Source organism: Echeneis naucrates, chromosome 5, assembly GCF_900963305.1.
Source record: "Echeneis naucrates chromosome 5, fEcheNa1.1, whole genome shotgun sequence".
NCBI lineage: Eukaryota > Metazoa > Chordata > Actinopteri > Carangiformes > Echeneidae > Echeneis > Echeneis naucrates.
The window spans coordinates 18,560,721-18,849,078 of NC_042515.1; the positions used below are offsets into that span (position 1 = coordinate 18,560,721).

Consider the following 288,358-nt stretch of genomic DNA (forward strand, 5'->3'; position numbering starts at 1 on the left):
AAAATATGAAATTTGTCTTTGCTCCTTTGCCATAGCAGTTTTTCTGTCACCGAGCTGTTTGCTTTATTGCTGCGCTGCCTCAAAACCACTGCAAGAATTCCCCATCTAAGATTGGTCATAAATAGACCACAGAGCCTATTCTGGTTGAGTCCAAGGTGCTAAAACAGGCTCATAATAATGATACATTTATCTGTAAATGTAGACGTACACAGAGATGCCTCATGTACTTTCATGGGGCTTTTGACAATCTATTTGGTATTATAATCATGCTCATAATTTAGCTCCTCTCTTTATCTAACACAGAAAGAGAAATGGAGAGACCTAGAGGTCAAGTAGCTACTGGCCATCTTTATTCTCCTGATACATAGAACAATTACACCACATATAATAAATATATTCAAGGATATCCAAAGGGATTGTGTTGGTTGCAACACCGAAGCTTACAAATCTCAGTGACTGAACATATTTTTGGTGGCTGCTGAATCAGGATGAGAAGGTAAGATTAATGAGGAGTGTCAGGTAATTGCAGTATCTTCCATTTAAACTCTCCTTACATCATCTATTTCTCCTTGAGAAATCAAAACTGCTTCTTTCTTTGTGAATGAATTGATACGCAGGTTGTACCTGGTGCCTTGGTAATAACTGTCACTGTCACAAGCTATAGGAGAGAAATGTTGTTTTTGTTTCTAGCTAACATTTTACTAGGCAGGAGGCCTCTAATGAAAAAAACTGCTTCAAAAAAGTTGAACTAAGGATTACTCAGTCAATGCAAGACTTCAGTTCCTACAAGCTGAATGAGATCTGCCCCTTGGTTTACCCTAAATGGGACGTGTGCTAATGTGGAGTTCATGCTCCAAAGTGCACATGTTCTGAAGGAATCCTCCAATGGTACAAAGTAATACCTGGAAGTCAACTTTAATTGTAATCACGTTATGATGATTTCTTCTAAATACTGCCTGAGAGCTCTCTTATGTTGAGCATGGCTGTAGCCAAAAGGGTTCTTTTCATAGAATGGATATCTTCATATCCCATTTTATATATAAAAAAGATGAGATGCGTGGCATATATTGGACTTCTATATGAGTTTCAGTCCTGGGAGTCATGCACCCCACTTACAGACTCCATGTTTCCCTGTTCATTTCTAATCAGTCCCCCTGGCTGTATCTGGACCTGAAGACTCTTTGGGGGCTGTGTACCCAGCTTTTTTGGTTTGCATTTACAATTTACTAACAATGTAGTAAAATATCTGTGTATTTGTAGGTGGGTGCATTGGGTTAAGGGTGTGCGATTTATTGTTCTTGTTCAAACAACTTTTGTTCGGCACAGGAACAGAAAATGCTCTGTAAAACACAGGGGAACCGCAGGGACAGGTAATTCATTTTCGTTGGATGTTATCACTTTGAGCAACGAGGATATATCATTTATTTGTCATCCATTGTATTCGAATACTGATGAGTGTATCTTTAAATTGGCAGCACCTCCCCAATGGATATTAGCTAGAAATGTAAAAGATAAACCCAACTGTCGAATGCTGAAAGCTATGGTCGGTGTTTTGATGGTGGTGATGGGTTAGTGCTGTCCAGTATAGTTTCATTCTCATTTCATTCTAAACAACACAACATCTCTCAGCATCATTTTCAGTTGAAGCAAGCAAACTGCAAAAAAAAAAAAAAAAAAAAGCAATGCTAATGAAAGAAAATGCTACCTGCCCCCTACAAGATGGCAGACAGCCAAAGGTAGCAGTGAGCTGGAAAAGGTATTTGCGCATTTAGCAGATAAATAGCAAGATAATTTCACCAGGAATAGCCCAAATGAAAATAAATATAGGCGGAAAAAAACAACACTTCAAATAAACGACATATTCATAGTTACAGTATGTGTTTGGGATAGATCATGGGTTCCTGTCATTTCTTCCAGTCAGACTCTCCACACCGGGTCAGTGTGCCCAGCAGGAAGTTTACAGCCGCCACAGTCAACCCAAAACTCGCCTGTCTTTGTTCAAGAGGCCAACAGCCTTTGTTCTGATAAAACAAAGAAGAAACCATCAAACAACATCTCAGGATCATTTGGTGCTACTATAGGACTGAGTATCACTGAGAAAACAAGAGTCTTACAGACTCCAGCTCTCCACAACCCCAGCATGCTGACAAAAATCGGGCCACACAAGAAAACTATTGTTTGTACAAACTGTTTATTCCAAACGTACCTTTCACTATTTGTACTGTTTTCTGCTACAGGCCAATGACAGGGTGAAAACACAGATGTATATCTGAATTGTGTTTTTCTTGGCTGACTGGGGGTTATTAGTATGCTGTGGATCTCTATGCTGTGGGGCTCTCTTTGCAAGCCCCCCCATATCAAGCCCAAGATAGAGACCAACCGTGTGCCCTGCCCCACTTAAGCAATTCAGGTTGTGTACATTAGATAGTGTCGGCGCTCCATTAATGCGCAACACAGACTTAATTAAGTCTGCTAATATCAACAATCACCTTATGTTTTCTGAGCTGTGTGTAGAATGCACATGGCAACCCAACCTCATTGTGTTATATTGGCACTTGACAAAAATCTTTCTTGGTAACTATAGCGTGTGCAGAGCAGCTGCTATTAAAAGTTCGAGGGGGGTGAGAAAACACTTAGGTCATGTTGCCTCAGCGTATTTCTGCATTTCTGCTGATGAATCCATGTCCAGCCCTCGCAGCCTCTCATTAACACCTCCATGCTATAGATGAACTAGGACTTTGATGCAGTGATGCATAAAGGCTTATGAAAAATACACCATGCAGAGGTCAGGCCATAACTGAACTTAAAAGTAAAACATGTGTTGTTTGTGTGTGCGCATGTGTGTGTGTCAGACAGACAGAATGTTTAGGGAGGGATGTAAGTCATCGTTTTTCATGGAGTAAACACTGAATGCAGGCCTCTCTGTCATCTCTGTGCCCTTGCCGCAAGACTTTTCATATTGCTCACTAAATCATTTGTCAGTTTCATAGGCCTCACGAAACCTTTGGCAGGAAGTGGATGTGTGTCTGGGAGTGCAAAGAGAGGCCTCTAAAAAAAGAAGTAAATAAAGCATTAAGTGTGGCCAACTCTAATAATAAAAGTTACCAGCTCACTCAAGTCAAAAGATTACTGCTTATTCAGAATTTCAAGTTGGAGTCTGGGGACAAATTATTATTCAGATAACAATTTCAACATGGACAACCTCACATACAGATATGCCCATGTCACTGTGTAAATCATCACAACAGACTGAAGCATTTCACCGAAACATCACAGACCTCGAGCCAGCGTGCTACTGTGTGACTTCAGCCAGACTGAATCAATACCACAAACAAAGAAGCGCCAGACCATCATCACCTTAGACCGTGACCGTGACAAACATATAAACAGACACAAAAACTCCTTTGCTGGCATATTGATCCATCTCTGTCTGACAGAGTCCTTGGCCTCAGATGTTGAATGTTTGACACCCTGGCAGGAAACTTACTGCAATTTAATGGAGAATGGGGCACGGAAAAAACACAGATTGCTTTCATTTTAGAGCGCCAGTCACACTCGAGCTTGTGAGCTATGGCTCAGGAGGTGACAGTGTGTCTGCCCCATCTGTTGAACTGTCCGTTTTCACAGCTTCAAGGCGATCCAAGCTGGAGCTCTGTCATCAGTGAGAGCATGTGATGTCTTAGAACTGCCACCAGATGACACTATGGGACACACATAGTCCACCACAAACACTGGCGCAGACACACAAGCATGTGTTCTTGGACAATGTCAATTTAGTTTTATTGTGATATCTGAAGTCTGCATTTGTGAATGAAGAGCCATCTTTGAGATATCAGCATTCGACATGTTCTCTGTTTGCTTTATAAATGTGATGAGAGCTTTCCATTTTTGTACACAAGATAAGTGCTCTATTTTTTTAAAGGGTACATTCTTCCCACAGTATCTTACAACAACTAAGTATCCAATTTCTCAAGCTAGTTCAAAAATTTCCAGCTGTCCGCTGTTTTGCCTGAGACGACAACTAAACTGAACTTCACATGAAGTGGGGATCTCCACTAACTTCATGTTTGATACACAACACATACTGCAGCAACACACTATAGCGTATGATTATTTGATTGCTTGGAGGATTAAGTGGAAACGATAAGGAAGTCAGAAGGATATTATTTACTCAATTATATAATGGAAACCCTGAGAAGTTTTCACAAGCTATGGGGTGTAAATGAAGGCGACAAGATGTTGACGAGTCTGTACAGTACAACCACTGATGAAAATTGTGAATACAATTAATTTAGCATTTAATTTATTCTGTTAATCAGCCAAGTTCTGATTGCCACAATAAACAGGAAGCTTGTTATAGCCTGCATTAAATCATTGGTGTTAAAGATGACATGGACAATATGTATCTTAATATTCACCTGACATTTGAGATAATTTAAATAAAAACTATTTTCTCTTGGTGTATTCCTTTCCTAATCAAGTAAACACAACTGGACTCCAATGGAGGTGTAGAACCATCCCGAGGATGATCAGAAGAAATGGACAGTGTCACAGCAAACGGTCTGAATACTTATGGCCATGTGATATATATGTCATTTAAGTCCAGCTGTTTTTAATTTAATTGATTCAACTTGATGAGGAAAGGCACACACTTTTATTTGGTCTTGTTTTGTCAATTTATTTATTTTCTTGTCTTTTGCACTTATAGCACTAATAGTGCTATTTTCAATGTTATATTTTATCTTGGCTTGTCACTTGACGGTGTGAGAGCCTTATTGAACCTGTTGGATTTTGTCTCAGAAACAGGTGTGGCCCCTGGCCCGTTGATCTTTTTTCTTTCTTTTTTCTTTTTTTCATTGGACACATTCAAAAATGTTAATAATAATAAAACAAAAAGCAACAGAAACACTAAATAATGTTTATGTTTTATTTGGACATTTACGTTTCAGTCAGTTCTCATAAACCACAGGTAAGTTAACCGCTCTTGTCACCAAGATTGATGAACCCAACAAGAGTAAGCACTTGGCTACAGTGGAGAGGAAAAACTTCCTTTAGGGGAAGAAACCTCTGGCAGAACCGGGCTCAGGTTGGGCAGCTGAGTTGGATCGCCTCTTTCTCGGTCTAAAGATGGAAGTCAGTGTCTTCTGCACTCTGCGGAGGAACTTGTGAAATGCATTGTAGCGGCGACGTTCTGTCTTGATGGCATCAGGGTCAATTTGGATGACAGCTGTGGCTCCATCGGTTGGTGCGGAGTCAGCTGATGGGCCTGCATCGTTGCTGGAAACTGGCACATGGCAGTTGTTTGGATGGTCGTTGTTGTGTAGAACAGAGCTGTCTGGCTGTTCCTTGGCTGGATCAGTTGTGTCTCTGGCCCCATCAGGACGGCTGCTTTCTGCTGAGGGTCCAGGGGACTTGTTTGACTCTTTGTCGGCTCTGTTGGTTGGGTTTGAGGAAAGTGGACTGGAGGCTGGCTCCCAGGACGTCTTTGTATCAGCATGGTTGTTTAAATGATCACAGTAACGTTTCACAGGTTGCCATCGGCGGCGCAGATGTCTCCTCACTCGGGGTCTATATTTTGCGACCCTGGTGACAGGCTCGTCACTGAAAGACTCGATGTCAGCGTCGTAGCCGCAAGAGTGACATTTATAACTGTGAGTGTGAGGGAACCTGAAACAGTTACCCTTACTGACTGTGTCACTCTCACTTTGACGGCCTTCAGTTTTAGCACTGAAATCCTGGGCATCTGCATCATAACCAGAAGACGGCGGTGAATCTTTTCTGTCATTTCTGTTGTTGTCATCTGATTCGTCTGAACTTTCCCGTGGACAAACAGTCATCAGCTGAATGGCAGTATCTGTATAGTAGCTGGCTGCTGTTCTCAGGTGATCCATTGTTACGAAACTGTGTTTTACAGCTTCTTCGGGAGTGATTCTCAGGTCATAATCTGGACACAGGCAACTTCTCAGAAGGTCTAAAAATGTCCTCCTGTCCTCATATTCAACACGGCTTTTTGTTGGTGTATAGGTCATTACGGCATGCCTTAAGTTCCGAGCAGAGTCAAAAAGCCTTTTAGAAATATTTGGCTTCTCACCAGTCACCTCCTCAAACTCCTGCGGTGTCCTTAGTCTCAGCCGTGTGGAGCCATCCCGAATGAAAAATGCCCAGGTCCACATTCCATCAAGAATGTGGTGGTCGGCTGGCTGGCCAACCATTTGGACCATGGTCTTCATCCAGTGATATTCACATCTGTAAGGGAAGAGGTCGGCACCAAAGTACAGGAACGCCAGGATACAGCCCACTGACCACATGTCAACAGATTCGGACAAGGGGAGTCCCAGGTTTACTTCTGGAGCTCTGTATGCAGCAGTCTGCATCATCAGTCCAACCTCAATTTTGCTGCTGTGAGCGGCCAAACCGAAGTCGATCAGCTTGATCTTGAATGGTTGATCTTTGTGATTCACAAGCATCACGTTGTCAGGTTTCAAGTCCGTGTGCATGATGCCAATACTCTTCAGGGCTTCAAAAGCGACGAGCAGCTGGTGGGCCACAGGACGGAGTTCATTAAGATTCAGCGGCTTCCATTGCCTCTTCTTCAACAGGTCCCACAGGCTCATGTCCAGCATTTCAAAGGCCAGACAAAAGTGGCCGTGGTACGTGAAATCATCTATGAATCTGACGATATTGTTCTTGTTTGGGTCGAGGACGCTGACTGCCTTCAGCATGGCCACTTCTCTTTTGATGAATTCATCTTCGTTGCCTTTGTGTATTTTGATCGCCACGGTTTCGGATGTGTTTAAGTCGACACACGTGGCAACTTTTCCAAAGGCACCCTCTCCGTTAAAATCCAGAATCTGGTAGAAGGTGGTATTGCTTTGCATTATATCTTGTTCCTCTGGTAGATCTTCAGGGCGTGCCCGTGAAGTTTCTCTCTGCTTTCTCTTCTCTTGCGTCGGTGAAGGCATCTTTGCAGAAAAATCTTCAACTTTTCAAGTGCAGTGTAGGTCACCTGTGTCTCACTCTGAGGGCGATCAGAACGAACTGACCAAGTTCATCTGACGGTTCTATATATATATGTTGCTTTGATGCCATAGGTGATGTCATAGGTGATGTCACGCAGATGTTAAGCATCAAAGGATCAAAGGCTATAGAATGGAGATTTAAATAAAAACAATTTGCTCTGACAGGTGTGTTCCCTTCCTAAACAGGTAAACACAGCTGGACTGCAATGGAGGTGTAGAACCATCCCAAGGATGGTCAGAAGAAATGGACAGCAGCTGAGTGTCACTAAGCTGCCGTCCATTGGTAACCCTAGTAACACTAGAACCGCCATGAGGTCTCTTGCCACTTAAAATGCATGTAACTCTTTTTGTGTAAAACCCCTATGTCTCCCAGTCCATGACCTTTCCTAAAATTGTGTTTTACATCATCTTGTGCATTTTCGTGATTCTGGAATAAAAAAGAGAGGGAAAAAAACTGTGGTTTTACCGAGAACTGCCAAGAGGTCATTTTGACCTCCATTCAATTTAATGCAAAAATAGTAAAAACACTGAACTCATATAGTCATATACATTATATAGCCAGTCAGATAGCGGCAACGTTCTGTCTTGATGGCATCAGGGTCAATTTGGATGACAGCTGTGGCTCCATCGGTTGGTGCGGAGTCAGCTGATGGGCCTGCATCGTTGCTGGAAACTGGCACATGGCAGTTGTTTGGATGGTCGTTGTTGTGTAGAACAGAGCTGTCTGGCTGTTCCTTGGCTGGATCAGTTGTGTCTCTGGCCCCATCAGGACAGCTGCTTTCTGCTGAGGGTCCAGGGGACTTGTTTGACTCTTTGTCGGCTCTGTTGGTTGGGTTTGAGGAAAGTGGACTGGAGGCTGGCTCCCAGGACGTCTTTGTATCAGCATGGTTGTTTAAATGATCACAGTAACGTTTCACAGGTTGCCATCGGCGGCGCAGATGTCTCCTCACTCGGGGTCTATATTTTGCGACCCTGGTGACAGGCTCGTCACTGAAAGACTCGATGTCAGCGTCGTAGCCGCAAGAGTGGAATGCATTACATTATATAGCCAGTCAGATACACCACTAAAAACACTTTACAGCAATCACCCCGACTCTTACACATGCTCACACCCTCCAAAACCAAAGTGGGCGTGGATGTCCTGGACCGAATGCTCAGACATCACTCCACAGGAGCCGCCACCCACAGATAGCTGTCTATAAAATGATCTGGCCAGTGTCAATGCATGCATCTTTTACTGGAGCTGCACAAAAGAAGAAATTGCTAAGCGCGACTTCCTTCTGCAGTTGTGTAAGGCACTTCGCAGCGACTACATGCGAATGAAAGAGGCAACTGAGGCTGTGCCACTAACAGAGGAAGAGCAGCCTCAGGAGAAGCAAAGGCAGTGCACAGTGAAGACGCACTGCAATAAAAACAAAACGACCAAATCCTGCATCAAGTGCCAGAGACCTGTATGTGGTCAGTGTATTGCCATGGTTTTCAATGTTTGCGCTGGCTGTGAGTAAATTGAGAGGCAGAATTTAAGAGAATAGGTCATTACCTGCTAGGGATGCTCTCTTTCTTTGTCAATAGGATTTCGTGTTTGGGAACTTAAGATTGAAATTGAAATGTTCACGTTTATGAGTAATGCTCATTTTTTTATCTGTTTTATTTGTTTGACTGCTCTTTCATGCTTTATTACATCGATGATGATAGTTTGATAGTTTAACTAAATTGAATTGTTGTTATATTTTGTAACTAATTTGGACGCTGTGATCAAAATAAATAAATATATATTTACTCAATTGTTGTTATACTGCTAAAATCGAATAAATGCCAATGTGGCAAAATTGGGCTGGAGTGCAGGAGGGGTCTTTAAGGTTATGCTAACCCTAAGCTGCTAACTCTAAGCCTTGAACCTTGGCGGTTCTACTGATGAAAGTTAACAGAATTAACTCATTTAGAGTTTCACCCGATCTAACCTGTGCAGTGGTATTTAAGTCTTTACGGTTTTGTAGCGTAGGATTAATCTAGAGGTAACAAAACACCCTTGGGTGTTGGGCGCCACACAGGGAAGATATATATAATCTAATCTGGCAATTAAAAGAAAACTTATCGATTTCAAACCAGAAGCGTTAATAACCTTACAGATCGAAGGAGAATATGTATCACTGCAAAATCTGATTCAGAAACTCAAATATTAAGTTCAGGTTGCCAATCAACTCCAGTTACGTTAAAGAAGGGAAAAAGGAAATTCACTTGGTCGGAGACCAGTACTTGGCTGTTGTTGACTCTGTGGAGGAGATGAGATAAGGAACACCACCGAAACACCAAGCAGGTCCAACAGAGCCTCCGATCTCCATCCCAAGCAGATTCTAATCGTCAGTTAAAACTTGTGCTTTGGTTAATTCTTACTTCATTTGCTCTTTCTTCTTCTTTTCTAAAATTCCTCTTTTAGATGTTTTTTTTTTAGTTCTCTGTCAGCTCCTCCCGTAGCCACTCACACTCTTCATGCTTGTCACACACTGATCCCACAGCAGAGGCCTCCTCCCAGTTTACAGGTGTGCCTTTATTTAGCACCTCAGGAGGAAAGGACTAGTCTGTATTTGTGTGCATGTACTCTTCTCTACCGCAGTTTTGTGTCCTCAGCTGGTTTCTTTCTCCACACCTGCTCTGTATTATACATGTGAAGTATTCTGGGAGCTCATCATGGGGGAAAAAAAAGAGAGCCAGAGCAAGCACTCACCTACTCGGGGTGGTGATGATGAACCCTTCAGCTGAATCGTCAGCATCAGCCAGGTCCAACTACACTGAAAGAAAATGTGTGGGAATTACTTGGGAAGTTTTTGCCCTTACATATTGTAAATAAATTTAAAAAATGTTTTCCCACTTCTGTGCTGGAAAAGCCCTGAATGACTTACCTTCAAGATGTTTCGTCCGCTCCTGCTTCCATTACATCTGACCGCCGCCGTCATCTTCGTGGGTTTTGGTGGAAAACGTAACGCATGCGTCCTGTACGGTCGGCACAAGGCGCATGCGTGGATTCAAAATGCGCAACTACTAAAACTTGGTATTTCTACGTTCATGTGCAATGACAATGAAACCTTTATTATGTGAAAATACATAGTAAAACTTACCCTTCCTAAACAGTTCATTTATTAGATGAATAACATATATAGTTTTACTTGAATAATTCCAGTTCTCATTAATATTTACAATTAGAAAGTAAATATTGTGACAGTTAACCTAAAGAATATTACTGCACCACAAAATTATTTTTTTCAGTGTAGTGAGCTTTTTGCTCTCTTTACTGTATTGGCCAATCAGAGTAACTCTTATAGTCAAGGGGCCACTTACAGATGCATGAGCCCCTCAGTGCTTCTTTAACTGAGAGGCCTGTAAATCAACGAGGAGGCTTCTTTACCAGCATCATATTACCAAGACAGCCAATGGCCATGTTGCCACAGGCTGGCATCCATCACAACCAGTGGAGCAAATATTTTGTTCCATCTCTGAGCAGCCTGCAGTAGCTGCAGCTGTCTACTGCATAGCTCACCCCTGTTTACAACCAACAGCCATTGCTCAAAAAACCTGTGAGCCAAGGGCACTTTACCTGCCGCGCTTTTACCATTGACATTTCTACTGTGTGCCAGTGGTGGGGGGTCCGTTAGGGGGCTTCAAAACCTATCAAACAATCATGATTAGGAATCTGTATCTACTATGACTAAATTACAAATGGCAAGTTAAAGAACTTTATGTGTCTTCTTAAACAGTTTTTAATGATCAGCATTGCATTCCTTTGTGTTTAATCCAGTCAGCGCAAAGTTCAACGGTTTGTTTGTATATCAGCAGAATGAAAGGCTGCAAAGCCGAATAGATAATGTATAATATACAGTTATACAGATATACAGTTTATCTGTTAACTGTCAGTCATTCAGCAATACTTGATGCACATGTATGAAATGTGCAGTGACAGTCCAAATTAGGAACTCATCATTCATTTTGGGTGTCAATGGCATCCCCCGTCAACTATAAATATATAGACGTGTTCAGATACAATATATGTCAAGAGTTTTTTTTATTTACATATAAAGGTTATATACACTGTAATATTGTTTTCACAGGATGTGTCTGATCCTAATAAGGTTTTGACTGACTACTGAAATATTCATAAATACATTAAACTATTTAGCCTTCTACCTGTAGCCTCACGCAGAAAAAATATAATTTTATGAGCTATTTGTAAATCCAGGACCACAATTTACTGTATGCAAAACACCCTCAGAATTAATAAGTCACACTCAAAAGAATAACATTGCTAGGCCTGCTTACTTTAATCTCTGTTTGTGCATATTATGATACAGGACATGAAGTGGTTAAGTGGGCATTACATCCATGATCTGATGTCTTTTTTCCTGTTGTCCAAATTACCCAGTTAAGAGCATCTCCTTTTTGTATGTTGCCAAAGTAACACTCTCCTCCCTCCCACCTCGAATCCTTTGACGCAATGCCAAAGCATCAATATTTAACCTGATATTTTCCAATCTATAAAAAGAAATGATGCTGAAGGAGCTTTGAAGCACATTTGTCTGAAGACCCAAGCTGAGCACATGACTGATTTCCTCTTTGAATTTGAAGAAAACATAGGCACATAGTATAAATTATACAGACCACCATCTTGGATCATGCTCTTGATAAAGCAGGAACCACCAGGAGAGAGCACTGACCCCTAGGGCTGACTATGAATGGTACCACTTGGCACAGGCGACAGTTCTTTCTGTCACGTCCAGCACCCATGGAATTGAACAGAAGGACCCCAGGTGTCCCCCCCAATGACTAAAGTTTACTAAAGTGGACAACTCAAAAGTGAAGCCAATGGCAGAGCCTTAAATGTGCCTTCTCTCTAATGGCCATCAGGTGACACCTTCACTCATGGCAAGCCATTTGTATAGAGTTGATTTATTAAAAAAATATAATAAAAAAAATATATCTTTTTTTCTTAGTTCATGTGAATGTCATGTGAAGGTCCCAATGTGTTGAAACCTGGAACTTAAAACTATTTCTGCAACAAAGTGGACATTAGAAGTACTAGTTGCAATGCAGAGGGTCTCTTGGCGAGATAATTTTCTTATCCACAATGTGCTTAGCCATGAAAAATCTTGCCATTGCAGCGGGATCCTTCACTCAGATTGCAGCATTCTCCTGCTCTGTGCCACGTCTCTTAAGTTGCTCTCATTACATTACTGAAAATATGCAGTGATCCTGTGGTGTTGCTACACTGTGAAGCCTTTGTGATCTACATTTTTCACCATCCCCTCTTCTATCAAATCCTTCAACCACTGCTGTCTAATCGGCACAAAGAAGCTGCAGCCAGCCAGCGGGAGTTCACAGCCCAACAAGTCCTTCGAATTGAGTAACAAAGAAAAAAGAGTACAGTTCTGTTTGAATGAATAAGGAAACTATAATGATGTTTCTATATTTTCTTTCGTTTATATTTTGTTGACTGAAATTTGCAACATATTACAAAGAAACATTTGAGGCCACATTCAGAAGGTCTGAATAGTATTTTCTTCTTGGATTAATCATGACTGAATGGCCTTGCAGAGAATTCAAAATGAATCATTAAACAATGCAACAGGCAAAGTCAACATCGCCACATGCATTTCTTATGACAATATAACTATTTTATTGGTTCAGTCTGACGCAGCTTTTAGGGGACCATTTTTTTTCTGAGACTGGATTAGTCACTCTAAAAAAAGATCATTCTTGCGGTGTACAATTCAACTGTGATCAAGTGCACCAAAAGCGCGATACAGGATGAGCGATTTAGTTGTGAGGTAGAGGCCTGATGAGAAGGTTACACTTGAATCTGTCAGAAATTTCAAAAGAGGGCAGTCGCAATTCATCTTTTCCTCACTAAAGAGCCGGTGACAGCCTGCTGCTAAAAGTGACTTGTTTTTGATACAACCATGAAGTTTAAACACACTCAGTGTATCATCGCTTGATCCAAGTTTTCCTCTTTTCACATCAACCTTTTTTTTTTTTTTTTGTATATAGACATCCCAACCACTAGATGTTGCACTGGATGTTGCTCCCCCCAGCTTCCCAGGCCAGAAGTAATCCTACAACAGCCGTGCCACAGGCTTCCATGACCAACCACTGCTCTGTTTACAAAAAAACTGCCAAACCGCAGTATAATAGTCCACATTAGCATTGCTGAGATATGCTCCACAGCCATCCTGGCAATTAGACAGCTAATGGTGGCAACATTTGCCAAACTAATTGACAATATTGGTGACAGAGAGTCAGCGAAAGCTATCATCAGCCACTAAAAATGAGACATGGAAAAGCATGACTGATGATAGCAGTGATGCTAACATTTATCAGGTACTAGGCTCACCATCTTCATTAAGCGTATTTGTGAGATATTTCCTAAATTATAATTGTCCATCCATCCATCTCCTACTGCTTTTCCATTTCCAGGTCGTGGGATGCTGAAGCCAAACCCAGCCAACTTTCTGGGTACACCCTGGACAGGTCACCAGTTCATCACAGGGCCAAATTATTATTATACTGGGTACAAATACAAACAAAAAAAATATAAAAATGCTCCAATCCTATAAGAATATTGAGCGTCAAGGATTTTTTTTCTATAAGGAAACTTAATTCAAGTACAAATACAAAGCTGTCAAAGACAAGAGATTGGCAAAAGTTTTTATCAAACTGGATAAAGGAGGAAAAATAAAACTGGATGCTTCAAATGGAAAGGAAGGATCAATTTAATTAAAAAGAACTCACTGTGAACATTTAAGTCAGTGCATTTCTCTCTAACAGCTGCTGATTGATTAGGGTGACAGCTGGCAGAGGCTGAAGCCATTTTTCTACAAAACCAAACTATTTGCAGGAAACCCCCCAGATATTACACAGATACACAGTACATCATATTGATTGGGTTACCATAAGAAAAAAAGTCATTGCACAAAATGTCCTTTGAACACATGGTATTTCTGCTCCACACCTCCCTTTCCAGGATGGATCGCTATGCACAGCGGAGCATGAGACAGATCCAGTATTAGGACAAAGAGCAACCACTACATGACAGCAGTGGAAACCACAACAGGCTTGTTATAAAGGATGCTGAAGCCTATGTGAGAAAAAATAACTTGAAAATTAGAAACTTTTTTTTTTCTCCACTCTTGTGTGTTGTGAGTGAAGGAATCTTGAAATCCTTAGCACACAGCCAAAAATATCCCAACGCTCTTGCTTTCATTTCATTTACTTTTCTCCCTCTGCAATGTTTGCACATCTATAACGCCTGTCTCTTGCAGCCAGCTTGAGGAGAGAGCTGTATTACTTTGGTGTTTCCATGGCAATGAGGATGCAGAAGATCTCCAAGGTCACAGTGAGAGCACCTGCAGCCTGGTTGGTTAGAGAACAGAGGCTTGACCTGGCGGGCTGTTGTTGCGTTAGGCTGCAGTTATGTTGTTATTGGACATTTCATTACCGCCTCTCGCTCCAGCCTGACACTGACATGATAAATTGCCACCAGATATGGGTTGTTAATCATTTCTGGTGTTGGACCAGCAATAAAACATGGAGCTCTGTTGCTGCATTTGATGATGAGATGGAGTGGAGTGTGTCCTGATAAAGAGAGCGATTTAAAGAGAAGGGAGGAGATGCTGGAAAGTGGATTACATCCATTATTTAGGTACTGCTTCCCCTTCACAGCGAAGGGAAAGAGAAAGGAGACGGGTTTGCACGCTACAACTATCTCCAATGTTTCTTTGTAGACTGCTGTGGATAATGATTAACTATAAAAATAAATAAATAAATCGCTAATTAAAATTACCCCATCAGATATATTTGGACATATGCTGGATTTTGAGTATAAATTATTTCTGTGCACCTGAAGAAGTCCATTCTCCTTGTACTAACGTGAAGCCAGTCTCATAAAAATAGTTGTGTAAAAACACTTTCAGATCATTGCATCAAAAGCAGTGTAATGCATTGAGGTCCTTTTGAATAGGAGAGAAACTGGGCCAAAAAAAAAAAAAAAAAAAACCTCTGATATGTTCGCGTTTGATCGCGACGCTTCCACACTGCTTATTTCCTCTTATGAGCAGCAAAGATTGTGTCCACAGGGTAATCTTGAATGCACACTTTTGAACATATGGTATTAATTACCTTGGCATGTGCTGCAGCAAGGAGAAGAAACTTCATATATTTCAGAAACTCTTCACAATTCTCTGCATGCCCAGACACAAATCTAATGGCAGGTGTGAGGAAACGTCAGTAAATAAAAGCTATACAGATAGCTTAACTCAAATTAGTAGCCCTTCATGCTACCTTGGATATTTAAATGCCAGTATTTAAAATATCTACATCAGCAAGCATTATTAGGAATTAATGGGTTAAATATTTAATTTTCTCATGTGCCATGGAGTGACATCTCATGCTGAGCTTCATTTCTCTGTATAACATCAGCATCAAACAACTGCCAAGCAAAAATATTTCATTATTCACGAGCAGTAAATACCTGCTGGCCTTCACAGGTCACCAGGAGTGACCACACTTTTGTCTGCTGTTGTTCTCATCTATTCATTTGCTGTTTCCACAGGGGAGGCCTCCCCAATGTCACCATCCACCCATCCCTGCCACTGTCCTGAAATAGGGACAGCCTGCCTGCTGCCTGCAAAACAAAAACTTTCAGCGAGGAGCGCAGAGAGGACAGAGAGAGGAATAAGAAGGGGAGTGTAGAGGACAACAAGAGAGAGGAAAAGGCATTGAAACACAAATCAAAATAAGAAGTGAGAGGAGGAGTGGAGGAACTATTTTTAATATTGTCCTATCTGGGCTTTGATGTTTTGAGAAGAATGGGAGCTCTTTTCTTCAAAGACTTTACTTCTGAACACATACTTTTGGGAGGCCTGAGATAACAATGTCAGCCTCCTCGCTCTTTTGTCTTTTATTTGTCCGAACGATGAGAGCTCAGGCTTTTGGGACACAATTTCTACCTGCCACTCAAAATCCCCTCTTGGTGAGTATTACAGCTGTGTCTCTCTATAACAAATGATCATAATGGTTGTGATTACCAGCTGCACCGACTTTAAACAAAACAAAACCACATCCACTTGTTCATTTGTTGAATATATTATTTTATTTTTAACATCATCATCATAGTTTAACTTTTAATTTCCCCTTCATTCATTTAAAATGATCACCTCTGAATGTACACATACTGCAAACTGTCAAAAATATACAAACAAATGCAGGCTTGTGCTATAGTCTGGTCAAATGTCTAAAAAACAGTGGCACTGGGGAGAGAGAGAGAGAAAGACAGAAAGAGAAGTGAGAGAAGGTAGTTGAGCGAGAGAGAGAGAGAGAGAGAGAGAGAGAGACATTGAAACCGGTAAAGACATGCACAGCATCATTGTGAGCACCGGTTACAGTGATCCAGGTGCATGGTACTTCCATGGGTACCTTGTGGAAAAGTACATACATTTCATCATGTGACGGTGCGGCACAAAGCACCTGCCACGTATCAAATCAAAAACAAAATGTCGCTCATTAATGGAACTGTTAGGCACATCATTGTTTTTTATGGTTTTACATTTTCTGGAAAAGTATTGAGTTACTGGAAATGTAGAATGCTTTACCCAAAACAAGAAAACAGAAAGGAAAAATAAAACGTACAGTTAAAAAAAAGAGGAGGAAAAAAAACTGCTTTCAAAAGTCATTAAGGAATCACTGTCTTGTTAGTAACACAACATTGTTACATAATATGCGTGTGTGTACGTCATGTGTAGACCAGTGGTGATGTGAGTGAGGACTTGCGGTGTTGTGTGGGTGGCCGCTGTGATTGGCTGACAGCGGTCCAATCAGATGCTCAGGTCTTTGGGGTTCTCCTTGTAGGTCTTCCTGGGCTCAGGGACGGCGGGCCTGGCTGCGGGGCTGCTGCCGGCCCTCAGCGTGCTGTAGTACTCCCTCAGCCTGGACGCCACGAACTGGTCATCGTCCTCCTCGTCCTCCGAGTCGTCTCTGGGGAAGCCCCTGATCGGGGAGATGTCTCTGCCCAGGCTGCGGGTTCGGTGCTGCGGCTCCGGGGAGCTGCCTCGACTGGCGTAGCGGCCGTCCCGGTCCGCCCTGTCGGCGGAGCGGCCTCGCAGCAGCGAGCTGTACTTCTTGTAGGCCGAATCGGAGTCGGGGGTGCGCACCCTGGGCAAGGTGACGCCCCCGTAGGCATCTCTCTGGCCCCGGGAGGCCACGTCCCTCAGGAGGCTGCCGTCACCCCGGTAGGCCCTCTCCATGGACGAGGCTCTCATCAGCAGGCTGTTCTCCCCGTATGGCCGCTCCTCTCTGCGCAACGGCGGCAGCGTCACCTCCCGGTTCAGGCGCTCCAGGGCCGGGGGCTCACGGAGGACTGAGTCCTCCAGAAGGAAGCTGGGCTCGGGAGTCTGCGGCGGCGGCTCCCTCGGCTCGGCTTCGATCCCGTTGGGCTTGTCGTTGCTGCGGGCCGGCCTCTCTGGGGAGGTGCGCCGGCGGTACGGGTCCGAAGAGTGGCCTTGGTAGCGCGGCGGGGAGCGGTGCCCGGTGCGGTGGGGTGAGCGATGGCGGTGAGGAGAGCGGCGGGGGGAGCGGTGGCGGTGGTGGGAGGGGGAGTGGTGACCGCGGCGTCTGTCGGGGGAGCGGCCGTGGCGGTGTCCGCCAGACTGGCCGTCCAGGGCGTTCTCCGCACTGCGCGACCTGCCGTGCCGCCGGTCCGGAGAGCGGTGGCGACTGCGGTGCTGTCCGCCGGAGTGGTGGCGTTGGCCGGCGCCCTTCTTGTCCTCCTTCTTTTTGAACAGCTTGGGCAGGTCCCTGCCCGTGGACTTCCTCCCCTTGTGTTTTCCGGTGCTGGTTTTCTTGTGGGGGGAGCGGTGGCGGTGGGTGGTGTGGTGCTGTCTGCCGGTGCCCTTGTTGCTCCGGGATGGCTGGTGGGGTTCTGGTGGGTAGCTGGACTCCGATGGTGCGGTGGCGGGGGGGAGGGCGCTCACTTCCGCAGCGTTTTGTAACCCTGAGGCTGGGTTGGCTGTGCTGCTGTCGTTGGGGCTGCCGTCTGCAACACACACACACACACACACACGCAGAGACACACAAACCAGGGCAAGGGGATCAAACACACTTGTTGACTCTCAAAGCTGCTTCCTGCTTTCACATGACACCATGCGGAGTCACTCAGACATGAAGCTGAGAGCATTTCCAATGGAAGCCATTCTGATGTTAAAGCCCGCAAAGATGGCACAGCAACAGCCAATGGGAAAACATTAGTGTAGCCGACACATGGGAGGAAGAGGCAGTGACACACTTGCGTAGCAGCCACAACTCCTGGAGACCTGTTACCCAGATAAACCTGCTCCCAGGGGGGCCTGGGCTCTCCTCCCTGAGGCAGGATGGGACTGGACGCCTGGTTAAGTCGGTGCCAATGTGCTGCATGTGGGTGATGTTGCCTATTCGTACTGATAAGCCATGCTATTTCATGCACTGTCACGATGCCTGAGATACTTTTACACTCTTGCTGCTTTCCTCAAGGGATTTGATCATTTCATCTACGTATCCTGCCACGGCAATGATTTGTTTATGAAAAGATTAAACTTCACTGCAGCTCACATCTACATTTTAAGAAAAGGTTTGAATCCGCAGAGCTTCAGCTTCAGTCAAAAACTAACAATAACAACAAAGACGTTCTCTGATGGTCTAAAATCGAGTATATGTCTAAACCAATTAAACAAGCTAACACTGGTACATTTCACTGAGACTTGTGGCTCAGATGTTAAATGCAATCAGCGCAGACATATGCATGAAGAATCCATAACAACGGCTACGGCAGCGGCGGCACTGGCATTGCAATTTTGGGTGAATGGATTTGTATGCATGGAATAGAGCACGGACACAGGTGATCTGAGGCCACACCACAAACATTAGGATGGAGAGATGGAGTGAGAGAGAGAAAGAGAGATAACGACAGAGTGGGAGGGAGAGCCGGAGGACAGTTACAAACCGTAGTCTGATTTTGGAGGACAGAGGCCTCCCCCATCTTGTCATTTCTCATACATGCAGTGAGATGGGGAGCAACCATCCCTGAAGGAAGACAAGTGCCCAGCGCAATATGGGAAGAGAAGAAGATACACAAAAAGAAGGAAAAAAAGAGAAGAGCACAGTAGTTTAGATCGCTTGGAACCAACTTGAAGGAAGAAAAGGAGAATTATTGTATTGATTTTTCAATGAAAAAAAAAGGTGTTTATTTGATCATCAAGTCATTCAGAAAAAGAGACAGTCCAGGAAATTACCCAAACCCTTCAGTGAAAACCATCAGTTACAGAGAAAAGTCCTGGAAACCAGCTCATGCACACAAACACACACACAGACATTCACCCACACACATAAAGGAGTGGACACAGAAGCAGCAGAAACCCAAAACCAAAAAATAAAGACAGTGAGAGTCGCACACCCACAACTACAGCATATAAAGCAGTTTTACATTGCTGACAGAAGTCAAAAGAAATACTGGCAAGACTGTCAAAGGTTGTGCCAACTAAAAAGTACAAACAATGATCCAAAAATATACACGTTCACATGGTGCCATATTGGTGCAGGTAAAGACAGCACATTCTAAGCCCAAAGAAAATTACATTAATGAACTGTTCAACACAGGCAAATGTATCGCCACTCCAAAGAAAAAAACAAAACAAACAAAAAAAAAAAAACATTTAAGATGTTTTGTGACTATCAATCAAAACTTTTCAATACGATAAAAAAAAGTTCCATAAATATTATGGAAAATAGACAATAGAAGGAAAAAAAAAAAATTGAATTTACACTTTTGACAAGTTCATGCAGCAATAGACTTTTATCCATTAATATGTGGCTTCAATTCATGGCTCTGTACATGGAACAAAAATACTTGTAAAAAATTTTTTCGGCACTGTACAAAATGTCTATATAATTGAAGTGGCTTTGTTTTTGAATTATGGTTGGGAAGAGTTCCTATCGTCACAGCTTTTCAATGACATTAACATTGGGTGCAAATAAAACTCATGGATTTGTGAATAATGTCAAGCACAGTATAGTGAGATTTTGTCTTTGAAATGGCAAAAAAACATCAGACTGCCTTTTTCTTCTTAACACATCTCACTTTAAACCCTCAAGAGTTCAGTAGCTTACATTCACCTTCAATAAATATCATAAATATGTTTGTGTCACATCCTAAAGAAAGCTGCGACATGTCCCATTTTATCATGGGATGAAATGGATCGAAATTTCAATTTCTCTTATCCCCAAGGCCAAAATAGGCCTTTAATGAGGAATTAGAGCACATAGATATTACTTCTTACCCACGAGGAACATTGACTTTTCACTACCCTGGTCCTTAAAACTCCATAAACAGTTTCTATTTTCATGTAGCACTGAAATCAGACCCACCACCTTTCTGTAAAGTCCCAGCAGAGTGCTTTTGCTCAGTGGCCCAAGGGTGAAAAGTGATGCGGAATGACATGGAAACTGAGAGCAGGTGACAGCAGAAGAAGGCAACAGCCCCCACAGGAGCAACCTCCACCCCTGCCCCCCTCCCCCAAAAATCCCAAAGCCCAGGTGTGACCTCCACCAGAAAGAAACTCAAGACCAACCAAAGCCCTCCCTGGTGGGTTTTTCCCAGGGATGACTGAATGGTCCTGGGAGGGTAATATAGTTCTTGCCCCTTCGACCCACCACCGTTCCACCGGGTGTCCCCTGGCTCAAGGTGTGAAGATGGGGGAGAAGGGGATATTTTCGTAGATTGACCCACCATATTCGGGCACTGAGCCGTCACCCCTCTTGAGCACAAGATGAACACGCCGGCCTCCACTCTTGATAAGCTCGATGGCTCGTGCATGCTTCATGCCCTTGGTGCTCTCGCCATTGATCTCCAGGATTTCATCACCGACCTAAGAAGTGATAGAACGAAGCGAGAGGGCGAGGGAGGAAAAAGGCAGGGCGGCAGAGAACAGAGTCAGAATGACAGGTGGAGGCGGAAGAGAGGAATCAGAGGGAGACAGGAGAAACAACAAGAGGCAGAAAAAGGAGAGACAGCCGAGCAAGACAATGTGGAAAACAAGTGACAGTGGTGAAGAAAATACACAAGAGAAACGATGAGAGGCACCAAGGTTCAAAGGGACAGGATGACAGAGGAAGTAGAGGAAAGGGGTGACAGATTGGGGAGAAGTTATATATCAAATATTCCATAAGATAAACCGCACCACGGGAATGTTTTTTTTTTTTTTTTTAAATTGGCAAATTGTGTTGGAGAGCAGCAACTGTGACGCAGAGTAAGGGAAAGAGATAGAGGGGGGACCCACAGAAAATCACTTTTTGCTTCCTTATTCTCTGCCTCCACGCGTCAAGATATCTGTCAGTGCTCTCTACGCCAGGGGAATTCCTCTGGCAGCGTGTGTGGATCTCTTACTGACACCTCTCTGCCTCTCAGAGCTGCTTCTAATAATATCTCTGCTAATAAGGTGCACAAACACAAATATATTTATTCATATATGCATGTTGAAATGTGCTAATACATGCACACCCACACACTTCCGAACAAGCAGATTATATATTTCTTAAACTGTATTATAGCTCACAGCCATAGGGTCTCTGCCAACAAGCTTTGTGAACGTTTCACATTAGAAAACACAATGGAGACTCAATTAACCCTGAATTGTATATTCAATAAAGCGGCCCAGAAGAAGAGCTATATGCTTATACAATTTATGAAAACAGGGGTTAAATATAGGCTTCCTGGCAACTCTTTTGGTTTGTATAATTGTCTCTTCATAAGCTCGGAGAAGAAAATTAATTCATAAACTGTGTATGATTTGTCAGTGGGCATGCCCTGTGACTGTGAGCCTTGTTTGTTTGACACTGCAGTCAAAAAGTGAATCTTTTCCGAGGCTATGCCTGGAGGCTAAAATCTTTATATTATGCATGGAAGGTTTTCATTATATGGAAGTTACATTATGCACACACAATTACATTGATAGATAGGATTATTCTGATGGCTGTGAAGTCTACGGGATAGTATAATCACCCCCACAGTTAATCAGGACAGTTAAACATTTAGACAGTGCTTGAGAGTAAGAAATCATCACATCACATTTACTACATATACTATAATAGTCAAAATCTACAGTTATAATGAGGAGGTGCTTTTGAGACACAGATTTACAGAGATAATTAGAAAGTGCAGCCGTAATCAGGAAATTCCCAAAGTACATTCTTTACCCAGCGTGACTATAAACACAAAGGTACATGGCAGGATATAAAGATGCTCATGAGGTAGGAACCAAAAACACAAACACAGAGTGGAGCAAAGTAGCTAATCTAAATCTGCCCATTCCTAATGTGCCACAACAAGATGAACAGTTTGAATGGATCGGACACGCCACAAGATTTTCTGAATGGGCCGGAAGAATTAAGATAAAATTTGCTGCAATGGAATTATATTGAATTTATTCCTGTCTTTCCATCACAACCACATGTGGCCTTTATTTAATAAAGTAACTCCAGTTTAGACTGAAATTTAATTTTCAAGGGACACAAAAATTATGGGAAAATGTAAAATACTTAATTTAATAATTATATAAATTATATAATTCAATAATATATAAATGGGATGCTGATGTACTGCCCTTTCAGCTACGGATGGGACCCTTGCTGTCTGATTTCCCAAAGTTTGTAAATTAGGATTTCTATCATAAACTTGCAGTCTGAAACCATGAAAACCCTGATAACAACCTCAGGGGTTATATTTCTCAGACCAGTTTAGATGGAATGAGCAGTACTTCCTGAGACCAGTCAATTGAACCTTATGTGTAAAATTAGTGGAGTGGCGCTTAAACAGCAATATCCTTCAAAGATGCATGTGCTCAAAAATGTCCGTAGCATCCTCTCAGAATATGCTCTGTCGTGAGTGAATGTGTAGAGGTCTTTTGTGTACGTACCCTCATCTTCCCATTGCGGACGGCCGCTCCCTCCTCAGCTAGCCTCAGCACATACAGGTCCATGTTGTATTCTCTGCCTCCTCGCAGACTGAAACCAAAGCCTTTGTTGTCTCGCTCCAGGTCCACGGAGTAGAACTCAGCATCCTGATGGAGACACACACATACACAGATGAAGAGAGGGAGGGACAAAGATACAATTGCATGAAGGTGCCTTTTGTGGTTCAGATGTGAAGTGACTGCCCCTTGAAGTGGAGTCCTATTTCAGGAGGAAGGCACAAATGCCACCTTCAGAAAGTCAAAGTCACACATTTAATAGGTGTGCCAGAGTGTGTGTATGCATATAGGTGTAAGGATGCTAAATTATTGATGCTTTGGGCTATGGCTGGACAAAGAGAGAGGGCATGGGCACAGAAACAGAGATGGGGGGGGCAGTTTGGGCCAGGCACAGCAAGGACAAGCAGACAGCCACAGCAGCTCCTGTCTTCATGCCCTCCTAATCTCCTCTGCTGAAGGATCAATGCTATCTGTGAGAGCAATCTCCACACCGCCAGATTAATTCAGCAGTGAACACAGTGGACTTAGGGGTTACTCTGAAAGCAAACAGGCTTTCTTTAATGCACGGACTCTGATAAACCTGGCAGTAGACGTAAAGAGAAAAAATAAAGAAATAAAAAGCCACCTTGTTCGTCCTTGGGGTGAGGGTGTAATGTGGATTTGTTGTTCCATGGTGGGAAAGAGGATAAATGGGTCTGTGGGAGCCAGAAAAGCTGGATGAATGTGTAAAAAGATGTGTGTAGGAAGTTGACATGATGGAGTGTAGATTGCTGGAATGTTTGATGGAGACGGGAAATGGATGGATGTATGAATGAAGTGACATGTGGATGGATGACTGGAATGCCCCTCTTACCTGAGCTGAGACTTGTGTTGGGGGCTGGGGAGGAGGGCCTTGTGGGGGTTTAAATTCAAACGACTCTTGTTTTGGTTTAGTATTGTTCCTGAGACAAGGAGATATTGGTAAAAAGAAAACAAAATTAGAGACTGAACTCAAATTCAAATTCAATAACTTACTTAACATTCATATTTTGAACAATGACAAGATGGACAGACTTGACAGCACTCAGATGCTCTCAGTTTCCTGGTGTGCTCCTCACCTGGCCTCAGGTGCAGCCTGTTGCTGAGGTGTGTGAGTGGTGGTTATAGTGGCAATCTTTTCTGCATTGGTCAACAAAGAAGCATTCGATGACTCTGGGGATGATGGAGAAAGAAAAAGGTTGTCAAGACCTTTTTAACAACAAAATTGCAGCTAACTTTGCTAAAATTGGCAAGCTGAGGCAAATAAATTGGCTATATAAAAATAATGAATGAAAAAAGGAAAGTTGGAAAACATAAAAAAGGAAAATTATTGCTTTCATATCAGCAAGTCCAAGACATTTTTTTACACTTCCCAAGAACCTTTTTTCCCCCCTCAAGCAAACATCAAAACTTTCTTGCTACATTGAGGAAATTTTATTGACAAGTGTCTTTGCCTTAGAACTTCTGATTCCCAACATTTGCTACTATTTAAGTGTCACTCGTATCCTCCAAGAATGCCTCGTTGAAATTAAATCCATATTTCACATATGGATGATTTTTGAGTGTAAACATGTGCCGAGTCTGTAGATTCAGCAGCTGTCACCTGCAACGGAAGCTGACCACCAGCCCCGCCATGCTTCTTCCACCTATTGGCAAAGATCTGACACCAGAGCACCTTATATTTGTCAGTAACTTTGTCAGGCAAGTCAGGAAACATCTAAGGACATAAAAACTCTAGATTATTTTGCCTTCTCTTTGATTCAGCCATTTTGTATAATTAATGAATCACCCTGGCCCCCATAGACAAAAACAGCCCATCATTACTCTAATCTTGCTACAAAAAGAAACCTTTCTTCTCCTTAACAACCTAATCTGTCTTGGCTATAAACAGGTATCCTTTATTTGATTGCAACTCTGCACTACCCTCTCCTAAGTTAGTGCTCTCTATTCCTCTCACAGTCAGACCCCCTCCTCTCTTCTATTCATCTCCTCCACTTCCCCCAATCCCCTTGCGGCCTCCTGTCTTAATTTTTTGATTGGCCATTCCCCTATGGGTACAAAGCCAACCAATCAAGTTGCGCTTCATTTTGGACGACGGAGAACCTGCTTGTGGGTTTGCACAAGTGTGTGATGGATGTTTTAGTGTGGCCCATGGGATGAGGTTTGCGGAGGAAATATTCCACTATAAGATTTTATGGCATTTGCGTTACTCATTCATTCATCTTCAACCGCTTATCCGTTTCCCGGGTCATGGGGGGTTCTGGAGCCAATCCCAGCTCACACTGGGTGAGGGCGGGGTCACCTTGGACAGGCCACCAGTCAATCACAGGGCCAACATACAGAGACAGACAAGAGACCAACAACCACTCACACTCAGACCTACAGACAATTTAGAGTCACCAGTTTACCCAAACATGATGTCTTTGGACGGTGGGAGGGAAACCCACCCAGGCACGGGGAGAACATGCAAACTCTCGCATAATTTGTGTTGCTCATTTCTCACTAAAGCTCACTTTTGTTCCCATAAACCCTATTTGCCCCTCCATCTGCTCATTTGCACAACCCATTCCTTTCATTTTGCTTTCTTGCTCAATTTATCTTTCCTCCAACTGTTTTCTTTCTGGAAATTAATTGAATAAGTGCTGTTTCTCTCTCGTTCTGTTCTGCTCACGACCCACTGCCTCTTTTCTCCACTCTCCCTTAAAAATATTCACAGAAAAGGCACTGAGCTGTTTCTGTTATTTGTCTCTGGACCTGGCACTATAACCTCCTGCCCTGAATGGACAGATTAAGGAAAGAGAGCAGGTACATTCAAAATGAGAAATTTAGGATTGAGGAAGGAAAAAAGGACCAGTGAGGGAAAGGGAGAGGCGATAAGACAAGCACAAGGTATGTACTACACAATACATCCCTGGTTATTCTTAAAAAAAAAAAAAAAGGCACAGCGTATCACTTCAGGCACGTCTATCTCCCTTCTCTCCCAATCTCCCAGAAAGCAATGAGGTGTATTTGATGTGTGTCTCGTTTCGACACTGCAGAGACATACGCTTTGATAAGGCATTAGCTGTTTGTGCATGCATTACTGTGGACCAACAGTACCATGTCTGCTTTCGTTGTCATTGCAGAAATGTTGAGCATCATACAGAATAAAGCTCCATCTGTGTTCCCATGCAGAGCAGAGGTGAGCTCAGTGGGAGAGAGCAGAGTCTGACTTCACCTTGGAAGAACCTCTTGTGTTAGTATTTATTTACTTCTGGAAGTTAAGACGGGATTGATCCACACAAAAATAGTCCCAGTCAGCCATGTGTAAACTGAGGCAGACAGAACAGTCACTCTGAGACGCAAGTTAGAAACGCCAGTCACAATGCCTTCCTGTCACTCTCCCAGTCTCTGCATCAGACAGCATCTGTCTGTTTGACACATGCAAATAAACACAAATTAGAACTTTCTGATAGAACATATCCAGCTATTTCCCTCTGAAGCCTACTCTTGCTTTCTGCACCTTCTTGGCAGAGCAATTCCAACTCACTGTTCTCATCAACCACTAAACAGGCAAAAAACCCAAAAACACAACGGACAGCAGACAAATGGCTACAATTGGGCGGCAGTGGCTTGGGAACCAGAGGGTCATCGGTTCACGTCCCAGCCGGGACAAAAAAAAAAAAAAAAATGGACTGGTGGATGGAGAGGTGCCAGTCTATCTCCAGGCCTTGAGAAAGTCACTGTCCCCAGAAAAAACACTCCAGACGCGCTGAGCAATGGCGGCACCTTCATTCTGAAACCTCCTTGCATGTTTGCATATATATACATACACGTTAATTTCGTTGTGTGGGCATTGACTTCAGTGTGTGTACAATGACAATGAAAGATTCTTCTTAATTTCAGGCAGCGCACAGACCGACAAAGAATATCGCCTTCTATGCACACAAACACACACAATTAATTTAACTGTGTTTGTGAAGCACGTCATGGTGATCAGCAAAATGCAGTGAGAGCTCTCAGCTGCACACACAGTATACAATAGACACAAACTTTTCCTTAAAACCACTTTGGCAGAAAACACACTCCCACATGTGCAGAAAAAAAAATCTGCACCCCCCCCTACACACACACACACACACACACACACACACACACACACACAAAACATTTAAATAACTTCCATGTTTTAAAAGGTGTGCGCATGCTGAAGGCAGAAATGCAAAGGCTGGGAAAATTCCCAAATATCTCCACAGAAGCACTACTGTCAACACTGCAGGGGTGTTTTAGTGACTTTGAAAGCAAGTGAAGAATCTGCAAGCCTTATATAACACTACAGGCATACATAAGCAGTACTCAGGAAGGCAAAGACGCATCCTGTTCCTCAGATACACCCAGACTTTTTAATTATCCAAATAAAAGTCAGTGATTGACAACCCTCAGCATGACAGAGCCAATCCATGCTGCCCCTTTCAGCAAGAGTTTATGGAAGGAAAACAGGCTATTTGTACAAATAGAAGCTGATAAAAATGACAGAACTGGTTTTATGGGTGGAGTCTCTAACTGCTGTTGTAGACTCACCATCTCCAGGAATGATGCGCAGTGTGACGGTGTTCCCAGCCTCCTTGATGAGGTTGACGATGTCAGAATGGGACTTGTTGGTAATGGAGCAGCTGTTCACCGCCAGGATACGGTCACCGACTTTCAGCTTCCCACAGCGGTCTGCTGGGCTACCCTCAATGATGCGGCCTATTTTGTGGGGCATTGCCACACATGTATTGCCAGCTTTGGTCACCATTGACAGTGATGCAGAATTCAGTGTGTGTGTGTTCAAGGTGTTGGATTGTGTTCAGACAGACAGAAGGAAATAGATGGGAAAGGGGGAAAGGAGCAGAGAAAAAAAGATCAGAAGGATTGGGGTTAATTCACTGACAGCCACCAGCCAGCCAAGCAAAAGTCGCTGAGAGAAGCTGATCAGAAATATAGCAGAACAAAATGCAAGCAGTGGCAAAGACGAAGGGCAGGTTTAAATGTGCTCTGCAGAGAAGTGAGATAATCTGCCATACTGTAATTCACAGTGGTTTTCCAAATTAATCATTGGAGAAAATGAGCTGAACTCCATATCCAGTGAGTCTCTTCTCCACCGTTACAGTCTCATGCCCTTCTTTTACTTTAAGCTGCTAAAGCTCCACATTTCTAAAGTCAGTATCATTATTATATTAATTCTGAAAGTCTCTTGGCAGTGAAAAGCTAATAATGAATATACCATGTTGTTGTCTGCATCTCAAATACCTGCACCTGGAAAAAGTTGGAGATGCCAAACAAACATCAGAGACGAACTACCCTGAGGTATCTGTTTCTCTCCCCCCTCTCTCTCTCTTTCTCTGTCTGCAGTCTGACATCAGTCACTGCAGACAAGCAGCAAGCAATTCCTCCCATCTTTCTCCACCTTCCTTTTCATTATAAGTCATTCATCCTTTCCACTACTACTCTTATTCCTGTAGAAATTTGCCAAACCCTGAGCTTTCTGTCCCTTATCTAAACTTTGCAATTCTAGGCTGATGAATATTTGGTTTAGTGACCTGGATAAAAGGATGATCCGGGTGCTGTCGCATTGCTAAACAAAATGAAGATCTTCTCCAAATACAGCCAGCATAGGTGGACTGATTTCAGACTCCCTCAGCTTCTGCTGATGACTTCGAGGCAGACAGTAACTCCATTTCAAATGTCCATGTAGCCATTGACTTTCCATTAGATTTTACATGTCAGGTCAGATCAAACAGCATTTAACTGTTGGCCTATGCTTTCTGCTCTAGCCTGCGTAAAGGAACTGTACCCTTTTGTGAAAAGTAGAGCATTTTCAAGTCTTTTCAGTCCATCCACACCAACAGAGATAAGAGTAAGGAGAACAGTAGAATGCCATAGTGTGTAGGCAGAAAACCACGACAGTAGGGCAGAGAGTGGATCAGATAGAAAATACACCACTAGTTTGTAAAGAGCAGAGTTAAATTGAACAGAATTATTTGTGAGATCAAACGGAGAAACCATTTTAAGGTTAGATGACTCTGATATTACAGTATTCACTACAAGCTGAGAGATGCAAAATAACCTTTACATAAATGGGCTTAGAGTCAATGGATCGCTCTGATCCTGCCTTTTAAAGAAATAAACATTATTCATGCTGATCAGTTTATCGTGCTTGCAGCACTCATTCTCATTAAGATGTCATTAGGCTTTTACTGCTAACCTGCTCAGCAGAAGCCGTTTAAGTTCATCTGAATAATACAAGTGCCTTATGCAAGGCCCACTTCACTTGTGATCAATTATGAAAGCCTTCTGTGAGTCTAGCAGCGAGAAAAGGTTTCAGTGTCTTGCTTTGACTGGTTTGGACAAAAATGAGATAGAAGCACCACTTCTTTTGAAGAGTGTTTGTATTGATTTAGTGAGAGTGTAAATAGGCAGAATCTGGGCTGGTTGTCAGACTATTTAGTCTTCAGTGGTTTTGCGGGTGATAAAAATGCAGCCAATAAAGATGGCAGGAAGACAAAAGACTCCAGTGATGCTAGGAAGAAAAGCTTCGGAGAGCATTTCATAATTAGCTGTGTGGTTTTCAATATTTGCCTGTATAGTCAACAGCAATGTGCCTGATGATATGGGCAAGCTTTCTGAACTCTAAACTACTCTTACCGAAGGTGGTGCCAGCTTCAGGTCGGGACACAGATGACACAATGACAAACCCGAATCCTTCGTTCTCGCCGCGGCGGATCTCCACATCATAGGGCTGCAAGGTGGAGGATGGGGCAGTGGAGTTAGTGTTGGGGGGCTGAGAGGATGCAGCAGCAGCTGCAGCAGCAACTACAGTGTTACTGCTGCCTCCCGCCCCTCCACCTCCTCCTCCGCTGCCAATGCCAGAGGTGGAGCCGCTGCCAGAGCTGACGGTGTTGAGGGAGTTCTGGCTGCCCTGTGGAGTCCGCTTCCCTATTTCCTCCGTAAGGCTGGGCGCCTGGGTACTGCTGTGGTGGGAGGACGCTGGTGAAGGAGGCACGTCTCCCTCTGCTTTAACTGGAGATGACAGATGAGAATAAGTTGAGAAAGATGTAGATGTACTCTGAAGAAGTGGAAAGGTTCCAGTGTGGAGACTGACAAAGGAGAAAGATTTATGGGAAGAGTGAGGAGACGCAAATTGTGGGCTGGGTAGGTGGGACAAAAACGGTCACAGCATATGGCATGAAGACGAGGGAGAGCCCGGATAAAGACCAAAAAAAAAAAAAAAAAGGCCAGCCAGTATTACATAGGTCTAGGGGATAATGGAGGATAAAAAGCTGAATAATATGCTACATAAAAAGACCAGTTCATCAGCTTCATGATTGGAAAAGACATTTTAAAAAAGGCTCACAACAAACTGACATTTTTCTGTCTGACCACAGCCGCTTCATGTTCACGACTTGCAGAGAGGAGACGCTCCAACAATCTCTTATCTGTTTTGAACAAAAGATGATCTGAAGATGTGACCCGCCTGTTCTATCTGGATATTTCATTTCCTGTACAGCTGCTTGTGGATGGCGCCTCATTTTCACAGCGCTCTGAGGCAGACAGGGAGCAGCTATGCACTAATGTCTGGCCACTGTCATCAGGCCGAAGGTTGACCATCCTCTCCATCATATTTATGGGTATTTCTTTATCGCCTGCTGAGGAGCAGAGCTGAGCAGTGCGGACATAATGATGGAGCGGTGGTGCTTGCAAAGATAGACAGCGAAGTGCTTCCTACCATTACATCACTGGGAAACCCCCCCCCCCAAAAAAAAAACAAAAAAAAAAAACGTACAGAGAGCAATGTACAGAGAGCTTTTCTGAATGAGGTTTTACTGTGGCAGTAGAGGTTGTGATATCATTGTGGAATCAAAACACCAATGAAAAAAATATGAATTGGTTTGCAAAATGAATTATCTTTATGATAAGGGACACCGTTTATAGTAGAGTATATTGCCCGACAGTCCCACACTGGATTTAGGTTTCCTTCACAAGCACAAGGGATTCAATGGAAGCTAGGCTGGCATGTAATCCAGGATAATTATATCTCAGTGATAACACCTTCACAAATTTCTGTTTACTACATGACAGCTGCTTGGTTTTAAATGTTGCTGGGAGTGAGCACTGAGGTGTTGGATGAAGAGATATGTTGGAGTTGAAGGCAACAGGCTGCACTCTGCCAGTGTCTCAGCAAGCTAACCCACCTCACTGTGCTCTGCTGCTCCGTAAAAAACAACTTGGCTGTGTGCAGTATTAGATCGCGATTGCTCTGGGCAAGTTGCTTTTTTTTTTTTTTCACCAATTTCTTTATCAAAGCAACTTGATTCTGTTTGGATGCACCGTAAACAAACACACTGGTTGCTCTTCTTTTGCTTATGGAGACTGTTGCCTCTAGGGTTCAGGGACCTATAGCAGTGAATCACACCTGTCACCAAATCAGCCAGGACTGGAACCTGGAGTCTAACCTGACTTTGTAAGTCTTACCTTGTGTATGTAATATATTTGCACTTTGCAAGTCCTGAACAAGATTTCAAACATCATAAATATTTTAAATTGTTATGGGACAAGATAGACAATGTCTTCTCCTGTCAGAAGCTAGGCTGCTCCATCCAGTCACTCCTTCTTTTTCTTACCCGCATAGCTGGTTTTGCGTCGCACAGTGAGGTTGACGTGACCCTGTTTGGCCGCCTGCTGCATCAGTTGCACCACCAGCTGGTGCGACTTGCCCACCACTGCTGTGCCGTCCACACATATCAGCTCGTCGCCGGACCGCAGGCGGCCATCCTCATCTGCAGCACCATACTTCACTATGTGGCCGATATAGATCTATAGCACAGCCAATGCAGAGAGTGACAGTGGTGAGTTTTCTGCGCACAGAGATCAGGCATGGATAAGACTGCCAAAAGGTCCTGTATGTGCTCTGACTTTTTAGGTAATTTATATGGAGGAAAAGATGATTGCAATTTCCTGAGTCAAAGAATAGCACAGACATATAAATAATTATGAGGGCGATTCAAGGGCCTCCTACTCTGAAACACAGCTTTAAAGATGGCATGTTCCACATCTCCTACAGTTTAAACCTCAGTAATATGCTCTTCTCAGCCTACTACAGAAGTCACCCCAGGCAAGATCAAGGGTAAATCATTAATTTTTCCAGCAAAAACCAGTGAACTAAAACAAACAACTCTACCTCTCTAAAGGAATGAAGAGAAGAAAAAAGTGCATATGTGTGAGATAGATATTTGTCTTCTTTTGACTGACTGAAGCTATATTGGCCAGACTATAGAGAAACTTCGTTAGAGAAATCTGAATTCGAGTCCAGCAAAATAAGCTCAGAACAACATGGCAGGAAGAGAAAAACTGAGGTGGTGAAAAAAGCCTCTAAATGCTGCTCCGACTAGTGCTGGGAGTGCAGTATCCTTTTCATCATCCAGGTTACTGAATCTTGTCAGCTGTAGCTTATACATTTCATACAAATGTCAGCTGAAAATTGAAAAAATTGAAAAGTGAACCAGGTGATTTGACTGTGTGAGAAGGAAAAGATTTGAGACTCACTGGCTCTCCTGGCTCATTGCCTCCAAGAATCCTAAAGCCGAACCCCGTGTCCTTCCTCCACAGGAAAATGTCCTGCTCCTGGAAATCTGGAACTGTAAAACAGCAGACAACAAAACATCATTAACAAAACAAAGCTATTGGGAGTTCCTCCACTTGTAGCGATACAGGGAAAAAAATCCTTGTCAAATGTATGTTCAGCAGATAATGGTGGGTTCTTAATGCCCCCAATGGTGGGGGCATTATGGTTTGATTGCCTGAGCACAGTGGTTCTCAGGCAATAATCAAATAATGCAAATAATTGTCTTCCCAATTGTTCCAAACCTTTTCATTAAGATGGCACTTTGCACAAACAATCTCTCTGGAGGCTCAGGGAAAAGAAAAAGAAGCCAATCAATCAAAAGATAAAAATGGTCTATTTTGGGTAAAGAGCAAAGCTAACTAAACTATCAAAGAAAGACAGGTTTGGAAAAAAAAAAAGAAAGAAAGAAATTGGAGCATCTTGTGTTGTCTCTCATTGGTTTCACAACTGGAAACAATTAGACCACAGTATCTAACACAGAACAGGTTGAGCTCTTGCCATGTTCTTGGAGAGTGGACTACCTGAATGGACTATGTTTCTTTCATGAAGTGATGTGTGACATGCAACTGCATTTCCACATTTTGCTACATTCAGGAGCACTCACCCATACCCACCCAACACAGGTGCGTATACATAGTGGAATGGGCTATATATTATTGAGTGGAGGATGGCTATTTCACAGACCACTTTTGTTCACAAAAGAAAGAAGCATCTGTGTGTGTGTGCATGCTATTCACTAGAAAGGTGCTGTGCTATAAAAGAAGCATTGCACTGCAGCGACTGACAGCTCATGGTTCATGTAGCAGTGGAAATGAAGGAAGCCTCTTGGGGGTTCTAGGAGCCAGGGGAGAGAAGGGCGAGCGTGCATGTGTGTGTCTTCAGAAACACACACACCTTTGCTTTAACTATGTGGATATTTATTCACATATGCAGGTGTGTGGATGCATTTGTATGGTCACAGTTGTGTTGTTTTGTGACAAACATTCACCTCCAAATAAACCCCCGGTGAGATCTCCTTTTGCAGCAGCGCAGTCCGCTGCTGCCAAGGCCACTAAAGCCACTAAGAGGCGGCAGGGTGGCAGAAGGCATAAGCAGGCTGCTTTCAATCTGTTCCTTCAGTCAACAGTGAAAATCCCTGCGGAGTGCAACTATCTCTTCCAATCTATCACAATGTAACTGTGAAGGAACTGGGAGAGGAGGAGTCAGAGGCTAACTGTCGCAATCTGCACCTGCGCTATGGAGGGTCAACTGCACAGTTGGACCTTGTTCCAGCCGATTAATAGATCCATGAGTGAATCCCACAGCATGGCAACTGGGTGTGAATTGATTAATATTTTATAGAGATGGACGGACCTGTGCAGAGCTGTGAATGAAGACTGCAAATAAGAAGCACGGGTGGTTCAAACAATGAAGAAATGAAACTGGGACGATGTTTAAACCAGACAATGAAAATGAAGGCCAGTAAAGGATGAGTGAGTTCCCTGTCCTCTCTGGCTTCATTCCTTCTTAAAGAACAGTTTAAAGCTGAGTGAGATTTAAGGGGATTTTTTTTTCTGCAAATGGAAACTGTCACCACATGGTGCATTTGGAGACCTTAACCCCAACAGCACTTTCCATTACAGGGAGTGGCGAGTGGCGAAATTCTCTGCCATACTCCTGTTTGAGCCCAACAGGGTGCATCCTGCAGGATTTTAGGACGAGCTCAATGCAGCGTATGAAGTGAGGGATTTACACCTGCTGTTACGGGTCAGGATTCTTCACTGTCATTCTCTGTATGTCCTTTCTCTTATGTCATCATTTCTCTTTTACGACCAAACTATGTTTGTTTGCATTACTTGTAATTGTGCTAACGTGCTGAGCCAATTTAGAAAGCCCCTATTAATACTGAGGACACGTCTAGACCCCTTTGGTTTGGGCTTCTTCCACTCTCTCTCTATATTATTTTTTTTTCCCTTTCAACTCCAACACTATTGTCCTCTCAGTCCTTTCAAAGTTTATGCCAACAGGTATCTTACCTGTGAGCCCACATTCAGCTCTTCTTCATAGGCATCTAAATAATGAAAATCCTTGACAACTAGTGCCTGGGAAAGTGATTAGATGATGAGGTTTCTGAGCCTTTGCAGACCTGTGTTTTTTTTTTTTTTTTTTCTTTCCCCTCTCCTGTTTTTTTGTAACTTGACAGTGGATCTGAGGGTTATTCTTTTTAATTGGAGCTATCCGCTTACTTTGGCAAGGCAAGACATGGAGGAAGGGGATGTGCAATTCTTTGACATCCACTACTGCTGCTAATTATACGCCTGCATCTGTCTTTAGGGAAGTCTGGTGTAAAAGCATGTCAGTGGTGCCATTAACCAGCACTGGACCTTAGCAGAATCTAGTGGCTTTAAAAAGGACTGAACCAAGGTGTTTGGAGAGCCTTCAATTGCTTATACTGTTCAGAAATTAAATCTTGCAGAGATTTCTGTGACAAATAAAAACCTTGAGCAAAGCGGAAAGGTGCCTCATCCAAGTCCAAAAATCTACCAACCAGATTTAAAGCCAAATTTGACTGATTCCAGTCATAGGATTTTTTTTTTATTATTATTTGAAGACAGAGAGCTTTACTATGCTAATCATAATCTGGTTGTGACTGTACAGCTACACCAGCGATTTAAATTTTCAATAATAACCAAAATGCTCAATTATTACAAATTTTATGTATTTACAATTACACTCTACATGTGATATAATTTAGACTATTTTCATGTAATTGGTTCTTACCTGAACTGCCAGTTTATTAGGTACACCTAGCTAAAACTAACAAGGTCTAATAGAAGTGTCTCACAACACTCACTGCAAACAGATTATTTCAATATGCATTGAAATGTAGCTTTCTGCAGAACTCCAGAGGTCCATGTATCACACCCCAAGCACCAAACTGAGACCGCATTCCTCTCTTTATACAGAATAGGACCACAAGAAAAGAGTTGAGCTACCTTGGTTTGAGAAGTTAAACCAGTTACTTACATGCCCAAGGCTGACAGGGTTTTATCCCAATTTACCACCTACATCCCCATTACCATTTAAACACACCAAAGGTCTCCACTGAGCCAATCACCCCATGCAGCCCTCATCCAACTGCCACCAAAAATGTAAATACTTACGCCTACTTTCATACATGCTCCTGGACTGAGCCCAGATCTTAAAGGGGTCCGGTTTTCTCTGGATGGTGCCGTCTGCCGGGGAGTCTTGGAGCGGCAGGCCTGGCAGCGGCTGAGTAGGGGGTGGAGGCGCACTGCTCTCGCTGAGAGGCGGTGCCAGGGACGGGTGCACAGGCGAGTCTGTGTGGGTGCTCCTGTGGCTGGAAACACTATGCTGAGAGCTGCTTTGACTGTCCTTCCGTGATAACTGCTGTTGGAGAAGCAGATCAATATTGTTTGACAATTAACAGTCAGCTGTGGAGCAGCGTGGAAGCTGAATTCGGAGGTGACAGACAGGTAGGCAGGGGGAAAAACAAGAAGAAGTAGATGCTTCTGGCATGCCGAGCAGTGGAAAAGTAAAGAGCAATCAGGGGTTGATGTTTTGGAAACAACAAACAGGAACACACAGGAATTTTGGCTTGCTTTTGTGTTGCTACTTCATTCAACAGAAGGAATAATGAAGCCAACATTTCATATAGTAAAGATTTCAACAAAGGCAGAAAAAAACATCAATGGTTTCTCATGATTAAGTCATTCAGCTGTGGGAGAGAAAAAAAGTGCGGCTCAACTACGGAGGCTGCATTACCTATTCCTTTTGTTTAACAAAGTGGAATGTATTAACAGGAAACAGCATCTCCTGCTGTATTTTTGTAAAGATTCACAGTGAATAAAGCATTTGTAGCATTTGAAACAAAGGAGGGCTTTACTGCTGCAGTCCAAAATGTAAAACTCTTCATAAATTGCCCGTGGCCCCTCAATAACATGGCCACTTAAGCACCTGCTCAAGGATTTGAGGGGAGCGCTGCCTGAGCTGGGCAAAGCACATGCAATCCTGAGTGTAAGTACAGCTAGGCTGCATTTTGGGACCACTGTCACAATGTATTTCTTTCCAGCCAAATCTATAGAATTTTTACTGCTGTAAAGACTTGAAAGAAGAGCATCTTTTCTCAAATACCTTGACAATAAATAGCAGTGATGTGCTACAAACAATGCATGAGACATCATGTGACCTCCCAGTATTTCTGATAGAGTGGACAAAAATACACCATGAAGCAGCTGAGTTAAGTGGCTCATCTGTTCTCAAATATCAAAGTGTTTGGCCTTCAAAGTGCAGCCATGTTTTCAATAAATTCATTACTCATTACTCCCTGAATGAGCCTCCTACAACGCTGCAATTCATGTTTATATTCATCATGCTTGTTAGACATAAAATAAGCTTGACGCTTTCGTAAATATTAAGTCAGATCTGTGGCTCCAGCTGGAATGCCTACTCCACTAGTGTTGAGTAGCAACTCATTGTATTCTGTGGGGAAGTTAAAAAAGGAAATCAATGGATTCATATAATTGGTTACAAATGAAGGCCATGTTTGATGCTAGAGGCAGACATCAAGATGTATGCTTCCCTCCGAACGCACAATGATTTCTTGGTCACTAATATTCTATCAAACAAAATGGTGCCTCTATTAGCAAAGGCAGCAGCATCACGTCTTGTTTCTCTCTCAGCCTGACAAACACAAAGTCCAAATCCTATACCCCTTTTAAATGAAAACAAATCTCTTGCTCTTGAAGGATCTATTAGATTTGACCTTCTGCATTCATTGCGTTCTCCCTCTGTGCTCCAGGACTGGTCTAATACATTGGTTTCTCCTGCTCCAATATCTTATTAAGGATGAAGAAGATGGGATGGAAGGAGGGAGGGAGGGGGGTGAAGGTAGGAGGGGCAGGGAGAATGAAAACATATCCTTGTAGCGTCAACCCGACTCAGCTCATTTCTGCTTTGCCATGAGCGGACCAGACTCCGCCACCTCCATGCATCACAGCAAGAGCAGCCTGTAGTTTGTTTCACTATCTCATACAAACAATCCTCCTGTTAAAACAGCATTAACGTCCTTATTATTCTGAACTTAGCCATCACCTCTATTATCTAACAGAAGAGTCACACCATCACCATTATCATCTATGAAGCACCAGCACCACCACACCTCATTCCCCAAAACTTCTGCCCCACCTAAATGACATCACATACCCTCCTAATGTAATCTCTGTATGGAGGAGCCATCTCAAAATCAGCCTGCAAAACAAAATTGACAAACACAGAGACAGTCAGAAACAGTGAACAACAACACCCCCCCAATATCCCATTAATGCAGCAGATCTGACAGGATGAGGCCATCTCTCAGCTGTGATCATACATTCAACTCTCACACAGCAAGCTTAGCACCCAGCTCGATACGATCAGAAGCTTGTTGGCAACCTGACTCACAGCGTGCCTCAAAGCCCCTGACCCAGCCCCGGCCAGGGGTGGGGTGGGGTGGGGTGGGGTGGGGTGGGGGGGCTTTAGGAACAGATGTGACTTGCAAGCAAGGATCAACCCCAACACAAGTACAGCATCCCATGTCTGCAAACAAACCCGCAACATCAGCAGAAGTTACAACTTAAGGGGGGGGGGGGGTGAGAGGAGGGAAGAGTGAGCTGAATATCCCCTTTGTCACATTAAGATAAGAAACGTAGGAACGACAGGAAAGCTAGAAATACACACACACACACACACACACACACACACACACACACACACACACACAACTTACCAGTTTGGGGCTCTTCTTCGCCGGTGCCACTCCTGTGAAGGCAGACCGAGAGGGGAAAAGAAAACGGGAGAAGGTTATCAACAGAGTTACAGTGTGAAGTCCACGTTCAGGAAAATGGAGGCATGCAAAAGAAAGAGAGAGAGAGAGAAAAGAAGAAAGGTGGCAAAAACAAAACAAAACAGGCAGCACGCTCCAAAATGTCAAACAGTGTTTCATCTAGCCCTCATCTCCTTCTTCGTCCTTTCCTTTCCCTGCTCGCTGCTCTCTTCAGGAGGAAAGAAGGGAGGGGATCGAGGCGGGGGGCGGGGGGGCGGGCAGCGATCTATCTGCATCACTGCCGCGGCCAGCGCTCCGCTCGGCTGGCGCAGCGGAAGAGTCGGACCGGGCCCCGGGAGAGGGGTGGGAGATGGGAAGGGTGGCTGTGTGTTTGCTACTCTCTGGACCCTGGCTATCCGCGCGCGGGGCGGGAAAGTGAGAGTTGACAGGATCCCGGAGAGCCAACTAATGTGGAGGATAAAGAGAGGAGAGCGGAGAGCAGGAGGAGGAGGAAGGCGAGCTGTGCTCCGGAGTTCCCGGCCGTAGCATTACCCATGGAGAAGGAGTCCAAGATACTGAACATTAAATTATAGGCAACCGTCAGTTCCCCTCTTACTGAGACCATCTTCCCGCGTCCGCTGAGCGCTGCGCTCCGCTGTCGAAGGCTCCAACATCTATAGGCGGCTGAGGCGTCCTCCCCGTCTCTCCCTTTCCTCCCGTCTTTTCCTTTTTCCCCCCTCCTCCTTTCTCTCTCTCACCTCACCGCACACTGTCCTCCCTCAACATCATCACCCCCGCTTCCTCTCTCTCTCCCTCCCGCACCCACATGCTGGTAAACATCCAACCAGCAGCTGCACGCGCGCACACTCATCATCACAAGTTTGCCTGAAGGTGTGATGGACGGGTTTGATGCCGGTGACCAGTAACCGGATGTGTCATTGCAGAAAAATCACACCGTGCACTAAAAAAGTGTGATGTGGGAATGAAACGCTAACACCGTGTGGATCTGGCTGGGGAAATTTGCTCGTTAAGCACATCGCAGCCCTCTCCCCACTCCCTCCCGCAGCTCTGCATGAAATAAATACTTGTATGAAGTTATGGAAATGAGAATGGGAGAAGGAACGGGGCAAAGAGAAATGTAAGACTCATACGTGTGTGTTTCACTAAGAAATATTTTAAAGCAGAAACCACACACGCACACACACCTCTGGCATACAATAAGGGTGTGTAACACATGTAAAGCATGAGACTAGAGAGTTTGATCTGAGAAAATGGGCCAGTACTGTGTGTCAATCCTTTAGAGAAACAGAGGATAAGATCTCACACTGACACACATACATAAACGCACATGAGCTGTCTTCTTTATCACCGAGACATCTGGGTTCATTCACAGCTGACAGCTCCAACTGTGGTGCGTCTGCAGCTTTTTCTTTGCTCCTTCCTCTCCTCCTCCTCTTCCTTCTACCATTCAGGCACCTCCTCTGCTTTTCACCTTTTACTAATGGGAATCATTCATTCAGGGGCACATAGCCAAAATCAGACCCCTATCCTGGTAACTATGCTGTCATTCAAAGAGTCAGACAGGTTTATTATTCACTGATCCACTGAAACTGGTGTGCTGCTGTCAGTGTGTCCCGGCTCACTGCCTCCCTCCTGTACGCTTTTACGGTGGACACACCAGAGCACACAACAAACATAGTCAGACGAGTCCAGTTAGGTCTTACAGTCTTACAATGCATTTTCCATTCAACTTTAGAGTCAGTGTAACTAAAAGAATAAGATAGCTTTTTCAATCAGCTACTGATTGTTTCCAGAAAAACAAGGACAACAACCCAAAGCTTCAGCTTCTAAATGGGAGATCTTTTGGTTATTGATTGTAGGTTGGACATTAAAAACTCAAATGAAAATGTCCCATTGGGCTATGCGATGAGAACTTTTAAATTATTTTGTGACATTCAACAGAATCAACACTGAATCTATTAATTAAGAAATCGATTGCCAGATAATTGATAGTGAAAAACTAAATGAAAATTATTAATAATAAACATGCAGAAATGCAGAAAACAGCTTTAACAAAGGTCTGCATTATAATCACTCTCCAAGGCAGTTATATGGGTTTTATTGGCGTGTATGTGTATCTGTGAAACTCCACAGTTTGTGTGCTGTGTGTTTCAAGCACTCAGATCAAAAGGCATTGTGGATGTTGGGTGACATCCAGGCCTCATTACATACAAGCTGGGGGGTGGGGGGCAGTTATGGACAGGGGGGCGATCTGGCCTGGCCTACACACCGACAGCCTGAGTCTGATTCTTTTGTGCCTCCAGCTAATAAAATGATGGACTGAACCACCAAAGCTCAATTTATTCTGCGCACTAAATCTGAAAATTTGTGCAAAACAATATATTCTGAGTAGTAAGTAAAGATAGATTATTGAAGCCACAGGGCACTGCATTTGTATGATATGTGTTTTTTATGACTAATGATATATCAACAGATGAATATGAATTCCAATGAGGCGACAATAATATGCAGTATACTTGAGGACTGCAGTTAAAAAAAAAAAAAAAAAAAAAAAAAAAATGTATCATGTTTGACAGAATAACAGTCATCTTGTTCCACTGCCTGAGGAAAAAGTCCATGATTTTCTGGAACTTATTTTTCTGTATGACAGCCCTACAGCTGGTTACATTCCACCTGTGGGTGGGACTCTTGCGAACACTGGAAATAACATGTGGTGGTATAAATACAACTATTAATTTGAAAGCTGTGACACACATTTTGCGCACAAGAAAGACAAATTGAGTAGAAATTGCTATCACAGCACTTTTGGATTTGGATTTATTGTATATTCTGCTGAACTGGTTACGGTTGACAAGACGCACTGTCTTGTTTACATTATGTTCACCGCCAGGTGAACATGCTGTACAGTTTCCTTCTACAGATAGGAACTGTTGCACCAACCTGGCGGCTCAGCAGTCACTAAATGAAAGCCATTACTAAGTAGATTATGTTGTCTGTCCTCAGTGCGTGCTTGTGTGTTCATGTTGGTAAATCTCGGCTGGGAGTGATTGCTTCCTACAAGCAGGTCCATCTGTCACTGTGGCGACAATGCCTTAGTGACCATGGGGAACTGACAGACGGTCTCCAAGCAACGGTTGTTGTGGTGAGGAGCTCTCCACTGTACACTGACAGAGTGAAAGGCTCACATCAGCAGCCTAGATGTGACAGCGCCGTGGAGTACAGCTTTATTTAGCTTCCTCTATTCATCTGTATGTAAACTGTGAAATTAAACGTGACAGAGGGGCATAACAATGTGAGTAAATGGACAGTAAAGATGACCAGGCAGAGCATCTGAGCGGAAAGTTCTGTGGAAAAAGGTGCTGGAGCACATAACTTTCTCTTTCAGAGAATTCCATGGTGCTCTATTACAAAAAAGAAAGAAAGAAAGAGAACCATGGTGTTGGTTTTTCCTTTGTAATGTGGCTCCCATGGCTTATGAAAAAAAGGAGTGAAAACCCCTCCTTGCACATCCACCCAGAAGAGACCACAGCACACACTATGTGCAGAGCATTGTCATAGAAACAAAAGATGGTGCAAAAGCGGAGATTTATGGCTCGCCCAAATAGCAATGGAGGTGTGAAGAAATGGGAGGTTGTTGGGAAGAGAGAGAGGCGCGGCTTACCCCTGTGCAACAAGCAGTGATTCACTGACTCAAGCCTTCAGCGAGCCAAAAACGAGCAGAGGTGAATCGTAGGCACCTAGCAGGCAGGCTGCTCCCCCATCATTGCTTTTCATGACTGCACTGTTGTTCGTTATGGTGCCATTGGAACATGCAGTCAGCAGAATTTTTAATGCGAAGTGGGCGAAAATACAATGCTTCCTGCCCATACAGTGAATTGATTTTCTGAATTGGTCTGTGCAGTGAACCATCATCAACGTTTATCTCTTTCTAAAGGGCGTGGACCAGACTGTCAATATTATGAGTTTTATGACGGTGCATGCCAGTAACAGAGTTTGTTTATGTGGGTTATGCAAGTTCACTGAACTAGGTTTATGTTGTCAAAGAACACTATGGAGTGCTTTTTGACAGGTGGCATCTAGTGTGAAAATGATCTGCTCAGTGTTTTTACTGTCTTTAAGCTACATGCCCATGACAAAAAAAGAAAAACACAAATTTTAACTTCCCATCTGTCTTCAAAGGTGCAATAAGTCCCCAGAAAACTACACTTTAAAGACACTGGGGGTATATGCAACGCTATGGATGTTTTGTAGATGAACACGCTTCAGAGTTTTCCAAGCCGCCAAGCAGATAATCTGAGGTCTCACATGTCTTTGTGTATTTAGCCTAAAGAAAGCATTGGAGGGGTTCATTAAACACACTGACACTCATGAATAGCTTGTCTGTGTTTGTCCCTCAACCTGCCATTTGTCCATCCACCGGCCACATGGGCCCATCTCTCATTCTGTGGGGAGAGCATGGCCTGATTGCCTGGCAGGGACTAATGTGACACCGCTGATTTATGAATCATGAAAAAGAAGTGGGGGGGGGGGGGAGAGAGGGTGAAGCATCGTGCAGGTTTCTGTGCTGTTCTTTCATCATCTCTCTGATGCTGACATTCATCCATCCACAGCTTTCTTGCACTCCCTTCATTCACTGGATCCATCTATCCTTCCATTTCCTGCACATGGCTACAAACTGTTTCTGCAGCCAGGCATCAATAACCTTGCATTCATTGGTACACCTGCCTGGCCTTACAATCAGGTACAAAAAAAGAGAAAAGAGTAGAGAGCAACTCTGCATCCACACTGGGACAAATGGGCTGCTTTCTTCTATAGCTGAATAATAGCATGAGCTGCTGGGCTATTGTGAGGCAGTTTTTCAAAACTTCTTCACCTAAACAAGTTTTCACTTACAAAATGGACTCGGTAAGAATTCCACCCTTTTTTAGGAGAGTATGGGAGAAGAAATTAAGTGGGCAACAGCAAGACATCGGGGGCCAAAATGAATTAAGTCATTGCATGAGTGGGAGAAGGAGAAAGATAGGCAAGGCATAATGAGCAAATTAGAATCATGTAATTACACAAATGAAGGAATGAAGAAATTATGAAACAGACTTGATTGAAGTAATAAATCTTCCCAAGGCATTATTTCCTTTGGACCAGAGGATGGTCCTTCCTAACATGGCTTAAAAGGGTCAAAAAAGCTAATGTAGGTAACTCAAAAAGACAATGAAAGTTGAGACTTTTTTTGTGAAATTCACACAAATCACAAACTTCCTGTCCAACATTTGGCACATTTACATGTGTGGAATGAAAACCCAGGTTCACATTTTCACACACGGTCACACACTGTGAGAAACAGTCTGAAGGGTGAGGGGGCCCACTGTTGCACACAGCCCCAAAACCACTGTGGATCTTTGGGCGTATGGTCTGCTTCCTAGCAGTAGGGGAATAGAAACCTAAAAGAGGGGTGGATCTCCACCATTTACTGCACCACGGTCTTCCTGCAAAGAATCTATAATTGGATGTATGACGGCATGTTTGCGAACAACTGAGACCAATGCGTGTGTGAACTCACAACCGATGTTTGCTCAGGGAGGAAGAGATTCTTGATGGATGGATGGAGAGCAAGAGTAAAAGAGAACACAAGAGAGAAAAAGATGTATGTGTATGATAAGCAAAGCTGACAAAGGGACTCCAATTAGAGGCCAGCATGCTTTGCTGCTACTGGTGAAACAAGCTGAGAGAAAAGACAGTAAGCACGGCATAGTAAGGAAGAAAAACGTGCGTAGACTCTTGCTGTATGTTCTCAGGAGTTTGGTTGTGTGCTCATGTTAACAACACACGTCAACAATGAGGAGCTGAGGGATATTGGTGCAAGAGAAAACATAGGGTCTGTACAAATTAACTACTGAAAGTGAGGAAACCTTAACAACGGAGGAAATGTGTGGGAATTCAGCGGGAGGAAGAAATACACGTTTCAGCAGAGCCTTGATATCTGATCTTTAATTTATTCATTAAGAAGGACATATAAAATAAATTCTTCAGTCCCCTCCTTTAAAATGCCACACATGCTATCTGAATGATATTTCTTCATCCATGGTGTACGCACCATTGGTAATTAGAGCAAGGTAACGATGGTGCTGAAGCAATTAGTCATTAGCCTGAAAATTATTTAACAGGTTCATGAATAGATCACTACTTGAGGGATTTAGAAAGCCATTCTCTCTTGTGAGGAACTTTAAGTTGTGTGTATTTAATCACGGTAAACATAATATTTTTGGGATTTAAAATTCTGAATGCCATCTTTTCACTCTGGAGAGGATTTGACTTTTGTCCCCCATGACATTTTTAAAGACAAAGCAAAATTGAAAATTAATAAATTAAAATAGGTTAATACATGATGTAGAATAGGTTACAGACTAAATGTAAGTGTGGCTGCTATCCTGATGCTAAACCATGCTGGGTAATTGTGAATTTAGTTCCTTTGCTTTGAGGATTATTATCTTTTTTCTAAAAAAATGCCCTTCATTCATTTAACAAAGGAGACCAAATAGACGTTTTCTGAACACAAGCTTCTGGAAAAGAGCTTTGCCTAAATATAGCTGCAGTTTGAAAAAATTGTTACTTAGTGCTAAACACTGTTCTGCTGGTAACAAAAAAATATGGAGTTGATTGCATGCATGGAGGGGAGAAAAAGGGATCTTGAGGCACTGCACTCCTCCAATTTGCACCTTGGCTCTTTGTGCTGGGATATTAGAGTCAACAGGCTCCTCTGGAGTTAACTAGCATTTTAAAGTGAAAATACATTGAGCAGACTTTAGTCTTCTCCTGTTATTAAACTGCCAGAAATACCAGACCGGCAGGTGCTACGATTGACTTTCATGTTTGAAAGTCATGAATAGCTTTTTTTTTTTCTTTTTTCTTTTTTTAAAGTCGGATTAAAAAAAAAAAACAACAACTATTAAAGATATTTAGTGATTGTATTCCATTATTCCTTGTGTATTATCATCATCCATACCTTTGTGTTTAGCTGAGTTCCATTCCTTTTAGCACAGTCATATCTGTCTGTCTGTGGTGTTTACACAAGCCTTTCTTAACGGCCTTTTGTTTTATTGACAATCCATTAAGTCCATCATGATGCTCCATCCGTTTATGGGCTTGTGTACACTTATACTATGAAGAAATGCCCATTAAAAAAGTCATACAGGACTTAGTGGAACAGTTTTGTGAATTTTGTGTTTGTGTGTGTGTGTGTGTGTGTGTGTGTGTGTGTGTGTGTGTGTGTGTGTGTGTGTGTGTGTGTGTATGAGAGAGAGAGAGAGACAAGAAATAAGACAAAGGCAGCGTAGCAAAATTAAGCAAGAGACAGAGATACAATTTAAGGTGAAGTCACACTGTCGAGAAAAAGACAGCTAGAAAGACAGAGACAACAATGTGACTTGGCTGCCATTCATCTGGCCAATTTCCTTTGACAGTTCTGAGCACTTAACCCTACTGAGAATATAGCTGTGCGCACACACACATACACAAAAACCTTTTAGTTATTTGAATTAATAAGCCCCAAAGCAAGCTATGGACTGTCTGACAGAGAAAATGGTCCAATTACTTGTATCACACAGTGCGTTTAGAGCTCTGGAGGTCTGTGAGTCTGAGGGTGACTGGAAGGAAAATACTGAAATTCAATCATTACAGTTTTATCATCCATTCACAGTCGCTTTGTTTCCTTTTAGTGCTTCTGTGCGACAGCGATTTTCAAACAGAAGCCATGACAAAAGAAGAGTTCTGCACGTTCAATAACAGTATTCACATGCTGGTACTCTATGTCTGCAGCACTGACATTGACCAGCCGACATTGAATATGTTTTATCAATTGCAAAATGTTACAGGCTCATAGCAAGCCAGAAAAGTAGATGGGTGGATAAAAGGCATGTCAGCACAATTGATGCCATTTTCAAAGCGTGAAGTATAGTAAAAGCCCAAAATAAATTAGACAACCTGAAAAAGATACCGGACAAGTGTATGACCAAAAAAAAAAAAAAATTATGCTGAAGTTGCTAACCTGAAACATCAACTAAACTTGGGTTACTCTCCTGTGTTAACTTTTCATAGTACCACCATCTCCCCCTTAACTTTCCCCCCTTACTACTTCCTTTCCATTTCAAGACAGGCATAATATTCTTCCTGTCGATACCATTCAGTGCAAACACCTCATGCTCTTCCCGCTTCACTTTCAGTCACATCCTCAAATGTTATTCCAGTTTTCTCTTCGCCTCCCCTTTCTCCTTTGCTATCATAATTATCCCTCTAGCTTGCCTTCTCATGCAATTACTTTTTTATTTCCAAACTCTATTTACATGAATAAATAAATATGTGTCAATAAAAGAGCTCTCTGAGTTGGAACAGCCTCTAAAGCAAAACCCTATTCTCTTTAGTCAACAGCATCAAGTAGATTAAAGGTTTGTTTTGTTGTGTACTGCTTTAACATATGTACAGATTGATGTAAGTGCCACATAGCTTGACACCCGTTCCCTTCATCGCTTCACCATCTCCATCTGGTTTTTATCAATTCCAATACAAATCGATTAAACAATGTATTGACACAGCAAAAATAGAAAAAGAGAGATTTTCCCTCCACTCACCTCTCTGCACCAGCATAGTGACCTCACTGCCTTTGGGACACTTGCTGAGCAGGTCAACCACCTGGTTGTGCGACATGCTCTGCACGTTTCTCTTGTTCACCTCCACGATGATGTCCCCCTCCTTGAGGCCGCGGCAGCGAGGGTAGTCCACTATCTGCTTCACTCTCTGTCCTCCACCTCCTGGACTATCAGCGATGGTGAAGCCAAACCCTTTGTCTCCCTTCTCCATGTGTACAGTGATGAGCTCTGGTTGTGTGGCAATGGACGAAGCCAGGGTGACCACGTCGCTGGGGTAGCCATGCTGGGAAGAGGTATCAGAGGCCACCTCAGCTGAGGGGCTGTTAGGTCGGGGGAGGCCATTGAGGGGTGCCCCGCCATTGGTTGAGCCGTTGTTGTTCTGACTGCTGTGGTTAGATGGCGAGTCATAGCTATTAGGGGCCTCCTGGCCATTGACGATGATGGGTTCTTTGTTGTCGAGGATCGCCACTGAGGTAACCAGGCTGGTGTTAGGATCATCGGGGTCAAAGGGCAGTGGGTAGCCACGGCACAGTTCCAAGTTGACCATGGAGCCAATTGGGATGGACTGGAAGATCTTCACAACTTGAGCATGGGTGTAGCCAAGTACACATGTATCATTGACACTCACAATCACGTCACCTTAGAGGTAGAGAAGAAGAAGTTAGCTTGATGTTGTAAAGTAAATTTGAAAAATGATTTTTCCCACCACAAATATTTTACTTGCAGAAGCTGCACTTCCCCCACAGTGTAACAATCAACAGATAGAAAAAGATAAAAAAATAAATAAATAAATAAAATGAAGCAGTGCTCCTTCTTTGTTACATGAAATTCAGTCTACCAACCTGTCTCCATCTTGCCATCCAGGGCAGCAGGACCATCTAGAACCAGGCTCTTAATTTGCAGGAACTCGTCTGGCTCGTCCCCTCCTACAACAGTGAAACCGAACCCTCTGCGACTCTTTTTCAGCTTGGTATTGATGAAAGTTCCCTTTAGCTCCGATCGGTTTCGGGTAAAGAAAGGCTTCCCTCCTGGACAAACAAACACAGGTCATTCAGTTCAGACCATTCAGACAGTGCTGCTGTTTACTGATCACCCAGGTAACAGACCATGAACCAGAATCAAGTGATTATAATTGAATTAAATTCTTTCGAAGGGTAACTAACAAATAGGTAAGATTGCATCCATTCAAAGATGGAGATATTCCCCAATGTAATCAAGACTCAAACCAACCCTCCCAGGGCCAGCTCTTCTAAGATTCAACCACCTCTCCCCTTTAGCATTGATGAGTCTGAGGCCCCCTTGGGGTCTGCTCGCATTGGACATGGTTTGATAAAGGAATTATTAAAAGGTAAAATTAGCTGGTAAAAGCAGTTGTCCACCCCAGCGACCAGTGCAATAACATTTTCACGAAGGATTATCTTCCCTTATGCCTCTATCTGCCCTTATGAGCAGCATCCGAAATTAAGTTGGGTTCCACCTTGATAAATGGCTACTGCCATCAGCACATCTATCTTATTCAACAGCGGTAGTAAGGGTTTAATTAACTCAGAAACATCCACGAAGCACATTTCACAATGCTCTTAAGTCATGAAAACTACTCAAACAGTGCAATCTAAACCCAATTACACAGACTTCCTTTCTTTTGTCTTGCTTTCTCTACCTCATTATGCAGCATTAATACTAAAAAGGAGAAAGATATAAAACGGCATCAGTCTAAATAAAAATGTGGAGTGAAGTATTCACAGTTCAGAATGAGAGAGTTGAGCTTAACACAGGGACAAACTAGCTTTAATTGTCAATTAATGCACAAAATGTATGCCACCTAGCACAGAAACTACAAAAGAATGAGAAGGTGGTGGGTTTGGTTCCCAGCCTGGGACCTTTCTGTGTGGAGTTTGCACGGTTTCCTCCGGGTACTCAGGTTCCCTCCCACTGTCCAAAGCAATCATGTTCCAGTTCATTGGTGACTCTAAATTGTCCGTAGGTCTGAGTGTGAGTGGTTGTTGGTCTTTGTCTGTCTCCTCCTCTGTGACCTGTCTATGGTGTACCCCTCACTCACCCAGTGAGAGATGGGATTGGCTCCAACACCCCCCATGACCCGGAACCAGAATGAATGAATGAATTAATAAAAATGAACTACTACTGAAATGGTGAGGTGAAGGCAGTGAATGGGGATAAGATGGGAGTATACATTGAGATGGAACCACAGAGGAATGTGCTTTCTGGTGAACTGCAGAATCACATTAGGTTAGAGTAGCACTAGGGCGTACATGAAATGAATGAAAAATACATTACAGTTGGCCCCAGTTAGTGTCCTTGTGTCTGTGTGTTTGTGAGCAATGCCTTTGAATAGCATTTTTCAGAACAGGCGAGATGTAACAAAACTGCAAGCTGAGATGGCGGCTCTATCCACAAGGGATCCAAAGATGTAAGAACAGACCAGGAAGCAAGAGAAAAATTAAAGCAAGGAGTGAGATAAAGAGATTTCAAATGACGCCTTTCTCCGGAAGAACGTCAAGGCCTAGGACAGCACAGAATAGTGACACGGGAGAGGCTGGTAGGCAGGGGGACACAGAATGGGAAGGATGGAAAGACACAAAGATGGACAGAACAACAATCGAACCAAAGCAGGCACTCGTGGGAAACAAGACAAAAGCTGGCACAATGGCCAGTGGGAGCTATAAAATAAAGAGATCGATGAGGCAAAAAGGAATAGACGACTGACAGAGCAGCAAGGGAGAGTAAGAGAGGGAGACAGGGTAAGGTAGTTAATTCTTTGCCATGGCTGGGCTAATTAGACAAGCTGCTGGTGGGTGGCAGTTAAAAAAGACGCTGGCAGCCAGGAGAAAAACACACTCACATGCACACAACACAATGGCTAGACACCGTAGGTGTGTGTGTTCCTAAATGATGGGTGAAATTGGGCCATTATTTGATAGAAAAATTGGAGCAAAATGAGCAAGATGAGCAAGGTTCCATGAGAATCAACATGTGGCCAGGGGTAAACACAGATGGTGCACAAATATAAAGTAACAGTACACTTGGCAACGTTTCATTCGTTGAGCCTTCATAAAAACACACCAAAAAAAAAAAAACACCACCATGAGTGCTCTCTTGGAAAAAAACTTCTACTGTACATAATGAATGATATGGATTTTATTTTACTAATGAAGAATATTTGATGGAATTTATACAGTGAGCTTATTTATACTGTCCATTCGTAACCTTTACTCCATCATGAAAACTCAAACATGGCCTAAGGCAGCAGCTCAGGGAGGCTAAGTAAACACTAAGAGCTGAATTGGGCTTAACCCCTAATAAGTCCCTCTGTGTAACACAGCGGGAAAAAAAGGGGAGGGGATTACATTTATTACATTTAACTGCATATATGAGAACTTACGTTTTTGTCCCATCGCGTTCGGCACGGTGGGTCCTGTCTGAGGGTCCCTGTAGGTCTCCTGGTGGTTGGCAGCATAGCTGGCCAGAGGAGCTCCGGCCATTGTTGAATCCTCGATCCATTCTGCAACAGCAAGAAGCACATGTTCTCTACATGGGGTCTAGATGGGTACACAGCTGCTTCACTGGTGGAAGAAACCGGGACTAAGGGCTCGGGGACCTACCTTACTGTGATGCAATATTTGGTACAAAGACCACTCGCTTCATATCAAGCTAGAGAATTTTATAATAAAAGGCGGGCTAAAAAATTTTCTGTGAAAGCATTGCTGCTCTTAGAAAACCCTCCAAGAGATCAAAAAGTAAGAAAGTCTAACTTCCCAGATGTCTTTCGGAACATAAATTGCAGCTTTGCATCTCATGGGAAAAATTAGCTTACATGTAAACCCAGAATGAATGAGTCATTCATAAGCTTTCTTGACACTGTTTCACAACTCCCTGAAGTGAAAAAATTATTGCAGGTATTGTAAACAATAGAGCAATCAATTTCTTCATAATGAGCACCATCTTTGATTAATCACCTTGTTATGGCATTGTGGCACTGATCAGACTACAACCTTCATTATTATTCTTTATTTTAAGATACAATCAGTGGAGAAGTAAACAAAAAATGGATAAAAACCCTGCTATAAGGAATTGATTTTTTTTTTTTGTGGGGGGGGGTTACTTTAAGAGAGATTGAGCTTTCAGACACAAGTAAAGTCAGCAGGTAATTGAGTGCATTTCGAATGATTTCTGCTGAATGAGCAGAAGGTGGAGTGTGATCGGAGAGTCCCCCTGTAGGATGGCCTGCATTCACTATTAATCTCTCTGCAGGGTGTCCTGTGGACTGTAAGGCTCAACAATGGACGCAAGTAAAATGAAAGGATGCCACGTCACATTCAGTTTACTGTCACTGCCGAGTGCTTCATTATTTCACACAAATGAAGTACCTTCTCTTTAGCAGGCACATCATTTTCTTTTGAAGCTGCACTTACCTGTATTCTCCTTGGGGGTGAGGGAAAGGGGGTGGGAGGTAGGACCTATTATGTTATTACCACAAACAAATATCTGAAGGCAACACAGAAAACGGAAATGAACTTCAAAAAGGCTGCATGATACAACCATAAATAATAGTTATGCCTTTATGGAAGGGCACTTAGCAAATCATAAGGCAGGAGCAGCAACATCAAGTAGCTCTGTAGCAATTACTGATATAAACACAGATACAATCTCACAAGCACATTCATCCACATATACGGACAACTCGGTCACACACATGAATAGAAAGAAAGGAAATGACGCCCTTGGTGGGGGCTTGTGAACGAACCTCGAATGTAGCGCTCACCTTCAGGTGGCTGCTGGCTTTGGGGCTGAGGCTGCTGAGGCTGCTGCGGCTGCTGCTGTTCCAGCTGCCTGCGCCTCTTAGCCTCCAGCACTGGATTCTCATACTGGGTCTTCCTGTTGATATGACTGTGGGGCGGTGAATGGAGGCAAGGAGTGAATGACAGAGGGGAATGAATAGTAGGAAACACAAGGAAAATAAGAACAGAATACAGGATAACGGGCAAGAAGTAAACATCAGCGAAAAAGTGAGGCCCAACGAGGAGGAAAGACAGACACAGAGGACAGGGAGAAGATAATAAAAGAGAGATGGGTCCAGACAGGGAGGGGGGGACATAGCGATAAGCTTTGATTAATACGGGTACACACAGTGGCACAGTACACAGGTATCCATCCACATGAACACTGGTACTCCTGTCTGAGACATGCACAACACAATCTCCTTCACAGATCACATTAAATAAAACCCTCCAAAGTGATGGCTTCATTCGGAGAAACCACAGACACACTAAACCTGGGAGGTTTCCTACTAACCAGCCTGCCCTAAAAAATGACATTTGAAAACACCACATTATACTGCAAATGAAGGAACTGCAAACAAAAAGAGGGGGAAAAAAAATTAATGCCCTAAGCCTTGAGCCTGCAGGTGCTGCTTTGAACGACATTTAAAACACACAAAATATTTTCATATCAATGCTGAGGCCCAGGCCCGCTCACAAAATGATATACACACACACGCTGCATGCTTTCCCCAAGGACATACACAAACTGGCCTACATTTTATAGTCTACAAACGGCCAGAATAGCAGAGAACAAATCTTCATACAGCAGGACTGTACCCACATTAGAGCTGCTCCTACTTACAGAGAGGTCAAGAGTTTCTTTTGTTAGACTGAAAAGGCGCCACGGTATTTCATTTTATTTATGTGTGCAGAAAAAAACGCAGCTGTGGGAGCAGAATCAGCATGTGTGTTAAACATATGATGTATTGCAGTGTACATCACTTACTCAACATAGTAGACCCCATACACTGGATCATCTATTTTCTCCCATCCTGGTGGAAGTTCTAAAAAAAAAAAAAAAAAAAAAGAGAAAGAGAGGGGGACAAAAAAAAGATACAGTGAGACAGCAGAAATGAGGAAAGCTCAAGTCTGTGAAGTTGCTGGAGGCCATGTATTGAGCCATTAGTGCCAAGGCCAGTGGAGACCTTTTGCTTCCTCATTGTTTAAGCCTGTCAGTCAGTCTCCAGGGCCACAATGACTCAACAGCTTCATAGGCTGTGTGGCCCTCACACTGCTGGCATTTCCACACATCAGATAAGAACAGAGCAGCGGATAGAGAGATGAGGGGAGGTGTGGAAAAAAGAGGGGTAGAAAGGGTCACAGAGCTGGAGGGACAGAGAGTAGAGAAGCCCAAAAAAAAAATTGTATCGAGTAAACAAGGACAATAAAGGCATCTAATCTGTTTGTAGGAAAATTTCAGGGAAATTCATGATAATCAAGACTGATTAGTTATAAATCTGAATATGATGAGGGCCACTTTAGCAGTAATGGTGCAATCTAGCTTCACTGATACAGTGTTTGTCAGAGAATGTGATGCCATTATTTCCAATGGAGCCTTAAGATTTGGTCTCTTATTGTAGCACATTGATTAATGGCTGGTCTCCATATAGATAATGTCAGAGGCCTCCAGTTGGCTCCAAACACAGATTGTCTGGTAATACCCTGCATATAAAAGTTTTAAATGCTACCCTCAGCCAATTATCCCTCAGCCTTGGTGCAAGTAGATGCCAATTACAATCATCAAACTTGGACAGCTTGTCTTTACTATGAAGAAGGCCCCTGCCTGGAATGATGTTGGCAATAATTGGAATAAAAACGCAGCGCAGACTGTGGGCGACATCTTGCTGTACTGTTGCACCAGCTATGGTTTTAAAAGTGATTTTTTTTTTTAAGCATCCAAGGACAAGTCTGATATTCCACAGTCAATCTAGTTGTGTAAGCAACCAAAATTTTCTACTTTACCAAATTTCTTTAAGATAGATTCAGCTTAATACAAAAAGCACATGCAGCACAAAAGCATTGCAAGGTTACAGCATCGGTGCTGTTGTGTGTGTGAAAACACAAAGCAGGAGCAGTGAATTAACATTCAAATGTTTTGAACTGGAACGTTAAATGGAATGTGGTCCCACCTCGCCTCGCACAAAATTTTAATCACCCACTTGATTTCACACTGCACTAGCTGCGCTCCTGGAGGAGCACCTGTGTGTGTGAAAGAGAGAAACAGAGCACCGAGATCACATTCGGTGGTGCGACCATCTTCACGGTATGGTATACATTCCAGTGTGTGGAGGCAAAAATGAGAAAGACAAAGAAGAGAAATCTGTCGCTCATTAAACAGTGTTTTCCTCCCACCCCCCTCTCACCCCGTCCCACCCTCCTCAGCATGTTGTGAATTCAAGGGGAAGTCAAGTGTGATGAATTACACGTTTAACTGTTTGCATCTCATTCTCCTGATACAGTGTTGTGATTGATTTCTCTCGAGTAAGGGAGGTGGTGTGTGTGTGTGTGTGTGTGTGTGTGTGTGTGTGTGTGTGTGTGTGTGTGTGTGTGTGTGCGCTGATGTTCATAAAATGCCTGAGTCTGCTCCTCCTAAGAGATAGGACGTTAATTGTGCTTCTTTGGGCAACTGTATTGGATTTTTCTGATCAATAATTATTGAGCGTGCTCATCCAGTCGTGGGCTGGCTTAGGAAGAGGGGTCTCATCTGCTCTGATGTTTAGACTCTGGCAGCCATTTGAAGTGTTTAACCAGTGGTGGCCTGATAGATGCTGCATTCTCAGTTTTTTCCATTTATCCAGTTTGTTTCATATGATGTATCACTGTTTCCTGAAAACAGCTGTCAGCTGCTGGTCAAAAGATTGAGAATGGGGCTGAAACTGGAATAATATTTCTCTAACACACTTCACTCTGACTCATTGCTGATATAAATAATATTGATCGAAGCTGCTTCAGCCGGTGATGGAGGGGGAAAAAAAAAAATGTAAAAAAAATCACTCAGATCTGATACATAAACAGGCATACATTGGAGGGATGGCTAATAAAATCCTTTCAAGTCCTGTTTTTGAAAAATGTAATATAATGCCATATCATTCTAACACAAACCTTTTTAGAGAGGTGTCATTCTCTCCTGTGAAAACAGTAATTCTTAGTCATTCCACATTTTTTTAAAGACGTTAACAATACAAAATAAGCAGTTATTTCTTTTATGTCTGTGTTTCAATGTTCTTTCAGTTCCTGTCAAGCTGTTTCATCGTGAAGGGTTGGTACAATCATTAATCAGTTACCACCTCTGAAGGAGTGACATCATTCAATTCCAGTGCATAACAGCTTACAGTACAGTCTCTAGACACCATCTATCCTGCACAAGTGGCCATGCTGCTGTGTCTGATATCAAGGCCTGTTGCTGCCCTGTTCAGGCAGACACCCATGAAGAAATCATCATTATTGCTATGTTCTTCTGATCAGGCGTCATCTCTTATGAAATTATGGTTTGGTAACGTGTAGTATTAGCTGGTAGCATGAGGACAAGTTCATAGTTGTGTCACGGCCAGTTTTCTGATCACATACAAATGTCTGTTTGTCGGAGCCACATACTGAGGGCAGGCTAAATAAAGGTCAGATCTGTGGAAGCACATAACGTCTCATTTCAAGATGATTAGAGTCATTGTCACGGTCACCTCTCACCAACTGTCAGCCACTCTGTGTGAGCTCCTGCTGTTGTGCACCTTATTATGTAGATTCGCAGCATTAAATGAGGTCACTCGATTATTTTCACTGACCCATGTCCATCTCTTTAAATTCAGCTGAATTTCAACAGTGTTTTAAATATGCGTAAACAAAGATGACACTGATTCACCAGCTGTAGGGTTATAGCCGCATGTTAGGCCACCATTCTACTAACTTCTCACTTCCCTGTTTATTACTGTGTTCATAATCAATTGATCAAATCCCCTTTCTTATTGAAGACAACCACCAATTGCTGAGCTATCAACCTACACACTGGAAAAGGAAAGTGTTGACGAAGATTTACATCCTGAAAAGCTTTTGTTAATGAGGCCTCCTCGTTCCACCAAATGTTCCACCTAAAGATATTCTCCAGTCTGTAAAGACTGGCATGCGATTGTGACAGTGGTGGTGTGCTGACATGACAAATGTCTAGCAGACAGATTGATGTCAAGCAGGGGGGAGCAAAGGATAAGGTGCTTACCTAGGTCATTGTCCAGCTCTTCTGTGTGCACCCCCTCTACTCGGCAGGATGGACACCACAACAGCAGAGAGGGGAAGAGGAACAACCTAGAGTCAGTTAAATGCAATGACAACATGCAGCCACTAGGTGGCAAGAGTTCTTCATACCCAGAGCCTCAGCTACACATAACAGTCTGTGCATACAAAATCTCATAGTATGCTTCTACCAAGTGACTGAATCAGTGTGAGTGGTTTGAAGCACCAGCGGAGTAGAGCTGCTGTAGAGTTTTTATCCAACTTGAATGATGAACACATTGGCTAGCTCTGAAACTGTTCTAAATCTGTCTATGTATACTTAACAAGCTCACGTGCCTCCTCACCTTATTAAAATGCACGTGTCTGTGTGTCTGCATGGACACATTTGCGGCAGAAAATGGTGTTTGAGGTCTGTGGGTAGGCAGGACACCTCAGTGTAGGTGGGGGGGGGTCATTACAGACAGATGATGCAAGTGATGTAGTGAGTTCCTCAGAGCTGCGAGGCATGTTGCTCTGACGAACAGCTGAAACAGGGAGTATAACCGACTACACTGCTCATTTTCTGCAAACAAACACTGACACCTACGGGCTGCCAGGGGAACCACTACTCCTGTACGAGCATTTGAGAACTTCTGCAGATACAGTGTTTGGTGCCATCAGCACCCCTGTCACTGCTATCAGATGCAAACAAGGTAGTAAACGCAGACGTAAAATTGAAAGCTAATGACATACTTGATAAGTTCATGATTTACTTTAGCCATCTACAGGTATTTGTCTTGAATATTTTTAAAATCAAGAAACAACTCAACAAAATAATAAACATTATCAATGAAAATACTCTTGATTACCTGACAAAACACATGTGCATATAACAAAAATCATCAGCGTTTCACACAAAAACACAATCATGATCTAATATGGGCATACCATCATCTTCACATTCTTCGAGGGGTTTCTGAGGCTTGTCCAGGCACCGAGGGTCTATCCAGGAGGTGGTTTTTGTATTGTGGCTAAAGATAACACAAAAGAACAACATTAGCTGGAAGTAATGGCAAAACTGGATTGCAAGCCTCCTCACACCAGGCACATAGAAACAAGGTTTCCGGAGATGTTGACAGAATCTAGAGACTGCAGTGCTATTTTTAGAGGATTTTCTAGTTCATGAACAAATGGAGATGACAACTTAGTCAAATGACATTAGCAGGTCTTTTGTCAAGAGATGCCTGTTTACAATGTCAATAAGACTCAACAAGACTCAAAATTTGTGTCTTTGTAAAAATTAAAAGAAATCATAAGACTAGGGGAAAGACAAGGATCTGTTATAAATTATTGAATCTGAACTATCCTTTAAGAGACCGGAACTGAACAGAGAAATTCATCACTCTACAATAAAAACCAGCTCACTCTAGACTGTTAAGTTCTCGCAGAGACAAACTTATCACAAGTCTTTGTTCGAGCTCAGCCATTTGCTTGGAAGTATACGAGCTGTATGAAAGTAATTTGGTGTATAAGATGTGATAACGTTTGTGAAAAGGATTTTTGCATATTTATATTTCTCCCAACAGCGATACATCACATCAAGTAACAACATGGACCAGCAATTGTAAACTCAGTAGGTGAGAGCTTATGCTTTGTGTCTGTCCTTGATAATTACCAATTGGTACTATTTTGCATCCACACTATCTGTCTTGCACCAGAAGTTTTTTTCTTAAGAGTATAACACTGCAGAACAGATGTATATGTAAGATCATTTGCATAAAAATCTTTTGGAGTTGCAGAATATCTCGAGTTACTCACTCTATAAAGTAGACCTCTCCGTTCTCGGTGTAGGCCATCTCCCAGTTGTCAGGCAGAGGTCCCAGCGGGTCCTCCGGGGGAGGATGGCTCAGGTGAGGGTGAGTCTGCTGTGTGCTCTCCGTGGTGGCCGGTGGTGAGGGGGATGTCCCAGCGTAGGATGGGTCACTCTGGTGGGGGGCAAATGGTCGCACCAACTGATGAATCTCGTCTAATTCACTTGAGTCTCCTGGGGGGTTGAAGAACAAACCATGGCTGGGTGTGAAGAATAATTTGAGAACAGGAAGCTGGAAGCTGACATTTAAGGAACAAAAGAGGAGCAAAAGGTGCGCTGAGTCAGCGTTGTAAAAAACTAAAAATTGAAAGTTGGGGGGGATCAACTATAAAAACTCTTCCTTAATTGTGTGGTCTGAATACTTAGAGTAGTCCACAGGAGTGTTTTAAGAAGTTTTAAGAAAGCCTCATACCAAAACCTTCACATTTATTTCCTGACCAAAACCGTGTTCTCACTACAATGTTGTATATTTATCCTCAATTCCAAAACTTCTGAGACATTTAATCCAGTTAAGGCTGTTGAGTGGGCACTTCACACCTAGAACTATGGCCCCGAAGAGCTATCAGTTGGCTTCCTGCTGTCACATTTTCACCCCCACCCTTGACTGGCATCTTCACAGCTCTCACAATCACAGTAAGCAACTTTTGGTCCCACCTTTTAACCACACATAGTGGAAACAGCTTTAGGGGCAGAGTCAACTTCCTTACAATGCCTACAATGACCTGTGAGCACACAAGAGGAAAATGTGCAAAAATAACAAGAAGTTATTTTCTTTAAAGTCCCCCAACAGCAAAGCCCCTTAAAAACGGCACTGATTTCACCACCATATTTCCAAACATCTTAATCCAGTTAACTCATTTACAAACCCATAACCTACATAAAACTTATTATAAACTACTCCAAATACACTCCATACAGCCAGATGGCACTATTTTACACTTCAGGACACATGGATACAGGCAGATGCAGTAAAACTCAGAGACCACTTACTCACCAATCAAAGAAGCTCTTGTATTCTGCAGCCTCTCACCCTCTCTCTCTCCCAGTCCACATCCTTTGTGCTCTTTCTCCTACTTTTCCATTTCAGAGCTTATCCTCCTTCACAAAATACAAACCTCCCTTACTCCTCTTTCTCAATCCTGTCCTTTTCAGACTTGCCCACTTTCCTCACTCCCAGGCACTCCCCCTCTCTCTTTAATTTCCTGCTACCTTGTCTCCACTTCCATCCCCTCCCACTTCATCCATCGCCACTCACATTCTCCTTTCATTTCAAATAGAACTGAAGAAACTAGGATCACATTCCTGTGTTACACTCCAAGCTAAATAAAACACAGTTTGTCCCCAGGCTACTGTCGAGGATGGCTATGCAAGCAGTTGCCTGTGTACTCACTGACTTCAGGTCTCTTTGTTTTAAAGGTGCCTACCACACCAGCTAAAGGAGTGTGCTAGCCGTGTTGCAAGTTGTTGTCATATAACTACAGTCTGCAGTATATGGAAATGAATAAAGAGTGGTGTGCAGCTGGCCCTGTGCAGCTTGAATGTGAGAGAGGGTGGGAAAAATTTTAAATGGTGATAAAAGTGACGCTAGCTAACCTGAACACAGTATTTATCAATGCCAAATGTGGCACATCAGTTGGGTTACTGCCTGTAGGAAGACGCCAAATTAAATTTTGTTTAGAGCATGCTGCCATCCTTGGAGGATGTTCAAGCCTGCCATTTTGTGTACTAATAAATGAAAATTGTATATGACTTCATTTGAAACGGTTTCTTTTTACACGGGTTGTCAGAATGTGTTTTAAAGGTGTCTTGAGTGACCACTTGTAATTGAATTTTGCCTTTCCAGTCATGGTGTGAAACCACCTTAAATAAACAAAACGCACATCTGTGCTCAAACAAACATTTAGAGAAGAGGAACGTGTCAGGCATTTGTTTTTGGACCCTACGAACAAAAGGCAGGAAATGTGTGAGTCATCAATTTGTATTAGTGCTGCAAAAGTATGAGATTTTTCACAGTATGATAACTGTGAAAATGTGACAGTATGTCACCACATTTTGTACCAGTGGGAGAAGAAGCAGTCCAATCATAAAACTATTCACTGGAGAAAGGATTTCTGCCCAAGCATTAAAGTAAAAGCTGAATTTTACAGTTGTAGTTGGTTGAAATGAAGTTCTTGTATGTCCACTCTCTGCTTATTGTCATTGTGGACTTTTCGGGTGATCATTTTCTTCATTAATTGATTCAGTGTTTGGTTTATAAAAATACTCAAAATAGTGAGAAATGTGTCATAAAGAGTCATGGACAGAGATACTAATTTCCTGGAGCTAGACATTAGCTATCTTATCTTACTAACTCACACTGACTGTCATCTCTAAGAGGCAGGCAGCTTTCTGTATCAATGGATTCAAATGCCCGTAAATGAGGTCACATCAGGGTCAGTGTGAGGCTGTTTGAGAGTCACAGGTTATCAAATGGACAGACAACACAGTTGTAGCTGGAGATTGGGATATGGAGACTTATTTTGAGGACAATACCTAGAGGACTGCGCCACATTTGGTTTTTGGATATCTCCGGTGATCCCACACTACTGGTGATGATTTCTTAATTGGAAGATGGAGATTGGTTTGACCACACTTGGTTATTTCTGCCATTTTCTCTGCGTGTGGCCACAAATGTGTAAACTGTGGAACCAGCACACTCATGCAACCCTAATTCATATTAATGATCAGCTGGATCTATCAAAGATTTTTCCCCATCAACCAATTAATTCATATTCAATCTCAAAAACAGATGCAAATATTGAATAAAACCATTTAATTTGATTTCTTCAAGTTGTTTATCTTACTCTATCCATTACTGATAACCAAATAGTATTTCATATTCCAGGGATATTCCAGCTACTGACCATCACATCTGCACAAAGCAGGGGCACCTGAAATTGAGGCATCATATGCTTCAAGACCTGAATTTACTTCACGTATTGCAGCTGGATAGCGTTTTAGCGAGGCAATGATGACATCATCAGAGTGGCCGCCAAGGACATTACAAGCCTAACACAAACTGTTTTTTAAGACTGAGTACGGCAGTTCCTCTAAAAGGATATCTGAAAACAATATGGAACAGCAAAAAAAAAAATAAAAATAAAAATAAAAATAAAAAAAAAAGACAAATCATCAAAAATCTGTTTCGTTCTCCATTTCTGCTGCTGTCTGCCTGTGAACCAAATATCTAAGGTCAGCTTTTGTACGTGGTGTTTCCATGTCTAAATACTCAACAAAAAAGACAAATGAATGTGGTTTGATCCGAAATGTTTGTTTTCTAAGAATTTCTCTTTACTGCCTAAAATAAAGATTCAGCTTTCTTCCATTCTGACTTTTTAAATCACATTAAAGAATTTGACTGGGTGACGGGCATTTGGAGAAACTCTGTGGAAAATCTGTGAAAAGTGACTTCTAAACACAAAACTCTGAATTTCCATTTATCAAGAGTGTGTCACCGTGTCGCAGCAGCTTGTGACTTGAGCATCAACCCAAACCTGTTGCATCTGTTCCTCCCTCTGACCTCTGTACGTACCTGTATAGCTACTGTTCATGTCAGGGAGGTCCTCGTCGTCCTCCTGCTGCTGCTCTCCAGGCACTAGTCTAGCATTGTGCATGTCATTGTAGGACTTGGTACGTCGGGGAGTGGATTGCTGTGAGCCTGGCAGGCTACCGCTGAGCCCGTCTGGCAGTGGGGCATCACCGCCGCTACCGCTCCTGCTAATCACTTTCCCACCGGGGGGCTGCACCGGCGGCTTGGGCGTCCCATAATAGTTACCTAGGCAACAAAGAAGAAGTTGGGGAGGGGGAGGGATTAAGAAGAAAGGCATTTTAGAAGGAGGACAAGCGATGGGGGCTAAAAGGGTGTGTGTGTGCCTGCATGTGTACGCATGTGCACTGGGGTGGTGTCATCATAGCCTTGGTATTCAAATAGACAGACTGGATTTGTCTGTGGGAAAATGTGATTCAGAAATGACCGGTTTGATCCAAATAACTAGTTATTTGTTTTCAACTTGCTGAAAACAAGTGGATGGTGTACCACAATGATGTTTCACATCATTTCCACTATTACAACTCTCATAACTCGCATTATTACTTCGAACATTTTGCATCAGCTAAACAGTCAGCAGGAGCAGTTTCCTTCTAAGTATTTTGTGAACCACCCAAATTGCTCCAGCAAATAACTTCAAAAGATGGGTATTAAAAAATTGTGAGGAGCTGATTTCCCCCCGCCATAAATTGAGTAATTTTCATCCAAAGTGAGATGAGGTAAACCTGCTGAGACTATGGCATCAGAGAAGGAGAATATAAAGCCAAACTCTTAATGAGGTAGAATGCCTGAAGGATTCAAAGTGTGAAGCCAATCATGTGGCAAAACTTCAATTAAAAGTGGATAAATTAGCAAAGTACTCCAAATTTTAATTTCAAAATAGGCAGTTTTCAAAATACTCTTTTCATGTCAAAACCAATAGAAATGTTCAGCATGTGGCTCCCAAACATGAACAGAGGTTACAGATTCGCCCGCCTTTCATTACACCACACATCCACACATCCATTTCATTAAATTTACCTCTTACATGAAAGAGAAAATTATACATACATTTATCAATTTTTTCAACTCCCAACTTCATTGTGCTGTTCTTCATCTCCCATTCTTTGTGTTTTTGAAGATATTGACATACATACATACATACATACATACGTACTGGAAGCCCTGAGAGAAAAGATCGATGTTTTACTCTATCCATCTATCTGACTAACATTTATGCTGGGAGCAAAAGCTATAGCACACCAAAGAGCGGGAGATCTAAAATTCTTTCCATTTGGGAAAAGGTGCGTGTCTTCTCTTGTATCAAGGGGATTTTCGGCAGAGTCATTAGTGCAATAAATGTCTTTCCACATGACTGAAAAATGGCAAAGCTAAGAATGAAGCCCATGATGTGTGATGGGGAGGGATTGGAATGTGCCAAGCACCCGCTGGATGCAGAGCACAGGTTTCAGCTCCCTCCTGTTGTGTCTGCAGAATCACCTGCACAGAACTAGGCTGGTTGGCCTGGACAGGGACACCACATGCCTGCTTGCCAACAATGTGCCATGGCCGGGTGAGTTTAAGAGTTGGCTGGAGGTAAGGGAGACTTGATTACTCACCTCTCATGGGTCAGGTTAAATACAATTAGATCATTTGAGCGTGTTCTTTCATTGGCATGGAGAAAAATGAAAGAAAGTCAAGTCTGAGACCATCCAGTGTGTTTGTGCCAATGAAGAATTGCACAGTTAAAAAGCCACACATGCCACATTTTGATCCTTTATATATTTGAAACTTATTGTTTCTTTTCTGGTAATAAATCAGCATGATTCATGAAAATAACAAAACTGACGAACCATACTGCTGCTTCAAACACACACCATTGCTACACCTCTCCAGGCATGATGGATCTCCATGAGTCTGCTCCCTTAGAGATGGTTTTTTTTTTCTCTCTCTAAGGGCACCGGTCTGAGTTTACCTTCAGCTTTTCAAGAACTGGTCCTTTTTCTTTCAAACCATGTAGGTGCTGTGGTGACTCTAACCCTCAATAAACCCAACTGAATGGGTGATGTTGTATTTTACCTTCGTATGTTCCTATCTCCAACAGGGTCCCACTCTTCTCCAACTCTAGGAAATCCTCCACAGAAAGGAAGTTGTAGTCCACGCCACTAACTTCTCCTTCTCGTGGGGCACGGGTTGTACCTGGACATCAAAGACACAGCAGGCATTTGCAAAAACATTCAATTTCTTGTCCTACTTTCAAATAGATTCAGACAACGTAAAAATAACACTTAACATTTCTCACTAAGAGCATTTACCACTCCACATGGACAGCTAACACTGATAGGGAGATGATCCATTGTTTGCTACAGACATCGCTCACACTGGGGTAGAGTGTGACATATCGTTGTAGCATAGTTGTGGGATCCTGCAGTGTGTGTGTGTTTGTATGTGGGTGTTTTTTGGCACGAAGCCGGTGAGACTCCAGCACTTGTCGTTAATGGCTGTTGACAGTTGGCATCAGCGGTAAACAGCTTTGCAGCAGAGACAATGGTGAGATGACAATACAGCAAACTGGGGCTAAAAGCCATCTCTGTTTTTCTTGTAAATTTCCTACATTTTGTTGTTTTCACTTTGTTCAGCATGAAGTTTTCTCCTTACGAACTTGCTTTTTCACACATTTCTCTTGATGTGTTTGTCAGACAGCAGTCAAAGCAGAGTCAGGAAAGTGTCTTTCTCATCCTGCTTGTTCACAGTAACAGGCCTTTCCCTTCTCCATGGCTTCAATTTCTATCCTTCCCTACTCTACATCTCTTGATGTATCTCTGGCTGGTTGGTAAGTAAGAAGCAGGTAAAAATAGATGTGCGGGGACATAGGGAGAGGTTCCCACTGCAGCCACGTTCAGTGACACTGGTGATAAATCACAGGCGTGAGGATCATAACTAAAGGAGGCATACATCGCACATCCAAGCATACATTATATGTAGAGTAACATACATGCTGTTCTTGGGACATTGCAAATCCCACACACACCATGCATCAGTTTGATCACAGAACTATCACACTCCTACATAGATTATTTCTTATAAAAAAAAAAATATATACATATATATATATACACACCTGCTAGCAGCCTATTTAACACACTGTCAACCATGTACTAATCTCCTGTCATCATAAATATAACATTGCCCAAAAATAGGAGAAGGTTAATGAGAAATCAATTTCGTAGAACCTTTTACTTTTCACATCTTCCCCACAGAATTTTTCGTGACTGGTTCAGGTTTTCCAGGATGCATAGAAACCCTGAACCCAGGTGGAGCAAAGCAGTGAAATCAGCAACAGGACAGGAAGTTTTGTTGATACCATGAAACATACTGTATATCATAGAATTCAATATTTAGTACCCTCAAACTTTCAAACACTTGTGCATGGAAAGGAAATTGATTTAAAGTTAAATCCCCCCTCAAGTATATATACCTATATACATAAAAAACAGCATCAGTTCACTCATTCCCAGGCACCAGGTCTTTTACAGAATGTCAACCTTGGAGAGTCCTCAGCCGAGCCCGCGCGTTCAGCCGACTGTCAGTTCACCTCCCACACAAAAGTGCCCATTGATTCAACTCTATTTAGACACTGCTGCTCTTAGAAAACCAAATAGGAAGTGGAATTGTGACCAGTATTTCAAAAGGGATAGAAAAGCAGAGGCTTGGCTTCGAACCAAGAGTAAGACACTGTCATCGCTATAGGCCTAATTAATTCAATACCCCTCCCCACAAAAGCGCCATTGACCAGGCTGTGAAATAGAGTGAGGAGGAAAGACAGGTTGAGAGTTGGGCCTGTAGACTCCAGCCTACATTCAGGATTGGAGGAGCCAAATGACAACTCTTCTGGATGATGACCTCTAAGACGCAGATAAAGATGATGATGATGATGATGATTGTGAAGAGAGAGCGGAAATTACACTGCCAAGGAAAAGAGTAAGCACAATCCGGCTACTGGCAAATAGAACAATCCCCTGGAGATTTGCTGTCAGGGTGTTTGTCTAGTGCTGGCTGGTTTGAAGCTTAACAGCTTCAACATCTTCACCAGCTGAGATGGGTATGTGGGTGTCGCGCACACACACAGACCAAAAAAAAAAAAAAAAATCATCATTAGCATTTCAAGAAGATGATCATGGAAGAAAGCTTTGAGATATTGGCAGACGTACTGTAGCAGAGGGAGTTGGAGCCGCTGCTGCTGCATTAAAACACATGCAAGCATGCCAGCATCAACGCTGAATGCACTGTAGCTTCTAACTGTGTGACAAAAACAAATGATCCAAGACTGTTTAAAAAACATGGACGAAGGAAAGAAAAATGATCGTGATTCCTCTGTTTTCATGCATCATCCCTCTGGATTTCAGCTGTTGCTAGGGACAACCCAGGAAGGCTCGGAAATGGAGAAAGGTGTGATGGGGGCCGCACAAGGAAGTTTGTCCTCCAGTGAAGTCCTCTAGCCTGTCTCATATGGCTTCACAAATTAATTTACAATTCCACGACAGAAATACGAGGCAGCACAGAGGTGTGGCTCAAAGGCCGAGGCAATAAATGATACACGCAGGTGAAAAATGAGAGCAGGAGAAAACAGAAGTGAAAAGAAATGAAGGCAAGAGAGTAAAATATAATCACGGTACCTGGTGTGGAACAGCCGAGGCATATTTTCTGTAAGTTACTGCTCTGACTTAACTGTTAATATGGTTTTGTACAGCGTAGGACATCCAACGATGATGTGTATCAAAAACAGCATCATCGTTCGCGTTATTGAATTGTGTTTGTAAGGGTGCGGCTTTGAGACCATCATGACCACCTTGTGATATTTCCCCTCATCACACTGGATTTTACAGGATATAGGTTCTTTTCCTTCTTTATTTTTTTTTAGTTTTGATCTTATGACCAGCTTTCCCCACTGCTGAGTGTAAATATTTATTTGCTCCTAAAACATTAACTACAATATTATCACAATATTAGTATAGATTATCTTAAAAAAGCAACAATTAAACCCACTGATCTCCAGTCACACTGTGGCTATCTTGAGATTAAGGCCTTGGGAGCAACTAGAGGCGAATCAACAAGCACAGAGTTAAGGTTGTCATTTGAAGGCTTTAACTGAGATTAGACCACATTGTAACGTGCAGATGCTCAGTTACTGTGTCCACTTGCTTTACACTGCGCTGTAAAATATTCAAAGCTTGTGTTAGATATCAGTGTAGTTGCAAATGGTAACTACTCAGCATAATTTTATTATTTGGAGCAGCAAACAGTTGGAAGACAGAGTGCATAGCTATGCTGTTGAACATTTTGTGAAGGTTCCATGTCTATAGCATACTAATTCGACATATTGGAACACTCAAGCATTGTAGGCATTTAGAACTCGACAAACCTTAAGTCCTGTCCCTCCTCTCATCTATCTCCTTCCACACAGACACACAAGGCACAGCATCAGGCCATCTTTTACCCTGGGCAGTCCAGCGGAGGGTTGGCTCAGATGCCAACACTCACAGTGTTATCACAGTGTTATGACTGCCGTGTATGTGGATGTTTGGCATGCACTTGGCTTGTAACAGTAGAAAAGGGTCGAGCAGGAAACACCTCCAACTGTTCCACCTCCCCCCACTGGTCAGCTCACACATGCATGTGCACACGCACACACACACTTGTGAAGAGACAATGGGGAAGAGATGTATTGTCAGTTAATGGCATGGTCTGGGGCTAAAGAGGAGCTGTGGGAGGAGGGTAATCACTTAATGGGACTTTGTGTACCCATCTCCCCAGCTACACTAGCACATACTTGCACCATGGCGGCAACAGTGGGGGCACTGTCCTGCCACCAACAGTGAGCAGATTAGACCCCCACAGTGAGGAGGGCAACTTAAGATTTCAGCACCTCACCTTTGTTTCTTCAGTTACTTGGCCTGCAATAACCTTATTGTAGATAGTGGTCCAATAACAACTACCACTTTAAGGCAATGCCACAAGACAGGCCACAATTTCTCTCCGTCATCTGTGAGTGCTGCTGTCCTGGTGTGGTTGATTGTGGATACGCTTCATTCAGTCTCTCATCCTTTAGTGTAGTATGGAAATATTTAAGCATCAACATGATCAAAGCGGACGTATAGTCCATGTAAACCAATGACCCAACGAGATTAAGGGCACTTTCACACTGACCGTTGCACTATGGCAAAATAACTAACAGCATTGTGTCGATGGGCGACAAAAGGGAAAATGTAAATATCAATCAGGAAGTTCAGTTATTTCTACTCCTTTCAGACCAAATTGCTCAACTTTGAGAAGTTATCATGGAAGTAATTCTCATCTCATACTACACATCAAAGGTATAGACTTCAGGGGATTTTACTTGATATGTAAAGATCAGAGTTATTTTTCTATACATCTTGTCCTACAGATATAGTTAAACTATCTCCAAGCTTTTATATTCCAGTAACCTGCCTATTTTGCCGTACTAAATAAAGACACCAGCAGCTTCCTGGCTTAATTAAAAAAAAATGTCTATGTGAAGTTGATCCATGTAAAGCTGTGGGAAACATTGCTGTTTGGAGGCTGAGGGACAGAATGTACCAAGTCCAAAATGTCCTGACAGAAATATTTACTATGTGATGTTCACTAGGTGATTGTTCCTGCTGCTATCATCCCTGCCCAAACAATTGCTGCTTTGCAGTCATAATGAGTTGCTGTGATTTACACACTGCACCTACTGGTTTTACACTCGACACCATCTTCTCACAACTAGACAATAATGGATACAGAGACCTTACTCTATGACTTGAGCTCACCTTTTAATCCGATCAATGCCTAGAAGTTTTTTCCAGACAGATCACAACTGTCCTTTAGGATATGTAACTTTCATGAACTAGTCAGGTTCAGGAACATCACCTCCAGTTCTCTCAGACTGAGCAGTCTGATGATGCAGTAGAACAGGAGCAACAAGTGGACAAGTACACTTTCCTCCTAAAAGTTAATAAAACAAAAGAAGTAATTGGCGTGGTCCCTCCTGACCACTCCCTGATCGATGGTAGCCGCTCTACTGTTGAATGAGTAAGCAATATCAATTATCTCAGCGTGAAATGAACTGGAAGTGCGACAAAGCATCTTCCCAAACCACCCTGCAGCAGCAGAGACAAGACTCTCAACCGAAACCCTTTTTCAGCATTCAACACCGGAATGTACAGTCATTTTCACAGCATCACGTAGGAGGGGCTGGTACATCTCAGACCAGTCACTCCAGCACATAAGCACATCTTCCACCATTTATGCATTCCTCTGCTATCACCTAGGATGTTCCATACCCACAAATAAGAGCTTGGAAGAGAAACTACGCCTATCCCTGAGCTCTGAAGCCTCTAAACTCAGTGACCTCTGAATCAATGACATTTCAAACTATTATGTCCAAGAAACATTGACCACCATTTGGCCCTTTGTATGAATGATGCAATGTTATAGATAAGAATCCTTTGGGATTTTTTTTTTTTATCTTTTTTGTTTCACTTGGGTGGATGTTAGCAATTTTTTTTAACAGCCCTCCATGCAGCATGGCCTGTTTCCCTGCTGAGACATCCTCATTTTTCTTATGCAGATTTAATCTCTTCCAGTCAGAATCAGTGAGACTGAAACCAAAGGTTTGTCTACATGGAGACAAGAGTGATACAATCAGGAAAGGTAGAGGGACTGGGGGTTTAAACTGAGATCTACAGGGGGAAATATTTGATTTCACTGCTTCTGTTCTGATTATTTCTGCTTGATTTGTGAAATTCCTCACCTGAAGCCTGAAGCAAAGTTACTTTGCTCATAGTATCATCATTACACTTCATAAAGCCAAAATTTGTATTGGGATTGTGTACATTTTCTATGTAAGTGACTTGCCCATCCCATTATATAGAGAGAACTGGTTCTTAGCCCTTGGAAAATTAGTATTTGGCAGCTCTTTATCTGAACATGAGTCCAAATTATCACATTGCCCCATATGATTGACAGCAAAATAAATTCAAAGCAAATTCAAAGCTTCATCCAGTGATACTATCAATATAAACATTTCATCAGATGGATTCCTCTGTTGGTGAGAGGGGCTGCCAGTGTCCAATGAAAACCAACACACAACCTTGAAGCTCCTCTCAGCTTATTGTTTTTTTCACTTATCAGTATTTAACTGTGTGGTTTCCTCCATTTACTGAGCACACAACCTGTCCAGTATGACACAGCTGACAGCCAAAGTAAAACAGTCATCACTGGTCAAATATCCTCCAAGATAACAGCACCCAGATCATTTTTCAGGATGAAGTAGAGTGAAACCAGAGCCAACTGTTGAGCGTGGGTCCAGTGGGGACTTTGTAGTTATAAGGTGATATATTAATAAGCTGAGTGACAAAAAGATCTGAATACATCTCCTCAGCTTGTGTAAAATTCTAACACACATTTTTCACTATTATCTGATATAACAATGAATCCATAAAATGTTTGCTGTTTGGCTGTTGGCTAACCCTTTAGACATACACACTGATGAGGCAGACTATGTGTGGGTTGCCTTTAGAGTATTATTAACTAAAATTTTTTCATCAAACCTGCAGCTTGAGAGTTTTTTCTGACGTTCAACATGACCTTGGTACTAATAGTCAATGTTCTCCCCTCCACACAGTATTTCAGGATGGGGCTTTGAAAGCATCAGGTTACACTGTGATGTCTTTCAAACCACAATCAATACATGACAGCAACTGGTCACAATGCTCACTGTGACCTTGGTCTACCCAGTCTGTCTGCACTGTCACTCAGTTTACAGAGGATCAATATCAGATTGTCTCCTTTCTTTCATGACATCTATGTCATCATCTTGATGGAAGTGACTGAACTGCGTTCAGGGTTCATACGTTAGGTCAAGGACATGTTTTCACTTCTGTTGTGACAGTGAATGCCACTTGGAAGCATCAATAACTAATACCTGTTTCAAGGCAATTACTTAACAAGATGATGACTTCCTATAAACCTTAAAAAAAAACAAAACAAAACAAAACAAAAAAAAAAACACAACTATTTCCTCTAACCTGTCTCTGTTCAAGTTTTTGCCTTAAAAAAAAACAAACAAAACACTGTTCAACTCTGTCTTTAAGGAAATAAATCAGACACAGCATTTGGACGTCTTGCACAAAAAAAATAAATAAACAAATAAAAATAAATGCTCATAAACAAGTCCTCAAACAGATCTTTTGATTTGATTTGAATCATATGCAACAAAATAGATTACTTTAATGTTCATATATATACATATATATAAAAAAAAACATATATAAATAAAAAACAAATATAAATAAAAAAAACACACTGACAGACGAGTCCGAGCACCTCATCCATATTTAATTGATGCTAGACTATTTTAAGGGAGCATTTGCCCTTCTAATGGCATGGAAGACTCAAACTTACGTTGCTGACATTTATGAAGCCAGCCAGATCTCAGAGTACATAGGGAAACCCAAAATGAAAATATATTTCCCTTCAATGAAGCATGTTCCACATCACTATGAAAGACTGAGAGGTAAATTGTCAGCCATGCTAGACCAAGTAAAAAGACAGGAGAGAAATTCTGGCAAAGAAGTGGTGAAAAAAAAAAAAAAAAAAACAGCTCAACCTGGCATCAACTGAGTTTGAACTACACAAGACAGAGGATATTCAAATTGCACACCTTAAAAAAAAAAAAAAAAACAAAAAAAAAAAAACAAGACACAGGCATCAAACACATGACAAGACGTGTAAAGGAGGCTGTACAGGCATGCATGCAGCCACAACCCTGCGTCTAAAAATAACTATTTGTGATAAATCTGTTTATTTCCTATGTTTACGTCCCCCTTGAGCAATAGAGCACCCCAGGCTGGCATATCCCCTGGGCCTGGCCTCCCATTTCAGCTGTGACCTACATTTAATTCCCTCCACAAGGACAATGTTGGGCTTGACTCCTTGGATGACTTTGGATTGAGGGCAAAGAGCTGAGAAGGGGTCTTGTTTGACATCTTTTTAGATCCAGTTTGCTGGTGTGGTATGGCATTTTCTCAGAGGTGTGTCTTCATCTTGCCTAAATCTCACTGTTACTCTGCATTTATGCAAGTAACCCAGACTTTGACATGTCTTTCATATTGCCACCAAGTTTTCTTCTCTTTTTGCAGACTCAAAAACACCCACAAAGCTTCAGTGAAAAGAGCATGAACATGACTATATGTTGGTGAAACAGCTTCTGTAACTGTTCACAAATATCCTGCAGTATCCAGCATTAGATCAAACTGTGACATTTGGTTCCACGGCAGCAAGCGGAAACAGCAAAATGACCCATATGCTGAATATCTATTGGCACCTTTCCTCTTGGGTCAAAAACTCAGATGAAATAATACAAATTTTTGTCTTCAATGATTAATTCTTTTTAGACAGCGCAAGTGCACTATGTGTTAAAAACACTAAAACATTCAGACTTTTTCATGTTTGCTAGACAAACTTGTAGGAGGGCCTCAGTCTGACCTCAGGGCAAATAAGACTTTTAGGGAAGTATCAATTAAAGATTGCCCAACGAAAAACAGAACTCTGGTCAAAATCATGTCCTGATATGCTGGTGCACCCTGGATGAGGACAAAATCTGACAGAATTGCTCATGAGATGAGTTGAAAGAGAGAGAAAGGGTTCAAATGTGTTTATGTGTATTGGTCAAAAGACCTGTTTCATTTACTTAAGCCCTTGATCTCTGAAACTAACAGTGATCAAAGTGCATCATAAATGACATAATGATTCAATGATTACAAAAAAAGACCAAGGGTTAGGGTTAGGGTTACCCTATGTATAAGCATACATAGTGAGTGCAGTATTTAGCACAGCCATCATTTCTTTGCACTAAACTATGGGGGTTTGCAAGAACAGCAGGTTTCACTTTCATACAGTACAGGCCAAAAGTTTGGACACACTTTCCTATTCATTTGAATGAGAAGGTGTGTCCAAAATTTTTGGCCTGTACTGTATACCTAACGTACTCCCACTAAGGACAGGGACCTGGCCTGGCAAGCCATTCAGCTTCTGAGGAAACCCCAGCTCCCCAAACACAGACATTTAGGACGTACCTGAATACACCGTTTGTTGACACAACTCGAAAATGTAAGATAATGTGTATTCAAATAATTTCAAACCTGCTGAGAGTCAAAACAATGACTGCTTTGACTCACACCAAATGATTAACACTCTTTTCCACCACAACCCATGTTTCCAAGCTTTGTGAGTCAGCCCACACTACAGCAACAGATACACCGACTTCAATATGACCCAGTTACAAGTTGTTTTCAAAAGTCAGAGGGTTCAGAAGAACAACATGCACAATAAGGTGAAAAACAACTATAATTCAGAGCTTTGTGGGTTCATTTCCTGGGCAACTTGAAATGCAGGAGTGAATATAACACACAGACAAAACACTGAGGGGGAAAAAAAAAACTATGTTTCAAGATATTCCTTATGGCAAACTGATCAGTGCCACGAGTGAAAAGTAGGCCATCATAAATGTGTTTGGCAATGATTCATTATCATAATTGTTCTATTAATAGGCTAAGCTATTCTTATTCAGCTTGTGTTCTGGCATTCAGGTCATGCAGGACAAGAGTTATTTGAGAGTGCATTTTAAGCAGTTTGCCACTGACATGGAAACAATGGCAGCACTCACAAGCTGACCCAGGTTTAGGGAGATTTTTCTGTTTTTCTACACTGGATATGAAATCTTCACCACTGACAAAACACGGTGCAGAGAGTGCCGTGTGCCATGTTGGAGCAGAAGCTGTTATCTGCGAGGCTTGATTACAACTTCCATGAGCGTGACCCAGTGCTATTCATTCCCCCTGCTAGCCTTCCCTCCATCGCTCCTTTCTGCATCTCTGACTCTTCCACTTCATCCTCTCCTTTCAGCTCGTGTTTTCTTTATTCCCTCTTTCACTGCTCTTTTCATTTGTTCCACTGCTTCAAATCTATAACACTAGCAACCCCCTTCCTTTAATCTTAAAGCCATTCATCTGTTCTTCCCTTCATACAAAGAATATTAAGAAACTTAATACCACAGACTCCTCCACCCATCCTCTGATCTGCTCATTTGTGTTTTCTCTGTCTCCACTACATTTGGCACATGTAACAAACCGCCTGTGTGGCCAAAACCATTCCATCTTTTGGGTTAGAGTGGAGGATAACTGTTGTTTTTTCCTCAAGCTGCTGACTGAGTCCTGCTAAAAGCCTGAACTCCATTTCACTGCTCTGATGTTGATGCCAACGCCAAATGACTATTGTCTCACACTTGACAGTGACCAGTGGTTTTGCAATCCAGACATGTGGGATGATGCAGATTCTTTCATTTTCTACATACAAATCAAAAAGGAGACAAATGTTTTTTGGGAATAAGAGTGAATGCATGCTACTAAGATTAATGATTATATTGCATCAAAGTGCACTCTGATTGAGTAACACACTCCTCCTGCCTCAAGCAGAGACTGAGGAGTAGGAAACAGGTTGGGTGAGCTCAATATTTCGGCACCAACTAACATTTACTCATCTGACCTAACACAGCCCCCTCTGGGGCCTACACTCCCCATCGCCTGTTCACAAACTTTGATGTGTATGCCAATTTGTCTTCAACATGAAAATGCTGGGAAATTAAATCAGGATACAGTCTGTTTTATTGTGCTTTGGCCAAAGTATGATGTTTTTGTGTGTGCCACCCCCCCCAACATCTCACTTGAGAGCAGTCAGCTCTTGCTTCCCCTTTGATAAAGATAGGGGCCTTAATATATAGCAAGCAAATGCCTTTGCTTCGCCTTGCTTGCGTTAACTGCAGAAGAAACTGACCCGTGCACTTAATCACGCTGCTTTGAAATTAAATGTGATGGCTGTGTTACATTAAAGGCAGGCCTTGTGGTGGATTGAATTAGCCTGCTGTACGTCTTTCAGAGTCAAGTCATTTCACTTTCAAGTCAAACTCGTTGCATGTGTGTCATCTACTAGCTTTTCCTCCACAGAGGACATGACAAGACTGCGCAAAACCACAATGTGCCAAACTACGTCTATGTTACAATTTCACTCTGCAATGCATTGCATCTACTCCTGGTGTGACTCGCAGAAGGAAACTTAATGGAGGCAACACAAATTAAGTATGTGGATAAATACCAAACAGTTTTATCTGGTGTAATCTGGCAGGCATGGTTTTTCCAACTGCCCACCATTTTTAGATTATGTTGGGTTTTCGGTAGCATCTGCCTCGCTGTGGCCATAATTGAGAACAGGGTATGTACTGTAGCTGATGGATGATCGAGAAGAAAATGGCCCTGCTTGGAAAATCTGGCAACATTCATAGACCAAACTGTTGTGCAGAAGCTATTACAGAAGCATTTCTCTAAATCTCCACAATAAACATGCTCTCGTGTCGAGCTAGCCAGCTAGTCCACATTTTCCAAGGAGATACTGAGGCATATCCTCATGGATAATTTTCAAGACACACATACACACAAGGGGAGGGCCAGCAGACTGCCGTCAGACTCCAAAACCAAAACAGATCCATCCACCATCTTGGCCAGAGTTAGCCTGCCAGTGCTTGTTTTTTTTTTTTCTTTTTGATGATACAAACTCACTCACAGAAACACAAGCACACACACACACACAAAATACAGGAGGGGTGTCAAGCTGACAGGGGTTTGTTAGCTTGGCAGGGGGATGAAGCCATCTGTCCCAGTAAAGGGTTAATCCAACCAAAAGCACAGGCCGCAGATTCCAGCATTTACCAATCTTTAAATTCCTGACTATGTTCCAGCTATGTGCATTTTTTGTTTTTTAGTTTTGTGAAGAGGAGGGATTACAATCACCTCAGCGTTTTCACATCATTCTTCAAACACTAAAAATCTGAAGAGGCCTCCCCATGTGGCAGTAACAGGCATTTAAATTTTAAAGGGGCAGTTTTCTGGCTTGGCTTTTCAGTGAATGGTATGGACGCCTCTCATTAGAGAGAGGTGTTTACAGTCATTTTTGACGGGGTGGAGGGGTGGTTACTGCTCTGACTGGCTGAAAGAAGCTTGTGATGTAGAGACACAAACCATACACAATGAGATCAAAACAGGCCTTTCTCTCCTCTTTTTATTGATAAAAAATGCTTTCAAGTCAAATAAATTCCCAAACTGAAGAAATTGTGTTTCTGTATGGGGTGGGGGTTGGAGGGATGGTGGTGGTGGTGATGATGATGAGTGGGGGGTGGGATGAGGGGGAAACAGATATTAGAATAAAATAACAAAAACCTGAAGGGCCAGTAGTGCGGTGTGAAGCTAAATCAACCAGAAATCTGCCTGAAAATGCCCCCCCCACACACACACACTCACAGTCAGCCTTTGTCTTTTTATTCCACCCAGAAAAAAAGCACCATAGGCTAGCTGCTACCTACAGCAACATGGAAATGGTAAAGAAAGGCTTTAAAATGATCCATTTAAAGGGACGGGGAGGGAGTGGGGATGGAGGGATACAGACTGGGGGTGGTAGAGGAAAGAGGGTGGGGGGAAGGAGGGGGGGTCATCCAGACACAAGAACGATTGATAAAGGAGGGGAAGAGAAAAAGAAGACAGAGAAAGAGGGGAAGATGAAGGAAAGGTAGGACTGCTAACCTTAGCATCCTGGAAGCTCCAGACAGACAAACAGGCAGACAGCAGTTTGCAGCTGGAGGTAATGGCTTCCAATATGATCAAGCATGTCAACAGATAGCACAGCCTTGACACAGCCATCTCAGAGCTGGAGTGCTTCCACCAGAAACATACAGACACACAGGGGAAGTGACACTTTGCGCCCACACACACACACACACACACACACACACACACACAGTCATCAAAGCAGGGCACAGACAAACCCGCACAGACGCACGTATACCTGAGACAGACAGACACAGACACACACAGCTTCCCTTTGACCACAACACATCAGCCTCCATTACTGCCAGCAATGTGCCTCCGTCTCCCTCGCTCTGCCCCGATGCCTCACGCCTGATGCACAGCCATCCTCGCCGCCTCTCCATCCCAACCCCCAACCATTAAATCACAGCAACCCTCGGCATCCCTTCTCCAAATGAAACACACAAAAACAAAATACCTCAGTTAGGCAGCCTGTGAGGGGCTTCTTCTCTTTGCCCTACAGTCCACAGAACAGTACCACGTCGACAGAACACAGAGGGAAGAAAAAAAAATCCAATCAGGTGTGAAAGAGTAGAAGAAAAACCAATGCAGGTTTACAGTTCCTTCTCCTTTACTCCCTTCCCTTCATCCTCCCATGCGTCTGTCCTCTGTCCAGCTTTGGCTTTGTGATGCTAAGCTAATGAGAGCTAAGCTAAGCAGCATCCACACATTGGCTTATAATGTGCTCCTTCTCATACCCACACACTCACCAATGCTAGGCTTCTGTCTGTCTCTCGCTCTCTCTCACTGACTGAGCCCCGCTGTCTCCCATCTCACAGGCACCCATATGTACCCGCCCACCCCCCCCCCTCTCTCTCTCTCTCTCTCTCTCTTACTCACACCCTGTCCTTCTCTTGGTTGTTCACCCCTATTCTCTCCCATCGCCGCCCCCCGCCTTTCTACACCTCTCTTTCTTTTCTCTTCTCCAGACACCAATTCCCTTGCACACACAAACTTAGACACATGCTCAGAGCGTTAAACAAGTTTCAAGCAAGTCATCCTTGACCGACATGTAAAGAGGACAGAAGTCAACAGAAGAACTTTGGGGGAAAAAAAAAAAAAAAAACATGGGAGCTGGGACAAGAGCTGGACAGAGAGGCATGAACTACAGTGAGGGCAGAGCTGTGTAGTTTTACCTTTAAAATACACAAAAGAATGTATCAAGTAATTAAAAAGCTCACAGGGGATGGTAGCATACAACAAATTCAAGCTAAAATATAAGAGAAAACAATCAAAAGAGTCAAACTGACACAGTTTCAGAAAACAAGACAGCCCAGAGAGAGCAGGATTCAATTTCTATTCTCTATAGTCAGAGGTGGGGGGTTGGAACAGCAGTGGGATGATATGAAAGGGAGGTGGGTCAAAGGTTACGACGTGTCATTCTATCGCAGATGACCTTAAATCCATCTGAAATCCAAACTGTAGAGTAAAACTAAGCAATGTTCACCTAAAAAAAAAAAAACCCACACACACAAAAATATCCAAAGATGCAAATATACACACCAAGTTTTGCTTGGTTTGCGAGTGTGGTTGGTGGACACTATTATAATATTGCTTTCTGCACATAAGAAAAGGTACTACAAAACTAAAAAAAATAAGTGTTTAAGTCCCCTTTTTGGGTGCTATTGGCTATACTAAAGAGTATTACTCTGGATAAAGTATATTAGCATATTGTTAATTTGGGACACAGCTCTTTTCATAAGTAGCAGTGACATCCTGTGGACCTGGATATCTGCAGTGTCAGGGTTTATTTAAGGTCTTACAAAGAGATAACAGCATCTTAAACACAAACAGGCCACAGGCAAGTTATTGTCAAAGTTCCACCAGACTTTTAATGTTAATCCACATTCTTCCTTTTTACAACAATACACTGAAGCATCATCTTATTATTTCTTCCATAAAGGTTATGTTGTAATTATGTAATTGTGTTGTAATTTAACACAATGTACACTGGGAAAGCCAACTCTACACAGAGATCATACAACCTTCCCACTGCTTGGATTTATTGTGGCACTGTTATATTGGATCAAATTAGTTTCGGCTTGGTGCACCTGGTACAGTTGACTGATATACATTATCATCAGGCTGCAAAAATGATGAAATCTCCACAAATAAAAATGTCCCATAGGTCAAAACAGATTTTGCTTCCACCTTGGGCGTGATTTAACTCTTTGCCTCCATGCGATATATGTATACAAGACTGTAAGTGATTGAGTGTGTGCATACATTATATGCACAACAGTGCGTGGGTGGGGCAGTTGGGGGCTGTGAATCTGGGGGACCCCACCAATCACTCACTCCGTCTGACAACATTCCTTTGACTCCTGCTTAATGGTGTTAGCCAAACACAAAACTTCCCCACCAGCATGAATTCAACTCCCATTGTTTCCTTCAATAGCTCTGTGTGATCGACCTGCTGCCTGTTTCAAATGGGATCCAACTCATGTGGAAAAAAAAAAAAAAAAAATTCCCCCCAATGTTCAGCATTAGTAAACCTAAACCACAAAAACGATATATGAGACTTGAAGGAGCAGTTTAACTCTTTGGGAAATACAATTATTCACTTCTCTGCCAAGCTTGAGGTAAGAATGCCAGTATCAGTTTCTTTTCTGTATGAACATAAAGCTGGAGCCAGGAACTGCTAAGCTTAGCTTAGCACAAAAACCACAGACAGCTGTGAAACGGCTGCATGAGTAATCAGTCTTCTTCAAGCACTCAAGTGCATTTCAAAAGAACAATATAAACAGATTTCTTTCTGTCTGCTTGCATATTCGTATATATTGTAATAAAACACAGTCTATGCAGAACCATTAAAAACAGGTGTATGCCAAGATGCAACAGTAAGTGAGACTGAGGCTGCTTTATTCATAGTTCCTCCTTCGCTTTTCACTGCCCATTCACTAAATGAATGACTATCCCCAAGTCTGGATTCACAGATTTAAAAAGACATGTTGTTTCCCCACTGTGGTCAGTTTTTTAGTCCAATATTGGGAAATCCAACCTGTTCGATCCGGCACTGGTAAAACAACAAAGATTCATTTCTGGAAAGACAATTACAAATAATTTTATCTACTCCGAACAAAATCACCCCTTATGTAATATATGCCAAACAATGTCAACCACAAAATACTTAGCTGACACAAATTCTCATCTTAGCCAAAAAAAGACAAGGTATTTCAATTTCATTTTTAAAATCATGCTCTTGAATTTTTTTTCCAGACTTTGCTTTTGAGGAACGGCACAGTCCCTCTCTTTCTTTTGTTCAGGTGACAGTGCGATTGCATCTGCAGATGCAATCGGTAAGCTCACCGAACCAACACCACAATGGCTGCATACAAATACACTAGACACACACAGATTGGCCTACAGACATCCACATTCACCGCTTGGTGAAGTGTGATAAAACCACAGCTCACATGTACATATGTTTATTTTAGCTTGGCTGGCTAGCTGCAGCCAGCATTGATTAGAGTGTGAGAGCGATTTTGCATCTCTCCATCCGCTCTTTCTCTCGCCCTCTGCCCATCCCCCTTCATGTCCCCCCACCTCCCACACCCAAACTCCACCCCACCCCCCATTCTCCAGCCCCACAGCTTCAGCCCCCACCTCCCTCTGAGCCGTCCTCTTAGCCTATATACAGGTCGTCCAATCATCTGTGCTGCTAGCCTTGCAATTCATCATACACACGCGCACACACACACACACACACACACACACAAACACTCACATGAACGCGAGCGTCTTGAAATCTTGCTCATTTGAGAGGCGACGACCAAGCCATCAGCATCACAGCAAACACAGGAGACAATACTGCTACTTGCCTTGATGCAGGAGAGACCAGAGCTCCCTTTTCAAGGCTGGCAGGCACAGAATGCAGAGATTTAAGTCAGGTATAAACCAAACAGAGAAATCCTCTCTGCTCCTTGCTCTGGAAAAATGAGCGAGATTGTTATACAGATGGAGAAAGGGAGCAGCAGTGGCAGACAGAGCAAGCGAGGCAGCAGTGTCGTGAGTTGGGGGGTTCAGGAATGAGAGTGGGAGAGGGCGGGTAGAGGGTTGGTGGGGATAATGGGACATTGGGAATGCTGAACGTGCGGACGGGCCGACCACGAGGGAAGCTGATGGACGCCTTAACAGATGGGGGAGGGTGGGTGTCCTGTGGCTCCAAATTTTAGTCAGGGTTAGAGGAACATGAGTTGGACAATATTAGCTTATGTAAGACAGAATATGCATACATTTTATTTACATATAAAATGTCAATTATCTCTTAAATAATTAATCTCATAATTGCATGACTTCTAAAGACTTAAATATTTGTCAACTTTGGAAAATTTGCCAATACCATTTTACCTTTCTGTTTTACCTTCCAAAGCTTAAAAGTTCAGGAATAACTTCTTTAAACAAAAATCATATCTGAATTTTTGGCGTTCAGGGATATTGGAATGGTAGTGTGTCTGTCTGGCACAGAGTAAAACACTCCCACACCACCATAGCGTGTGGAAAACAGCATGCCACCCCAGCAAACACAGTTGGCAGTGCTTACAGGCAACGCAAGTGAGAGATCACACCCTTATTGCTTCCCTTCCGACTCCTGTTAGTTGTTTGTGACACCTATGTGAATGAGGTTGGAATATCAGGGTGGATAGCACAAGTATCAGTGAATCTCAGTTTAAATAAAAAAACCCAAATACACGAGGGGTAGTTTCCGCACATGGCATCCACACCCTCACAAATTGGCAACAACAATGACTGTGGTACAGGGGGAATATCCATTCCATCGCCACACAGATGGTGACTTTAATGATATATTAAAACAGATTAGGACAACAGCTTTAAATATGGGAGATGCTGTTTAACATTTTTTACAATTGTTTTACAATAGATTCCTACATCTGCTGCTCCATGATAGCAGTGAGACGGTAATTTTTTTCGATTTAATAAAGAAATTAAATTCTTTCCATTATTCAGACAAACTCTTTATTCCACATACTAGTCTAATCTGGGAAAAAAAAAACTAATCTAAAACTGGAAATCAACTCAGACAAATTAGTTAAAGGATTAGTGTACATGTGGAGTACAGCTGGGCTGTTTGAGCGTGTTTTTCCCTCATACATACAGGGATCAGATGATGATATGCTAGTTTCTGGTGAAAGTAAAACAATATGCAGCATTAGCCACCAATTTAAGAAGATACAAGCTGCATATAACAAATCAGCTTGTGTTAATTTACTGTGACCATTTTAGCTAATGTATAACATTTTTACATGAATAAACAAAACTGTCGGCAGCACGGTGGCATAGTGGTTAGAGCTGTTGCCGCACAGCAAGAAGGTTGCGGGTTTGGTTCCCAGGCCTGGGGCCTTTCTGTTAGGAGTTTGCATGTTCTTCCCGTGCCTGCGTGGGTTTCCCGCCACCGTCCAAAATGTTCGTGTTAACTGGTGACTCTAAATTGTCCATAGGTCAAAGTGTGAGTGTGAATGATTGTTGGTCTCTGTCTGTCTCTGTGTGTTGGCCCTGTAATGGACTGCTGTCCTCATCCAGTGTGAGCTGGGATTGGCTCCGGCACCCCCCATTACCCAGAAGCAGTAGAAGATGAATGAATGAATGAATGAATGAATGAAAGAAACAAAACTATAAATTTCATATGTAATATTTACAGGCCAACAGGCTCTGATTCTGACTTTACAACATTAACAAATCTGGCAAGCCCTGAAGGACCCAGGCAGCCTCTTGTGTACAGGCTGCAGTCTGACACATTTGAGGAGCTTAAAGGCCGGTGAGCATACATATACAGTAGCTGGAGTCAGAATCAGTTGTCTTTAGTTGAGTTTGTGCGGTTCATGCAGCTTTGTAGCACTGAATGGTCTCAGTAGTAACAATAAGCCCTGAAGGTAACGCATGGATCATTCACTACTCGCACTGCTTAAAGTAAGCTTAACATACTTTTACTTACTTTCTTTGATTTATATTTCTGGCAATTAGTAGCATACTAACAGCAAAGACAGCAGAAGCTTTTCTATATGTCTGTGTCCTGGAAGCAATGCATGTCAGTGTCAACTTCATCTGCACGAAACTCACAAGAATACAAACAGACCTTCATTAATGTGCACTCTAAGAGGACAAATTTGCAGAAATACCAGTATAAGCTGAGTTGCTATTTTGCTCAGGTTTAGAGGCAAGAGAACCTAAAGCATCCAGAGAGGCAGCTCTCCATCTGTTTCTCCACCTGCTTGCTGGTCATTAATCACATCTACACCTACACAAACACTAGGGCAGTGTTTTGGACCACATTTGGACATACGTCAAAATGGACACACACTGACCTCTCACAATCACAGGCCAAAGTTTCCCAGGCAAATTCATTTCACTTATTCCCCAAGAGCACATGGATGCGTCTGCTCTCACTTCCAGCTGCTGTTACTTTTTTCTATTACTGTGTGAGTTCGAAGGGCATATGGCATTCATGGCCCATGCCCACTGTCACATGCCCTCCCATAACAGGGAAAAAAAATAGCTGTGGCAGAGGATTTGTACATTGATATTCCAGTGAGAATACAACTGCATGACAACAGAACTTCACAGTCCTATAAAACAGAAGGTCCTGGGAGACCTTCATGCTTTGTTTACCACTGCTAACACCAGGATTTTTTTTACTGGTCTGGCACTGACCAGCCAGTGATTAAAATGGCCATTATGGTTTGACCCCCACCCTCCACCAGTGTCTGGCTGACATATGGCTGTGGAGGTAATGCTGATAAAGTCGGTTAAACAAGCCTCCTGCATACACAGAGTAATTTGCGAGAGAGGACCATGAATAAACGAATTGAAAATCCAACAGATGAGAACTATTAAGGGAAAAGCATGGGCTTGGAGAAATGAGAGGTGCTTTCAAGTCCATAATTAACTGCAAAGCACAATAAATAAATGAATAAAAAAGTGGTTGGCGTGAAAAATTGTGAGAAAGAATCGATGAACCATCTCCACAATAATAATCAAGCAAAATGCTCAACATTTAAAGGCTCAAGGGTCCCTAAGGCAAGAATTTAGAGGCAGCGAATAGTCGCTTAGCACAATAACTTTAGTGGCAACACCATATCCTAACACTCCACTGAGTGTAATTTAAACAAAATATTTACATGATGTACATTTTACGAGCAAATGAATTATTTGTCATTTGCACTATAACTAATAAAACATGTTTTTCATTAAATAAAATGTGTGCATCATCGACCTGTGGAAGCTAATGCCAGAGTTTAGGTGTTTGAATCAGATACACCTACTGCATCCAAGTGCACAACTACTTACATTGTTGGCTTTCCCTTTAAATATCATGTTTTTAAATGATGAAAACAAATCAGATTTTTGCATGAAGGAAGGAAGCTGCAGACATACCAGTCTTCTACAATTTCACTACTTGCTATGCCTGTCTGCTACTGCTGCCTCTCTGCATTCACCTTCATATGTAAGGCATGCTGTTTCAAATCCCATCTCCAGAGTTAAACCAGTGATGATCTTGGCTCTGATTGGTCTATGTAGTTTATTTCACTGTTATATGCAAATAAGGGAAAAGTCGAAATCCACCACATGCACCATGGTTCATCAATCTAATAGTCTTTCCTTGTGTTTTGCCTGTTCACTCAGCAGAGGGAGTTGCACCGTTATACCATTCATTGCTCTTTTATTGTGGTATTTGTGCTACAATTCCATATCTTTAGCACCAAGGCTGTCTTCAAGGGCTTGTTTTTTTATAGCAGGGAAGACCACAAAACTTCAAGTATGCACTTCAATTTTTTAAGAGCAGCAATTATGAGGAAGATATCCATCATCAAAAAACTAATGCCCTTTAGATCTTTGATAGACTGACAGTGAGGGGAAATAGTCAAAGACACTTGTTTCCATTTCTACATTACACAGACACCTCTGGGAGAGGAGAAACCGGTTAGTGTCGGAGGGTTGTAGGAACGTCTATAATTACTGGTGCCATTGATCCTGCAGACACAAGATACTACTAGCAAAGCTGCTGGGCAGTCACCAATGTTTCCTCACACTGATCAGCTTATATTAGAGTAGCAAACACTGTGCTGACTTTACATGAACTCACTGCTTGTTATCTTGGGAGGCGTCAAATTTTAGGACGCAGATGTATAAAGTGTGATACGACAGATCAACCCACATAAGGAGGTTAGTTCCAGGGAGGATATGAAGTAAAGGCTAATGTTTGTCAAAAGGCAACTTAAGTCCCACTTGGATAAGACTAAAATAACAAAGCATAACTAGGTGGCAATAACAAGTGTCTGCGTGAGGCTGCTACATGGATCTCAAATGGGCCCTATCTCTACCTGTAGAGCTCACACTGACCTAACCTGAGGTTTTTTATCCAGACATGCACAATATAAATGACCGTCTTAGGAGTTACATGTTACACTATGTTGTGTTCACTCATATAGACAAAGTATTATCAGGATTTGGAAGAAAAGTTCACTTAAATGTCAGGACATGAAGAGGACGGCAGAAAAGAGCAGAAGAAACTGAGGAAATGAAAGAACAAGGTGGGAAGACGGGTCGTAACTCACAAGGCACGGCGTGGCGGTAGAGGTTGTCTCGGATGGTCTGCTGCAATTCGTGGTCAGGTGAGGACTTCTGGAAGCGCTGGCTCAGATAATGCTTCAGGTCCTTGTTAAGCTTGATCCCTGTCATTTTGCATACAAAAAAGGAAAACGTGTGTTAACTCCAAACTCCTGAAGCAAAAGCAAAGTTAGGAGAGGTGGGAATAGAGAGGCATAACAACAGTTAGAATTCACAGACAAGTGTGAATTAGCCACACAATTTGCCTCCCATGAAAGCAAAAAAAACAAACAAACAAAACAAGTTTATCCTGCAACCATAGCAAAGCTGGACACTGAGTGCATAGCTGTGAATCGTACACTTTCCATTGTCACTTAGAGTAGTAGCCAGGGCTACCCAATTCTAAGGTTGCGAGTGCTATGGCTAGCACCACATATCAGCCCTCCTACCGCTACGCCATCTGGGCCTCAGACACACATTAAGCTACCGGAGGGCAAACCCAACTGGAAAGTATCTGAGTGTGTGTTTGATTCAGAATGTGTGTCTGTGTGGCCACTGTAGAGTGTCCACATTACATGTGTTTGCAAACAAAGCACAGACAGTATGATGACATGGGTAACAGGACAGATGTAAAACTGTTGTCCCTCAACAGCAGAAATGTGGTAATTTACCTAATGATTATGAGAATGTATTGTTCGAAATTCACTGACAACGTTGCTTCAGGCAACAACACATAACAGCAACCATCTTACCACTTTCTGTAACAGAACACAGGCCATCATTTATTCTACAAACCATTTATCTCCTATCTTCGCTTCGCTGCTCAGAGCATTTTTGGTTGTCTTGAGCAAGCAACCACTCATAGAAGGCCCTGGATCCTGTTTCTATGGAAACTGTGTGTATGTATGTGTGTGTGCTTCTGTATGTGCATGTGTGTGTCTTTAATAAGATGATTGAAATTGCTAGCATAGTGCGGAAGAACCTTCTGTATGGTTGGCAGAATAATTGTAGGTTCATATGATAAAAAAAATACAACTGAAACACAACAGACATCCCACAGACATGATATGACTGCTTTTTTGTTTTAATGTGGGTGACCAAAAATTTTGTCTCATTCATATCAAGACGCATGACAAGAGTGCATACCTTTATGGCTGAATTATGCTTGCATTGATGCCTAGCAAATTGTCAAAATTTCAGTCAGACATATTGAAATATAATAATATAATAATATAAAACCTAGATAGATAGATATAAATAGATAGATAAAAACCTCTCAAACTAACCTATGAAAATAATAAAATGATAAATTTCCTTTTTTTAGGATTTGTCAGGTTATGTCAACCCAGGCTCTTCAAATTATTACGTGAACGATTAGACCCAAGGATCATGGATATTTGATTGACCACAAGAAGCCTAATAGCTGCTAATGAAGATGGTAGTTTAGTGAACAGAGTGAGCAGAAGGGTTCAGTATTCTCCCTGCTGCCTGTTGGGAGGAAATTCTGCTTCTGGCCGTGTCCCATCCATACATATCTTTGTTGCACAACTCACAAAGGGTGACAAGTCAACACTCAAGCCAGCAGAGAGCTTAATGTACAACCTGGTCTGCTTTGCAATGCATATGGCTTGCTAACAGGCACCCACCTGACCATGTGACCCAGTCTGAGTACTGGGTAAATATGTGCGATGACGAAGGCATAAAACATCTGCCGAGATGCCTCTGCTCTCAGTGTGGAGGCGTATTTTCATGAAAACAATGATGACAAAGGACAATGCAGCAACAGGGCAAATGATTAAAAAGGGTCAACACTCAATGCGTTTATTCAAGCACTATCTGTCTCTGGGCACTTCCTAGTCATGGCTTGCTGACATGTGATGTTGTCAAGCGGGCTCACCACCTGGTGTTAATGGTCTGTCTGCTCTATGTTCGCTATAAAAGTGTAATACAGAGAATGAAAATTTGGACTCAGTATCCACTACTCACATGGACCAGGTTGGACCAAGACCAGAAAATGACATTCAGGGATGACTTGGATATAACAGATTAGCCCAGAAATTCTCAGACCTTTTCACAATAATGTGTGCCTCAACTGGCACAAATTAGAAACCACTGACAAATATTTTGTCCCAGAGTCACTTCTGATTTCTTTTAGACATTTAATTGCAGAAAGCATTTGAACCCATAACTTATATAATCATATAGTCTAATTACTGTGTTACTTGTAGATGGAAATAATTGATTGCTGGGAGCCCCATGGGAACCCAGTGGGGGTCCTTGGACGACTTTTTCTTTGATTTAGGCAACGTGATAACATGTAGATTATGTAGATGATCGGCCTTTAGGTCAGCTAAAGGACAGTTTAAGTATTTAGCCTTTCCACACTCCTCTGGCCTGCATACTGTCATAACCTACATTCTTTGGACCTTTTTAAAAATGCACAGGATGCAAAAATAAAGCACAGCACTTGTGAGAGGTCTTCAGTCGAGTGTCAGCTCGAGCCAAACTATGCATGTGCTCCAGCAGTTAACTCATTTTGTGGCTCCCCAACATAATGTGTAGTTGCTCGTCTGAGGTCAAATATCATTCCACCGTGTTGTATTTCTCTTTTCTCCTTCCTGTCCATGACTTAAATCAACAACAGACTACTTTTAAACCACTCTCCTTAAGTGGAGCCACAGTGTGTGGATTTTAGGCTTTTGACTGGCTGCAACTCAAATCTAGATTGGTCCAACCAAAACATAAATGCAGTCAACTGTGTTATTTTAAAGATCAATATTCTGAAGGAGTCGTCATAATTTGTTTTTTTGACACTTCCCATATATTATTTATATACAGTATGAATGATAATGTTCACAGCACTGAGCCCTGAGGCACACCACAAGTGACTTTCTCCAACTGTGGCATTTCTACACACTGGTATCAATTCAATAGATAACCAGGGTAGGGCAGCATGACAGCATAGTGGTTAGCATTGTTGCTCCACAATAACAGTGTGAGTGGTTGTTGGTCTCTGTCTGTCTCTGTGTGTTGGCCCTGTGATGGACTGGTGACCTGTCCAGGGTGACTCCGCCCTCACCCAGTGTGAGCTGCGATTGGCTCAGCGACCCGGAAACTGATAAGCAGCTGAGGATGAATAAATAATAATAAATAATAAAATAATAAATAATTCATGGTCTACAATATAGAATGTTTTTTTGAGTCTGAAAGTATCCCACTGCACATTATGTTTTCAAATGCCTCTGTGATGTATAATTGAAAATGATGTTTTCCTATTTGCTCCAAATCCATATTGCTTTTCATATCGTAAATCATATTTAATTATAAAGTTATCCAGTCTGGTATGAAATATGCATCCGGCAATTTATCATCCATCATATGGACAAGAAGGTCAAGAAGATCACTTCTTACCTCTGTTTAAGTCCTTAAGGCAGCTAGTCTGTCTCTTCAAACCAATACAGAGCCGGTTAACACCATAAGCCCATTAACTAAACCTGTTAATGTTGCCTTCCTCTGCTCTGGCACTGTGTATATGGTGAAAAGAGAAAAGAAATCAAGGAATCTAGAAGACTTGAATGTGACTGACTTGATTAGGCCAACCTAAAATACAATGCAGGCTATGCCTCATAGTCGAGACTGACTGGTCAAGTTCTGATTCTGGTATCTTGACTATCTCCCATTTAGTCCTTTAGTGACTGTTAGTGTTATTCAAATAGAAGTAGTGCATTTTAGATGCTGATGTTGGATCAGGTTTGTAGTGAATTGCTTCACAACTCATTTAGCTGATTGCAATTTCACTCACAGTCAACAAACAGCAGTCAGGCAGGCAGCAGGACTGGGTTGGGAAAACATGTGGCCCAGCGGCCACCCACACAAATCCCTCTGCTAACAGATAATTAGAAAAGACATGTCCTTCAAACATAGCCCACCTGTTATAGATTTTCAATAAGCCCCTTCAAATAAGCAAGTTTTTTTTTTTTTTTTTTTTTTTTTTTTGGGGGGGGGGGGGGGGGGGTTCAAGCAATCCATGACAGAAGGGAAGTGGGGGTGAAGGGGTTTATGCAAGTGAGCAAGGGAGAGAGGCAGAGCCTGTCGCACAGAGAGAGAGCATCAGAGTAAGCCAGACAAAACATCAAAAGGGTTTTAGACAAAGCTGAAATGTGAAAAGCCCCACTACTTTCCAGGCATCTCCCAGTGAGCCCACCCCTGCACCCCTCAGCTCTGATCATCCAGCCAAGGCTCTGCTCAGACATGCAGAGCCAGACATGGCACCAGCCAGACCTCTGCTGGCAGCTGACATCTGTATTCACAGCATGGAAAAACCGAACTTCACTGAAACTCGATCCTCACGCTCACTGGGACATCATAGTGAGAAGGGAAAGGTTTTGCCTACTTGTGCTGCCTCGGAAATGGCAGGAGTCATGATCTTGTATGGGTGCTTCACGCTCCAGATGAGCAACGTCATTACACAGTGGAGAGAAATGGGGAAATATCTGTTATTCAAAAGCTTTAAGCCTAACCGTTGACTTATTTATGCTATGGAGATGTCTCTGTAAGCACTCTCTCCCCTTCCTAAAATGAAACTTACTTATGTATATAGCGGAAAGGTAGCTGAGGCTGTCAATTCCAGGCCTGGGCTGAGGCAAAAACCTAAACATTGTTAGTCTTGATTACAGGAAGCCCTGTATTTAAACCTTGGTTCCAAAGGAGCATTCATACGAGTATTTACTGTTCGCAGATAATCACCGTCTGCAGAGAACGAAACCTACCGTCACAGTTGATCTCCTGAACCCTCGTCTATGCCAGTATGAAATCATGAATCCCAAAAGAATAATCCTGATGACTTAAATTACTTGTTCCCTTGACTTCTTCTTTTATGTCCCCAGCAGGTTTGTGTTATTAATTGTTCTTAACATTTACTTGAATCGATTGGCACCATATTTCATACTGACTCTCATGGCCTCACGGGAATCTATTCCAGTGTATCTGAGTGATATCATGAGTGAAACATCTCCAAAACTGCCAGGTGGATTGACTTGACATTGTAATAAGAAATTCATGTTCCCCCACACAATAAATTGTGGTTACTGGTGAATCGTTAGCTTTCTACCATCATTCATTTGTCTAATATTTCATGACCACATACCTGCAAAACATACATTATTCTTTTCAACCTTTATTGCTTCATCATAGCAGATGTTAGCATACGTATATACAAAATGGTGGCATGCTAGCCCCTTTCATGTGGCAGAGGGAAACAAGCACAAATCTACATTTGTTAAGTTACATCTGAGACAACCAACACAAACACATCAATTTTGTATTTTAGGCTTTAAGTAGCACAAAGGGCTGATGAGGACTTGATTAATACTACAGGTAGTGCTGGTGATCATTACAACGCATGGCATGAACAGAAATAAATACCACAGACAGAAAAGGTCTTTCTGACATTAATCAACACACCGGGCAATGGGTAAAAACAATCACCCTCTTAACACAAAGCAACCGTCTAAGTAACAAAGCAAAAGCATGCCAGGGCGCCTGCCTGTTTTACATGTAGCCAAGTCAGCTTTGGCAGTATCGCCATGTTTGGCTGGACACTGAATGTTGTATTGATATAGAACACGCAACGTCAGTCTGGTGTACAAAGTAACAAATAACTTTTTTCCCTCCTCCCTTCAATCGTCTTTTTTACATCAAGGGACACGTTTTCAGGCAGGGGCTATGATTAGAACTAAAGCCTTTGTACAGTGGGCTGTTTATTGTTAAATTTAGTTGCTGCAAAGTGGGACATAGTAAAGAAAGTGGGCTTTAAAGTCAAGTGGATTTGTGCCATTCAAACCTGACCTACTTCACGTTAAATTTAGCAATGAGACACACACACAGGTTGTCCAAAGTCACGTCTTAAGTAATCAACTCTTAAGTAAGCAGTCCACCCTCTGGTTAATCAGATAATAAGGTCTAATCACCATTTAACTGATTTTGCAGCAACATCATACAGTTAACATTTATATCACCAGTTATCAGAGCGTAACCCTATGTCATAATGATTAGTGGTGATCGGAGGGGACAGAGAGCTCTAGCCGATCCGTTATCAGCGATTTCGGATTGTATATCCATCTTATTTAGTTCAGGTTGGGTGCAGGATCTTTTATGCCTTAAGAGACAAAAAGACGGGTGTGGTTAGTAGTGTTTTTATGAGAATAGTAAAACCCAAACCATATTGTACAGATGCGAGGAGGTCTGACCTTTCATCATTTTAGAGCAAACAGGTGTGTTGTATGCATGTGTGTGTGTGTACACATCTCTGTCTCTGAACTCAACACTACCCTCTATGTTTTTCTATGAGATGTGGCTTGCATCACAGCTATAGCCAGGCTCTGTATCCATGGCAACAGCAGCCAGATGAGTACCGAGTGTGCTTGAAGGTGTTGATGGTCGCAGCCATGCATGGTCTGCCCCCCCCCTCTGGACGAACAGGGCATTACAAAAACAAAGGACAGCTTGTATGAAACAGTGTAACTCTAAAGCGAGGAGGAAATGCATTCAGAAACTGAGATGATGCATCTGTAAAAGGCTTTTATTGCATGACCATGGATCTTTTCTTAGAAGAAACTCTATTGTAACCAGCTTTGTTATTTTGCTAGTGCAACAAAATGAAACGTGTAAATGAATGAATTGGAGCTTTTTGTGAAATTGTTTTAGTGGTTGCTTCAGAGATCATCACACATAAAAAGGAGAAGTAGTGCAGGAAGCATTTGTGTTCTTGTGCTCGATAGCATGTTATTTAAAATGCATTAACAGCTGCTGATGTGACTCTCAGGACAAGCATGTGAATGATTCCAATCAATTTTAAGGCTGTGGACAAGCACAGAGCCCGGTACATGTTAGCCAGTATAGATATGGAACAACACAAAACTAACTGTGTTCCTCTGACATCTGCTCATTGTTGAGCAATGATAGGAAGGAAAAAAAAAAAAAAAAAAAAAAAAAAAACACCACATACAATGAAGTTCGGGTTAAATTTGTGATACATTTTCAACCGTCTATATGGCTGCGTGTCCTGGAGCTGCTTGCCTGTTTGCTATGTTCCAGATTGCTTTAATTGATCGTCACTCTCCAACAGCATAAAGAAATCCTCTGAGGAATCATTTCAGCACGTACAAGGGCTGCATCAATTTCCCCGCTGCAGCCTGACAGCGGATTGAGAGCAGCATATACATGTGACTATTTTACGGAACCATGTGTGACTATGTGTGAAATATGATGTGGTTAGACATTTCTCTTTGTGCTAGGTCATTTTTTAGATGCCATTATTTACATGAGCATTGGTCCAATTAGACTTAACAAGAGCCAGCCAAGGACTCTGGAACTATAAACAATAACACAGTGCCTGCATCGTGATTTATACACGCCCTAAACATAACACCAAGTTCTATCTTTTTGATATTTTCCTGATGGCTCTCAGGGACTGGAGCTCCCTCTTGAGAGCCATGAGAATGAGAAGATCCATCATCTGGTGACTTTGCATTTAATGTCAACGGGTATTATAGGGCAAATTACAGGGAAATGTGACATTTACTGCTAAAGAGCCAAAATGTGAAAAACAAAAAAGGACAAAAGAACCAACACAAAGTCTTCCAAATTCAGACCCCCCCCCCCCCAAAAAAAAAGGAAAAACAAAATGTGTCTTCATTAACATTAACCAATGAATTAGAGGTTTCCTCAATGCAAACCTTTTCTAAGGGCAGGGTTTGTCCAGCTAATGATGAGATTATTGACTGACTGACGCATAAGCCAGCGGGACACAAGTATTTTGGAGGTAATTACCTCTCTATCATGGCCTCCTCTCATTGACAGGCGGCATTTCAAGACCAATAGGAGTATTAATCTCCTGTGACAGGCCAGCTGATTGGCTCCAAGATTTAAAACTGGTCCCCCGGGTAAAGGGGTAGATCAGCACTTTTATACAAAGAGGTGGAGAAAGATTGCATGAGATTGTCAGAAAGATAGAATGAGAGAAGGAATGATCAACAGAGACATACATGGCGACAATAACTTGTAAGATGAGAGAAAGACTCATTAAAGGCTGATGTGACCAGAAAGGTAATGTGTTTACCAGCGGTCTAAAATGTTACGGGGCTACAGGGAGCTTAAACCATCAAATGCTTCAACTGTCAGTTGCCAAAGTGATTTTCATGTTCAAACACAGGCAAAGTATTTTCATTGCAGCAAAAGGAATACCCAGTCTTTCAACACGTCTTTCATAAGGCAGCTTGCATTTATAAATGTGATTAAAGCATCAAATGTATTCAGAGAATGGAGTAATTATATACTCTATTTAATTAAGGCTTTATGGAAAGTTATGAATAATTTAAATACTGTGAACAATAAATTATGAAAGCAGCAAACACCTCCTGTCTACTTTGAAAAATTACCATTGCCCTCCTACAATTAACCAATTATCGTTAGCTATGTCTGAAATATGTATTACTAACTTGTGCAACTGTAAATGCCTTTACATCCCATTTGGAGTACAATGTAGTCGTAATAAATGACTAATTCAGGCATTTATACTTCAGATATTTTACTTCAGATACCTGCAGAAACTCAAGGACTATTTTCCAGTAAAACAGGCCAATCCACAGTAAACCTGGGAACCATCAATCCAACAAAACAATAGCACAGTAAATAAGAAATCGCAAAATAATAAGCTCCAAATTAAAGCTGTAGACCGATCGTGCAAACGTATGACTAAGATGAACATTTCCTGGTTTATTAGGCCTTTACAGTTGTGAGATGTATTACCATAATATCTACTGGCCTCTCTCCAACCTTATTTCATTTCATGGCAAGATAAATGGGCGACCGCTGGGGTGTAATCAGAAGCAGTGTGCTAAGTCACCCCAGGCCCACAGTGGGTGAACACAATACTGACAGACCAACCACTGGTCACCGGCAGGAGAGGGCGAAGGAGGAAGGAATAAGATAAACAACAGGAGGAAAGATGGAGAAATTAAATCCAACAGAGGTAGAGATGTTAAAGACAAGGACAGCACGCTGATAAAAAGGGATAAAGACATGAAGTCCTAACAGTGTAATGAAAGACTACGGAAAAAAGTGAAATGAAGACACAACTGAAGTGAGACGTGTCTTCTGTCTGTCAACTGTGTAAGCAGCTAGTTGGCCTGTGTCTTCATCACAGATTTCCTGCTCTAGCTACATGAGGAAGACTTCTCAATGACTAAGAGCCAGGTCTGTGTCGGTCCACCTCACCTCAGAGCCCAGAGCCAGCTCAGTGACTCTGCCACCAGGGGGCATATGTTACTCAGCATCATTAGGTGTGACGGACAGTGTGTAGGCCACCGTGTCCGCCACCGTGTCCGCCACCGTGTCCTTCCACTGACGGCTGGCATGTGTAGGGGTCGTAGTTGTTGAGTTGTAGGTGCCTGTATAACAACATTGATTTCTATGACTGCCTTCACAGGCTCATCGATTCAGTGTTTTGAGCTGATCTGAGCTGGCAGCACACTGACCTCAGTAATTTCATCATTTGGTCTGCGAAATGTCACAGAAGGCCGTTTCAACTCTATTTCGCACAGCCCTTTTTCCTCTGTCTCAACATGACAACCTGCGGATCCAGCACGAGTCGACTGCTGGCCGGGGTTTCTACCTGTCATAAGAAGGATTCTCCTTTTCACTGTCCCTGGGGGAATCTTGGGTCCGTTGGTCCTTATCGGGGGTGAAGTGCCACTGGTGGGCCCTATTAATCAGAAATGCAGTAGTTTGCGCCCTGGCTGCTCTGAAATGTCTTTGAGAAAACACACATACATGCACACACACAAACAAACACTGTGTCTGGTTAACAAAACTACAAAGGCACTGATCCTTTATGTTCCAGCATTTTCCACTTTTTTGTCATTGTCTGCTCATTTTCATCAAAAGGTCTGCAGCCTCCTTCTCAGATCCCTTCTGCTCTATGTCTTTTCAGCTTTTAATTTCCTTTTCCATCCTTAAATCCTTGTTTCCTTCCCTCGGCCACACCCTTCAAACTGTCAACATCCACCGCAAGTCATATTCCTCATTCCATCCTCCCGTCTATCCATCCATCACTCCATCTGCCTCCGTCATGCCTTGAGAGGGCATGACTGACCCACTTTCCTGCCCCCGTCACCCTGTCACACTGCTGACTCAAGACGGGCTCAAGATGTGTGAATGCACAACTGCAGACATGCAGCCTTGCTCATGCGGACAAATACGTTTGACAACACATGCATGCAAAAGGGACACTCAAACACACTTCTTCTGCTCACTGATCTAATTTTAGAAACAGAATGGGAACACATACACACACAGAATAAACGAACATAAATAGAGATAGAAGAAAGAAAACACACAAATGTGCCTCTTCCCCTCCTGCCTGGCAGTACAAAAGAAACAAAAAATGCACTCAAATGTTTCACGTGTGTTGATCAGAACCACCATCATCATGTGATCTCAAGATGTCATCTTGCCTCATCTGGACACAAACAAACACCTAAAGATCTAATTTAGATCTACAAATGTACAATTTACAACGGCCGAGTATGTTTCAGGGTTGTGGGCTAATAGGGCAGCAGTCACCTCTGGTTACGTCTACAGTAGTTTCTGGGTCAGCATCAGGCTACATTCATCCAGCACTGCATCCCTCAGCAGCTGACTCCAGGCCAGACACGGAGGCACACACTCACAAGCACACACACACACACACACACACGGTAATGTAGTTGTAACACTAACTGAGAACCAGCAGGGGCAGATGAGCAAAAAGAGGAGTGTAGCTGGTATAATAATATTAATAAATATTAATAAAGTTAATAAAGTGAATGAAGTAACTCAAATGTGACAAATGAGCAGTTTAATCCCCCCAAAATATGATACACATTTGAACTATAAATATGTTGCATGAACTGAGACACCCATAAGTCATTAAAAGCAAGAATCTCTCTCACACACACACACACACACACACACACACACACACACACACACACCAACAGCCTCTGCACAGAGAGGATTTAATGCATCAGTTACTCCGCTGTGCTTTACATGCATGCCTTGACAAGTGTGTATGCTTATATGAGGCTTTAAGCGTGCATCGTGCCATATGCTGTGTGAGAGCGAGTCCGCTGCCTGTAAACAGAAGCACACTTATTAAATATGGGCTACAGTTGGCCACAGTGTCCTAACACCATAGTATGAGGAGCAAGATGAAGTCCAGTGAACCATGGAAAGAGCTTTATATGTGTTAGAATTAAAGGGCAATAATACTGTGTGTAACTGGGTTGTTCAGCCTACTCTGATGAAGTTGTTCCAAGTGCAACACCATTTGTAAACACAGAGGAGAATGGGTGGAACAAACACACACACACACGCATCACTTTCTCAGACACCAAATTATTACGACAGCAGCTCAGATTGGAACAGCCCCAGGTTTGAGGACTAGGCCGCCAGTTCACAGCCTTAATCCACGAGGTGGTGACGACACAGTGACGAATAGACACACCTCCCTCTCACACACTTTTGCACAACCTCTGCTTTCACTGTGTCCCAGCATGCAAAGTAGGGCTTCTTAAGAGAGCAAACATCCGCTCCATGTGTAAGACTGATGCCAGGCAATGCAAAATAATTACATAATTCAATTCAAATGTGAAAAGCCCTTTCATCTCTGTCAGAGATGAAATTCATTCAGTCTTTTGAGAAATGTGCTTATTCACTTTCTTTTGTCACGAGCTAGATGAGTTGATTGGCATCACCTTCATTTCTACCAGGTAAATATATCTTTAGTGTCGTGCAGTTTACAGGTCAACAAATCAATCTACCAAATCCAAAAGGCGCAACACTGAAAGAATCTCAGTTAATTTTATTAATCTCTCTGTTTTCTTTGTGAGTTTGAAGTGTTTCATTTTACTTTTGTTATGGCAGACATAAACAAAAGTGGTAAATTAAGTCAAATTTGATATAAATATCTTGATATTGGTGAGATTTTGACTTGTTCCAACGCTAATATATGTATCTGTATTCTACATTTACATGCCCACCTGCCTTCTTAATAGCAAAGTGTGCGTTTGTTTCAGATTTAGGAAAATCAGCTCAGGGGATTCAAGCAAACGATCTATTTTCTAATTAACCTGTTACTATTACATTCAAGTGGAGTTAAGTTAGAAAAAAAGAAAACCGTCTGAACCAACATTTATTTAACATACACTACCAGTCAAAAGTTTGGAGACACTTTCTTATTCAAATGAATAGTAAAGTGTGTCCAAAATTTTGACTGGTAGTGTATTCTGGGGCAAAGTGGCACATCTGCCTCCCTCAGCCTGGTAAGAGCAGAGAGCAACACAGAGCAGCGTGTCACTGAGCCATGGGAGAATGTCAGCCAAAGACAAGGATGAAAAGGAGTATCGAGCAAGGCAGGTCCACAGTCCAGACAGGCAGACGGACGGAGGGACAGGGGATAAGCTGGATAGGAACCAGCAGCAAATAATCACTCTGAGCAGCTCACTTTGTACCAATCGTGTGTCCCAACGCAGCCATGCAAATGTACACAAACTCACAAACCAGGTTTTGATGAGAAAAGAAGGAAAGGAATGAATGGTAAAAGAAGCAAGGCAGGTCGAGCATAAATGCATGTGGGAATCAACAGGTTTAAAAGAAACATTTTTAAGAGAAAGTCAGCAGAAGTCATGTTATATGTCAGCTTTGTGAGTCAGTATCTTGTTTTTTCTGTCCATGTAATTATAGCGCAGTTAGGTTTATTACTTTTGTGCTGCAAGTTGTGCTCAGGCATTTCATTCTCTGTTCATTAAACAGTAATGAATGTTAAAATATACTTTGGTGTCAGTGTGTCCTGAACTAATACAATAGTAATACATATCATTCAACAAATAGCAAAAGGTATTATAATGAATTATTTGTATATTTTTCTCATCTACAAAGACAAAGATGATCATATATTTTTCTGCGTTCAGGGGACAAACATGAAGAGTAATTAAGATATGGAATGTGTACGATGTGTTGCTATTTTTTCTGTTATTTGGGAGATTCTTCACGAATTAGCATTTTACGTATGGGAATCTTCTGTGTATAAAATAAGACTGACTATACCTTAAAAAGTTATATTGAGAAAAGTGTTCTTGTTCTACAGAGGTAGTTTACTCATGATGGGGATTACACACTAGACCTACACACACACTTCCATTGTTCTAGTCTGGACTTCAAAACTACACATTACTTCTTAACAAAGAGCCAAAGAGCATGAGAGCAACGGAGAAACCTAAGGGGAAGGAAGCTGGGGGTAGGACAATGATGATGATGAGTGCTGGAGGAAAATGAAACAGAAATAGGATTACGGGTAGAATTCACAAACTGCAGTAAACAAAGCAACAGCAGCCAAAAAAAGGGAGGGGTACGCAAAAAGATGGGAAGGGGGAAACAGGGGGAGTTAGGTATGAAGGCCAGGGCAGGGAGTGTGCCACAGATGTGTCCACCGCCACCCCAGGTAGGAATGTGCTGAATGGACAGGATCTCTCACTCTCACGCTCTTTATGACAAGTTCAAATAAGTAAAAATTACATTGCAAAACTGCTCTTTCCCATCCAAAGACCTCCCCCGTGAGCTTTAACATGCTGCCGCTTTACGTTACATTCATGCGCGGCTCTTTGGTAAGCTGTGAAAGCTGGGTCCTTACTGTGGCTCTGGATTTTTGGGAGATCAGAGAAACAGAATGGAAAATGTACTAAATGTCAGTAATGGTGACACAGCGAGCGCAGTTGCGGTGAGCACTCGGGGATCAAGGGATTGTGGGCTATTAAATTGGTTGAGGGGGAAAAAAGATGTCATTTTCACAAGGAGAAAAAGAATCCAACTGGCTTCCACCTCTGTGTTTCTATGCACGTGTGGCAGCAAAGACTCTACACCTGCTCACCTCTCAGTCACCCCCCCCAACACTTTTTGCATGACTATATTATCACCACTGTCAGCCCTGTGGTATGCAGACAGACACAGTCATCTACTGTTTAAAAATTATTGTAAACCTCCACTGAACGGACAGCAGTGCGGAAATATCTGCCTCATTCCTCATCTTAACTTCCTCTGTTCTTCTTCTGACAATTTGTGGAATAATGGAGATTCCACATTTCCTTTCCTGTCATGGCAGGTACAGTAGGTGAAGCGATGGACACTGTCATTAAACAATTTTGCAGAGGGAGAAAGAGGCAGATGTTCATCAAAGTATACATGGAAAGAAAATACACAAGGAATGGAGTGTTTTTCTTACCTGAGGAAGAGCCATTATTGTCATCACCAGCGTAAAAAAAAAAAAAAAAAAAAAAACAGGGCCATTGAAGAGAGGGGGAGAAAGAAGAGACAGAAAAAAATATGTTACACACAAGATTCACATCAGGATGTCTCTGTTTAGAAATTCTTTTTAGAAAAACGTACACTGTACATTGATTTTGCCCTAACAAACCTCCTTACTTGACTGATGTGCTGACTCTGATGCTCAGCTCCTAATAATCGCTTTAACAGACAACACATCAACTCTGTCTGCCTCAATCTCAATAAGCGCCAGTAAAAATCCACTGAAAAGGCAACAATCAGCAAAACTGCCTAAGTACACATCATTACACAGAAAGCTCTATACTGAGATGACACACATGGGCACAACAATACCTTTCACTGTTTTCCTACCCAGTGAAGCAAAATTTCTAAAAAGCTAAGTTTAAAAAGAGGAATAGGTGATTAAGATCCAATTACAAATCCTCGAGAGAATCTTGCCATGGTAACATGAGACCAGCACTTCTGCATTTAACAGGGTCACAACATGCCTTCACCACAGAGCTTGGCAGACATGGAGAGTCACAGATGAAAATGTGGGTCGTGGTGGAAAATGACCTTGTTTTAATTAGGTGGTGGGGGCTTATGGTGTTGGTGTTAGAGCTCATACTAAGTCCTGGGTGCAGTCAGAAGCCTTAGCGTTAACTCTGGCAATGTGCAGGAGCCAGACACAAAGCTAACACGGCACAGAGCGGAGGCTGCTGAGGCTTATGGACGTGTTTACCTTGGAGGCTGGCTGGGCAAACTGAGAGATGTAACTCAGCAATGCGCTGCACTCAGAAGCTAGAGAAAGACACCAAGGCTCATCAGCACAGATAAAAATACAGCAACACAGTTTAACATGAACAAAAAAAATGCACTACGACGTGTTCACGAGATGCTAGCTACTATTTGTTTTATTAACCACAAATCAAAGACAAAGTGGCCTCTCTCTCTCATGCACATGAATATCAATCCATCTATCCAACCATCCATTATTTTATACTGCATTTCTGTCAGGGCCACAGGGGACCCAGGGACTATCCCACATGAATATTAAGCAATGAAACCAAACTCAGCCAGAAATAAATCTCAATTGCTCTACACTAAGTCCAGATGTATAGACAAGAAATATGTCTCCATCACTGTATTGGTGTACTTAGCCAGGACTAATCCAACACAAAGTATTTGATGGTAAAGGCATCATAAAAAAGTGAGGGTGGAAATGGAACCACTGTATTAAAACCAGATTTTTAAACCACAACACGACCTGTTAAACTTCACTCCCTCTGAACAAAAGCTCACATGAATGAAAGAAAATGTTTGGCCTTTTTCGCTATTCAAAAAATAAATAAATAAAGAAATTATTTATTCAATGGCAGGCTCAATCCAGCCACATGAAACAAGTGAAAATATAGACAGCTGACACCTTTCAAACATCACATCCACTTAGACCAAACATGGGATTGGGAAAGGTAAAAACTTTGTTGATGAGAAGAAGTAATAAGTGTTTGTGAGTGAATGCTGTGTCTTCTGTGTTATTAATAATCTATTAATAATTTTCAAAACTTGGGCATACTTTGCCATTTCTGTTAACTCTGAAATGGTGTATCATTTATCACTGTTTTGGAGGGAGAAGTAGGAGAAATAAATCCCCCAGCAACCGCAGGCAGGAAAGGCCACTAATGATGCAAACATGTACAGAGAGAGTTACAATGAAAGAGAAAAGCTGTCGAACAAAAGGCTTGCTGAACTAACCTAGTCTAAGTGAAGTGGTTTCCTGTAGACAACAACGTTACACAGACTTCGAACCTTAACTTCCATCTTAGCAGTCAGGACAGCCCTACGCTCAACAACACCGACCCGCTCTTTTTCTAATGCGCACACATTAATCTTCTCCATCAGTTTTTCGGGTCTTGCTGATGCAGCCTAAAATTTGGTAATGAGAAGCTGTGAGATTGTAAATGTTTGTGTGTAAGGTGGACAGAGGCGGTGTTATTGGTGCCAGTGTCAGCTCCAGCTCCACAGTTGACGCAGGAACAGAATGAGCTCCCAGCCTTAAGGAACTGCATCATTGTCATGTCTAAATCAAATTAGAAAACTGGGAAGATTTTAGATGATAAATTGCTAAAATTATTAATTGCTTTCAATGGGACAGCACGGTGCATTTTTCCTGACAAAGTCATTCAAATGATTTGAAGCATTATAATGAGTGTTAGGGAGCAAAAATATTTGAATCACAGGACAGGGATAACCTGAGGGGATAAGAATAGAGTTTCTACAGTGGCAAATGTCTTCAGCTCAATACAATGAAGCTTTTCACAAGCTTCGGTATCATCTGACACAATTTGTTCCCAGAAAACTGGAGATATTTGCAGCATGTCTTAGTAAAATCTTTGGAATATAGTCAAATTAGCATATTGCAAGCTGGTGACAAACAGCTACTGTAGTAACAATTAGTTTCAAACCTGTTTGCATGAACCAAAACAAAAATAGTTTGGATGGGGAAAGGCACAAAGAGAAAGAACAAGAGGATATTGGGTGAGGAACAAGAGGAGGAAAGAGAAGCAGGAATGCAGAGAGGATATGAGTCAGAGAGGAGGGGAGGAGAGTGAGGATGTCAGGAAAAGCGAGAGGGGTGGGGGGGTGTAGAGAGGAGGAGTTCCTCCACTTTACCAGCCTCCATTTGCCCCTTGCCCCCTCCTCCTGCCTTTAATGGACAGACGAGAGATAAGGACCAAAGTGGAAACTGTCTAGACAGAGACAAAGAAGGATCCATCTGTCCATAAATGAGACCTTTGCAGAGCAGAGTGCAGGGGAGAGACACAGCAAGAGCAAGTAGAGAGAAAACAGAGATAGCAGGACAAACCAGCACAGCTAAACCGGTTCACTTTCCTAACTGCAGTCACAATATCTGCTCTAGCACTTTTTAAGTGCTTGGGATTTGTGTTGGGGAAAAAATTAGTTTACTTTGAGGTCAAATGGTGAGATGTGTCTAAAAACTCTGAAAAGGCTGGTTTCTTTTGTATTGAAATCCTTCAACTAGGCACCATTAAGTGGGAGAGAATTAGTCGTCCATTTATATGCAAATGAGCTTCAATCAGTGACAGGTCATTGAAAGAGGTGAAAGCAGCGAGGTGTGGCTAACCGCTGAATCCACTAGAGAACTGTTACTGTGGGCAAAAAGACAGCTTGTGTGAGTGATGGGAGATGAAGCCGAGAGCAAGCTGAAGGAGTGTGTTCTCTGTCATCAGAAAGAACAGCAGACAATGACAGAGGGTCACGCAAAAGAGCAACGCATGGCTGCAATCAAGCAAATGTCTGGTCAGCAATGGGAGGCGCCTGAAGGCTGTGCGGAGTAAAGTTTCATCAAAATAATCCTAGAGATACACAGAGGATTATTTATTATCAGGCATTTATCTGAAAACATCCAGTGATGTTCAGGTCTATTTGTTGACGTTTTGCAGTTGGATGGTAATCTCTCTTCTAACTGCCAATAACTGACAGTTGTATAATCTAAGGATACAATTTTTAAAATCATTAAAATAAATTTTTTTTATAAAATCGCGCGGGACTCTTTGGTTTTCACGCTTGTGTGATGAAGTTGGGTTCATGTTGCCTGTATTTGAGATCTTAGCAGGACAAAAGTGCCAGTGGAAACTAGAAAGCACTCGAGCGCAAATGTAACTCCATTCTATAATCATCTTTATTTGCAGCCCAAATTATGACGCCATCATGTTTCAGATTTTACCATGCACCTGCATCTGGCGTCTCATCTGGATTAAAATACACAGTAATCAGTCTCAAGACTGTACCAGATTTTATCATTCTAACTGAAGCACAGGCTCATGTGCAAAAAGCAAAGATGTCAGACATGACATCTCACTTTTAACAAAAACCTTACCTCCTGACAAGAACTTTCGAATTCATATCCAAACTCTGAATTTTGAAGTATCTTGACAAACTACACAGAAAATTTAGTTAAAAAATAGAAGATAAAAAAAACCTAACATGTCTGGTTATATCCCTGGTTGTGTTATTTTTATGGGCCTTTTAAAAGAAAACTCAAGAATACCTAGAGCTCTGGGCTTTTAAAACTGACCATATTTTTACTAAACATAATTCTCGCTGGTATAAAGTCTGCTTCAAATTAATATGGACACTGTATGGGTTTGTAACCCTTAACAACACTACTCTAATCAGTCATAATGTTCTTCATTTCCCTAGCAACCAAACACTTCCACAACCCATGATTCAACCACTGATTTATTGATGACTCAATAAACACATAATCATTTACTATTTCTAAACTCCAAACCATTAAAAAGTTAAAAGTGCAAATCTTCATTTCCTAATTGTGTCAGATCTAAATGTCCATGGTTTCTGTGCAGCATGATGAAACCCTATCAGACATCCTCAGCCAGTTTATACAAGTGTGTCAAATGGTGACATTTGCATTACACCACTGAATAACAAGCACCACCCTGACCAACTGATTCCTGTTCCTAAGAAGTGACTAATCAAGAAGAGACCATTCACTTTACCAGAGTACACAGACTGTCATCACCAGTGAAGCACCTTCTACAGGTTGTTCTCTTAGTCACTCAGAGTTTCCAGCAAAACCATCTGGGCTAAAGAAAATTCTCAGCCAATTAAAGCTGATCTTGAAAAGACATGTTCAGGACGCTTTATTATATATATTATGAGATGCTGGTGTTCATACTACCCAATATATTTTCAAATATTCCAGGGAATACAAAACTGCAAAGCTAGCACATTGTTAACCAATGGGATGCAACTATACCATATTTATTTGAACTGCTATGTGCTCAAACCTCCGTAACCATTACAAAAGTTCTCACCATTTCCCTTAAGTGAGCCATACAAGATCACACGACGTGCAGAGGATTTCATAACATGTCAGCATGAAATCCCTCATTACAGCAAACCAGAGCTGAAGGCAATAACAGCAGTTTATGGTGGAAGACTGCAGGGGACACTGAGGGGAAATTGTGCCTGATGACATAAATGTAGGAAAAACAAACACTGAAGAAGGAGCGGATAAACTTAATGATCTGAGTTTGACTCCCACGGGAGGTAAGTGAGGTGTGTTTGTGTTTGTGTGGGATCAGTCTTTCTGCAGCATCTCATTTGTGCCTGTGTGCATTCCAGGCAACTAAGGAGAGGAACACTCTAAGGCAAGTTGACGCACAATGACAGAGATGGAGTGAGTTGGAGTTGCACACCACTAAACCACAATACGACAATTAGTCAAATGCACCCCACCCCCAATTATACCCCCTCCCTTCACCATTCCCACTCCCTCTCCAGGGGAGTCTGCACACTGGGCTGCTGAACAAAAAACTGCTCTTCAAACTGAACATGCAGCTTAACCACTTGCTTATAATGCTGCTTCAGCTGACAGCAGTCAGACGATTATGCTTGATGACGTTGTCTTATAGATCCTTTAGCATCATGGCTGCAACATCTGTAGTTATTCTATCAATTACTAAAAAAAAATAATAATAATTAAAAAAAAAAGAAACCACTGCTCTAATAGACCAAAATGGACCTTAGAAAGCTTTAACTTCAAAGGGGAAAAAAAAAACAAACCACAATGTGATGATTAAAAAGGAAAAACAAAAAAATCTGTTCAGCCCCTTAAAGGAATTTCTATGAGCCCCTCCCCTAAAGAGTTAGAAACAATGGGTATGGGGGAGCGATCCTTATGTCATGTTGGGAAAGTACCTCTTTTGAAGCAGTAGTATTTGTTTGACTTTGTCCAGCTGAAAGAGTGGATGATGTTGAATAAATCAAAACTCAAAGCTAATCCCTTCTGCAGTGAATTAAACAGTACAGTCACTTCACATGATCCTCACCTGAAAATGTGCAATCCAGTCCTTTATAGCTTTCCTCACAATGCCCAGTTCGATTTGGTATCATTAAAAACCCATTTGACCGGTGAATAATCATTTAGCAAGAACCTTGCACAGAGTGGGTGACGACATTAATGAGGTTTGAACTGGCAGCTAAGCAGCTACACAGCCTGAAGCAGCAGCAGCTCGGTAACTTAAAGATAGAATGATAAATGAATCAACAAGTCGTGGGAGCGTGTGGAAATCTCTCAGAGTGATTTATCAGGCAGCATGAGCAAGCCATCAGCATGATGGCCTTGGTGCCACCCCCCACCGGTGCCCACCTCCTGATCCTCCAGATTTGCGTGAAAGCCACTGAGCTGGAAGTGCTGGAGATGAAGTTGTTTTTTTCTTCAAAGAGATGTGAGGGAGTGGAGGATGGGTGTGTTAGTGGGTGGAGGGGAAAGAAGGGCCAGATTAGACGAGCAAAAAAAAAAAAAACTAAGCAAGCAAAGCGACAGTCTTCATCTGCCTATGAAAACAAAAACGTATCCAACTTATCCACCGGTATACACAAACGTTAACAAGTCACAAAACCAGGTTACACGGTCCTCAACATTTCCAGCTAGGCAGTTAAATCCATTAAACTGTCTCCTCAGCCTTGGCCTGAGATCATTTTAATATCGCTGTAGGAGGTGAAAAAAGAACAGGGACATTTTATGTATCCCTAGATTTCAAAAAGTCAAGGAATAAGTACACTTCATTGAAAACACACATCCAAAACCAACCACACAAAGTGATAAAGAGGGTCACATCATCACCCTGAACGACGGCTATTAACACTCACAGAAGAACAGAGATCAGCTCTTGTACCAAGGCCTCTGCTCACCGGTTGCACCGTTTTATGATTCGTGCATTCATGAGTTTCCACCACGGGAAATTGGTACATGAACTGAATTAAGAAATGAGGAACTGGATTAGTCCTGTGAAGAAAGTTTTACCAAGGAAAAGATCCCTGCTCTGGGATATGACAATATTTTATTTGATTGATTGGTCAAGGACGTTAGCATTTTCCAAAGGACAGTAATCTAATGTAACAAAAGTTTATACCTCTAATTACAATAAATGTAACAAAAAAACATCAACAAACCTCAACCACTTTCAAGACATCTCAAAAATGATGTAATTTCCACAGATCCAGGCCTGTGGGGGAGTTTTTAAATCAAATAAGAAGTCTGTGGCTGACACTTTTATTCAAAGCACATGGAAAGAAATGTTTTGCGCAATAGGACCCACTGTTCATGTACAGTACAGAGTGAACAGAGATCCCTCTTTCTGCAAAAAAAAAGCACTTACATGATGTATTGCAACGGTTTAATATCAATGTCTGCTTTAAAATGATCCACTCCTTGGTCATAAAATGGATGGTGGAATATCTGAAACACTATAAATGTCAAGAAGTAAAGACGTAATATGGGCAGTGTTACTATACTTCCCAAACTAAGTCAAAAAGTGTCATTTACTATAGCACAATGTGATTTATTTGCCTTGATACAAGTTCTTAATGAAAGCAAAGGCATGTGAAAAACCGGTTCTTCAAAATCTAAAAGGTCAATATTGTTCTAATATTAACATGAAAAAAGGAACACGTAATGCTGCACACAACTGTTTTTAATGAAAGCTCGGGTATAAGTAAAATAATAATGTACACAACAGAAGGTCAGAGCATGTGGTCATAATTTTGCTTGTGTATTGTATGAGCGCCTAACAATGCATACCAGCTGAGATACGTTATACTCTTTCTCTCCCTCTTGTCCTTTAACTGCTGTAATCTCCAACTCTATGACTTCAACAAAGGAAAATGTTTAAAATTATATAAATGTCAAGATGTAATGCTTAAGACCCCTCTCTTTGCTTTGCTTTTTAATAGTGCCTTTGTATTTTTGCACTGAACTGAGAATTCACCTGGAAATTTTTCATTGAGGGACTATTCAGTTGAATCAACAGCTGACCAGAAGGTAGGTAGATAAGAGGAAGGTGAAGTAGAACCAAGGGAAATGAAGTAGTTCACTTGTACTTGTACTGTAAGTGCGCCTAAGCAAAAGGGAAAAAAAAAAAAAACACTTACTTGCAATTAGAGCCAGGAGAATAAAACTGAAGGCCCCCATCCGCTGCTCCACTCAAAAGAATAAAGGCACAGCACAGGTCTTAATGTTACTCATCACTCACTGCTGACCACATCAGGCCATCAGCCTCATTCTTGGATAGCAGATCTATTCTAACAATGTAGCTGCAGGGACTGAGGTAAAAAGGTCATCAAAAAACATAAATTAGCCTGGAACCAACAGATGTGCAGTAAAAAAAAAAAAGAAAAGAAGATGATCTGTGACTAATTGGAATGTATAAGGGAAAGGCTGTGGTGGTAGGAGGTCGTGGTGTTGACTGAAGAAAGAAATTGGATGAAAAGAGATGACAGATAAAATATAGCATCAAGGAAGGAGAAATGATAACATTCAGGAAAGCACCCTGTCCTTAAGCATCAGGATCAAGTGGGAGACACTAATGGGTAGCCCCGGCCATGGCTGAGGGTGGAGTGCTAAAGAAAAGGAAAGATGAACCAAGCGTATACTACCAGTCAAAAGTTTGGACACATGAATGAATAGGAAAGTGTGCCCAAACCTTTAACTGGTAGTGTATTTGAATATGAATTACTGGAATACAAAACAGCTCTCAATCATCAGCAGCCCAACAGGCCATTTAATGGTTAAGGTGCCTCAGGAGCCTTTAACACACACACACACACACACACACACACACACACACACACACACACACACACACACACACACACACACACACACACACACACACACACACACACACACACACACACACACACACACACACACACACACACACACACACAGAGAGAGAGAGAAAAGATGAATCACAAGCAAAAAACCACAACACTGGTTTTGAACATTGGGATCCTGAGACAAAATGGTACTGCCGACATAAAAGTCAACCTTCACATCATAGCACATAATTTAAAAAGCAGACGTCATGCTGCACTACATTGGAATCCAGAAAAATCCATGCATGGTTTTTCTCGCCTCTGAGAGTCACAACCGTGAAATAATGGGAATCCGAGCATCATATGCTGGCCGCTGAGAAACTCCAGACTGGAGAACTTACTGGTTAGGCTGACCTATGAAATGCTTCAGTCGAACCATAAAGCTGATTATTACCTGGTTGAGCCAATGAAAATATAATTTGCCTTCTCCTATGAGTCACACAGGCTGGCAGAGATTTATCACAGGAGTGATGGACAGGTATGTGCTTAAACTTTTATTCCTCTGTGGGATCACAGACGCGTTATGGTCTTCCCAAAAACATCAGGTTTACAATCAGATGAACTAAAGTCTAGTTGGAGCGAGTTAAAGTGTTCCACAGAGCAGTCCATCTTGGGTTTGCTGCATTTTTTGGTGACCCGTGGCCCCATGAACTCCAGCAACTTAAACTGGTAAACTCAGCTTATTTTTCATACAAACAGTTACAAATCTGCTTGCTGCATAGTTATTTAATGAATGAACTGGGGAAAATATGGTGGGCTGGGAACCCCCGGCTATTTATTAAAAATTCTGAACTCACAATCTGTGCTATCACACCATATTATTTAAGACGCTCAAAGAGGTCTGCCGAGGAAAACACTGGCATCGTTGTTTGCAATTAAGAAAACAATATTGATAAAGATGGCGATAACGCTCTCCATTACAGTCTGTGTCAGAGGAATCAGTCTCCTGATAACCTCCATTTGATTGGGCACTTTAATCAAAAGGACCAAATGTCTGTGTTCCAATCTCATTATGCGACAGAGCGGAGGAGAACACACTATTGAATTAGTTTCAAAGTCAGCCTGGAGCCTCTGAGCCCTCACACAACATTGTGTCTGCATCCAAAGAGTTGCAGTGCAATGCCTCCTTCTTCTTGGTGAGTAATATCTGGAACAAAAGCAAAGGAGTCTGAATTCATCTGGCAAACCATACTACAGATGCATTTTAGTGCAGGGTCACCTACTGTTGCTTTTCATTCCTAACCTTTCTTTCTAACAATGCTATATAATCCGCTTGTTTCCATTGCAAGGCCCTTTTCTTTGTGAAACAACTGCCTCTTATATGTCTACTTTGAAAGACCAGCATACTTTGACTGAGATGTGACTACTAGGGGTGGGAATCACTAAATTAATTACTATCTCACGATTCGATTCTGATTTTTAGGGCAATTCGATTTAACACGATTTGATTCAGAATGATTTCTGCTTCAATCTATAGGTGTGCAAAGGATCCTCATGACCTACTCCAGTCTGCTTTGCAAGACAGAATGACAAACGGAGACATTTGTGTCTTTCTAACATTTATTAGGTTTTAAACATTTATCCATGCTTAGATGGAACACATTTTGCTAAAAACGGGATTCTCAAAAATGTAAACATTAAAAAATAAAAAAAAATAAATAAATGGAAAACAGATTTTATAGGACTCTAGGTTAAAACCAAAATGAGTCCAAATCTTTGCTTTCAACGACGACGGGGCCAGTTAAATCTCTCTTTCCTCCATTATTGTAGTTTGTGCTTACCGCACATGCATATGAGCCAGCAGACAGCCTGCGGATTTGTTTTTCTTTTTTTTTTTTTTTTATTGATTTTGGGACATTTTAAATCAATTCTGAATTGTAATAAACAAGAATCGCGATTCTTATGATTCTAGCGACTACGTGATGCATTGCATCTCCTCAGGATCAAGCGGATAAAGCATGAGCTTTAATTGCCAGGCTCTAGTTGCTGGAGTTATAAAAGAAACACTTCAAGGCGTCTGGAACACTCTAACCATAAAATCCCAAACTGATTGAAAGCTGTTGCTGTCAAAGTTGGAGAGCTGGGCAGTAAATAAAGTTTGATTACATATCTGTCCACCAAGAGTCTCAAAGACAGATTTGTGAACAAAAAATTTGAAAAATCAATACACGGTGAGCGCTCCATCAGGTACTGCATGAACAACATTTTTTACTCTGATGTCTCACTCCAGAGATCTTCCTCACCTTATGAGAACAGTGTTTCAGAAAAAAAAAAAATGATAAAAATACAATGTCTCCATGTTAAAAGGAGAACGATGACAGAACTGTTGCTAACATCATCGTTTTGCAGATGACTTGATAATGGCCTTGTTTGTCATCATCACCTTATTGGTTATTTGCATAAATCACAAATGTGAGAGGCTGTGCCTGTGTGCCAAAGAGGCGAAGAAAGCTGTGTATGAAAATGTACCTGCTGGCAAGCAAGGCTGGCAATGGACCAATAACATCGCATTGGGCTGTAGCAACACACACACACACACACACACACACACACACACACACACCAAAAAAAAAATAAATAAATAAAAAAACTCTCCGCAAAACAATTCAGCGTATGTCCGTGTCATTGCTCTGTAACCTCTGTGTATTCCTCTCGCAACCTACAGAAGACTTATTACTTGGTCTGAAATATTAGTTTCTTGTGCCACAGCATACAAAAAGAGGTCCCCTGATAATGTAGCATTAATATAGCAAAGAGCATGGAAAGCAATAAAGAGTTAGATGGCTTTTATTGAGGCAATCAGATTATATGGTGCTATGTGGTTAGATAAGGCCAAGATAAACAATTCATCTCCATCTCTGTCTCTTAATGATGAGAGAAGTCACTTCTCTGTCTGAAACCCCCCTACCCCCCCCCAAAAAAAAAAAAAAAATTAACAAATAGAACGGGGTGTAAGCCTACACAGCAGAACAAAATTACTTACAAAAGAATAGTTTGTCAGGAAGAGCCGAGGGAGAGCAACAACAATGTACGACTGCTTTAGAGGAGAATAATTCATGTCAAGATGAGAGATGACAAACTTGGCCAATGTTCACTCTCCGAGGAACTGCATCCATAATTCAAGATTACTGATCCTCCTTTTTCATGACTCTGTGAGGACTCGCTCACAAAGAATGGCAATTCATTATAAGTTTGTAAGCACAGAGGCATAAACACATTTTTGGTTGTTTCTGTTAGTTAACCTGCTGCTCCAGCTGCAACGGACACACTCTGGCCTCCATATATACCTCCTGTGTTCACAAATGAGTATAGAGCTCCGCCTAAGGCTGGATGACCAGGGCTGTGCCACCGCTGTCCTGCAGACAATCAGCCCCTGCCCTCCTAATGAGGCCCTTTAATTAGTAATTAAATATGGGAACTGGCCAGTGCTTTTTTGCCACTCGCACTCTGATCAATAGCTATGACATTTCTGCTTTCACTTCACTAATTACATTTTGGGGGACGGGGTCTTCCACTTTAGCTGCAGTATAAATATCAGGCACAAGAACAAACTGCTCAAAAGCTAAGCAGAAAAACAAAACTGTGCAACAAAATTCTAAATTTGAGCAATACAAGGTTGGTGTAGACACATCAATACATTAGTTTAGTGCCGGACAGGTTAAATGTGTTTAAAAGAGACACAGACCACAGACTCAAGATATTGGTTAAAAGGGAAGAAATCGCTTTTCATTGTGTCTAAGACTTGGGACACCCTTTCTCATAGAGTTCCTTGTGTAGATGCGTGTGTACAGACAAAGTGCTGAGCTCTCTGTGTGATCAATTACACACAAAGTTACCACCAAGATCAGTAACATCCATGCTGGCCTACGCTCGCCTCTCTGACAGCGTGTCATAGCAACTAGCACTCTGGGGGACACAGCTGTGGGGCGGGCCTCTGGCCTTGTGGCATGATCACACGGGTATTGGGGTAAATGATCCATCTGTAACATGCAGTAGCATTATGGCCACACACTCTTCATGGGTACATGCACAAGCAGGGCTACTTAATTTCTCGCAAATGAGACACAAGCGGGAAGCTGTTACATCACAGTAACACAAATTTTTTCTGTCAGACTTGTTCAGGTCAGACTGTAGCACAATCTAGCTTCATAGTGGCCACCTTTCTCTTTGCATGGCATCGCTCCCTTCACGATCCTCTGAAGTAATCACGTCTCCACAAAGCAGAGGAGTGGGATCAATAGCTGGATCATTTTACAGTGGGACACGCACCACTCCGCCTCTGCACTGTTTGACGTGGTGGTGGTAACCTGCTCCTGACCTCAGCCTGACAAAATGTAGTGAGCTGCTGCCAGCCCGCAGCTGGAATAATAAGCCATGTTCAATAGCAATGACACAGTTGTCAAAGAGTGCATGGAGGCAGAGCAAAGCAAAGTAGTGTTCAATGTAGGCTGACCATATGAAAAAAAAAAAAAAAAAAGATGTGCACCGACCAATGTGTTACACCGGCATATCCGCTAGCTCTTTCTCATCCGACCTTCCATCCTCATCATCATCTCGTCACTGGTCCACTGAGGCACCATATGGCAGCATGCTGCTGCTACTGCTGCCTCCTCCACTGGGACTAAGCAGCTGGCCAGAAAAGGTTAGTAACAGTCTGACAAGTCTATAACTACCATGGAGGTGCAATTAATATTCTACTTTCCTGCTTTCCAACCTAATAACGCTGTTATCACAGAGACAATACTTTATATAGTTGTTGGATTGGTCCTATCTGTTGGTGTTATCAATGTAGCTGAGTGGAAAGAGTATCTACCAAGTGGTGACTGATCCACAGAACTGTAAATAGTTTCCTCTTCAATGTCACTATAACTCTCAATGCTTCCTTAATTATTTTGATTGAGTCAGTCAGAAGCAAATCAAGTTGAGCTATTAGAATCAGTGCAATGGAAGAGAAAAGTGGATCCCTGGACAAGGCAGGGATTTAAAAATGGCTCTTAAACATGCAGTAAATTTACTTCTAAATTGGCAGGGAAGAAAGACGTGGACCAAGTAGCAACATCCTCCGTGCAAGAAAAAGCAACTGGGTTAACAGGAAATGTGGTCTCACTTTATAGGCACAACAAAATGCCACTGCTCTGAGATAGAGACTACCAGTCAATCCAGCAATAGCTAAATGCCTGTGCTTTTTTTTTTCTTTTGCTTTCTTGTCTTTTCCAAAAGCAGGGCAGGACAAATTTGGACAGAAAATTATCAAGAGGAACTGCTGGACCCAGACACTGCAGGACTTCCAGAGAGGATTGCACTGCTTTTTATTAAGAAAGTGAGTCACACTGATGAGAGAGAATAAAGGATTTCTCTCTCTAGCAATACTCACTTTTGTGTTACTTTGAAGATCGAACACAATATCAAAAGATGATACCGGCTGTGGGAACAAAAAAAAAAAAAAGTCTGCACACACCACTCCTGTATTTCAACATTAATAATATACACTGAAGAGAAGCAAACACAGCAACAAGCTTACAAAGCAGAAATACTGTAATGGCCCTTACTATCCAAAAAAAAAAAAAAAAGGCCGGTATCATATATATATATAGGCAGGTGAGGCAAGCATTCCTCTGCCTTTGAGCACTTTCATCGCCCACCTCAACAATTACATCAACTTCAGCAATATGACTCGCAATAAAGCTCTCATAAAGAATATATTGAAGTGAGGTTTTTATTTCTCTAACTTTGTGTAATAATCACAAAGTGGAAAGGTTGCTCTTAGCTGAGTAGTGTTTGTCCCTGCACAAATGAGAGAGATTAAAACTTAAAATATTAAAACTCTGATTGTTTGGAGATGACGAGCACAATATCCGAAAAAATTTATTCAGCTAAAATTTGGGAATTTTTGGCGAGAAAGAAGCCAAAGTGCTGATCTTACCTTCACCCAATCTTTCCCAAACGACATTGCTTGTTTCTGTGCTGTGTGGGAATTCAGGTAGAGATCAGGAGGTTTTCCTATCTTCCCAGCAAGTCTGCTGTTACTCGACCTGTATGGGACGCTTGCGGGTGGCGGTACAGGCAAGTACACACAAACATGCACTGTCATTTGTTACAGCGTGACAGTGGAGAGTGCTGCGGGCATAATCCTATTGCTACCTGTCTCAGAGGAGTCAAAACTCCAGGAAAGATCAAGGTGGACTGACACAACACAGCCTGAACTTCAGACCACCAACAGTCTCTCAGGAAGCCCTCTTTGTTAAGTTACGTCAAGGGGTTGGAAGCATGCCATTCTTTGAAAATGTGGTGGCCTGGGACCAGAGTGCACATCTGTTGTTTGTATAGCTATTTTCTCCATGAGTCCTGGGGAGTAGAGGAGGAAAGGGGCCTTGAAGGCACTCTCCTAGCGCCTCAACAGTAGATGTGATAGGAGATCAAAGAATAAACATTGGGAATTGAAGCATACATATGTGCACTGAAACTGAAGGTGGATTGTGACAGAAACTGGCCACATGTGTGAAAGATGACATCAGGCCACCCAAAATCTAACTGAGCAGGTCCAACCACATGTGCAGCACAGTGAAGGCATGTTGTAAAATGTTTTTCTTTGCTTCTTCCTGTCTGTATCACACTGCCAAACAGGACCTCACTGGCCTCTTTTTACATCAAAGCTGATAGCGTTGCTTCTTGTTCTACTCCCTAGTGCTCACACATGAAATACAAAGCCCCAGGTCATGCTTGTCTTCAAGAGAAATAAGAACATAAGAACATTCGGGCCCTCGCTAATCCTTATTTAGGCTCTTATTTAGGTTACACAGTTGTCCGGAACAAAACAAAACCTAGTTTATTGATAGTGGGAGGAAAAAAAAAAAAATCTTGTTTGTCAAATTAATCAGCAGGGGTGATAAATGTAACACTATTGGCCCGGTAAAAGCAATCCATCACAGCGTCTGAAGACAAAGCAGGGGAAAAGTGTAAAACGCAGACATGAATAATTGAGCCCAAATGAACAGACAATCAACAGGACACCAACTGGGAAAGTTGAAAAGAAAAAACAGGAGTGGGCATGAAAGGGTGAGGGAGTAAAGTCAAATGAGACAAATACACACCAAGTAACCATCTGCCTGATTCAGTGGTGTGTTGCGTTGCATCCTCAGATAACCTCCTCTAACGGAGGGGTCAGATGGGATCTAAGGGGATGACAATTCATCAACCAATCAGCCCCACAGATAACAGCAAAGTAAACTACTCCCCACAGTCAATGAGCCTGACTAAAGAGGCGCTTTCATTAGTATAAAGATGTAACAGCTAGTAATCAGCAGTGCTTACAAAGAAGTGGCTGTATGTCAAAGACCATATATGTACCTGTAATAAAAGCAGTTTTTCTTTGGCTCCTGGTGTTCCTCATATAACATTAAGTGAAACATTTCTATGAGTGTGTCTATTGGCTACTGGTCCCACCTCACCTATAAGTGAATAAAGTGCAATAATTCAAGAAATTAATTTTTTTTTTTTTTTTTTTTTTGCAGGGGGGAGTTGTTTTTTTTCCTTAACTTTTATTTGACCATCTAAAATCTGCATCAAAAACAGCATGATCCCTTTTAAAAAAGCATTTTGCTGTGACTTTGTTTAACCAAAAGTTTCAGCAGAGTTGATGGGGTGAACATCTGCTCAAAGGCACTGCAGCTGTGATGAGAGGGTAAAATGTTCATTATCTTTTTTCCTACATCTCCAACCACAACCTTGCCTTTCCAACTGCTGGAATCCTGCCTCATCAGGTGTGATATTTCTAAAATGGCAGTCTGCTGATATGGGACGTTTTGGCCGAACTAATCAACATCGCAAACGGAGTAGATGTCGTATTATACCAGCTGACTGTAAGCAGGAGCGTGGTCCAGGTCCCGAGGGGGAGGAATGCGAGACATATGGTTGTGATTAAAACAGGGGCAGCAGAGCACAGCGTTTACTTTAGCATGCTGCCTAAGGGGCTGTGGACCTTTATGAGGGGCTGTGCCAGTCACAGAGCTCAGTCTGCCATGTTTACAGAGGTAGGACTGAGAGCAAAGAGACGAAGCAGTTTTAGTACCTGCCGACTGTACTGAGCAAGTTCATGGCTTTGCGATGATTTTGCAAAAAGTTTGAGGACTTCAACAGTTTTTGGGTCTCCTTACTACACTGACTCCCTGAACCTGGATGTTATAAAACATACAGGTTTTTTAGCACCCAGGTTCATCTTACAACTGCAGAAGACATTAACAAGAACGGCAGGGACGTGAGCTGGGACAGAGAAAAAGCAAAGCTAACCCAACTCCAAGACATTCCTCTGCAGCAGTGTAGAACTATCTTACTGAATGATTTCCTTTGTAGAAAGTTCTCCATGAGTGTGTTCAGCTGCTAAATGAGTAAACATTTAGATTCAATTTACTTCAATGGGAAGATGCCATGACTCCTTGCTTTTAAAATCAGAGACATAGTCAGTGAACAATGAAAATTTACAGTGCCAGAGCAGGAGAGTTTGGAGGAGGATTACACAAGATAAAGGAAACGATCAACAGACATGAAAACATAACTCTCATCAACAACTTGACCGCAAGCAACTTTTAGCACATGGGAAGGGAATTTATGCAACTGAACTGGCCTGAATATGTAATTTATGTTCAACTGCTTACAGCAGAGAAAGAAAACATCATTCTTATATGAATGTTTACCTTTCAGCTTTCTGCTCAATTCATTTACAGATGGAGAACGTGAGCTCCTGACTTTTCAGCATGAAATTCAGAATGAAGGACAACAAATAATATGAAACAGAGACACCAACTCAGAAAGAGAGGGATGAGAAGGAAGGTTTACACTCCTCCTCTTTCAGCTGTGGGAGTGAGTCATCATTACAGACAAGCGTCTCACATAACGTATGCAGCCTATCCATCAGACAGACACACACACACACACACACACACACACACACACACACACACACACACACACACACAATTAAACAAAGGAATCTAAGCAAATATCCTACTTCAGACACTCATACTTGGTATCATCAGTCTGTGATCCGAGCAGACAGATTTACTTTTTGATCAAAATTTACTTTATTGCTTCAACAAGTGTCCTGCAACCTGTCACATCTACTTATAATTCAGTTGTGGAGAAAATTGGCGCTCAGCTATGTGTTCAAACACATTCCCCTAACACTGAGGAGGTTGCTTCCAAACCTGATATTTAAAGCTGATCTCAGGGAGTTATTTTAGTGTTTGAAACTACCAAAGTCATTTAATACCAATGCTTACCAAATTTTAATTGCGATAATACAGCCACTTAAATATAGTTCTATACTAAATCAGTGAAGCCAATTCAATTCAATTTAGAAGTTGGACAAGTGAACAGCTCTGCAGAGGGAGAGATGGTCTGCACCACAGCTCTCTTTTCATGGTTTCCAGTGGAGTGGAGCTGTTTGGCAGGATGAGCAGACAATTTGTTCTCAACCTCATTTTTCCCCAACAACATTTCAAGGGCAGTTTTTAACCAACAGCTGCACTTTAGAGGAATGATGCACCATTCTTTTCACCAAAAGTGGCTTTGTCTGCTGAAACCGCTAGCTTCTGTTTATCTGCTAGTGCCACTTCACAGCTCATCCAGGTGCAACGCTATACAGTTAAATAAACAAATGGTTGAGACTGATCCATATTTAAAATATAGATACCAATCTTGCGTGAGTCAAATTAGATCCTGTAATGTACTGCAGGTATTTCAACATCTCTTGAGTTTTCCAAGTCATTTGCAAACAACTGATAGGGTAAAAGCACATCTCAGCAACACAATTGCACATAATTTCTCTGCCTGTGTATCAGTCTCTATCCATTACTAGTCCAATACCACAAACTACAGCAGACAGTGCAGATTGAAAGATAGAGTGGCATCTATAAGAATGTGAGCCCAACACAATTGCAACAAAAACACCTCACCTCCAAAACAGGGAATGAGTGATTTGTGGCTGTTGATTATTGGCACAGTCCACTTTGTGTTGATTAGACGGGGAGCAGTCAGGCACGTCCGTTCCTCCTGACATGAAATATGGCAGTAATATCTGTTGCCTTCTGTCAGAGGATCCCAACAGCTTAATGATGCAGCCGGCAAAGTCTGACAAATGCACACACATACACACAAAAGACACAGCCACAGGATTTAAACTATCTCATCCACACTTCCTTTAGAGCTGTTAAATTAACATATTTTGGTGATTTTTCTAAGTTAAAGTGTTAGTGGATTCATTGTGTCATTTATGTGTGGACAGATTTCTCAAACAATAAGAATACTGCCACTTATTTTCAAACATCACAATCCAAAACCATGCAGGTGGAATGACTCTCTACACCCAACTGTATGCTTCCTGAACAAATACTTTCAGTTCACTGTAAAAAAAAATAAAAAAAAAAACAGTGGAAGAAAAATCCAAATCCAATTAATGCAGACTCTTTGCCCCCTGTCTCCCCACCCCCTAAACCATCACCTACCCATCCATGGCCTTGCTCTGGCCTTGTTCTTATTCATGCTTCACCTGCTGTGTGTCAGAAAAACATGACAGCACCAATAAGACAGTGTCAACACAGCTACTGTTTAGTGTGGGAACGCAAAGAAAGCCAGGCACTCAGGGTCTGGAGAGGAGGGGCCATGAGGTGACACTGACTCTGGACAGAGTCGAATGCCTTAAGGGCAAATGTCCAAGGGATAAGGGAGGGGGGGGGGGTTCTTCTTGTACTCCATTGGGGAAGAAATGGAAGAAGAGATGAGAGAGGAAAATTGTTTAAGAAGAAGGCTGAAGCACATTACACTGGGTTCACTCTTGTGGTGTAATTGGATTCCTGACAATATGGGCCTAGGGGAAAGGATGGCGGACAAGAGGAGGTAACTTAACAGAGAGAGAATGAGGGAGATGAGGGGTGGAGCAGGAGGAGGAGAGTTTCAGAGCCATACGGCAGAGGATTGATTTCGTTTTCAACGCTGGAATGAGTCTCAGGGGAAGACTTAGTTGGTGGAAAAGCCTGGCCAGTTTTGGTCTCTGGATCTCAGTACCTTCGGCTTCATGAGGCAGAGTCAAAGCAACTATGGCTGCTGGAATAAACTATCCATACCCAGATTTTACGATCCACAACGTTCTCTGTTCAATCAGCATAGGAGAACGAGAGATCCCCAGAGACAGAGAGAGCAAAAGAAACTCAAATTAAGTAATGTTGTTTTTGGGCGTGAGCTAAAATGCTAATGACAGAAGAATGAGGTCATTTTTATTTGTTCTTTCTAGTTCCCACGGCTCAAGACTCATTGCAGAACTTCAGCTTGTAATTTCATTTTATGAAATGTCAAAAAATGTGTGACTTGACCACAGAAATCGAGAGACTGCTGTAGTGTTGAACTGATGAGTGTATCAACTGTGAAATTGCAGGCTGGCAGGAAAACACCCACAAAAAGTCACTTAGAATTTTTCTTATGCATCATTCAACCTGTAATATAGTATGGTGAGTTGCAACATACATGTCATGTTAAAGGTGAAAGATAATATACTTTTGCACTCATAACAACTGGAGTGAGCCAACTTTGCCAGGGTAAGATATCTTCAAATATTACACAACCACATCTGATGTTTCTTCCTCTGCTCCACAAGCAGTCATTCTCTGCAAAGCATCTTAACTTAATGGTCACATTTTAAAAGCCCTTTTTTAGAGCAAAGATGAGCATTAACATACCATTCTCCTACACCTCAATCAAACCTACATCGTCCTCTGCCTGTCATTCAGTCTCCTATAAATAGAGTGATGGGCTCCATAGTTGACCTAGGCTGTGGTGCTGAGCGTCAGGTAGACTGAAATACCTCCATGTACAGCTGGCGCTTAGCAGGGCAGAAAGAAGTAAGAGAAATGGGCCAGATGAGCAGGTATACACACACACGCAAACACACACACGCTAAAAAAACACTCGAGCCTCTCTTCCTGTGTCTGCTCTATTTCATCTGTATGTCATGCAGATGGGAAATGTGTGGTTCCTTTAACTGTGTGCATGTCCTCCACATCTACTGGACCACACCTGAAACATCTAAAACAAGATAATTCCATCTGTACTTTTCAGAGATGATACTGTTTATGAAGGCTGCCTAACAGAGAGAAAGTCTACCATAATCAGTCCGACACCAGTGAACGTGGGTCAATCTGTGCATGTTCCTACAGTTCTATGAGTTCTGGACCACTTGGTCAGGAGGGGTGAAAAAACTGAAACTGCTCATTGAGAACCACACCACATCTGTTAATGACAAAACTATTGCAGATGGTTGACATTTCGTGGGCAAACAGTAGCTGAATGCAGATCCATTGCTGACTCACGTTCAACAAAGACACAATTGCCCGAGGAAAACTGCTATCAAAATATAGAGCTGGCCTATGTTTAGAGCAGCACAACAAAGTCACTTTTATGACCTTGTTTGTGCCTTTTGGCATGCAATGATTTGGGCAACAGTAAAGAGCCGTATTTAGACCACACACAAGCATATACGCCAGGATACAGTTGCCAGCACGCACGCACACACGCACATACACACCCAGACACACACACACACACACAGTGAACAGGGCCTGTGGTCAAGAGTCTGGATACTGAGAGAACAAACCAACACATTTTTCCTCCACTCTCCTTTACAATGGAGAGCAAAGCTATGACATCATTTGTTTAAAAATGCATTCAGATATAACTCCCTTCCCAGCAAAACGTTTCCTGTGGAAACATTAATGCTACTTCTCCCTGCTGCCCTTCAATTCTTTAACGTGAACTCTGGCTTCAGTGACACCCTACACATACAGCTTTCTTTGCCGTAGCTACAGCCTGTAATTGTTTCGCTTCCCTTTGCATTTCTGTCTTTGTGTAGCCGAGTTCATCATCACAGCTTCAGTGACGATCATACCTCTTTCCTAAAGCTAAAAGCTAAAAATATTCACACACTCATCTAATGACTGAAGCAAGTCATCATCAGACAGTTTGTCATTCTCATCCCCTGGCCCTTTCTCTTCTGTCATAGATTAGTAGAAGCTGGAGCTCAAGAGCAGCCAGCCTATAGCTTATCTAAGAGAGAAGACCAGTGGGGAACAAAGGTGCCGCTGGGCACTGATGAAACCATTTCCTGAGGCTTTTTGGTAAAACTCCACAGTTGAGAGGAACGACAGGAGGCTCTTTTTACTCCAAAAAATCTGAATGCAGTTGAAGCAGTAGTAGAAATGTCTCTATTTGGTGATGCCACAAAAAAAAAAAAAAAAAAAAAAAAAAAAAAATATATATATATATATATATATATATATTTATATATTTATTTATTTTATTTTTTTTTTTTTCATTTTAATCTTTGCCCAAAAAAAAAAAAAAAAAGTTTTTGAAGTTATCACACAAACAAAATAAGTGGGCTTTAACATTGCAACCAACAACAATTATCAACAATCAATCTTTTGATTATTTTCTCAATTCAAATTTTCCCACATCTCACAGAGTTTTATGCAATATATATGTGTGTGTGTGTGTCTGTATATATATGATTTAAACAACTAAGCCATTATTAATCTGGCTGTGAATGATGCTCTTGTAAAGTTTCAAAAATCCTGTTTCTATAAAATAACACAGGCAGCCAACACGTTAGTAAATGGCACAGAATCTACTCCAACTAGATACGCACAACGAGGTTGTTGTACCCCGATGTCTGTGCAGTGAGACTGTAGGAATGTGGTCTGTCCGTCAGCTAAACAAAGTTATCTGCCTGTAACATCATGAGACTACAAGCTGCTCCTCTCCCCACCACCGTTTACCATCTACAGTACCACCATCCAAATCAGTGTGTGTGTGTGTGTGTGCAGAGGGAGATTTTATTTAGTAATCAGCCAAGCCCCTGGAGATGACCGGCGCCTTGGGATTTAGGACCCCATTGCCCTGGCAACCAAAAGGTCACCTGACACCAATCACCTCAGACATTATGTTTACACTCTCCAGATGAAGAGAGGGGATAAGAGGGGATAAGAGCGGAGAGACAGAGAGAACTTCACTGTATTTGACCAGGGTGAAGACACGTCTTTACTATCAACCTATGCAAAGCGCCATCACACTTCTGATGCTACACAAGAAATTCTACTTTTAAGTCGGCAAAGATTGCCCATGCCCATAGGAATTTGCCTTCATCAGTAAGGAAGTGAGGTTGGAGGAAAAACAGGGGCCATGCATGGGTGTCATCACATTGTGCTTCATGGAAGCTCGCAGCCGCTGATCTTAGATCGCTATACAGCACCTCATGATGCAGTCGGCTTCTTGCTCCGCCCTCTGCATCTGCTGACAGGTGTAATGGAAGTATGCTGCAGTTTCAGCTCAACCTGTCTTACCGGTTCAGTTGTGGGAACAAAGAAGCGAGCGTGCACGCACGCACACACGCACACACACACACAGGAACAAAGAGGAAAGTTTGACAATGGGGCCTCTCTGTTAGGTGATTAATCAATGACTGATCATGGCCGATACCTGACTCATGAAATAGCTTACAAATTGAATCCATACTCTGTGGCACACCTTTTTGTCAATTTAAGTATCTGCCGGTATACATTTTTAAAAGAATTTAAACTTCTTTCATTTGTGTGTTCACTTATTCCCAAAGCTCCTCTCCTGTTGAGCAGAATGTCTGACACTGGCATGTTCCTCGGCAGCTAACTGACAGTAACATACACTCACTGTGACGACAAACTGGCTGTGTAAGATTCCAACCATTCCTACCAAAAGGCTAATGAACCGGCTGGGGTCACATGTCGCTAATGAAAACACAGAGTCACAGGCAACACTGCTGGAGCCTTTGGAGGTTACCATTTGTCATACAGGCCTACATGATCATTCCAGAAAGTGTAAATGGGGAAAGTCTGTTATGTCCAACAGGTATCAGTACATTAATTGGAGGGTTTTCAGAAACTCATGCTGAAGAGTGTCAATGCAAAAATACAGGCAGTACATCAAGAATCAGAAGATCACAAACATTAGGAACTTCCTTGATTTGGGAAATTGTCATATTCTTCTACTTTTTAGATCAACAGTTCCCCTAAACGTGGCATTAAAAAAAATGGAAGCACAGTGTTGTTTTTTTTTTTTTTTTTAATACTACTAGCAGTTCTTTTTCCACAAATCACCCATGTCTGTACAGACAACTATCGCTGGATTTCTCTGATACAGAGGAAGTGAAAAAACATGGATATTTTCGGGAACATTCCTGTTTCTATTTCTGAGCAGATTTATAGGAGGTAATGATTCCCTCAAATCATTTACATTCCAAATTTGATAACATAAAATTCCAGGGATCTGGATTGTGATAGTTTTTTATGTTTTGTGTTTATGTCCGAATAGAATATGATTGCCCTATACACTATAGTCACATTTTTCCTCCTATATTGTAAATACCATTGCGACAACAGCCCTCAAATATCAAGCATCAGTTGACCATCAAACAGTTTGCTGCTCATTTCACTGTCATCTGACAATTGCATTAATTTTACACTGATAAAAACAATATGCTCCCAATGCAGGAAGGAATATCTCTTGGCAAGAAAGAGTGTCATTACCTGCACCGTTAATTGAAGAGGAAGCATATGTTAGCCAGTGAGGCTCACCATGGTTCAAGGGCAAAGAGTGCGGGGGTGAATGTGAATGGCTTTTGTTTTATTATCTTGAAACAAACAAAGTGATGGCATGAGTAGGGTTCAACTGTGTGATGAGCCGATAAGCTGGCATTAACACTGAACCAAATGCTTTAGTGCTTAGAATAAAACACATCTGCCAAGCATTTCACTCCTGAGACCTGTTGGGCTGCTCAGCACCTTCTTAAATTTACAAATGCCCTGAACACGTATCTCTTCTACCTTGAAGAAGTAGGAAATGTCAAGTGCCGCTGTGAATATCAAGGGCATGGGGGCCAGAGGCGACACAATGGCTTGAGAAAGACACGCAGGAATCGGGGTCTAAAAACAGCTGAACAATAACACAAAAATTCCCCCGAAAAGGACACCACAGGCAAGCTTGCTGATGTATGGGAATGTTGAAAATGACTCTGCTTATCACAGACATTCCCCCTCTGTTTTCCCAGCTGTTTTCGGTGATAACATTGTCCTGAAGTGTGTGGTGCTTTCTGTGACCCTTCAGAGTCTGGGGACCAACGCCATTCAACGCTCATAATAAACTCCCTCTCAGAACAGCGATATCTGCAGCCACAAGGCGAAAACTCCAAACAGGCCTGTCATGTACACCGTTACAAAACCCCAGAGTCAGTCTGACAGAAAGAGAGTACTACTTGTCCACGGTGACTCAGCATGCAACTAGGCCACAATCCAGTTCAAACTGTCCCCTTATCATCCCATTTTCATCAGGAAGAATAGGAATCAGCCGCCCCTGAAAGGAAACAGTGTGGCTGTGAGTACTGAGAGCCTAAGAGCCCCACAGGGAAATTAGATTTCTTGTCTAAATTATGAGCTCTGGAGCCCAGTACCGCCTGAGGACATGGAGGGACTTCTCTGTTTGCCAGCAATCTTCTGCCAATTTGCGCCGATGAGTTTTTAAGAAAATAGGTGATTCTCTATGTGTTGAATACATTGTGGTGCCATACATCACTGGTAGAAGAACTGTCACTGCATAGCAAGGTGCATCAAAGTGAACGTCACAAAGTGAGGGGAAGAGATGCCAGCCAAATTATATAAATAGAAAGGCAAGCTGATTATGCATATATACAATGATAGGGAGCAGGTAGAAAGATGAATTTCAGTCAGAGTTCAGCAGCTCACAGTCTAATTTCATAGGCCTCCTGCAGGAATACAAGGCCCAGTTGCTTTCACTCATCCAATCCTGTCACCAACATTGATAAACGATGAAAGGTAAGTGAGAATAGGGCTGGAAAAGTGAGACTATATACATTGAGGACATTAATTTATCACAGTGGCAACATTCAAGACGAATGCTAAGAGTAGGCCAGGTGAAAAATGCCTTAACTTTTGCAGTGGTACTAACTACAACTTAACTACAAAAATTAATGACATTAATTCTGAAATGCTTTTCAGCCACTGCACAGCAAGTGTCCAGACCTTTGTGTCGTCAGGTAAATCTCACAGGCAGGGGGTAGTTTTTAGAGTTGTTTTAGATTTGGAGTTCAAGCCTCACAGAGGCCAATAAAATAACTGTCAGTGACACACAACAGACACCTGAGAGACTAAAATACTGATCTGGGCTAGTCCCAGCTATATAAACACAGCATTCCTGAACAGACAGAGTGCAGGGAAACAGTGGTCTGTGTGTGTGTGTGTGTGTTTTTTTGTGTGTGTGTCTGTGAGAGTGTGAGAGAGAGAGAGAGAGAGAGAGAGAGAGAGAGACGGCATGTAAACTTGCAAGGATATTGGATATACTTTGGCATTACCTAGAAACAAACAGCGATTCAAACTCTGCCTACACAGTCCTGCTTCACCCAACACAGCTTCCAAAAAAAATAAAAAATTATATGTAGCCCACATAAAAGCCTTGCCAATAGTATCAACAGTGTGCTACGTGTGGTAAACCTCAGGTCAACAAAACCAGTCAGTTCTGCTCAACAGTAATTAGATCAACTGAAAATACAGGCAAAACGACAAGTCCAGGAGGATTTCTTTGATCACTCATTGGCAAAAGGATTTTTTGTGATGTACTTTGAATTTTTTATGAGGTCTGTGTGTTTTGCTTGAATTACTACTGCTAATAACTACAAAATCTAGAACTCTATCTATGGCTGGCATTGGATTTGTTTACAACATGTTATGTGTGAAATGGCTGTTTCCACTTGAAGTCTTCAAATTTGAGTATAAAGCCAAGCTTCTCCATCTCATAAAATTGGCTAAATGCATTTTGTGGTGTCAAATTTATGTAAAACCCCTAAGCAGCAACATATTGCTTATAAAAGATACATCACCTCCACAAAGCTGAACAAAACGGCTTAGAAAGCACAAAAGCAAAAGATCTAAATGTGATTGCGTAAAATATAGTTCTAACTAAATAACAAAGATGAGCTCCATTGGGCCTCTCTGCTGGTAGCTGGTTATAGTTACATAGTTAGAGCTACATGGCTTGAAGAGGACAAATCACCTTCCCTGGGCAGTCTGGTGCTCCATTTAGTAGGTGCTGTGTCAAGTGCAGCCGTTTCTGAGGGCAAAAATTAAATTTAACTCAACATCAGATTCATTCAAGAAAGAAACACGATGGCTATGAGGTTTAAAAAAAAAAAAAAAAAGAGTGGCAGTGAGGATATAGTTTCTTCCTCTCAAAACAGGAGGATTATCATAACCATGTGAAAGTGTGAAGATTTTCAGAGAGCAAATTGCAATTAGCTTTAAACTCCAAGAACATCGTACAGATTGAAAAAAATAAAAAAATCTGTCTGAATGTTCAAGCTCTAACTGAAAATATATAAATTAACATAAATTAACTGAAGCCCAACATTAATCTATCGCTTTGTCTCCCTATGAAGATATAAACATATGTATACAGAAGTAACTTATGAGGTAATTTGTTGTTTGTTTTCATCCTGAAAATCTCTTACTCGGTTTTCTGCAAAAAGCAGTTTTGTTATAAGGTCTGGGAATTTTCTTATGAAACAGAACCCCCTTCAGTACCTTGTGAAGTTAAAGAGTGAAGGATGGCTCAGCTGTTGACATTGACACACAGAAGGTGACAGAGTTGTCACATAAACAGAAGTCCCTTCAAGACAGCAGACATTAGCATCTGTGACTGACGCCAGCAGTGGGGAGAGAGGATGGACACCAGTGACCTCTTAATTAAAACTCAATGCTTTCTCTGTCTTAGCTAATTAGTCTCCACTTGTCTAATTAAGATTCTATCAGTAAGCCGTCACATTTTATGCACTGTGTTGATTTAGTGAGGCCTGTTCAGTAAATGATGGCCGACAGAGTCTCTCTGTTGTGGTGTTCACATATGGGTGCCGACCTTATTGTGATCACATACAGTACTTACCTTTATGTTGCTCTATCAAACATGCAAATACACACAGTGTAGGAGGAGTGTAACTTTGTGCGTCTAGAGCAGCTGACGAGTCACAAAGCTCAGTTGACCTCAGTCAGACTTAAAAGCATTCATTTTGACTTTCAAGAACACCATATCATGCCTGAATGCTCAAGGTGAAAAATTTATTCAAACCTGTTTGGCCCACATTAACTGTATGAAAGAGCCAGTAAGGAGGTGTTAAGTAACTTTTGTGTCTGCCTCCATTTTCCTTGCTTTTCCCATAAAGCTTGAGACAATAAAAACCCCATATGGTCAATTAATATTTTTCTTTATGTGTTTTCTAGCTGTCAGGTAACAGAAGGAATTTTACTTAATTTAACTTCACCCACACTTTAGTGTCTCCACCACCAGGTCTGAGATGCAGCTTGAGAATGGTCAGCAACAAGAGCTGAAATCCATTAGCCAAAAGATCTCAGGATAAAAATGACGGGATACTATGTGGAACAGAAAACTGCTTGAGGACTGGCTAGTAAAAAAATATTCCCCAGAGAGGCCTAAATCGGCAGCTTGAACATTAAGTAATGCACAAAGCCATTTTCCTCCCACTTTGGCATTTAGCTTGCTTCTTTTGTTCTTTCTTTTGGCACAAATCTGAATAAAATGCTCTTCCTTCTCCAGTCCTAAATCAGTCCAATCAGTTAAAACCGAAAGTCATGGTTTCCATTTTAGCTGACCAGACAGAACATGCAAAGAGGGTTTTGTGTGTGGTCCCCTGCAATTATTAAATCATTAGTTGTGTGTAGAACTGACTTTTGTTCTGCGGTGCAAGTTGTGTTTGAGTCATGTAGTGCCCCGATTAAAGGGACAGCTGGTGCACAATCATGCCAGGCCACACAGTTCGGTGTCATCTGGATAACACTTTTTTGTGATAGCTGTGATACACGCACTTTGGTCTTTAACTGCTGAATGGTCATTACTGGATATCTATAAGCACTGAGAGGCCACCTGCACAGCTGATGACACAATATCCTGCCTGGCATCAGAACAGATTACTACAGCCATTTGGTGTCCTAAAAGTTTCCCAGCTGACCGCCGGACAGGCGAGGGTTTTCAATCAAGGCTGCTTAAACAGTGGTCACCATCACACAGGCTGGTATTTCCAGATTTGGTTTTATAAACATCTTTTACCTGGTAAAATTTGCTGATAGCTATTGTTTTAACAAACAGCAGCAGACACACTTTAAATTTCCCAAGGAATTACTTGCAGGAATGTATAATTGACTACATATGCACCAACAGCCCTTAGCAACAGTTGCTAGGAATAGCAATCCTGTCAAGCTTTGGATTTCTCCATGTTGGCACGGTGTGTGTCACACTATATATACCAATGCAACATACGTAAGGGGTGGTGGGGTTTATTTTGTGTGTGTGTTCCCCAAAAACACATGAAAGTTTATAAAGGAATGAATTATTGTGATATGAATGATTTTATGTCTGCCTGACCAATAACTGCAATCGTGAGCATCTGAAGCTAACAAGCTTACCACAGCAGTAATGTAAGCCATCATTTTGAGGCAGAGAGCCATCTAATTACCTCCACCAAGAAGGTTCTGCATGTCTGTTGGTTTGTCTGCAGAATTACACAAAAAGGACTGAACAAATTAGCAGCAAACTTGGTAGATGGATGGGCTGGAGCCAGAAGTCATTAAATGTTGGTATGGCTGCGGTTAAAGGGCTAGACTAGAGCAACGCTTTTTTTTAAGTCCTTCCTTAATATTATTGCAATATTAATATTCTCTTCAGAAGAGATTCTGGCACCAAAGTTTGTTTGTTTTTTGGACATTTTCATCAATATTTCATCTTGGTAGACTCTACTAAACAACCTTCAAAAGGAACAGCTTTTTTTCCTCCACCACAAGCCTCTGTTTTAGTGCAACAACAGATATAGCAGTCAGGCAAATATTTCAAACCTTTTCAGAGGAAAAGTTTTAACTCAGCCTGAGGCAACTACCTCATACAGCAAACATTAGTTTCATTAGCTATCTAGCTACAGCCTATTAAAAAAAAAAAAAAAAAAAAAAAAAAAAAAAAAAACAGATAGTATCCACTGTAATTTCAGTCAAAAAAAGAAATCAGTCATCAGGAAGATGAAGCCCTTTTGTCTGGTGGTGAACAACTTTGAAAATATTTCAATTGTGCTTTTTTTTTTTTTTTTAACCACTATTGGGATCTAATATGCAATTAATTGTAAGTTCCTTATCTTCTGCATTATTCAACAAACATAGGCTAAATTATAAGATATACGATTCATTTTATGTTCCACATTCACTTGTATTTCACATGACCATAGTGTAATCGTAGCCTTTAAAGTTAGCCTCCTTTCATCAAATCGTGAAATGATTGTAAATGCAATTAATCATTCAGCCCACTTCCGTAAATGTCTGTTGAAATAAAAGCTTTTGTGAGATAAATCCGCTACAGTTATCATATGAAGCAGTGATGCAGGAATACCTGCAGGACTACCTGAAGGCAGAGCAATAGTAACTAGAGTCAGCTAACTTATTCAGGAAAGTGACATTTGTGAATAATTTCAACAAATAAATATCAAAGACACACTTCAATTGGCTTCACCCAATCAAATACATTGCACGTTAGCACTGTCTTCCCTTATATCTTAGTTTTTTATATTTATATAAAAAAGACCTGTTGACCTGTTTGCCTTTATTAAGGCGCAGCTTCTACTGATCTCCTTATGAAAAGAAACCATCAGAGTTCCTCTTATATGCAGGCAGCAATGAATATGGAGAGAATAGAATGTGAGAGGGGAGAGATGAAGAGGGTAGACAAGATGAATTGAGCGACGACAGATGAGGAGGAGGAGGAGGAATAAGGCAATGCGGTTCAGTGAAGCATTGTTTTCTGCTGCATAATTGCCACTGCAGGATGACCCTGGGAGTTTGGAGTTTGTGAGTGCATGTGTGTGGCTATGTTGTGTGTGTGTGTGTGTGTTACTACTGTGGACAAACAGACTTGTGTCCAAATCCTCTTAATCGGGGCTAGACTGTTCCCTAAACCTGTAGATGTCCCTTTGTTTTGTTTGTGTGCACAGAAAATGTGCGTGAGTAAGCTTCCCAAAGGCTTTACATTAATGGGATTTGTGTAAACAACCTCAAAGGCTTCATCCACAATGCTATTAAAGGTAAAAAAAATAATAATAATAAAAAAAAAAAAAAAAGAAGGAAGCAGACTGGGATACAAAGGGCCTATATGTCAAGGAGCCTGGGTGACTAATATGGATCTTCTGTACGCACCACAACACAAAACTAACTCTATGGAAGCAGTCCAAAGGTCAAATAGAGCCAAATATGTAGCAAAGTAACATTACATAAAGGTGGAGTTACAGAAGTACAAGCACTTAACTACATTTCTGTGTGCTGGAGTACAGTCTGCTGATTTAAAAAAAAAAAAGGGAAAAAAAAAAAAAAAGCTTTAACTTTGACATGAACAGCATTTATCTCAGGCACATCTGCAGGGTTTCATCTCAGCCATCTTAATCGTGCCCAGAGCCACAACCAATTCTGTCATTTTGCTGCCTCGTTGTGCCTGCTGCAGACATATATCCACATCTCATCAGAGTTTAACTGGAGCAGAGCTGACACGAGGACTTGGCCATGTCAGCCTGTCTCGTGCTCATGCACACACGCCACTACTATCTGCAGACGTGCATATGATCCTGACTTCACAAAGTACAGAGAATAGCTCAGGGCCTCCATGCAAAGTGAAGGTTGGCAACAAAGCACTGACCACATGAAGTCTTAGTACAGTCACTACTATAGTTCACCTTTGCAGTACTTACTATTAAAAAAGGTTGCTTTGTTACTGCCAGCCATTTTAGTGGAATGAAAGGGGTAAACTTTAAATGTGCTTGAAAAAAAAAAAAAAACAACTATTCTGCTCTACATTAAAAAGAACAAATTAACGCCATGCTTGAACACACCCCATTCTCCAATTCAAAAAAATGCATTCAAAGCCACCTCAGACTCCAAACCCTGTCCCACCTCCACCTCCCCTCTACTCTCTTCTTCTCTCCTCTCCTCGTCCCCCTGACATGTTTCAGCTGTTTTCAGCCATTTTGGCGCTTAAGTAATATCTTCAAACCTTTAAATATAAACGTGACTCTCTTTTAAAAAATGCAGCAACTAAAATCTCTGCTTCCCTTTGAGAACACAGACCCACAGACAATCAAAGCAGTGAGAGTGACTTTAGTCTATGAAGTTGACACCTGATGGTTTAGTTGCACCAATGTCCCCAGACAGAACAGAGGATGTAAATGAGTGGTGTGACGGGTGTGGTATCTCTGTAGTTCAGCTCCAGGATATTGAAATAAAGTGAGTTTTAGCATTAACTCTTTAAGCAGCTGAAGCGACGTAGATATTTTCAGGATTTTAATGCTCTACAGATTTCTTTTAATCACAATATTCACCTCTGAGGTTGGAGGCTAATTTTACTAAAACAGAATCGCTGCAGTTCAAAGGCTGCTAGATTATGCTAACCAGGCAGTCAGATGGCCTCTTGAGAAGATTTGTCAACTCATCCTCCACCTTGACTAGGTTAACCATAAAGTCAAGTACTGAACCAAAGCAGCTTGATGTTAAGCTTCTGGATTTAATTTCACTGTAAATTCTGCCACACATAAAGGACTCATCATTTCATGGTCTGACAGACAGAAAACAGGACAGCACAGTAAAATGACTCCTTGCCTCAAATCCTCAAGAACTGACCGCTGAGAGAAGAGACTGGTGACAGATTTCCTCAGGACTGGTTCAGAATTATACTGAAAAGGACCTATGGGAAAACTGACTGTGATCTCTTCACCTACTTCCTTAGGAATAGGTACTACAGCTATAAAAGATACAGCTGCCTTTGTAATCTCTGTAGATACTTTGATTTCGCTCACAGCAGACCATCATATCATGGAGAGTTTGGGCCCAATGTTCATTGCTATGCAGGGCTTGCTTCAGGTACTTCTGTCAAACACGTCTAAACCCTGACACATTCCACAGAAATACACAGTGCTCTACTTTGCAAACGCACGCACACACACAGTTGGAGGGCACTGGACAAGAGCAGTCTTCAAAGGAAAGCAAAGTGAACTGGCCCACTCCTCCCCCACCTAAACTAAACTATCGTAAATGACTTCGCCTTTCTCTTCGTCTGACAGAGTGTGTAACTGTGAGTGTCAAGTGTGACCAATTCCTATTCACACTCAATACAACAAACCACACTTGAGCTAATTAGGAAAAGAAAGAGGGTTCTTCAGTAAATAAATGGGAAGACAGTGCACAGCGCATATGCACCTCTTTAGTGGAATAACAAAAAGCGTTGCATTAGTGAGACAGCATTTCATGGTCTATTTAGCTGGTAACTGAGTGTCCCTCCAGTGTATTTAAACGCAGAGCTTAAGCAGAGTGCTGACACACATAAACACAAATTCAGCTCAAAGTAGCTTATACTGTACACATGCAACTTCCATCCCCTCCTCTTGCTTGCTCTCAAACCCACACACAGACTCACACTGACATAAACACATATCCTGAAATTGAAGCCAGAGATCTTTCCTAAAGCCAGGCTATATGAGAGGAAGTGAAGTCGTTCCACCGGCTGTCAGAGAATACAAAGGTGGAAGAATGGTTGGCGCAAGGAGGGGTGTTTAACTTCCTGCTGAGAGAAAGGAAATAAACACTTCCATATGCAGCCTCTGCCAGAAACAATCAAACATACACACACTGAGCCTGGAGTTAATGCAGTAGCAGTGTTGTAAATGCGACCGGGGCCCTACTTAGCAACTCGCTCTGCCACATGAAAAGGCAAATATTTCTGCTTCAAAAAATTTATTTCTTAGTGCAGACTCATTCATCACACCAGCTCAATGATATAATGCAGCCAGAGGAGAAATCTGTTCCTCTGAAGCTGTAGGGGCCCAGATTTTGATTGGTCATGGAAAGAAAGTAAAGGTTGGTTTCATGTGAAGAGGTTTCAAATGTCTGCTGTGTGCGTGTTACAGTGTGGTAAGATGGAGCGACACGCACGGAGCCCACCTCCTGCCTGGGGATACCCACAAACTCTTGGTCACTGTGCTATTTTCCATGTCCATATAACACAAACAAACACACAAATACATACACTCACAATGTTGTACTGCTTGACGTTTAAGCTTAAAATTCAATAGTGTACATTGTTGTGTCCACATTAACACAAACGCGTGCGCACACACACACCATTACAGAAATTTCCCTGGTATGTGTTAACACTACAGGCACCATGACAATAATCTGCTCTCAAATCTGAAACTGCTCTGCTGTGATTATGCGTGCCTGCATGTTATCCACTCCGGTAGCCAGTAATTGTTTTGCATATATGGAGCAGTAGGTCATCTTCTTATGAAGATTATCCATAAAGAATTTCCAGGGGTTTACCAGATTGACAAGTCTTATCATAACGGGAAATTCCTGTTTGCAAACACGGCACAGTGTCTTTGTCATTGCAGCACATGAACATGCGAACATTAAACATTTTAGTGCACTGGGGGAGCCTGCTTGGTTAAAAGGATGATGAGTGAGAGTGTATGTGTATGTGTGTACAGAATGGTCCTTGATGATATAATCCTGTTATTTGATCAATTCTCAGCAAAGTGGACTTCTCTTGTTAGCCTTGTGCTAAGTTTGTGTGTTCTGCAGAGAAATTGTGTGTGTGTTCATTTTTTCACCTAACGCAAACATTACAATCTCAGCAGTAGCCCTGGTTCAAGCTTCTTATCAGCTCTGTCTAGAAATGCCCCTGTGTGAACAGGTTTGAATAGACAGGCTGAAGGTCTCAACCTGACACTTTTCCACAAATCTCCATACACTCCTTGAACCTTCATGAATAACAGTGAACTGAGCCATTACAGTGACACCTCTCCTCACATCTCATTTGATTAAAGTGAGAAAATGACACAAGCTCTGTGTAAAATTAGGCCACTTAGATTTTACAGATGGCCGTTGTTGCTGAGCATATTTTCCCAATTAAGGCTGATTAGAGAGGGAAATTCCCAGACAGCGTGAATTATTAAAAGCTTGAGATGGAATCTGATCATGTGATATTGTACAGCTCTGACACCCAGCATCCCCAGATGGGTCCCAAACAAGAAACCAAAAAAAGAGAATGAGCGAACCAGCTGTGGGTCCTGAGACTTCTGATTAGCAGTGGAAGTTTCCTTCCTTTGTTTCAGGTCATTTCAAACTGCAGACAGAATGTGAGCGTGCACAGTCAACTCAGGATGATGATACGTGGACTACATTTTTTAATTCTGAATTTCCATAGGCAACTTGAACAGAAAGACAAAGACAAAAAAAAAAAAAAAAAAAGAGTCCCTTGCTTACATTTTCCATGAAAATGTCCAGAGTCCAGAAAAAGTCTCTGAATCCAGCACAGGCAACAAAAAAAGCAACTTGGCACTGAGAAATATTTAATGCTGTTTTTCCCCACTATGCACTTACTGAATTGGAAAGGGTGAATGACCCAGAGAATCATCTGGAAACAAGCAAGGTAAACTGAAGTTAAGAGAGAAAAATTACTGTTATTTCTGACAAGTCACAAATATTAGGTTTAAACAATATTTTTGCTCCGAGTAATTCATCTTAACAACAGTTGACTGAACTCTACACACCCTTTTCACATAACGTGCCTGATCAGACCTCCTCTCAGGACTGTGCAGGTGTGTACAACTGTGACATTATGAAATGTCACCCTGGGAGAAGCACAGTTGCAAATAATGAAATTAATGACCGTCCTGGTACTGTGCATGCAGGTTGACTGTCACACTCCCATGACTAAGTGGGACACTTGATGAGAACAGAGCAGCCTGTGATGTTGTAATCACCTGCGTTCTACCTGCAATGATGAGTCAAAAGTCCCATCAAGTTTGGTGACATCCCTCATGCCACTCAACCAATTAGGGCACTAAGTGAAAACGCCATTAAGTTTCCTTTTGGTCCTACTCTGCTTGTTTTTAATTACAGATGCTGAAAGACAAAATGTTACACCCACACCAAACCTTAAGGAGAAATTTGCGATTTATAAATTTACGGACTTAAAGTCCATGACAGCAGGACATTCAACTAGTTCGTAAACTTTCAATCTGAGAAGGGGAACTAATCAGCATCGTATGCTGTTTCAGTGTGAAAATCTGGACTTCAGAGTTGCAGTAGAGATGGTGTTGTCCTTTCATAGACCTCTAGCAGTCGGCTCCGAACTCTTTTGTCCTCACAAATCCGTGATTATAATACCGGTCTAAAACTGCTGCATGCAGCCCCATTTAGAACAACAAAAACAAAAAAAAGCAAAAAAACTGGTGCCTCCTTTACACCAGGCCAATATCGCTGTAGGAGTTAACAAGTTAGAAATATGTGAAACTGTCCTTGAAGAGTTGCTGCTCTTTTTTTCTGTCTCTACAGGATGCAAGTGTGGCCCGGGCTGGCTTGGAGGATCCCTTCAGCTGTCTGTGTTACCACGCTGGGATCCTGTCAGGGCGGCTCAATGTCAAACTGCCAAGCCCTGCTGAGGCGAGCTGACCAACAACGAGCCAGACCAGCCACACTGGCATGATGCTGAGTTTCTGTTGGGCTCTTGATAATTTGCATTCCTGTTAGGTGATAGACATATGAAGTCAGTCCAGCCTGTTTGACAGATACATCAAGGAAACAGAAGCAGACTTGGCTTATTATCACTAAACCTCAGTATAAAGTCACCCATCAGGCATATCAGGTTGACCTGATATCTTAAATCATCACCTGGTAGTCATGAAGGCCTCACGGAGTAGCCTGAATTTAAAGTCATGGGAGGGACACCTGTTTAGGAAGTGATTATCTCAGTTGTCTAATGAGAGCTGACGGCATCACAAGCGGAAACATAATTTGGGGGAATTTATCAATAGATGAGCTCTTTCAAAGGGTCTATATGGAGACAGCACGAAAAGAAAAAAAAACTGAATAAACGGTGAATGTCGCTTCCGTCTCCTCGGAGCCGACAGGTGGCATTTTCTCGGGAGGGGGCGTGGTGCAAACCAAATATCATCTGGAAATCCGTCTATTTAGCGTGGCCTTGTACATAAACAGGTACACAACCTCATGACTTTCAGAGGTTTTCCCCTCTTAAGTTCCTTAAAACCCCAATTTCATCTGCCTTAGGTTTCTTTTAACACTTGACCAACTTCAATGCGACATGCAGAACTCCTCACTACTGCCAGTTAATTCAGAGGTTTCTGTTTTCAGAAATGTCGGAGCTTATTCCAACATCGTATGTGTGCCAAAGTGTTATAATCGTTCTTGCATATACATATATAAAAAAAGACATTCAACATTTTCGATCCCGGTCATCATTCAACTAAATGAAACTAAACGGCAAAAAAACCGAAGCGAACTTTAGTCGCGCGCCGCGGCCGCCTCCTCCACTCCTTACCTTGCCTGACAGTTTTCAACCTGACGGCACCTTTGCAGTTCTTTATCACTGTCTGCACGTCGTACAAGGGTAATCCTGAGATGGAGAGGTTCTCCACCTCCAGCAGCAGCTCTCCTTCGTTTAATTTTCCACTTTTATAAAGCACGGCGTCCTCGTTGAGCGGCCCTATGTAGGCGAACTCTCCGTTCTCCGCGCCGCCGCGCAGCGGCACGTTCAGTTCTCCGGCCGAGTCTTTGGAAACGGCGCACTCGTTCACCCTGGAGGTCCAGTGGTTCCTCTTCAGAGCGGGTTTAGACATCGTGAATCGTGCCGGGCTTCAGCCGCCAGGTACGAGAAACAGTTTCACAAAGTAGACCGAGCGTGTGTGAGTGAAGCGCAGCAAACTTTCTTTCCCTTCAGCAGAAACATGAGCGCCTCTGGCCGAGCTGTCCCACCGCTGTCCCCGGGCTGAGAAATCAAGCCATCCCCGCCCCTTCACCGTCAGGTCGCTGTTTCATCCTTTCACTTCACACCCATGAACTTTAATCCGCCTTTACCGATGTCATTTTACGGCGACTCCACTTATTAAAATCCTCTCAGTCACCCTTTTAAGTTTGCTTTGGCTGGCTTTTGTTTCCAACCGGCGGTGGTCTCTGTCCTCTCCGTGTCGGAGCGCTGACTTTGTCGGTGTTTGGGGCCGTCCGGGGCGGCTTGCAGCAGGTACGGCGCTCCGGTGTGCGGAGCTCAGACTCTGTCCGCGCTCTGCCGGGGCTCTAATGTGTTGCTGTTCGAGCTGCATTCAGGGACTGGTGGAAATATAGGCTTCTAGCTTGGGGGGGGGGGGGGGGGGGGCTGTCCTATTTTTATGATGGGTATTGTAATCGATGAGTAGGTTTGAATATAATATAATATTTCATGTGACATGATTTGAATTATAAACTGTACAATTCTGTTTGTTATCACAGGAAGCATTTAACTGTAGGACAGTCATAATGTCAGATAATATATCATTTGTTTAGCGTATTGCTCAATACTATGTGCTTACAGATCATATTCTGAAGTCCGTTTGATAACTTTGCACTGTAAATAAGTATATTAAAATGGTGACATGAGCGACATTTAAACGGGCCTTCAACAAAACAGCTGTCAGTAAACGCATAGGTTCATATTTCTGTGGTGATATTAAGTAAAAGCTGTTTGAGGACTGTTCATTGCATATTATCTGTCAGTATCCTGTTGTTTTTGTGTTCTAAAAACATAAATAAAATGTATAACGATTGATGCATGTCCCTAGTTTATATTGTTAGTATTTTGGGGGCCAACATCGTCTTTGGTTGGGACACAATGAGGTTTTTAAATTTGGAGGTGTAAAAAACGTAGCCTACAAACAGCACTTGAAAGCATCGCCTTTATCCAAAGCGCATGCGTATTTCTCTAACCATAGAGGAAAGTCTTGACTGTCCAATCAATATCAAAGAGCTTTTAGCTTCTCTGCTGTGGTTTTATGTTTATTTGACTAAATAAAGATGTGATTAAAGTGACTCAGAAAATACTGAATTAATTGTATAGTCTTTCTCAGACATTTTCAGTAATTCCTTCAGTGATATTTATATCTCTTTGAGAATTTTCCTCTCAGGCATTGAGCTCCCCTTTTCACCGTGATGGACTGGTGACCTGTCCAGGGTGTAGGCTCACCCTATGTGGGCTGGGATTGGCTCCACAACCACCTGCGACCCAAAAACGGATAAGCAGTATAAGATGATGACTGAATGAATGGGTCCTCTTTTCAACAGTCTTGAGCTGATGGCTGTGACTGAAATGGTAAAGATCTTGTCACTCTGGGGTTACACTTGTGATCCTGTCTTGCAGGATTTTTATGTTTCAGGTTAGACAGGTAGCACACCATGAAAGTGCAGTAAACCTCCCTTCGCAGTTCAGACAATCCTAAGTGTGTGTGTGTGCGTGTATGTTTGCCCCTGGAAGAGCAATGTTTACAGAAACTGTTATGCCTCCATGAGTAAAAGAAGTTGCAGAAAGCTGTTAAAAAAAAAATTTCTCTGTGATAAACATTCATATCCACGTGGAGGAAGACTTGACAACATTTTCAGTCCCATTAGAAATGACAATAATTATAAGACATTCTTGCCTTCTCTGATCTTCAAGTCAGGGAAAGACATGGTTGGTGAGTGTTAAAGAGAATAAGATAGCAAAGGATGAAAGGCCATAATTATAAAGGATGTTTAAAATCAAAAAACAATGAAAAAGACATGATAAAGACAACGTGGATAATAATTAGACAGACAGTAAGTGTAGACAGTAGAGGAACACACTGTCTGATCAGATGGCTGAGGCTTCTCACCTAGAGCAGCCGATGAGCTTTTCTTAACCTAAAAATACCAGTGAAAGTACTCTCGATCCCATAGGAAGAAAAACCGCTGGCCTGGATGGGACAGGAAATAATCAGTGGGCTTTTAAGGCTGAAACCTTACAACTTTCCCTTATCCTCATGTGTTATCAGCTGTTCATACAAGAAATGCGTGTTTAATATTTATTCGGTCCAGTGGAGGTTCCTCTGCGGGAAACTCTCCTTGCAGGCAACTGATGAACAATAAACATTAATATAGCAAAGTACTTGAAATATACATAAGACACAATTGTGATAAATTATTAATGTTTTCACTCATCTGCAGAGGACCATTAAACTAAACAGCACTAACACCGCACTTGTATCTGTCTTATGAAAAATACATTCACCAGAGGTAAACTATTCAAAAGTACAAGAAACAAAAAAAATCCCTTAACCCGAGGGAGTTACACTCGAAAGGTGTGAACCCTCTGATAAAAGGGAAAAGCCTACTGAGGAAGAAAGGAATAAAGGATATACCTGCAACATGCATCTCACCATCCGGTCCCAGATGTGGTAAGGCCCTCATTCATGGCTCTACATTGTGTTTCATTTTAATCAGCAAATGTTAGCACACCATGCAGAGGTAGTTAAGGTTATACCTGCTATAAATCAGCCTGTAACTGTCAGCTTGTTGCCAGGTTGATAGCACCAGTGTGCCTAAATGCAGGAGTGATATCATGGCTGTAAACTCTTAACCTTGAACAAGATTGCCATAGGAGCACAGATATAGGTGTTACACCTCCTGACTTGACTAAGGTCAACAGCCACTTACCAATTTCCAGCTGCTTCTTTTTTGCCCTCATTTAAGGCAGTTTGATTAAGAGGTAACTTTTCTTTTCTAGGCAAAATCACAATCTGATCCTTTGGCCACTAAGCAGCTGCAAACGGTGCTCTGGTAAGATGCTTTTTCACTTTCCCACTTGGGTTTAATCCTGCTGGTCTGGTGATTGAGCTGGCAACCACAAGTTCTCTTCTCAAACGTTTACGCTACCACTTCCCTGGCATTTAGAGGTGGCAAACACCAGAATTATATCAGTGTGATTCCCAGTGTGCAGCGGCTTGAGGCCTGATGAAGCACAGTGGTGAGGTGGGAAGTTTTTGCAGCTGTAGACTGTGCTAGATTTGTGAATGCCTCTGAATCTTTAAAGGTACCAGCCTCTTCTATTGTGACGAGCAGTGGATGGGCAGAGCCTCAAAGCTCAGCTGCCAGCTCCCAATCAAACAGTCTCACCTAAATCAGATCGACAGAGGAAGACACACTGCCACAGGCCCTAAATACCCTATTCCCCTTCCATTCATCTATCAGTCTGTCTGTGTCAATGTCTTTTTGCTGCCATTTGCCACCTCGCTGTATTTCATGTTGTGCTCTCCCTGTCTTTCTTTGTGTTAACAAAAACAGACATTTGTGTGTACACAAAAACGACATGGCGGTGTGTTGTCAATTTCCTCTATGTCTGCAACTAAGATTGTAGATATCACAATTACAATGTGTATTTTTTAGCTTGCATGAAGCATTATATAACAAATTCACTGTCACAATGTAATGAGATGGCTCTAAAGGATCTGCAAATTAAACTCACCCCCGAAGAACATGCAAGCACATTACTGTTGATCTTGACGAGTTAAATAGCAAGATTAAGACCTTGTCACCAAGAGTTCTGATTAAAGCAGTGTGCCAGTGTGCAGGTGGGTTATAACAGCATGTCATGAGGAAGCCTTGGATGAGAACAGTTTGTTTATCATTAGCTATCATTAGTCACCATTTCCATTCACTCTGTCAGATGCACCTGGTAACATTGCTGACAAGTAGTGACAGTGTCAACTTAATGGCCAGCACAAATAATGTAGCCTTCAAATGTGACAGCTGAGCTCGGATGACTTTGTCTGCCGCAGTCTGGCAGTCCTTTTCCAATCCGGAGCATTCATGATGCTCACAGTGACAGAGAGCCATCCATTGTGTCTCGTTTGAAATAATGTAATGTGATACATCAGACACATCAGTGATAAGGGGTCTGTCCTACTCTTCACATCTGTATTGTTTACAAGAGATCAATGCTTCCCTGCTCTGAAATATTTGTGATAATTGCGTACAGTGCACATGGGAGAATTGCACTATCATAATGAGGAGGCGTCACCACAAATAGGTGCTTTTGTTGTGTAAAGATTTTTGCATTAACCATAATTACATGCATAAGCCAAAAAGAAGCAAAGGGTTAACAGAATGCAATTGTAGCAGAATTAGCATGGTAGTTAGAATATGGCTGATTAAGTGAAAGCCATCTGCAGGTTACAGGTCCTTACAAATTACAATGAAAAGAGAAGACTTTAAAACTACTATTACTTTAGAGTTTGTCTGCTGTACTCAGCATATGTGAAGTTCCATCACCTAAATGCTGACAAGCAGATTGGCAGAGCAGAAGAACTGGGATGTATTGCATCACTACATAATGTTCTGCGATATGTCTGTATCACAGCTTTCATACATCATGAAGAAAAAGTGAAGAAACTGAAAAAAAGTAACAGAAATAAGAAAAACGAGACAACTAATTGATTTAAGGTAATGGCTCTTTAAATAAATCAATGGTGTCCTAGCTGTAGAAACATGGAAAGCTGCATTATTTGACCTTTTTATCCATCCATCAAAGAAGAAACCTCTTTTTCTTTTCCTCAAGTTGAAGCTTTTGAGGTTGGGAAACTTGCCTGAGCTCTCCCTCTGACATTTCACATCTCAATCTTTAATGCTTCTGCAATCTTTACAAGCTTCTTGTGTGTCAAAGGGCATGAAGTGAACTTCATGTAAATTTTTAACTCAACTCCACCTTTTTCTTCTAATTCTTAGGAACGCTCTTAATTCTTAGAAACACTAATCACTGATCACTGTAGAAAAGTTTCTCTGGCCTCGTCTCTCCCAGTTCATGGTGTGAAGAACAGGATGAGACTGCTGCCATTGCATCATCCTCAGCATCAAGGGATGCTGAATGCATTTCAATGGATGAAAAGCTAACCTGCGACCTGCAGGCCAAACATGATGCTGTATTATCTGTGGGAGTGCAGCATTTAGCCCATCTGAAAAGCAGAGTCTGCATTATTCATAATTCATTAAAACCATGTGAACCTTTTTTTTCTGAAGCCTACTGGTGTATGACTTAGGTATTCCAAAGGGACCCTGGCAATGTACCACAATTGGGTTTTGATCATGTTTGCTGACCCATGACTTATCTGTGCTCAGCATTTAACACAGGCTGTGTAAATGAGGAGGGTCATTTTTCTGCTTTAGATGTCACTGTAATCTACTTTGCCTCTGCGCCCTGATAATGCCTCATTCATCATAATATCCACAAAGGGTGAGAGAGAGAGTGAGGGGAGTAGTAGATTGAGAGAGTGAGACGAAAAATTGTGAAATTCGTCTTTTAACTAAAGCACCGCTGCAAAGCTCACTGTTGCCCTCGAAGATTAAGGATGAATGGCTTGGCACAAAAAAGCCATCAGATTATTCTGTATGACTGTGCTGCGGAGAGTACAGTCATGTCTGAGTCAATGACAGGGGGCAGGTTCATAACAGGGGCTAATGAGGTACTTGGTGTAGTTAGGACTAATTTACTATAATTTACTTGACTGTATAAAAACACCATGTAAATATTTAGATATAATTGAGTTTAAATGAAAAAAAAAAAAAAAGAAGTAGATTTCAGGAGTGAGCCCTGAAACTCTTTAACTAAGGACCAGGACAGGAGTGGGACATTGAGTGAATCATACACATTATTCAGCACATTTAACCGTCTCCATTAATGTCAGCACATTTTCAGAGCTGGCTGTGCTCCCAAGCAATTAAACATCAGCCGGATCTGGATGCTGCAAATGTTTGGCTCCCTCTTACTTTGATATAGAACAGACAGGTCGTCCAGCCCAGTTCCTCTTTTCTCCGGGTTTTGCTAACAAGGTCTTCCAGATCAATGCCTATCACTTATTTATTACACATCCTTAAAGGTATAAAGAAGTACATATATACATATTATTGTAGGCAAATAATTTCTGTATGCGCATGTTAAGAACCCCTCTTGAATATAGAGTCTGTTCTATTGTAATACAATCACAGATCATGTTTGTCCTGTTGCTATAGCAAATACATCTCCAGTCAAAACGCTGGAATAACACCAGCAAATCTTCTTCTGTATGCTCTGAATCCAAAACACCCCTCATCACTCTGCACCACTCAACACATCTCCCAACCCTGCTGCTGACTTTGATGTTGTCTTCAGACGTGTGACATATGGGTCATCGTGTCAGGAGTGCTCCCAATTGCCCTCCAAAGCTCCTCCTGTCGGCGCGGGGCACCCGGAGAGGATCATCTCCTTTTTTGGACTGGCAGCTGAGCAGAGTTAAGTATCTCTTTTTTTTTTTATCTGTGTTTCCAGAGCCTTCGGGAGAGGAGGATTGGCTTTAGCTGAAGACTGGTGGACATTTGTGCATTTACATAACACATTGGAAATTCTTGGGTTATTCTTGTGTCCAAGTTGCCAGATAATGCTTGACAAGCCACGTGGGGTAAACCTTCACTCTCTGTTTACACTAAAACTTCTTTTGCATGTACAGTTAGCTTGTTAACAATCACTCAGTCATAGTGTGTGTGTGTGTGTGTGTGTGCATGTCTCTTAGCTCATTTTCTGCCTTTCATACACACGTTGTGGTTTTCAGTGTGTGTCGATTTTTTAAATTAGGATGTGTTGATTATCGCCATTGACACTGTCAGTGTCAGTGGCGATAACATGTCAGTGTTTTCTTAAAGGCTTATTGCTTTTGCCTTCAGTGCCTCTAGTTGCTGGGGAAAAAAAGATTTCAATATTTAAAGCAAAATGAAAACATAATTTAGACCTAGACATTTCACTCAACAGAACAAATCAAAACATCATCATTTCATCTTAATTGACAACACTTTAAGTAAATGTGTATTACCTGTTAGCCTTGTTAGCCGGACTATCTGTTTCATGTCACTCACATTATGCCAACCCCTCACTTCCAAATACGGCTACACTCCAGACTAATGCTTTCATTTCTTTTGATTTGAAGAAAGAAAATATAACAGCAAGGATAGAGTTAAGAAAGAGAGAATGATGATCCATGATGATTATTTGGGTACAACCGGGTTAGGTCATGTGTGCCATGTTAAAGCATAACTGAATAATTCAAAACAACGCAGCACAACATCTGCACAGAGCAGGGTTTCTCTCAGTGCTCCGACTCCCACGCCACATCCACAAGCACCATGCTTGGAATAAAAAGAGAAGCAAGTCAAATGGACACTTGAGCTTTACAGTTGGTCTGTGGAAGCTGACAATGTCCTCTACTTGACAGTTTCCAAGTCGTAATAGGGAATACTGTATATGAGGGACAACCTCCAAAGTCCCATACTGCTGTCATTTAAAAGGGGATGGTGCATTCTCCGTGCTTTTGCTTCAGCTTTCTTACTTCTAAAAGCATGTTCTCACACAATATGATCCACGACAAGAGGCTTGAATTAATAAAAAGACTAAATGAAGGGACTGCGACAGTGTGCTGCACAGATGGATGGTTCACGTTAGGACCATATGAGCTGCCGGCTCTTTCTCTCCGTCCTCGCTCTCTTGCCTGAAGAAAGCTGCTTGTCGTGTTTCTCATGATTTCAGATGTGGTCACTTGAATCTGCTCGGCCAGCCCACATGAGCGAAGCTGATCGCTCTTCTTTTTTACTCTATGTTGCTCTTTCTGTATCTCCTTTGTATTCTTCTGCATGTAACAGAGTGCTGCCTGGTCTATTTTTGTCACACCTGTAAATAGAAAATATAGCTCAGTACATTGGTCAAATAGCGTAATTGTGCACTGACATCTAATTTCAGCTAACATTTTGGATCTTCTAATCTTTGTAATTTACTACTGTACTTTACATTTACTAGAAACATTTGAAATGTCCTGCTACTATCCTGATAGCCAGACTTGCATACCACCACTCCTATTTCTGCTGGTAGAACCCATCGCTGTGTTGTGTAGTTATTTCACCAGTGTCAGTCTTTCAGAATAAATAAAGTGGCTCTTAAATCGTGCAGCCAGATGGGTCCCTTTTCATTTCTATGAGTATCAGGGCAAGATGAATGTGTGAGATACTCTGCAGAGTGAAAGGACAGCGACAGTGTTTAATAAAGCACCTTATAATTTACAACTTTGAAATAACTTGCCATGTGGGCTCCCAAACAGTGAGTGACATTTCCTGCTCCACCTTTTTTTTTCTATTTTAAATTTATGACTAAAAGTCAGACGATCTGCGTGGGTGTGATTTGATCACATTTTATTAGCATCAGATGGCAACATAAGCCAACAACGTCCCAGCTATCATCTGATTTTGATTGAATTCTTGTGGTGTCACATCACTGTTTTTCCTCAAATGAGCCCCACCCACTTTGAACCATGTGAGAAGAGTGAAGATGAATGAAGACAGATTAAACAGACCAAATAAGTATTGCTAATGTTGTTGGTCATTTTATGTTCATGCAGAACGGCTGCTTTTCCCAATCTGAGGCTCTCGTGTTGTTACAGTGATGTGAAGTGTACTCAGGGCGTTCTCAATAAATTCCGACATCACTGTTTGATGTGGTCAAGGCACATTATCGGCAACACCCATACCCCGCTTTGGGCGTGGCTACTGCAAGAGGCCTGATAAACAATGCTTTTCAACTTTGTGTTGTGTTATGAAAGACGTAACTGCAGTGTCGGTACGTGCCAGTGAGGATTAAAACAGTGCTGCATGTGCTTGTTTGACAGAACACAGGTAATGAGCTGTAAGCCAGGGCAGACGGGGCAGGATAAAAACTGAGTGACCCAACAAAACACTGTCAGTGATTCCACACCAGGTCTCTTCCTGCTTGCTCTCAGTTTAGGACCTGTCATGTTGTCACACAGTGGCAAACAAGGGAGCTATTGTCGCCAGGTGCTCTTTTGTTTGCTTGCTTTGCTGGGCTGCTTTGCCTGACCAAAGCGCACACAAAAAAGCATTTGGTCCTGATAAATTCCTCATCACATCAGGCATGACTTCCTTTTCCTCCAGTGCTCGGTGGTCGGAAACCTGCCTCGGAACCCTTTGATTACACTGATTGACATCTTCAGATTTGTTATGAACATTATAAACAGAGCCTTTTTGTAGCTCAGAAGTACAATGTCTGCTGTGCTGTTTTTACATTTCATGGTCTATGCTGGTGCCACAGTTTGCTATCAGTCATTGTCAGACTGTTACACACAAACAGAGCTTTTTGTGGCCTCCCGACCAGAAGAATCTGGATCCAAGACACACTGAAGAACTTAGTGTTTATAGTTTCTTTATAGAAAATGCCACTAATGGCCATTTCCTATGGATGGACCAGATGACTCCTGAAATCAGAATTTCCATGCTAAGCTCTCATACAGTGGGAAAAAGATTCAGATTTCTCCATTGATCTGATGGGACCACCTTTGGTCTGGGCTCTGAGAAGTTGACAAGCTGGCATGATTTCAGCTGGGGCATAAGGCAGGTTTGTCTGTATTAAACTCTAGTGGAAGAAGCATATGGGCCCTCCTGTCAGAGAGCAGGTGGTTCCCCTTTTAGTGAGTCAAGCATAATGGACCCGCTCCATCAAACAGCCAACAAAGAGCTTTGTTTCACAGCAATGGAAGCTGATACAGCCACATCCTTTCTGTGCACCACACAAACCACATGTTTTACGATTTTTCAAGTGTGCTCCACTTTAAAGGAGGTGATAACTATCAAAATGGGACTGATTGCGTCTGTTTGCTTGATGACTGTGTGCATCAAATCAGTCTTGAAACTTCAACCGTGAAGGGAATGATCAAATCACAAAAGCATGGAAAATAAAAGAATATGATGCATTCAAACACTTTCACACGAAGATTTTTTTTAGCTACAGATAGGATGTAATGAAATGATTTATCTTAGCTTTGTGAAAATATTTTCACCTGTAGTGATATGCACAGATGCTCAAGCAATCCACAGCACACATATAGATGAATATTCAAAATGTAAACTCCCTGACCATCCACAAGGGAGGCTCACAGTTGCAGCACACAAACAGACAAGAAACGACAGCCACAGATTTTCAAAGAAAAATACACACTGTAAATAACTGATGGGATAGAAACTAAAACAGAGGCATGCAGATGAACAAATGGACCAACAGGCCGACACGACCCCACCTTCACTCCCTGTCAGCTGACCTGCCTCAGTCTGCTACACAGAGCCAGGCTTTGTGTCTGAACCCAGCACTAATTAGAGGAAGCTGGAGTCAACATGAAAAAAATATCCCCCCAAAAATCATGGGTTGGTTTCGTTGTTGTTTATGATTCTTATCAAACTATGTAACACAGTCTATAAACAAAATGTGATGAGTGGCTTCGATACACATAATGTGGAATCTAAAGCAAGGCTGAAACCATGCAACATAGTCCCAAACTGTACATGAGGGGTTTACCTAAATGAAAGACACATCTCACAATATAATACAATCAAATACTGCAGCCTCATTGTTCCGTTACAATGCATTTTAATGGGACTTTATCAATAAGCTGGTGATCAAAGCTGTTGTTATTGAAAAAGTTTAGTTTGTGGTTTTGTCACATATGTGAACATTAGTCAAAGTGTAGTTCACGCAAATTAGTCTAAACGTGTTATTTCTTTATTTTTATCTGTATTTAGCTCAATATTCAAAAAACTTACGAGTAACAAGGTCCTTATCACATACCTAACAAAACACACACACACACAGCTATGTATTTAAAAGCTATTTGTATCTTTTGTTATTTCTACATTGCCAGGCTTACCAGCTGTTTACTTAGATGCCCAGAAAAATGTTTGAATATTTGAAATGCTTCATTACAAAATGTATTTCTTTACTCACCAAGTTCTGTCTCCATCTGTTGAAAACAACAACAGCAGCAACTCAAGCAGCCTAAGCTGCCGAGACGAAGAAGCACTTAAAGGAATGTGTTAAATGCACTTATCTTGTAAATGCAATGATGGCCAAAGTGCTTGTCGAGTGATAACCATCACCACTCACTACAGTGGCAGATATAACTTATAGAGAGCCCGTACCAAGCACAGGACATAATGATGCCTGTGATTGCCATTGTGTTGCTTCATGAATGAGACATGACTTAATCAGAGTCAGACTCATAAATACTTTATTAACCTCCTGGAGCAAAATTCTGTCATTTGCTAGTTTATCTTCTGATAGTTAAGGAGAACCAAAGTCTGATGGGTCAGTGGGAATGATTTTCTGTGTCTTTCCGTCCTGCATCGTAGATGGATTAGCTGTCCACTGCTCTGGTTTCTCTGATCCGCTAGGGTGTTATGAAGTGGATGGACTTAGTATTTTAAGATTGCTTCTGTCTTCCTCTGTGTGCATCGATCAACCACAGTCCCCAGTTAATCTAATCTGGTTCCAATCACAGAGGAAACACTTTCCATCAGTTTGTCCACCAGCCCTGCATCATTTTGTTTTGTCTGCTGCTTCCCCAGCAGACTGCAGCATAGAACAGGATACTCACCACCACAGACTGGTAAAGCATCTGCAACATTTTTCTACAGAGTGAATCTCTTTAACTTGTTGTCCAGGCGTACTCCCAATATTCGCAGGTTGGCACCACCTCAATGTTCACTCCATGAATGTTCACTGGCTGAAGAGCGAGCTTGGTCTTTTGGAGATCCACTATGACTTCCTTTGTCTTTGAGGGCTTCAGAAGGACATAGCTTTTGTAACTCCAGTCACTGAAGGCTTTTATCAGATCCTTGTATTCAGATTCAGAATCAGAATACCTGTTTTCATTTATCTTTTTCTTTTGTTATTGTTGTTTTTAAATAATCTTTTTCTCTTTGAATACTTAGGGGCAGTGGAATGGTCTTCTTGGCGGCTAAATGTTACCTGATGTCGGCCAGCTCATTCTATACCTTTGTGTGTCAGTGATTGCTGGGAGGGTACAGCACAGCTTACAGTAAACAATTTTTCTCTTAAAGAGTGGCTGAGGAGAGAGAACTGGGAAATCTACAGGAGCCCGGTGATATTTTATTAGCATTGACACTATGAGCTGCAACCTTTGCATTATTCATGACCATTTTATCCATTGTTAAAAAAAGTATTGATGAGTGTGGCTTTAAGAGTATACAATGCAGTTTGCAATTGCGGACTTAGGCACAAATGTAATTTAAAAGTACATGTTTGTCTTTAATGTTTGCTTACAAATACACAGGGAGGTCGTGTTCTCGTTTTGGCTTTATCCCAATGGAGAATGAAGCCTTGGCAGGCTTTCAGGCGATGCAGGGGGAGACTGAGTGAGCTGTCCCCTTGGAGAGCATCTGTGGGCTTGTATGGGGCGAGGGCCACAAGACCCGGGAGTGCCTGATTGTTGGTATGCTCCGGTTATGTATGTCAAGGCTGTATAAGGTTTCACATGGAGAGGCCGGGATGTAGCCTGGGAGAACATTCAACTACAGGGAAGTGAGCAGTCAGGAAGTGAACAATAATTTAAAACAGAGCTCCAGCAAAAGAGGGCCTTCAAATGTGTTGACTTTAAACCATATCTTTAATGCACACATGGTATTCCTGAGGAAAGACATTTAAATAAATATGAAAGGTCATGGGTGAGGTTTGAGATGGAAACAGTGCATTTAGCCATATTCAGGGAATAATTTGGCTTTTGGAATATACTGAGCCGGTGGGGTTTGGAATTGGCTTAATGTGTTTCCACAGACACGTGTTAATGACAATGATCCTTTTTAACTTCGTCTACATATAGTGTTCTAACAGCACACCACTTAGTTAAACAATGCCAGAAAGGGGCCGCAAAGACATTTATGTCCACTTTGACACAGCTGTGTGTGAATATTTTATGTTTTGCTATATTTAAAAGCGTTATAATGAAATGCATTTTAATGCATTTGCGTGGAGACACGCACAACCTTCCTGTCATGCTGGTTGGGTTACTCTAGAAACAATGTGATCCAATTCAGCAGTCAGTAAAGCGTGAGCTGGTTTATGGGATGGGAAAATCAAGTTGTGCTAAATGATTACGGGCATTGACTTCTCTGTCACAATGTGCTGTGTCGCATTCGCTGTCCTCAGCAGGAAGCTGCTTTGATTAGAGATTGATTCTCTTCCATGGTCTCTAAAGATGCAGATCTTCATTGGCTTTTCATTTTGATCCAACGTGGCGCCACTACTACACTGACTCCTGCGAGTGCACCATATGTATGTGTCCTTGTACATTCATATGAAGGGAGAGGACAGATGGTTGGGTGTGTTTTGGTGCACTTGTTTGTACCTGAATGTGAAGATGTGTAGATGGGATCTGTGTGTCTCTACTTATGTCCTCAACTGTGGGTTAGTTGTTTATGTCCAGGTTTGACACAATGTTTGAGAGTCTGTGTTATCAGTGCGAGGGAGGTTGTAATGAGTATGTCATTTCTTGATGGAGCACCACTCTCATTATTAGTCCTGAAATCCTTCGGGAGGCAGCCTGTGCAGGTTGGAGGCCAGTCAGCCTCAGTGGCACAGTAGCTCACATACACAGACACACAAACTCTGCCAGCTTTCGCAAGGAAACATCCATACTATGATCTAAATTGTTTTGGAAGTTGCCTACATGAACACATGTACTGAAAATCCTATTTGCACTACATCCACTTTCCTTCAGTCTGACATACCAATTTCTAGTGCCACAGATGATTTCTTGCTTCCCCCAAAATTACCTTCAGCTCCCAGTGATGAAGAGCCAATTTGTTGAATTAATTTGTACATTTTTTCATCAAGATGTAATTGGAGCATACTAGGGGCAAATAAAGAACTCCTATTAAAGAAAAATGTGTTTAGCTAATCAAATCATGACAAATATTGTGGCCTGAACCTTATGGGTAGATTTCACACCATTGCCTCCTCAGTGGTTTCCTCCTTGTGTGATTGCTGTTTATTAGTCCATAGAAAATAAAGGCCAGTGAAAACTGTTGATCTTTGCCATCTATGTTTGGCCTGTTATCAATGGGACTAAAAAAAAGCCTTATTCAGCAATAAAGCAGGTGCATAGTTTAAAATCATTGGAATCTCTGGAGTGCTCTGCATGGTACGCAAGATACGAAGTTGTCATGACTAAAATAACGCATGGAGACAGACAGAAACAGAGACAGGAATTTTGTATTTGCATTTGTTCATTTCTGAAGTCATTTGATCGGCTTTCAGGGCAAATTGATGCATAGTTAGGCACATAAAATTGCGCTCACCGCATTTATGCAAACAACATTGTATACAAAAAAATCTGAATTGACTGACAACTGTGTCTCAGTGAAAATGTTTTGTGAAGTTTTCTAAAGTTTTGGTATGTGGTCCACAATTTCACTAGCCTGTACACTCAGTGCTTGGAAAATATCATCACTTAGAAAGCAACTGTGCCACGTGAACCTTCAAAAATAGTTTATTCCAGGCAGAACAAATAAACTCTTGCAACAAGGTGCAGTCCCTCCTCACTGTAGCTTACACATATTGATCTCCATAAGCATGCTCATAAAACACCTTTTACACCTCTCAGGCCAAAGGCTTACATTGTACCACTTGGGGCCTGGACTGGGGATTATGTATGATAACACACACACACATATATACTGTATATACATGCAGTCATAGACTCTGCTGCACTCCACCCCTGAGTGAGCAAGGCATGGCAGATCAGTGGAAGACAAATAATTATCTTGTCATGGATGTGTGTGAAAGGCCTGTGTGTATAGGCAGGGTCCTTTTTGTCATGGTGCTACAGTAGTGGGAAGCATGTGTGTGTATGTGTGTGTATGTGTGTGTATGTGTGCGTGTGTGCCTGGATGGCTACTGTGGGTTGACATCGATGACATATACAGTATGTTTGCACCTGCTATTAGGTGTTATGTGTTCATTAAATGAAATGACCCACCCCTAATCTACAGGGGGTTCACATTGAGGAGTGAACAAGAACGTTAACACTTGCATTTTGTTCTTCATGTACAGTGGACAGCAGGTGTGGGGAGTTGACTGGGAAAAAGCAGTTGATATTCACAAGGGTTTGTGGAAATTCTTGAGAAGTTGAGTAAATGAGCTCCGCCTGGACTGAATTTATTGTGAGACTGGTCGTATATGGTCGCATATGGACAGAATAGAGCAATTCTTCTGCGCTGTGGAAACAATTACAAGTGATCCATTTAAAACTGGAGTGACTGCCAGCCCCTTCACTTTCCATGGACGTTGCTGCTGTATGGCCCATACCTCAATGCAGATATAAGATTACACATTGCTAAATTGGAAACACCAAACATATTAGATGAGCTTAGGTGAAGGTTTTACAAACCCTAACCCTAACCCTAAATCTAGTAAAGTGGAGGAGGCACTGACATATTTCCATACAACAGTGAAACGAGGTGCTTGCTACTCATATTTTACAAAAGAATAGTAAATAAGGTTGTTTCTTAAACTGTTGATAATAAAGCCTAATTGCTTTAACAAGTTTATGGGTCTAAAAAAATCTCAGGACACCTAAACATAATAATAGATTTACAAAGCCCTTATGCAACCCATTCCAAGAAAACTTGTAATCACAAGTTAATATCCCAGCGTAATCAATCCTTCAGTCCAGTGGCTATTATGCTGCCTTATTTTGAAGAGCAACTTATCCCAAATCCTGACAGGACTCTCTCGAGTGGAAAGACAGGAGTGGATTTGTTGTGTTCAATGCAGCTTGACAGACTGCTGTAAGAGAGGAGCACATTCTCCTCTTTGTCCATGGCTTTTTGATGGGATTACAATGTGAACCAGTCAAATAGGGATCACTGCATATATTTACTATAGAGGTTGCTAAAAAGATTAGCGTTATTATACCCTATCAGTCTCAGATGTAAAGAATTACTGACTAATTCTTTGTACAATCCACTCATGCAGTCTTAACTAGTTAAAACCCCTGAACTCAAAGGAGTGAACTATAGAAGAGAGCATGAGAAAGTTTAAGCTAAAGCACTTTTCACTGTAGTTCTAGGAGCATACAGAAATGGATGGCCTGAGCAATGAGGCGCTGCCCTCAAGAACTCCAAAACTTCTTCCTTAAAGTGCTTTTTGTTTTGTTTGCACAGGTCTAGGGCTGGTATAGGTCCACCACCAACAACGTTTTTGGAAAACCCAACTTTGATTGCTTTGAACTTTGCCATTATTGTCTTCAAGAGTATATTAGAAACATACACTGTACTGTATGTGAATCTGTCATCTAGTGTTCTCATCAAGTGAAACCTTTTATTAGTTATAACTATGAGCTATGAACTATGAACAATGTGCCAGTGTGCCATCATTGTGCTGACATCGTCCATGTGAGAGCCATTTAAGTTGTAATGTTAACATTTAGCCTCACAGAGATTGTAGCATGCCTGTAGACTCTTATTCATTTACTGTGCATTTTTTATGTCTCTTTTCAATGAAGGCTACTGTGAGGTTTAGCCTATCAGAACTTACATTCTTATTATCAATACAGAACAGATATGCAATACAGCAAAAGTATCAACTGCACTTTCCTCTAAGCAGAAAGCCTCAGAGATCAAAACGACTAATCCCTTCATAAGCTTAAATGTTTCAACAAACTTTAGATCAGATGATTCTGCAGAAAAATGATGAAAAAACTAACCCTAACCCTTTATGTCATATACCCTGAGTCAGACTGCACTCCAGCTTCAAGACTACCGTAAATAAAGTCTAAGAAGTGATTGGTAGGAAGGCCAACTTTGGCACAATACAGGCATCACTGCTTTCAAGCTTTATTTCAGGTCGTGAACACACACAAACTCACTTTCAAATTTGGCAACAGGGAGACGACTGTCATACCATGAAACAGATCAACTTTTGTCATTTTCATTCATCTCTCCCTCTCAGCTTCTCTTTTACCATGTCTTTGGGCAGGTATAAAATAATCCTCATATCCAGGCTATTAGTCACAGAGGATTAGACCCCTGGCAGAGATGGGAGGTGAGCAGTTAAAGAGAGACAGATTAAATGCATTCGGTATTATGAGGCATCAAGGAAAAGTGTCCTCTATGAAAACTACTGTACATAGATGAACAGATAGCATTTGATGAATGAAACACATCTCGCCACGCTCAAGTGGAATCACATGTACTGAACCTGTGGACCTGTGGACCTGTGGCCTGGCCTTGGGTACACAGCATGCTTTTCTTACAGTACATCCGTACTTCAGCACAACGTATCCTTGATTCAGACAAGACAGCATCTGTCGTGTTTGTACACAGATCCACCCCAGATTCCCTGATGAACTGCCGACTCGTCCAAGTTTATTATCAGCACGGATAGAAATCTCTCCGCCTCTCCCCTTTCAGGAGCTCATTTAACAGTCAAGACACATTTATCAGCTTTTGATCTTATTAAACAACCTGAAGGGACCAGCTATTATCTGACTCCATTAGCCATAGGCACTGCATAAAAGATCCCTCCCCATTTTTCTAATTTTCAGGCCAACTTCCTGTTCCTGGAGCAGTTGTTAAAAAATTTGATCTTGTTGTAATGGCACCTGTTATTGGGTCTGTTTTCCCCCTTTAATTTCACATCATAGATTCTTTAATCGCATTTTTCAAACCAGCTCTATTTATTGACTTGCATTGGTAAACTTTGACTGACATGAAGATATATGTCCAATTTGATGGATCGAGTTAGTATCAAAATGAGCTTGAAATTCTGTACTGCTGTTCCCAAGTGTGTAAGTGGGAGCTCAACACGGTGTAATAGAAATAGAATGGATGGTTCATGTGATGCTCTCAGTCTAAGTGCATTCTTAGTCTGAAATTAAAGGCCTGAAGTAGAACATGCATCCGTTTGGTGAGAGGTCAGTGAGTCACGGTTTTCAATCACAGTGGCTTTCAGATTATAACAGAATGACATGTGCTTCATCTGCTGGTTAATATTAGTATTGCACCTTACAAGCAGCTAAAGGGAAACTTGAAATATGACACAGTAAACATGAGGAAACATAACAAAAATCTTGGAAAAGTTGTGTTGAAAACACAATTCTTAAAAACCCCATATATCAAGCAAAGAGATTTTTGATGAATTTTGTCAACAGACTAACATGACTCCATATATTTGTTAACATTGCCATGCTTGATTACGCTGTCACCAAAAATGTTTCTATGGCCTCTCGTGTTGATTGCTCATATCCAACTATTTCACAGGCATATTCAGTATTCAGTATTCAGTATTCAGTAATCACCGAACACATCTCCGGAGTCATTTTCAGTAGGCCTGCAGGCGTGTAGAACCATTACCATTGGGAAAATTAGGTGGCAGCAGTTTCCTAAGATGAGAAACGATGAGGGGACCAATTAGGATGGGACAACACATGACAGTCGCTCGGTGAAATAAGATAAGATTGGAGGAAATGTACTGGTGGAGTTTAATTAGCCGCGTTTACTGTCCAAGCTATGAACTCTAAATTGTGATGCTTGCAAACAGACTGTTTAAGGAAATGGGGCCTTGTCTTGTTCAATAGAGTTAATGATTCTGTTTTTACATGCATGATTCAACAAACTGAATCTTGACCTGTCATTATTTAATTGCGTGGGAAATAAAAAGGAAAATGAAATTAAATAAATAAATAAATTAATTAATTAATAAATCAAAGGTCTTTAATCTGTCACAGTTGGCTGCATCAGTGGAAGGAATATTTAGGCCTTTTGCTTAAATAAAAGCCCAAATAGCACGAGTGTTAAAACGCTAGATCAGACTTGCAGCAAAAACAAACAAACAAACAAAAAAGAAAACAGCGCCAAATGGTCATTATGCAGTAAAATATCACTCGACAGAGTGATTGTTATAAATAATATAAATGATTACATTGTTAATGGTAAAGCTCAATTTCACTCGTACCTATTTTATATGCCGTTCAGTCCACTGGTTTCTCACTGAGGGCTCAGTCCCACAAGGTAACTGAGGGCCAGCAGAAAGCTAGACTGTCAAAAACTAGTCATTAGTGAATACGTTCTGCTGCTGATCAAACATACTTCATTACTATTATTACTTCCTATTACTGAATTCAAGAATCACACCTCTCAGACATTTGATCACAACACTTCTGAATATGAAAGTTTTCAAAGCTTTTACTTTTTACCAGAATTTATTTACGCATTTATAATTGATACAAAATGTGACGCCGTGAAACTTGATAGAATACTTTCTCTGGTTGGTCACATATGCAGAATGGGCTCTGGTGTGCTGATCTCTTCCTTTTTCAACAAAATTTTAAATTGTTTAGTATGCATTCTTGCAGCCGGTACATTTTCAGTGAAGTGGTCTGTCAGCATAATATGAATATTGGCAGGATGTGAACCTCACATTGAGACCGGATGGCTGAGTAAATGGAGGCCTTCACCTTCATCGTCATATTTATCTACTTATTAGATGTAAACAAATGATGGAGGTGTGTTCGCTGTAGTATAGCGTACGCACACGCATTCACAGTAATCACAGTAATGATTTCTGAAAGATTTGATGAATGCAATACATTTTTATAAATAATCAGCTGATACTATTCAGCTCTGCAAAGAGTTTCTGAGATATGACATATGAGGAGCTGAATTTCATTGTCTTCATCAATTAGTCTCAACATCATACTGGAACCTCACATCACATGTGTGTTCACATTTCTCCTATTGAGCAGACTACTTCCTCTGGGACCTCAATCCAGTGATCCAGGAGTTTAGAGCTGATAAGCTCTTGAGCAGCTCTAGAGCACCCCAGGGAGCTGCTCCTTTTGGCTTCCTGTTCACTTCCATACTGAGAATTTCCAGCCCATCGCACAGGCTCAAAGTTACTGATGGTTCCAACGCTTGACATTGATTCCATGGCTGGAATTGAGAATTTAATGTTGGCAGTCAGCTGTATGTTGCTATTTGACAAATGTGCTTTGCATTATGAAACCTTCACGTTCTCTCTTCTTTTTTTTTATGCTTGTCAGTTTTCTAACATACAATGTACTTTATATATGAACTCAGTGGCGTTTGTAGTGGATAAATGGTGTTGTGTTTGTGGCTGTAAGTGCAGGTTGGTAACTTCACTGTAGGAAAACTCCCAAGTTCAGATTTCAGTATGTGGTTGATATTGTGGGTTTGTAGGATGGTACTGCCTTTTGTCAGTTCTGTAGAGCGTTGTCACCTTGGTGGATTGGCAACACATGATGTGTATGAATTGTTTAGTGTCAAAAGGAGCAGCAATCTCAGAGAATTCAATTTGCTGTGTTCAACACCCAGAATTGAAACAGCAGAAGTGGTCAGACTCAAAATCCCATCAAAGACATGAAACATTTTAGTAACTGTTTAATGTTTGTTTGAAGTTTTAAGGTTTAATCCCAGTTATAGATTATTTCTTTTATGAATTTGAGAGGGTTACAAAATGAAGGGAAGGCACTATACTGGATTAGTAACAGGCTACAGCATTTGGTCACTTATTGCAAAAATGTATCTTTCACCAAATATTTTGAAGAGGCTGCAGGTCCTTTGGCACTTGACCAAGACTGTACTTGACAGGATGACAAGAAGCAGTATTTAACAAAAGGGTGATATCTAATGAGACTTGATGCTGTGCAGAAGCTTCACAGAGGTTGGGGGTCAATATACAAGAAGCGAATCACAGCACATTGAATCTCATCATAGTGAGCTTGGGGTGAAAGGTCACAGCACAGCAGCCGTGATATTTGAGCTCAGGAGTTGTGACCTGGAGAATAAGGTCATGTAAACACGAAAACAATTTAATTGAGGTGAACTCGAAATCCACAGGGGCCACAGCCATCCCCAGTGGGCTACAGAGGTGGTTTTCTGACTATGTTGCTTTGCTATTATTTACACCTGCATCAGCTGCATTTGTGTCCATAAAACAGGAACAATTAGGTTGTCCTTTAAAGCTCACTGGTTTATACCCAAATCCTACATTATGTTATGGCACTAAACACAACCGTGTGTCACCCGTTATTAGTCACAAAGGGCATAAAAAAAAACCCAAATTCCAATGTTTCAAAAAATGCACAGTGTCTCAACTCATATTGATGGAGGCAATTACTGTGAAGATGAATTATGAAATTAGCATGCTAATGGGTTATTATCACACAATCACGTACACTGGTCCCAAAAGACTCTCTTGCGATCAGTTTCTTGATGGGAACATTTCCATGTGTTGAAGGGGAGACAGGCATAATATATAACGCTTGACAACTGATAAATTGTACTATTCTGAATTATAAATGTAGCGCTCATGAAGTCACACAATATTTTGACTTCATCAGAGTCAGATATATTTTACTGTAAAATAAAAATTGCCACTCATTTTTTATGCTTAGTTTAGTTTTTTTGGGGGGGGTGTAGTATAGTATGGTATTATTACACATTTATTTTCCAGCGTCTAAATGCAGTTACAGATGCAGAATGAAATTATTGATCCTGGTTGAACATTGAGCGTATGAAGAACAAGCTGTAACTTCAGCCTTTCATTTAGACACTAGATGGCACTCTAACACAGCAGTCAAGCAGTCGAGCGCTCCAGATGTTATTCAAATCTAAAGGTTAGCTTCTCCCTCAGTGCTCACTCTTTGCTATGTGAAAGGTCACCATTTGCAAGCCGAGGACAATCTGATGTAACATTTATGTTGCAGAATCATAATTATCATCTTCAACAAGGTGCACAGTTGATCACTATCACAGTTTGGATAGTAATTTTGCGCCGCTCACAAAGTTCTCCATCCAGCCTAAAGGTGAATGTGGTGAGAGATGTCTTAATGCTTATAATGCAATTTCTCCTCAAAGCACATCTCTTTATGTGAGTTTCCCAGGTGGATGAAAATGTTTTTCACTTTCATGTTTCCAATTTGCCTTTTGAGTTCTCCTGTGACTAAAAGCATCACAAAGTGTCCATGTGTCACAGTGATACTGGATTGGGGCCAGTATATCAGCTCATAAAGGGACAAATCAAATGTCAGTGTGACAGGGAGCATATGAGAAAAGATCCATATTTCCATTAGGCTCCACAGACAAAACAGATAAGACCAGATTGCCAGGCATGTTTGTGCATATTTTACTGTAACACACCTCCTCTATCTTCATTGACCTACAGAGGAGGTGATGGAAATGCCCCCCCGGAGGTAACACATATATAGACAGGAATATGCACATACTCGCACGACACACACTATCCCTGTCCTCCCCTTGAATTTGATGTGTGTGTCCTAAATTGATCCAGACAAAGCGAATATTTCTGTACATGCTTTTGCCAGAAGAGCCACTCCAGGACTTCTTATTCTGGTTGTTACAAGGGACCAGTATTATTGATCCATCCTCAGCTGCCTGAAGGGAATGACTGCCAGTGAAGATGAAATCTTGTTCACATCTGGCACCCCTGCTGCAGAGGCCTGTAGCACAGTGTGGGCTATTGGCAGGCCACACATACAACAATGAGTTCTCAGAACCAGACGATATTGATTGAGTAGCACATGGTGAGGTGCACCAATAGAAATTACATGTGGTGCGCCGCAGGTGTATTCTGCATGGTCGCGAGAAAAAATGATAAGGCATAGCCAATATCTTATATTTGTATCTACGGTTGTTGCATGACAAATGGGTTAAGAAGATGACCGTGGGTTCGAACTCTGCTATGAAGATCTGATTTTAATGGAAGGTTGTGTGATGAGCCAACAATGGAAACTATTTTCTCTTGTCAGGGTCATCGCGGTAAGGACACCGAAAGAGTGATATCAATATGAACTGAAATATTTGTTTGCAGAACAACATTACTGAACGTTTAGTGAGTTAAATTTTAATCTGATATAACTGAATTATTTGGCCATTTGGGGGCAGTAAAAACGCCCAATATTTACTTTTTATTGATCCTTCTCTTTGGCCTTCACCAACTTGTATGTAGGAAGAGCAGGAAAAGTGCAGTAGGTTTTTAGAGCAGCAGGCATTGTCCTCCTGGGGAACAGCTTGCGTCTAATTGTAGCCCCTTTTGGCAGAAAGGAAAACAACCACTACATTTGTGCAACATTTGTGCTAGCAGTTGTACCATAACAGAACTTTCTGTTCTCCTGGCCTCATGAAGTCCATTATAGTTTGACACACTAGAGTAAAGTGAAGAAGAGAAGAGTAGCTGGTGCTGAATGGCTGCGTTGTGGTGTAGTATCATCAAAACTTAATTTTTATTTTCCCATTTAATTCCAATATGTTTGAAATTGTTCTACTAGTTCAACTTCCTAAGGTCTTTAGTGTCAATAATCAGCAGTCATTATGAGTCATTTAGTTCACAAAACAAAAAATACATCATGTTGTGGCACAGTCGCACACATAGTTACAAACAAAAACAGCACAGAAAGTGGCAGCAAATGTCTCAAGTGTAGTGTTGTATAAGTGTACATATTAGAGTTAGCAGCAGCAGGAGAGACATAAAAGAGACAAAACAATCCAGGAGAAGTCTGTGTGCTGTTGCATGAGATTTTGTAGAGCATTAAAGTAGCGCTCAGACATCAGCCACTAGAGAGCAATCAGGCTTGGCAGAGAGATCTGTCACTGCAGCCACAAAGACAGGGCAACATTAGTGGAGTCAACGAGGCAAAATGTTCTCTAATGGGAAAGGAGCACATTATAGCCTGCTGTTAAAGTCAGAAAAAGTTTTCTTGCATTTCAGTATTTGAGTTTTTTTTCCTTCGGATTCTGTTGTTACAGCAGCCATGCATGTAAGTAAATCCTCCATTCTTTATCAGACGATCACCTATTAAATGTGTTACACCCAGTCTATAGAAAAATGTGACTCAAACAGAAAGTGAAAAAAGCTGAATTAACGGAGAACAATACAGAACTGAGAAATGAGCAATTTATCAAAAGGTGCAAAATGCGGTTCGTGTGACACTTTCCTCTGCTCTTTGTGAAATATTGTTGTTTTGGGTGCTGTCACTTTCTTGTCTTCAGCAGCTAGGCCATGACAAATGCAAGTGTCATCTGTGACTAGAAGCCAAAGCAGCAAAAGGAAAAGAAGCTAATACCAGTGGAGGGAGGAAATCAGCCACACTAGTTGTGATGAATAGATAGTGTATTTCCTTTGAGATGATGTTGGGCCAGTTTCTGTCCATCTCGAAGCCTGGCTCAACATTTTTTCTGATTTTACAACAGTCAGCAGATTTCCTCAAAGAGGCTTCAACCTGACGGCCTTTTCCTGTGTCAACATTATGCTCACACAGTTTTGAAAACAAAATGATGAACCGACATGTAGGCATATATGTTTTATGAAAACCTAGATACAATACATAGAGTTCTACAATAACTTTTAAAAGCATAATTTATCTAAAAGTGCATTAGTTTAAGAAAAAAAAAGTTCATTTATTTCAAAAGCTGTCTATTTACACTCAAAAGCAAATAAATGTAAATGTCCACCAGGAACAAGCCTGTTTAATTTTAATCTGGGTGTTAACAGGGCAAAACAATGCTTAAATATGATGAGATAGCTCACTGGTCAACAAGAAACACAGGAGACAGACAGATTCTTGTCTGCACAGTTAGGTTTTTGCCTGGTCAGTTGATGCAAAATGGAGGACACGCAATACATATTATTAAAGAGTAGCATTAAAATAGGCTGTAAATGGAGTCTCAGGTTTTGTTCTGTCTTACTTGTCACTGTTTAGCATGCTAGTATTACCAGTAATTTGCAAGTTAGCAGTAAACACAAAGGATAGTTGTTGCTGTTGAGAACTGTGGTAATATCAGCTCTGCCAGTTGTAATTGTGCATAACCATCAAAGCACATAAGAAACTCATGACCCAGCCACAGCTACATAAAGATCTATAACAAAATAAATTGTCATAGCCAACATTTGACATTTTATAATATATTTCAATTTTTATCGTCCACACTGTGAAAAAGAATTGACAGGTGATGTCTCTATTGTGGCCCCTGGACAGCTGAAACACTAGGGGTGATTACGCCTGTCCTGCCCAATCAAAGGCCATCACAGTTTGACTAGTGACAGGTCTTCCCTCAGTTCACCTGCTCTTACTGAGACTACGACAACCAGAGCACAAAATCCATCAGTGTGTGTTGTGGAGAAATTGATCGCTGCAGTCAATACCAACTAGTGAGGCCATTGGCACCACTCCTGCTGCAGAGGAGGAGGCATCAGGAGTGGTTTGCATTGTTCTGTGATCTATCTATCTTTAGGCAAGAGCTAGGCATGGGATCAATATGCTACAGGCAGCTCATATTTCACTGGTGGCCCAGCAGGAATGAGAGGGCAGAGGGGGAGAAAAGGGGGATGGGGAAGATGGGATGATGCCATGCTTTTGGAAGGCTTTAGGAGAGCAAGCCAGAAAGCAGGTAGTGCGGAGTAGGAACAGGTGATATGAATGCAACCAGAGGTGAGAAAAGGAAAGAGAAGTTTGGGTGCGACGTAGGAGTCAATAGTGCAGCAGAGACTTATTGCTGTATGGACGGCAGCGCAGCCTGACAGCTTGTCGATTCAGTGAATTTATAATGAATATTCTTTTATTCTCCTCTTGCTCTCCAACCTTTCTCTTCTTTACTCCCTTTATCTCACCTCCCCCCTTCCTTCCCTCCTGTCACCTCCCTCCTCTTCCATTTGGAGCATCAATGCCCCACCTCCACTCCCCTCTCCTGACTCTCCCTCCCTGTCACAGATTCATGTAACCTATCATCCCAAGAGTAAAAACAAAGAGTTATATGAAAGGCGCTTAGTCGCATTTCCTCGTACCCCTGCTGTTGCAGTGTCCTAATGATGCAAATGTTAGGCTGGCTAATGAGCAAGAGTTATGTTTCAGCTGAAGTTTACCACCCTGCTCCACCGCCCTGTCTCATGAATAATATCACTGTGTCAGAGTCAAGATGTGTGTTCCTCTCAGCTCACAAATAATGGCCGTTACAGATGGCGCTTACATATTAGAAAAAAAAAAAAAAAAGACAATTGTTGGTCCGTTACAGTGTCCAATGGATCAACTGGACTTTTTAAAAAAAGATAATGAAAATTCATAATAAAGGATTCAGATGTTAAGCATTGCGTTGTGTTGGAAAAAAACAAATACACACAAAAGCACCAAGATAAAGTGTCTAAAAACTTCAGGAGGAACTCTGAGTTCCCTCTCACCTGTGAGAGTCACAAAACCTTTTGACTCAGAGTTCATTTTGGCTGTCACTTAAAGCATGCCTCTGAAGGGGAGCGAAACAATAGATGTGGGCTCTGTGTTATTACAAAAACCCTTATAGCTGCTTGCATTTCGCTCCCGCCCCGACTCGTGGCTTAATCCTCCATGCTTTTGCCCTTCACTTTTTCAAAGACAGCCTGCGGGCTGGAATTGCCCTTTGCTGACTTGTGGCTGACAGTGAATAAGTTCCCCTCTCGTCTCCTCCCTTTTATCTCTGAGATCATACTCAGAGTGGGTCAAGATCAATGGTGCTCCCTGCAAATCTGCCCAGACTCTGGGTGCCTCTCATTGACCTTACACAGGGGTAACTAAGCAGTCCTACTCTCATCCAGCGAGCTTTTACAATCGCCTCTGTGGATAAATTCACATAAATTCTGCTACTCATGGGTTTCTCATCAGAAAGAGATGGGCCATGTTGGGCATCATTTGAGTTCCTCTTAAACTCAATCATTCAGGAAATCTAGGAAATTAAACTGACAGGTGGAATGTACACATTCAAAGGTAAAAGGTGAAATTTTCATCAGTACTGAAGGAAAAAAAAAAACAACAACAACTCAGAAGCCGAGTCTGTGTGAGCTCCAGAGAATCTTTGAGAGTAAACTTTTTGAAAAACTGGAGCTCAGTGTGCCAGTGTCTTCTCCGATTTATGCATTTTTAATGCCATATTAAGGTTTGTGAACTGTCCATTGAGACTTACAGGAATACAGCATTTGGAGCACAAATGACAAAAATCCCAATAATCAAGGAAGGGCTGTGACAGGGTGATAAATGGCCTTACATGATGGAACAGATGGGACTTTGGACACTGCAAACTTCTTGACAACAAAACAAAGGAAAAAAATAAAATCAATTTCAGGTATGGCATGGAATTAATGCGGCGTATTGACTGAGCTGGGGACAACAACGTACGTCTGTCTTAGCAATAGGCTGTCAAATCAAGAAAACAAAGTCAGTGTCCCAATAAATTATCATTGCATACCAGTGAGAAAAACATTATTAACCAACATGACTAAAAGTGAACACAATAAAAAAGGAATACCTCAATGTTACCTCCTTTGAACTCCTTGAACAATAAACAATAAAAGCACAAAAAGTGGAGTGTAAGTGATGCTATTGCCATCCACAAGCCTAATACAGAACAGATAGCACCCCAGTCGAGATGCAGCTGGGGCTCATGTCCAATAGGATCCCTGTGAGAGCCGCTTCAACAAGATGGATGACGGGCACTGAGCTTCAAACTGGGCACACTCAGCCCAGACATCATTGGGTCCAGGCTGAATAAGGAGGTGATGGCCCCTCGCCTGCTCTTTCCTAATAGGAAGAGCTGCTTGGCCGATAGCAGCACATAAATAACCCAGTCGGCATGTCACTGGAAAAGAGCACACTCACCTGAGCACAATCAGTCCGCAGCATCACAAGGGAGAGGACAGAAACACATTTATGACTTAGGTTTGACAACAAAGCACATAATATAACTGGATTAGCTAAGGTGTTGATAAAACATAAAGTTAATTCCTTTTTAAAATTGATTTTAGACTAAATTTGACTTAGTCTGTGCTGCCATATTTTCCAATCAGCCGTAAACTTATATTTTTTTCTTTTCAGCAGTTTATTCTACAGTAACGCAAAGAACTTGACGTCGTTCGATGTCACGTGGCCGGCGTGCGTTTTGACGTAGTGCGGAAGCGTTCTGACCAAGATGGCAGCGTCCTTGAACGGCATGTTTTGATTCCAGGTGTGTGTCGGACATGCTCGGCAGTCGCGGCGCTGACAGCGAGAGCGGGACATGGAGAGACGGGAGTTTGTGGCGTCTCTGGTGGTAAGACGGTGCTGCTGGCCAGCTTCTCTGGAACGAAAGCAGGAAGCCGGATGGAAAAGTTGCTATCAGGCTTTCCAGTGCAACACTCCTGCACGTTCACAACATTAAAAATAGTCTTGCAAAGACTCTTTTGCACAAACGTTGTAATGCAACATAATAACAAAACAGGCTGATGCTATGGGAGGTGGCTAAAGTGTGTTATTATTATGACAGTCAAATATGGTGTTGACAGAAAGTATTACGGTGCGCGCTTTGTGGTAAGTTAAACTGATCCACATAGTGAAAAAGTCATTGTGAAGAAGCAGAATTGTATTTTTATGATTAACAGGATTACCCACCTTCACGTTGTCATGCGTGTTTCAACCTTGACATTACAGTTCTCACAAATGCTACATTGAAATGCTCTAACGTGAAAAGTTACATTCACTATTCCATTGAGCAAACACCAGGACAGATATCATATACTCAATGAGCCAGCCTTTAAGACTAATATGAAAATTAAAATATGAATAGATAAACAGTATACACTTGAGTAGCAAAAGTAGTTTGAGAAAGAATAGAAAATCAATGTTTACAAATGTTCTCATAGAAATCAAAAGTGTTAGTGAGATCTGGATGATGCGGGGGTCTTAACCTAATGGAGGTAATACTGTGTTGTCTTAAAGCACTTTATAGTTTTGCTCTTATTAGCACATATCTTAAAATATTAATACAGTATTTTGACGAATGATGGTTAATATTTTCTTTGACTCCTCAAATCTGCCTTGCTTCCAGCAGCAACAGGCATCTGTTGTTACCAAGAAAACTGTGATAACCTCACCTCCTGCACCTGCCCAGCTCCAAAGCGCAAATTTAATATTCAGGGCATATTGGAACATTTGGCAGCTTCAGAGGCTGATTTCCCTCGGAGCTGGTTTAAACAAACAAACAAAAATTGCTAAAACAACCCAAGGCTAGCGCTGTGTTTGTTGGATGTATACTTTGATGGTAGGGTTGTGCTTTGTGGCTTTTTGTGTTGTCTCGACATGAGCAGAAATTTGTGAATATCTTTAAATAAAAGCTCTGGATGCATCTTCTGTCACTAGTGTTTCAGTGTCCGTATTACAGGTCTGTGTCTTACGTTGTGATTTGCCTCCCCAGGCAGGAGGCAGCGCAGGGATGTGTGTAGATCTGACCCTCTTTCCCCTGGACACCATTAAGACGAGGCTGCAGAGTCAGCAGGGCTTTTACAAAGCAGGGGGCTTCAGGGGCATCTATGCTGGGGTCCCATCTGCCGCTGTCGGCTCCTTCCCCAATGGTAAGCCACTTATATTGATACTGGATACATGTTCTGCTGAAGTTTCATAATTCATTATTGTTTGCTCAGAACTACATGCTGAACAACAAAAGACCATACTGACACTCAACTCTCCACCGAGTCTCCGCAAAGTAATTGTTTACATTGGTGGTTTAGAGCTTTTTTTTTTTTTTCACATTTCTCAAGAATAAATTTTGCTTAGGTAGAATGTATTATTATGTTGGCTAAATATCGATATCGGCCCATTGACTAACTTTGGCTGATTGGCAAATAAGATTTTTTTGAGGTTATTGGCGTGTAGACAGCCAGAATGAGACAGTAGCAGCAGCAGCAACTATGAATGCGACGATACATTGGCCAAACATTAGCATTGGCTGATATTCCCCAGCTGGCCAACCAACATCAACCCACTGGCAAACAAGACATACCACGCTGATGTCAGTCAGCCACTGACAATAGCAAATTTCATCCCATTGACAAATAAATACTAGCCAACAAGGGCAATATCATCTGATACAACACTCAGCTGATGCATCACTACGGTCTTCTGTTTACTTATTATACCTCAAGACAGAATTCAGTGATAATGAGTTAGATTGCATGTTTTGGACTCGCCGGTTTGTGACTGTGGAGATTGGTTACTAGTGGGTAACTAAGAGAATATCACACCCAAGATGCTTTGAGAACAAATTTTAGTTTCAATAACTTAGATCATTCTTGGAAATGGCCTGGGTCACATGTGGCAATATTTTTTTTTAAACTATGTGATTGCAAATGTTTACCTAGCCACATTGTAGGACCACATTGCTTTATCTAGCCACATTGCTTTCTATGCTGATGGTCTAATTTGTCCATTTACAGTTAGTAATGAACTGAAAACATTTAACTACTTTTATACGAATAAAGCCTATTTCATTGTAAAGCTGTGCAGAGGGTAGTGATGTGCTCAGCCCACTCGATATTCTTTTTCCCTCTCAACACATTGACAAGACCCCATCTATCTTTGTTGGACGGGCCAAAGCCAGAAACACATTTCGTAACACGTTTCATGAAGAGCATTAAAGTGAGATCACAAGTGGTCATTTTTAAAATTCATTTAGTCCCAGATGTGCACTGACATGCTTGGAGCTGTCCATTTATGGTCAGATCGTCCAAGATTAATCTTAATGCCAAGTCTGAACAGAACATAAGACATGATCAGGTGTGTGTCACATCTTGGCAGTTTGAATATCTTTTGTTTGATGCAGTTTCCTTATGTTTTCAACACTTCTGTAGGATGCACCAATTTGAATAATGAAAGTAAAGGCTGACTTCTTTCCCGAAGGGACACAATTTCTTAGCTTTTACCTCAGTTGCACTTACAGACTGACACACTCATGCACATACCTCAGTGTCTCCCCTGTCAGTGGTAGTGAGGGATATTAATTGCTGTATGCAGGTTGACTAATGGGCCTTAAATGACTGTGGTTCTGCTTGGTTTCAGCCGCTGCTTTCTTTGTCACCTACGAATGCACAAAGTCCCTGCTTGGCACCGATGGAGTTCTACCAGTGCCCCACATGGCACCTGTCACTCACATGCTGGCCGCCTCCTTGGGTGAAATAGTAAGTCTCTTTGTATTTCATTCTTGCAACTTTTGTCTTGTTTCAAGTTGATTGGTTTTCCTTTTCACACTGCCAATACTTTTAAATTACGTTATTTGTTCTTGATTGAATTGCAGTCATCCCATCGTTAGATGAGCAGCTGACTTGCACACTTGTTATTGCTCCTCCTTGCACTTTCTCCTCCACTGCTGCTTCTTTCCCACTAATAAAACTCTCAAATGAGCACCATGTTGTGCTAACAGTATTGCTTTTCAGATTTCACAGGCCACTCTACAGGGGGATGGGTGGGTGGGGGGGGGTCTCTCTCTCTCTCTCTCTGAGTGTTTGAGTGTATTTTTGCCTCTAAGCCCCAGGGTCCAGCTGGATGAGTTAAGGGCACTTCCTCAGAACTGTCCTAGTATTTCCCTCACACCAGCTGGGTAAATAAGCTCTCATTACTGCCTATTGACTCATCTACTTTCCCAGCTCAGGCCCCCAGACTCTGCCAATTTAGTCTGGGGAATTCAGGCTTTAAAGCAACAAGGAGCGGCGCAATTTCCTCAGCCCATCCTCTCCCAATCACTCTACGACAGAACTGCTGAATCTGAGTCATTTGGGGGCCATAGGTGTTCACAATGGCATGAATGGATGAAGGGTATGGAAAGAGGGTTGCCCCCTGCTATACCAACACAGCTTTCTGCAAAATATTAGGTTTTCAGTATTCATGGCTTTTGGATGGATGTAATTCAGTCAAGTTTTGCATGTTTATGAAATGGGATTATGCCACATGGGAGGCTTTTCACTGTGCCTAAATTGATGTGCTTTGGTGTGTGACAGTGCTGAGAAGAGACACCATGTTACTCTCAGATTAGCACAAATTCAATAAGCACTGCACTCAGTTTATATCCTCTCATCACAATGAACCTAACTTTTTGTCTATGGCACAGGACAGATGCATGTGAAAGGTGAGGCTTCGGTTACTGCGGCCTTTAACCCTTTGTGCTGATTTGAGCACATCAAATGCTCAAATCCTTGTAGCGGAGCTGAGCAGAGCAGGGGCGGCAACCCTCTACATTCCTGCAACTGAATGTCTTGTTCAAAGAGAGTAATCTTAAGGCTTAGAAATGAAAGGTCTACCCTAGTGCTGCCCTGAGTTTTATGTAAGGCCTAAATGCCTGCAGTATGATGCAACTGCTGCCACATATGATTCTGTGTCTCCTCACTCATTGCTAATGACGTTTAATTAAAAGTTATAGCAGAAGTGGCTTGAGAAGCTTCGGTGCAAGAGGTTTGTTATGTCTCTGTAGCAATCACATGAACGATCAGTTATCACATTGACAGATGAATGAATGAATTTAATCAGTTTAGACAATTGTTAGTGTAAGTTGCATATCAAGCAAAGAATTTGCATTTTTCAGGTTGTTTTTGAAAAGTGATTTTAGTTGTAATGGAATAGAAGTTTGCTTGAAATACAAACACTCTGTAATTGTTACATTCAGCTTGAGGAAACATATTTTTTTTAAGCTTGATAGACAAAAGACCCAACAGAAGGATCAATAGCAAGATAAAGATCTTTTGAGAAATAAAGATAAAATAAAGTCATTTGTTCAGCTTGCTGGTGTGATTAGCTGTTAGGGCAACATGAATGCAGCCCTTCCACACTTGGAAGGTCAAGACATCAGACTATCTGTAAGGCACATGTTGAGCTTAGTGTGTTTAACTGCTTGACGTCTGCCCTGAAATCTCATTTGTCAATGCCAAGCGGCCACCATTAGTCCCCTTTCATTGTCAACCCCTGCATCTTCATCATTTACCTTTTATTCTTTTATATACATTTTCGTTAGGGATTTAATGATGTGCAGAAAAATCATGTTGCTTTTACATTTTTACAGATAACGCAATTGCATTGCAATCATAGTGGGAATGTTTAGAATTACATTTCACTAACATTGGAAAAAACAAAAACATGGCAATGATGATTTGAATTTAATTGAAGCTCTGCACCGAACAATCATATATTCCTTTTCATTGGGAGAATATGTTAATATGTTAGCAAGAGCATCTCTCTAGTATGCCAGTGCTTTATTTGTAGGATGATGTCACACATTTAACCTTGCTCAAAAACTTGCAGCTCCTATTGTTTGATTTGGATATTTCCCATATGGCGATTTGATAAGGTTTTGATTCATTGTTCAGCTATAACTTTAATAAAGAATATTATTGTGTTATCAAATGCTTCACTCCCATTACCTTCAGTCGAAATCTAAATTATTTAGCATTAATCACACTGACATGAGACATGATGCAGCAGATTTTGCTTCATCTTGCACTCTGCATTATAGTTCTGTTCTGTGCCTTTTTATCCTTCTTGTCTTTCTTTCTCACAGCAGCTGGGTGCTGGCAGGTGTTTACACTCAGCAACTTAAAGAAGAAGAATAAGACGTAGAAGAACTTTGTATTTGGTCCTTGTCTGACTTCTTTACCCCCCCCATCAGCCCGTGATCTTTTCCCGAGGTGTCCATTTAGTTATGTTTTGCCAACTGTTTCCACTGTGCAATGTTCACAATAGAAGCTTTATGGGACTTAGTGCTTTCTAAATCCCTTCCCCAAGCCTCCCTCTGTGGATGATGCACTCAACTTGGCACTAACTTACAAGAGGTGGACTTCATTCAAAGTCTCTTATGGTATTATCATACCAGATGGAGTTGTAGGTCAGAATATATACAGCATAAAGAGGTGAGATGGGAATTAAAAGAAAGAAAAGAGAATACTTAGACTCACTTAATTTTAATGTTTATAGTCAGCCTTCAGTCTAACAGATGTTTAGGATAAAGGAGGATTGGTTAGGCACAGCAACAACAAGCAAACAGATCATTATTCGGGGCAGCACGGTGCTCACAGCACTAACCACATTCTGGGTTCGATTCCTGGGCCTCTAGTCTTTCTGCGTGGGTTTCCTCCGGTTACTCTGATTTCCTCTCACCATCCAAAGACATCATGTTTGTGTTAACTGGTGACTCTAAATTGTCCATAGGTCTGAGTGAGTGTGAGTGGTTGTTGGTCTCTGTCTGTGTCTGTGTGTTGGCCCTGTGATGGACTGGTGACCTGTCCAGGGTGACCCCGCCCTCACCCAGAGTGAGCTGGGATTGGCTCAAGCAACCCCCGCAACCTGAAAACGGAAAAGCGGTAGAAAATGAATGAATGAATGAGATAGTTATTGGAGAATTTAATTGAAATCTTAAGATCTAAATGCGCTCTTTCATTCAAATCCTGGTGCTGGAAATAGAGAGAGATAAATTCTAGAAACTGACTCCACTTTTGGATGGTGGTCTTCAAATTTTATCACTAATATAATTTGTGTTTTTACCAGTTTGACACGTGGCTTCTTGTGTACACAAAAGCAGGACTGCAGACAGAGAGGAGGGCAGTCGGGAGAAATAATAAGAGGGTCAAGACGATGAGAGAAATCCCCTTGCCACAAGTGTCCTGGTGTTTGTGTGACTGCAATGTTGGGACGCTCCCATAAAGAATGTGTAGGCTGATGGCGTCTGTCAGGCTCTAGCAGGCTGTTATCCAGCCATTAAATCAGATTTATCTTCATTCCCATTCGCTCGACGTCTGCCCTGAAAGCTCATTTGTCAAGGCCAGGCGGCAGGCTTCTCTCGCATCTATAAACCCCCCTTCCTTCGCCACCACGCGTCTGTGGGAGGATGTACTGGAAAATACAGTGTGACATGACAAGATAGGAGGACAGAAAGAAGAAGGCAGCATGAGGGAGGAGTTTTTGGGGGGTGGGGGGGCTGGCAGCCACTTAACTTGGCACTGAGAAATAATCCATGCATCGCCTTCGAGTAGCGCCACGCTCTGTGATTTATTGGCTGTTGTTTCAAAGTAGAAGACACGCAGTGTCCTCATCTCTTTCCCTTTTTTTCATGACCTTTTTTCTTTTCTCTTTTCCTTGCTTCTTCCTTTGTCATTTCATGTTTCAGTCTTTCTTGGTAGTATGATACATTTCCAGGAATGGGCTTATAATCAGAAACCTAGAAAAAGTCCCAGGACTCTCACAGAACGTCTTTCAAAGGAAGGGGATGTTGTTTATGGTCTAGACAAACTACGCTGTTTTGTCATTGAGATTTGATGCGAGATGTTTTTTTTTTTTTTTTTTTATAGTGAGCTTCTAACATTGTATTGGAAACAAACTATTTCTCCAGGATAGACTAGTGGATTAGTAGATTAAGCATTTTGTGTTCCTCCAAACTCATCTCATATTTGTAAGAGATGTGTAACATAAAAGATGATGTAGGTAATTAACCCTTGAGTTAATTCATCTATTGGCTTTTGTGCTTTTGTTGGGTATTGCAGAAATTAGGTTAAAGTTTAAAGAATTACTGGTTACCGAAAATTATCCAGCAGAATGCAGCTTTATTTATTTAGACCCAAAACTAGTTGTTGCACTGTGTGCTGATGGCCATGAGTGTTTAAAAGGGATGCTGTGAAGGAGCAGAGAACAGAGAGATGCAATGACTCCGTATGCAGATTGATTCGTTGTCTATGCTGATCATGTGTTGCGAGTCACTGTTAATTTTTCATTCCCTACTGTGTTTTTTGCCATTGACTGAGCGACCGACTTCTTACCTTGTTGCTAGGTGGACATAGTTTGAAACTGAAAAACATGCTCAGTCACTTGGATTAACAACAGCAGGCCAAGCGAAGCTGAAAAGCTCCAATCGTAGGCAGACAGCCTCCTAATTAAAGCTACCTGGTGGATCCAACAACATATAAATAAAGATGAATAGTAGCAGGAACTTAAAAGGATGCCAGCGGCTTTATCATAAGTTTACAAGCCCAAGCAGAGAGAATAAAGAGCAAACAATGTAGGTGAAGAGACAGATGTCTGTCTTCCTGATAGCCCTCCACCTCCAGCTTTCCTCTAAATGTGAGGCAACAAGTCAGTTTTCTAATGAGGAAAACGGTCTTAGGTCTTGCATTTTTTCTTTTCTTCTTTAAAATCTGATGGTATACTACTTTTGCGTTGCCAGACATGATATGACTCGATGATCCAGACTTCCTTTGGACCCAGCCCCATTTTATCACGGTCCAATTCATCATCAGTGTTTCCCCCATTTGCTGTGATCTGAAAGGGCCTCAGAGGGCTGCACACTTCATCTTCTATTCACCCAACATCCTTTTCCCCACCTCATCGTGTGCAAATTACTCCCAAATAAACAATGTCCCTAATTTATTTGGTATAATCTCTGCCTCATTCTGCTGTCTCCTCAGCAGTGACAAGAGAGGAAAGGCCGTCTCCACTCCAGACCCCCCATCCAATTACGTCAGTAATTACTTGTCATAGCCACTTTCTTTCTGTTTAGCTGGCTTATTCTGCTCCTTTGGAGAATTGGTTTGGGGAAAACATGATGTACAATATATTATAAACTTGACCAAAGGGAGGGTAAATGAGATCTCTGAGATAGATGCTGCCAGCTTAGTTATCACAGGGAGATGACTCAGATTGAGGTTTGGCCACTTGGTGGTACTGTTGCACTGTGGTTTGGTTGCAGCTAAAACATGGTCCCACTCACCTGAAATACCAATGAAATGAGCACTGAAGTCCCCATAGATGTTTCCATCCTCTTTTCTCTGAGAGAACAAGGTTTATCTGCTCAGTGTGTGCTTAATAAGACTTTCTGTGTCCTGTTACAAAAGTGATAGAGTGAAGGTAAAGCTGAAATGTTGACCAAACACTAATTGATAGGTGATAATAATTAATAGGGTTTTTTTGTGATACAGTGCAAAACCTATTGGTTCACGTGTGATCCTGGTTCAGGCTGTGATTCACTTTCACTCCCAGCACTGCTTACTTATTTTTCATACTTTGTGTTCCACAATAATACATGCTCTCCTTCATAAGGTGTCCTTGCTCCTTGGCAGAGGAGGCTGCGGAACAGGAAGAGCAGCTGAGAGACAGGAGTCCTAAAACAGCTGTCTGTGTAGCCTTCTCTCCCATTGCAGAAACAGCAGCAGGGCTTTATCTTCCAGGGTACGGCTCCTCTAAAACTTTTGCTTGGATCCGAATGCTAAATCTGTAAGGATAGCTGAGTGGGAAAGGGGCAAAGCAGAAAACGTAGGGGGATGCATTTCATGCATTTACTACATTGCTTCCATCAGTCTTTCTCCCTCCTGCTTTACATTGGTGTGGTGAGGGTGGCACCGGCAGACTGGCATCTGCATGACCGAGGGGAGTCGCAGCAGGGGGGGCGGCTCACCATTCGCTCTGTAAGATTGCTTGCCGTTAGCCGGTATTTCCGCTCCGATGCAGGATAAATGGGAAATCAAGTCGCCAGGTGGGCAGCTGTGCCTGCCTGCCTGCCTTTAGGGCGATGGGAGTCATGAAGCATAAATATTCATGTCTATCTTCACTAGCTGTTGGCAGTACATATTTTTGTTGACATATGGTGGATGAGTTGTAACTTGTAGCAGGAAGTATGGTTACTGAGGTGTGCATGTATTTTGGATCTATCAGTGTGTTTGATGGAAGTGCATGTTGTTTGGACACAGATACACAGTTGTCCTGATGACCTTTATCTTTTGCTCAGGTGTCATGTCTGCTTTGTGTACTAGTTTCGTTAATTGCCCACACTTGCACATTAACTAAAGCACTTGTTAGCCTGCCAGCCCGAAGTAATTGCTCTCCCCAGGCCATGACATACTATGGCCACCTGCCACATAGCAAGAACATACAAAGGCTGAGACCATGTGCTGCAGCAGTGCCCGCAGTGTACCTAATGGACTGGTGTGTGGTGTGAGGATGTACAATTTTTATACAGTAACCCAAAAGAAGCTAATCCAAAACAGTTACTTCTTTGTTTTAACTGTTCTTTTCATCCTGTAGGTGGCGTGTTTGATACGGGTCCCCACAGAGGTGGTCAAACAGAGGACCCAGGCTTCTCCATCCTCCACCACCTACCACATGTTGCTGGCTACGCTTAAAGAAGAGGTACACAGCAATCACAGGCACTTTTGTAAAGGAAAATTCTGCTTTACTGCAACATGTGGTTTTGGTCACCATTTCTATTAGTACTGAATGCACTGTTGAATGAAAAAACAAATCTAAACCAAGGACCACACCAAAGGGGGTGTGTGTGTGTGTGTGTGTGTGTGTGTGTGTGTGTGTGTGTGTGTGTGTGTGTGTGTGTGTGTGTGTGTGTGTGTGTGTGTGTGTGTGTGTGTGTGTGTGTGTGTGTGTGTGTGTGTGTGTGTGTAAGCTGTTGCACGAAGACAAGACGATTTTAGATGCTGTCCAACAGATGTCAAAAGTCGTTACTTGTGACGTCTAAACTGTCATAGTCATGCACAAACCCAACGGTTATAAAAGTAAAATGTTTCAACAAACTCAATTTACTCCTTATCCTTAATTTTGTTTTTACCTAACAAACTTTTGATCAGGTAATATTAAAAGATTTTTCAATTCTCAATCTAGTCTGATAGTGTTTGCAACAGTGTGTTAGTTAAAATTGTCTGTGTTTCTCTGAGCAGGGTGTTCGAGGCTTGTACAGAGGATTTGGAAGTACAGTACTCAGAGAGGTAAGATTAATTCAGAAGATTTTTTTTTTGGCTCTGTCTTTCACTGACTCATTCATTCACTTTTGATAATGATCAATAATCAATGAAAGCAGATCACAAACGTTCTGCCTGCCTGTTAAGTTTTGATTCAGTCAACCATGAAGGATATCTACCCTATCATATTGAAATCAATTTCCAGAGTTTATGCTAAGAGACAATTACTTGACTCCTTGAAAGCTGTGTAGTGAATTCTTTTTGATAGGCCTGACGAATATTGAGAGTTCCCACTCTTCCGAATGAAGACATTTTAATTTCTCTGGGGCTTTATTGAAGTTGGAAATATTGATTTACATTTTTTTCCCCTCACTTTCATCTCATTCAATTACTTTTTTCTCAATTATCCTTTCATCACTCTTGTTCAAGATGCTCTCTCTCCTATTGGAAGTACATCTGATTAATTAATGCAATTAGTTACCTTATAAATGCAAAACAAAACAAGGATAAATGAGCATTGGGCTGCACTCCCTTGATGGCCACTCACCTTTGCGTAATGAGAAAGCTGCTCTAGTTCTTTGATTCATGGTCTTCTGTTTAATTGAACCTGCAGTGCATGATAACACAAAATAATTGTCATGAAAGCTGTATAGATCTCTTACTTTCAGTCCACCCCCCTGCCTGCTAAGTTTCAATAGAACTTGAAAAGAAACTAAGAAAGGCAGACAAAGAGGAAGAAAAGAGTATATGAAGGTGACACTTGTCTTTCTATCCTGTTTTTTGGGAGGTGGGAGAGGGTGTAATCTAGTCCCCTCCGCTGTGCTAGCCTGTACTTATTTTCTGCCTCACTAAACTGATGTTATTCACGCAAATTCCATCTGGACAGCCAGGAAAAAAGGACAACAAGACACTGTGATTTCTCCGAGGGGCTCTGAATAAATGAATACATTTGGAGACTGGTGCGTGGTCTGTATGCATACTAACACTGGCAGATGAAACGCAACGTTGGCGGCAGGGATTTGGGGCATGGGAGCGGCAAAGGATGCACCACACTGATTGGCTTTAACGTGTGTCAGGAAGGTAATTCATTTTCTCCCAGCCTCCTTCGCTATCCACCTATCTCCCTCCTTTGGTGAGGCGACCCTGTCAAGATAAGTTTGTTTATGTGGTATGGCGTGGCAGCACTGCACCCCCCCCCCCCCCATCCCTGCTTTAGCTGGCCCTCTAATTGGGGTCTTCTCTGTGCTATATATTCATTAGGCTGCCTTCAGAAGCCATTTCTGGTGGGCATGATATCACATTAGTGCAGGATTTGAAAGGATGTACCACAGAGGGGAGGCTGGACTGGAGTTAGGAGGTGGCGTGGAGGTGTGACTCATTTGCCAATCCAGTTTGCATCGTAGCCCCAACCCACATTCACAACATTGCACCCAGCTGCACAAGTTTTAGTTTTAGTCCTGTTAGATGTTTTGCAGAACACCCCTGAAAGGCTTTAATGTTTATTTAAAATCTATATGTGGACCATTGACTCACTTTTGTTGTGCACCACATTAATCTTTACTCGGGCCTACTCTGTCAAGTTTTCAGCCAACTCAGCACTTTCTGGGTTCCTGCTGAACAGAGCATAAAATCAGTGCAATTCAGATTTTGGGAGATAAAGTTGTACTGTGAAAAATGACTTTATCTGGCACCGAAAAATGAAGGCATATTAATTAACAGCAATGAGAGTTTGGCGAGGACTTTCAGAGAGAGTAGAGTCCCAAGTCCCAGTGGAAGCTCCTCATGTTGTTTGGGTGTTGATTTGTGTTCATTGAATTAATATACACAAAGTAGTCTTTTTAATCAAGATTCTAAGAATATTTCATCATCTAGTGATATTTGTCATTTTGTCTTCTAAGGGCAACCACACTTCTGTCTGTGAACTGCATCACCTGTCACCACTAGATGGCATGCCAAGCTCAGCATTGCTTTAGAATCTCTCTTCGTCCTCTGATCGCTCTTTACAGTTCCCCCCTCTCCCCTCTCTCTGCCTCCACCCCATCACACCAATTCAGCTTTATGACATTTATGAGCTGCAGTCACCGCCATGGAAATGATGGCTTTTTTCTTTTATTGCGAGGCCTTTATTTTTCTGATGAAAAGTGCTGTGAACCGATCTCAGTTTTGATCTTAACTGCTCCAATTCAAGTTTGAGTAATGGGCCTGAGAGTGGCTATTAGATGTAATTTATTAATGTGGTGGTATGTGGACTGTAGCAGGATATGTGTAAATGAAGCTGACAGTTTGACTCAGACACCTGGAACATCACCTGATTGACTGTAGCAGATGGCCAGACTATGCGAATCTTCACCTACTCAGTTTAGAAGCTGAACCCTCCCTTTTTCATTCATTAAAGTGTGGAAGCACATGGACAGGGAAGAGAGAAGAAGAAAGGTAATTGAGCCAAGCTAAGTGAGAGTGAGCAGTACAGTGTTCAATGAAAAATGTGTTGCTGGTCTTTCTTTTATTGGCATTTATAAATATTTTTCTTAAGCCAACCTCTGAATCTGCCTCAGAGCTCTTTCACTCCAACAGCTGGGACCTGGCAATCTGACTTGCAGGAGGATATAGCAGCAGGGCTTATGAAACACCTCTCCATCCAGACTCCTCCCGAACACACCTCTGCTTCCTCTTTATCCTATCCCTCTTAGTTGATCCTTTATCTGCTCCCTCCATCAGGGTTATAGCCACAGACTTGCTGTCTTGGGTTTTAATTGGTACCAACAGGTGGATTTACATTGCTCCAGCTCTAGGATTTGTGTAGTTTCCTGCTGTTTTAGAACTGATTTTTATGAGTTCACAGAACTACCTCAACGTCATTTTCCCAAAGGATATTTCTTCAGTTGTTTTTGCTTGATGATGATGACGGTTGGTCATTCACATTAAAGCTATAAGTAACAGTTACTTTAATTGATTTTTCACAGCTAAAGATGATATGTTGCCTGACCAACTGCTCAAAATTGAAAGATATTCAGTTTTCCTAAGGAGAAACAGCCGATACACAACAGCCCCCTTTCATATACTCTTACTTTCAATTTCCTTATCTTTGCAGAGCCCTTTGGACCCTGGGTTCTAGTCTGAACTCTTTCCATTCATTCTTTTCTTCCCCTTGTTGTTTTTCCCTTTTGCTCAGCCTCAGCCACACTGGATTCAGGTGGAGGTTGGTGTGTTTAGTAAATCCAATCATAACCGACTACAACTGAGTGCACTTTTTGTGGTAAGGACATTATGTTATAATTGTCCATGATTGCTGTCACTGCTCTGTATTGTCCATGAGGAGCAGGGAGCTAGAGTTATGCTTCCTCTACTAAGGATGCTAAGGTTGAAACCCTATCAACAGGCATGAAGCAGAGCAGAGCTGACCCCTTTTTGGATATTTTTTGGCAAGGAGCCACTTTTCAGTGTCACGGGTTCAAAAGGGAGAGGTGAGGGGAATCGCTCATATCCTGTGTCTCTCTGCACTGATCCACAGAGGCTCATATTTATATACCCTCATATGACTGAGACAGAGCAAAAGTGAGGAAGAGAGACATGGCAGGGGAAGCAAAAGGTGTTTATTTTCTTTTAAATATGTAAAGGCAGGATTTGTGGGACATGTGTGGAGGAGCAGAGGGTTCCTCCTGCTTTGTGTTTAGACTTGGACCGTTGGAGCAGCTGCCATTAGTCTGTGAGAGCCAGACAGTAAACCAACTCTCCTAAATGACTTCAACACCTAAAAAACAAGCTTCACAAGGCTGGATTTACTGAAATGGAAAATGTCACAAGTTTGCATTGCAAAAGGGAAAAATGGAAGGAAAATATTAAACTGCTGTTTAAAAAGGAAATATAATACCTAGCTGTGAGATGAATGTTGCTCATTCACTTTGTAATGCAGTAATAGAATACGTTTTTGTTCTACTGTAGAAATTAAATCAGCGTCTGAAAGCCAGTCGTATAACAATCAACAAAATAGAGTTTGAGTATATGTATTCAAAGATGCCACTGGATGTTTTAAGCAATGTGAGCTACTGGTGTTACCTTATCTGTTTACACTGTGATCAATGAGTAGCCTAAGAAGGCCAACAAAACCTGTTGGTCCCTGTAGGCATATAGATAGGTGTGTGCCTGCTATGGGAAGGGAGCTGTTAATGTATTGTCACAGTAAGTTTTGGCATTGAATTAACAGAGTACACAAACATTCTGCTTAAAACTGGACAAACGTGGGCAGTTAGTTAAATGAAATGTTTGGGAAAAGGCCTTACTTGTGTGTGTGAGCCAAGTATGAATCTATCACTAATAGCAGGTTTACTTAGTTTAGCACACAAAGTAGATTGCATTTTGCCCCAAGGTCAAAAGATCACTAATTAGTAACTTGTATCTCATTTTATAATCCTTACAAAAACTGGAGTAAAACAACAATTTGCTGTTTTACAGAGGCCTATGTATTAAACTTTTGTACAGATTAAACAAACAGGCTACAGGATATGAAGTGGCGAACTTTTAAAGCTGCAGTTTATGAAACAGTTTCACCTGGATCCCAGCAAGAAAACCGGCAGGTGCGCTGAGCAAAATGTCAGACTATTCCCTCACACTTACTGTCTGATTGTTTCTCTATGCCACCACCTTCTTATTGATCCTTGTTACTATTACAAGATACACTTTAATTGGTTGTCTCAGATTTTATGCAAGCGATATAAAGCAGATCAAATATTTTTTCATAAATCGTGAAGGTGGGTTCACCCTGGACTGGTCACCAGTCCATGGCAGGGCAAACACACAGAGACAGACAGAGACCAACAACCACTCACACTCAGACTCAGACCCACAAGCTACTTTTCTTTTAGTAATAGGCTTTTGGTAAGTAGACTGTGATAATAATATTATACTAGTGTCCCTGTGAAGAACCTGATTGCAGAGGGATAGAAGTGAACATGTAGATGAAATTGTTTGGCACTCGCCTTTAGCCTTACCTTTGGGTAAATGGGTGCAGCATCTCAAATAAACTAAACCTGCTACAAATTTACCAACAGTTTGGTTGAAATATTTAAAATTCTTTCACATGTATTTAAAGGCAGCCAGCAGACTAACGAACTATAGGAAAGGCTGCTGCCTGATGTGTCTGTTTATGTTGCAACCTGTAATAATATTCTCATCTTTGATAGAGCTCCTGTCTATCTATTTGAGTTATGGAGTATGAGTTTTGAACACTGTCCCTGTTTGACTCGTTTGCAGGTTGAGCTGACATTTGTGTAAAGAGTGATGGCCTCTTTAAGCTATAGAGAATAATTCCTCATTGTCACTGGATCAGCTCTATCACTTTACCACGCACATCACTTCAGGGATTTCTGCTTTACTCCCACCGTCACTCTGCATAACGGATGGTTGGGCTTTGGTTCACAGTAACTGCTTTCGCCTGTCATTCACATCAGTGTAGCTGTATGAATGCAATTGTATCCTCTTATTTTCCTTTTTCTCTGCTTCATCATATGTCTATGCTGGCTTACGCATCTACAGCAAAGCATCCCCCTCATACATCCAGCCCCATTGGGGTGCACCTTTGTGAGGAGGCTTATGGTGCAAATCAAACTCAACCTCGGTAACCTTTCTTAAATCAACATGTGGTTTCAGTGATGAGTTCTACAGTTGGTCGGGCTTAAGGAGTGAGCTGCCATGCTTTCTGGCACACAGGAGTGCTTTCTGCTCAGTGCAGATTTGGCTAGGGGACAGTGCAGGGCTTTCTGTGTTCCCAGTGAAGGATGATGCATTGGAAGTCTTTGCCACTTAGGGCTGTGGATCACAAACTTAAGCTAAGTGTGTTTGCCCCAATGAAGCGTTTCAATCCACTCAGAAATCCATCATTTTGTGAATAGAATTTGTGATGCAGGGATTTCTACATTCTGTGACTAATCTGTCCTGCCAGAGGTTTTTCCAGAAAGAAGAAAGTTGTTTTTGACAGCAATAGTTGTTTTTATGCCGTGTGTGTGAATGAATGTTGTGTACATGACCATGGTGGCCATATTGGTGGTGTGTGTTTCTCTGGGACTCGGGCTATGTTTGTTTCCCACAACTTTATGCATGTTTGTCTCAACCCAAGCAGAAAAACTTTGGTGCTCCACATGTGTTTCTAATAATGCACAGCCCAGTTGGCTTGGCAAGGGTCTGAGGGAGGGGGGAGGTGTGGGAGTGAGAGTGTGTTGAAGGGAGGGGGGAGTATGTCTGGAATGGAGGTAAAAGGGACAGCAGTGGTTTGGATGTCATGTTGAAGGAAATAAGTGTCAAGACTACGCTCCTGTGTGTTGGTATGTGGTGCCAGTACACCAGATTGAGAGTGATACATTATTCCCCTGATGGCAATATTTGCACTGCATTTTTTTTCTTTTGGACTGGACACCTGTTCCACTTGAATTTAATAGACATTAAAGTGACATAATACTCTTACTGCCTAATTACTGTTAAAACCATCTTAGAGAATCAGCCCATTATGAAGTCTCCGAAAGAAACATTTACATTAATTAATCCTGCAATCAAATCCACTCTAAACAGTAGTAATGTCTTATTTTCACTTTATATGCCTGGAATGACAGGAGAAAGTGAGAGTCAAAGGAAGGTGGATAAATCAATGCTGGGAAATGGCTAGACATAGGGAAGCACCCAGTAATTAGAGGTTAGCCTAAGTCTTTTTTACAGCACCACTTTTCTTTCATGGAAACCAACAATGCACATCCCTCTCCCTTTCCCTTTCTTCACTCCTTTCCAAAACCAGTCTCCTGTGAATTAATTTGCCTTTTTGAATGTAAATCATTTTGGACTCTAAGACACACAATTGGATTTCTCAGTTGCAGTACAATTACTGCTGCTGTAGTTTTACTGTTTCATAACTGCCCCTTTTCCCCGGACAGTCATATGAAGCTCTCTAGACAGAAGCACCTGCCCCTAATGCCCTCTCCCCTCCCTTCCACCACCCCGCCCAGCCAACCATATGCCTGTCCCCGTTTCCTCATGCAATCATCATCTTGCTAGCAGCAGTGCTCATGACCCAAAAGCATCTGGAACAAACCACCTGAATGTCAGGGGTCACACTGTGATGTCACTGCTTAATGTTCGATGGAAAAAAGAAATATAAAGTGTCACCGGCACCATGAGCATTTACCTCACTCAACCCCAGCAGGGGTCAGGAGTTCAAACCAATCCATAATTCAACACTCATCTACATTCATGGGAAGCTGAGGCTGTTCTTTATGTGAGCACAACAGTTACTTCAAATTTTGTGCTTGATAGCCACAATAATAATTGAAGTGATGTTGCATTCATGACAGTTTATATTTTTGGTGGTATCAGAAAAGTAAGGAGCAATCTTTTTGCAGAAGACCCTTCGTGAGTAAATTGCTTTGATCCATTGGTAAATAACACACCAACAACTGATGAATGACTATTGTATATATACTGACATTCATTGTCTCCTGAGGATGGGGGCCACTAACTTCTTTGAGCTGCACCATGAGGTTGACAGCTTTGGTTATGAATTACCCTTTGAAATATCAACTGGGTGGATCACAATAAAAAAAGCACATTGTCTGTGCCATATTAGAAATGACTGCAGCATAAACGGACAGAGTGTCTGTTCTATGAAGGCAAAAACTCCAGCAACACTTCATTCATTCATTCATTCATTCATCTTCAACCCACCCATTTCCAGGTCACAAGGGTGCTGGAGCCAATCCCAGCTCACACTGGGCGAGGGAGGGGCACACTTTGGACAGGTCACCAGTCCATCGCAGGGCCGACAGACAGAGACCACCAACCACTCATACTCGGACCGACAGACAATTTAGTCACCAATTAACCTTTGGACAGTGGGAGGAAACTCACTCAGGCAATGGGAGAACATGCAAACTCCACACAGAAAGGTCTCGTGCTGCCCCAAATGCAGACAAAAAAAAAAAAAAAAAACCAAGAAGAAAAATATTTGTGCAAGGCTGCATTATTTCTTATTTTTAAAAATTCACTGTCATGCTGGAGAACATCATACAAGAGACAAACATTTAAACCTTTAATTCTCTGCAGTTTTTTCCCACTTACTGGTGGTGTTGTGTCAAGTCCCCTAACTAATAGATTGGGCCCAACATGACTTTGTTTGACACTTTCACTATTTGAGTGAATTTGTGTTTTCAAACTGGTTGAGTCACTACCAATATACACTTGTCTCACCATGAAGATTCTGTTATGCATACAGCTGTGCTGCAGCTGTGCTTATCTGATTTCCAGCTGATAATACAGATTTGTGTGGCATTTCAGTGATTTGTGAGCTTGAATGGTTTTGGTTCGTGTTTTATTGCTGTGGGTATTGCGCATGTGTCTGTATTCTTGTGCCATGTGTGTTTTCACATACATATACGTGTATGGTATGCTGGTGATATTGCAACAAGCTGCCTCATTCTGGACCTTTTGTCTCTTTTACATTAGTTTATTTTCTTTCCTTTAAAGGACAACCCTCTTTTACTGTAGCTATTTCAAAATATAGCAGTAAAGCTCTGGAAAAATACATCCTGTTTTCAGGTACTGGCATGACTTTTGGCTCTTATCATGCAAGTGCTTTGCCTCACTTTTTATTTATATGTGTATATATATATATATATATATATATATATAGTATATATATATATATATATATATATATATATATATATATATATATGGTTGATAATACTTGAACCAAAGTGCATTTTTCTGAGTGGATAGTTTGTTCGAAATAACAAATTTAGCAATTTATGCAGCTAACCTGTTCTCACAATGTTTGTGGCTACAAAAGTTAGGAATTCATTGTACTTTTGCAAGCCATCATTCCATCCATCTTCATCGTTTATCCAGGGCTGGGTTGCAGAGGCAAGTAATCGAATGTGAAAAAATCGAATCTAAAAATATGCATGCTGTCATCAAGTTCAGTTCACATCATAGCCCTGTTGAGTTGGATGTTTAATTTTGTCTGAATTACCCAGGTATTCAGTTTTCTGCAGGCTATCTCTCAGCTAAGCATTGAGGCTGGGCACTGTTGTTGATTTAGTGCAGCCCAAGGCATTACAAGTTTTTGGGACATTGTTCTTTTCATGTCTCTCTGAAATCAGTTAAAACTAGTAGGTATGTACAGATTAGATGACGTTTTGGTCTGGACCTGATTATGTCTGGATTAATTTCTGATTAGCACAAGAACAATCTCTGTAAATGGAAACATTTGGAGACACAATTAGAGAAAGCAATGAGTCGGTGTGGGTAGAGCTTTTTTTTCCATCCATGACCTTAAAGAGACATTCTTTCATCTTCAACCGCTTATCCATTTCCAGGTCACGGAGGGTGCTGGAGCCAATCCCAGCTCACACTGGGCAAGGGCAGTATACACTCTGGACAGGTCACTAGTCCATCACAGGGCCAACACACAGAGATAGACAGAGACCAACAACCAGTCACACTCAGACCTACAGACAATTATAGTCAACAGTTAACCCAAACATGATGTCTTTGGACGGTGGAAAGAAACTGGAGTACCTCGAGGAAACCCACATATACACAGGGATAACATGCAAACCCAGACTGGGAACTGAACCCACAACCTTCTTATTGTGAGGCGACAGCACTAATCACAATGCTGCCGCACTGCCCTTTTAAAGGGAAATGATGTTTCAAATTATGGCCATTGTTTCTTTAATCGCCAACTCTGTAAATCTTATCAAACCTTCCTCTGGAGGCTGCCACTTGTTAGCCTCTGACAGTCATCCAGCTGTGTTGTAAGGTTAGTTCTTTGGAATCACGGCCACCCTCTCCCACGCTTTGCCCTCCAGCACCAACACATTTACTTTCAGTCCTCTCTCCCTTCGGACTGCTAGTCTCAGCCAGATCCTCAGGCAGTCATTTATCTCTCTTCCTGTCAGCAGCTAATTGGTTGACCCTCGGGGCGTCCTGTGTCGCACCACTCCACTGTGTTTGACGTCATCTGTCAGTGGCTATGACAGCTCCAAACTGTCACGTTTTTTTTAATTTTCAGTAGAGAAAAAGTCAATAGAGGAAGAATTTTTCCCAACCATTTTTTCTTCTTCATACAAATTTCCTATGAAAACACTGAGCAGGGCAGCAAGACGGCGTAATGATTAGCGATGTCACCCCACAATAAGAAGGTCGCGGCTTCGGTTCCCGGCCTGGGTGCCTGAGTCCTTTCTGAGTTTGCGTGTTCTCCCCATGTCCGTGTGGGTTTCCTCCCACTGTCCAAAGACATGCCTGTCTAAGTTAACTGGTGACTCTAAATTTACCGTAGGTGTGAATGCAAGTTGTTTGTCTCTGTCCTTGTGTGTTGGCCCTGTGATGGACTGGCGACCAGTCCAGGGTGTACCATGCCCCTTGCCCAATATGAGCTGGGATTGGCTCCAGCAGCCCCACAACCTGGAAATGTAAAAAGCAGTAGAAGATGGATGGAAACACCAAGCATATTTGTGATAACTCTCTGGTATAGATTTGCCTTTGCTTCTGTTTTGGCATTGTTACATTGTGCTTTCATGTGTAAATTTGATCTGCAGGCCACTGACTGATGCTTTTCTTTCTCTGTTAAAGACTGGAGACTTGGAGACTGGAAGGGATGCATCAGGTGTCTGTTGATAAGGGAGTTTCTGTGGTTTCCTTCATCTGTTTTGTGGTATCATGCGTCCATTTTAAGGCAACAAGCTGCACAAAGCTTCACACAGGTGGGAAGAAGTAGAAAAAAAAAAAATCACCAGCGCAACATAAATATTATTGAGAGTTTCTGGGAAGCGTTTCTCTCATGTCGATGGAATTGCTCTCTTGAATCTTTGCCAGTGCACTGTTTCCCCCCTCCATTACCACCACAACTACCTCTCCTTCTTTTCCTTTGCCTCTCCCTGCCTCTCTTGTCCCCTTCACTTCTGAACAAGTCTTAATTTGTAAGGAATATTACTGCTCTGTGCCGGCATTTGCTGAGCTCCCGCAGTCATAGTTGGGGCCAGCTGTGATTTGATTGGCTCACAAGAGAAGTGCCGGCGTTCTCCTTAGTTTGGCTTGTTTAAACACACCCATGCAGAGAGAGAGAGAGAGAGAGTCCATGCTGCCCTCGGCATTCAAATCTGTCAGGTGGAATTCCTCAGCAAGTGCAGTCACACTCATTCTGGTTTCTACAGCACTGAGGTGCCGGGACGGTTGAAATGAGTGATTGTTAGTTGCTTAAGGCCTGAACACTCCTCATAGTAACACAGTACAGGGCTTAAAGGGACACAGGCTCATTCTGGAGGATGCAAAAAGTGCGTGGCTTCCAACACTCATATAACACATATCTGTGACAAATTCATTTTTGAAAAACTGCGCTGAACAGTAGGGGAGTTATGCTTTGTATGTGTTGTGGTTTTAGGTTTGGATAGGCATATGATTTGTGTATAACGTGCCTCAGGGGAGTGTAAAGACAGGTGTGTATATGTGTGTGTGTGTGTGTGTGTGTGTGTGTGCGTGCCTGAACTGAGATATGAGAGCATGCGGAGGTCTGTTTTCTGTAATACAGGGAGCAGACCTTAGCTTCAACTAACCAGCACTATACAACCGCCATGAGAGAAGTAATCCAACCTTCTCTCTCGGTCTTTCTCTCCAGTCCTCTCAGTTTCCCCCTCCCTCCCCTCCTTCCTCCCTCTCTTTCTCCTCCAGGCCTGTCTTATGAAGTGAGAGGCCAAACACAGGCCCAGAGTGCCGGATCAGGCTCCTTCGATCGATTGACTTTATTTATGTGTTTGTTTATTTATTTAAAAGGCCCTGAACCCCTCTGTCCCTGAGGTGTATTTAGGTGCTGCTAATACACACACACACACACACACACCCACAGCCTCTCTCTCCTGCTGGCCTGTATACATACAAAATCCTCCTGTGCTCCTATGTTTAGCCAGTGGTTTTTCAGCGTCACTCTCTGTTATAATGTGTGTCGTCACTGCAGTAACAAGCCGTGACAGTTCACATGTGCACAGGCAAGGTGGGGTCTGGTGTTTAGTAACATAACATAGCATAACATAACATACCTGGAGCTGCCCAAATAATTAACAGTCCATATGTTGTTAAAATGAGACATTTAATAGGCCGGTGAAGGCTGATAGAGGTAAAATTCTAAACACAATCCTAGGTTATAAAATGAAGGTGGATAAAATTATGTTTTCAAAAAAATTACAATATAAAATTTCATCTTGTATGTGATTTTAGACAGTAAATGCGTATTTACTTTTTTGAGATTAAGATTATAACACATTGTAATATGAATATTCTTTTGTCAAAAATTTACTTATATGTTTATATATATTTATTGATGTACATACACACAGACACACACACACACATTATATATGTAGTGCTCTGTGTGTGTGTGTTTATATCATGGCCAAATCTATTCCAATTACATACATGCTTTTAGCCTGCATTGGGCATGTAATGGTGTATATTGCCAATAACGGATATCTATTATTTCACCAAGAATCATATTCCAAAGCAGCCTAGCTGGAGTTAATTGCAGCCCCCCTACTCACCGCTTACTCTGAGGTCAGGGTATTGCGACATGCAGCCTTATTAAATATCTGTCATACTTCATTGGAATAATACTAACCAGGGATGTGTCTCTGTGTGCGCATTAGATTATTGTGCTTACTGCTGTATGGTCATTCTTTTGTGGTTTTTGTGGCTGTTCTTGTGTTTTCGTCGGTGTATTCCTTTGCATGCATCTGTTGTGTTCATATGTTTATCCACATTTTCCCTTAGCTGACAGGAAAACAGGTCTGGCTTCATCCTGCTCAGTGATATTCTAAGAATTGGCACTGTGACATAAAGAGGTGTCCAGTGCCACCCGCTTCTCTGACATGATGAATGACTTTATCAACTTTCAACATATTAAAATCTGATCTTTGTCTGTTTGTTATCAGTGTGTCACCACAGTCAGCTTCATGTCATACTTCTGTGACACACAGCATAAAGAATGTGGGTGTGTCTGAATAGTGTGTGTGTGTGTGTGTGTGTGTGTGTGTGTGTGTGTGTGTGTGTGTGTGTGTGTGTGTGTGTGTGTGTGTGTGTGTGTGTGTGTGTGTGTGTGTGTGTGTGTGTGTGTGTGTGTGTGTGTGTGTGTGTGTGTGCGCGCGCGCGTGTGTGCGCGCGCTTGTATGACCACGCCAAGTGATTCCAGCTTGCAGCCTTGTTGCATGAACAGGTAATAAATTTGGACTTAGGTTTGGGACTCTGCTCCACCGGGCCAGTCCATATGATTTTGTGTGCATCTGTGTGTCCCTGTGTGTCCCTGTGTGTCTTCACACGGCACTTCAACTGAGTTGCATCTGCTTTCTTTTAAAAACTCCTCTTTCCTCTGCTCTTCCTCTTCTTCTTCCTCTTCCTCCACCTCTACCTAACCTGGGTATATGTGATAGCTAGCTGTCCTTCCTGCAACCATAAGGAATTTAAATGAAATCTCAGTAAAGTCAGAAGACAGTGGTGGACACTTATGCAGACGACATTCAGATCTCCATGGTGCAATATACTAACCATTGAAAATGGTGCGTGGAAATGCTTGCACTGATAGAAGATAGAAAAAGACTGAATAGGACAAGGGAACTACAGGACAGGGACCCTTTGCTCTAATCTTGAAACAAACTCTTTAGTGACTCAGTGCTGTATTTCTTAAGAAGCTGTTGTTTTTATTTTCCGTATAAATTGAATTTGGGAGCTATACATGGTCTCATTTGAAAGGGTACATTAGGGAATTTCCTAATTCACTGCTTTTCCAAATGGCGTTGGAATGGCCACTCAGCATCAAACACTAACACAGGATCCAACAGATGACTCTGGCTCATGAATCATTTGCTCTTTTGTTCATTTGCTCCACATCTGGTTTTAAGAGCGGTGTGGAATGAGTGTGTAAGTTGCTGGGTTAAAGATTGCACCACAGTGTCTTGACTGTCTTGAGTTAGAATAGTAGCTTGCAATATAATGCTATTTGTGTCTAGGGTTTGGTAATAAAATAGTGGTTACTGTCTTTACTGCCATTCTCCAATCCAAGGTTGAAGCTTTTACATGGAGGAAACAAAAATTTTTATGTTGTTTTTTTTTTTTTTTTTTTTTCCCCCATCTCAACCAAGATAAGAATTATCAGCATTCTGGTTGCACGGACAATCAAACTGCTTGTAAAATATCTATTTCAGTATCACATGAAAAATGCAAGAGAATTTAGTTGACGTTTATGTGACTTAGATACATCAGAGATTTTTTTATTATTATTATTTGCCACAATTAAAGGCAAGCTGTTGAAATCCCAATCGCAGCTTTATCTGCACTACTCAGACTACCATGGCGCTGGACTCTTGGTGACCCTAACTCATTGTTAGCTGTTACCAGCTGCTTTCCTGGAGCATCATTATGAAGTCAAAGTAAAGCCAAGTACCGTTCGTCAGCAGTTGAGAGATTGGTGGTCAAAGAGTTGACCAGATGCTTAGGATTTTAACAAATACCTGTCAGCCATACTATAGATTTTTGTGGGCTGTGGTAAAAAGTCTCTAGTGTGTTGTTAATGTGTAAAGTGGAAGGTCCAAACTAGTGCTCTATTAATATAATGAAGCTGTATTACGATAAATATCAGGCATGCTAGGACAAATAGTTAGATTTTGTTGGAAAGAATCTGAACACAGCTCTCCAGTTAAATTGCTGTTGGGGAGCCTTTCCACAGTAGCAGTTGTAGATGTTTAGGAGGATAACTCAACATTTGAGGTTACAGTGCTGGGAAAGATGAGTAATGTATCTTAGCTGTTGCTTTGGCCATCTTTATATTTGACGGCTTGTCCCTCCATCTTAATATCCATCTCCCTGGCTCTTTCTGTCTCCTCTTAAATACTCATCAGTATGCAGAAGCTCTAGTTTGACCTATTAAAAGTCATTTGTCAAATTGCAGCCAACTTGTTTGCCTGCAATCAGGCTCAATGTGAATATATTTTGACATGTGTTTTTCCTGCCCTCCACTGAGTGCCTAAAGACCTGTGACAGCTTGAAGCTTCTCTGAATACTAATAAAGTTAGCACTAATACAGTTGGCAAGGGCGCATATGCAGACACACACAAACTGGAGCACTGTCAGCAGAATGACACAGCAGACACAATCTCCATATTCATATAATATAGTATCTGACAGTCACAGCAAGTGGCACTGTCACCTTCGATCAGCTACAAAATGTGTCAACCTGCAAACATGTAACGCTGAGCTTGAGACGCATACACATCAGTGGAAATATGATTAAGCTTGCCGACACATTCATCACAAAAACACAAAAGTGTAGCAGGTCCGTGAGAGAGCTGGCCATGCGTTTCCCAGCAGGAGAATCCTGTCCCTGGAGGCCAGCTGGATGACACAGATGTTTGTGGGCTTTGGGAGCAGATGCTGCTGAGCTCCTGGAACACAGATTTCCCACTGCAGCCAAGATCCAGAGCCATAGTTTGAGTTCTAACCTGAGAGCAGACTAGCTGTGGTCTTTACTATTGTGGATGTCACTGCTGGTCTAACTGTCTCACAAGACAGAAACGTGAGGAAACGAGCGGTCATTAAGGTGGAGAAAGTAGATTTGGTAGCTGGAGGTGGGTTGCAGAAGTTAAATGCCCTGGGTGTGTTCCCCTCTCGGGTAATCGTTATGATTAATTGTTGAAAGCACTCTGATTGGCTTAAGCTGGACTTGCGTGAGCTAGTTAAGTTGTGGCATATTTATTATTAAGCATTGTCTTTTTTTTTTTTTTTTTTAGGGTTACCATAAAGGGATTTTGTGACCACGAACACACACACACACACACATTTTGCTTGGACTCACAGCGTTGAATCAACCATGGTAGCTGAGGCATTATACGAGGCAGCAGGAGGAGACACAGTCAGCAGTTGGTACTGTAAAGCACGGAAGATTTTATGCTGCCTGGCTGCCTTCGTGCTAGCCTAGCGTAGCATGACCCTGTGCTAGTCTGCCACAGGTTATAGATAAAGTCTGAATACACCGCAATAACAGTGCAATAACATGCAGTGTGCCCACCAGTCAGCGTTTAGACAAAGTGTCTCCTCTGGAATTCAGGTTCAGCAGCTCCAACCAGGCCTCACATCGTCTTCGAGCAATACACCAGGCCCCTAACTCACAGACGGCACAATAGGGGCTTCATTTAACAATCTTTTCATCATTGATCGCTTTATCTAAGTGATGATTATTTTTTCTGATAACTGGTTGGTCTAACAAATATTAAAACTTTATCCAAACCATTATCCAGATATCATCACTTGACGAGTCAATAGATGATCAGACAACTACTGAAGAGGACAGAGGAAATCAGCCAAAATTGGGAAAATTGGGAAAAATACAAAAGCTTTGCACAGGGCTTTACTACTTTACTACTTTATTACTCAAATATTTGATGAAATCATATTAAATTCGATTATAAAAAAAGTGAATAATATGTACCTTTACCACGTTAAAAGTATAGAAATTTTTTGGCCTATGTTATTTAATGAATTGTTAATTTGCATAATGCCAAATATTCACTTCTCAAACCAGGAGAAATCCCTGATTTTATTCATGGTTACAGTATGTTTTATTTGGTCATCTGTCAATGGTGTTATGTGTGCCATGTGTTGATTGCCAGCAAAAGGCTCAAAATCAACTTTTGTCCAGTTATAGGCTGCATTTCAAGATAAACATTTTACATACTAGCTGTTTAAACTACATATTTTAACTGGATGAAAGATTTGAATCATCAGACATCTGGATCTTAAACTCTTAGAGACAAAAGCCACTCAAATGTGAAACTCAGCTGCCTTCTACTTTAACACTCAAATGACAAATGACTTTCTAAATTGAACTGCTTTATAAGTTGTTTTCACCAAGTTTAATACCCTGATATGTTTGTTATGAAGAGAAGGAGGAGGAGAGCTTTTTCGGTAATTCAGCTGCTGGTAAAAACCTCCAATGCGTCTTGTTCATAAGTTATTGGAGGCTGAACCAATTGTTAGTGGCAATCTCATCTTTGCAATCGATTGAACCTGCTATGCTTCTGACTTTTTTGAAGAGCTAGCTAGTAAATGTAACACCACCATACAAGTTGCATTACAGGTTAATAAATAAATAGATATTATGTCATTTGTGATAGTTATTTCTATCCATCTATCAACAGTGGGCAACTCTGGCTTTAACACTGGTCAACTGTGAGGTATTGTGTTTAAATAAAAAGACTGTAAAGTGATTTTTTTTTTCCCAATACAAGAAATCCAAATAGGGAATAGGTTGGATAACAACCAATGTCTTATCTACACTGGAATAAAATGACGTAGTTTATGAAAACCAGGTTTATCCACAATAGCAGAATATTATGTTTCCCCTGTGGCAAAATGGTGTCTGTCTGACTTGTTTATCATTATTCAAGTTGGAATCACAGTTTCACTGAAGAGCCACTGAGTGAGAAAGCTGCACTTATTTGAACCAAATTAAAAGAGAGAGGCAGTGGGATAATCTAAACGCCCTATGTGATTCATTATAACTCTCACTGTTGTGCAAGATGGTCGCAAAGTTTTTTTTTTTTTTTTTTTTTTTTTTTGCTAGAATATGAAGGATGACTGCCCAAAATCACTGTGAAAAACACATTACTCAATATTCACCTTAAGGCACTTTGCACAATGAACCAATTGAATAGTAACTGTCATACATAATTTCTTGACTTTTCAGATCTCAGATGTTGTGTAGAGATTAGCTGCTTTGCCTGAGGAGTCAAACAGAGTGTAACACTTCAGTTCACTGTCTAATACTGCATCTTGGTTAATCATGGTGATGTTAAAATGGCTGCCAATACAGTTATTTTTCAGCGGTCTGCAGTGTGTAGTGTTTGTCTTCCCTTTTCTTCTTCCTCCATTTATATGGTTATTAAGCTTTTAGCTTCTATGACATTTGTACAGTTTCTGCCTGAATGGTACAGGTCTCTGTATATCAGGTACAAAGGTGGTGCGAAGGCCTACCTCCAAGGATACCCTGCCTGAAAAAAAAACAAGAAACCAAAGCAAGAAGATTATTGAAAAGCAGCTCAATGCAAAGTTAGCAGACAGAGATAGTTTTGATGTGGATATTCATATGTTCTCCTGGTCTGGTGTAAGTGAGGGGAAAGTGAAGGAGGGAGTGATGGATTAGGTGTCCAGTCCTCTCTCCCGCTCCTCGTCTCTGCTCGTCTTCATTTCTCATTAAACTGAGTGATTTATTGTGTGTCTCAACTCCATCACTACAGCAGTCTGATGTCGGAGCTTGTCGAAGTCGGATGAGTCAAGTTAACACGCTGCACAGATTAGCTCAGGTGTCCTTCACTTTATATTTTTAATTTCATACCTCAAACAAACAAACGCACACACATGGATCCTGCCACATGTGGCATCTCATCAGGTTCATGCACGTTTCAAACGTGTGTGCGCGCAAGTATGCGCATTCTCATCTATAAATGGCTTATTAGTTTTAATCAGACCACATCTGGTTTTTAGACATTCATTCTACACTGGGCAACACACACACACTCGTACACACCAACACACTCACACACAATGCAGTGTGCTAGGAGTGTCAAACAAAGCCATAAATCACTGGTGGATCACTCTTTCCAGATCCTCTGCTCAACCCTTCTGCCTTACTCTCTTCTTCTACTTGTTGCAGTGCTTAAAAAAGTTCTTTTGTGGCCTTTATTAAATTTGATTTTGAGGGTATGATTTGGCAACACTTTCCCACATGTATCTATGTATACATATATAAATGTAGACTCCCTTCTGCTTTCAAAAGGGTACAAAAGCTTCTGATTATTTTTAGCAATTTCTCTCTCTCTCTCCCTCTCTCACCATCTCTCTCCCTGGCCTGGAAAAGCAGAACTCATCTAGGTGGTAATAAAAGACAGGTGTACTTTTATTTCTTTTGGAAAACTGAGTTGTCCTCACTCTATGTCGTATAACACCCCACTTTCAAGGAACTAAATACCAGACCGCTTGTCTGTCAAATAAAGTTTGTAGATTATCTCAGAGGGCTGAGGAAATTTACCCCCGTCTGGCTGGATCAACCAGATTGGCATGAAGGGGTTTCCACTGGAACACTTCTGTTGGCTCTGTGTACTGGGCCTGCTTGTTCAAACAACGCTGTTGTTGTGACTATGTGTGTGAAATTAAAAAGGAAATTCTATCTACATCTTTATCCCATTACCCCTGAAAACGTTGACTGAGAGGTGTGGATCAGCTCGTAAGTGAACTGTCCAATCAGACACCAGACAGACACCTTGCACCTGCCACAAAAAGTGAAACAAATGAAACAAGCTGTCTGAAGGAGTAAGGATCAGTGTTAAACCAAAAGTTATGAGAGCGACAGGGTGTGTGTGTTAACTGTTCCAAGTTTGATTAAAAAAAAAATCTTCTTCTTGATGACTGATCAGTCTGTGAGCCAAGATGCAGCTTCAGTTCATCAGAGAGAGAGGAACAATATTGGCTTTGTGCTGCTCTTCATTTGGTTTGGTTCAACATGGATTAACTCATACTGAGGGGTCATTCCCCATTTTTAGCCGGCTTTCTGTGTTTGGTTGTTAATATTATCTTACGAAAACTAGCTGCAGCTGTCATTTCATTTGATTGAATTTACAGCATTTACAACAACAGATATTTTGAGTGAAACTAGAGGCTTGTTTCAACCAGTTTCAAGTAAATTTGCCATCCCTATCATCATGAGCTGTTGCATCTATTAGGAGAAATCTACCAAGAGGAACAAAGCCTTATAGGAGAGTAATCATGTCTTGATGTGTATTTGATATGTATTTGGCTTGTCATGGATTTTATTTGAATCTGTCTGAAAGAGCAAGAGACTATTTGACTTAAAATGTTTTCCCCAATACAGAGATGGCTAATAGGAGTTTCTCATCTCCTCTCCTCCTCTAACTATAAAATGACATGTTTCCTATTTGTCACATTTGCTTTTAATGCAATTGGTCTGCCACCAGTCCATTTCAGAACTTAAATTTGATCCTCTCAATTGACTTTATTTTCAATTGACAGCTTTATGTCTTTACTTAGTTTTTAAACAGCCTTTAATAAAACTCAGTCATAAGTTTAATGTGCTTTCAAAGGGCAGATGCAGCAGATACCCTGAAGCGTACTCTACTGCAGAGTGTTTATGAGGTGACTTCTTTGGACTAAGTGTTTAATAAGCTCATTAGGTGGCATAAACACAGTTCATGTATGGTCCTTGTGATCAGTCCAGTTTTTACCAATGGGCTAATGTAGCCTGATGGAACATGCTGGTGGAGGCAGTGCAGATGGATGAATGATTCAGTTGTTGCTTTGACTGAAGACCAATGACACAAGTTGTTGTCACTTTATTTATTTTCCCTTTGGGTTTTGTTTTGTTCCCTCCTTCCTGTCCTGTTCTGCCATCCTAAAGCATAACTTGAAACGTGTGTGCAGTGTGTGACTGTGAAAAAGAGAATATATGTGTCTGTGTTTAGTCTGAATTGGTATTTTGGTGTGTTTTTCTGTATGTGTCTGTTTATATAAAGTATGCCCATTCTTTTGCATGCAGGCAGGCATGTGTGTGTGTGGTCTGACTGTGTGTCATTTGCCCCTTGCCTTGGAACTACTATTGATTTCCTCATGCTGTAACTTCTTGCCTGAGGTGATTTATTGTTTACAATAGTAACACAACACCGCAGCCATCACTGTGGACCTGCCCTCCACCTCTGTATTCCTGTTCCTAAGTTCTACCTATCTATCCATCCATCCCTGCCATTAAACAGCACCCTCTCCTCCGTTTATCATCAGCAGTGAGAAAGATGAAGGGAGCAGAAAAGTGACAGAACTAACTTGTGCTTGACTGTTCAGAAAATCAGGTACTGACATCATTTTGACAATTCATGCTTTATTTTTCAGATCCCGTTCTCACTGGTTCAGTTCCCACTTTGGGAATATTTAAAGGTACGTATCATAAATATTGTCCTGCACATTTTATTCCCTCCCTGTCTTTTTTTATCCATGTATTTTATTCCTTCCTTATTCTTAAACTCTCCAGCATTCCCCACTACCATCATTAACAATAATTATTCTCAGTGGTAAATCCATAGTAAAGTTGTAATTGTGTGATTATGCTCTTGACACATTCACAGTCGGCTCAGCCGTTGCATTCCCCTGTATCATTTTGACAGGCGGAAACAGGACTTTATGCCCCGTTTTAATGGTGCTTCTTTTCTTCTCTCTCATGGCCTCTTTCTTAATGTCTTTCTCTCCCATGTCTTGCCTCTTTCCTTGCCCCCTGTGTTGTTAGAATGTGCATCCCTGAATACATAAAAAGCTATTTCTTTTTGAAAAGATGGCGCTTTGCTGGAGTGACATCATGTCTCAAGGGCGCAAGTGGCAGACAGTCAAACATTCCATCAATGTTGGGAGCGAACGTGTGTGTGTGTGTGTGTGTGTGTGTGTGTGTGTGCGTGTGCGTGTGCGTGTGCGTGTGTGTGTATCTGTATTTGTGAGAGTTAGCGCTTGTCATTCACAAGTGTCTCTTTGTCCCTGAGTCAAAAGGCCTTCTCTCTCCAGACCATCTGGACACGTCCGTTGGCGGAGAGAGAGCTGAACTGCTGGAATCTGGACCTCTCCTCTTCTCCCTTCTCCTCTGCTGTATTACAACGATGCTCTGAATATTAGTTTGAATAGGAGACAGGAAAAGGCAGCTACATCCAGCCAAATAAGTTGTTTTTTTACTGCTAGAGTGAGTGTGACCACCCTGATGCTCAGAGGCTTTCATAAATAAATGTGATTTTTAAAAAATGCCCAAGTTGGGGAAATTTGAGCGAGTGAATGTGTGTGGCATGATCTCCCATCTACTCTTCGGTAAAGCAATATGCTGTTTTGCATCCTCTTTCTTCTTAAATTCACAACGAGCTGCGCAGCTGTTAGTGAGAGAAAAATTTAAAACCAACCATCCATCTGCTGTTGGGCTGCTGGAAGAGGAGTCAGCAGACTAATCCTTCATAGAACACGTTATGTTGGTCGCTGAATTTCACATGGACAGGCTTGTTGCTGGAAGGAAACGCCAGATGATTTAGTCAATTTATTGAGATTATGAATGAATTTGGCACATTGGTCACTGCATAAACATTCAATGCCTTTTCCCACCTAATTCCCATATTCAACTGAAATTCTCTTTTACTCTTTTTCCATTTGGTCTGAGCTCAAGAACAGCATAAGCAAAACAGGAGGGTGTAACACCGAAGAACAGATACAAAACATTTTTTAAAACTCTGCTTCACAGGTATGACAAATGTTGCCTTTGCTATAAAATGGACAAAAATACAAAATGCGTATGTGACACAAACGCACAGACCCACTACCTCTTTCCTGTGGGAAGTCATCCAGGTGCAAAGAGAGACCCTGACACTAAGAGTTCACAGGTCAAAAAGTTTGTTTTTCCAGGTTTACCCCTTATTATTTATTCATGAAACAGAGGAAAACGGAGGGAGCAAGTCAGTGCGGCAGAGAATCCCCCAGCGTGAGGCCTTTGATGTGGAAAACAAAATCTCCTTTTTAATCTGGCCTTTAATGGAATACACATGACACATCTTGAGCCCAAGCACACTCTCCTCTGCCTGCCCCTCTTTCTTCTGCCTTCCTCTGTGTTTACTTGTTTGCGTTTGCACGCACAAGCGCACACACATGGTTTTGTGATGTCCACATGTGTGTGAGATAGGACCAGGATGAGATAACATGTTACAGATTAAATGTGGAGAATGGGGTGGGGGCATTAGATGGACAAAGAAAATATTAGTAATTGCTCCATGCTGTTGCTCAATTGCTCTCCCCGAGAAGTAATCATACCTTGCAGTGCCCGAGGCAGTCCAGCTGTCCATGTGCCTTTTATACAAACACTAACCTTGCATTGTCGGTCTCCTCACTGCTTTGCCGAAACGGCTCAGGGGGAGAAAAAGAGACACCCTGCTTCCCCATCCTGAGTTCAACCTCAAAACAAAAACATCAGGTGGTTTCACTCAGTAGTCAGTTGCAGTTCTGTGATTTCAGGCTTTTTAGAGAAACATTGGTATTCAGTTAGTGAGACCGAGAGCCTGTAAAAGTTTGCAGTCTCGCTGTTCTAACTAGCAGAAGTTAATCTTCTGGACTCTGCAGTTTTGACTTAACACACTTTGGAAATTGACTTTTGGGTTTTAGGTCAGGTTCAGTTTATTTAAACAAAATTTAAAGGAAGGGAAGAATTATTATTTTTTTAATTATCCCATTGCAATAGAAGCAGTAACCTTTCCTTAAATAGACTTTTCTGTCCAGCACCATTCCTCTGAGCTTTTTCAGATGTGACTAACAACTTCTGTGGTGATCAGTCCATTTGTTCCCAATTACTAATTTGCAGATCATATTTTTAAAAGACTCAGTCATTCGGGGATACGCAGTGTGAGATGTCATTGGCAGGTGTGGATGTGGGGTGTTGGGGCCCTCCTATCCCTCCTGGGCCTGGGGAGCCAGAGCCCCTAACCCAACTCAGGGCCCTAGTGACGGTCTCACTCCTATTTAGGGAATGCCCACATGCATGTGTGGTGTCACTTGCCAGCTCGTGTTGGGTCACATCATGAAGAATCCTGCCTGAAATGGGCTGAGCTGTTCTTTCATTCCATCACTATGTATCCTATCTTTGGGGCACCTTCACCTACCTGGACTCCAATCTCTCCAAAGATCTCTACAGAAACTCTCTGAACTCTTTTAATTCTGATTGAGACAACAGGAAAAGCACAGGATCCTTCACTTCACCACTTCACCACAGCACCACCTGCTTCACTTCCCCTGGTCATCACCTGCATCTTGCCTGACCTTTGTTCCCCTCTGCTTTCGCTGTGATGTAGCACTGCCCTCTCTGCCTCACAAATGTCATTTCACTCAATAAATATGTGTGCAGCAGTCTCAAAAAAAAGTGCATGAGGACAAATGCATTAAAAAAGACACATTTTTGTAGCTTTTAGCACACGTCTGTTGGCAGCGGAACAGTGTGTGTGGGATATGTTATCTAATAGAATAGTTTAAGTCGCTGAGAATGATTCTCACTGATGGTTTTAATCGTTTTTGAACAGAAATAGTGCCTTGTGGTTCAGAGAAACAGGATATCTCAGACTTTAGCCATGCAGACAGAAGAACTGTCAAAAATGTACCAACATCCCTTTAGTTTTGTACAGTGCATTGATAAATGTAGGTAAAGAATCTGTGAGACCTTGACATTTGCCAACTCACATGCCATTAACATGTGTAAAGATTTATCCTAATCGACTGGGAGCGTATTCTCTTGCCTCCCTCTTGTACAGTCCCAGTTCTTGGGAAACAAGTAGCATGACATCACTGGGGAGAAAAGGCAACACAAAAATAGCTGGACAAACTGATTCCCAGCCGTGGGCCTGAACCCCAGACCAGACCAAGGTTCACAATGTGTTTTCAGTGTGTCTAATATCGCCACTAACTACAATCTCCTCTCTCCTCTTTGTCTCCCTCCTGCTTTCCCCCTTTTTCTTGCTCTTTCATCATCCTCCACTATCGACAACCCTCTCTTTCTCTCTTGACATTTCTTTCTCTTTCTCCCAGACTCTGTGGTCGCGGAGGCAAGGTCACACGCTCTACTCTTGGCAGGCTGCAGTGTGTGGAGCTTTTGCAGGTGCAGGGGATTATATGCTGCTTTGGGAAAGGGGGGAGTGGGGAGGGAAGGGGGTTGGGGTGGGGGGCATACATGGATGGATGGATGGATAGATAGATAGATAGATAGATACTTGGATAGATGACTAGTCTGCCAGGAGGGCAGGATAACTTTATCCAAAGCCAAGAGAAGGGGACAGGGGAAGACAATAAATTCAAATAAGAACAAGTAATAATTTCAGCGTTTTTGAAAAGTTGTTACCAAACAGCATTAACTGGAGATCCCAAGCACAGTGAGTCTTCTCTCACTAATGAGAAAAGTCTTATTATACCGGTTCTCAAGCCCTTCAGCTAATAAAAATCATACCATAGCAGACTTTATGGGTCTGTTCTGGCCTGGATGAGAATCAGGGGGAGAGAAAGGCAACCAGAGGACCAGAGAGGAGGGATGAGAAGGGCTGATTGCTGGGCTTGAGCGCCTGCAGCTGTGCGACCTCCTGAGCACTGGGGCCTGAAGTGGTTTAAAAGAAAAGAAGAAAGAGACACAGGAAAAAAAGGAGTGGGCTTAAAAACAGGACGAATAGGGTAAAGGAAACAGCAACAACAGAAAATTAAGAAACGCACAAGATATACATTCCTGCAGGTAAAGGCCCCATTACTGATTGATGAGTTTCGTCCTGTTTTAATGAATTTTTTGGTATAATGTGCGGGGTCATATCTAAATGTTACAGTCTAACACATTAATGAAAGATACAATACTGAACGCCACTTTGCCTCTATGAATGAGAAAGTCAAGGTTTTGTTTTGTTTTGTTTTGTTTTTTTTTATAAATGTATGACGTCATCCATCCTTCCCCCTGCTTTTTATCATGTTTTCCATGATGAAAAAGCAGACACGAAATCAACATACATACTTCAGCACAGGAACTGGTCCGTAGAGCTGTGATTGGACGTCTCTAGCTTACAGTCTATAACTCTTGTGACACTACAGCGCGCCAGACAGGACAGGAACATTGAGGTTAGCTATTCTTGGGATGATGAAGATGGAGGTGAACAAGACAGCACCCCAAGGAGCTTAGATATGGCTCTCTTCCCCTTCCCTTGACTCAGCCCAAGTGGGGTGGAAGAAATTAGACCAGACTGGAAGAAGTTCATGGGAGGAGACAGGAAACGTGGATGAGTAGGTGATGGAAAGCAAGAAGTAAAAGACTTAGGAGATAAGACAGTGGCGTGTTTTTAAAAACATAAAGTGCTTTCTTCTCTCATTACTGGGGTTTTGTTAGAATAATGGAGACTAAATATAAATATTGTAGTAACTTTATATAAATATGGCTATATCATGACTGACTGTACGGACAGAAAAAGTGTCTGAAATTGTTTAACTGTTGAATAAAATGCATCCTGAGTCAAGAAGAAGAATGGGAGAAGCAGGGGACTTGGGTTGGCAGTGGAGTAGCGGTCGAGGGAGGGTTTGGGTCCTGTGGCTGAGCTGCTGTCCAAGAGGGAGCCTCAAGTTTCAGTTGCTTCCCCTTACATTGCACTTCACACTCTCTCTTTCACTCATACATAATCTGCTTGACACTGGAAATGCTCACACAAGAGCATTTAATCATCACAAATATCTCCACAAGTACCCCGCGCTGACTTATGACAGACTTGACCCCATCTGAACTGCCTAGCCCAAGACGAGATTGCATCACCGAGTGTTTCGTGTCTAACCTTCATCACATTGCATGGTGTTTCCAGCCAAATTTAGATCCTCCAATTCAGTGTTGCATGTGTGAGATTTACTACGGTAATCCATCCTTTTAGTGCTCTCCAAGAATATTGGAAACATCGCACAGCATTCATTCATCTCTCACCACTTATCCATTTCCGGGTCGTGGGGGGTTCTGGAGCCAATCCCAGCTCACACTGGCTGAGGGCGGGGTCACCCTGGACAGGTCACCAGTCCATCACAGGGCCAACACACAGAGACCAACAACCACTCACACTCAGACCTACAGACAGTTTAGAGTCTTTCTTGCTAACTGCTAATCCACTCTTATGATAGCCAGCAGTTAGTGGTAAAATGTAAGTGTGATCTTAATGCTTTTCTGTATCCTCCTCTCACTTTAATCACATTGCTCCTCGGTGGCCCATATTAGTATGTTTACCCAGAACAGTTGCTGTGTTTGTTGCAGGCGCACAAACACACACTCAAACAGCAGCTCAGTGGGGACACCTCTGGATCGTGCTGCCCATTCAGCTTCCAACTTGGAGAGTTGAATGGAAGTCAGGGTGTAACTGCTGTAATAAAACTTTGAGGAGGGAGTGTGTGTGTGTGTGTGTGTGTGTGTCTGTCTGTGTATACATTTGCGTCTGAAGGTAACCAAATGCGTCTGTTTTTCATGCTTGTGCACACAGGCAGGTGTGTGTGTGTGAATGTGGGGGTGGGGGGATGGTTGGAGTAAAAGTGTGTCTGTCAGATTTTTGTGGTGTAATAATGGGGAAGGTCTCGTAAGTGGAATATTATCATTTTTATGAACTTGGAGGAGAGGAGGGCCAAGGGTTTCACTCTTTATTGCTGAATTCATATGTTACTGTTACTGCGGTTAAGTAATTGGGCTTTTTAAGGGTTTATTTTTAATATTTAAAGACTGTCCTGAGAGCAGAGAGGCCTTTTTGCGTCTGCCCTTTACTGAATATGTGTATTTGTCTTTTGTAGGTGCAGTAGCAGCATTTGTTACCACTCCTCTTGACGTGGCAAAGACCAGGATCATGCTCGCAAAGGTATACACGGTCAAACACACGCACACACACACACGTTGGCAAAGACTTTTAAACACTGCTGTCAGGTGATGCCTCGCAGGCAGGGGACTCAGTGGGTCTAGACCCTGAGCAAATTTCAACAGTGTCGGCACATCGGACAGGCCAGGCCGAAGTAACACCAGGACAGTAGTGAGACATACACACACACATTCATCAGGTGACCTGCAGTATGGACAGTGTCAGGAAGACATATTTGCGCACATGGTTAGTGTTAAAGTTTGGAGTTGTCGTTGCTCCAGAGGTATTTCCATCTCAAGGCTGCTTGTCACCGAGAGGCGAACCAGAGGGCCAGTGTCCCTCCTGTTAACTCAGTTCCTCTGTGGTAAGTCCGCTAAAGCACCACCTCCCCACCTGTGCGTGTCTGTGTGTTTGTCTGTGCGTGTGTATGTGAAGCATCTCTCCGCCTCCTCTCTCACTCCTGGCCCACTCTGACTGTACGTCTGGCTTCCCTCACTTCATCCTTTGTTTGTGTGTGATTATGTGATTGTGTGAGACAGTGTGTAAAGGGTAGTGAGTTCAAAGTTACCCCAACCATGCACGCACGCACGCACACAAACACGCACACAAACACGTGGACTGCTCTTGAAGAAGACACAGTGTCCCCCCCGCTCCCCCAACTTCCATCCTAACTAATGAGAAACTGGAATTAAAAAAACACTCAGTCAGTGTTGATCTCCTGTGAGAAGCTGTTGGCTGTAGGTGGAACAGCACGGTACAAAGGCTTCCTGTAAACAGTATCTGAAATACAGCTGCTGTAATTTACCACCAGCAAAGGACTCGACTTGTGCTGTCTCAAAGCTGCTCAGTTATAACTTTATAAGGCCAAGTTTTTTGATTCACTTTAAGCAGCCGAGGTTAGCCGGATCAACGGTTTCATTCACTTCACTCATAAAGTGAGCGTATTCACTCAGTGAAATACAAGCCAAGAACCGCTACACAACTGAAAATGAGGATGTTTAACTGTGTTGTCTTTTAAAGATGAATCCTTCGTCTATAAAATCTCACAAGGGTACAGTTCCCCCAAAGTAAAATTGATGATGACACGTTTGAGAAGCCGTAGCCATGTGGTTAGGAAATGATGATGTAGGATTCGTTTATCAGACGTCAGTTGCCTAACAGCTGAACTAAGAGGTTATTTAAGATCTTGGACTAAAAAATCTAATTGTAGTGTAAATGTTATGAGGACAGAAAAGTTTACCAAAATTGATAAAGACCACTTTAAAGATAAGATTTAGTTTTTGGATATCTTGTCAGACAAAATTTGGTCCTCCAGTAGCAGAGGAAGACAAGTTCAGGCAGGAGAGTGAAACAGACGGAGTGAGCCGAGCTGGCATTGATGGGTATGGATGGTTTTGGATCAGACGGAGTGGAAGGAAATGTGGGTGTTGGAGCTTGTTACATTAGTTTCCTTCCCACAGCAGCAGAGGAGAAGGTTCTTTCTTTTCTGCAGCAGGCAGAATGAATGAGGGGTGTTGTACAGTAGGCTGTCTGTGCCCCAGGGCGAATGTCCAGACACAGCTGGACACGCAAAGCTCCTCCAGGACAGGACTCCTGCCGCACCACCGTGAGTGCAGCAACAACCGTGGCACAGCACACTGCTGCTGCTACTGTACAGCACTGTACGTGGTTCCTGCCGCAGTGTCCATTAGAGTCACTTTCACTACTCTCCACACGTCAGGACCTGGCTGGCGGGTTTCAGCACCCACCCACGATGTTGTGTAGATGTGACAATGAGATGTTGAGTGGCAAAGAGAGTTTTCAATGCTTAGAAGTCACGTAATGAAGTGATCCAACATGAGCCAGAGAAAATGAATAGCTTGGGCTACATGAACGTGTTTTTGTATGTCAGCGTGAGTTACACAGGAACTCTGTGTGTGTGCTTTGGACACCCTGTTCCTCCATTCCCGCCTTCCACCATTCCACAGTGCTAAAGGAAAAGAAAACTTGTCAGACAATGCGAGGAGAGACTCATTTCTCAGCCACCTGTCTCTAACAGAAACATAAGGAACAGGGGTGGAGTTTATTTTTCTCCCCCCTCACACAATGAGGAAATGCGGGAATCTTCCTCTCGTTTCAGCAGATGTTAGTCACAATTTACAGCAGACTTCGCCAACTGTTTCCTACATGCTCAGCAATCTGCAGTATGAAACATCGTGTGTGTACCCATACACACACTTCTGCTGATGTCCTCATTTTGGTCTGCCCTCCTCTCTGCTTAGACCACCTACCCTCACTTAACCCCAGCAGGCCTTATCCTGCTGCTCTGCCACTGCACAGTGATGGATTAAAAACTCTCTGGCCAGCTAAGCCTTATCGTGTAAATAAAAGTGCCAGACTGACGGGTGTGGAGAGACGAGGAGAACTTGTTGAGTGTGTTTTTGGGTGGGCAAATGGCTGGGTGTGTTTCCAAGCTGAGTGCATGGGTGGGAGATGGAAGTGTCACCTGCGCTGACACAGCTGTCTATGAGGAGATGGAGGAATGAAAGAAGGGGGAGCGTGCCAAACGGGGCATCCGGGAGAGCAGGAAGCACAGAAGACAATCCATCCATCATCACACCTCTATTTTCTCTCTCTGTGTCTCTGTCTAGGCCGGCTCAGCCACAGCGAATGGCAACATCCCAGCAGTTCTCTACGATGTGTGGAAGAGCCGAGGTCTTCCAGGGTGAGTGTGTGTCTTCATTCAAAGGCTAGATGTGATTGCTTAAAACCAAATGGCCTTTTTACACTGGCCATTTAGTCCTATCATGTTTTTTGGGGAGTGGGCGGTGAGATTTACAGCTGCAGCTGATGAATGAGATGTATAAAAGCTTTCCCTGCCATCCCACTGTACAGTCCTATTGATTAAGGTGTTACAAGGCCAAGTGGAAGGGTTTATTTGGTGTTTTGATGTGTTTATGATGCACAGTAGACAAAAGGCCAGGTCTAATGGGGCCACAGAGGGCTGCCAGCACTAAAACAAACCCTCATCCACAGTGAATGATGGGCCTGCTTGTGTACAAGCCACCATCATTTAGTCAGGATGTACCCCGGCTCAATGCTCATAGCAGATTAGGTCTGGGACTGGGCCAAACACCAGTGGGACATCGCTCTCCCCCTCCCCTTCATCTCACAAACACACACTTACAAGCCCCTGTATCATTGTTTGTTTGTGCTGCTGCAGTGTTGAGCCTAATCAGAGAGAAATGACATGTTGGCGTTGAGTGTCACTGACGCTGATTCTCAGCCAAGTGCTGCACTTTTTTCCCCTTAAAAAATATATATATAGAGATAAAGGTGGCATTTGAAACACCAAATTTGCACACCCTGATCACAAATCCCACTCTCTAGGCGTCTTTGATGCCTGACCCACCTCTGCACCACACCTTTGATGTTTTTTCTTTCCTCTTTTTTCCCCTCCTCCAAATATCCCCCTGGGCTCAGCTCTAGCTCAGAGGCCAAAGAACGTGCACCACAAGCTCTACATCACGATGAGCTCCTGAAAATCTTTCTCTCCCCTGACACCAATGTAACGAGAGAAGGTGGAGAAAACAAAGAAAAGGAGCAACCTAAGAGAACGCGGTGAAAGAATGAAACGCAGAGACAAAAGAATGTGCAGAAAGTGAAAGGAGGGGGGTGTCGTTCTGTGGGGCCAAAGGCCTGGTGGTTGCGCTGGTGCATGCCTGATACAAATTGCTGAGGCTTTAAAGCTGTAATTATGGTAATAGGCCCAATTGCAGTGTAGTGAAGCTCTAAAGTGCTTCCATGTGTGTGCCATGCCCCAGAGACGCTGGGTGAGCAGAGAGTGGTGCAGCTCACACCAACTTCCCGCAGTAACCTGCAAAACAACCAAGCTGCTCCAGGATTCATGTCAAAACAAAGACTGATAGGCAGCACGTCCTGCAGGCTGTGGCTGCTTTGGGCCTCATGTCAACCACGATGGATGAAAAGTAAACAAATGGCATGTTTTTTTTCTCCCATACACACAACAAAGCAGGGAGTCTGGAAGTTTGTGGCGAAACTTAATTGTACTTTTATGGCTCCTGCATGCTTAGTTTGTCTGCATCAGACGTTTAGTTGACTAATCCTCACAGCCTAATTCAAATACATTTCACTTGTTATGGATGATTGTAGTACAGACAGAGCAATGAACACATCTCTCTGTTCCACCAAACAAAGACGTATTTCTGCTTTATGAAGCGGCTAGCTTGTTTTTAAATTTGGGACTCCATGTTGATCCGTTTCCTGCCCGCTAGAAGTCAGAGTAAAGAGAGAAATTCATCCCTAACATCTGTTAAATAGATTTGGTGCAGCCTCATCCTGAAAAAAAAAAAAACAAAAACAAAAACCCTCTTTGACAACAACCTGAAAACCTCTTCAGAAAATTTGAAAACACAGCTAAAAGTTACTGATGGTGTTTGTAATTGTTGTCCACAAAAACACAAAAATGAATAGTGGTTTAGTCCGAATATATTACAAGTTCCTCAGGTCGGGTTCCTTGTTCCTGAGCGTATAGATTAAAAGTTAAAAACTACACATTTTTTCTACGGTTAGATAGCCTCCTAAAACAGCTGTGTGACTGAAAGAGGAGTAAACAGCTCATTTGAGTAAACATCTATTTGCAGCTGCAGGTTTAGCACACCAGTGAGGATTTACGACAGCAGGACAGATGTGCAAATAAACTATAGTTCCCAGATGTCAATAAGGAAAGAAATTCTTCTATTTCAATAGTGTCAGCCAGTTCTGTGTCTGAACAGTTGAACTGAGGAATACTGGGGCAAATAGTGAAAAGTGTTTGTGGTGAAATGTGCAGATGTACCACAAACAGAGCTTGTAGCACTGCAAAGTGTTGAAACATCTGTATTTTTGACTAGTCTTGTGTTATTATCATCTATCACCTTTTTGTCAGAGAAATTCAAGTAAGCCCAGCCTCTACTGAGGGAATGAATAAAACATTCAGATGTCTCAGTCTTGATTCAGATCCACACAGGTTAGGACTGGCCTATTTCCGCTACATGTATCCTGTGAAAGAGCTGTACATCTCAGAGAGGCCGTTTGTTATTACCTCAGCATTGTTCCTACGCAGCTGCCAGAAATGTCCACCGACATCTTTCAAAACTAAAGCCAAGAAATTTAGTTTGAGCTCATCGCTATTCTTCCACATGCTCCTGTACAGCCGCGAAGCTATATTTAGTGTCCGTCCTCACGGGAGCCGATTGGTGGATAGTTGGGGCATGACGGCTCTCAGTGGCCGGCCAGTTTGTGATGTCAGAATGAGTCAGCGAGCCGAGGGGGGCGCCCGATGTCTCAGAGTCCACAGGTGGGACTGGTCCCGGATAGGAAATGTAACTCCAGTCCAGAGCTGAGACGAAACAAGGGTGTTGAGTTTAAAATTAGCTCATCCATCACAGTGCCAGCAATCGCACGAAGACAGAGTGGGATAAGTCAGGACTTGTTGTGTCTGCTGTGGTGTTCTCCGACTGTCCAGCTGCCTGGTGGACAGGTTTTCCTCTCTTCACATTTCTCCCTTATCGTCATTGGATTTTGCTGAGCTTCAGATCAGAGTTAATATAGTTGTGTGAGTAATGCTGAGTAGTTGCCTGGATCGGGCCTGTGGCTTGGGTTTCAGCAGGTGGTGATGGAAAGCTGCGTTGAGATGGAATGAGCACATGGAAGGGCAGGACAGCAACCTGACTAATGTCTGCGTGTTTATTTGGAGCATTTACACCAGTCCGTGCTTACACAAACACTCGGATTCTCTCCCACTCACACATACACACTCTTTGTGTCTTACAAACACCAGCAATGTGCAGCTCACCCTCCACCGAGCATCTTTTAGAAACACCCGATCCGGGCCGGGGCATTCTGAAACGTGCAGCCGTGTGAATTGTTGGGATGTCCGGGAGATTCGTGACATGCTTGGTACCTTGTAAAGCTTTGCAGTGGTCAAAAAGTGATGCACAAGCATTACATCCATCTGTGACCCAAATCTGACGCTGTCAGGGAAGGAGCAAGAGACAGGACAAAGAAATATACACAGATTGATCTCTATTTTTTTATTTGAGGAAAAAAGCTGCTTTGAGCTAGATGCTCGTGATGACATGGTCACAGTGAAACTGCGAATAGGCTGATAGTTTCTGTGTTTTTTTTATTTTTTTATTTTACATTTGCTAATTCCTGCAACACGCAAAGTCCCCAGGCTGATGGGAATTTCATCAGCTCTGTAGGTATCTGGTGTGTCTGGATTTTCTTCTCTCCGCACTGCCAGTCCCACTCAGCTGTGCGCATTCCTTCACATGACTGAAAAATAACACAACATTTATTGATTAGCTCTTGCAACTCAACTGGTGACTACACAGCTGAGCTTTTCAGAGTTTCAGAGTTTGCCTGGATGAACACCAACATTCTGTGTCTTATAAGGCTTTGATGGGAACAAAATCAAAGGGTTCTGGATGACAACAAGAGAAAAAGTTGGCTCAATCTTGAGATTTTTAACACGGAAACACAAACATGATCCAAACATACTGTGGAGCAACTTTTTCCTCCATTTATCCGTGTGTAAAATGTTACAGCTATTAAACTAGCAAAAAATGAACACATTTTCTTGTTAGAAGCACAAACTTAGCAGTCAGGAGATAACCAAAGTCGTCTGGGTTCACTGTCTCTGGGCCACAAATGTTTGTACAAGCTTTGTGTTGGCATATTTCACTGGATATGTGAAAAAGCTGCATGGGACCAGCGGAGTCAGCAGGATCCATTTACCTGGGCAGCACAAATGTCTGAAAAATGTCTCCAGGCAAGCAATTGTCATCGATAGTAGTTCAGTCTGGACAAACAGCCCAGGACAATCCAAGGCGTTTAAAACCAGAAACCAAAGATGACGAATACCCCATTGATGAATGCAGACAGACATTTTGTGTGCGTAGACATTTTTATATACTTTTCTTTACGCTCACACACACACACACAATACTGTAGTTTTCATCCATGACATCTGGCTTGGACCGCTCCAGACCATGTGAGCGTGGGGGCGATTTGGCAGACAGAAGGTGTTGGTAGGCAAGAACACAGAGAGCGAGAGCAATGGGAAAATAAAAGGAGGGGGAGAAAGGCATGAAAACGCAGATGAACAGATGGCATAAAATGAGCATGTGTCTGAGAAGTGGATGACGCAGCAAAAGAAGAGACGGAGGAGAAATCCCCGAACAACTGAGCCAGTTGAGGGGGCAGTCGCTGGACAGGGAGGCTGAGAGAAATGGATGGATGGCCAGCAGAGGGACATGTGTGCATGTCATCTGACCATCAGTCATGCACAGATAAAAAGAAAGACACAGAGGGGGGAGGGCTGAGAGCTCCGGGGAGCCTCGCAAAGCCTAATCCCAAAAACAGCTGTGCGTAGTGGGGAAGGAGGGGAGGGCAGGCTGGTTCTTGGGAGACGGGTGCTCTCTCATGTCCCTTTGCATCCTCTGACCTCTGGGACGTCAGCAGCTTCTGGCTGGGGCTGTAACTTCGGCCCCTGTCATTCTTCTCTGAAGTGGCTCCATCAAAAAAAACACCTAATGTTTGGGTCCCCCCTGCTCCACAGGCCTGAGGTGGCTGTAACACCCTCACAGATGCTGTCAATCACATCATGATGAGTCTCAGCTCTGTCGAAAGCAATTCTTAGTAAAAGCTGCAGTTTACTTACAAAAAAAAAAAAGTAAATCCAGTAAATCCATCTTCCTGTAACGCCTCATCAAAAGGAAGCTGGGGTTAGTGTGTGCCGCTGCATGCGACAGAATGAGATGCAGGGGGATCAGGCTGATTCGCCGGAGAGGATCATGCTGTGGGGGGAAAAAAAACATGCCACATTGATCGTTATTCCCGTTGTGCTGTAAATTTACTTTTGTGTCTGTTCTTCAGTGGACAGATTTGTTTTGTGTGCACAGTGAGGACTACGCTGAGTTGTGTGATTGGAAGTAGCACTCATCCTTGCGCACAGCTTTCCCGCTTGTTTTTCCACCAGCAGTGAAAATAAACTCAGTGAGCGTCCTCAGCTGTAGGATGATTTTGAAGGTTGCATTTCTCCATTCGGGTCTTTTACAATAATTCTCTGCTGATATTTGTGTTAAAACTCTGAAGCCAGAAAATCCGAGGCTGTTTATTTTCTGCAAGCTGTTCTCAAGTCACTGAAAACAACAGCAAGATGTTTTTCTTTTTTTTTCCTTCCCTGTTTTGGGTGAATTTTGCCTTTATTTTGGTAGGGAATAGTTGACAGGAAACAAAGGTGGGGGGGGGGCAAATGATGTAATGATGTGCAACAGCAGTACTAGGCCACTGAACTGAAATGTGAACACAGCTTTCAAAGTGTGGCCTTTTATCCACGAAGGAACCAGTCAGATGGAGATTAGCAGTTTCTCTGGGTATTATTATTATTGTTAGGTTTTTGAAATCTATCGTTTGTGCTCGTTTTCAGTTTGCACCAAGAAGAACTTGTGCAGAAACAAAGAAAATGGGAGAAAAAGCCAAAGATTAGGAAAAAAAATTGCTTATTTCAAAAGGTCTTTCCACTTGACTCGGGTGTGTAATGGAAACAGACCTGGTGAATTGATGCAAGAAGCATGTGAGCAGTGAGAATCCAAAACTGTTCTGTTTGCACTGACATAAAATCAGAATCCTCATATTCCCATATTTTAGCTGGGAATCAGTGGAAATGATTATCAGATGTCCCTCAGCAAAGTGGCTGCCGATGGCTGATTGATAAATCATTTAACACAGTGATAGTTGTTTTTTTTTTTTTTTTTCTTTCAGTCTTTCTGCAATAAGTTCTTGAAAAATTCTGTACTCTGCTTAATTTTTTTATGACTGAGCAAAAACATTTTGTTTAAATCATGCCTTCTTCTTTCCCTCTTTTTCTGCAGTCTGTTTGCAGGTAGCATACCAAGAATGACATTCATCAGCGTGGGTGGCTTCATCTTCCTGGGAGCCTACGAGAAGGTCCGCCGCACTTTGCTGTAGCATTTAGTGGGACCGTCAGGAGCCCAGATCTGGTAGGGGAGCGGCGGCAGCACCTTTGTCCTCCTGGAGGGTCCCGCCACGCCGCCATGCCGCCAGGACACAGAGGAGAAAGGAGCACCTGGGGGAGGAGCCGTCCGGTGCACCGCAGACTGTAGAACAGCACCAGTGGAGTAGTGAAGGACTGGACTGTTTATGTGTGCGAGTGAAGGAGAAGACCGTCTCTCCAACACCGGCAGGTTTGGTGGTTCTTTGGTTCCCCGTGGGCTGCCCATTGTTCTTCCAAAAGCCTTCTCTACGTTGTTTCATGACTATTTTAGTGTTTTATCCATATTTTCTTCTTCGCACTAAGCCAAGCCACCTGTGTTTAAGATCCACCGGGGAGGCACAGTAATATCTCATCATTGTTACATTCCCGCTGGAGCAAAGCTGAGCTCATCCATCTGCTGCAGCCTTAAGATGCCTCCAACAATAAAGCACTTTGTTAAATTAACAGGGCTTTTGTTTTATGAGGAGCCCCAGGTGTCCTGCACCCACGGTGCTGATACAGCCTGAGCTCTGTCTGTTGGCTTTAATGTGAAATATACTGTAAAGAAGATGGTGCTGGTTCTAAGTAATAAATCTGGGTTTCTTTAAGCTAGTTAGATCCAAATTCAGTTTTTCTGTTTTGTCCCTTCACACAGTTCCTTCATCCAACTCGCAAAGACATGAAGAAGGAATGTAGAAATGGCAAAACGTGGCAGGTCCATGCTTCAGAACAAAGTTCAAACTGCACTCTGACAGTTACTGTCACTGCTCCTGTTTGGCTCAGCAGAAAGATGAAACAGCTAGCCAGCTTCTGACCAAAGTAACAACACTGACCTCAAAGGAGGAAGGACGTTAATAATCCTTTTGTGTATGAATTCAACAAGGAAGCGAAGTGTTTATGCTAAATGAACAGAATATCTTCACATGTAGAGGGATTTGCTGGAAAGAACATGAATTTACTCAGAATGTGAATGAGCCAGTCTGTGCTGACGTTAAATGGATCACGATGCAGTGATTCAGTGGATTACTCCTGGAATCATTTCATGTCTGGGCTGTTTAAGGAGATGAGGAGCTGATTTCTGCACCAGCAGACTGTAAGCTCACTAGTGGTCTCAGTTTTTGTTTAGTTTTTTCTAAGGAATAACTCCCAGGAAGGATCATCCTGATGATCTTGAGTGTTTGGCAGCCGTGCCAGTGTCCTCCCTGCTCGTGTCCAGTCAGTCAGCTCAGTGTTGTCCTTCAGCAGTCAGTGTGGGTAAATCGGGGGGGGGGGCAGAGACGGATGGCCTCACACGTGGGAGTGTTTGTCATGCTGCTTGTCACTAGGCTGTTGGACAACAATGCTCGGTGTGTGATTGGTGGAGGCCACGGCTGGGGGCATGTCAATCATCTGGTGACAAACATCCATCTGGAATGCACATTCTGGCCAGCAACTGACCCTCAGTCAGCCTGGACTCAGGAGCAAACAGCCCACAGAAGGAAAAAATATGCCTGCTGTCTTTGGAGCTTCAGGGAGCCAGGAGACATTCCTGGTTGGAAGATTAGCCGTGTGTGTGTGTTAAGGGTTCAGCTACTTGTCTGCTTTGAAGATCAAGGTCTCTGGCCTTCATGTGTTTGTGCATGCTCCATTTGAATTGATGACTTCTCCATAACCACAGTGACACGTGAGCGGCGCTAAATGCTTACTCAGCTGTTTTAAGGGACAATTGTCACAAGAGAATCTGCAATGTGTGGATTCAGGCAGAAACAGAAAACACTTCCAATAAAAGCAAAATGCTTTTTTTTTCCATCTTATTTTTTATTAGACACTTCAATGCCATGTTAGACACTTCACTGTTTGCAGCTGTGACATTGGTACACTGGTTTTGGACAGTTTGTTTCAATAAATTACTCAGAACACCGTCTTTTTACCTGCTGCGCTGGGATTGGTTTTCCTCCAGGCAGCTGTGACTGGTCCTGCTGGTAAAACGCTTGCTGATAGGTGCTATCAGCTGTAACCAGAGGAGCGTGTCCTCCAGCTTACCTCGACGAGGCCGCTGTTAAAAGAACATGGTTCAAACAAGGGCACTCTGGGAGAAACGCATTCGACAATGTAACTACTGCCACTGAAGGCTCGGGGAGCGTCTGACTGCATTATTTCACAAGCTTTCCCACTGTTCACAGCATTGTGAGCATCAATGTTCAACTGCAGTGATGCTTGTAAAGTTATTGTAACAATGTTGGGGGGGGGGTGTTAACTGGCCATTTGCTTCTGAATGCACATCACTGGTGGTTCTCAAGGTTTATTACAGCAGTAACATAATGACACAACACAGCATTGTCCCTGATCCTCCATTTTCCCCCTAAATTCAACACATAATTGTTTCACTGAGCAATCAGCCAATCACAGGTCAGAGCCTGAGCACACTGACAGATCATTATTAGCTTTTACAGTTTCATTTGTCCACATTTGGTTGCAAACGTGTGCCAAAGTCCCTTTCACTGACAGATAAAGAAGAATCCTTTCTCCAAATCAGCTCCAAGCAGCTTCGCAGTAACATTTTGTGAAACAGGTGGAAGAGCCTTAATGTTTCAGCATGTACTGTTGACTTCACGGTGTCAAAAATATGTATATCTCATCAAGCAGAGGACGTTCCTGCTTTCCTATTGGCAGATATCATGTATACAATATGTTAATGAAGTGAGTATAAAAAGTGCTTCAGCTGACTGCCACAAACATCCCACCTTGAACTATCTGACGTACCAAAATAATATACATCAAAGCTCTTCCTTCATACAATAACAAGTGTGAATTGTGTTTCTGTAAGGCCATGGTTGGCAGCGTTTATCCCAAAAAAAAAAAAAAAAAAAAACATTCAAGTGCAATCAAGTGTTTTGTTTGTTTGCTATAAAGAGTGTACCAATATCTCTCACAAAAGTATCATGATATATACTATTACAAGTTGAGTTTTCTTTGATCATGCAATAAGGCACCGCAGCTGAATGTTGGTAAAAGCTGACAAGACAGTTTTTTTGTTTTTTTTTTTGAAGAAAAATAAAAATACCATCACTCCTTTCTCTGTCATGCACATAAATTCAAATACTCTTTTGAAAAAGTTATATAATATATAATATAAGAAAACTCTTATGTACAGTCAAATGTCCAAAGCTATATTTCTATCTGTTGCCCCTGCACATTCATACACTGTACAAGATTCCCTACCTTTACATGCTTCAAATGCAAGTCACATTTTTTGGAGCTAGAATTTTTTTTTTTTTTTTTTAAATTGGTCACCTCCCAAGGGAAGGTTTTAACTATGTACAGCTCATACGCTCAGATGGGACGCCACCCACACAAGCTCCACCTTCAAACTCCGGATGCCCCGCGTGTTTCTTCCCCTCCAGGCGCTCCGTGTCGATTGACATCCAGGAGGCTCAGGATCCATCGCCTCGGTATGAGGTAGCAGTTTATTTCCCAGTGCAAAAGAAACCTTGAAAGTCCACTCATCTAATGCGAGTCCATGCTTTAGGCTAGACGGAGCACCTGCTAGTCACTGGCTCTCCTTAGGGGGGTGCTGTCACTCTGAGAGGCTCTGAGGGTGTGTCCATTGGACAGCAGAGTCAGTCTGAGCTCAGGCTCACAGTCCGTGTTGGCGTGACTTTGGCTCATAAGGCCAGCAAGCTTCACCGGCTTGTGGAAGGACCCTTCTTGTGGTGGAGAGCATGCCGGCATCTGTCCCGCTCTGCTTGCTGGTGCACATGGAAGACAAGGAGCTGGAGTTAGAAACTGGCTGAATCAGTGACATAACATGTAGGTACACAAATCCACATTCAGCTGAAGGAAATGGAGGCGGCGGTGTGCGAGTACAGGGCTGTGTTAACATGTGGAGGCCAATTCCTGTGGTATTACTACTCGCTTAAAAGGCTGAATCCCAGAACAGGCCTTGACCTGCAACTAAAAGAGTCATGCAGCAGAGGTATCTGAAAAAGCTAGCCAACGACACTCAGCCTGACTGCTGATAGGCTGAGTAGAGCTGGGAGACTTTGGGGCTGTAGGACGCCTGCTGGATTTATTTATATTTTTTATGGAATGGGGGTTTGGCATTTGGACTCTGATCTTACCTTTTCTATCATGCTGGTTTCCTTTTAACGTATTGTGGTTTTTGGGATATGTGGATCCCTGAATGTCTTTCCGGATCCCGTTGGGTGTCCCGTTGCAGAGCGGGGTGGTGTGTGATGCTGGTTCATGATGCTCCACTGTGTGAAAATGAGAGTATGGTGGGGGAATGGAGTACTGCTGATACTCCATTCCCCCAGCGGGCCCAAAGCTGTGCGTCAGGTAGTCGGGATCTTTGGAGTAGCTGCTGCTGTTCTCCAAACAATCTGAACATACCACTGCACCGTCAAAACCTGGACGGAGAGAGAAAGCAAGAAAATATACATGACCAAGAGGCAGAAAACCAACAACTGTGTCAACACTGTGGTTTGGGTGCCTGTAGTAATTATCTCTGACGCTGAGCAGGCGTTCATAGTCAAATGTGCTACTTTCATTCTTAGAGAATGGAAACGGTTGCATCAGAAATGTTTGTGCTGCCCAGCAGTATCTCCCGTTGGCTACCTGTTGGGTCCACAATGTGTCCGTTGGGCTGAGGCCCTCCACTGGCCTCTACGCGGATGCACACATCCTGCCGCTCGGACAGAGTGCCCTGGGAGGAGAGGTAACTGGGCACATCTGGAGGAACTATGGTCTCATCTGGGAAAGAGGTGAAAAGATTTGGAACAGAAGACATTAAAACCAGGGCTGTTCATGCTGAGATAATTCTTTTAAATGTAATAATGTATATTCCAGGTAGTTAATTCTTCTACTAAGTCATTTATAGCCTTGAAGTTGCACTTTTACTTTCTCTAAAATGTGAAAATCTTCCAGGCTTCGGGCAGACAACTCTTAACCTTTATAGCCAGAGATCGAGCCTCACCTGTATTAGTGACACTGCACTCCTCACTCTTCTTCCTGGTCTGGTAGATGATGCACACCCACACCAGTGATGTCACCACAATACTTGTCACCACAGCAATGACGATGATCCCAATAGTGACTGTGCTGGGGCCCGGCGCCGAGGTGCAGGGGCTTCTGCGTTGGGTCACCACCAGCTGGCTGTGAGCGCGCTCGGTGCCCAGCGTGTTGGACATGAGACATGTGTAGCGGCCTGCATCCTCCAAGGAAGCGGATCCGATGACCAGCAGCTGGTTTCCTGGGGTGAAGTGATGTCTGTCGGAGGAGCGCAGGGGCTGGTCGTTGCGCAGCCAGGTGATGCGGGGTGGCGGACTGCCCAGGGCCTTGCACTGCAGGGCCACAGTATCCCCAACTACTACACTGCGATCCTCCAGGTCCTGGGCCAGGTGGGGGGTTTCTATGGTAGACAGCAGACAGAGTTCTCATCTAAAACTTGGAGACTGCAGGTTCCCTGAGGTCGGTGTTTTCTATTATGCTATTGTTATTCTGTAGGATCTAAGTTTTAGATTTCTGTTCTCAGGTTTCTGCTTTGTTCAGTGTCTGTTACCAGCAGTGGGATGAGGGTGATTCAGCTGGATAGCCTGAGCACAAAGTGTGATGTTCTGTGTTTGATATCCATCTAATGATGATAGTCTCATCTGACAACCACATTAATGCACCTGAATCTGTAACGCTGACAAATTCACTGATTTCCATCCTGAGGCTGTATGACACACCAACAAGGTTTCTCTCAGGACAGAAGTCTCTTCAGAGCTTTGTTTTCAAGGTTTTCACTGCAACTTCACTTTCTACTGTGAGGAGCACATTGAGCTCAATGTGGTGTGTTGGTGTAGGCCTCTCTCTAAGACTGAGCACTTCCCCTCACAGTGGGACATACACAGATTAAGAGATCTCACTTAACCCACTTCAGACGCCCCTCACTCTTTTACCAATACTCTCTCCCTCTCCACCAGCCTCCTCCCATCTTTCTTTTCTCTGAGTCCCACTTGCCTCCCTTCCCCCAAACACTCCAACCATTCCAGTTCCTCTTTGGATCCCATTTTTCTCACCAGCCACTCTTTTCCAGACAGGGGCCCCTCGACTGCAGTCAAACCCCCCCCCCCAGCTTCCCTCTGTCTCACAAACCCAAACATCACAGATTCTGTGCAAAGACAAAGTTGCTTGCTTCAATATTCTACATTGTTGAGTGGATTAGCACTCGTCTTGAACCACTGTGGACTCTAACAAGTTGCATTTTATGCAAATATGTGGCGGGAAGACCAACTACTCCAGACTGACACAATTGTAAGTTAGACACAGTTGCCTGTGTGTTCTTTGGGGACTTTTTCAGGCTGGTAACAAAGTGAAGAATCTCCCTATTTTTTTTTTTAGATGTGTCTAACAAGGGACTGCTTTGCTCAGTTCAAAGGACAAAAGACAAAGATGATCTATGTGCTGAGATGGTTATAGGAGAGCTGCTCCATTTTGTTTGATTTAAACGTGTAAAACAGCCAATAAACTGGGAGCACTGAGGCCTGCAGTGAAGCAGCCATGACCCTCCCTCCCACTAAGAGAGGATGGGGGGGTGGGAATGCCAAACAAACACCCCTCTGTGAGTCCCTCTTGCTCCCCCCCATCCCCCTTTGACCCCCAACTGTGACCTCTGGCCCCTGACCTGCAGCAAGGCCACAGCTGCCGAGAAAAGAAAAATATAAAGCCTCTCATTCTTCAGCCTCCGACTGACCAATTCCCATCTGAGTGCAGAGCTATTTACAATTGCTCATTTCTGGGGTTGTGGGAAATATGATCAACACTGTCACACTGAGCACAAGTCAAAACTGGGACAATATTAGCTCATGAAAGTAAAGTACAGGATAGAAATGTCTCACCCAGCACAGTGAGGGTGGCATTGGCTGAGATTGTGCCTGCCGTGTTTTTAGCAGTGCAGCTGTACACGCCCATGTCTTCTGGCTTGACATCCATGATGAAGAACACATCATCATCAGGCATAACGTGCATTCGGCGCTCACGGGCGGCAGGGAAATCTGTCCCTCCGTCCTTCTGCCAGGCAATCTGAGGCGCTGGGTGGCCCTCAGCGGCACACTCCAGCCTGGCTGTGTGGCCCGTCCTGATGGTGCTGTCCTTGGGCGTCTTCACAAAGGATGGAAGAACTGTGGATGAGAAAGACATCAGTTACATCAGTCTGGGCTGACCACAGCTCATGAATACAGTCCAGAAGGTTGACAGTTTTTCTCATTGTCAAATAGTTCTACACTCTCTACGCTCAGCTGGGCCAGAGTCCTGGGTCGGAACCTTAACAGCAGTTGCTGAATATTATAAAGCATTATTCATTCAGTCTTCCAACCACATTTTTCCAGCTGGCTGACATTCACACCACTTCCGGTCAGAAACCAATGTCTCCAACGTCTTTAGGAAACATCTGTATTGTGCCAAGACAACAGGCAAAGAAGAGCAAAGAGCCAGCTAGAGATCTGATGCAAACCAAGCTTTAAATAAACACTCTGCTTGCAGGAAAGCAGAATGACTGACTGCAGAGGAGTTAGTCCCTGTTAGCACAGATGGGCTGCAAATCAGTTTGCTCTGAATATCATCCTGGAAGGCTAAACAAATGACTGAGGACTTTAAGTTGAAGGAAAGAACTCAAGATGGCGTCTTATTTCAAGTGCACCTCTATCAGACAGGACAAATGAAACAAATATAACATTTACGGGCATTTCATTTGGTGGAAATGATGTAATCACACACATCTTGTGTACCTTTTTTCTCACATTAAGCCCTAAAACAACATACCATTGACGATCAGGCGGGCCTTGCTGGAGTAGGTGGAGCCAAAGTGATTGGTGATGATGCACTGGTAACGGCCCTCATGTGCAAAGGTGACATGCCGTAGGTGAAGGATGGTGGTGTATTCCATCACTCCCCCTGCACCAGGCGCATCTGATGTTGCGCCATGGTGGTGAGCTTGCACATGAGCATAATTCTCAGTCTCAGCGTGTCGCAGCAGTTCCTGATCCTTGCGCCACGCAAACGTCATGGGGGAGGAACTGCTACTCGCAGCTGTGCAGGTGAGGTGCACGTCGCTACCAAGTACTGTCACTGTGGCTTCTGGCTGCACTGTGATCTGGGGCTTTGGAAGGTCATCTGAAGGCAGAGATTGACAGAAAAGTGAAAGAAATGTGAAATTAAGAAATGAGGCACAGAGTTGAGGACAGTTATCGCACAAAGAGGTAAAAAAGAAGAGAAACAGTAAATTCAAGAAAGTAGAAAACAAATGCTGTCCATTGTCAAACATCACATGCATCTCAGTAAGTGTCTGCTTGCTTTGCATAAATGGATGAAGATTAGGAAAATAAAACACGCATAAGAATCCATTAGCATGTCAGAGTGCAAATTCAAAGCTTAAGAAAAACACAAGACAAACAAATATGTGCAACTATGTAAATAACAGAAGAAGGCCAAGCTGTCAATGTGACCATCTGTGCCTCCAGCTTTTTGCTCAACATGCCTACCTACATAAACACAGAGGACACAAACACACACAAACGCAACTCACCACACACAAAGCTGCTGGATGGGGCCTGGAAGATGCTGGTGCCCTTGAGGCTCTCTGGGTGAGCACAGGTGGCATTGACACTGGCCTGTAAGCCATGTGTCACCAACCAGTCAGGCAACCAATGGAGCTGGCAGTCACAAAGGAAGCTGTCGCTCTGAATGAGACTGTGAAGAAGAGGGGAGCGGGGTGGGGGGTAAGTATGAATGTCGTATGTGATATATATCACATCTGCTGCATCTGTAACTCGATATGTGTTTCTTAATGTGCATGGATGGTTGAAGCACTGTGTTTTTATCTGGGCTGAGGCGTGTGTGTGTGGATATATGCTGCTGGCTGTGCATGTGTGGGTTTGTGCCTATAAATCAGATGTGTTTGTGTGAATGCATCAATATAACTCACAGGGTTTTGAGGTTCTTCATTTTGCTGAAGGCATCAGGCTGGATGGAACGAATAGCATTCTCGCCCAAGTTCCTGTTGCGACATTACATTCCTCATCACTCATACGCTACATGCAAGTTACAGCCAAATTTGCATACAGACGCATGTTAGCACTTTTTAAGTGAGGTGGAAATAGCCAGGTCTACATCTCTGATTATACACGCAAGCTTTCCCATCACTCCCTACCCTTATTGGACAAAGGCTGTAAAAAAAGCTTGTACAAATTCCATTACCTCTACAAACCTCACCATATACTCAATAACTTTATTCCTGAGTGGACACAGTAAAAAAAAAAAGGCCAAAGATTGTGCTAGGCTAACAAGAGTGAAGCAGCTGGGCTCTTGCAAAAGCTGCTGTCTTCTCCTTTTACAAAGACGCTATTAAATTGCTAGCGGCCTCCTCTCTGCCAGCTACTTTTGGCAACCCCCACTCTCTCCCTCTCCCTCGCTCTATCTATCTATCTATCTATCTATCTATCTATCTTGGCCAAGAATTGCGGGATACTCACAGGTGTTCCAGGGTCTCCAGGCCAGAGAAGGCTTTCTTGGCCACCGACTTGATCTTGTTTCCAAATAGAGTCCTGCCATTCCCAAACATGAAGGGAGTCCATGGGTGATGAGAGAAGGGGGAGAAAAAGAGAGGGAGAAAGAAAGGGGTGAGAGGGGAGCATAAGAGAAGCAGAGAGGCACAATTAGCAAGGCTGAATCTGATAAGATTGAGGGGATTGAGGTAGTGGAAATCTGAACTGCATGGAGATTAACTAGGAGGAAGGGTGAGGGAGATTGGGGTTGGGGTTGAGTTGGGTGGAGAGGGGGGAGAGGGACCTGGGCTCTGCTCTGCTCTTCAAAGACCACTTTTATCTTTATTAGATTTTAATAGAATGACCAGGGGGCGCTGTGTGTGGTGGTTCTTTTTCAACGCAGAGCTTGTAACGACATATGTGCAACCTATGATATTGTGTGTCTGTGCCTGGTTTGAGCAAAGAAGTGAGTTGCTGTTCCCTCTGATTTGGGGTCCTAATCCCTTCTTCCGCCCTCTCCCCACTACCACGTCCCTCCCCTCCCTCTGCCCTGTCCTCTTCTGGCCTTCACTTCATAGGAAGAGGAGACACGGCTGGCTGATTCACAATGAAGACCCCAGAGTTCAAACTCATCCACATGTTCACATAAACAAACGGCTGTCTTGTCACGGGTATGACAAGACAGCTACTTTTTCATTTTTGCAACTTTTATTTTTTTGATGAGCCAATGAAAACAAGTACAGGCAAAATTAAATCACATCATATTCATTGGCTTGACCTGCTTCCCTCCCATGTGTTATCATTCACAAGCTGCTTTTAGGGAACACAGTGTGTCTGGTGGATACTTTGAAGTCTCGCCCCTTCTTGTGCTTTTCCACAACTATTTTTCCCAGGGCTCTCTTTGCCAGCGTTAGGATGCAGCGGGCTGCTTCCGCCAACGTCGTGACAAAGGGGCAGGGTCAGAGGGCTGGGCATATGAAGCTTTTGATGTTGATGACTGAATGCAGCCCTCAATTTCACCCTCTCTCAGTTCCTAACAACAGGGACTGGGAACGAGGGGACGAGAGAAGCGGAGGCATGGAGGAGAAATACAAATAAGCCTATTGGGGAGCGAACCCCTGCCAGCTTGAAGAAAAGCTCTTTTTCTTGTTCTTTCTCTTTCAGCAGTGCCCACACTGGGAACCATCTTGGCTGGACATCATCTTTTCATGCTGCAGGTTGATGATTGCTGCTGAATGCAGGCAACTCCATGTCCACTATAAATTCTCAACTCACCAGTTTTTGACATTGAACTTTTTTCCCTTTTTTTATCAACTGCCTTGACGAAAACATCTTTGAGAGTTTTGTTTAAGTGTCACAATATACAGATATAAAAATAATACACTGTATCTCCTTGAGTTAGCTGCAAAGGAGGCCCAGTCTGGCCATAAAGCTATAGTGAAACAATGAAATCATAATATGAATGCCAAATTGAACTGGAGAGAAACTTATTTCGGCCTCTACAAGCTGGAGAGAGTAAAGAAAAAATGCCTCAGTGTTTCATAAACAAGCCTTAGAAAGAAATTAGAGGGGCCCTCTAATTCATGCTACACTATCAAGTGAAATGTGGTTTCTTAAGTGGGTAGATATCTCAAAATGGGGCCTTAAACTGGCTAGGCTAAGCTTAGTGGAGTGAGTCTGTAACTGGATGGAAATTTTTGGTTGCAAAAAAAATAAAAAAAAAAAAAGCTCCCTCTTCCTTCTCTGAATGTCTGTTTTTAAAGAACAGCCGAGAGAACCTCCAAATCAGAGACAAACCAGAACAGAGGGATGAAAAGGAAGGTTGCTAGAGGAGGAGAGGTGGGGGTAGAAGAAAGCACATGAGTGACACTCACAGCTTGTTGAGACTGTCCAATCCAGAGAAGGCCCCATTGGTGTCCTCTATTGTGCCTGAGATGTCATTATGGTCCAGCTCCCTGTGGAGAATGAGAGAAAAGAGGGGCATAAGAGAGATGGAAGGAGGGAGGTAAGTAGGGGAACATGGACAGGTCCTGCCAGCACTAAAGGATTTCACAGCCCTGGCAGAGGCTGGTCTAGAAGTCATGGGTTACCCCCTCACCCACACTCCCTCCCTCAGCACCTGGCCTAAAGAGCCCCACTGCTGCTCTGCTGCCAACCAAGTGCATTCCTTCGTTAGACTGGTAGAGAAGGAGTGTGCATGTGTGTTGGTGTGTCGAATCAAGTCCCAGCACATGGAAACACATGTATAATTCATGACAATATGAAGGGATTGGCAGGAGCACAATGCCACGTCAGAGGCAAGACAGTTGGGTTCTGTAGGTCTGACGGTGGCAGGTACAGCACAGTCAAAGACAGAATCAAGAGCCTTAATGAGGTTACGGTCCCAGCGCTGCTGTGGCAAAGACAGAAGAGATTCAGTGAACGAAGGAAAAGAGAAAAAGGTATGGAACTTTCCAAATACTTGTTGAATGTTTCTCCCGCTGTGGAACTACCTCTAGAGGTGAAGTCCCCCTTGCATGATAATTGAAAAGGAAAACAATGAAATCGAAGGTCTCCTCTGCACCATTATAAGACTTTCTTTCAAACTTGAGAAGGGCTTTTGAGGTTGAACCACACCCTTCCCTACCTTCACAATAGCATCCTCCCCTCCTCTTCCCCCTTTTGCTTTTGCAAGCATCTCTTATCCCCCCTCTGGTTCTTTTCAATCTCCATTGGCCGCTGTCTTAGTTGGAGTACACTGGGGCTGCCAATTTCCTACTCTTTCTGGCTGGTTGGATGTGAATGGCCTTTGCCTTGTTAAAGCAAGGCCAGCGGTGGGGGCTATGGAGCAGGGAGAACTGGGCAAAGAGAAGGGGGACCCGATGAGCCAACGACCCCCGTGACTGAATTACAGGACAGGCCGGCTTGTTTTGAGCTTTCACACCCGATGCAGGCTCCAGCCCCATGCCAGCACAGCCAGGAGCGCAGGCTCAATTAAAGCTCCCCCAGCTCTTTTTCACAGCCAAACCCATGCCTGTCCTCCTGACCGCTGATTAGATTAGCCCTGCCTCAAAGACACAGTGCAGGAGTGATTCAAGGAGAAAAAAGGTTATGTAGAATAGGCAAAATATAGCGAGTGTGTTGTGGATAGCATGAGAAGATGACAGAACACACTTAGAGGGGAGAACATAAGGAATTATCCGGCATTAAGTGTGTTTTCATGTTTTCAAAGAGTAAAAGCCAAACATAATAAAATGAACAATTAGACACAAGAAAGAAAAACATCCGAAAAGAGCAGATATATAGCAATCACAAGCTCAACTCCCTATCCCACCCTCCACAGCCCTCTGTAGTTAGTTATCTAGCACCCAGTGTGCCAGCAGAGAGAAGCCTTATGTGCCTTGGCCTGTCACCTCGCCGTGAGAGAGAGAGCTTGTCTAGCAGGCTCTGGCACAACTCTCCCCTCTGGCTCTCTCACTTGGAAGAAGCAGAGCCAAGAGGACCTTGGTCAGGAACCAAGACCCCCAAGTCTCTCTTCTGGATTTATCCCCTGACTTTCTCCCTTTCATTCCTTCCTTTCATTTCTTAAGGCCTGATCGGACATTTTTTGTACAAAAGGTGAATGGGGGGGAAGAAACCTCTGTCTTTATTCGTGGCTTCTAAAAGCTAGGAAGGATCTCAAGGGAGATTAGCGACACTGAACACTTATAGATCCAAGTTTGTTGGAAACAAGGGCCTAAGACAAAAGAAAAACCCCAAAACAAAACCAGACAAAAGCTACAAAAAAGGATGTTGCCTCAGAAACCACAGACAATAGTGATGCAGAAACACTTTGTAAAAGTAAGAAAAAAAAATAGAGAGGGAAAAAAAACAACAACTCATGAATAGACATGAATGCAAATGAAATCAAACTTGGCAAAAGTGAACAACCCCCACTTTTTTTAAGTGAAGTGAAGGTACCACATAAGCCATAGTATCAAACATCCTACAGAAAAATCAAGATTAGATATCAGTACATATTATCACCTCAACAGGGACAAAACCATAATGACTAAGTTGTGGGGGGGTTATGAGGGGCTTGGTAATCGTGGTTGCAGGGGAGGGTACTTACAAGACGCGTACAGCCTTGAGGCCTCTGAAGGCTCCCTCTGTGATATGGCTGATGGAGTTGTGGCCCAGACGAAGGGTGTGCAGGTCCCCCAAAACAGCAAGGCTGCCTTCATCCAGGCGAGTCAAGTTGTTGTATGACAGATTACTGGAGAGAGAAACAGAGTGCAAGATGAAGCACAGGGGCAGCCACAAAGATGGAGAGAGGGAAGGAAAAATTGGGAAAGAAAGAGAAATGCTCTGTGTGAGGTCTGGAAGGGGATGACAGGTCGGCAGAATGCTGAGGCAGCTCACGACATCATTATACTTAGATTTTATGGACGATTCAATGTCCATTTGCTACTTTCTGATGAGATTTTCCAGTGTGTTTTTCTAACAGCGCAAGTTGTGAACGGAGAATGTGCTTAGCAGACCTTATAGCTGCTATGAGAGCCAAACCATTGGACAAGAAAGAAAAGAAATTCTTGGTCTAAATTTTACATATCTGCAACCTTCATTCATGAGCCTGTATGTAGTAAACACCAAGGAAATATACTGTCAATCATGATAAGCAACACTCAAAATATGACTTACTTTCACATTCAGTTTTTCTAAATGGGATGAGGACATTTAATAATTAATTTAAAAAGAAATAGGGAAAGAAATAAGACAAAACATAACTGCAGGGTATTTTTGGAACAGGTTGATTTACTTGAGAATCAATTGAAAATGAAGACACAGAACTTTCTTTAATGACTTGAAAAGATGTTGCGTCTTACTATGTATGCATTACCTCTTGCTAAATGTTGATTATAAATGATGATAAATCCCATAAGGGTATCTTTCAAATAGTGGTCAAAGGCAGTATTGTGTATTTTATTGCCCTCTCTGTGGGCCTCGCTCTCTGTCTCAGCGACCAGGCCTCAGGTCTGCTTGACCAGTCATGTGTACAGAGATTCTCCCTGATGACCAGCTCAGCCTGACCACTGGGAATGCAATAACAGGCTCTTTATAAAAGATGAGTTACTCTCTTATATCAGCCGTGGGGGTCATCATAACTAGATAATAAAGGCTTACACCCACTCACTGGAGCAGTGCTTGGGGGAGGATTCAGGGATGGCGCCGGGGGCAATCTGTCATTTGTAAGATGTGTGCACACGAAACAGCATTGAGATAGGCAGAGCAAACTAACAAGTACACCATCTATTCCTTTATTCCTTCTGACTGGTATCAGGCGCCACATATTCCCCAGGCTGCGTCACAGTTAGCAACGCCTCAGCTGAGCAAAGCACTTTACAGCTGCAATACAACAATCGTGTCAAGAGAACAGGAAAGACTCCGATAATAACTCCTCATTCAGTATACAAAGACCACAAATGCGATCCCTCAGTGTAATTACCAAAACACAATTGGCAGAGGATTACACGCTGGTTTGCCATACCCCCTCATGTCTTAGAACTTCATACAAAAACCCCTGTCGAAGGGTTTGAATGCTGTTGAGCCCTGTTCTAATTATGGGATAAACAGGCTTATCCTGAGAATAGCGTAGCATATTGAGTGTTAAAGCACAATGTCATTTAACCCTGCCGAAGATGGCATGGGTGGGGGTGAGGGGTGTTTAGTTCTCAGACTGTACAACAACAGCTTTAGATCCCCTGTGACAGACTCAAAATGAATTACACTGAACTTGTTCTTTATTGTACAACAACAGTTATCATTCCACGTTCAGGACTGCTGAAAGGCTGTTATAGGAGGAAATTAGACATGAGAGTTTAGGTGTTCAGCCTAATTTAAACGTCGGTACTCACAGTTCTCTCAGCTTCTGACAGAACTTCCATCCATCAGGATTGATGCGGGCTATGGAGTTGTTACTGAGGAATAGCTGCTGAAGGGAGGTCAGGCCGTACAGGGAGCCACTGTTCACCTCTGTCAGACTGTTGTAGTCCAGATGACTGCATGGGACAAAAAGTGAGTAATGTAGGTATAATTACAATGAGAATTTGGGGATTTTGGTGCTGAGGTTCGTAGGCAACAGGATGTCATGATTTGAAACGTATTATTGCTCCCTAAAATGACTACATTTACAGCAGTGTTACTCATTACTTGCAATTACTGTTATTTTGCATGTAATTGAAGTAATACACAAAAATTGCATGTTAGCTGCAAAAGTGTGATTGCTGCAATTTCTACCAAGTTCCAGTAAACGCACAAAAAAGTCTTACTCTATGCCAGATGGATTGAATAAAGCTGATATTTATCTTCTTAGGGTCCTTCTGGCTGCAAGTAAAAAGGCCATCACAAAATGCTGGCCACCCCACCACAGATACTTTTGTTAATATTGTAAAACAATTGCATGTCCTAGAGCAAATGACTTACTCAATCCAACTCTAAAAAGATCTGGGTGAAAATGATGGCAGAAATGACAATTATTTGGCCAATGAGTAAGATTATTTGCACGTGCTGTGTATGATATTTTGTCTTTTGGATATACTGATCACCCCCAGACCTTGAATATGTGTAATTGTTCAATGTTTCATATTTGGCCTTTGTTTTACCTTTTGTGCTAAAAGAAGAAAATTATCTATAAATAAAAATAAAAAAAAAAAAAAGATCTTATGCTTATGTTTGACTTTTGAATGTTCCAGTAATAGTTGCCAACTGGTGCAAATAGCTGTGCTTATTATCAGAGAGTGATTGCTCCAAGCTATGTGCTCCAAACAAACTATAAATTAGGTGGTTTGTTTGAGATATTAGGTGATACTGAAGTGTTTTGAGACCTGTTTTGCGGAAAAGAATTCAGTAACATATGTTGTAAACACTTGAAACATTTATCACATGTATAATTGCAATTACAAAATTACATAAATGTCAGATTTTTTTTTTTCTTATTTTTCTTATTTATTTTTATTTTTTTTTTTACATACAGGACTTTCATCTTTGCCAGGTCCCAGAAGGCTCCATCAGTCAGCTTGCTGATGCTGTTTCTTTGCAGCTTAAGCACCTCCAAGCTGGAAAGACCCTGGAAGGTCAGACCCTCTACCTGACGAATACGGTTCCTGTTCAGCTCCCTGCAAACATACAAGACAACTTGAAATGCTAGAAAATCTGTGAGACCCATAATCAGACTTTCCCAAAACAATGTTCAAATTTCATCTCCCCTGTGTTGTTGTTTTTTTTTTTCTTTAGGAATGTTTTGCCCTCACTCCATTGCACATGAGCAACCATCATATCCAAGTCAAAACTTAAGATTCTTGTAATCTGCATGCTTTGGCCGCAACATTTTGTTGTTAACAGGTCTCTCATTTAACAAGCATTCCTCAGTAGTGTCCTTCCCACCTGTGGCACAGAGCTAGTGGTGTGTACCCGCAGACTTAAACTCTAAACAAGGGTCAAAGCTATGACCCTTTGAATTGACAGTTATACTAAAAGGAGAAATGCATAAATACGGTGGTATAATATTTGTCATCATTCCTTTTTCTGCATATAAAGCTTGGGAGGTCTGTGATTTGTGACAATGAATCTGCACAGCAGGTATGTGTAAAGCCTGTAAAACCCCTGAGGATGGCAAAGATAAACATCCACGCAGGTTCTTTTGTGTCTAATGTGCATCACCACTAGCATGTGCAGATATGGTGTCACCTGGGCTACCGGTCCAACAAAACACACCTGGGGAAACTACTGAAGCCACAATGGGGGCAGACTCTCATTACGGGAGTCCCTTCGCTCTCCACATAGGAAGCGCTGATCTACAAATGGGTTGACCTTACTATTACGCTGGAGGGAAGTTTGACAGAGATAATGGAGCACAGTGCATGGAATGAACTAACCACTTTGGGGATATAGAAGAAGGCAATAAATCACCAATAATAGGGCTCTGGTGTTTACCAAGTAAGACCATATCCATCCCTAGAGGTAAAGCTCAGACTAATAGCATTCCATGCGTTGAACACACAGAGCTCAATCAACAGACACTGCAAACTACTCCCCATTACAATCTGCTCATTCTTTCTCTCAATTCTGTAATGTCTTTAAAGACTACATCTGGGATACCCATTCATTTTCAGCCTACACTTGAATGTCAAAAATATGTCGTTTTCCAGGGTTAATCTCTGACAGATCAAAACACAACTTTGTCAGCACGCTAACAATGTTGTTAGACTGATGAAATCCAGTGGTACTTACAGCTGAGTGAGCTTTGGGAGCTGGAAGGCTTTCACGGGGATCTGGCTGATGCGGTTTCGGCTCAGTCTCAGGACCTGTAGTGTTGAACCCAGATGGTCCAGCGCTCCGAACTCCAATACACTGATCTTGTTATTGCTTAGATACCTGAACATAAATGGAGCGTTTTTTTGACATTAGAGATTTCCAACAATCATAAATTGGCTCCGTTAGTGTCTCTCTTCAGTTAATTGACTTGTTGTATGTTGTAATTTGTGTCCCACGTTTATTTAATATATTTTGTGTGGTTTTGAGGTTGACATTTTCAATATAAATACATGAGCACTATCGTGCACTCCTTATATTTTTGTATTGAGTGCTGCAGGTGCTGGTAATTTTTTAATTCCAATGAATACATTTCTTTAAGATTTGTTTGTTATGAGCCACAGTAATAACTGCACTTACAGGTCTCGGATTTGGAGGCCGGCAGTAAAGCAGTGCCCTCGTAGCTCGGTGATGTCATTATTGCTCAGGTCCAGAGTTTCAACAGACACCAACTCTCTGGTCCGCCTGCCATCAATACTGCGGATCTTATTGTGATGTCTGGAAAAATCATGCATAACAGACATTAATTGCGGTTTACAATCGTTTTTACAGACCTACAAGTTTTTCCCTATGAATTGTCCACTTAAGTGTTCCTTTCCAAACACCCAAGGAGGAAAGAAGCGTCAGATCCCTCAGCTTCTCCAAGCCTTACTGTGGCACAAAGAGAAGAGTACACAGAACAAAGTGGTCCTCATCATGACAAAATGTGTACTTTAAGAGCTTCCAAATAGAAGTTGCACTTTTTTAAACAATTCCAAGGACACCTGTACTTCTCCAGAGAGGTCAGTTGCAAAATCTATTAGAATGGATGGGGCCTGGGTGATCAACCAGAGCCACTCAAAGGGGTATTTTGGAGCCTACAATGGAAGCAGAACACCACACAAAAAATCATAATACCAAAATACAGGGAGGCGCAACAGCACACTGGCTTTCTATTTCAAGAATTTCCACACCAACTAGAAAACAACTATTTGTTTATCTCCACACAAGGAAACATACCTGGGGTCACATTTGTCAAGCTTTGTGCCAGACTTGCAACATGGTTTTTTGGCCCCGTGCTGAGACCCTAACCTGTACGTTCTCAACCTATGAGGGTGTTAGTTTGGAGACCAGGCAGAAAAATTTTACAATGTGGCAAACAGACGTTGGTGCGATTTTGTTTCACGTATGTATATTTCTAAACAAACCAAAATAGACCGCAACGATAACTTCCTCATAGAAAATGCACCACTTTCAATAAGTTAGCATGGAGCAGCAGCTTTGCGTTGAGCTCCTGGGGCCGATCATTGCCTGTTATATTGCATGTGTTGGTAATTTTCTGCAAACATTTCAGTTCGAACATGATTCGCGTCTGCGACTCGAAAACAACATCATGATGCATTTGGAGTCCCATTGCACGCCGCTTCAGAGAGAAGAGACATGCCCTCCTCTTGAATGACCATTTCATCATTAGCCGGCGATGGATAAACAAATGGGTCAACCATGGGATCAACGGGAAATAAAAAGAATTATTTTACCCACAATTCAGTACCTTGATACCCACAATGCATTAAAACTGCACCGTTTTGGTCCAACTTGTTGCGGCTGCTTTCACACCAAAGTTAGAGAGATGGAGTGGCTGACTGGTGCGCTCCAAAGGGCGGTGGTGGCATTCACACCGACAAACAAACCAAACCAAAGGACCAAACACGTTTAGTGCACACTAAATGCTGTTGGTGTGAAGTAAAAGTAAAGTAAGTGTTTGTTGCAGGAAACCTCACTGACAGCCAAAGTGATAGGCACATAATCAGAGAATCACAGATCATATTAAAAACCTCAGTGCACAGCTCCCCAGCTCCTACTCCAAACATGCACGGACAAATAAAGTATAATATACAAAGCAGACATCTTCTGCACCAACGCCCTGCGTGGTATGTACATGTGAGGGTGTTAGGAGCCTGAAGGCCAGCGTTATCTGAGCAGCCATGAAAGCTTTTGCTGGTTGACACATTTAACACATGCCTGGGTGCTAACTAGGGACAAGAATTTCATTTAGTATCACTTTCATTTGGCCGACTCATCTTATAATCCCCCCTAAAAAAAAACAAAAAACAATGAGGTCAGAGAGAGATTTATTTGATACATATTCAAATAGAAAAAGAAAATCAAGACACAACTCACATGCCCCAGCTAAAACTAGAAATTTCGTGTGTCTCTGCTGGTTGCATGGCAACCACTTGGTGGAGACTAGACTCCAGGAAGTCACTGTGGACATGCCAAGAACTGGTCTGGCACATAACCCCTCTGGTTGTTATTGCGCTATGGTTTTTCTATCGATTAAACAAATGAGATACACCATGTGGACAGATCTAGACTAACTGGCCCCCCCTGTGCCATGTCTTTACGCTAAGCTACAATGTGACAAAGGGATCATCATGTCTAACTCTCAGCAGGAAAGTTACAACTAAAATCAAAGTATTCCTCTCACGGCAGTCTCCATAAACTTGTAGCTAATCTTACCTGCTCACACAGCCTGTCCTCTTTTACAACAGAGACCTGTGTTTAAGGAGACAGCATGGCGAGGGCTTTTTTTTATGTTTTTTTGAAATCTGATGACCCGCAGTATCACCGTGTCAAGCCAATTACAGAAGAGACAGCCAAGGGACAATTCAGGTAATACATCTAATCATTTTCTTGTTAGAGGTTAGTCACTTGTTTAGCACTGACCTGTTTATAAGAAATTTGAACCAAAAAACTTAGCAGCTTATTGGTGTTTCAATACACAGACACTAAAAAAGACTTATCTTTTATTGAAATTCAGCATTATTATTCTGACTGCTTCACTTAACAGGCCTGTGTATGTGAGCATATGTGACAGAAAGAGAAAGAGAAGATATTCTACCAGCCAGACTTGTCAAAACAAGGTAATTCCCTCTTTCTAGTCTTCAGCCAACAGATGGACACACATGGACACACACACGTCATTTATTAGTGACTGAGGAGGGGGGGGGGGGGGGTCACACTGCAGTGCTCCACCTGAATAAACAGTGGCAGAAATAGTTAATGATGAGCCATGCAAGCTCGCCTGCACAAACACACACACACAAAGACAAGAAATGCACATGTGGGACAGAGCATCAGACAGTAGCTCAAATGAGAATTCGCGGAAGAGGGAAAAGAGGGATGGCATCGGGGGTAGGCAGTGGAGGAGGGGTGTTGGGGGATGGGCGTGCAGGAGTGAGGTGGGGATCAACAGCTGGTGACCTTTGCTGGGAAAAACAGATCAGCCTCAAACTGGTGGGAGAGGTTGACTTTCTTTCACTTGTTCACTTGTTCCCTCACCCCCGTTCTTCTTCCACCACTCTAACCAAATTCCCTTTCCTCTCTCCCGCCCACAGCCAGAGCCCAGCTGCGTGTGAGAGATAGATAAAGCCTCGGCACTCAGTGTGTTTGAAGTCCACACATACAATAGTAGCGTTTATAAAAACTGATTATCATACGTCTGGTGACATTTCTGATAAAGAGGAGCTTGGTTCACGCTTGTTCTCTTTGATGTTCAAGGGCCTTATTCACTCTTGATTCCACTTAATTCCAAATCTCATTACTCTCCCCCATTGACCATCAGATTAGCATGAGCTGGGCTCCTTCTGACACTTCTTTTGATGTATGGAAGGTATATCGGGGGTTTACACTAGTATGCCCATTCTCCTGTTTTCAGTGTCATTTTTGGGGGCAATTGTTTGGCTCGTCCTGTCCCGTTTGAAGCTGGCGGTCAGGACAAAAGAAGAATTATTTAAAAATCTGATCATCCAGCAAGGCATATGATTACTATCCCAAGCTGTCTTTAAGAGCCTGTTTGATGTAGACTAGAGAGGCGATGAGCACAGTGAGAAAGTTTGTGCTGCTATGCTGTCAATTTGACACTGTGTTTTTAAAACTTTTTTTGCTTCTTTTTTCGCTATCCTGCTGAGGCATTCTGAGAGACTGTGGGATGTCAGTTGGCTAGCCAAGTGCATTGTGAGACTGTGGGAGCCTGGCATATGGTCTTTTGGTTAGTTACATTCGATGTTTCTGCATGATCATGTGACTTTTGTTTTTATGTAAAACTGCGCTCCTGTAAAAATGACTGTCAAAGCTCTGTCATGATCACTTGCTGGATGTTAACCCAATTGACAGTGATTGGCCAAAAGAAAAAAATTAAACAGCTGCAATACAACTAAATCCGATCAGGCTTATCTGTGCCTACTGGATTCCATGATAGCTGCAGCCATCAAAAAGAGCTGCCAGCAATGTCAAAAAAAAAAAAAAAAAAAAAAAAGGGAACTAAAAGTGGGCAAAAGAGAGGGTTGAATCACCTCTTAGGTAAGAAAGAGTTTAAAAAAGAAAGAAGGGAAAGAAAAAGAGGAGGGGAAAAACCCCAGCCACGCAATTATCTTTTCTTGGCTATCTACTATTTATTTATTTTTTATCTTTAGAATTTTCAGTGTTGCACAACCACAGTGGAAAGTCATCAAGGTCTTGGTAAGTGCAAAATGTTTAAGACTGAATCAGACACCTCAAAATAATCTGCTGATTATCTTTGAAAGAGGTAGAAGTCAGTACTTAGTCTGTATTAATTAATACAATGACTAAAATGTGTTTGATAAAAAGGTTTTGTTTGCAAAGCAATTATAAGGCCACTGGTTTCTTCACATCTCTTGATATGTTTATTGTAACTAGGATGATAATAATGGTAATAAAAACAATAAATTCATCTTCATCTCATTTGTCCACCACAACAAAAAATACATACGGCCCTGCAGACTTGTCAATTTCTTTGGGTGTTGGACAAGATTCAGAACTTTTTCAGAAAGGATTAGCTTACTGATACACTCAAAGGCTTTGGGGTGCTCATTCTATCAGAGCATAAAAGCCTGATACAATGAGCTCTCTGCTTTTTAAAGAGTTTACTGTTGGATGATGGGCTGAAAACAGATTCTCTGTCCATTTGCTTGAAAGAGTGTGTGTTTGTGTGCATGTGTGTGTCTCTGTCACAAACTTGTAGTCAGACGACATTCCAGACAATCTCCAACACAGGAACACTGCCCTGCATTCTGTGCTGCTGCCTCTGCCAGGGCAGACACAGACACTCTCACACTGCAGAGGGTTTGGTGGTTGGCAAGTGGTTGGCAAGTGCAGTGCATTGGCTTTTGGGAAGGAACCCGAGTTCACTTCTTGCTTCCCTTTTTTCTCTTATTCCCCTACTGACTTCTCATTTACCATTCATCTTTCGACATGTAGTGATATCACCCTGATCTGATACATCCACCCTCCTCCATTCCTCCCTATTTTCTCATCCTTCCTCCCTTGCTCACTGTCACCCATTTTACTGTAAGCCATGTGACTGACAGCTGCAGCTGTAAGTGCTTCAGCAGGACTTCACTTCAGCTGCATGGCTTTGTAAAGATCTGACCCTCCCTCCAGCCTCCACTCCCATCAGGCCTGCAGGCTTTCCCCTAGCAACAGGCTTCAAGTCAGGCCAAAAAAAGACACCCTGATCATTTGGAGGAGCTGCGACTCTGTAAAGTTTGGGCAAGTAAAGGTTAACCTGCTTCAATCTGATCTCTATCAAAAGAGATGCGAATATGAGTTTGTGCTGATCCTTACAGATTAATGGATCTAAATAGAAACCATACAAAAATAAAGGTGCAAACCTTTTAACAAACATGACACATTTTAATAGACAGCTGTCAGAGCAGCTTACGCAAAGCTCAAATCCACCCTTACTAACTGGCCACAGCCTACAGAAATACTCTGACCACATTAGTACATCATGATAAATTCTGAAAAGCAGGCGGATGACACAAAGTGTGACTCCCACAAAGTTCACCACTGAAAATGATACATGATGACCAACAACTCAACCAGCAGCTGCATGCTTTACTACTAGGAAGTTGACTGACATGCTGAGAAGGTGTTTAAAAAAAAAAATAAAATCTTATTTTAGGCTGAATGAGATGTGAACGTGCTACCTGGTTAAAAATGAGGGAAAACAGTAGAATGGTGGAAAAACAACTGTCCACTCAACAGTAGACACGGGTGGAGTGCTTTCAAAAGTGGACTTATGCCTGTGTGAATGTGTGTGGTGCATGTATATCTGTGTATAATATTGCAAACACAACACAAGTATTGCCATACATTTTATTGTAAGAACTATAACAACTTTCTTCTAAATATATCCTTTCAATTTTATCTATGGCCCACTTTTAGTCTAACCATAAAATGCCTGTCATTGTTCTGTGTTCAATTTGGTTGCATTGCATTCCTTTAGATATTCTTGAGCATCAAAGGAACACTGATGGAGATATAATGTTTAAATAAAAGTGGACACCCATTAAACCTCTAACCAAAAAAAGCCAGTGAACCCCACCTGTATTTCTATAATCAAAACATTCAACTACTGTATATTTCACTCACATGCTGCTGGCTTCAAACTGCTGCTTGCATACAGTTACGCTTTTCTCACCATAAGATTCCTTCAACAATGCTAAAATGAGACTGTTGTTGAACTACTGAGCTCACGTTTGTGACATACACAAGCACACACATGCCGTTCCCAAATAGGGCAGTAAATCTCCAATGAGATCCCAGTGTTGGCAGTCCCCACAGGCAATTTCACAACTGGGAGCAACTGAGTTGGAACTATATACGAGCTGATACTCAAAGCAGCCAGTACTGCTCACCAGACTACACAACCAGCTAATAAGACTAGTTGGTTACCTGACCACATACTAATCGCTCATGCCAGAACTCCATACTAAGAACAAGCAAGCTGAGGGGAGAGTGGATTTTTGTTGAATAAGTTTTGTGAGTCACATTGTTAACTAACGTCACATTAATGCAGTATTACTGCCAAGATGTATACATGCATCGTCAACAGATGTCAAGAGACTATTTCAAGAGCATTTTGAAGAGGTCACTGACCTAAGAATATGGTAACAGAGAACCATATAATTCTGTGTGTCAAGCAGTATATGGGGCAGTACTCACAGGTAGAGTGATACAATTTTGGAAGCAGCCTGTCCTAAATCTGGTATGGAGGTCAGTTCATTGTGGTCCAGCCTCCTGAAAGTGACAAACACACAGAGTAGTAGGTTAGAGAACAAAACTTTGCCTTGAAGGAAAACAGAGGGAAATGCAGAGGAATGTTAATATGTGGTCAGAGCAGTATAAAGAGGCATTTTCACAGAGTTGAACAGGCCCAGAAAATAATAAAAGAAAAAAATATATAGAAATTTAAAACAGAAACTGTGTCATTAAATCCACACTCAAGTGGATACCACGCTGTGCTCGTAATGTCTGCACAAATTGTATATGCTAGCTGAGATGCCGCACAGTTACTGTGGCTCACGTGTAGATAAATTCAATCAAACCTTATATAAATCAAAAGATTTCAAACACAACTTGTCACCTCTGCCGCAGAGCAAGTAGCAAGTCATCCTTTTAAAAACCATAAATAGCATGGGAGTAAAACAGATGTCGAGGAGCGTATGACTGGCTGGACAGCCTGCCAAAGATGTCACCAGTGTGTGTATCACCAGTTAGCTTGTGTATTTGTGTGTATGTGACTTGGGCACTGGCGCTGAGTGACACAGAGCCAAGCCCTCTCCTCACCATATAAAATATTTACAAGGCCAGCGTTGGCCACAGTATCAGGTGGTGGAGGGAAAGCTTAATATAGAAAACCACCACTTTATTCTCAATTGGACTTAGTTCAAGGAAACACATATGAGGACGCAGTTAGGAAGAAGAGTGCAAGCCACAGACCTTAGTAAGAAGTAAGTTATTGATAAACCCTCATCACAGTTGAAACTTAAACATTTTAAGCATGTTAGAGAAAAAAAAAAAACTCTACCGCACCAAACACACCAAGAACGACTTCAGGGTTAGGCAGTCAATGTAAATTGCCTCAATGTAAATTCTGTATAAATGTGAGTAATACTTACAGCTCTCTCAAGTGGGGCAGGTTGGCAAAAGCTTCAACATTGATGGCGGTCAGCTTGTTCTGGCCAAGATTTCTGAGAAAAGCAAAAAAGAAAAAGGTAAATAAAAAGTATTTTAATATTTAATTCCTTATGTGCCTAAATATCAGCAGTGCATCAATTTCTTTCATTGCGTTTATTGAATCATCATGTGTATTTTGCAGTTGTTTAAATGATAAAGGACTATAATCAATTGCACAAATTATTTCTCCATTTTGATGAACAGCCTCATCCGTCCAGATAAAGTGTGCCTGAAAACACTGCAGTGCATCAATTCAGTCGGCATTCAAGGAGGGCCAGATCAATACTATTGATACAGAGTGTCTCTCTGTGCTGGTTCACTACCCAAATATAGCCCACAGCCCATTCATCTGCAGCAGTCAATTTGCACTTTAGGCTAACAGAGAATTTAATAGCTGGCACTTGACTTGTACAGAGGCTTATTAGAGAGTGATTTGTCCAGTGATATAGCATTACCACTGTCAGACAGCGAGTGAAGGGGTGTGTGTTTGTGCACATTTAACACACATCTGTATTTCAGATTGAGCTTCCCACGCAATATGAATCAAATTTATTTCACACACAAACAAATGCTATCTCTGTCACACACACATACACCTCATGCTCAGCTGGCATGCAGCCTGCCCTGTTGGCAGAGAGCATGTTGCAGTGAGTGTGCTGTTAGTGTTCATGTGGTGGGGTTAGGCTGGGTGAAACAAAGGGATCCCACAGCTACGGGCCGCCTGCCTCCTACCCCTCCATCCCTCTGTCCAGACGTGAGAGATGGCCCAGGAATGTTTCACAGGCCTGCTGAAAGATAGCTGTTTTTTCCCCAGACACTGGGGACACTTTTACTTGATGCAACACATTCTTGGTCCATCCTCATGTACACACGTATTCTCCTCTTGTACCGCTGTGATCATGGAAGACCATAGCAGCAGAAGCTGTTCTTTAATGTCACTTAAAAAACAATAGTAGGTACTAAGGAGGAATTTTTTTTTTTTTTTTTTTTTTGGGGGGGGGGGTGTTAGTCAATACTACAATAAAATACGTTTCATTCTCTTACATCATGCAATCTTCATTTTAACACTATTCTTTCCAATAAATTCCAATCTGTATCGACAGATTTCTCTGTCTTGTCTCTGTCGTGCTTGATTGCAGATAATGACAGTCTCCATCCCCGCTTCTTTCTCTGTTCATGTGTGTATGACAAGATAATGGCACAGTAAGTATCTCCCCGCTGGCGCAGATCTGACACGGAGGTGTGCATGTGTGTGTATATTATGATCATTTACTGAGGCACCTCCAACTGTGACCTTGATCACCAAACTGTCATCCACTGGAACTGAAGGCAATTACCTCATTACGGTGAAGCTAAAGTGATAGCTCACAGAGCTGGCCTATGGGCCGCATCTGCCTGAAGAGACTTACATTTACACAAAGTGCACACACCACTGACTTCCACACAAAGCATGGAAATATTGCCTCAAGATACCTCAAAATAAAGACCATGGCAGAACAAAGGGCAAAGGGAACTGAATACAAAGTCATGTTTGAGAGTCAAACCTGCTGTACAGGTGTTAAAGGCCACAGCAACAAACTAAAACTGGTTCCTTGGTGTGTGTGTGTGTGTGTGTGTGTGTGAGCAGGCATGTGTGCACCTCCCTCTCAGTCACCTATGTTTACACAACCTTTTTTCTCCATCTCTTTCAGCCAGATTTATTTTCTTGCCTATCAGATGAGATAAGTTTCACAAGGTTTTAACACCTACTGTATGAGGTGATGGTGATAACGCGTGTGTCCCCCCACTCTTGCTCCCTTAACCGCCTTTCCCAGTGGGGGGGTGGTGTACCAGTCCTGTGCGTAGTTAATGCTTTCCAGGAAGTGGCCTTTCAATCATGCCGTTTCTGGAAGTGTTTGCCAAAGCGTGGAAGTCATTCAAGTGTCTGACTTTTTTTTTTTTTGCACAGGACAGGATACGGCAAAAGAAAAAAAACTATAAACTATAAACTATGAAGACCTATCAAACTTTACAATATTTGTAAAAGACAAGCTGGGCAGAATAGGGCTTTCATCTTCTTACATTATAAAAAGCCAACCAATGAGGTAAGGATGTATAACTGAGATGGGAACAGGCACTGTGATTAAACATGGCAAACAATACAAACCAATTAGGTTCAGAAAGCCGTGAAAATTTCAAACACTGCATTCCTTTGTATGGTACAACTAGTTCATACAAATGGGCAGGACTGTTTGACATTAGTCAGCAAGATCGAAATCAAAAGCATTCTCTGCCTGGTACTTAACCAAAGGAGGTGAGTGATAATTTGAGGTCGCATGTTGAGCCAAATCCAAAATCTTCCCACTGAATTCAAGCTGCAGTGCCAGGTCAAGCCATGTCAGGTTTACTACATTAAATCAACTTAATTATACAGCCTTTAAATCAATAATTACTTAGGTTTAATGCATGGCACATTTACTGATCATCTTGTTATTCTCTCACTAATAGCTGTTTTATAATTACAATTTCCTGTAAATGTATTTTTGTTACAATAAAATCACTTAATTATTAGTATTAGTGTATGAATTGCAGAAAAATGCAAATAATCATATTTAATTTGAACTTTGATTCATGTTAAAGAAATTCAGATATATCAAGAAGAGGCCACATTTAACATTCATTGTCTGTTCAGAATTAAAAACAACCAACATTTCAACATTGTTTGAGATGTTGTTTGCGAACCACTGACCATCACAAAGCACAAAGGTCAACATAACCTCCTTTCTGACAGCAGAACTGGAGAAACATGAAACAAGAGGGTAGCTGGACTAAGGGCTGGTCTGGAAAGAGGAGGTATAGTCGCACTCCCACCTTCCTTTCCCTCCCAACCAGCATAACCCAATGCTGAGAGACTGTGACACATCAGGAGGGAGAAGTTTCTCAATGAAACACAGCAGAAACAAAAGGTTTCAACAGACTTGAGCCTCTAGGTTATTGGACCATTTGTCCAAGTTTTATGGGCTCAACAAAATTAATCACTGCATCAACTGATAATCAGCAAAATACTGGAAGGAAACATTGGCTGCCTGGAAAGAGGTCGGCACAACACAATGTGATAAACTTAAAAGGCACCTGTCTTACTAAATAAACTATCTGCAAGAAAAACGCATGCCTACAAAGCACCTCCACTGCTAGACCATGCTGGCGATTTGACATATAAAACTCATTAAAAAGGTTTTAAAAAATAGTTTTGTTATGTGTGCTGTGGGAGTAAGGGAAAGCTGGGAGAACACGACTGATGTCACTGCATATGACAGTATGCTTGTAGTAGGCTTGGGTTAGTACATGTGGGAGACAGGAGATATGGGAGGGAGGAAGAGAGCTGCGACTTACAGACATAGATCATCATTATCTTTCCCATTTCTATCATAGATAAACGCAGTGTGAACTTTGCTCGCTGAAAGTGTGAAGTGATGTCAGGGATGAGCCTTCTGTAGTCCAGCTGGCAGACAAAGGCCTTTTAATGTGGTCGATTTCAGAACATCATAAAACTAGTCAAATAATAACCTGTGTAGCAGAGAGGCAGACACACACACACACACACACACCATTCTTCCTGCCATTAAAGGCCAGTTTATATCCAGGCAACTGCAGTGAGAGTGTACACAGGGCTAACACCAGCTCCAGCCCACCATTTTACACAGCAGTCAAACAGAGGAAGGAAAGTGACTGAACAAAGGCCTATATCTCATCAAGTAGACAAGGTTAAAAGCACAAGCTGATGAACAAGATTGGCTATTTTTATGATGAATGTGATGCTCTAATATCTTAGTAAAAACATCACTATGTGTAAGATTATGGGAGGCTCAGGAAAGCTTAGATGTAAGATCAGAGAAATGCAGCACTGAGGAGGTCAGCATATTTCACCATTTGCATTACAGATTCCTACCGCCCTCACGCACACACACACGCACATACACATACATACATACGCACAACACAACAAAGGCGCTGTTCCAGCCTTTGAAATCAGTCAGGCTAAAAGCATGACTCAGTTTGTGAAGTTCTCCAAGGCAGGAAGGCAGCCCACATCTTGGGGCCATGTGCACTGCCGTTCTCTGTGCTGCAGGTTTGAAGCAGGAGATTGAGAGGGGCACTCAAAAAAAAAAAAAGAGAAGGTTGGGAAAAGGGTCTGCACTAGCCCAAGGCACTGGGTGAAATCCTTACAACACCTACTAATGCCAGCTCAGAACCAGAAGAAACATATGCTGTGCACACTATATATGTATGTGCAAACTGTTCACACAGGATTGCACTCTTAAACTGAACACTGGATTATGGTGATATGATATTGTGATTTATACCAAATGGCGCCTGACTACTTTGTAAAGATTAACAGGAAATGAGTGTCCATAATGAATCTGAAAGAGTAATATAAATACTGTATGACTTTAGCGGGGTTATTGTTTTAGTACTGTGCAGACAGCTGACCTAATGCTCTAAACTTCAAAGTGAAGAAAAAGATCATTAGTCAATTTTTTCTCCAGTTATTGTTTATTATAGTACCAGAGCAACAATTACACTCCGGCAGTGGAGGAATAAGTGGATAAACAGTGGATCGTGCTATCTTAACAATCTAATTGCATGCAAATGTGTGGCTGTCTAGACACTGCAGGGCTGAGATGCTCCTTTTTGCAGTATCTGAAAGTATGGTGAAATATCATGCCGGTGGGGGGTGTAGAAGGGCAGGTTGAGGAGGGGGGAATCACAGCTCCACTCATTGCCATGAAGGACTGCCTGCTTTCTGGGGGGAAGCTGCTTCACTTGCACAGTTCCCTCTCACTCTCTCTTCACGTCACGCTTTTTTTTTTTTTTCTAACATCTTCTCCAGATTTCCAAACTCTTACCAGATGTAGAGAATTCACAGATGATTCATCGATCAAGCTCACTTCGTAGACTTTGTAGACACCGACTTTGGGGGAGGTGGGGGTTGGGGGTTTGGGGGGTTCCTGGCGCTCTGAAGTGTCTTTACAAAAGGGCCATCCATTCTGCTGTCTGGATTCCAGCAGAATGACTTGTGGCAGCAGCTGTTTGATTGTCATTAAAGCCTGTGCGAGGCCATGAGCTCATTCCATATCTTCATGTTAATGTCAGACTTTATCTGTTATTGGAGTAGGAGTATTACCCTAATCTTGGCTCTTCCTTCCTAATTTGTTCACAGCCTATGTTTTGCATGAATCATCTGAGGTGGTTAAGGGGATAATTTACAATAAAAGAAATAGAAAAACTGAATATTAACAAAAGATTGTCCATATAAAAGCACTTAGGTACTTTTGCTATCCAATGTTACACAAAACAGCTTGATAAGAGAGGAAAAATGAAGTGCAGCTGATAAAAATCAGTAAAAATGATTATATCACCCGAAACCCTTCAAAACATTTGAGTTGATACATTAGAATATTTGCTAGTGGACATGTAAATCACAAGGCTAGGGAAACTATGACAATAAGCAAACCTGGTATAATCTCCCAATACCACAAGATTACAAGGCTGCGTAGCAAAAATGCCCTAGAAACCACAAAGGGCTCAGCCCTGCTGAGTACTGCTGCTGTTAGTGCGACTGAGCCCCGACTGCTGAAATGTTCATCTGTTTTAACAAAAGATGGAGCATTTGTGAAGTTCAGCTTTCATTTATCAGTCAGTCCTTACATTAAGTTCACACTCGCTAACAGCAAGCAATAAAAGTAACAATGAAAGGGTCAGGATAATCCCACTGTCTGACTACCTAAAAAGAAAAGAGTTGTGTCTGACAATGTGTGGCATATAAGCAGGCAGTCCTGTAATGTATCATTTCCTTTGGGTTTCTTCTGTGTACAAGAACATGTTTGACCACAACTGCGGTTTCTGACCTGTTACAGGACTTTCACCAACTAGTGGAACCAGTCTGATCGCAGGACCAACAGCAGCAACAGACCATGACATTGACAAAACACTTCCACAATATGGGCGGAAAATGTCCCTTGATCTTTTCTCAGTCCCCTCAGGCCAGGTGAGTTCCCGCCTCACCCTCTACCAACCAGTCCACAACCAGCCCGCTAAAGCTCCCACCCCTGTCAGGAAACCACCAGCACAAACCCATTTCCTGAGAGCAGAGGCCTCAACCATCTTTGGTGGTGGTGTTTACCAATAAGGCTGTACTGTGAGGTTTATGGCTCGATGTTGGGTTGCAGCAGAACGTTTGGAATACATCATGAATTATAGCCGCACATCAGGACACTTTGAAAACCACTTGGGAAATGCGAAGTAACAAAGATGACGAATGAAAATCAGATTGCTTTTTGGTGGTTTTCTCCAGAACAAGTCAGAAAAGGCTGTTGAAGGACACCCCATTGAGAAATTGAAATAAAGACTCCATTAAAAAAAGAGAGAGAGAGAGAATTGCTTTTCTGTAACAGTAAAAAAACAAAAAGGGTTTTACAATCTCACATAAGAAAGATGCTGGCAAACAGGCACCATATATCTGCTTTATCTCTATCCAACCACAGCTATAGCAGCCAAAATTAGTGATGCTCATGCTTTTATTTACTTGCGAAATCCCATTACGCCTGTGGTACTGTGGGCAAAAATGCTTTTTATACACATTACCGTGGCAGCAAATAAGATAAGGCACCAGTCCTGAGAGGCAATATGAGACTGTGTGAGAGCAAACTTGCTTTGAATATTATTAGGCTATTCATCAATCAGAAACAATGGACAAACATCTGATACTAGTGGTCAGTTTGCTAAATGTTACAGTCACTGATGTAAGACAGCACAGGATGCGTTTGACAAAGAAATTCATGACTGAGGAAGCTTTAAAGAAGCTATAATCAGCCATACATCAAGTGTGTTCACCCTGAAATCTTCCATGGTTGAATACAGAGATGGCACGAATACTGATGAAGCAAATGAATAATAATCAATGTTCTTGAAATATATTAGTTTGATCATATTTTAATAAACTGAAATTAGAGTGAAGTGTATTTTTTGTCTCTTTAAGGGTTCCATACAAAGTAAAAATACATCTTCCCCACAACCCTTCAACAGTGCTCATTTTTCATTCAGCCTGCTTTGCCAGGATGTGCCAACATGATTGTTTCCCCGATCCTCATCATGGCCACTTTTCACAGGGGACCACTAAAATCAGAATCCTGACAGCAGATTATTTTGACAAGTGGAAAGCGTCAGGGCTTTTTCTTCCCCAAAAGGCCGCAGGACTGCTATGATGGATAAACTGCCAATATGCACCCTCTGGCCACCAATCTTTTCTCTGGAGAAATACTTATCAAGGTTCGCTGAATTACTCCTAAAAAAACAGAGCCACTTGTGGTGGGAACAGAAGTTACTTACATAAAGTTTGTGCCCAGTCCCACTAGAGTCTGACCAAACACTATTCATGAGCCAAAACGCTCGTTTTTATTTTCAGAAATTAATTGATTATATTCAAATTCTGTCCATATGCACACGGACAACTTAACCACAAGATCAAGGATTAAGTATTGCTTATGTCTGGCAATATTTCATGGCATTGATAAATCCAAGAAAACCACAAGTTTTTGCAAAACCTTAAAAAAAATAAATCATAGCATAGAGGGAAATCTATGCTGTTGTAGATGTATTATCTGGTTGATGCCAAGACAAATTTTTTTCTGTGGATTTGGTTCCCTGTCACTGCAATACATTCAAGAAAAAACTTCTTAAAGATTTTCACATCTACCAGAATGTGTGACCATGTTGCCAATTTCATTTGCTACCTGCTGAGAGTCCCCCTAAACCCCTGCACTTCACTTCACCTTGGAGGAGATCGGATGGCTCTCTTTAAGTACCATTTCCTTATGGGAGCTGCTGTATAAATGCAAGCCCTGAAGTAGCCATTCAGTGTTCGTTAGTGTAATATCAATTTAAGAGCCTGCATAATGATAATTGTAACGGCTACAGTATGACAGTGCAATCATTCTTCACCCACACAAAAGGTTGGGTAATCTCCAGTCATTCTGGGCTGCTTTTATTGTTTATGCTTGAAAAATCTTGATTTTAAAGCCAGCAAAAAACAAACAAACTAACTAAAAAAAATAAAAATTAAAAAATAGCAACGTTTTTTTAAAAACATCTGAGGCCATTCAAGTAAATGGCAGAGTGGTATCTGACTTCAGACATCACTGTACATGTGATTAATTGGACTGCAATAGCAGGTTTTATTTATTTATTTAAGAACTAGATCCTTTTAGTGTTTTGGAGTATTGAGATTTCTTCTGAGTGTTGTATCTGCATTGTGTCGAAGGATTAAGGAGGAAGCTGGTCTGGGTGACTTGCATTTATTGAAACCCTTGTGTGGCGTCCTCCCTACCACCACAACTGCTACTGCTGTTGCTGCTGCTTGTGCTCCCTCCCTGAGGTAAACACAGAGACAGTGGATTCCACACTGACTTTACTTGGCTCATCTGCCTGAAGGTAGAAGTAAATAAACACGCTTTATTTTAAACTGAAGTATTATGCACCCCAACACCCTCTGTCTATTTAAATGACAGGATAAATCTATTACTGCAGCTTTGCATTACAAGTACCATATAATTTGTGAAAGTATTATAGTTTCACAGACTTTTTGTCTGTGTATGACATGTTGTGGGTCATGTATATGACCCGCAATCCACTCAGCTATTTTTGAGCACGGGGGGGACTCTAAACCTAAAATAACTTTCAATCCGCAACACAAGAAATTATTGCATCCACTCAAGTGGATAAGACTTAGTGTAAGTTACTTTTTAATGTCATAACATCGGGCCAAAAGTGAAATTGTCTACACTTGTCTCTAAGGTTTACAGTAACCATGTACTAATCTGGCTCTGTTACAGACCTTTGAAGAATGGAACTGGTCCCTTTGAATTACCTGCCAGCATAATGCGACTATCTGAACTAGTGTGGAAATATGCAACCTAGGTGTTTTAAAAGATTATTCAAAGCCATAAAGCCATTGCCTTTGAAAACAACAAGATTGCAGGTCCTTAAATCTTTACCGATAAGGTTTAGCCAAGATAAAAGAAGTAGACTTGCAGTGAGCGCTCATACAGCACCCTGACATTACACAAACCGAGCGGTTTAGTTAGAGCAGCTGTTTAAGCTGGGACAGCCGCCCCACAATAGCTGTCCATTCTCCATGAGGACAGGGAGAGCAGTGTTTGTCTGCGTACATACATGACTGACAGCTTCTGCACTTGAACTTGGCTAAGTGGTGCTTCGGGGCAATGAGGCTATGCGGGCACAAGTGCTGTTATTCATAGTTTGAGAGGACTTTATAAAAGTTGCATTCCTCACTTCCCAGGAGGAGAAGAACTCCCTTTCACTTGAAGCAGGTAGTCAGAATCTTAGGGGTCTTTAACCCTGAGTTCCCAGCCCCAAAAGTTTTACAATAGGATGCCTAAATGTCAGGGAGCACATTTGCCACTGGACAGTGTTTGGAATATAGTATGCTGCAGAGAGCCAACACAATGATTGGGAAGACAGCAACTAGGGCTGTCTGCAAATAAATTAGCCAATTCAGCTTGATAAGTGCTTAATTTCCTTTGACACTGGAGGATGTTTCATAAAAATCACTCATATTGACTCATTTCCTAAATGAGTTTGCAGACAGGGTTTCTACTGTTGTCCTCACCCTAGGGAACTGCTGCTTTACGTACAAGAGATTAAATTTGTGAACTACGACTAGCAACACAGAAACAGGAGTTACAATAATACCTGTCATAAATCTGACTGAATAAAGGAGAGGTCTATTGGTTATGACATGTTTGTGTCTATTTGTTTAGTCACCCTGAAGGGACAGTTCATTCTGACTTTAGAAACAAAACATTTTCAGCGTGCTACTTTAGAATGCCTGTCCATTATTTGTGTGTCAGAAATCATGAAAGATGATGATAAGTCATGGCCTGTAAAATTCAATCCCATTTCTGAAAACAGTTGAGATGACAGAGAGAATAATTTAGGTATCATATACTGGGAGATGATGAATGCAAAAAGTAAAAAAAAAAACAAAACAAAACATATATTAATACTAATTATAAGCTGATTAGAGTGTGAAACAAGAAGAATCCTGATAGGGATTTCAAAGGAACAGTTTATACAAAGCTCTCCCTCTTCTGTACAATGATTTAATGTGCCCTTGAGCAAGGAATTTCGCTGTTAGGATGAAATGCAAATCCATCTTTTTGTAAAACACCTGTTGGGCTGCTGTAAATTACACATGAAGCGTAAAATCCACAATGCTGTGACAAAAATATTGGCATTAACATCCAAATTGGTTTTCTACATTGTGCTTCCATTTCGTCCGACATATCACATCATGAAAGATTGTGGGAATATTTAATTTAAGACAGTTTAATTCACAACATGGTGTGCAAAGAAAAGCTTCTAGTGGGATGTTGCAGAGGTTGCAGACATGGGTGCAGGGTCCTCCGGGGGACTTTAGGGGGGCAGAGGGACGTCTAGAAACTAAATGACAATCAACTCAATTTTACTCCTAAGTCGCTAAAGGGTTCTCTGATTATGAAGGAGCAGACACATTTATTCTAGCAGATGTCCTCACTCCCCTTGTTTCAGTTGGCAGGCATTAATTCAACTCAAGGCAAAACCTAAAAAACCCTCTCAGGCGGGATTCCTGCAGAGAAAACTCTGTCAGCTGAGGCTCCCAGGAGCTGTGTGCTGCTGTGTGCTCATGTCGGTGGCACATAAAAGTTTTAGTCGCCACTCCGTAGTGCACTTTTTCTCGTCTTTATAAATATTGTTAGCCCGTTATGGGCTGGTCAATAAATAGGCTAGGGCAACTAAGCGCTTTACTTACAAGGAAACAGTCCGGGCTGGGAAGTCCAGAGGCGTAGCTGTCAGCTCCAGACCGCTACAGTCCACTGAATCTCCGGTGCAGGTACAGTTCTGGGCACACGGCAAGTCCGAGCACAATCCGCCTCTGTTCAATAGTTCGACCGTCAAAATTAAATAAAAAACACACCGAGAAACACATCCAAATTGTCCCAGGGACGCCGCCATTTTGTATCCAGTTTTAATACCGCGGCCGCTGAGCTTTCTCCTCGGACACACAAACTGGAATATTAAAGTAGTTTCGGAAAGACTGTAAGTCTTTTGTAGCACATCAATTGTCTTCTTGACATCCAGAGGCTAGAAAAAAACAAATATGGCGAAGTAAAACGTTTTTTTCCATCTCATTAAAAGTCATTTAGGACACAAGTTCTCCTGGTCCAACTTTCTCCTCTGGTGTCCGACGCGGGCTACAAAAAACTGAGGAGATTTACAGTCAACTACAGCGAGCTTGTAGGTCGGTCCTAACTTTAGCTGATGTTCACAGTTGGTGTCCATAAAAAGGGTAAAATGTTACTTTCTGGCCTGTAGTGACATGTTTGAAAACACGCAACGGGGAAACGTTAAAGGACACCGTGCCTCCGGACCGTTCTGGAAATAACTGTTGATCAACGGAGCTGCGCCGAAACTGTGCGGCACCTTATGAGACGGACCACCGGTGACTTCTACCGGGGGCTCACAGAGTCCGCCACCAAAGTTAGGCTTTGCTGAGGGACTGAAGTCCGGCAGGATCAGAGCCCGAAACTCCAGCGTTGGTGTGTGAAGCCGAGCCGAGCTGCTCTCCGCTGCTGTAGCCGAATAAATCCACTTTTGGGAATAACACACTCGATCCAGGGAAAGTCAGCCGGCGGCTAATCAGGTGCCGTCTGTGGTCACAAAATCTCGACTATCCGATTAATAGTAAAATAGAGTCCCCCCCTCCTTCCGATCATGTACCACCACCATGAGTTTTTTCCTTTCTTGAGTTACTTTTCCTTTTTTTCTGGCCGATCGGTCTGTTCGTCCCACGTTGGATGCACAACAGCGATTCCAAGGCCCTCCCGTGCCTGGCCGTGACTGGCCGCCGGGGTTTGACGGACGGGTCCGCTCGCGCGCTGATTGGCGGTTGCCGGCTGTCGGCGCAGCGCGGAGCTGGAGAGCGTTTGAGCGGCCGTCACTCAGCGGTCTGTGGCCCCGCCCCTGTTTCCCACCCCGGGGTGTGAAACCGCACCAGCTCCGCTCACTCTCACTGCTCCTTAAAGAGACATTCACCGAGACCGAGCTCTGTAATCGCATTATAACAAGCCATAACAACATAATTGGTTTGAATGCCACAACAGTTCAATTTAAAGTTTTTCCGTGCAACTAAAATCGTCTGCCCTGCTATATAATACAGTAAAATTAAATGAAATGAAATCAAATTAAAATCTGAGAGGATTTGAAAAACATGGTGCTGCTTAATACTGTTGTCCACACAGGGATTTACAGGAAAAAGGCAAGCAACCGGTGTTATAGCCAAACTCGACCAATATTTTATTAATACTGCCATCAATATTTATTTTGACCGCATTTTTATTTTAATCAAGAAAGAACCGCTGAGCATTTGTAGTTATCAGGTCTTACACATAATTTTTCTGTCAAATTCAGTTCATGTTGTTTTAATAGAAAATGTTTGGAGTCAGGTGTGAGTATGTGTGCCAAGTGCATACCAAAAGGGCTGCAAGTGCTTTATATGTTCGTTTCATGAGCACCTCAGTTGACCCCAACAATTCAAATTGCCCTGTCAAGTAGGATAAAAACCCACCTGGATTTTTGAGTTTAGTCAACAATGTGAGTTTCCTTCAGGATGAATCTGAGCAATTATATTCCAGTACTTCTCCTAAGTGTTCATTCCTCATCTCCAACACAATGAAGAGGCAAATCTAATTTATTCGACAGCTACTAAGTTACTTACAGTTTATTTTTAATACAACACAAAGTGTTTCACTTTTAAGCAAAGGTGGTTAAATACTTATTGGGGCCTTTTAATTTTGTCAAAGTAACAATTCAACAGTTCTGAAATGCTCTGTTGCAAGTAACCATGTCTCAAAAAATTATTTTCACAATAATATATGTCATTTATACAATATATTAATGCTATTACTGCTTTAATGTGCAGCAACACCAATGATGCAGCTGGCAAAGGCGGAGCTAAATTGGATTACTTTACATTGTGCTGACTAACTAAATCTACACTAAACAATTATTTGCCATTTGATTATGTTTTATATTAATGATTCGAAAGTCATTTGTAACAGTGAAATAGTAATAAATACAGTTTAACAAATGATTCACACAGACACATTACATTATATTAATCTCTGTATTGACAAAAAAAAATAAGGAATATGCTGCTTACAAGTTAATGCACCCAGTAATAGATTAATAATGAGATAATACTATTGTAATAATTGCATTTCTAGATACTTTTGGACGATTTAGTACATTTGGCTGATAATAATTCATGCAGATTTTTGAATCCCAATTTTCTTGTTACTGAATTTCGTTGTATTGTGGTGCTGCAATGGTAATGATTTGAAAGTCTCCTCTGCTGCTGTTTGTTCCTCCTGTGTGAAAGTTGATATATTTTGCAGGTGTGGTGGAGCATCTGTGTTTGTCATTGTGTGCAAACAAGGTGTTTATATTTGTGTGTGCAGGCACTCATATGCACATGTGCGTGTTTTGTGCATCCAGACTGATCCTTTCACCAGTTGAGCATATAATGGCCACATGATAGGCCAAAATTCTTCCCAAATGTTGAGTTCCTGTTCACCAGTTATCTCCAGACTGCACATCTGTGATAAATCAGTGGCGCTGTCAGGCTTCTGGCCTCATGAACATTTTTTTTTTCATCGCATATTTTTCCTGGCACTGACAGATTGCATTGATTGACTTTGTCAGAGCTGTTATGATGACTTGGTGTGTGGAGACATCCCAGATTTCATTGCCATTAATCACAGTAGCAAGGCTACAGATATTCACACCTGCAGCACTGCAGGCAGTTTAGTGGCACATTTCCCCGTTCCTTTTCCAATGAATAGATGAAGGTTTCACATTGCATCATGTATGTGTGAGTGAGCGCAGTAGCCTACAGGTGAGGCCTCTAGCTCCGAGAAGCAAGGAAAATATCTGAGAAATGAGACCATGTCAAAACATGACTTCATTAGGGGTGGAAAACTGAGTAATGGAGGAAAACAAATATCTATAGTTTGTCCTGAATTGTCAACAATACGTGAGGTTTAGGGCTTGTTTGGATACTTGAATACAAACAAAAAAAAATTAAAAATCTTAGAAGCAAAGCATATCTTGGTCAAATGTCTGTTAATGAAAAACCATTTAAAATATAGTCTATTGATCTCATCATGTTTAAAAAAAATACATAGTATTAGTATTAGTGATACAGCAAATAATCGTAAGCATGCTCCTCTGTACAGTATTGAGACATCTCTCATCATATTTTATGTTTATACCAAAATGTTAATAGTTAATATCTGCCATCCATCCAATTTACATCTCAAAGATCTTCAATTAACCAGCCACTGGCACAGTGTTGGATTCTGAGCCTGATGACGAGAATGAATTGCCATCTTATTTTCATTTCCTTCTTATGGATCTGTTCTTTCTGACACTGTGCCTTGGCACATTTTGCTTACAAGTGACAGGATGTCAACAGCTGCAGCCACCCCAGTATTTTGATGATCCTTCAGCAGATTAGGTATGTGGACCAGGTACTTTGGGGGTCTATTCTGAGAGGTCGACTGGCATGTCTTTTAATGTGATTTATTTGGTGGATGACCTAGTCAGGATGACTTGGCACACAAATAACTTAACTAATGCAGCAGGCAAATACCAGGTTAAAATTTCAACCAGCATACTAAGCCCAGGCTCAAGGGTCTATCACAGCAAATGTTAATGTGGATGCTTTTGTCTTGTCATCTGTGCCAATCCAGCCTGATTAAGATCAGCCAGTTCCTACCATCAACATGTGACTTTAGATAAGACAGTTTTTAATCTCCAGTAATTTAGTTTTGAAAGTAGACATTTCTTCCCACTGACAAAACATGCTGTTTTGCATTACACAATATAGCAATGTTAATGTGTTGTCACTGCAAAGGGGCTGCGTTCAAGTTTTCTATTGTATTGTACATGCATTTATAACACAGAAACACTAAATATGCAGCTCATTGAAGACATTAGTCTTTTTACTTAAGGGCTCGTACATTTAACATGGGACAGTGCTGGGGTGATATTTCACTTTGCGTATGGATTGATTTATCATCTGAGAAACCGAGGCCTCAACAAAGAATCCAGCTTTTGCGACCATAACTGGTCTGCCCTTCTTACTCACCCCATGCCCATTCTCCTGTGTGCTGCTCTGTAAAACTGTGACTGATGAGAAGAGTCGGCATGATCCTGTCATGAGGCTACATTGTAAAGAAGATAATGAATGCACCAGATGAGTCTCTGCCTTTTTTTCTTTTTTTTTTTTTTTTTTTTTGTATGTATGTTTTTAACGTCAACCATATTGGTGTTTACTCAGCTGGAATAGAAAGGAAGTGAAGATTTTGAGACTGGTATGGTAGAAATGAAAGTATAGGTGTGTTTTTCTGGTCAACTACATATTGTTTACAATTCACTTTTTTTTTTGGTCTTGGAAGGGTAACCGATGGCAATGGTGCTGATAGCAATGATGGGGTGGGGGGGTTTAAGGCCTTGACCAATTCATCATGCTCCTCTTACTGGAATCTTCAAAGATAACAAACCATCTGCTGCAGCTATTCATCAGCTATAAAATGGAGAGGCGTGAAAGCCAGCCAACTCATCATACTGTGACTGGGACGGCTAACGGGTGGTGCAGGAGCACAGCGATGCTACTCTCATGGGAAGCAGAAACGGTTTGGGCATTTCTGTCAATACCAGGCTGCCTGCTAAGTGGTGTGATATGTCACCTATTAGGGGGAGAACATGAGTGAAGAGTGGAAGAGAAAAGCAAGACAGATGGGAAAAAAATTAGGATTGGGGGGGACAACACACAGGGTGACAGTACTCGCTTATATTAGACCAAATTTTAAAACACTACCTGTTCCTCTTCTGTTTGGATTCTGAGCACAGAAATCGGTTAAACCGATTAACTAATATCAGTTTATTTGCTATAAATGAAACACAGTGGAAGTTAAGTCCCTTGCTGTTAATTAGGTGTCTGTGCTGACCTTCTCCAAAGACGGATGCACAAAGTAAATAAGGATCCCTTGTCCTCTGCTATCCATGTATGAAATGTGAAAAGGTAACACTTCTGTCTGAGTACCTATTACTTGTGACTCCATCAGCAGAGATCAACAATGTGTACATTCGAACAAGCTGTTGTCTGATGTATTTCCAGAGGCAAATCCTAATGGCACATCACTATATTTGTGAATCTACCCAGAGAGGGCTGTTAAGGAATTTGCAAATAAGCCAATGTGCATTCTTTCCAAATTTGTACATTTACATGTGTTTTCAGGGGTTTAGGACACTAAATTCCTCTTGAAAAACCCCCGGCAACAGCAGGACTCTTGAGGACACTCATTATCATTGCCTGTATGTCCTGTCCATTCATCTTGGAAAATTCAAATTTTACTTACTGGATGAACTTTCCATGTTCTGATTTCTCTTACTCTTCCTTTACATTACAGTTTACTTTACTTGACAATGATTCTTAAACATGTACAAGAATAATAGAAACCAAGATGTGACAGAGTCTAAGTGACACATAAATGTGCAGTCTAACTTATGGCGCTTACAGTGCCTTGGAACAACATAAAAAAAAAGGAGTATACATTTTCTATTTTGTTATATCTTGAAAGGTTTTGATCTAATAATTGACTAAGTCACTGGACATGTTAACATTTAAATCCACAATTAATGAGCTATATGATATTTAATTTGATGAAATAAACAGTCATTAATTGAGGAAGTGAAAGGAAAAGAGAGTCTGAATAAAGAAGGCTAGGCCGTGGTGTCATTGTTAGTGTTCAACATAACCACATGATATGCAGGTGTCTAAACACTACAGCTCTGCCCATTCTTCTCTTTATATTATTATTTTCTTTCTTTTTTTTAATCCCTATTGAAAGTGTGCCAACATTTTCATTTCTCATCAGTGTTTGTCTAATGAGGAGAATGAATCAGGTGGTGCTGTGCCAAGTTTCTGTCAGGAGCTAAGACTTGCAGCTTGGCGGCCCAACGGTAAACGATGAGAGACAAACTATGCCAGCTCCCTAACCTGTTCCATCATGAGGGAGGTGTGGCTACAGTTGCTCGCCCTGTCTGTTATGCTTACACTTAAAGCTACAAGTGTCAGTCGCAATGAAGGTATGCATTGTTGAAAGTGGGGCCAAATGGCAGTTAGTTTCCATGTCCTTTCAGCAGGTGTTTACTTGTGTGTACATTGCTCACATCCTCACCCTGCAAAGACAAAGTCAAAGCTGTCGTTTGTTGGTTTACAGCTTCTTTGACAGGCGGGGTTTGGAAGGGCAACTCTCCCGTGTCTTTGGCTATGGTTGTTTTAATAGGCCTTGTCAATTGAATATTTCATAAAAGAAGCGATGGCCTGGAACAGTTTTCTTTCTGTGCAAGGAGAGGAATGTGCTTGTTTCAGGCTTTGAAAGGTGACTTCTGTGTTGTACGGTTGCAGCAGCCAAACAGCTTTTTGTCTGCCAGCACTCTTTGTTTTGGTGTTTTTAGTGTGAATGCGTTCGTACCAAGAAAGAACCCCATTCTGTCTTTTGTCTTTGTCACTCTTGTTCTCTCCTCAGCATCTGGATGGCTTGAAAAACAGCTTTTGTTGTCACATAGATCATAATTATCATTATTGAACCCAGTACCCAGTAACAGAAAAGCCGGTTTCTCCCTTGGTGTTTAACTCTACCTCATTTAAACAGGTGGAGTATAAAATCACCAGTCCTACCTTTCACCTGTCACATTTCACAGATGGTTACACATGGGCCCAGTGTTTAGACATGTACTAAGCAGTTTAATTAACCATCTAAATCAGAATGGCCCACCCGTCTAAATTCAGTTAGGTCTTCAAACATACTCAATGGCACCACAGGCCAGAGGTGGAAAATTCAATTTATTTGAAGAAACCAGATAACCGTTTACTGCACGGCGGACCATATGGTGTCCCTTGGTGTGAGTTGTATATGTTTACGAGCGATTCATTCAGCGTCATTACATTATCTTAAGTGTATCATTAACTGCGGAGAAATGGCAATTAGATGGTGTGTTAACTGATGCCACTGTGTGTGTGTGTGTGTGTGTGTGTGTGTGTGTGTGTGTGTGTGTGTGTGTGTGTGTGTGCGCGCGCATTTGAATAAAAGGCTCAGAGAAACATTTCTTTTAAACAACTGCTACACTTTTCCCCCTGAAGCACACAAATTACAGTGATTCAATAAAACCACAGTTCACTGCATTTGCAATTGTAGATTTAATGAAACATTTAATTGCTCAGTTCTTCCTCTAATTATTCTAAAGCTGCCATACACAACCCAAATGTACTTAAAACACTCAACAGGCTGATGAACACCAGGCTGACATTCCATCAGTGTAGGGAACGAACCCATATAAATCAAACCTTTTCTCCTTCTCAAACCTGCTTCTCTCCCCTCACAACACTGCAGTGGTCTACTCATTAGCAGAAGCTTTGGGAACGCTTGTATAGCTATGTGGAGTACAAAGAGAGAAAAGGGTCGCCCTCCTTTTTTCCTGTGCTCCCTTCCTTCTGACAAAGTAGGGCCCCGGTGAATAGTGGAGGCAAAAGCAGAGCTGAATGGAGCTGAAGAAGTGAAGCTCGCTCATGCAGAGAACTCCCATCCCCTCTATACCTGCCCTGAGAAAAGAGCGGCCAGCTGCTGCTGCTGAGCCTTTTTCCCTGGCTTCAATAGAGACCTTGTGAAAGGAGCCTGGACAGGGTAGCTGAATACGGAGAGAGAAAGTGAGGAATGGAAGTAAGGCAGGCAAGGAAGGAAGAAAAAGGGAAGGGAAGGGGGGTCTAATTAGGAGTTGAGAGGGTACAGAGTTTGCATAAACCCATCGTTATGCTCCCTCTGTGCACAGAGCTCTTGGGGATGGTGTGTGACAGAGAAGAAGAACAGTTTGGTTTAATCAATCATAATGGAAATTAGCATGTTATAATGAAGCGGTAGGACAAGCCCATTATTTGGGCAGTTCAAAGGGGAGCTTGACTTTGGAGCTGGGATCTGCGGGTGCTGTCCAAATCAAGCTTGGCAGGGCCTCTGCTGAAGCTTATAGGAAAAAAACAGGCATTCTAAAGAGCTTTCAAATGCATGCCTAGTACAGGAGAAATTATATTCACACAACAGATCTCCCATTGCTTTCATCTAAGTGGCTTTATTGAGATTTATATTTTGTCCATCCATCCATTCATCTTGTACCGCTTTTCAGTTTGTGGGTAGGGGGGTGCTGGAGACAATCCCAGCCAACGTTCCGGATGAGGGCAGGTTACACTCTGGACAGGTTGCTAGTCCATCACAGGGCCAACATACAGAGACAAACAACCACTCATACTCAGACTCAGGCCCACAGACAATTTAGAGTCACCAACTAACCTAAACATGCATGTGGGAGGAAACCCACAGAGAAAGGCTAGAGGCCAGGGAACCGAACATGCGACCTTCAGTGCTAACCACTATGCCACTGTGCTGCCCAGAGTTTCATTGTAATAAAAATTGCCCAACATGGATTTCTACAGATATGGTACAAAGTGCGTCCTTTATCAGTTCAATAACAAACACTTCTTGCAGTTTCCAAATACGGGATGATTCCGTATTTTAAGGGACGGTGGGCAACCCTAACTATGCCCCTCTTCTAAATCTTCCTTTTTATTTTGCCTGTGCTGCTGTTTTATCACCTTCGGTTGACTTTACTTCCTTTATTTAATGCCAGTTTCTTTGGTGCTTTTTCAATCCCGATGCCCCCCCCCCCCCGCCCCTCACCCACTCCCCCGCCTGCCCTTAGGCCGCCACTGTTGCTAATAGGATAATGGCTGCCATGTTATGCACACTTAAGACCCACAGAGCAGCGCTTTGGGCTGCGTCCATGTGTATGTGTAAATGTTGTGTGTCTGCCTTCTCCATCAGGCTGTGGTAACTACAGGGGGGGTTTAGAAGTGTGTGTAATTTAAAAATTGCACATGTGGTAAATGACTACAGCTCTTGTCTATATATGACAATGTGTCATACTTGCTTTTAAATTAGGGAACCTACATACTATAAAGCATTTTAGAGACCACAGCTTTGTCTTCCCAGGATTTATTAGAAACTTTGTTAAGGACACTTTAGCTCTCATCCTCAGACAATATAAGACTCACTATTCACCTCAGCAACTCAGCCCCAGGGCTGTGGGCTATAACTCATGCTGTGTAATTTGGAGCTTGCTAATCTCTTGACAACTGTATAATGACAACTTCCTGAATGAGACTGTATTCAAGAGTCTATTAAAAAGGATTTTTACCATTATGAATCAAGAGACTTTTTGGTTTTCAAAATGTAACACTGACTGTATTTCTTAGTTGTTTTAACCCAAAAGAAAAAAAAAGTTTCAAGATAAATTACTGACACTTTTATAGACTAGATCACAAAGGCATTGAATAGTGTTTTGGGTGAGATAGAGCATGATTTATTGTTCATCTGTTTATTGAAAAATGAGTGGACAATAACAAAAGGCCTTTTGAGCATTCCTGAGTATCCTCAGCCAGGTTTTAAACGTGCTGTTTAAACTACCTAGCAGATGTTCATTGCCTCTGATGTATGTCCAATTCCTGTGCAGCACAGGAGACCTCTTGCATACCTCATCTTCGAGGCCCGCAGGTTCTGCATCTTTTGCCCCAAAACAATGTCAAAGTTAACCAACATGGCACAGGTATATTAGAGACCACAGCAAGGAAAGAAAAGAAGAAGTAAAGCGAGATTATCCTCTGCTAATGTTTTCTCCCCTGTAAAAGAGCAAGCACTGATAAAGTGGAAAGAAGCCACAAACTGTTTTTGCATCCATCTACAGTCATTTACAGTCATAACATTTTAGCATACACCTCCACTTCATTCTTTAGTGCCTGTGCTGGGAGACAGGAATTAAACGTGTAGCGGTCTCACCGTGATAGCTTCACATGCCAAAATACATGCAAACACACACTCATCTACATAAGCCCCTTTCATCCAACCTGTTCGAGAGGGAATGTTAAGTGTTTATTCTGCTTGCTGGTCTCAAAGATACATTTATATGGATGAATAATCTTTCTCTCTCTTACACACACAGAAAAAGATAAGAATTGTTTGTACAGTGTTAAAAAAAGTCAAATTCAAGGAAACTTAATTTGTGTGAATAATAAAACTATCACCCTAAAGCCAAAAGTAAGAATCAGCCATGTGGTGTAAATTAACATTCCGCAGCACCTTGACAAATTTGAAATGCTACGCAAAACAACTTTGCTAAATCAAATTAGCTATGCCATCAAATGTGATAATTTAACATCTAGCATTACACAAGATGTTGACAATGTCTTCCATATGCCAGACACCGCAACTGAATCCTCTACTGGCTGGCAGCATTTGGCATGATGCAAAAAAGCCACACAACCCCCATGAATCAGAAGTTTCTTGGTGGTTTTAGTATTGCAAAATAGTACTGTAGCTACACAGCAGATGTCTGGATTTGTGGAGGGGGAGAGGCATTACATTCAGATTAATAATGAGATTTGGACATCTGAGACCCATGTTGTAAACATCATTTTATGTCCCTGTTGAAGTCATTCAACAGGTTGCATTTATTCCTCATTAGCTCATTACAACCACTGACAGCTATCAATTGTCATTCAGATTCATCTGGATCTTAACTCCTGAAGATCAATTTAACCTTTCGCACTCTGGACATGCGGTGGTGATTATTTTTGCTGGTAAGGTGCTGCTACGTGTCGAGCCTAGCCATTTCTGTTCATACGCACACACCCCTCCTCCTGTGCTGAATTTGTTCTGCTTATTTAGTTTGGGCACCTCAGGTTCTTTAAGACCATGAGCGTGACAAGGCCGACAGGCCACAGTCCCACATGTCTCCATTTGGACGTCACAGTTTCTCTCTGTCTCTTGGTTTATGTCCTGCTCTCTTTCTTTCCCTCAGTCTGGTGGCTTCTCCTGCACATACCTAAATTTCACTAAAATATCACCAACAATTGAATAATAATAATAATAACAATAATGACGATAATGATAACAATAATAATAATAAATTAAAAGTTCTGAAAAATTGAGTGGGGAAATTATCAGCACATCAGCATTTCATCCTTTACAAAAGACCAGGCCTGTGATATTAATGAGCATTTTGAGGATGTTAGTGTCTGCTGGAAACTGCACCTCTCAGCTTGTGTTCTGAGAATAATTTAATTCTTGACACCTGTGAGGAGCCTCCAAGTCAAACACACAAGGTTGATTAAAACATGACCATAACAGGAAATTTGCAGTGAAAATGTAACTCAAGGTTTATGTGATGTGGAAGTGTTGAAGTCTGGCAGTCAGGAGGATTGATTGTCTTGGATTAAATATACTCATCTCAGATTTCATCCTGGTCCGGGTTGGAACTGAACCTGCATATCTAGCTTATATGACATAGCCAGAGATGTTACATGAATTACACAAGACATTTATTTGTTGCTACATAATATGGTTTAACACTTTGACGCCAAAGTGAGTGTACAGCATGTTTTGCTTTTGCTGACTAGAGCTGCTGAGGACATGCATACCTTCCATATTGTGTCTCGACACTTCTCCTACCCCTTTATGAGTGTATGTGTATGTTAGCATGCATGAATGCATCCATGCAGTTATGTGAGCGAACATTTGGTCTTAGTGTTACTGACCTACATGCAGGTGTAAATATGTGTGTGCGTGCCAGCAGACATGCACAGTGAACCGCAGTAATGACATCAGTGTTTCCTGTTCACTCTAGCTCTCTCCATTGCTGGCCTTTCTTCCTCCTCTTGTCTCTCTTTCCTCTCTCGTGCTCTCTTTTTTTTTTTTGACGGGAGATCAGACAGGAAATGCTGGACTGATTTGAAAGATTAGTGAAGCATCTGCCAGCTGTTGAAGAAATGTGTGAAGGTGAGTGGACATCCTCCCCTGTGGAGCTGGTAATGAGTATCCTTTCAGATTTTTACAGGCTCTGCAAAAAAACGTGCTGTGGGTACATACTGGTTCTGTTAGGTAATTAAAGCTTTAGTTCATCTAAATGACCTCACCCAAACCCTCAATTTCTAAACAAATTGAGGGTTGGCTGGACCAAAGGAAAAATCAGGGGATCATTAAAGGATTCATCCTCTGGGGACCATGGCCAAGGGCAAGCCACCCACTAGGTCCTGCTGAGCTATTTCAGTTTAGACCAGTCAAATCCACTAGCAGTAAGTCCTCTCATCCAACTCTGGTGCTGTAAACCATGCAGATAGTTTTGGATATTTGCTTAATCTTCAGTGCTGAGTTGAAAATGCAGTCAATGTGACAGGACAGGCAATTGATCTGATAAGACACATAAGAATTTGCCTCACCTGTGAATGCTTAAAAAATACTGCTGCACTTACTGAGACAGTTATGCTTTACAGTGCCAGTTTGTCATCATAACTCCACAGGGAGTAATGAAAACTCTGCATCTGGTGACAGTTATATGAGCCCTGGCACTGTCAGATGGGAGTCTGTGCGTCTATGATGAGCTTTACCTCTTCAATCTAATTCCTCTTTAGAAGATTATCAATCAGGCTCTGGTCCACACTTTTACAAAGAACTGAAAAAAACAAAAAAGACAGAAAGAAAGGAAACAATGTTCCTGTCACACCTTTGTGTAGCAGTTGTTGGGCACATATTTCACCTAATTTTACCAAATGCTCTATTTCTCCAGTTGCTTGGCACGTGCATTGCGAGGTTTTCATTTGGTGTGATCGCTTCCAAAAAGCAGTAGATGAGAAAAAGATTTCACTTGAACTGAACTGACCTGAAAGAAAGCAAGTAACTGTTTTCCATTCTTTTCCGCAAACAAATTTTACAGCCAGCTTAACCTTGTCAAGAAATCTTTGAAGTCTCCGTATCATGTGACATAAACAACAGATGTATCAAATGTTTGTATCTGTCATTTGGTATCTGACTTTTCAAACAGTTAGAATAAAACAGAAGACTAATAATGTATTGGAATGTGGAAATGCTACGCAGCGTATGTCATGGCAGGAACATTCGATCTGCACCTGGGATAAGCTGCTTACAAAACCTTCACACCTGCATGCCCTTGACATTTTGTGCGTACTTGTGTATGAGAAAGAGGGAGAGAGAGTGAGTGAGTGAGAGAGTAGGTGGAGGGAGAAAAAGGAATCAGATTTGGAGGAAACTGGTAATAAAAGCAATGAAACTAAGACAACAAAAATAGGATAATGTATCGACACAGGTGGCTGAGGCTACAGGCAGCCATTTTCTCTCTTTCTCTCTCTCACTCTGGGAAAAGCTGTAAAGTTTGTGTTTAAGTGTGTGCAGGATGTTTTCCAGGGCCTCCCTTCACTCGGCCTGGGAACATCTCTAAAAGTTTCCCTTTACACAGTTGCTTTTTTTTTAATCACTCAACAACACTCTCCTGTATGTCAGTGGCCTGGTTTCAATCAACCTGCAAAGCATTAAGTCCTCCTTAAACACTCCTCCTGCTCTATCTAGCTCTACAGGTCCGTGAGTCAGAACCAGGAAGATTGTTATTAGTAACGAAGAACAACGCGTCCTTCCTGGTTTTCATTTGTGTTTGCACACCGTTATTTGGCATGAAATAAATACCGTATCGTTCACTTTCAAGGTCCCACATCTCATTTTGCTTCAGTGGGAGCTGTTGTGTGCTTAATAATATGCTCTACACTTATAATGGGTGAGATAAACTGTGGCTCTGAAGTAGTTTTGTTCACAGAGAACACTGATGTTCATTCACAGGACTCAGCTGCTGAGCGATGCACAGACAGATGGGAAATAAGCCGCCATTACTTACTATTGCTCATTTATCTTGAAACGGCTGTATTTAAACATAATTATCTCTATCGTGGAGCATACTAAGACGGGACGACACAGGACATCTGTGTGCATGTGTGTGTGCATGTGTGTGTGTGTGTGTGTGTGTTGTCAATTGCACATGTGCTGTTGATCCTGAGGACTGCTGGAAAATTGAGATGATGATGTTCCCTGTATTTTGGTCTGAAATTGCTACATATTTTTTTCTCTCTCTCCCGCTCTCTCTCTCTGTCAGGTACACACACGCACGCACACACACACACACACACACACACAAAACAGATGTTTTCATCTGCACTGCCTTGTTTTTACAGCTTTGAAATATTCACGGCTCCTTCTAATAATTCATCTAATGTGCTGTCTTGTTCAGCCTTGGACCATAACTTCATGCTTGTCAGTAAAGTACGGTGTTCTGTTTGACAAACAGGCCTTTATTCAGACATTAAGGAAATTATAATGTCTATTCATATACATTTTCAGCTGGTAACATGGTTGGTGAAGTTTTCTGACTCTTTAAATAACACTGTAATGCAAGTAATGCAAATAGTATGTTCAACATAAAAATGTTCAAACGTCAGTCATTCAACATTTGACTTGAGCAGCAGGAGTTCCTTCCTCTTGAGGAACTCAAACTCAGTCTTATCCAAGTATTTCTTGAAGACCACTTGAAAAGCTCCAGGACAGCAAACAGACACGATTCTTATTTAATGTAGTATTTCTAATAATTTGGAACTGAAACAAAATGTAACTTTTTTTAAATTATGTCTCTGTCTCGTTTCTCTATAGTGGGTTATTCAGTATTTTACAATTCATCACATTTTAAGAACTGAGCATATATATAATTAATAAGTAGTACAGAATTCAAACTGTATTTAGTCACGTTTCGTCACGTGTTAAAGTTCAAGGTAAGAAATAATGTTTTCACTTCTAATTTGTGAAGATGCCACTCAGTTTGCATTTGATGATACCTCCTTGTTCTAATTTTTAATGTCATTTTTTCCCTTATTTTAGCTTTGGCACTAAATGCATTCATAGAAAATCATTTGCCCGTAAATGTCACATTCATTCATTTATTCATTTTCTGCCATTTCTGGGTCACAGGGAGTGCTGGAGCCAATCCCAGCTTACTCTGGGTGAAGGCGGTGTACACCCTGGACAGGCCACCAGTCCATCACAGGACCAACACACAGAGACAGACAGAGACCAACAACCACTCACACTCAGACCTACGGACAGTTTAGAGTCACCAGTTAACCCAAACATGATGTCTTTGGACGGTGGGTCCATATAGACATGGGGAGAACATGCAAACTCTGCACAAAAAGGCCCCAGGCCGGGAACCAAACCCACAACCTCCTTAATGTGGGGCAACAGCGCTAATCACTATGCTGCCATGCTTCCCATAAATATAACACATAATTTAAAATTAGCTTTAAACGATTTGTGGCCAACAAGCAATCAGGCTTCATTGTGAAAACATGGACGTCACCCAAGAGCTGTATAAATGAGCCTTGCAGCTTCTATAGAAAATACTTCACTGGCCCACACAGCTCATACAATAGACTGATGGATGAATGTGTGCAGCAACATGTTCAATGTGATGATTAGTCTGCTGTGGCCCAAACCCAGATGCTTGAGCCTATACAAAACAACCCAGCTGGAGGGTAGCTACCAGTCCGGAGACACTCGGGGCACAGGTGCAGTGCTAGTGTCTCTCTCCAAAATAAAAAAACAAAAACCTGGCTGACCCTGTGACACTCAAACAAAAACAAACACTGAGCTCTGCACCGACGGTGGCCGTGGTTTTCTTTCCATCTCTTCATATTTTTTGGGGGCAGCCTCCCCTCACAAAGCTACAAAGCAAACACAGTAGTGTGAACACTGGCCTGAATAAGGGTAAACATGGGTTGTTGTGACGTGTGTGGTGAGTGAGTGACCATGTGTGGTGGGCATTCCTGATATTGAGCCTCTGGTGCTATTTTTTTTTTCTTGCTGGGTGACATGTTTTGAGAAGGCTGGTCCCCCACCCAGGCCTCACCTGTTGAGCCATGACAACCAAACAAATGGCTTCCATCGCTGCTCACGCTGACCTTTGACCACCAGGCTTTGAGCTGCCCTGCAGAGAGGGGCTGTTTTAGAAGCCTTTCTGGTTCAATAACATCTTTTCCCCTGGAGCAGCAAAAGCGTTTAGCTGTTTAACACCTGTGGCTCCGTCCCCTGAGCTCCAGCACAACTGCTCATATCTTCCATATATCCTCACACAATGCGTAGTCATTTGTCATGCCTTGTTCTCTGTCTTCACACTGATTGCAGCCACAATTTGCTAGAATTTTGCGTTTGATTCTCGTATGCAAACATGTAAATGCTGGCCATGTTAGTGTTCTATAAATCTTTTTGTTTATCTGGTTGTTAATTTATTTCCTGGTGGATTCATCAGTCTGGTTCATGTTGGTGGTGTCTCCTGCTGAATGCCAGTTGGACTAATTCATTTGACAAAGTAACAATGATGCAAATATACAGCTTGATTATCAATGAAGGTGCATTAAATCAAACTCTCCTGAAGTAGTAAGAAATACTTGTTTGAGAAATCTTAACTCTGCCCTGCAAATTTGTAAATTAGCGGAACTGGCAGATTTTTGTGTGTGGACTATTGGAAAAATGATCAAATATAACATCATGAAAAAAACAATACAAGTACAAAGTTAAGCTGTTCAAAAAGTTTGAAGTTACCCAGATGTGTGTCTCCAGAGGTCTATTAAGATTAACTTTGTGAACATATCTGGGCCTCCTCTCCACTCCAGTTCTTTTTTTGCCCCCAAAAACACTCCCAACCACTGGCACTGCACCAATTTTGTCACTGTGGGCACATCCACCTCCAATATATATGCCTCTACTTTAACATGTGCAACTTCTCCCTCTACGTGGGAGAAAATTACTGCACACTCATGCATGGGTATACTCAATCTAAGGCAAATATTCACTCACCTGCTGCATGATAAACAATCCCTCTCTTACCTCATGAATAAAATGAATAATCAACTTTATAATTTACAACAGAAACCTCTTAGCAGCAGACTATAATTGCTGGAGAGATACACACATGGCCCCACACCCTTGCTGAAGTCACACACCTGTGTATATTAATATTCTCCCCCTGACACACTCTGTTAGGTTTGTTAAAATGTGATATGCAGATTTATAAGCAACAGCAAAGGAAACACACACACACATTGTTTTCCTTCACACCTAGAACATGAACGACCACACAAAGCGTATGAGCACTCACTTAACAAAACAAAACAAAAATGGAATATACACAAGTCTCCCCACACACAAAGACACTCAGCACAGTTAGACAGTTACTCAGTCACATGTAAATAATCTCCAACAGCCATAAAACATTTCATATTGAGAAACCATGTTAATAGAACAGCTCAGCCCTGTGAGCTAGCTCTGCAGCATACCGCTTGGAACACGTAATTCCTCATATCAAGCTGCTACAGATGCAGTGAAATGCTGCAATCCAAGACCACACTGCCAAACAATCCGACAAACAACAGCAGCACCTGCCTGAAATCTGGGAGTGAGTGGAGTGTAATGCCTTGGCTTCGGAGAAAGGATGTGTGCATCTGTGTCTGTGTGTGCTTGTGTGTGTTCCTTCAGGATTGATCGTGATGAAGCAGGCCTAGCATTAGGTCATCAGTTCTGCTGGCGTTTCCACAGCTGCTGGGCTTGACTGGTGGTGATATGTCCACATATGGAGGTTCTCGCTGTTCACAAAATATTTCATATGAAGAGCATTTTACGCTGAATTGGAACCAGAAATGTGACTTTCTGAGGTATAATGGGTCAGATGATTGGCTACAGATTTTTGAGGTCTGCTATCCCTCAGTAACAACTATCAAACTGACTAATGATGCAACATGGGCTGATGAATGCTCTACACAGTCCGACTGTATGGAAATGATGACAAAAGGAGCTATTGCTGAATAGCCAGCATTAGCATTAATAGCTGTTGTGTTGTCATATCACCATCACCTGCTTGTGCCAAAAAATCCCATTCAGCCTTTTTAAAGAGCAATTCCTGTTTTTGTCATAAATATTTATATATTTATGACAAAATGTATATATTTATGACTGTCACAGGTCACGATAAAATTTCAGTAATCACCTCCATTTCTAAAACTTTGGGAAACCAGACTTTAGCAAGAACAGAAGAGCAATGGGGACTGGGACAATAAACCTCCCTACAGCTTTCCATTTAGCAGAAATCAGCTGGAGCTCCTGCAATCAAAGAATGGTCCTTTGAAAGTCCCTGTATGGTCATTTGGAAAGCTGATGGTGGAAAAAATATGAGGCGTAAAATGCAGAATGCTAATTACTGGAATTTCCCTTTCCGAAAAACCATTTTACGCTGAGATTTACACTGAAGAAAACACCAGATTTTTGGGTTTGCAACATGCAGTGTTGATGCTTTCTGAGGCATTTTCCAGCTGGCTGTCCAGTTAAAACAGGTTAACACCTGGCTCATCGGCACTTATGTCTTTGGATTGACTCATAATCCATATGTGTGGTTCGTAAAACAGAACAAACAAGCCCACATATGGACACACTTTCATTCATACTGTGAAACAGCCACCCTGTTTTTCGACCGGTGACACTCTCATGCGCACGCACGCACACACAAACCCACAGATGCGCACATAACACATACCCAGCCCAACAGTATCAGTGCCATTGCTATTCTGCTGCAGTTGCTGGGTGCAAATCTGTGCTGTGTTTAGCAAAGGAGATTGTGTATTTCGAGAGTGTATGTGGGCTACGGCAGGTCAATAAATATTTGATGACAGTGCCACCTCTCCTCAGCGCCCTAGCCCAAGCAGATGATCTCCTGACCTTCAGACACCCAGGGCCAGATGAATTATTAAGAGCAGAACTGTCAGTCACAAGTGCAGGGCCAACTCCAGGTGGAATAGAGCCGGAGGGCTATCGGTGATCACATCTCCCTCAGATGTCGATCTCCAGAACACCACCTGCTGATTGGACACCTTGACTTTGAGGAAAAAGGAAGTTCTCCAAGCTCAGCATAATGACAACAAAATGCACAGCAGGAGCTTCAACTGCATCTGTGCCTGTATAGACACAGGGATGAAAACATTATAGATATGCCATATGTGTCTGTTGGCATAATGCTGGATGCAAATAATCTGACATTCAAGGTTAATGATGCTTTTATCCTTGTGTAATCATCAATGATCCCACCCTCGTAGAGAAAGCCTTGCTTTCCACTGCCTTCTAAGAAACTTCTGTTTTGTATTATCTTATTATTTCCTGCTCACATACTTGCTATCACATCAGTTTTATGTGTGTTTTGATGATATTATAAATGGTTGTTCAGGATTTTGCACATGGTGTAGAGTTCCTGTTGTCCCGAGGCCCTGCATGGGACAGCAGACTATTGAACTGATTGTGACCTCTTAAGTTTTGTCTGGGGGCCCGTCCAGTTTCATCACTCAGTTGTTAGAAGCTGATGTGTTATTGCTGGCCCTCATTGATTAATCAATGAATGTGTGTGCTGGCAAACAGGACCTTTGCGGAGAATGTGATTCAGCGTCTGCCTTCGATGATCTATCTGTGAATGTGCGCAGAGTGTGTGTGTCTCTGTGTGGACTGTGTGTATGTGTATCCGTCAGCGATTCCTGCAGCCTGTGATGCAGAAGGCTGCCTCAGCCCGGAGTAACCTTCTCCCCGTGAAGGTGTCGCATATGATACTTCCTCAGGCAACTGCCAAACACCACCCGATCCCCCTTCCAACGCTCAAGCCTGATCCCTTCCATCCCTTGCATTCCTTTCCAGCACTCCCACCACCACTGCCTTCGCCACCTTGCTGCCGCCCCTTCCCTTCCCTTTTGCCTGCGCTGGACATGTAGTTGTCGCCCCACCCGACTCCCTGTTCCACGTCTCCCAGCCCCAGCAACAGCTGGGCTCAGCTTGCAGCTGATCAGATCTTTTGCTTGGCTGTGCCTGGATGCTGTAACTGAGTGACACTGGGCTGAGATTAGCCTCTCTGATCAGAGGAAGCTGAGCCAAAGACAAGCAAAGTGTTAATTTTTAAAGATTAAAGTGTCTTTATTTTGCTCTTATAGGATTCTTAAACGGAAAGTCCCAGAGAAGTTCAAAGTTAATGGTAAGTTACAGAGTGGTGTGCTGAGCTGAAGGTCTTCACTTCATCTTGTTGTACCTTCATGAGCTTGTTAATGTTGTTAAAACTGGCAAACACACAAGAAATAGAAAAATAGAATATAATGATACTCAACAGTGAGTATCCTCCCATCAGGTAAATTACTTTATTGATCCTGAGTACTGACTGAGCCATCAAACATTTCTATCAGACCACATCTCTATGAGTGCTGCTGATGGTCGGTTTCAACCATGATGAGCCAGGACAGGATCAGGGCATTTCATTTTCTTAATAAGTTAAATGCTGGCTGGACCACTTAATCACATCTCCTGGGTTAGAGTTGCTTTAATGGCACAAGGACAGGTGACATTGTCGTTTTGTGGAGGCAGATGCCTGACAGAAGGGGTGGGTGTGCGTGGTTGTGTCATTTGGCTGACAAACATCATTATGTTGAAGAGTGGTGAGCCTTTTGGATGGGCAATCAAAAAGAAAAAAAAAAGCTGATTAGTATGACCATCAAACAGGCCAGATTTTTTTTTCTGGTTCTGGTATTCATGCTACAAAAGGTTTGTAGGAAGGGATCATTTTAAGGTGTCCTTGAATGAAGACGCTCTGATGCAACCTTCAAATGTGCACTTTACTATGCATGAAACATCAAGTACTTCATACATACACACACCTGTTTGCACTATAAAGACAGCGTTCACTTGGTGCCATGAGAGTGACTGAGCTAGCATCAGTCTTATTGCACCCAGTGGACTCTGGTTTGTGTTTATTATAAACACAGTGCCTTTAGTGCCATCTTTGCTACCTCAATTATGGGTGTCGTGGGAGGCATTGTGCTCAGAACCTGAATTCTTATGGATTTCCTAAGTGAAAATACAAGCCCTGCTGGGATTACTCCCCTTCTTTATTGCAATGGCTTTTCCACTGACTGGACACTTACGTACAGTAATGCTTGTTCATGGAGGCCGCAGTTTAACTTTCCGGAGTGTGTGTGTGCAACTTGTGTTTGGAACAGTGGATTGCTTTTCAAGATCAGCAAAAAATAAACACCCTTATCGTTTTACCTCCATCAACACTCAGCCATGAAACATTATCAAGTTAAAACACAGGTGTTGAATATGACTGATATTCCCGATACAATCTGCATGTCTATAGTTTCACGACCTGTGAGGAAGACATACAGCTGTATCAGTCTCTTTGGGAAATGATCGCTCCAGCTCCATTTCTTACTTGATTTTCGATTTCAGTGTATCTCACTCTTTTGGTGTCTCTTTAACATGTATCCCTATCTATCACCTTTTCTCCCCCTCTTCTCTCATCTGTGTCTGCCGGACCTTATCTGAGCTGCTGTGCAGCTCATCGTCATCCTGTCATGATCAAACGGTGTGTTCTGGAGTGTGACGTGTAGTTGCACCTGTGGCATTGCAGATTCCTGTGCACAAATTATTTCACATTTCAACCAAGCTCTGCCTTTTTACATAAAACCTCATTGGCACAGTGAAAAATAGCTGTTTGATCGTCAAGTCTGTCATGAACCTCTTTACTATTTGTTTATCTGTGGTCTAGCTTCAAGGAAGAACGCCTTTCAGCAAAAATATATATAACATACACTTGTTATTGTTTTCCCTGAGACAAAAGATAAGGCATGAGGTATGAATAAAAAGAATATCAACTCTTGAGCACTGATCACCATTTTTCTGTCTAAATGATAAATCAGCAATTTCTCAGCTCCAAAGGTCCCTTAAGGCCTATTTCCTTTCGGGATAGTCATGAGAATACCAGCAGACCAATGTGAGGAACACAGTTCATCTTGTATTTCCGTGGGAGGTTCTTAAGAGAGAAACAGAGATGGGGAGGGAAGGTGAAAAAAGAGTTTGGCGGCTGTGATGGTGAACTTTTCCCCAGTTCCACCTGGCTGTGGTGGAGGGCTTTTCAGCCATGATGGGCCCCTGGGATCTGCTGCTCAGCAGAGCGGACCGTTCCATATGGGCCATGCTCCTGAGTGTGTGTGTGTGTCTGTGTTTTTATGTGTGTGTCCGGAGAGACAGCTGTCCAGCTCATCTTCCCCCCTTGTGGCCTGCCTCATTTATAATTAACCCAGATGACCAGGTGGCTATGTCCCTCTGTCCCTGCCAAGGCATGCTTCGTTTTGACCTCTGAACTTCTATCAGGCATTCTTCGGCTCATGTTTACCGCTCATGCACTCTGCCTGCGTTGACTAGACATTTCAGCAATGGTTTTGAAACAGTACGCTATGGATAAAAGTTGAAAATGTGTGCAAATTCATAATGAAGGTTTCAGCCAAATGCTTGTTAGTCCACCGGCAACTATTCCACACTGAAAATGGGGGGAAGCTGCATTAGATCATTTTTATAGCTTTCCAAAACTCACTCCACGCAGTTCCAACCTTTCCGACATAATTACTTCCATCGCTCTGTGTTTATAAACATGATTGCAACACTTTGTGTGCCTTTGAGGAAAGATTTTCTGAAGAAGGGCAATTATCACATCTCTTGCCTCCCTCAGACAGCAGGCCTTCGCATTTGGCTTTTCCTGACAGCTATAACTGCAGTCGCCTTCACATGTGGTCACTTGTAGTTTTGTTGAGGCGCTCAGAAAGACAGCTATAGTAAGGCCAGAGAAGACGATGAGACTAGCATCTGAAAGAAAAAGATTAAGAAAGGTTAAAACAACAGAGAGAGGGTTTTATTGAATTTGAGCGGCTCCCTGGGGTCCACAGCTCATTCAAGGCCAGTCCAAGGCAACTGGAAGTTAGACTGCCACCTGCTACTCTCATTCCTGTTTCCCCATGTGATGAATGCCCCGACATTGGCCCTCATCTAGAGGAGAGCATATTGTGTATGCTCTATTGTGATCAGGTAGCATGGGTCCGGTGTTCGGCTTTGTTGAGACGGGCCCCCTGCCAAACGACCACAGACCAACACCTGGGCAGACTGAGAATTTACAGGAGAACTGCCTGATCAAAATCCCAGCCTGGATCCTTCTCTAGTGCTGCCCCTTTCAGCCAAACGTTGCTAAACTCCCAACCCCCATGCATGCCATCGCTATGGAAACTTAAAAGACTTTTCCAGATGTGTGTAGGACCTGCAGCTAGCAATGCAATCCCTCCAGAGCCTATCCACTGATATGTCATTATAGCCCCCAAGAATAGGTCCAAGCTAACACTTTTCTGTGCCCTTCTTTCGTCACCCTCATAATGGTGTGAAGGGGGCTGGGGGGGGGGGGGGGGGGGCAGGACAGGGACCCAAGGTTAGCGAACAAGGCATATCCAGTTTCTGTTGTGTAACAGCAATACCTCCAGGCTTCCTGTGCACATGTTCTGTGTATTGCTCATGTCCTGATGATTGGGTGGGCCATTAGAGGACATGAGGCAAGTGAAACTCTACCTGATTCATACTTCCTCCAACCACTGCTGCTGCAAATTGGAGCTGGACTTCAAAGTTGTTTTACAAGTAAATGAAGAGTAGATTGTGGATCAAACACTGCCTCTTTGTTTGACTGAGAAATTAAAGCCGACTTGAACATTCCTCATTTTCTCCGTTGTGTTATTTCTTACTAGTCTCTGCTCATGATGCATGAAGTCATGATGCAACAGAATGTGACCTTCTGCCCTGAGACCTCTCTTTTTCACTAGCTTCACCTCTCTCTCCCATTTTCCTCTCTCTATAGGGCAGGGCCGTGGCACACTAATCTCCCAATACTTGCTTTACTCTTCTGACTGCCCCACCCTGACCCCACCTCGCCTTCCTGTGTTTGCTTTGGCACTCCACGGGACATCCATCACAGCACCTGCCACTGTGGCCTGCAGCCCGCCTTCACCCACATTGCTCGAGCGTGCTAAAGGGTGAGCCACGTGTCCTCAGCACCCTCTAAATGGGTGACAATACCACTGTCCTCGCCCATCTGGATTAAGCATGGGTACAATCCATTCTCAATGCCCTGATGCTGCAGGAAGGGGTGGGGAAGACATATAAAAGGCAGACAGATGTGTGTTGCTTTTTATTGGCTGTCCCAAATATCTAAAAAAAAAAAGTCTTTATTAGGAGTGAGCAAATAAACAGACTAAAGTGGACTTATTTCTGGCTCTGACACAGGCCTTTCAGTTCCTCTGAGAATTTCTACATGTTACAGAATATCAGAAACTAATGAAAAACAATATCTAAGTTCCATCAGATCTTCCATCTTCCATCTTCCATCTGGAAGGCTGGTCCACTTGACTGTCCAAGGTACAGGGAGGCCTTCTGGGGCCTCTGTGGCTTTGTCCCTTAGCAGAAAGTAACCTTAAACATGGGTTGAACTCAGCACACAGACCAATCCAAATGACTGGCACTTCTTGACACCTGAATCAAGGCCTCTTTGTCCAGGCACCCAAATGTGGGAAGTGGACCTGCATTGGCCGCAACTAGGCCAGACGAAAAGGGAGAGAAGCTTTTTTTGTCCTGGAGCTCTGTAATGGACTAAGAGCATCGTGCTGACCTACCTCCTTCCCCACCTGCTTCTTTTCCTCTTTTTAGTCCGCTGGCTGTCACAGGCTCCATTTAGGGTTGTTGATACTCTCAATTCGGCTATCAGTGAGTGAGGGCCAGGTAGAGGTGCAGATTGTGTGACGTGATAGAAGAGGTAATGTAATGGGGTTAACACAGTGAACTCGTGCTCTGAGTAAGTTCTCAAGTAGTATTACACACTCTGTAATATCATATAAATCACATCTACAACAAAGCACCATTGCAAAGACACTCTGGAGGTGATATCAGACTGCAAGTTCCTTTGAAATTTTGTTGATGCATATCAGTGCTGATGGCTTCACAATTCTTGTAGTTCAAAACATCTCCTGAAGAAGCCTACACCCTCTTCCCCACACAAGGAGCACCCCGGTGTTAGACCTCCCATGGGGGTGATTAGGTCCTCCGGCCAGTCCGACAGCCAGCATCATATCACAATTCTTTCCCTGTGTGAGAAGACATCTGTTGTAGCAACCATGAATGAAAGAGACTTTTTTTCCCCTCACAGGGACATCTGACAATCCAATCTACCCAGCCAGCAGTAACATAATATCCCTCCTCTGATAGGGGCTCTCTCACACTCCCTTTACCTCACCCACTGTTCTCTGTCTCTTTTCTTCTGGTGACTCTTTCTCCTTGTTGTTGTGGCAGAGGTTTGCAGAGAGGGGTGAAGGTTGGCAGGGCAGGTGTCTTATTTTCATTAGAATTGCAAATAAGAGTGAGCGGATGCCCGATCAGATAAGACAGAGAGGCGAGAACAATGGGGGAGAGGGGAGCAGAGAAGAGGAGACAGGAGGAGAGGAGAGGACACTGCGTTGGGGTGCGACTGGGCTGCCTTTTGATCCCTGTGCACTAGAGCCAAGGCTCATCTAACTCCCCACCACGCCCAGGGGACAGGACAGCTTATCCTTCCTCCATCTATCCACCAGAGACTGAAAGGTGGGAGCAAGGGGAGATGGTGTAAATGAAAAGTAAGCATGTTTAGAAAAGACTGAATAGTTTCCAAAATCTTAGTGGGTGAATCAAACATTCATAGTGACACTGTTCCAATAATAGTCTGCAAAGTGTGGGTCCCAACACAGAGATGCATTTCACACAGTGATTTTACTCACAGCATACCATGGCTATTTCCACTATTTCTTCATTGGGGATATATCATTTCAAAGGCATAATTAATTGGTGAACATTATACCATCATTACATCAGCTTTTAACAATTTGGCAAAATTAAAATGACAGCACTAAACGGATATGAGCCACTGGATAAGTAATTCACACTTGCATGCATATCAGACACACACACACACAGACTGAGACCAGCTGTGCCCTAAAGCTGTCAAAGCCAACAGCTGGACTTTACAATTCTCCCCTCACAGTGAAATATCACACCACATATCTGGCACCAAAACCCAAAATAACAAAAAAGATTCGCTCAGCACATCCAAAAGCCAAGTTGATGAGAAACAAGCAATTTTCTAGGCTTTGTGGTAAAATCACTTACTAAATGCAAGACAATTCAATAATAAACACAGTTTAAAATCTTTTTGTGTGTGTAACAGTCTGGATTTGAGCTAGACACACCATACGGTCCCCATAGTCAACGATCTGCAATCTCCCCAAGGGTGAAGTGTTGAAAATCATCAATTCCACTGGGCTTGTTGCCGTGGTGAAGGCTTGCAGCGACAAGGTTGGCTGGCTGCTGCTCTCCCAACATGCACCTGGGTGTGTTTGTGAAAGGACAGGACAGGCCGGAACGAAGGAGCAGCTATGTCAATACCACCAAAATGGGAAAAACAAACATTTCTGGGCGAAGTGTCGTTTCAGTTATTTTTCCCCTTGAACACTTTTCCCTCTGTAAATTTTCCCCCTCGTATGTACACTACATAGCCAGACATAATGACCCTCCTGCAAATATTTTACCGTTTTTCCTCTGCAATGTTCCACATTTCAAAAATTCTAAATTAGACATCTTCTCTCTTGCTTCCCATCAACAGACATTATTGTGACACATGATGATATGTAGGAGTTCAATGATGCTTAGTGAGAAACCCTCAGTGAATCTCCACACACAGCCTCATGAGGCCTTGTTAGCCTGCGTGGGCGAGTTGGCCGTGTTTTTACTCTGCTCTGTCTTGGATCAAGTTTACAGTTCTGCTTGGTTTAATAAAGATGACCCCCCCCCCCTCCCCAAGGATGAACATGGGTTTTGAGCACCTGGCCTTGCCCTGCTCCCAGTGGGCTCTGTGTTCTCACGACACTGTGCCGCTCTGCAGCACCTGTTGGTCAGGCCTCAGGCAGCAGATGTTCCAGCTACATTCCACCCCAAAAAGCATGACTATTGATTTGGAGGAAATCCCTGCCAGAATCCATCACGTTATTTGCTTTGAATTGTGAAAGTACCCAGCTCCATTTGCCCCACTCCGAAATGGAGAGAAGTTTCTTAGTTATCTATACAGATTAACTAATCAAGAAACATGCATTTAAGACACACACACACACAGAGAGTTACAAAAATTCTTTGATCTGCCTCCTATTTGTTCTACAAAATGTTCCTGTCAATTCTATACAGGTCAATAATTTACTGCTATCTTCTGTCATCAGTATCGCTCATATTATCTTGTCTCTGACAATCACACTACAAGCATGAAGGGCAGGTAGTTGTTCTCCTCTGCTGTGGTGCTGACACTACCTCAGGAGAGGCTCAGGAGATATGAATCGCACTGCTTGTTTGCTGATGGACAGGAGTGTCCAAACGAAGCAGACCCGACAGCCTGCCAAGTGGCTGGGGCAAGTCAGATGTACAATGCACAGTTATCTATTCACAGGCAGAGGTACCTGACAGTGAGAGAGGACTGGGGTGAGTGAGAGAAACACAAGGGGAGTGAATGACAGAATGAGTGAAAAGAGTAAAGAGGGCATGTGACAGAGCTGGTGACAAAGTGAAGGATGAGGTGGGAAAAGGAGTGAGCGGCAGGCACAAACCAAAGACATGAGTAGCTGCAGAGCGGACAGAAGAGGATGGAAAGCTTGATAGAAGACGGAAATAGTGGGAGGTCCCCCAGCAACACACACACATACAGACACACAACCCACCTCCTGCTCCAAACTCACTCCCTTTGCCAATATCACCAAAACAGGGCCTCTCATGGAAGAGCCTGTGCAGCTGCAAGCTCTAAAGTACCAAGAGACAATTAGAGGCTCTGGTTGCCTTGGCAATATGTTGCTTTCGTCCAAGCCATGCTACTTAACACAATGTTCAATAATAAGGACAAAGCCAAGGAAAGACCCAACAATAGACCTTTGGCCATTGCTTTTCTTTCTTCCCCTTTTCCCAAAAATGATGCATTCTCCCTCAGTGACTTCAAACGTCTCAGTTACAAAAACGTTATTGAATGTGTTGTGTGTTTCAGACCTACCAATTCAGGGGTGCAAGGCCTTTCTGCAGAGGCCAAGGGCTCCTCAAACTCCTCTTGTGAATGTGCTTCTTCTTTTTTTTTTTTTTTTTTTTTTTTTTTTTTATTAAAGGGGCATGAGAAGGGTCTGGTATGGGTGCGTGACATGTCCCATGGACCGATACACAATGTGTGTGGATGTGGACAAATGTGCGTGTGTGTGTGTGTGTGTGTGTGTGTGTCTTCTGCATACAGACCCCATCTGTTTGGTGGCCGGACACAGTCTGGGAAAGTGTGTGCAGGCGAAGAATTCACACACAGCACAAAGGTCCAATTATGAGCCCCCACTCAGAGTAGGAGAAGGGGGGGTGGATGAGGGGATAATAGGGGCTTGTCCATCTCGGAAGGGGGTATGATGGTTTCCTTGCCTTTCACCTCGCCCCACTCTCCTGCTCCTCACTGCCCCACCACAAACAAATATGTGTCAACAAGAGCAGAGCATGGAGGAAATTCCTTTGGAGAAAAACAGGCCCTCTACATTAGCAAATGGTGCAGTGAATCAACGGCTGTTAAATAGAGGCACCTTGGAGTTGGAATACAAAAGTACTAACATAAAGCTGATATGCAAAATAAATAAGATAAAATTCTATGGCTCCACCAAATTGTTTTTCATGTCTCATTTATGAGCACCGAAGCTGTCCCTTACACTCTCTGTATTCGCTCCTGTAGACTGGTTCCCGTCTTGTCTGAGGGGAGTTTAATCTCCGACTGTTGGGCTTCTGGCGTCTACACAGCTTCACCTCCAGTCTGTCTTTACTGTAATACAGCTGATTAGATTAGTTTGTACTGGAAGAAAGTGATAGTAACTCTGCTTGCTTCACCTTTCAAGCCCCGACAGTGGCTCAACTGGTGCCAGCTCAACTTTGATTCCTTATCTCTACCTTCAGCCACACATTCTCGACAAATTGCCATTTGATTCAGGATCATGACGTGCCTGTTATATCTCAGCAAAATGTCAGACGACTCCACGCTTTGCCCTCAAAGTGCAGCACGGCCATAGTTATGAGTCTAGACAGTCTTTGATCTCACTTGTCTTGTTTGGAGGGGCCAGGACAATGTGTGAACTCCCTTAATGTGCTATCAGTGGAACGCTTTGTGTCCTAATACAAACCTTTACGCTTGTCGCTTGCTACTTGGCCGAGACAAAGTAAACAGCCTGTGGAGCATGGCCAAGTTAAGAATTACAAAGGCCAAGCTGTGGATAATTTACAATGTCAAATACACTGTTAAAGTGCACCTACGCTGTGGAATGAATCAGACAATTAAATAATTCCACATTGGGTCTATTAATTGTTCCTGCATCGTATCCGGTATTTGCAGTCAACAGCTGTGAGAGACTTAAACAACAGATCCATTTTTATTCCGAATGAACTTTGGAGCGTGTATTTATGTGACCAAATGGCCCAACATGCTTTTTTAGTAAAATTTAGCAGGATAATGCACGCATTATATTAAACAGGTTTTTTTTTTTTTTTTTTTTCAGAAAAGTGTTCATTCCCCTTAAATGGAAACCACTCAACCCATTTATTGTAAAATATGAACCCACTAACAGTAGCCGATTAGCTTAGCATAAAGACTAGAAACAGGGGAGAGGCAGCTGACTTGGCTCCTGTTCAAAGGCAACCTCTTAATTCATTCTCAATGAACATGTTATATCCGACTTTCGTATGTCCAAAAACGCTGCTGCAGTGTTTTTGTTGGTTACCAGGCATACAGCAAAAACACAGTCTCCTGACCAAGAAATAGTCCCACACATGTGCAGGCCTCTCAAATGATCTCTCGGCAAGAGAGCAAATCAGCAAATTCCAATGATATTGACCTGTTATGCTAAATGAGGTGATATGGATTTCAGTATTATATCAAAGCACTAACGCTAAGAAGACAAATAGGCACATTATAGTTTGTATTGACAAAATATATCTGTTAACTTCATTTTAAGAGATTTAATAGTGATTATAGGTCACCTTTAAAATAAATTACACATATTTAAGAGCAGCCTGCGGAACAGTACTTGCCATTCTTTGTTGCACTTGTCAATATAGAAGTATGCATTAGAGACCATGCATGACACAAAGGAGCATATGCCAATACAAGTGCAATGGAATGAACAAATATACAGTTGTGTGCATATGGTATGACTTTGTGTGTGTGTGTGTGTGTGTGTGTGTGTGTGTGTCCATCTGACACTCAAACATCAGCAGCTGATGAACTACTCTCACACGCCAGGTGCAACCTGTAGCTGTAGGCGCTGTGTCAGCACATAGTGTGGCAATATGACACTCGAAATTTACTGTGTGCGCACTGAAACACAACTTTAGACAGGAATGGTATAGGCAGACATGCATGCAGTTGGCCTATATAGCTGATTTAATATATGAAGAGCCTAAATCCCTGATCGTATCACAAAATTCATTGATGCGATGGGCTGGAGGCCTGAAGAGAGAAATAGAGAGAGAGAGAGAGAGAGAGAGAGCTTCGAGTCATGTAGTCCTTGCAGTGTTCATGACTGATGTGATCAGGACACACAAGTGGCAATGGCAGGCAATAAAAGGCATTTGGTTGCCATCTGTCTCCGTAGCCTCCGTGTGAAACAGTTGGCTGTCAGGCTCATGCCATAGACACACAACCAGGATAACCATTAGTCCATAAACAGGCACCCTTCTATAGACAAATGGTTAGGGATTTCTATGGTCATGTCTGTGGTGAGATAATAGCCATAAAGCTATGACATACAGCTGTTCGCATGAAATACAGGCTAAGTAGAGGTGGAATCAAGACAAAAATGCCTTTAAAGACAGGGGTTAGTTTTGTCAAAGAATAACTGGGTGACAAATGATGGCAGATAATGTCACGTGGTTTGCTCTGTCAGCATCACATCAATTCATGCGGACACCTCCTTGTCATAAATCACCTGAATGTCCTGACTGTACTCCTTTTCAGCCAGACAGATTATAGTTTCTTTTATGATACTTTGCATTAGTCCCACAGACATTTCACTTTCCTTTTCATTTGCACATTTCATATTTTACATGTTGTCTTCAGACAAAAAAATATGTTTGGCAAAGTCTAAATTACATGATTGTACTTTAGAAAGAGGCGATCCAACTGGGGCCACCTGCAGCTATTTCAGCTGGCTGCTGAACTTGACATTTATAGACACACTCCTTCTTCAGTCTGAGGGTCACTCCATTTGTTCAAAGCTCTACACCCAAAGTCCGTCAGCCTTTTCTAACCCTGTTTTCTTAAACTGCTTGTAAGTGTTGACTATGTTTACCTTTACCTCCGCTCGGCTGTCCATTCCTCATGTCTGGACAAGGCATGAACTTCTACCAGTTACTGTCTAAGAGTGAGTATTTTATTAGTGATTAGTAATCTGGAGAATTAATCTTTTCTTATGAGGAAAACAGAGTGGCCGATAGGAACGGCACTGACAGACATGCTCAGGACACAAGATCTTACATCTGTCCTTTTCCACAGCAGACTTCCCCATCGTCTCCGGCTTCACATAAGCCGGTCGTTGGGATTTAAAGGTTACTACTTTGTGTTCTCCTCTTTGTCTGTGGGGTCGTCTTTCCAGGACAAGGTGAGATTGGGGTGAACAGAGGAGAAATGCAGTGTAATGCGGTATGAATGTTAAGCACACAACTCTGACGCACATAATCTTTGATGACAAACATGGGAGTACGGAGGTTGCTTAATATTTGTCAGGGATTGGGAAAGTGATGACAGCAGAAATTGTGAAGTAGCTAGTGCGGACATTTCCCCCTGTGATTCTGAGGCCTGTCATGTTTGAGCGCTGAAGGTCATGGGACCCCCCCATCAACATCAAGTTGAGTTGCTGGGAGGTGGGGGTCCCACCTCCAACCACAGCAGAGGGTAAAACCTTGTATTGTCAGTTCCTGCCTTGAGCAAGAAAGAAAAATATATCACTGAAAAGGGGGTGAAATAACCAACGTTGTGTATCAGGATGGGAAATTAATTCTGAGCTGAGAGGAAAGGCATGTTTCTGCAGAAAAATCAGGAGCAGTTCAGCTTTAAGGACTTCTCTGCAGGACAGCCTGAAACTTCAACAAACAAGCATGCCACTTTTGTCACACTCAAGACAAAAGTGTTGCACTATTAGCTGCTGTGCACTTAAATTGTGACTCTATGCAGCAGATCCACATTGACCAACGACACAGCTAATTTTGGAGAAAGTTTGCCCCCTTGTGGACGAAAAGAAGACTTTTGCTTTACTTCCTGTCTAATGAGTGAGTCTGAAAAATCAAACAGAATTGTAATCACTTGGGCAATGAAAAAATCAATTTAATGTGACGTGAATTTCCTCAGATAATCTAGAAACAGTCACAAGAAGTTGTGTTTGCCAAAGCCTTATATGGCCTCTCAGGTTGGAGGAAACGTACCTGTGTGGCTGGCTGACAGAGAGCCATCTGTTTTCTGTCCTCACGGTCAGGATCAGGTACGCGTCCTTTACCGTATGCTGTTGTATAATGCAGTCTGTTTGTCTGACAAATATTCAATCTGCAGATTCAGACAGTACACACAAATACAGTAGAGCACCTTTAAAACTGCCCAGTGTTGTGGACAAACTGTCCAAAAGCAGAAAATATCCCTCCTCCCTCTGCCCCCCCAGTCTCTTATTAGCTCCCCGTTTCCCAGTTGACCTCTCTGCAGCCGAAGCGTGAAACCTTTCCGTCTTTAGACCTGGCCCGGGTCAAGCCTCCATACACACCACTGTGCTTGCAGCTGTATCCTGACTCTCTTGGTATAGCCACAGCTGGTTCTCCCCTCCTAACCCTCCTCCTTCTCCTCCTCATCTTCTTCATCCTCTTCCATTATTTCCCCTTTGCTCTCCCCTCCATCCACATGCCAAACTGCTTGTATTTTCTCGGTTTAATAGCCACTCTTGCACTTGCCTTGTCCTCTGCCAAACGATAATATGGTTTTCAGACTGCAGTAATATTTATGCCACTATAACTGAGACCAACACTTCCTCCAAATTACACAAGGATGCATATTCCCAGAGATAAAAAAAGGAAATTCATGTCAATATATACCATCATTTTAATATGCACAAAACCTTCAAACTTAAGGGGAACCTTCAGGATATATTACCTCTAAAATGTAGTTTGGATGTAACAGACAGCAGATGGCATCAGTGTGCTAAACCTCACTATGATGTTATCAGAACGGAAGCATTGCTCATGTTTACTCTGAACGTATAACTAACAGTTACCTCTGTCTGCCCTACGGCCCATTTAAACCTTAATACTAATCATTATGATATGACCATTAGCATGACACAAGTGACAAATACATTTTAGGGCGAACACTACCCACTGAGCAATATGGGACAAGTATGCCATGGTCCCCTCAAAAAGGGGGGGGGGGCACTCTGTAACTCACGCAGTGACAACACTAATACAAAAGTATTGCAGCACAAGCAGTATAACCTTGTAATGGTAACATCAGCTTCCTCGCTTCTCCTCCCGGTGTATCCAGATGTTGTCATGGGAGCATGCTGGAGATGGGAGCTGACAGCTGTTTGGGACCAGTGAAATTATTCAGCCAATCTGGCAACCCCACCTCCCAGACAGATGGAGATGTTGGCAAGGTAGTGATCACATTTAGCAACATCACACATCTCTCTGGTTTTGTGAACAACCAAACTTTTTTCATCTTCATATTTCCTTCAAGAATGAAGTTTAGTTTTTTGCACAACTGCAAAAAATTTGCACAATTAGTTTTTTTGCATAATTTTTCAAATAACAAGAAGGTGGGATGCAGTTCAAAGTCATCTGTTATTGTATACATTTATAGAAAATTGATGTGTTGCTCCATCTGCAAAAACTGGTTGCTAATCTGTAAAATGTCCTTGTTTCTCACTGACTAACTCTGGCTTGATACAGTAGGCACTGATCTGATTGAACTGAGAAGACTCTCAATCCATACGTTACATACCCTGCAGTCAGAAGCGGGCTACGCAGGAAGTTCACTGGAAAAGTCTTTCATTGGGGGGTTAGTGGATTACTTCAAAGTAGAAGCAGTGCTGTCTAAATTTGGCTCATCAGAGGAATTTATCGATTTGGCCGCCAAAGACCTTGTTTGTCTCCCACTTGGTGAAGTTTCAGATGACAAAGCGCTTGCATTTTACCCCCTGCGAGTGGCAGCCAACCTTAGACGGAGAGACAGAGTATTAATCAGTCCCCGCTCCCCACCTCCACCCTCCCTCTCGCTTGCCCTCACCCCTCTGGATGCTCCCGCAGAATGGGCATCTCCGGCCAGCACTGGAAATGAGCCTTGAAAGTGTAATTAATGAGTGCAATGGTGAAATAATTACAGAGAACAAAATTATTGATCAGGCCAGCAAACTCCTGAGTCTTAAAAATGTCTGACCTGAAAAGTCTTACCTCATCCTGTCAGGAAATATGGTGAGTGAGGTAATGTAAGTGGACTGTATTTTTGTTTTTTTCCATCACTTCTTCTTCTGGTATAAAAAATGTCTCAGTGTGAAAAAGATTCCTTAACTTCAGCCTGATTTGATTTGCCAGGTGGATATCGGTCCAATTGGAACGATTTCGGATTTTAATCAGAGCAAAGTGTCAGTAGGTTGTGTTTAACATATTGAATTTTAAGAGTTTATGCAATTACATTATACCATAAGACTATTGACAATGTGTAAAAAGAACATCCCCCAAGTGTTTTTATTTATTTATTTTTTTTAAATTTGTCCACAGATGATAGATGTTTATTTTTTCAAATGCAAATTTGCTGTGGTAAAAATTGCAGTCTTACGCCGGTGTTGAGTGAAGTCTTGAAGCTCTGATGATGCTTCTGGGCTTTGCATTGGTGAAGAAATCCAAATATCGTTTGTAACATCAGAGCTCCCTTTGTCTTCATATTGCGATTGTTCAATGTTTGTGGGAAATGTGTTTTTCACCTTCTTCAGTTAGTTCTTGAGAATAGATCGATACCAAAGCGTGTGTTGTATGCCAGGGTGCCCATAAAATGGTTACCTTAGCTTAGTAGCATTAAGATTGGAAACCTTTTTCCAGTGAAGTTCTGTCCAAATGGAACAAACACTAAAACACACTCAGGCAATTTAGAGTCACCAGTTAACCCAAACATGATGTCTTTGGATGGTGGGAGGAAACCCACGCAGGCACGGGGAGAACAAGCACTCCGCACAGAAAGGCAGGAACTATTCTCAAAATCCTTCTTGTTGTGGGCCAACAGCTCTAACCACTATGCTGCTGTGCTGCCCTGCTTTGTGTCAAAATATGTTCATTATCTCATCATGTTGAGTTGCTGTCAAGACGGGTAATAACTGCATATCTTAAAACTTTGTCTTTCTGTTTGTTTGCAGGCAAGCTGGCATCAGTTTCAATCATTTCGAGGTAAAGCTAGTTAAAATAATTTTTTTGAAAATAATTACAAGCTGTCAGGGTCTATGGTGGATAGACAGGACTTCTACAAATAGTTTTTCATCATAATATTGTGAGGGGGATTGTCACAACTTAACTAATTATGACGCTGAGGATAAGATTTTTATAAATGATCGCCTTGGATCTACCACAATCTGGTACATCTAATTCAATAACTGAAATATTCTAGCTAGTAACCTATTAGGTTTCCATGATGTAAATACATAAAAATGTAAACATAAATGAAAACATATTGTAAAGTCCTAACAGCTTCCTAAACATACAGCTATCAATTATGCAGACAAAATCTGGGTCCCAGATGGAAATGTTGATAAGGATGCCTCACTGTTTGTGATATTTCTATGAAGTTGCAAGTGATAGCATGGTTTTACAATACGTAGAGAGAGATAATTGTGTACTTCAGTAATGCCAGCTCCATAAATTAACCAAGTGCTGCCTTACTTTGAAATATGGAAATAGGAGAGATGATGAGATTGCCTGAAATGAGCCTGTCTGTCATAGTGCTGCAGACCTATTAAATGGTGTGTGTGGGTGTCTATAAGGCAGAAGTGGGGGTAGAAAGTATGCATTGTTACTTTCCTTTCCTTTCCTTTCCTTTCCTTTCCATTAATTTCCTTTCCTCCCCCCTTTGAGCTAATGAGGCTACAAGCTGATGCCCAGATGAAAGATGGACAGTGCACACGACAGGTTTATTTTTGGTCTTCTGAAACCGCACTGAGCATGAAAAATGACATGCCAGCTTGAATAATTAAACAGCTCCAGAGCTCCACTGATCCACCTGTCCACAGATCAATACACAACATTCAGATGGAGCGTGCCATTTGTCCTGTAGTGACCCCCACCAACAAAAAACCAGAGAGGAGAAGAGCTCCATTATATTTCCTGCACGGTGCTGCTCGGCCGTTATGAAATGTTTTACGGGAGGATGTTGATGTTTCTTTCAGCAAGAGGCCTGTTACAGTTTGTTTGACCAGCAGAGGTTATGAATATCTTGCTCCAAACACAGTATCATATCTAATAATAATTCCATAATGCTCCTTCCTCCCCTATTCACTCATGGTCTAATACCTAATGAATACTCTTACTGTTGGTACTCTGTTCTCGGGCTCAATTTTCTATTCTATTTCTGTGTATTCAACATCAAATGCTGTGCAGGGCCCTTTTGTGGGATTAGAGGGCTTGTTCCTTTCTAATAGGCCCTTGACCTTCGCAGCTCCCTGACAGGGCTTTGGCATTAGCCCTTTGCGGTAGCATCCACTGCCCAGGCTCCCATGATGCAAATTTTATGTCACAACATCAAACGGCACACTGATCAAAGGTCAGCCCTCCTTTGTGTAGGTGTTTGATATAAAAATTTCTATTTCATCTTCAGCTGTCAAGGGCTTTTAGAGTTGAAGAGCAAAGGATAGAGGCAGGATAGTCAAAGCTGGGGGAAAAAAAAAAAAAAAGGTGCCGAAACTCACTGGAACTGATGTGTTTGAGATGTATTACAAATGTGTGTACACCTGTTTGCTTTTACTAAAAATGTGACCTATCTGATCTAATGTGTGTCCTACAGATTTATATTGCTGCGCGTTATAGTGAATCAATAATCAAATGCCACATCCAAAACAGCCATGGTTAGCATTGTTTTCCTGGAGAGTTTCTCTGCTTTGATTGTGCTTCTATTTCCAGATTCATCCCTCATGAGTGCTTGAAAATTGCGGAAGAAAGAGGAGAAGGAAGTTGAAATCAATGCATCATTTCGATTAATTAGGGGAATGATTTGCTGAGGCGTCTCAGAAATAAACCAATCTGAATGTGGAATTAGGATTCAGGGCAGAGCAGGCGGGCTGTGAGGCATCCAGATCTGTGACATTGTGCATGAAATTATGGTTAAGAAAGAAGCCATCCCTCTCAGTCACAGTGACGCACTCCTGTTGTGTTCACCAAATGTGTTGCGTGTGGATGGATGCACTTTATATGTTTGCGTGTGTGCTAATAAAAAATAAAGGTCATGCATCAGATACCGTGGTGTCACTGCTGCTATCACAGCAACAGAGCAAACACATAGCCCACTGACAGGCAGGCCACTTAATAAAGCACACTCGTCACTAAATTAGCCTGCAGAAATGAAATCACCAGTGAGATTTTTAGGGAGTGGCAGAAAAGCAGGATTCTCATTCGACAAGATGGAAGCATCACCGCATCCCATGCAAATATGCAACTGGAGTCAGCCTGAGGAATAAATCTCAGCCTGATTTGTGTGTTCCCATCCAAGGCCACGCTGGCAGCCATATATGCATGAGGAATGTCAGTCTGTAGCCCATCAGGGCGGCAGTGGTCTGGTTGGGAGGGAGCAATGTTTGGCTATCTTAGGATCAACTTTTGGTGAGTTGAAAGCCCGCATTGGTTCTTCCTTTCTCCCTTAACTGATATTTACCGAGCAATGGTATTCATCTACTCAATTTTCGTGTGTCTGCGTTTCTGTTTCTTGATGCTAGGTGGCAATGTTGCTCTTCCACAGGAAACAAAGAAATTATCCTACACTTGATGGGTTGTGGGTTTTTTTTTTTTTTTTTTTTTTTACATTTTTATTCAGTAATTGTTCAATTTATGGCTATCAGTACATAAATACTGTTATATAAAAACAGAAATGAAGGAGACACTTGAAGTTATGAAGGTAGAAAACACATATTATGAGAAAGTAGGACTACCAGATTAGGGGGGAAAAAAGAATTCCAATAACTCTTAGTTCCTTCTATAAGTCAAAATGTGTTTTAATTTTATACTTGAGCAGTCATATATTTAACTAGAGAATTAAAAGATGTTATAAAAATGCTAAATCATTCATTTACTATGTGTATGACACACAATATTGTCATTCACTTCAGGTTTCTTCCAATTAGCATGTTTTTAAATGTTAATTTGGATTAAAATTCTAAACTTTTCTAGTTGATTTTTGTCACATTTTTCCCCAAACTTTCTACATTCAAGCACTTCCACTTCCAAAAGTGCTGTTGTTTAGTTGTGTTTTCAATGAAATTGAAAATACCTGTGCTTGATTCTTTGCACATTAGTACCAAGCAGTTGTCATATGTTCAAATTAGAGACCGGGCTAAAACCGGGAGAGTAGAATTTACCCTGAAAACTGACATTTACTTACTGTAATCCTTGTGTTTTGTTTAAATGTGCATGATAGAAGGACAAAAGATGGGAGGGTGCCTCCAAAAACAGATTAGACTGCAGAGATAGATTAGTTGCATGGGGGTGATTATTCCACCCTGATACAAATGATGGCATGGGGGGTTATCTCTCACTTCATGAATAAGCTTTGTCTATAATGGAGAGCCTCCTCATAGCCACAAGAAGCTACATTCATTGCCTGACAAAACTCAACATCACCATGTTCTTGGAAAGGCATGAGGAGTAGAAAAACAGGCAGGTTATTGCCTTTCTTTTCTTTCTTTAAGTTGTTTTTTTTTTTAATGCTGGCCTCCCCCACTGTAGAGAGATGGTGAAAAAGGGAGAGAGAAAAATGTGGAATAGAATTAAAATAAAGTTGGAAGAGCAGGAGGAGATAGGCAGAGAAAATAGGCGATACAGCCTGACAGAAGCATAATCAGTGGCAAAATGAAACAAAAAACAAGACAGAGGAAAGAAAGTGAGCCAAGAAAGCTCATCCCTGATGTGGACTTACACTGACACACACACCTACACACACAGACATTTACACACACACAAACACACACTTGTGTCAGTATGACAGATAATATGTTCTTCAGGAACTACAGTATGCCTTTCAAAAAGTTTAAAAAATGTCTCAAATGATGTCTCAAGTGGGTAAAATAATGCAAAACATCTCACTCCTTCTGCAGGGATTGTAGTGAGACAAAATCTGTGTGGTTTCTTACAGCTCCAGCACCCCTCTTCAAAAAAAAAAAAAAAAAACAAACCCTGATAATAGGACAAATGAGGC

General features: G+C 42.1%; 3 protein-coding genes across 4 annotated transcripts; 1 reads left to right on the plus strand and 2 right to left on the minus strand.

The window, feature by feature from the left end:
• Positions 1 to 16,142: 16,142 nt before the first annotated feature.
• magi1b (membrane associated guanylate kinase, WW and PDZ domain containing 1b) lies at positions 16,143 to 137,290 on the minus strand. Of its 2 annotated transcripts, XM_029501213.1 has the most exons (25): positions 136,551 to 137,290; positions 84,983 to 85,099; positions 63,733 to 63,852; positions 61,660 to 61,902; positions 58,037 to 58,262; positions 57,167 to 57,249; positions 56,226 to 56,261; positions 52,965 to 53,022; positions 52,005 to 52,085; positions 51,566 to 51,570; positions 50,581 to 50,700; positions 48,023 to 48,208; positions 47,163 to 47,819; positions 38,485 to 38,516; positions 36,675 to 36,677; positions 35,861 to 36,107; positions 32,639 to 32,730; positions 31,717 to 31,909; positions 29,892 to 30,115; positions 29,741 to 29,834; positions 27,635 to 27,838; positions 24,154 to 24,247; positions 23,910 to 23,997; positions 23,003 to 23,146; positions 18,977 to 20,956 (listed from the first exon to the last, which is right to left on the minus strand). In XM_029501213.1, exons 1-25 carry the CDS (start codon positions 136,846 to 136,848, stop codon positions 20,768 to 20,770), a joined length of 3,834 nt encoding a protein of 1,277 aa, XP_029357073.1. In that variant the 5' UTR covers positions 136,849 to 137,290; the 3' UTR covers positions 18,977 to 20,767. The 2 variants fall into 2 exon arrangements, with proteins under 2 accessions (XP_029357072.1, XP_029357073.1); XM_029501212.1 differs by lacking the exons at positions 36,675 to 36,677; positions 51,566 to 51,570 and adding exons at positions 16,143 to 18,093; positions 37,923 to 37,967 and having other exon boundaries at positions 20,818 to 20,956; positions 27,635 to 27,802; positions 29,741 to 30,115; positions 51,943 to 52,085.
• Positions 137,291 to 164,881: 27,591 nt separating this feature from the next.
• Positions 164,882 to 214,832, plus strand: slc25a26 (solute carrier family 25 member 26). Its single transcript, XM_029501413.1, has 10 exons — positions 164,882 to 165,013; positions 166,154 to 166,310; positions 167,794 to 167,912; positions 174,784 to 174,888; positions 175,428 to 175,475; positions 196,422 to 196,466; positions 200,118 to 200,187; positions 202,872 to 202,936; positions 205,564 to 205,637; positions 211,852 to 214,832. Exons 1-10 carry the CDS (start codon positions 164,981 to 164,983, stop codon positions 211,946 to 211,948), a joined length of 813 nt encoding a protein of 270 aa, XP_029357273.1. The 5' UTR covers positions 164,882 to 164,980; the 3' UTR covers positions 211,949 to 214,832.
• Positions 214,833 to 215,170: 338 nt separating this feature from the next.
• On the minus strand, positions 215,171 to 248,878 carry lrig1 (leucine-rich repeats and immunoglobulin-like domains 1). The gene is made up of 18 exons (XM_029501412.1): positions 248,676 to 248,878; positions 237,769 to 237,840; positions 236,813 to 236,887; positions 230,165 to 230,302; positions 229,724 to 229,867; positions 228,466 to 228,609; positions 227,350 to 227,493; positions 225,567 to 225,710; positions 223,351 to 223,431; positions 221,465 to 221,536; positions 220,918 to 220,989; positions 220,519 to 220,682; positions 219,756 to 220,106; positions 218,834 to 219,115; positions 216,928 to 217,362; positions 216,570 to 216,704; positions 216,074 to 216,361; positions 215,171 to 215,701 (listed from the first exon to the last, which is right to left on the minus strand). Exons 1-18 carry the CDS (start codon positions 248,876 to 248,878, stop codon positions 215,499 to 215,501), a joined length of 3,147 nt encoding a protein of 1,048 aa, XP_029357272.1. The 3' UTR covers positions 215,171 to 215,498.
• Between the last annotated feature and the right edge of the window lie 39,480 nt (positions 248,879 to 288,358).

Coding starts and splice junctions, on each gene's coding strand:
- slc25a26 (XM_029501413.1), top strand. CDS start 164,981: ATGGAGAGACGGGAGTTTGTGGCGTCTCTGGTG. Junction 202,937..205,563: donor CCAGGATCATGCTCGCAAAG/GTATACACGGTC, acceptor GTCTCTGTCTAG/GCCGGCTCAGCCACAGCGAA. Junction 205,638..211,851: donor AAGAGCCGAGGTCTTCCAGG/GTGAGTGTGTGT, acceptor CTTTTTCTGCAG/TCTGTTTGCAGGTAGCATAC.
- magi1b (XM_029501212.1), bottom strand. CDS start 136,848: ATGTCTAAACCCGCTCTGAAGAGGAACCACTGGACCTCCAGGGTGAAC. Junction 47,820..48,022: donor GGATGGCAAGATGGAGACAG/GTTGGTAGACTG, acceptor TCTACCTCTAAG/GTGACGTGATTGTGAGTGTC. Junction 24,248..27,634: donor GCGCATCATTCCTGGAGATG/GTGAGTCTACAA, acceptor CATCATCCCCAG/AGTCATCGAATGCTTCTTTG.
- lrig1 (XM_029501412.1), bottom strand. CDS start 248,878: ATGGCGGCGTCCCTGGGACAATTTGGATGTGTTTCTCGGTGTGTTTTT. Junction 220,990..221,464: donor CTGGAGACCCTGGAACACCT/GTGAGTATCCCG, acceptor ATGTCGCAACAG/GAACTTGGGCGAGAATGCTA. Junction 216,362..216,569: donor ACACATTGTGGACCCAACAG/GTAGCCAACGGG, acceptor CTCTCCGTCCAG/GTTTTGACGGTGCAGTGGTA.